General features: G+C 38.9%; 1 protein-coding gene across 5 annotated transcripts; it reads left to right on the top strand.

Moving 5' to 3' along the window:
• The first annotated feature begins 133761 nt into the window (after positions 1 to 133761).
• Positions 133762 to 282528, top strand: Kcnn2 (potassium calcium-activated channel subfamily N member 2). Of its 5 annotated transcripts, XM_032885842.1 has the most exons (10): positions 133762 to 134174; positions 135032 to 136323; positions 136923 to 137018; positions 173878 to 174296; positions 248786 to 248927; positions 266176 to 266286; positions 273645 to 273772; positions 277144 to 277152; positions 279723 to 279792; positions 281919 to 282526. In XM_032885842.1, the coding sequence occupies exons 1-10, from the start codon at positions 134153 to 134155 to the stop codon at positions 282204 to 282206; spliced, it is 2577 nt and encodes an 858-aa protein (XP_032741733.1). In that variant the 5' UTR covers positions 133762 to 134152; the 3' UTR covers positions 282207 to 282526. The 5 variants fall into 5 exon arrangements, with proteins under 5 accessions (XP_032741733.1, XP_032741734.1, XP_032741735.1 ...); XM_032885843.1 differs by lacking the exon at positions 277144 to 277152 and having other exon boundaries at positions 281919 to 282528; XM_032885840.1 differs by lacking the exon at positions 133762 to 134174 and having other exon boundaries at positions 134283 to 136323; positions 281919 to 282528.
• Positions 282529 to 288358: the final 5830 nt, after the last annotated feature.

Raw genomic sequence — 288358 nt, 5'->3', positions numbered from 1 at the left:
TACAACACTATTCTCAATGGCCAGGAAATGGAATTATCCTAATGATCCCCAAACTGATGAATAGATAAATAAAAATGCAGTATTCATGCATAAAGGGATACTCTTCAGTCATTCAAAGTGATGGCATCCTGCCATCTATGACAAGATTGATGGAACTGTAGGTCTCATGGGAAGTCAAAATAGTCAGTCATATGAAGACAGAAACAGCATGGGCTCTTGCATGTGGTATGTATTAAAGTTGATTTTCTACCCAGAGGTTAAGAACAAAAGAGCAGTGTACAGAGGCTGGGGATCATGAGGAAGAGAAAGAGAGAGATAGTCAAATGTTCATTAGTGAATACTAAATATTGTTAGATAAGAAAAATCAGCTCTGATGTTCTTATCTATTGTAGATTATATATTTTACAAGAGCTGGGAGGAAATATATGAATCATTTGCATATCAAATAAATGATAAATGCCTTAGAAGATAGAAATGTTTAATTTCATTCAAACATTAAAATTTATTGAAAATATAAGGTGTCCCTATAATATGTCCATTTCCCTGCCATTTATAAAAATATATCTAATGTACTATTTTAGTTGTTATACTCCCATAATTTATACTATTTTCTAATGACAAATAATTATATAAAATTATAGTCATTCCCAAAGAGCTGTGATTTGACCACTCTTCTTAGTATTTTAGGTCAGGGGAATGCAGGACTGGCTTTGGAAATTCTCCTCTTCAGTAGAGACTTAGTAATCTTTTCTGAAGAGGAAATAGTGTTGAGTGTGCATGGTCCACAGATAGATCATGCCATATATTCATGGTCCATAGTTGGATCATTTGACTTTACAAAGTTTGTAATAGTAATTTACAATGAAATATCTTATAATAACTTGCTGAATAAATAGGGATAAGTATACATTTTGATCCTACTTCTGAATTCTAAAAATAACCTTAGGTTGATTAAATTAAACAGTTACTTGTCTTCAACAATAATCTCTGAATTTTGGCATATGGCTATCCAGTACTTCCTCATGCCCTACAGTATTGAGACTACATGATTTAGAAGACATTTTCTGAGTGGTAATTTTATATTGACATAATTAATACTTCACTATAATTCTGAATTAACAAAAAGTTTGCCAGATTGTCTTGATTGACCTCTTTGGATGGACTCACTTTGAACACTTAAAGAATGCCTGATGAGCTGTCTTCATATGTTCAAAAAATTCTTGTTATTTACTTAGAGTGTCAGATTGTTTAATTGTAGAGGTTAATTCAGATCAATTTGTAATGATGGCTCAGAACACTGTGTGCACAAAGATTCAAAGTCTCCATAAAACCTCATCAGAAAATACTTCTATGGTTGATTAACAGTGTGCTCCATAAAGCAAGATAATTTTGAAGAATGTTTGGGAGGTTATAAATGTCTTTTTTTTTTTCAGAGAAAGTTTCCAGTAGGTATGTGGCCCTTTGATTGTTTTATACTAAGAACTAGAGTGTAGAGCACTCTACTGTAAAAAAAACCTTTCCGCACTCTCATCACAATCTAGTGAAACTTTCTGAATCTTATCTATCCTTTCTTCTTTGGCTTTTTTTTTTTTCACTTTTATTGTTAGGCACTGGAGCATCTGGCTTTTCAAGGAGCTCTGGATCAAGTCCTGATACCATTTTGTCTCTGATTGCTGTCACTGAAACCATCTTGAGATACCTGTCATATCTTGGATCCTTGGCTACAGTCAAGATAATTTCTTTTTTTTTATTAATCTTTATTAACTTGAGTATTTCTTATTTACATTTCGTTTGTTATTCCATTACCCAGTTTCCTGGTCAATATCCCCCTAACCCCTCAAACCTCCCCTTCTATATTGATGTTCCCCTCCCCATGCTCCCCACATTACCACCCTCCCCCCAAAAATCATGTTCACTAGGGAGTTCAGTCTTGGCAGGACCAAGGGCTTCCCCTTCCACTGGTGCTCTTACTAGGCTATTCATTGCTATCTATGAGGTTGGAGCCAAGGGTCAGTCCATGTACAGTCTTTGGGTAGTGGCTTAGTCCCCGGAAGCTCTGGTTGGTTGGCATTACTGTTCATATGGGGTCTCAAACCCCTTCAAGCTCTTCCAGTCCTTTCTCTGATTACTTCAACGGGAGTCCCGTTCTCAGCTCAGTGGTTTGCTGCTGGAATTCGCCGATGTATTTGCTGTATTCTGGGTGTGTCTCTCAGTAGAGATCTACATCCAGTTCCTGTTACCCTACACTTCTTTGCTTCATCCCTCTTATCTAATTGGGTGGCTGTATAAGTGTGGGCCACATGTGGGGAAGGCTCTGAATGGGTGTTCCTTCTGCCTCTGTTTTAAACTTTGCCTCCCTATTCCCTGCCAAGGGTATTCTTGTTCCCCTTTTAAAGTAGTGGAGCATTTGCATTTTGGTCATCCTTCTTGAGTTTCATGTGTTCTGTGTATCTATGGCAATTGAAGCATTTGGGCTAATAGCCACTTATCAATGAGTGCATACCTTGTGTGTTTTTCTGTGATTGGGTTAGCTCACTCAGGATGATATTTTCCAGTTCCATCCATTTGCCTATGAATTTCATAAAGTCATTGTTTTTGAAGGCTGAGTAATATTCCATTGTGTAGATATACCACATTTTCTATATCCATTCCTGTGTTGAAGGGCATCTGGGTTCTTTCCAGCTACTGGCTATTATAAATAAGGCTACTATGAACATAGTGGAGCACGTGTATTTTTTATATGTTGGGGCATCTTTTGGGTATATGCCCAAGAGAGGTATAGCTGGGTCCTCAGGCAGTTCAATGTTCAATTTTCTGAGGAACCTCGAGACTGATTTCCAGAATGGTTGTACCAGTTTACAATCCCGCCAACAATGGAGGAGTGTTCCTCTTTCTCCACATCCTTGCCAGCATTTGCTGTCACCTGAGTTTTTGATATTAGCCATTCTCACTGGTGTGAGGTGATATCTCAGGGTTGTTTTGATTTGCATTTTTCTTACGACTAAAAATGTTGAAAATTTCTTTAGGTGTTTCTCATCCATTTGGCATTCCTCAGCTGTGAATTCTTTGTTTAGCTCTGAACCCCATTTTTAATAGGGTTATTTGTCTCCCTCCAGTCTAACTTCTTGAGTTCTTTCTATTTTGGATATAAGCCCTGTATCAGTTTTATATTTGGTAAAGATCTTTTCCCAATCTGTTGGTTGCCGTTTTGTCCTAACCACAGTGTCCTTTGCCTTACAGAAGCTTTGCAGTTTTATGAGATCCCATTTGTCGATTCTTGATCTTAGAGCATAAGCCTTTGTTGTTTTGTTCAGGAAATTTTCTCCAGAGTCCATGTGTTCAAGATGCTTCCCCACTTTTTCTTTTATTAGTTTGAGTGCATTTGGTTTGATGTGGAGGTCCTTTGCTTTGTACAGGGTGATAAGCATGGATCGATCTGCATTCTTCTACATGCTGACCTCCACTTGAACCATCACCATTTGCTGAAAATACTTTTTTTTTTCCATTGGATGGTTTTGGCTCCTTTGTCAAAAATCAAGTGACCATAGGTGTGTGGGTTCATTTCTGGGTCTTCAATTCTATTCCACTGGTCTATATACCAATATGATGCAGTTTTTATCACTATTGCTCTGTAATACTGCTTGAGTTCAGGGATAGTGATTCTCCCAGAAGTCCTTTTATTGTTGAGGGTAGTTTTAGCTGTCCTGGTTTTTTGCTATTCCAGATGAATTTGCAAATTGTTCTGTCTAACTCTCTGAAGAATTGGATTGGTATTTTGATGGGGATTGCATTGAATCTGTAGATCGCTTTTGGTAAAATGGCCATTTTTACTATATTAATCCTGCCAATCCATGAGCCTGGGAGATCTTCCCATCTTCTGAGATCTTCTTCAATTTCTTTCTTCAGAGGCTTGAAGTTCTTATTGTACAGATCTTTTACTTGCTTGCTTAAAGTCACACAGAGGTACTTTATATTATTTGGGTCTATTATGAAGGTCGTTTCCCTAATTTCTTTCTCGGCTTGTTTCTCTTTTGTGTAGAGGAAGGCTACTGATTTATTTGAGTTAATTTTATACCCAGCCATTTTGCTGAAGGTGTTTATCAGGTTTAGTAGTTTTCTGGTGGAACTTTTGGGATCACTTAAATATACTATCATATCATCTGCAAATAGTGGTATTTTGACTTCTTCTTTTCCAATCTGTATCCCTTTGATCTCCTTTTGTTGTCTGATTGCTCTGGCTAGAACTTCAAGAACTATATTGAATAAGTAGGGAGAGAATGGACAGCCTTGTCTAGTCCCTGATTTTATTGGGATTGCTTCAAGTTTCTGTCCATTTAGTTTAATGTTAGCTACTGTATATGGCTTTTACTATGTTTAGGTATGGACCTTGAATTCCTATTCTTTCCAGGACTTTTACCATGAAGGGTTGTTGAATTTTCTCAAATGCTATCTCAGCATGTAATGAAATGATCGTGTGGTTTTTATCTTTCAGTTTGTTTATATAATGGATTACGTTGATGGTTTCCTGTATATTATTAAACCATCCCTGCATGCCTGGGATGAAGCCTACTTGATCATGGTGGCTGATTGTTTTGATGTGCTCTTGGATTCGGTTTGCAAGAATTTTATTGAATATTTTTGCATTGATATTCATAACGGGAAAGTGGTCGGAAGTTCTTTTTTCTTTGTTGGGTCTTTTGTGTGGTTTAGGTATAAGAGTAATTGTGGCTTCATAGAAGGAATTCGGTAGTGCTCCATCTGTTTCAATTTTGTGGAATAGTTTGGATAGTATTGGTATGAGGTCTTCTATGAAGGTCTGATAGAATTCTGCACTGAACCCATCTGGACCTGGGCTCTTTTTGGTTGGGAGACCTTTAATGACTGCTTCTATTTCTTTTTAGGAGTTATGGGGGTTGTTTAAATGGTTTTTCTGTTCCTGATTTAACTTCGGTACCTGGTATCTGTCTAGCAAATTGTCCATTTCCTGCAGATTTTCAAGTTTTGTTGAATATAGGTTTTTGTAGTAGGATCTGATGATTTTTTGGATTTTGTAGTTATGATGACCAGATAATTTTAATCCTTGCTTATGTTCACTTATTAATATGTTCATATACAAACACTAGATACTCTAATTACTTGCAAGTCTAAGTGTGGCAGGACAGAAATATGGAAAAATCATCGAGGTATAGGAGGGAAACCTTGAGAGAAAATTGTGACCTATCCTTTGGGGATCTGGCTTGACTCTTCTGCAGAGAAGTTCCAGACACTATTAATATAGCCGACATTAGTAAGAGAGGCACTCTATTGTTTTGAACAAAGATTTCAAACAAAGATGCCATAGGCAGTAAATATGCTATGCTTACGTAGCGCTAAAAGGATATGTGATGCTGATCATTGCCCCATGTTTCCTAACCCTAAGCAAGACCTATCACAAATCCAGGTCACACCTTTGTTTAGGATGAAATATATTTAGCTTTTGATGTTACTACATTTTTTTGAGCAATGCTTTTAAAAGAGAGAGTTCTTATTAACTTTTGAGATATAATTTTAGTGCCATCAAAATCCTATATATATCCATTGTACCATTGTATCCTGCTTCCCTCTTTCTACCCCAGTCTCTCTCTCTCCCTTTCTCTCTTGCCCTCCCTCCCCACACCTCTCCCTGTCAACATCTTTGTTTCTACATTTGAAACATTCAACTTTGCTTCCTATTGGCTCATCCTGAAATTCTTCGCTTCCTGGAAGATATAAATTCAGGTTTGGCCTGGATGGAGGCCCCTAATGTGAAAAGCAACTCTTCATGATGCTGAGGGGGAAGGAGTGAATATCTAGTGACATATGACATATTTTGTTGCCTTCAATTATGAAAGCAGCAATCATGGGAGTTTAAAAATTGACCCCTGTCCCTTTCTCTTGATGATAATTTCATGGAATGGTGAGAGGTTTTAGAGCCAGTCAACTCTGTCTTGAGCTTCTTGTGAGAACTATTTTGTGTGTATGTGTGTGTGTGTGTGTGTGTGTGTGTGTGTAAGTTAAATATATAACTGTCTTTACTGTTAAATTTCAGAAACACTAGACTTTTCTTTGGTTTTGTTGTTGTTTTTGTTTTTTTAATTTGCCAGTAGGACTGTTTGTAGCAATCCTGATTAGACACAATGAGAATACAATAAGACTTTAATTTGCTCAGGAAATCGTGAATGTATTTTTCAGAAAACTGCTTGTTTACATACTTTTGGCCTGTTCTCCATCCTCTTCCTCACCCATTTGCTGGTGTATATTTTGATTTTTGTCCCATTCCTCCTTATTCTGTTAAAATTTCTTGACTCTTTCCTGTAGTTCACTGACTTCATCAAACTCAATTTCTTTGCAGCAGCCCCCAGTATGAACTGTAACATTGTAACCTGGCTAGACCATTTTGATTTGGGAAAAGTTATTCTTGCTGTGTTTGTCTGACATTTTTTATGGCAGTCTACTTTTTCCCCACAGAGACCATGTCTCTTGTACTTTGCTGAGAATGGAAAACAATCCCAGGAACTTTGTTCTGAATTCTATGCTGGATTATGGTCAGGTCTTTAAATTCCTGACTCTCTTAAGTGACAGTTCTTTACCTAGATCACAGTACTTCTTTTCCTTGTCATTGAACAAACAAACACAAGTATTTCCAGTCCAGAGAGAAGGCTGACCTTGGCTCGCTCTTTGTCTACCATATGTACTAGAAAGTCTTCTCAGTGGCACAGATTGGATTGAGAGACAAGTGCTCATGGCTTCTATTTAATTTGCAAATCTTAAGAATTTTATATAGTATGTTCTGCTTTGATCAGAAGTCATTTCTAAATTAATATCATTATACTGGACTGAAGTATCCTAATACATTGGGGCACACATTGATTGTGAATTTCTCACACTGTCTGAAGAAATAAGGCTTCAAAAGTGCACCCTGCTATTATTACCCTGAAAACTGTCAAGGTCTTACGGTTTTAGTGCATGTGTGGCACCATGAGGTTGGAGGTGCAGAAGGAGGTGACGATGAACCACTGTCTGTATCTGCACACCTGAGGGATGGCATGCAGGGTTGCCAGCCTGGTAGTGGCTCCCCTGGATTGGGTTAGGGAGCAGAGTATGGTCAAGGGAAATGGAATTTTTCACTCTTATAGTCCATTTTCATTTCATTAGCTGACTCTTAGAAAAGACTTTTCTCAGTTACCTCTGTGAGCACTCAGCACACTAAGCTACTGTCCTCTGCCAGTGAATGCTTTAATAACTTCATAGGTCTCTTTCTGTCCACCGGAACATTACGTCGAAACCTTTGTTTTCTCATCTCTTACATGAGAGCAAAGGAGCATACCCAGAACCTGGTTTCAAAGTCACCCGCTAAGCCCTTGCCTAACCTCCAGAAATTGGGTTCTCTCTCATAAACATATGATTAACTTAACTACCACTCCAAGCAAAGTAGCAAAGTTGGTCTCCTGAGCATTTTATAAAATATGCAAATCCAACATGTCCTTTTCTTCATTATTACATTCATTATTTAGTTTCACTATAAAACAGTTGAGGGTGAAAAGGATAATTAATGCAATTAAGCTTCATGACTTAAAAATCTCCTAATTTTAGTAAATGTTTTAATGGAATCCTAGCCTGCACACTGAAGAAAAAAATTATTGCCTTCATTATAAATGCCAAATAGAACAAAATAATTACTCTGAAAACCCAAAATATTATATAAATGAGCCTTCGTTATTTCACTGAAGCTATTTACCCATTGTTAATCTACATTTAGTTTCCATTGTAAACTATATATTTGCATTGTGTGTGTGCATGTGTATGCGTGTCTCTGTGTGTGTTTGTATCTCTCTCTATATATATTAGTATATTTGTATATTTATTGTATTACTCTGTATATATTACTATGCACACACATTTTTTCTACATTTCTAGAAGATTATATTTATGGGACGAATGGAAGTGAGGTTGTGCTGTGTAGTTTGACACAAACTGGACACAACTTGACACAAACTGGAGTCTTCTGGGAAGAGAGAACCTCAATTGAGAAATTGCCTTCATCAGATCAAATGTAGTCATCTCTCTGGGGCATTTCCTTGCCCAAGGATCAATATGGGAGGGCCCAACCACTGTGGGTGGTACCCACCCTGAGCATGTTATCCTGTTAAATAGGAGAGCAGACTTAGCAAGCCAAGGGCAGCAAGCCAGTAAGCAGCATTCTTCTATGCTTCTACTTTATGGTCCTGTCTTGAGTTCCTGACCTGACTTCCCTAGATAATTAACTGTAATCTGTAAGGTGAAATAAGCCCTTCCTTCCCCAGATTGCTTTTATTTGTGGTTTTTATCACAACAATAGAAAGAAAGCACATGAGGACATGGGCTAAAGTATTTTATTCTTGTGATTGCTCTTTTTTCTGGAAGCGCTGTGTTGACCTCTAAGGTCTGGGCTGACCTCTAGCTCATAGTTATACTGATTCGGTCCCTCAAACACAGGGATGATAAACATGTCTTACCACAGTTTGAACTATTCACTTGCAAAAGATTTAAATCTATTCTGTGACTGGGTTAGCTTGTTTGAAACATCACTGAATGTGCATCAAAACAACTTTTTTTCCCTTCTTATCTCCTAAGATTATAATTCAGTTAACATTTTCTGGAAAAGTAATATATTTCAGACCCAGCACTCTTTTTGTCTAGTATTCCCAAGAACCATGAGGGAAGCGAGTACAAATAGGCTGGATGAGTTGCTGAAGATGCCCCACCTGCTCAGAAAACTAGTTAGTAAAGTATGCAGATGTAGTGGTGGGACGACATAAGGAACAGTATGCAGGTGAGGTTGCCCAAAATTGAATTATTTTGAGTCAGTTGTAGCACCTGATTGCAGATTGTATAACAGTGCACACATGTGAATCCTTGTAGCTGTGTAGGTCTATTTTTCTTCTGTCTTACCTTATTCTGACTCTCCACTAAATTGTCTGGACACCTCCAGCACATGGGCAGAGCAAAGGCTGGAATGGGGAGTCCAAAGCCAGTGTTTCTCACTGGGAGCTCCAGAAGCTGTCACTTGCTGGACCTGAGAGGAAACAGCAGGAGCTGTGGTTCTTGGTCTCCTCTCTGGATACCCAGGTGCTGTGGGTATATGGCCAGGAGAGGAAGTCACAATCAGTCTAAAGTCCACCTTTTCCCTCAGGCCATCTGCATGCCAAGCAGAAAGGGGTAGGCTGAGCCCAGGACAAGCAGGATCTAGTCTGATTGGGAATGACTGATGAGTACTGGAGGGGCTGGAGAAGAGAAAAACCTTCTACAGGAGTGTTGGGCATGGCTCTTTTAGGCGACGGCCTTCCCCATGGCAATCTTTAGTGAAGCAGCTCTCTAAGATGATCCTTGCTTGTTCATATTGATTTATTGGAGTGGATGTGGGCACATATACTTTATTCAGGGTTATATAGCTCTTGGGGAATGGGCATGAGAATATCCAGGAAGGGAAGGTCATTGTCTGAAGGGTTAGGGTACTAAAATGCTTCATTAGCATGGGGAAGCATTTCAGAAATATCTTGTGCTAAATGAATGGGTTCTTATTAAGAGAAAGGAAGTTGAACCTGTAATCTTAACCAGGACTACCTGACATTCTGCAGGTAGAGGTGTGGGGTTTTGGGAAGTCCCAAGACAAGGTCAGAGAAGGAGAAGCCTTGCCAATGAAGGGAGTCTTCCATATAGTCCCAGAAGGCTATCCCACCAATGATAGACTTTGACCTTAATTAGCACATATTTTTCCTTGAATTGTGGTGGTATCTAGTTATTCTTGAATTAGCAGCACTTACCACTCATCCTTTTTATTCCTTGTTGTTGTTTCAATGGCTCTAGATAGTGGCTATTTACATGAGTGTAGCTGAGTAGTTACAAGGAAAAGCACAATGTTTAATGTTTTGCTCCATTGTTCTTGTTAAGATATATTTAGGATTCCTGTGATTTTTTTCCCCACTGAACTTCAGGCCCAGAACTGAATTAATTCCATTCAATATTCAGTTCACACTTTTTTTTTGTTTTGTTACCTATTCATTTATCTCTCTATGTATCTATGAATGTACATATGTATGTATGTATGAATGTGTTTATTAAGTATGTGTGTATTATCTATCTATTTACCTATATCTATATCTATATCTATCTATTTATCTATCTATCCACTCGTTCATTTACCTAAAAGTAATAATTCATTCATAAACCCAGAAACTAAAGTAAAAGCTGACATCTTAAAAGTCAAGACCTGGAAGGGGAGAGGGAAGGATTGAAGGAGCCAGATGGGTCAAGGGCACAAAGAGAAAACCTATAGAATCAACTAGCTTGAGCCCATAAGGGCTCACAGAGACTAAAATGCCAACCAGAGAGAATGCATGGGATGGACCAAGGCCCTCTGCACACATATAACAGTTGTGCAACTGGGTCATCATGTGGGACTCCTAAAGCAGAAGCAGGGCTGTTTCTGACTACATTACCTGCCCTTTCCTCTTACTGGGGTTCCCTGTTTAGCCTCATTAGAAGATGTGCCTAGTCTTCCTGCAACTTGATATTGTAAGGGTGGTTGATATCCATGGGAGGCCTCTGCTTTTCTGAGAAGAGAAGGGGAGACGAGGAGGGAGGGGAAGCTGAGATCCAAGTGTACTGTAAATAAATAACTTTATTTATTAAAAAAAAACAGTAAAAACCATCACTTACCAATATACCATTTATGCCACCCCTGCTTCCTTTAAGTTAGGCTCAGTATAATTCCAAAACATAGGATCATCTTTAACCTGTTTAATATTTCTGTGTCTTTTATATATAACTATGTACATTATATGTACATTAACATAAATATACATATGATGATTTAAATTTATGAAAATTTTATTGTGCTACCAGGAATATTTTAGAAGTTATTTTTCCATAATAACACTTTGTTAATTCATCATATACATACAATATATACATACATAAATATACTACCTTTTAGTCATCAAATCTCCCATGAAAAAGCACTATTCCAAGTAAGTATTTTGTATACTGTTGAACAGTGTTGCTATGAGTATCCTTGGATATGTAGACATGTGCAAGTGTTTCTCTTGTAGATCCACTCATTGGAGAGGGCTATGGGAGGTCTGTCAATACTTAGCACACTCCCTCCATTCCAATACATCTGACAGGAGGAGGTAAAAGATAGAAAAGGCTGTTTTCTGTGCAGATGTCCTGGATCATGGATTGTACTCTTTAGATTTGTGAGCACATTTTGCCATCAACTATAAACTATAAAGCCCAAATCTAGTAGTTGTTCAGACAATGCTTTACTCTGGTGTGATCAGAGGATTCACTTCCTTCAAGAGAAACAGAGACTTCAGTCTTCTAGGTCTGAGCTATCACCTGTAGTTCCCGAGGTTGTATCATCATAGGAAGAGATGGGTGGAGTATATATTTTAATCTACAGTCAATTAAGTCTAAATGAGCTTGTAGCATATTTATCAAATTGAGTTGCATGGTCTCAAGTGCAAGAGAGACTATGGTATGTGAAAACCATATTGCATATTTTCACATGGTAAGTCTCTCTAGCATATATACCAAGTACAAGAACTATTTTTTAAATGCAAGAAGGCAAAATGATCCCAGTAACTACACTTACAGCTAAATAGCATAATTTTACTGCCTTCATGAAAATTACCACCTTCCAAAAAAACTTCCCAGTGTGTTCTGTTTGTTTGCTTTCTGAAAAATATGTCACATAAGGACTACTACCAATGCTCTTTTTTTTTTTTTTTTTTTTTTCTTTTTTTTTTTTTCCGGAGCTGGGGATCGAACCCAGGGCCTTTTGCGTTTGCCAGGCAAGTGCTCTACCACTGAGCTAAATCCCCAACCCCCAATACTCTTCTTTTAGGAAAGAAAGATAAGACATTAAACTTGCATTTCTGGTCTTTATTGTATTACAGTTCAAGCCTGAAATATAATTGCTCATGTACTACTATAGGAAGTAGATGTAGTTGTTTGTGTCAGATTAGAATGTAAATCCTCTTATCAGCAAGAGCTGTCAGCTTCATGCTTCATGGCTGAGAATGCAGAGGCCTTTGCTTATGAAGCATCTGCCCGTTTCCCTGTGCTGTGCCGACAAAGGAGAGCACTGTGTACACACACACAGGCCCTGTTCTTTGTTGCGACTTAATTTATTTTTGAGCTTGATGATGATGTCCTTATCATCTAGTCACAGCTCTCGATCTCAGCTCCTATTGAGCTACAACACGCTCAATAAGCCTTATTTTCTGAAACAACAGCAGATTTAATTTTTGTGTTGATGATGATAGAGCAATGTTTGAAGACAGAGTAAAGAATTATTGAAGAATTTTAGGAAGAGGACACTGCTGAGCTTGTTGGCTCTTTGGAGGGTGATTTTGGTGATTTTGATGGGGAGAAGCATATGCCTGGAAAGAGAACTGGGAGTGTTTCAGCTACCAAAGCACAGAGTAGATTATAAACCCAAGTGATGTGGGGCATTACTGACATTAACAACCATATTAAAAAGCCATCAACAGGGGCTGGGTATAGTTTAGTGGGAAAGCATGGCTTCAGTCCCTTGAGATACCCCTTCCAAAAAAAAAAAATTCAACAAAAAAGCGAGAAGGAGCAAGGCCAGAAATAAGCAGCCTTTTGAAAATTAAGAAGGCTATATTTAGGGGCTAGCCCCTGTGTGAGATGTTTTGAAAATACCACTTTGCAAAAGAAAGGCTGGCTTTACTTCTTGGTGCCATTTTTAAATAGCCTAATTGAGTCACAACCAATTTGGGAATCAAAAACCAGGTGGTGGGGCTTACTGTCTCTACTCTTTCTGTGTTTCCTGTAGAAGGTAACACAATAAAAGGTCTCTTTTGTCCTTTGCTCTCTTCTTTGCCCTGTTACTTCTGATGGCTACTCACCTGCACATGCTGACAAAGGTTGTCTGCAGTGTAAGCTAATTGAGAAACTCTTCGATGGTTTTCTTGTGGATCTTTCAACTTTTATTTCTCTTATTCTTTTGGTGTTTTCTAAGGAAACCTTAGTAGATCTTTATTTAATGTCGCAATGTTAAGCTTTGAACTATCAGTTTTAAACAGCACACAGTAATATGTATAGGAGATATTAGGAAGGTAATTAGAGTCCCAAAATGTCAAAACACTACACTGAGATGACTACATAGCTAAATTCGAGTTCATGCTGTTGGTTTAAATAAAAATGGCTCCCATTGGTCTCATAGGGAGTGGCACTTTAACGAAGTGTGCTGTTGTCAAAAGAAGTACATGACTGTGGAGCAAGGCTTTGAGGTTTCAAACAGACAAGCCAACTCCAGTATCCTCTCCCCTTCCCCCTTCTCCTTTTCCCCTCCTCTCTCTCCCCCCACTCCTTCCACGTCCCTCCCCATCTCTCTTCTTGCCTGATGATACAGATGTAGAATTCTCAGCTACCTCTACAGTACCATGTCTGCCTGCAAGCTGCCATGCTTCCCATCTGAAAACAATGAACTAAATCTCTGAAATATAAGCCAGCCTGTGGTGATGTACTGGCTGATTTTGTGTGTCAACTTGACAGAAGCTGGAATTATCACAGAGAAAGGAGCCTCAGGTGAGAAAATGCCTCCCTGAGATCCAGCTATAAGGCATTTTCTCAACTAGTGATCAATGGGTGAGACCCCAGCCCTTTGTGGGTGGTGCCATCCCTGGGCTGGTACTCTTGGGTTCTATAAGAAAGCAAGCTGAGCAAACCAGGGGAAGCAAGCCAGTAAGAAACATCCATCTATGGCCTCTGCATCAGCTCCTGCTTCCTGACCTGCTCAAGTTCCAGTTCTGAGTTCTTTGGTGATGAACAGCAATGTAGAAGTATAAGCTGAAAAAAAACCTTTCCTCCCCAATTTGCTTCTTGGTCATGATGTTTTGTGCAGGAATAAAAACCCTAAGATAAGTAGTTTGAATATGCTTGGTCCACAGGAAGTGGTACTACTAGAAGTGTGGCATTGTTGGAGGAAGTATGTCACTGTGGGTGGTGGACTGTATGCTCAAGCTCTACCTAGTACAGAGCCTCTTCCTAGCTGCCTGCACAAAAGAGTCTCTTTCTGGCTGCCTTCAGATCAAGATGTAGAACTCCCAGCTCTTCCAGCACCAGGTCTGCCATGCTTCCCGCATGATGGTAATGGACTGAACCTCTGAAACTGTAAGCCAGCCCCAAAAAAATGTTTGCCATTGTAAGAGTTGCATTGGTCCTGGTGTCTCTTCACAGCATTAGAAACCCCAACTATAATGTGTGCATTATCTAAATAATCCATGGAATAAAGAAAAGAATCAAAACTTTGGACACTATTGATGAAAACATTATAATGTCAATAGCAAAACACCATGGAGCTAATACTCTCTAAGTCTAAGAAAGCTTACTTTTATTTCTAAATATTGATGGAAATTTGGAAAATAAAATGTGGATTATTATATACATGAAATAGATAATCTAAAATAGCCATGCTTCTATAGAGAATAATAACCTATGAGTAAGCAAATGTAGAAAAGGAAACATGGTTCAAGTAAACCATTCAAATTGTATTTCATAAAAATATATATTGCAATATTTAATTATATTATAAGATGAGAAGCACTGACAAAATTCCAAAATAAATCCTTATAAAATAATAAGAGGTAGAAATTGCTTAAATATGATAAGATTGGTTATATAAATGTTTATAATATTATAATATATAATATAAAATAAAAATAATATAAAAATACATATTTTTAGGTTTCAAAAGAGAAAAGTACTTTTAAAAACACTAGAAATATCTGCTTATGACAACTATTATCCAATAGCATCTTGGAGAATTTCTAGCTAGAGTAATTAATAAAAATAATTTAGATGAAGTAAACTTCAAAAGATTCAACCCTCAGAAGAGGTACAGGTAACCAATGCCTGCTGAGAGACAGAGAATGAGTGTCAGCCAATATCCCTGACAGGTTATCCTATCTCCAGAGCTCAGCCTTAGACACATGTACATACAAGCAACACTAAATGGACTTAGTAGGTGTGTATATGTGCATGTCCACATGTGTATACACACACACACAAACACACACACACACACACACACACACACACACATAAAATTTAAGAAGAGGTCATAAATTTCAGAAAAAGCAAGGAGCAGTTGGAGGAGAAAGAGGAAAGTACCATGAATATAGTCATCAAGTATAAAATTCTCAAAAAAATATGAAAATTGTAAGTGTAAATATTTTAAAAGAATAAAAATTATTTACTGATAGCATTATTATAACTATAACCTCAAAAAGGTTTAATTAAGAGCTGATATACTGAATAATGTAATTGCTCAAGTGAATGGATAAAAACATACAAATCAATAGCTTTTGTAAAATCCAGCAAATTCTAAAAAAAAAAAAAAACCAAAGACCTTTTTACACATTTAGTTAAATTTTATTCTTATTGCATAACTTCTCCTAAATACTTGAATAAATTCTGGAATATTTTGGATTGCTGCAGTGTACTTAGAGTCTTGTAAAAGCACAAAAATATTGTGATGTAATTTTCATGCGTTTCAATTATTACATATTATTTGGGAATGAAAAGGCATGCATGCATGTTTATATTTAGCCTGATCCAAAGAGAAACAAACCATAAAACAAACATATAAAAATATGGGGGAAATAGGCAGTATTAAAACATAATTGACTTTAAAAATGTAAGCATCAAGGTAGGGTTTGTTGTCCAAAGACATCAGTCATTCCAAAAGTATTGCATAATTTGATGTAATTCTACTCCGCATTTCAATGGATTTCTTTTGAAATAAGTAAGATTATTTTAAATGATACATATAGTAGGCTAACTGTTCAAGGATAGTCAAAATTTCTTGAATGTAAAAAGAAAGATGGATATGTCTTAATAAAAATTTCAACAATATAAGGATAATCTTCACACAGGGCACAATAACATTATGCCTATTAGGTAAAAGGAAGTGGGAGCAAGAAAGGCAAAGGAAAAGAAGAGTTTGTTTATGAATGCATTTTGTGAATGTAGAGAATGGAAGGAGAAAAGCATTAGCAGCTGGATTCCTTGGGGAAGAATGCAACATAATGAGGGTTGATTATTAACTTTTGAAAACATTATTCATTGTGTCCTTCCCTCTGTTCAACTAATCTCAGGAGAAGAAACACAGCCTTACAAAAACTGGCAAAAATTAGTCTCGATATGTCTTATTTAATAAACATTCATTTTTCTACTCTATAAACAATATACATATACACATATATACATATCATCAGATATATCTAATCAGTCATATACATTTTTTCATCAAAATCTACTTAACTACTTGGTTATACATTAGTGAACAACAGTCTTTGTCCTCATGAAGCTTCTGCTTTAGTGAGGGGCGTCAGAACAAACAAAATTAAACATTTCATGGAACATATCTTATGCTGGACAAATGGCTTCTAAATCTAAGTCTATTGAATTGTGAATTAGAGGAAAGATATTCTGAATCCTGAAGGGGAAAATAAAAGGGAAATAAAACTTACAAGGACAATCGGTCTCAACTCAAGCATGTAGTGTGCCAGCTTCAGAGTATGTTTAGTCGATATTACAAGCCACAAAAGCGGGTTTTGCTTTGGGTATCAGAGAACATGAGGTGAACGAGCTTTTACACAGGTAGTTCTATCATTACAAAGACATTTACATTCCTGTCATCAAGATCCCAGAAGAAAGGGTTCCACGGGGTTAACTGTAAGGTGAGTAGAGTCAGAGTCTATCCCAGAAACCCCTGCCAAATCTGTCCTTTAAGTTTGGCCACCTGCACTCAAAAGGCAGGGAGAAAGCTGCAGAGTGACTTGACCTTCAAGTACAGAAATGAAGGCAACTTGGAAATGAATTCATGCCCTCCCTGTTGTTTGTATCAACTCTAAACTCCAGGATCTCCTGAAAAGGAGAGGAGATGGTGGACTGCGCTATTTTTCCTATACGAACAGGACAGAAATAGACTCCTAGGACTCATAGAAGTTGAAGTGTTGATGGTAATCTGCAAGAAAGATTTTCAACTTGAGAGAGAGAAGAGGGGAGGGTTAAGAAACAGCTTTTCAAACAGGAGGGCAGCTGTATTTTCTCACTGAATTCTCTGTAGGCAACCACAGCATGCAACTTCATGGCTTTGTACTCATGTCTTCAACTAATGGTGTAAGTTGAAGCTTTGTTCCTTGAGCTTAATTTTGAGGGTGCGGGGCTCTAAGTGATAACCAAAAGTTGGTTTCCTTGGTAGATTCGCTTTTCATTTGAAACGGTGCTTTTATTTAGGACTTCTGCAAACTCTTGATTGATTCTGTCACTTAATGGTAGCTACACAGGTGTAACTGTTCCTTGAAATAATGCAAAAACGTTAATGACTACCAAATTACTCAGTAAAAATCCAAGAGAGTGGGGCTTATGAAGCTTCAGCTGTTAAAATCGAGGTGTCAATTAAATTGCTCAGCCATTTGTGAACAAATTCACCAGGCAAAAGTAGATATGGAGAAACCTATTTAAATCCTTCAAATAATGAAACAATGAAATCCTATTTAAATCCTTCAAACAATGAAAGAAGATTGGTATCCAAGATAACTGGAACCAATATTCAAGAAAAAGTAAAACCAGGAAACTATTATGTCTCACTCAGACTTGTGGCCTCAGAAGTGGGGGATCCTCAGTGGATGAAAAAATGACCTCAGTAAATGCTCAAGTACTTCCTTGAGATAAAGATACAACTAACACTAAACATGCTAGAAGACCTTGTTTGCATTTTGTTTTGTTATTCAGGGATATTCTCTGTCTCTCTGTCTCTCTGTCTCTCTCTCTCTCTGTGTCTCTCTGTCTGTCTCTCTGTCTCTCTCTCTGTTTCTTTTGCTAATATTTTTCGTTTTTATTGAAAATATTTTTTTCTCACAAAATCTGTTCTGATCACGACTTCACCTCCATTTTGCTAATCCATCTCCTTGAAGATCCCTACCACCTTCCTACCCAGCCAATACCACTCCTTCCTTTTCTTTCTTTACAAAAACAAGCAATTTTTAAAAGAATAAAAAATCCAAAAAAACCCTAAAAAACAAAACAGAAGGCATAAGAAACACACACAGAAAGACAAACACATACACAAAAGCAAAATCCATCAAAACACAGAATCAGAAATCATAATACACAAGTAAAACCTTTTTTAAAATGCCCCACAAAAGCAATAAGAGACAGAAAATACCCCAAAATAATATATTGGATGACCGTCTACCACTACAAATGGGTCTACCCTCAAGTGCAGTTTATATGCCCAGTGAGACTCCAATGGCAAAACATAAATTTTCCTTCATAAGCAGGTGTCAAATGGAGATAGCTTCTTGGTTTGGGATGAAAGCTCATGTCCACTTTTATCTTCTTGGTTGTGGTAACTCATCTGCCTTAGACTTGTGCATTCTACCAGTCTCTATGATCCATAAGTGTGTCAGTACTCCTGTGATTTGAGGACACTGTTTCATTCAGATTATATGGAGCAGCAAGAATATTCTCAGCTTTTAGGTAGGCAAATCATTGCATTTCTAAAGTTTTAGAAGTGAAATATAGTGACAAGGGCATCTTTCCATGCATATACATAGATATTATAAAAATGTTTGGGGATCTATTAACAAAATTGACTCATAAAAGCCTTACAATAATCCACTATTATGCCAAGTTAAATAAATATCATCATAAAACCTAAAGAACTTAATATTTTATATCAAATCATTGAGTCTTACTGTACATTTATTTGAAAGCCCATTAAGTGTTTATGATGCGAATCATCTCTGGGATATTTTTAAAGCTGATTGGCTTTTAACTTTCAAGTGTTACTTCCTCCACCCATAAGCCTCCATAAAATAATGTCTTTGTTGTCAAATTTAGTAATTTCTAAGATCTAAAGTGATAAGTTAGAAGAGTTTTCATTGAGAAGTTCAAGAAAACAACACTTTGGTCAGAATGCACTTTCTATGTTATTCCCACTCTGTAAATGGTAGGATTGTGTCCTTCTCCAGTGAACAGGACAGGAATGGCCCAACCTCTATCACAGTGGAATATTATGCCTATTCACTAAAAATAAGCTTACTACACTTGCAAAAATTCTTGCTACACACCCAAAACTAGACTTTGGACACTGTCTGCCCACAAACACTCCACCATGGCCAACTGCATTTCAAATTTTCAACAAGGCACTATACATTTTTATCAGTTAGATTTTGAACCTTTGTTCTGTTATTGGCAGCACCTTGATGTAATTAATACTGAAACTGAAATATAACCCAAGTTCAATCAATTCTGAAGACTTTTAAAATGCAAATTCCAGGTTGAAAGTAAATTTTAGATCTAATTTTATTTAGGTATCAAATGAATGACTAAAAAGAATGATCTTGCTTAACAGTTTTCAGTAGTCTGAACTTACTCAGAACATGCACACATAGATTCTTCTGTGATGTACCACTGTTACGTTAATTTGCTTGCATCTAGCTTTTATCTTGGAAAAATGTGCTGATGATGTCTATAGACTTACAGCAGTGTGTGTATGTGTATGTATTTATCTGTGTTTATATGTGTATGTTTTTATCTCTCTCTCTCTGTGTGTGTGTGTGTGTGTGTGTGTGTGTGTGTGCGTGTGTGTGTGTGTGTAAGTGACTTGATGTGTGTAGAGAAGGTCCAAGTTTTAGTTAAGGTTTCTATCACTGCGAGGAGACACCATGGCCATAACAACTCTTATAAAGGAAAACATTTAATAAGTGCTGGCTTACAGTTTCAGAGGTTACAGTTTCATTAGTCCATTTTCATCATGATGGAGAGGATGCCAGCATTCAGGAAACATGATGTATGGACCTGAGAGTTCTATATCTTGATACACAGGCAGCAGAATGTAGCTTGAGCATGTGACAGCCTGCCTCTGAAAGATTCCCGAAGAGAGACCCTTACTCAAGTCTCGGGAAATCGCAGACCCCAGACACAGAGAGACCATTTTGGATGTAATATGCAAAGGCGAGGTTTATTATGGAGATCTATTACGGAGATCTCCGGGCTGACATGTATCCCACGCAGGAGGCAGAGGTGTCGACCCCGAGTGGCTAGAAGAAGGGCTTTTTAAAGGAAGAAGTCACAAGCTCCAGGAGATGGGGGGATGTCAGAAGGAAATACCAAAAATGCCACAAGAGGAAACTCTCTAAGTCACAGGATTGTCCTCATGATAGTGTTTTATGGTCAGCTAGTTCCTGGGACAGGGCTATTACTAAAACCGGAGGAAGGTCAGGTCGTCCTCATTGTTTCCAAAGCAGGCCTCTTCTTTGTCCTTCTGGGGTAAATGTTTGTTAGAGTTAATGACGCTCCTGCACCTGATAAACATCTGGATAGACTTTGCTCTGTTCCCTGGAACTCTATCTGTAGGACACAATGACTAGAGCAGTATACAATAAGGACTTGGACAAACATCACGGGGTAGGGCTCATTACTCGTTTACTCACGTCCAGAGGGCCGGTGAATGAGTCAGTATCAGATGCCCTGGAATTTTTAATTTTCTTATCTGCCTTAAGATGCCATCTCTCACCTCCACAGTGACAAACTTCCTCCAACAAGGTCACACCACCTACTAGTGCCACTCCCTAAGGCCAAGCATTCAAATTCATGAGTCTTTGAGGACCCTTTCTATTCAAATTCCTGCATTCCATTCCCTGGCACCCAAAGGCTTGTAGCCAAAATATAATGCAAAAATATAATGCATTCAGTTCAACTTCAAAGGCCCTCAGACCCTAAATTAGTCTCAGCATTGTTTAAAAGTCAAAATTCAAAGTCTTCTCAGAGATTCTCACAGTTGCTTAAACTGTAATCCTCTGAAAAACCAAAGTCAAAAAGCAGATCACATACTTCTAACAAGGTAGGTAATGGAGCATAGTGAAGAAATCCTAGACGAAACAAACACTTAAAACCAGCTGGGAACACTCCAAACTTTGCATCTCCATGTCTAATGTCAAAGTATTTTTCAGATCTCCATCTCTTCTCAGCTTTGTTGACTGCAACACATTCCTTTCTCTTGGGCTGGTTCCACTCCCTTTTAGCAGCTTTCCTCAGCAGTTATCCCAATGTTGGCATCTCCAACATTTTCAGGTTTCCAAGGTAATCTAGGCTGCACCTTCAGAATCTCACACACTGCCCTTCCTAGGCCTCCATGGAGGGGTACCCCTAACAAGGGCCTCACTGGCTTTTGTTAGTCACAAGGGAGATTCCTTTTTTTCTATCCTTTACTCTAAAGCCAAAATTACATGGCCAAAGATGCCAAGTTTTGCTGCTTGCTTGAACTGGAACATTGCCCTATCATTCAATTCCATTTTCATTAGCTTTCTGTTTCCAATATTTTCCTTCATTGCCTAAGCTTCTGTTCTGTATATCAGGCTGCCCTTGAATTTAGAGATACCCCAGTCTCTGCATTCTGAGTGCTAGGCTTAAAGGCAAGCACCACCACACCTGGCTCTAAGCTTTTCCTTAATTCCTTCTGGGAAGTTGGAAGCTTAGTTGGATAGGGTCTTGCCCTGAACTTATTACTCCTTTTATTCCATTTGACATAGGGCTCTTCTTTGATCTGTTAATCTCCTTGAACATAGGATGTAGCTCCATTCCACTTTCTGGTGTCCCTTTTCCCCAGATCTATTTTATATTTTTTTTATATTTTTACTTGCTCAGCTTGTTCCTTTTGATGATAAATCTTTATAACTGTGAACACTACTAACCACATGATAAGAGTCGGAACTAGGCTGTTTTGAGATTTTCTTTGTCAATGCAATTAATCCAAAACTCTTCACTTTAAACTCAGCAGACTTTTCTGATGAGGGAAAAAAGCAGCCACATTCTTAGCCAAAATATTGTAAGTACAGTCTCTAGACCACATACTAAAATTCTTCTCCTCTGAAACCTCTTGAGCCAGGCCACTACAGTTCAAATCACCCTCAGAACCACTGTCTTCCATATTCCTACTGGTATGGCACATTAATACCTGCTAAGGTATTGTGTTTCAATTTGATACAAGCTAGAGTCCTCAGAGAGAAAGGAATCTCAGTTGAGAAAATGACTCCATGAGATCTAGCATCTTCTCATGAGGATTCAGTGCATTGTTGGTGGTGTCATCCCTGGAGAAGTGGTTCAGGGTTCTATACGAAAGAAGGCTAAGGAAGCCATTAGGAGCAAGCCAGTGAGCAGTACCCATCCATGGCTTCTGCATTAACTTCTGCCTCCAGGATTCTCCCTTGTTAGTGTTCCTGTCCTAACTTCCTTCACTACTGAACAACAATATGGAATGTGTAAGCTAAATACACCTTTTACTCCCCAACTTGCATTTTGATCATGATGTTTTTCTGCAGTGATAGAAATCCTAACTGAGACAGTGCAGTTGTTAAATAAACTCATGAGACGCAGGTTTCATAAAGAATTAATCAAATATGACCTAAATTAAATGCTTTATGTTTGGGATAAGCAAAGGAGGGTGTTGCATTTCTCATATAAGTCAGTCCCTACTTTAATCAAGAAGGAGATATAAATGAAAACAGAAAATGATACAACCTTTACTTTGTGCTCTACTGCAGGACAATAACAATTACCATGGAAACTTAAAAAGTCATCATAATACATAGTAAGAAAATTATTATTCTTTATTTTTCAAATATTTTGGTTCCTTAAAAATTCTCCCATCTCCTTTCAGATCTATTTCTCTTGTTTGTTTTATTCCTCCTTTTCACAATGACTTCCTTGAAGGAGATCATGTAATATAATGTCCCATTTAGTGCTGAGGACCTCAGAGTCTCTTATTCTCTACATGTGGATGAGTTATTGAGTCTCTGTGCTAATCACTGTTAACTGCAAAAAGGAGCTTCTCTACGGACTAAGAGATGCACTAATCTTTGGGAATAAAAAGTCATTTGGAATCAGTTTAATATTGTGCCCATTTAGCAGATTAACAATAATAAATTTTCTCCTAGGGCCTAGGGCCTGTTTATCTCAGGGGTTTTCACCTGATAGGAGTGCCAGGTATGGGTTTCATCGTATGAAGTGGTTCTTAATAAGATCATTTCTTTTTTCCTTGTATCATGTGTAGCTACTTCCAGCCTTATGAAAAGTAGGATGAAACTTTCAAGCCCATAACCAGCTTCAGTGTTCCATATTCAATATGTAGTATCTTCAACACATAGAGTCTTACCATCTGTTTAAAGATGTAATAAAGAGTAATAAAGTGTAATAAAAAGCATTGGAAATAGCCTGTACTGTTCGTGGGTCTGTTACCACACTGGTCAGCAACTGGGCTTCTAGAACTGGAAATTCTGTTTGCTGCCTCTATTATTTAGTAGTCTTTGCCAACCCCATTATAAGGTAGTATCACATAGACACATACACATATGTACACAGATACACATACACTTATATAATATATACATGTACACATATGTATATGCACACATGCACATATACACGTACACACATACATATATACATATACACCTATAAATATATATTCATATACACTTATATACATACACACATGTACATATACCCATATACATACATATACATATATACTCACACTATTTATTTATATACATATATACACATACATATATAATACACAGGAAGTGAAAAAATTATAATTTTCTGAGGATATTATAATTTGCCCATGAACCTTAATAGCTTCACTAAAGTTTATTTGTCTTATAATCAAGTATAAAAATATAAAAATGAAACTAGTAAAATATTTATTCAATATTCTGTAATTTGAAATATTATGAACAATTTTATTTCGAAGAAGTGTATTAGAATAATCTGACATATGCTACCCTTCTCATCATATGCTTTAATATACAACAAAACATCATTCAATGCCTCTACAGGGCCACTCTGATCTCTGAGCATGAAGCATTTTCTGTGTTACCCTTTGCACTTCTAATATCATAAAATATCTGAAAGCTCCTTCAATGCAATGTTTACTACCATCATTCCTCCAACTCAATCCTTCATCTGTAAATTCACCTTCACTAAGTGTTTCTGCTTCTAAATCAGAGTCTCAGGGACACTGACATGGTTGTTATCCTCCAGTTGGCTATTTATTGTCTAACTCCATTTATTTCCCATTCACATTGGTTTCAAGCATTACCATTTTCCATTGCCTGGTTGTAACTTTATCTAAGTTGATCATTTCCCATAATAAATTATCATTTTGTAAAATGTCATGTGGACTTATATCTGAGGACAAAATGGCAACATAGTTCTATACTTTGCTATCTGTAAATGAACTGAGTGACACATGTATGGTCACCACTCAGGGACAGACTTTGAAAGATGAAATGGCTATGTGGACTGAAGATCTTGGGGCAGAATTTGAACTTCATGCATTTCTCAATAAGTCTATCCTTATAACTGAAATTTTAACTCTGTTTCTGATCTTCTAGTATCTGTCATAATTGTTATAACTGATTACACATATTACTGAACTGTGCAAAGAGAATACTTTTATTTTACGGTAATGATTATAAAATAATTTTGTATTAAGAATCACATACTGAATAAGAGCAATAGCAAGGGGATCCCTGGCTGGACACACCAGATTCACCTATAGAAATGTGTGTGCAGCATACAAACTGCCTATGTCTAAATAGTAGAAAGGCATCAGGAGTTAACTTTTTTGATGGATGTGTACTGGCGTTTCTCTCATAAGTACCTTCAAAAGGAATCAAAAACTACCTGAAGAAACTTGCATGGTGCAAATAGTACCAGAGAGAGCAGTGTTTGTTTGCATTCTGAAATACTTTCCAAGAACATCACTTTGGAGAAGGCAAAAATGAAACATGGTCTCTGTAGCTCCTCACACTCAGAGTCATCCTCTTGTCTCAGCCTTCAACATGATGATGAGATTACAAGTGTGAGCCACCATATCCAACTAAGAACACCCTCAACTAGTGTGTGTGTGTATATCACATAAAGATGAGTCTGTGACCAAGGAAAACCACAAAAAAGGCTGATGTGGTAGCACAGGTGATATAGAGACACATGGCTGGGTCTTTCTGGCTAACCAGGCCAACTTTCTTGGCAATATCCAACCCTGTAAGAGACTGACTGTGTCAATAAAAATAAAGTGGGCGATGACTGAAGAAAGATATCCAAGTTTGACTTTTGACCTTCATTACACATGTACATGCATGCATGTGCACACATGCGCGCAAACACACACACACACACACACACACACACACACACACACACACACACACACACACACACACACACACACACACATAGCTGTGTCTGTTAAAATGGCACCTAGGCATAACACAGAAAATTACTTTCTTGAACTATAGCCCCAATGTGTGGTTTTGTGGGGTGGTATAAGAAATGCAATTACTTGATTTCTTGTTTTATGGATGTCTCCTGAGAGGCTTTGCCAGAGCCTTGCTGATACAGATGAGGATGCTTGCAGCTAACCATCAGATTGAGCACAGGACCCCAATGGAGGAGTTAGAAAAAGGACTGAAGGAGCTGAAGGAGTTGCAACCTCATAGGAGAACAACAATACCAACCAACCATTAACCCCACCTCCACCACGAGCTCCCAGGGACTAAACCACCAACCAATGAGTACACATGGAGGAACCTATGGCTCCAGCTGCATATGTAGCAGAGAATGGCATTGTTCAGCATCAATAGGAGGAGAAGCCCTTGGTCCTATGAAGGCTTGCTTCCCCAGTGTAGGGGAATGCCAGGGCATTGATGTGGGAGTGGGGGGGTGGGAGTGGAAGCATCTTCATAGAATCGGGGTGGGGGAAGGAAGGATTGGAGAGGAGAGAAAGGCGATAACATTTGAATTGTAAATATATAAAATATCCAATAAAAATAGAAATGATAAATAGACACAGTCAGGAATTGAAATGCCATTCCGCAAGCATCTTGGTGATGTCTTTGGAAAGCTTTTAAGAGTGTTTCTACTCCCGGGTGAGATTTTTTTCAAGAACAAGAGAATTTAAGTGACCCAAATAGGCCTTAGGGAAAGTCTAGTCTGCAAGTTTGAAAGTCTAGTTTGCTGCTCACAAATATGAGAGTTTAGTTTAAAGGTGTGCCGATCCTGTTGGCCTCTGCCGCAGCTATGCTCAGGACTGTCGATGCTCCTCAATGTGGTAGTATATTTTTATGAGTTGCTCACGGAATGTGATTAGGATGGATTTTTATCTGGTTTGGAGAAGAGATGGACAATTTTCTGTGATGTCTCTTACCATTTAATTTTGGCAGAAAAGGATTTATACAACTGTAGTGCCCTTTTAATAATTCCAAAGTGTATTTCCCGAAACTTTTCCACACCTAAAAACTTTGATAAATTTCCATCCTGGGTAGATATCTTCCCCTTGACAAAGAATAGATACTGGGTAAGTTGGCTCTGTCATGCTGTGGTCTGCCAAAACAAGAAAGATAAACAATATGGGAGCAGCTCTCCTTCCATGTTCAGGCAGCAGGAGCTCAGTGTCTGGCAATGTGAACGGATGAGGCCAGCCTCTTTCCCTTGGGTGGTGGCAGCTGACTGAGTAGGAGGATGCTGCGGAAAGGGCTAATGTACTAGTGTTCAAGAGGAAACACAATGCTGGTGCCATCTGCCAGGATAGCTTAGCTCTGTCCTTTTGTGCAAACCATTCCCAGTAAGGCTTCTGTCAGGGAATTCCATTGCCACAGTACATAATGGCAATAATTCATCTCGGGGCTGGAAAATTCCATCTAACATGTACACTCAGACATATTCTTTGTAGCAGTATGCTTTTGTACTGCCACCTCACTCTCCTTCCTGGATAATCCCAGGGTAACCCTTGGTTCTGTACTCCATAGTGACACCATATGGTCCCTGTCTTATACGTAGACAAGGCATGGGCTAGCAGAATTTCAGTGCTATCTGATCCTAATTTTGTGGTTCCAATAATTATAAAAACTGAACCTTCTTCCTCACTTGGTTTGATGTTTTCTCTGGTTGGACAGTGACAATTTCGCACTTAGAAAGCATAGTATTTGGCGTTTAGAGTAAGGAAGACCAGTAGGGTTGAGAACCTGTGACCGCTAGGGTAGATTTGCCTACAAAGATGGCAGAGTACACCTACTTTCCAAGTTAAGTATTGGAATAATAAACTAAAATGTTTTCAAGGCTATTTCCTGCTTTCTCTCCTATTAGATTCACTGTGTCTGGTTTAATGTGGAGGTCCTTGATCCACTTATATTTGAGCTTTGTACAAGGAGATGAATATTGATCAATTTGCATTCTTTTACATGTAGACCTTCAGTTGGAACAGCACCATTCTTTGAAGATGCTTTGTTTTTGGATTCTTTGTCAAAGATCAAGCATCCTTGGGTGTGTACATTTATTTCTGAGTCTTCAATTCTATTCCATTAATTGACCAGTCTCTCTCTGTACCAATACTATTGTGGCTTTTATCACTATTGCTCTGTAGTACAGCTTGAGTTTAGGAATGGTAATTTCCCCAGAAGTTCTTTGATTGTTGAGAATAGTTTTCACTATCTTGGGTTTTTTTTTTATTTTTTCATATTTAGTTGAGATTGGCTCTTTCTATGTCTGTGAAGAATTGTGATGGAATTTTGATGTGTATTGCATTGAATTTGTAGATTGCTTTGGGTAGGATGGCCATTTTTGCTATATGAATCCTACCAATCCATGAGTGTAGAAGATCTTTCCATCTTCTGAGGACTTCTTCAATTTTTTTCTTTAGACACTTGGAGTTCTCACCAAACAGATTTTTTTATTTACTTGGTTAGTTACACTAAGATATTTTATATTATTTGCGACTCTTGTGAAGGGTGTTATTTGCCTAATTTCTTTCTCAACACATTTATCCTTTGTATAAAGGAAGGCTACTGATTTGTTTGAGTTAGTTTTATATCAAAACACTTTGCTAAAGTTGTTTATCAGCTGTAGAAATTCACTGGTAGAATTTTTGGGGTCCCTAAGGTATACTATCATATCTTCTGCAAATAGTGCTATCTTGAGTCTTTCCATTCCAGTTTGTATCCCCTTGATCTCCCTTTGTTGTCCTATTGATCTAGCTAGAACTTCCAGAACTATATTGAATTGGTAGGGAGAAAGAGGGCATCCTTTTCTTATCCATAATTTTAGTGGGATTGCTTCATGTTTCTGTCCATTTAATTTACTATGACTGTTTGTTTTGTGTATATTGCTTTTATTATGTTTAGGTATGGGCCTTGAATTCCTGATCTCTTTAAGACTTTTAACATAAAGGGGTGTTTGATTTTGTCAAAGGGTTTTGTTTTTTTAGCATCTAATGAAATAATAATGTGATTATTTTTCTTTGAGTCTGTTTATGTAGTAGATTATGTTGATAGATTTTCATCCCCGCAACCCTGGGATAATGCCTACTTGATCATGGTGAATGATCATTTTGAAGTGTTGTTGGATTCAGTTAGCAAGAATTTTATTGAATATTTTTGCATTCGTATTTATAAGTGAAATTGGTTTGAAGTTCTTTCATTGTTAGGTCTTTTTGTGGTTTAGGTATCAGAGAAACTGTGGCTTCATAGAATGAATTACGTAGTGTTCCTTCTGTTTCTATCTATGGAATAGTTTGAGGGGTATTGGTATTAGGTCTCCTTTGAATGTCTGATAGAATTCTGCACTAACACTATATGGTCTGAGTTTTTTTTGGTTGGGAGTTTTTAAGGACTGCTTCTTGTTCCTTAGGGGTTATGAGACTGCTTACATAGTTTACCTGCTCTTGATTTAACAAGGATATGTAGTATCTCTATAGGAAATCATCCAATTTGTCTAGATTTTTTTTCAGTTTTGTTGAGTATAGGCATTTGTAGTAGGGTCTAATGATTTTTTTTAAGTTCCTCAGCTTTTGTTCTTTTTTTTAAATATATTTATTTCTTTTATGTATACAAGTATACCGTAGCTGTCTTCAGACACACCAGAAGAAGACATTAGATGCCATTACAGATAGTTACCATATGGTTGCTGGAAATTGAACTCAAGACCTGTGGAAGAGCTCTTAAACCCTGACTCATCTCTTTAACCCCAGTTTTTGTTCTTTTGTCTCCCTTTTCATTCTGATTTTGTTAATTTGGCTACTGTCTCTATGCTTTCTAGTCTGACTAAGGGTTAATCTATTTTGATTTTCTCAAAGAAGCAACTCCTGGTTTTATTGATTCTTTGTATAATTCTCTTTGTTTCTAATTTGCTGGTTTCTGCACTGTTTGATTATTTCCTGCTATTATTTCCTCTTAGGTGTGTTTGATTCTTGTTATTCTAGAGCTTTAAGTTGTGCTGTTAAGTTACTGATGTAGATCTCCCCAATTTCTTTACAAGGGCACCTAGTGCTATGAATTTTTCTCTTAGCATTGCTTTCATTTTGTCCCGTATGATTGGGTAAGCTGTGGCTTCATATACATTGACTTCCAAAAAAAATCATTAATTTCTTCATTTCTTCCCCCACCAAGTTGTCATTGAGTAGAGAGTTGTTCAACTTCCATGAATATGTGAGTTTTCTGTTGTTTTTGTTGTTATTAAAGTCTACCCTTGGTCCATTGTGATCTGATAGGATGCATAGGATTATTTCAGTCTTCTTTTATCTGTTGAGGCCTGTTTTTGTTTTTTCAGCCCATCCTAGGCCTGTTTTGTGACCGCTTACATGGCCAAATTTGGAGAAGGTAAATTTTGGATAAGGTGCTGAGAAGAAGGTACATTATTTTGTTTTGGGATGAAATATTCTGTATATATCTGTTAAATCCATTTGACTCATCGCTTCTGTCAGTTTCAATGTGTTTTTGTTTAGTTTCTGTTTTAAAGACCTGTCCGTTGATGAGATTGGGGAGTTGAAGTTCCCCACTATTATTATGTGAGATTCAATATGTATTTTGAGTTTTAGCAAAGTTTCTTTTATGAATGTAGGTGCCCTTGCATTTGGAGCATAGATGTTTAGAATTGGAACTTCGTCTTGGTTGTTTTTTCCTCTGATGAATATGAAGTGCCCTTCCTATCTCTTTTGATAACTTTTGGCTGAAAGTCTCTTTTATTGCATATTAAAGTGGCTATTCAAACTTGTTTCTTGGGATCATTTGCTTGGAAAATATCTTTCTAGCCCTTTCCTTAGGTAGTGTCTGTCTTTGTTACTGAGGTGTTTTTCATGTATGCAGCAAAATAATGAATTCTGCTTGCATATCCAGTCTGTTAGCCTAAGTTCTTTTTTTTTTTTTTTTTTTTTGGAGGCTTTGTTGAGAGATGTTAAAAAACAGTGATTGATATTTTTGTTGTTGGAGATAATATTGTGTGTATGTGATTCTCTTCTTTTGGGTTTGTCGTGAGATGATTAATTTCTCCTGTATTCTTGAGTGTAGATAACCTCCTCATTTTGGAGCTTTCCTCCTAGACTTTTCTGTAGGGCTGAATTGGTAAATAGTTATCATTTAAATCTGTTTTGCCATGGACTATCTTGGTTTCTCCATCTATGCCTGGACTGGCATTTGTGTTCACGACATCTCTCCAGGATTTTCTGACTTTTAGAGTCTCTGTTGAGAATTCTGGTGTAATTCTGATAGATCTGCCTTTATATGCTAATTGCCTTTTTTTTTTTTTTACTGGTTTCAGTACTCTTTTTGTTCTAGGCATTTAGTGTTTTGATTATGATGTGACTGGAGGATTTTCTTTTCTGGTCCAATTTATTTGGTGTTCTGTAGGCTTCTTGTACTTTTATGGCCATCTCTTTCCTTAGGTTAGGGAAGTTTTCTTCTTTGATTTTGTCGAAGATGTTTTCTGGCCCTTTGAGCTGGGAATCTTCACTCTTCTTTGTCCCTATTATTCTTAGGTTTGAGCTTTTCATTGTGTTCTGAATTTCCTGGATGTTTTGGGTTAGGAAGTTTTCAAGCTTTGTATTTTTTTTTTTTGACTGTTGTATCAATAACTTTTACACCTGAGATTCTCTCTTCTAGCTCTTTTAGTCTGTTAGTGATGCTTGTATCTGTAATTCTTCTTCTCTTCCCTAAGTTTTCCATCTCTAGGGATGCCTCCATTTCTGATTTCTTTATATTTTCTACTCCTTTTTAACGTTTTGGACAGATTTATTCAATCCCTCCACCTATTTGATTGTGATTTGCTGTATTTCTCTTTAAAAAATGATTTATTTATTTTATGTATATGATTATACTGTAGCTGTCTTCAGACACACTAGAAGAGGGCATCAGATCCCATTACAGATGGTTGTGAGCCACTATGTTGTTGCTGGGAATTAAACTCAGGACCTCTGGAAAAGCAATCCATGCTCTTAACCTCTGAGCCATCTCTCCAGCCCTTTCCTGTATTTCTTTAAGGGATTTATTTGTTTACTCATTAATGGCTTCTACCTATTTGCCTGTGTTTTCCTTTATGTCTTTATGTGAGTTGTTTATACCTTCCTTAAAGACCTCTACTATCTTCATGAGATGAGATTTTAGGTCAGCATCATACATTTCAGGTATGTTAGGGTATCCAGGGCTTCCTTTGATGGGAGAACTGGGTCCTAATGGTGTTGACTTGCTTTGGGTTCTGCTGATTATGTTCCTGTGTTTGCCTCTCACCATCTGGTTATCTCTGACCTGGATCCTGCCTCTTTTGGGGCATGTAGAACTCTGTGACCTGACTTAAAGCAGGCCTCCTGGGAGGCAGGAAGTGTTTGTTGTCTTTAGTTGTGGGAGGGGGGCACCTGTGTCCCTGGTTAGAGGAGGTATCCCGTGTCTCTGGTTAGTGTGGTCCTCCTGTGTTCCTGGTTACAGCAGATCTTTTAGGAGACAAACAGGCTGTAGGTTGTAGGGGAGGAGCTAGCATGCCAATCAGCCCCCAGTGGAGGTGCAGATATGAAAGGATATGGAGGTCACGCAGAGGGGAGGTGTCCAGTATTCAATTGGTTCCATGTGTGTCCCAGCTGGGGCAATTATTTAGACAGGGATCTCATCTGTGTCCCAGGTTACAGTAGATCTCCTGGGAGACCTGTAGGCTGTGGGGTGGGTAGAGGGGCAGATTGTTCTGAGCAGCAGAGGTACAGACCATAAGCTTATAATATCTCTTAATTTATCTCAATGAACTTGGTGAAAGCTAAAGAGAAATTTTGTCACATGGGAAAATTCTACCTCATATAAAAAAAATTCTTATGAAGTAGATGACAATCATAGATAATATACTTACAGATCAAAGAACGATGAAAGATGGAGAAGAAGTACATAGTAAAGGTAGAACGGTAAGGAGTACATTCATTTTGCAGTAAACTTGGCTGTATTCTGTCAGCCAATGTAAAAAATTGTATAATTTTCTAGTCTGATTTAGAAAACAGAGAATGATATCATATTTATTTACAAAGAATAGAACATATAATTGAAATTAAACTCAAACAATTCCTTATCATGTTGACTACTGGCCTTAAGAAGACAGATGAATACTACCCAAGGTAATTTTCCTGTCTTACTTCTATTATAATGATAATAATACAAAATTGTATTTGTTCACACCACCTTGTAGATTGCACTGTTCTCCATAGGGGGGAGATAGTGTACAATAATCATTCAGGGGATAGTTCAGTCTGGAACCATCTGAAAAGTAGTGTCCACTTAAGACATGACACCAAAACAGTAGGTGAAGCACAAAATGGTCCCAGTGAAAACAGCAATGCAAGGTGACCCAGACACAGGATACCCCATGCCTTTCAGACTTAATTGGTAGGGACTTCTCAGAAGCAAAGTGCAGACAATCAAAATCTAGGTAGCAAGGCACGCTGTTCCTATGATTTCTTTAGCAATGAGAGCCTTTTCTTATAAGAAGACATTATGCAATCTTTTCTGAACATCATTCTTTGATGTAAAATATAGTACCTTGAATTCACCCATGACTTCCAAAAGGAACTTTTTGCTGATGAAGTGATAATATTAAAATTAGGAATGAGTTAGAGCTAGATTAAATATAAAATCTTAAACAATAATTTCTTCTTTCCTCCTCCTTCTTCTCCTCCTACTATCCCTCCTCTTCTTCTTAATTACAACCTTCAAAAGACCAGAAAGATTTTATTTTGTTTTTTTCACCAAGAAATATACAATGTAGACTTCCTTTAAAAAGTAATGGATCTGAATATATAAAGAGAATACACAAGTTAAGAAAAGATATGAAATGTAGTGTCCCATCTTCAATATAACAGGAATGACTTAGTGACTTGGTAACTTTTATACATGTACTCTTCTGTGAGCTTTTACCATAACTCATTCAGTGTCATCTAGGGTCCCTATGTCTTGTTTCATTTGCTGTAGTTGTTCTTTAGAATCTATTGATTGCAAGTATTAATACTTTGTAGATACCAAATTCCTTGAGTGCTCAACCTCTTATATATAATACTTTATAAACATACTTCTTTATATTTTAAATTGTTTTGAAATCATTTAAAGTACCTTATTTAATGCATATGCTATGTACCCAGTTGTAGTACAGTATTATGTAGGCTTAGATTTTTTTAAAAGAAAATACCTACTTTTAACAATGGTTTTCAAACACATTGACTCCCCTTCTAGCCCATCCTCCAAAGATAGGGGAGAAAAGCTGGTAAATGCAAGGGGATGTAGACCTATTTAAAGGTAGTTCTTTGGGGACATTTCCAATCTCCGTTGTCAGGATATCAGGATAATCTCATAGTTATGTTTCTATTGCTATGCTAAGATAGTGACTAAGCCAACATATAAAATGAAGACTTTAATCTGGAGCTCATGGTTCTAGAAGGTTAGAAACCAAAACCTTCATGATGAGAAGCATGGCAGCAGGCAAGCAGGTGTGATGCTGAAGAAGTAGCTTAAAGTTTACATTTCGATCTGCCAGTTGGAGTCAGAAGGAGCTAACTAGACATGGCATGAACCTTTGAAACCTCAAAGCCTACCTCCAGTGACATATCTCTTCAAAGGAAGCTACTACTCCTAATTCTTTCCTCCAGTATTTAAACCTATGCACCTGTGCAGACCATTATTCCAACCACCTCATAAACCAAGCATAAAAGACAACTTGAACAGGCCCTTAGCAATCAACAACATAACATAGTAATGAAAAATATCCATACAGTGAAAACCCCCAGGACAAAAGAAATCCATGACTGAATTCTACAAAGCTTCAAAAAGAGTTAGCACAAGTGCTTCTTGTGCTGGTCTATAAAATAGAAAGTGGAAAAAAAAAACGCAACAAAGCATCACTCTCGTATCATAACTGGGTAGGGACACAGCAGCCAAATAAATTTATGGATCAGTTCTCCCTAGGAATACAGATGTTGAAATTCTTGCAGAGTAAGTGCAAGAACACAGTGGAGAGATGATGCACTAGGACAAAGAAGTTTTACACCAAGGATGCAAGGTTGGTCCAAAGTTTAGAAATCAGTAGCTATACAGCATGTAGAAGTCACATGGTCATTTCAATCATTGCAGAAAAGGCCTGTAACAAAGCTTAACATTCCTTTATAGTAAAAGCCCTGAAAAAAGTACTGATAAAAGGCAAATACCATAATGTAAGAAAAAATGTAGGAATATATAAAGATATATACAAATATATGTAAGAATTATATGTACTTCAAAAACCTATAATCGCTTATTAAGTGAGAAAAAACTGAGAGCTTTTCTAAAATCTGGAAAGAAATAAGGATGCCAACTTCACTCTTATTGAGTATCCTGTCCAATTATAATTAGTGTAATAAGACAAGAATGAACACTAAAATGGATACAAATAGGAAAGAAAAAAGTCAACTTATCCCAATTGATGGACAATATAACTTCTTAGAACTAGTAAAAACATACGCATACGGTGGCTATTTGATATACAAAAAAATGAACTTATGGAGATGAGCTTACTAAGAAAGAAATCTTGGAAAATTCCCTTCATAGTAATTTAAAAACATACCTAAGAAACAAACTTTACAAAGGAAGTAAAGGACTTCTACTGTGAAATTATTAAGATGTTGAAAAAACAAACACATGAAGACCCTTGTAAGTGAAAAGCTGCCCTGTGTTCATTAATCAGTAGAACTGATGTTGTGAAAATGGCCATGATACCGAAATCCATCTACATTTTCATCAAAAATCCCATTAAAATATTAATTGTTTTTAGAACTATAATTAAAAGTTATCTGAAGCAGAAAGCCCAATGCTGGAGTCATCACCATACCTGATCTCAAACAGGTTTAGTAACAAAAAATGGCATGATACATGTATTAAAGCAATGGGATGTTATAAAGGTTCCAGGAAAGCTAACACATAGTGATAGCTACCTTATTTTTTGCAAAGTTATCCAAAACATATCATGGATACAAGACAACTGCTTCAAGAAATGTTTCTGGGAAAACTGGGTTTCCCTGTGTAGCAGAATAAAACTAGTCTCATCCTGCTTACCCTCTGCAAAGATCACTTCAGCATTGATCAAAAAGACTTTAACTTTGTTAAGGCCTGAAATTACTAAAGGAAAACACAAGTTAAACATTGATGTCTATTAATAGGCACGAGCTTTCCACAAAAGACTCTGATAGCAGGAAAAAATCATCCCTGCCTTTGACAAATTGGGATATAAGAAATTAAAAAACACAGTAAGCAAAACAATTGCTAAAGGACATGCAAAGGGAGACAGACTCTTTGTCAACTGAATATAGTCCTGTTGAATTGTTTTTAAATGGAGAAGTGAAGGGGTGTCCACTCACCTCATACTGGAAACTAATAACAGACCAAAGAAGTACTCAGTGAACCGATGAGCTCCTAGCAATAACTAACTAGAGATGGAGATTACTTAAGGGAGCATTAAGTCTCAAAGACTGCCATAACATGGAAAAGCCAGGGATGCCTCCTCTTAGAGCTTCCTAGACAAATAAGTGGCAGCTCCACAAGCTAGTCTTTTCCGGGAAGTGAGACTAGTCAGGGATTCACCTCTCTCCAGCTGTTGTTGAATGCTTCCATAACTTTGGGGATGTGTCTTGTGAATCTTGTTAGTTTCATACTCTGGGACTTCCAAGGTTTCTTTTCTTCGTAAGCCTCAGAAACCTCCCTCATCCTTCCAGTAAGGAGGGTTTTAGTTTGAAGGAAAGTGCACATCAGATAGAGAATTAATGTATTGATATCTAGAATATATATTACATATTACGTATTACATATTACATATAACACATTATTATATATTATGTTGCCAAAAATGGAATAAGATAAAAATTTGAATCATCCAATCAAAAAATGACTAAAGAAAGATAATCAAATAAAGTCCTAGGGGAAAATAACCTGTACATAAATTATTGACATTAGTATACAGATTTCTCTAGATATCTTGGAGATATACCCAAAGGACTTAAAGTCAACATAGCACTGAGGTATTTGCTTATTCAAACACATTGCTATACTAACCACAATGCTTATAATATACCACTAGCCTAGATACTTGTTAGCAGAGGGACACATAAAGAAAAAATTAAAAATATATGTTTATATCTGTATGTATATATGTATTAAAATACATGATATATGTGTGTATATAAGTAGTGGAACTTTGTTCAGCTGTAAAGAAAAATGAACTATGACATTTGTAGGATAATCAGTAGAACTGAAAATCATTATAGTCAGTGTAACAAACCAGATTCATAAAGACAAATGTCATTGTTTTCATGTGTACAATAGACATTTATATAATGTGATTATATATTTATATTTCACTATATGAATATATACATGTGCATATACATGGAATAATTTATATGTCATGAAATTAAAAAGTAGATTGGGAGATTGGAGAGAAAGATCTTAAGTGGGGGAAGGAAGAAGTGAGGAGAATGATGTCATATCTCTTAAATACAGAAAGGAGCCTGGGGGAGAAGCAACAATACAGGCAAGAAGTTAGAACAATCTACAATGACAATAATGTATGAAAATGCCATGATCAAATTCATTACTTTATATGTCAGCCTTATAAATATGTTTACATTACAGAAAAGAATTCTACTCCTAATTTAGGAGAATTGAAGCAACTTAGCCAATGAGACTCTGCATCTCTGCCTTCTTCCCATTGTAATAGTGGTTCTCAACTTTGCTAGTGCTACAGTCCTTTCATACATTTCTTCATGGGTGACCCCAACTATAAAATTATTTCATTGCTATTTGATAACTGTAATTTTCTACTATTATTAATCATAATGTAAATATCTAATATGTAGGATATATGATATGCAACCCCCATGAAAGTGACATTCGACCACCAAAGGGGTCATAACCCTCAGGTTAAAAATGCTTGGTTTTAGTCTTATAACAAGAGAGGAAATAATGGGTGGGTTGGGTGCTGTGGATAAACATTAGTAAAGAAGCATTAGAAACAAGTTCTGTTAAGGTGTGATGGATTCCCACCCAGGAAGTCAGTGTGCTTTCACCTATCCTACAGGTTTAGGTTTAGAATTGAAGACCATGGCAGAGTATCTTCATTGTCAAATCACCATTGAATTTTTTTTGCTGGATTTATCAGCACCCCTACATAGTTTCAGAAGAGTGAAGAGTGCCCATTCATTTTACTGAGGAGCAGAAAGGGTTCTTGCCTAGTGTTGAGCTCATTTTCAAAATTGTGTGAATCCAGAGCTGTAGAAATGAAAGCCTGCTACATTTGCTTTTATGTGTCAGAACACAATTATAGGCATTTCCAGTACTTGGATGGAAATGTCAGCTGATAATATGAAAAAGTAGAGTGCACAGGGCATGTCTCAGTGAGTTTGATGAAAATGGCATACAGAAGACTGCTAGTAATTGGGTTTTATCAATGGTATAATGAAGTCTATGGCCCCTGAAGAAATGCAGGGAAGGATCTGTTTAATAAGCCATGCCTTTGTCTCTTTTCCACCATCCCAAGAGTCACACTATTCTGACGGCTATATAAGTCTTATGTCGGAGTTTGGTAACTTGAAAACATTTAATATTTCTCTCCATATGCCTAGAGATCATTCACTGCCCATTTATTGTGTTGAGTACATTGTCAGTTCCTATTGTAGTAATTAAACCAGTTAACGCTTTTTAAGGACACATTGAGGGCAGTTGGTGCACAAGATGCTCATATGGTTAATGAGCAAGATACTTTTAAGCACTACTCTAAAATTGAATGGCTTTCTTAAAAATTGTGATGTCTAGATTCTCCAGATAGTTGAAATCACCTATAAATAACAATTGCTCTCTCTCTCTCTCTCTCTCTCTCTCTCTCTCTCTCTCTCTCTCTCTCTCTCTAGTTTCTCAAAGTCTTTCTTCAATACTTTCTATGGGGCCATTTACCATGATAGCCAGCCACCTTTTGCCATTTTAGTTGTATGATTAATGTTTCTAAATGGTTAATATGCACTAATGGAAAATCATCCACTTCTTGGGAGATTTTTGTGGCTTTTTTTCCTGAAGAGATGTGAGCAATGCTAAAAAGAATGTTGAGAGTAGATCAAAGACAAATTGGACCCATGTCTATCTCACAGGGGTTATGAACTGAACCATGAGTTACCCATAAGCATCTACATCACCAAAGAGCTGACAGTAGCAAATGTGAACTGCATTCCCTGAATTCCTCATGCAACTTGTAGGACACTCTAAGAGTGCTCTCCAACTTCCAACAATTGATCTCCCAAGTCTTGGAACTTTCTTGTGAGTTTCATAATCTTGTTAAGTTTTGTGAACTTCCTGAGATTTGTAAGCTTTCCCACTCCAAGAAGGCGTGTTTCAGTGAGGAGAAAATGGCTACACAATAAAAACTCGGAGGCTTACTAAGTAAATCTTTGAGTACATTTAGTTATGTTACTTATGAGAATAAGATACATGAACTGAGAGTGAAGGAATACCTACCATGAAGAGTTTTTCTGATATTTCAAGAAAATATAAAAAAAAACCTGGCAATGCAATACTAAATAAATGTTAATTACTATTATTATTGTTGGTAATTCTTTAACTGCAGAACAAACTAATTCATCTAGTCTCTTCTTTGATAATAATCAGTAAATTCTTAATATCAAAAACTGAAGTAGATGTGTTAAAAAAAAACCCAACATTTCTCTCATACTCATATTTTACATTAAAATGTATTTTTATTATTATTACAATTGTCAGTGTGTTGTGTATGATGTGTATGTGATATGATATGTGAAGAGGGGGGTCATATCCCCTGCAGGTAGGGTTGCAGGCAGTCATAAGCTGCCTAGAAATAGAAATGGACTTTGGATCCTCTGGAAGAGCAATTCTGGCTCTTAACAACTGAGCTCTGTCTCCAGCCCCTTCCCCTATTTTGCATTTTCAATCAATTTTGCTACATCTAACCATTTCCTTTTTTTTTCCTCCCAGAAAGTATAAATTCCTTTTGATACTTTTGCTATATGTAGCTAGAGAGATGATGTAAATATGTTGTGCTTTTGCCATTTTTCAGCTTCGTACATGTTAAAATACTTCTAATAGTATTTATCTCATTGATTCCTATTGCCTGTAAGTTGGTTTATCAGGGGAGTGCAGCAAAAAGTAAAGACATTACAATACAGTAGTTTAGTAGAATGTAGGAAAGTGGATATGTTACTATACAGTATGAAGACAAAGATGCTACAGCTTGTAAGAAAGGAAATGCCTGTTACATCGCACAGAGTAAGAACAGTGTCTCAATATTTATTGCCTTACTGTTTTCTTTCTAAGCATTAAATATTATCACATGATAGTCACTAATGAAGAGGAAGAATAATGGAGACCTGAGATTCTACCTTTTCATATTACTGGAAGATCTCATTTGAGGATTTAATCATTTTTTGTAATTTATTATCTCCTATAGTACATCCCAACTGCAGTTTCCTCTTCTGCCTCCCCTCCCAATTTCCCCACTTCTCCTCCCTTCAGAAAAGGACAGGCCTCCTCCTCACTTGTAAGTGGATATTAGCTATAAGGAATAAATATGCTACAATCCACAGACCCAGAGAAGCTAAGTAACAAGGAGAATTCAAAGGGGGACACATGAATCTCCCTGTACAGAAAAGGGTGAAATAGATTAGATTCTGTTGTTCTCATTGAGCATCTGTCTCATGTAGCCCAGATATACCTTGAACTTCTTACATGCTCAAGGTTGGCTTTGAACTCATGATCCTTCTTCTACCTCTGCTTCTCCTGAGGTGATTCCAGGCATGTCTCACAACACTAGATCTATTTTATGATTTTTTTTGATTATCAGAGAAGAACAAAAATAAATATTCAAAATCAAGCATTTATACACATACCTAAGATAAGTCCCTTAAATTTGTACAGCCTAAACAAACATATTTTGAAAAAGTTTGATGTTTTCATGGTGTGATTAGAAAGGAAGAGAGGAATAAAGAAATAGGAATACACAGAGAGGGAGAAGGAGAGAGAAGAAGAAGAAGAAGAAGAAGAAGAAGAAGAAGAAGAAGAGAGAGAGAGAGAGAGAGAGAGAGAGAGAGAGAGAGAGAGAGAGAGAGAGAGGTGAGAATGGCTGCTACACAGGGGAAACAGAAGTGATGTGCTGTCAGCATAGCTGACATTTACCTGACCCTCCCACCTCTTCAACAGGCAGCTTCTCTGTCATTCACATCTCTTCTGAAAGCATTGCCTTCTCCTTGGCTGAATAGAAAAGCTTTCACCCCTAAGAGCTCTGCATCTGACTGAGTGTCAACCTTCAAGAATAGCCTTTCTGTACATTTAAAGAAGTCTACATGGGGCCTTTGATTCCTTTGCTCATAAAGGAAAGTAATTTGTTTTCTCTCAGCCAAACCCTAGGATAGTCTTACATTCCATGCTCCATGCTGAGGCAAAGACATGGACAATTGTCTTGGACTTTTAATTCCTAAGTAAGAAAAAGGTAGCATTTTTAAGCCCAGAGGAGGGAAGCCTACCCTATGGGAATGCATGGCAAAAAAGAGAAGCTGTGCAGGGAAAGACTCTAACTGCTAAGGCAGAAGCAGAGGGAGACAAACCAGGCCTGCTAAGTTAAAGGTCCCAGAAATAAACACTGACAGTGCTACTTTATTTTCCCTTATTTATTGGGAATACTTAGAAATGATACTTTAAAAGGAAGAAATCTGTTTTTATTTTTACCTTTCTCATCATAACTATTCCATTTCTATTTTGTTTTGTGCAACTGACATTCAATACACAGATCATGACAATTTAACGATTATTTTCATGAAAAATTTCATTGTTGTATAAAGCTGTTGAATGCTTGTCAAATAGTTACCCATTACTGACTTTACAACTAATTAATGTCTTTTTGCATCATGCTTTAAGGACATTTATTTAATCAACAATTTTGTGGGGTCATTTAGAAAAGGGTAAAGGTTCAGTAGGAGAAACTTGATAGCTGAGATGTTTTTACTGAATAAACTTAATAGTCCTTTTATTGAGAGACTAACTGATAAAAAATTCTATGCTGTCATCTTGTAAGCATATTTCTGGAAATGAAATTAAATCATAAAGTCTATTATAATATTTTGCTAAAGATTATTTAAATGAGGGACAGTCAATATAAAGCATAGAAAGAAAATATGTTTCTTTCTGTTCTTTATAGTTTTATATAAGGGAGTATATTAGAAGAGACCTTTGAATGTTTGCACATGAATGAAAATTTTTGTCAAAGAGCATTATCTTCAACCCCTGTATGTACTGATTTATATATGGCTCATGAGATTGTAGGGAACAGCTTTCAGCTTATCTAAAATGAAAACTGGTTTGCATTTTTTACAGTGGTATCAAATAGATGCACTTAGACTACACCCCAATATGTCTTCCAATTTCTTCTCTAAAGCATGAATCATAGAGCCATGTGGCTGAACTGAAGAGATGTGTGTGGGTAAGTTAGTGCTCTCAAAGATGTTATCACAGTACATATTTTATTTTTTTTAAAAAGGAGCAATCCTGAAAGATGTAAGGGTTTTATTTTAGCTTATATCTGTATTCTATATTTAATATAACAGTTAGACTTAGCCTTTCATTAAAACAGTTTTTTTTTTCTGGCCTTTAAAAATATCACTATGTGTATCCTTATACCTCTTTATCTTCTAAAATGAACTTTAAAAATAATTTAGGTAAAATCTGTTGATTCATCTGTTGACTGTGTTTGCAATTAAATCTACAAAGTAGATTGATACTTATATTGACTGGAAGACTCTCACTACCCAGTAAATATCAAGACATTTGGCTTTAAAATATTTTTGAAATACCCTGGTAAGTTTATATGGTTGAAATTCTATTAACTCAATTAAAGTCCACTATTATTCTCTCACTGTAAAAAGTTTTTTGTGTTTAAGCACATCTTGTAAAATGGCAGAACTGTGTAATAGAAAAAAGTCTTTAAATTTACCCTGACTTTCTAATTATAAAGATAATAGTTGGGGTGGAGTATAATTGTGGTGAAGAGAAAGATCTATTGGAGAAGTATTAGAGAGTTGTGGCATTAAGGACTCTTCTGTGGATATAAGGTCTAGAAAGGAAGTAAAGTCAGACAACATGTGGAGATGCTAAAGATAGCTCCCCAACTCAGATAACAGATCTGTGCTTCTCTAAGGATCATAACAAAGCTAAATAATTAAACTGGGTTATTGTTGTAGTCAACTCTAAATACTGCTTCAGATCACATCTTGGTTTTCTAGACTTGCTCTGTTTCACATTAGCACACGCATTATTATTATTTCTTTAACATAACCCCAAGACGGATGAAGAGTCTTTGATATTTAAATGACTTTAGAGCTTCACAGAAATATTTTAATTTGCCAGCAGGAAGAAGGAAAATGCCTTCTCTTTTTCTTTGCTTCTTTCTTTGTTTCTTTCTTTGTTTCTTCCTTTGTTTCTTTGTTTCTTTCTTTCTTTCTTTTGTGAAGCATTTGGATTTTATTTAAAATCTAGCAGGAAGTTTCAAAAATGACAAGCAGAGAAACAACTCAACTAGATTCTTACTTCAGGAAGAATTCTAACCACAATGTCACTTCATACCTGTACCCTTCAAATTAAAATCTAAGTAGACTTTGTTCCCCTTTCTCTCTTAAAATTTCCCACTCCTAGTCTTCACTATGGTGGATCTTTCTAGAACTGTTGCTGCTTAAAGAGTTCAATAGTGAACTTATAAGCTGACATAATAGATATGAATAATAATAAGAAATAAAAGGTGGTGAGAACAGGAGGGTTCTGGAAAGATGGAGTGACTTAAATGAGAACAATCAATCCTGCTCGTTGATTTCATATGTCAGAAGCATAATAAACTGTGTTTTTTCTTTCTCTATGAGGACTACTCAGGAAAAGCTATTTCCCGAATCTTCTGGGTTTCAGAAGAGTTGATATGCTTCTGCAAATGTGATAGAAGAAAAATAGTTCATGTTGGGGAGTGAATAGTCTTCTCATCTAATCAAGGAAGGTGACCTGGAGCCAGTATAATGATCAGGCAAGAGCTGTGTAAGTGTCTTTGTTAGTAGAGTGATCAAGTAAGAGTTATATATTTGTTTTCTCAGTAGGATGATGACTACTATATGCATAGCTTCCCTCCAGCTCCCACATCTTAGTGTAGCTTCACTTTTTAAAGACATTTTAATGCATTCACCTCTTTCTGTTTTGCTGTTGCTATTTATTTTCTATTAAGTCAGTCTCTCCCTGGTAGACTAAGTGCCCTTTTTAACATGTAGCCACCAATCAGATTACAGTCCTCCAATTTTATTCTGTTGTGCTAAAATCTGAACTCTAGACTTCTACCTTCTGCACTGTCTTCTTTAGCTCTGGCCTCCAATATACACTCACATTTACCCAGTCACTCCAGTGACCCATGATTGTTCATCCCACTGTGTTTCTACTCCTTAATCACCATGTTGTACATCTCTACCTTAGAAACTTTGAAGTAGCTAGCCCTTCAGGCTAGAGCCCTCTTTCCCAAACTTCCCCAATATTGATTTTTTTTCCTTTCTTCTTCCATCACATAAATGTCAATTTAAATATCATCTCTTCTCTAAGTGGCATACATTCCTTCAATTTAATGCTTGTCTCTCCCAGCTCAACCTGTACAATTTTTTTTAGAAACTGTTCTACTCCTAGATTATTTATTTATTTATTTATTTATTTCCTTATTTCTCATGCACCTTAAAAAATAATATGAATCCAGAGTTCCCAACTAGTTTCCTGTTTACTTTAATTATAAAATTTAACCAACTGTTTAAAACAAGAATAAGAAAGATACCCTGTGACTAGTGGATGGAGAAGAATTGTCAGAATAAACAGAAGACGTGAATTGAGGGATATTATATACAATCACCACTATATCTATGCAGATGCTCAATGTCCACTATACAGAAAAGAGGCTTTTTATTTAATTATTTAATTAATGTTTATCATTCAGCATGTATCAGTCATTGTGAAAAATACATGAGCTATAGACAGCAGAAAATCATCTGGTTGTCTTGTAAGGAGTATATCATGTATATAGGAGAAATCCCATGTGGAAAAATGGTGCAGTATGTGTTACAACTACACTTCAGAATAGTATGCACAGGAATTGTACTCTTAAATTAGACTGAAAAAAGGTAGACAACTGGAAAGATTAGTTGATTGCAGAACAAAGAAACTTGGATATGAAAGATAGGAATGTAAAAATAGCATGGTTTGTTCTGAGAACTGCCAAAGGCATGCCACATGGTCTAAGTGAAGTGTGAGGTTGTAGAGAGGCGAACACAAGAGATGAGAAAGCCTGGGAAATGTACAGGAAACAGATCAGGAAGAGCCTTGTATGAGCTATAAAGAACTTCACTGTTGTCTTGGAGACAAATAATAACTGTTATACACTAATAAGATATTCATTCGGGAGTGATGGTCAGCATATAACAGGAGGATAGTTGCAAGAATTTGGTGTTGGATATAGTTTCAAGTGTTTTTAACATACTAGTAAGGATGAAAGAGGCATAAATTTGGGGTATCTGAAGACCAGGAGAATACAAATTAATTTTGAAGGCTATACATCAGTGTTCTGTTGGCTGCCATCCATGTAATTCAATAGGTGTACAAAAGTTTAGAAGAGGAAAAAAGAAACAAAGCTACTCAAATGCACCTTTCTTTTTTCCTTTCCTGTCACACATGTGATTCATCAGAAAGTCTTTTCTGATCTACCTCAAACACTGTCAAATTTGCATCCCTTTCTGCCATCTTAATTTCTATCATTCCACTCCAAGATACCAGATTTTTTTCAAAGCTTCTGTAGCCCCCATATGGCTCGTTCTATATCCTGCAATAACTCATCCATTCATTGCTCAGCCCTTGGAGAGATGTTTCTGAGAATTAAATCAGTCCACTTTAGTTCTCTTCTAGAAATTAAATCTCAGTGTCTTTCTCTAACCTTCAGAACAGAATATTGGCTCCCCTTTTTGACTTCATATTTATTCTATTACTCAGCCTATTGGCTATATGTCATTTTCTTTTTCTAGAATGTTCTTCGTCATATCCTATCATATTTTTTTTAATTTTTTATTTTTTTTATTAACTTGAATATTTCTTATATACATTTCGAGTGTTATTCCCTTTCCCGGGTTCCGGGCAAACATCCCCCTCCCCCCTCCTCTTCCTTATGGGTGTTCCTCCCCACCCTCCCCCATTGCCGCCTCCCCCAACAGTCTAGTTCACTGGGGTTCAGTCTTAGCAGGACCCAGGGCTTCCCTTCCACTGGTGCTCTTACTAGGATATTCATTGCTACCTATGAGGTCAGAGTCCAGGGTCAGTCCATGTATAGTCTTTTTTAGGTAGTGGCTTAGTCCCTGGAAGCTCTGGTTGCTTGGCATTGTTGTACATATGGGGTCCGAGCCCCTTCAAGCTCTTCCAGTTCTTTTCTCTGATTCCTTCAACGGGAGTCCTATTCTCAGTTCAGTGGTTTGCTGCTGGCATTCACCTCTGTATTTGCTGTATTCTGGCTGTGTCTCTCAGGAGCGATCTACACTTCTGCACTTCTTTGCTTCATCCATCTTGTCTAATTGGGTGGCTGTATATATATGGGCCACATGTGGGGCAGGCTCTGAATGGGTGTCCCTTCAGTCTCTGTTTTAATCTTTGCCTCTCTCTTCCCTGCCAAGGGTATTCTTGTTCCCCTTTTAAAGAAGGAGTGAAGCATTCACATTTTGATCATCCGTCTTGAGTTTCATTTGTTCTAGGCATCTATGGTAATTCAAGCATTTGGGCTAATAACCACTTATCAATGAGTGCATACCATGTATGTCTTTCTGTGATTGGGTTAGCTCACTCAGGATGATAGTTTCCAGTTCCAACCATTTGCCAACGTATTTCATAAAGTCGTTATTTTTGATAGCTGAGTAATATTCCATTGTGTAGATGTACCACATTTTCTGTATGCATTCCTCTGTTGAAGGGCATCTGGGTTCTTTCCAGGTTCTGGCTATTATAAAGAAGGCTGCGATGAACATAGTGGAGCACGTGTCTTTTTTATATGTTGGGGCATCTTTTGGGTATATGCCCAAGAGAGGTATAGCTGGATCCTCAGGCAGTTCAATGTCCAATTTTCTGAGGAACCTCCATACTAATTTCCAGAATGGTTGTACCAGTCTGCAATCCCACCAACAATGGAGGAGTATTCCTCTTTCTCCGCATCCTTGCCAGCATTTGCTGTCACCTGAGTTTTTGATCTTAGCCATTCTCACTGGTGTGAGGTGAAATCTCAGGGTTGTTTTGATTTGCATTTCTGATGACTAAAGATGTTGAACATTTCTTTAGGTGTTTCTCAGCCATTCGGCATTCCTCAGCTGTGAATTCTTTGTTTAGCTCTGAACCCCATTTTTAATAGGGTTATTTGTCTCCCCTGGGTCTACCTTTTTGAGTTCTTTTGTATATTTTGGATATAAGGCCTCTATCTGTTATAGGATTGGTAAAGATCTTTTCCCAATCTGTTGGTTGCCGTTTTGTCCTAACCACAGTGTCCTTTGCCTTACAGAAGCTGTGCAGTTTTATGAGATCCCATTTGTTGATTCTTGATCTTAGAGCATAAGCCATTGGTGTTTTGTTCAGGAAATTTTTTCCAGTGCCCATGTGTTCCAGATGCTTCCCAGTTTTTTTCTTCTATTAGTTTGAGTGTGTCTGGTTTGATGTGGAGGTCCTTGATCCACTTGGACTTAAGCTTTGTACAGGGTGATAAGCATGGATCGATCTGCATTCTTCTACATGTTGACCTCCAGTTGAACCAGCACCATTTGCTGAAAATGCTATCTTTTTCCATTGGATGGATTTGGCTCCTTTGTCAAAAATCAAGTGACCATAGGTGTGTGGGGTTCATTTCTGGGTCTTCAATTCTGTTCCATTGGTCTATCTGTCTGTCTCTGTACCAATACCATGCAGTTTTATCACTATTGCTCTGTAATACTGCTTGAGTTCAAGGATAGTGATTCCCCTGAAGTCCTTTTTATTGTTGAGGATAGTTTTAGCTATCCTGGGTTTTTTGTTATTCCAGATGAATTTGCAAATTGTTCTGTCTAACTCTTTGAAGAATTGGATTGGTATTTTGATGGGGATTGCATTGAATCTGTAGATCGCTTTTGGTAAAATGGCCATTTTTACTATATTAATCCTGCCAATCCATGAGCATGGGAGATCTTTCCACCTTCTGAGGTCTTCTTCAATTTCTTTCTTCAGTGTCTTGAAGTTCTTATTGTACAGATCTTTTACTCGCTTGGTTAAAGTCACACCGAGGTACTTTATATTATTTGGGTCTATTATGAAGGGTGTCGTTTCCCTAATTTCTTTCTCGGCTTGTTTCTCTTTTGTGTAGAGGAAGGCTACTGATTTATTTGAGTTAATTTTATACCCAGCCACTTTGCTGAAGTTGTTTATCAGCTTTAGTAGTTCTCTGGTGGAACTTTTGGGATCACTTAAATATACTATCATATCATCTGCAAATAGTGATATTTTGACTTCTTCTTTTCCGATCTGTATCCCCTTGACCTCCTTTTGTTGTCTGATTGCTCTGGCTAGAACTTCAAGAACTATATTGAATAAGTAGGGAGAGAGTGGGCAGCCTTGTCTAGTCCCTGATTTTAGTGGGATTGCTTCAAGTTTCTCTCCATTTAGTTTAATGTTAGCCACTGGTTTGCTGTATATGGCTTTTACTATGTTTAGGTATGGGCCTTGAATTCCTATTCTTTCCAGGACTTTTATCATGAAGGGGTGTTGAATTTTGTCAAATGCTTTCTCAGCATGTAATGAAATGATCATGTGGTTTTGTTCTTTCAGTTTGCTTATATAATGGATCACGTTGATGGTTTTCCATATATTAAACCATCCCTGCATGCCTGGGATGAAGCCTACTTGATCATGGTGGATGATTGTTTTGATGTGCTCTTGGATTCGGTTTGCCAGAATTTTGTTGAGTATTTTTGCGTCGATGTTAATAAGGGAAATTGGTCTGAAGTTCTCTTTCTTTGTTGGGTCTTTGTGTGGTTTAGGTATAAGAGTAATTGTGGCTTCATAGAAGGAATTCGGTAGTGCTCCATCTGTTTCAATTTTGTGGAATAGTTTGGATAATATTGGTATGAGGTCTTCTATGAAGGTCTGATAGAATTCTGCACTAAACCCGTCTGGACCTGGGCTCTTTTTGGTTGGGAGACCTTTAATGACTGCTTCTATTTCCTTAGGAGTTATGGGGTTGTTTAACTGGTTTATCTGTTCCTGATATAACTTCGGTACCTGGTATCTGTCTAGGAAATTGTCCATTTCCTGTAGATTTTCAAGTTTTGTTGAATATAGGCTTTTGTAGTAAGATCTGATGATTTTTTGAATTTCCTCTGAATCTGTAGTTATGTCTCCCTTTTCATTTCTGATTTTGTTAATTTGGACGCACTCTCTGTGTCCTCTCGTTAGTCTGGCTAAGGGATTATCTATCTTGTTGATTTTCTCAAAGAACCAACTTTTGTTTCTGTTGATTCTTTCTATGGTCCTTTTTGTTTCTACTTGGTTGATTTCAGCTCTGAGTTTGATTATTTCCTGCCTTCTACTCCTCCTGGGTCTATTTGCTTCTTTTTGTTCTAGAGCTTTTAGGTGTGCTGTCAAGCTGCTGATATTTGCTCTTTCCTGTTTCTTTCTGCAGGCACTCAGCGCTATGAGTTTTCCTCTTAGCACAGCTTTCATTGTGTCCCATAAGTTTGGGTATGTTGTACCTTCATTTTCATTAAATTCTAAAAAGTTTTTAATTTCTTTCTTTATTTCTTCCTTGACCAGGTTATCATTGAGTAGAGCATTGTTCAATTTCCACGTATATGTGAGCATTCTTCCCTTATTGTTATTGAAGACCAGCTTTAGGCCGTGGTGGTCTGATAGCACGCATGGGATTATTTCTATCTTTCTGTACCTGTTGAGGCCCGTTTTTTGACCAATTATATGGTCAATTTTGGAGAAAGTACCATGAGGAGCTGAGAAGAAGGTATATCCTTTTGCTTTAGGGTAGAACGTTCTATAAATATCCGTTAAGTCCATTTGGCTCATGACTTCTCTTAGTCTGTCTACGTCTCTGTTTAATTTCTGTTTCCATGATCTGTCCATTGATGAGAGTGGGGTGTTGAAATCTCCTACTATTATTGTGTGAGGTGCAATGTGTGTTTTGTGCTTTAGTAAGGTTTCTTTTACGTATGTAGGTGCCCTTGTATTTGGGGCATAGATATTTAGGATTGAGAGTTCATCTTGGTGGATTTTTCCTTTGATGAATATAAAGTGTCCTTCCTTATCTTTTTTGATGACTTTTAGTTGAAAATTGATTTTATTTGATATTAGAATGGCTACTCCAGCTTGCTTCTTCCGACCATTTGCTTGGAAAGTTGTTTCCCAGCCTTTCGCTCTGAGGTAGTGTCTGTCTTTGTCTCTGAGGTGTGTTTCCTGTAGGCAGCAGAATGCAGGGTCCTCGTTGTGTATCCAGTTTGTTAATCTATGTCTTTTTATTGGGGCGTTGAGGCCATTGATGTTGAGAGATATTAAGGAATAGTGATTATTGCTTCCTGTTATATTCATATTTGGATATGAGGTTATGTTTGTGTGCTTTTCTTCTCTTTGTTTTGTTGCCAAGACGATTAGTTTCTTGCCTCTTCTAGGGTATACCTTGCCTCCTTATGTTGGGCTTTACCATTTATTATCCTTTGTAGTGCTGGATTTGTAGAAAGATATTGTGTAAATTTGGTTTTGTCATGGAATATCTTGGTTTCTCCATCTATGTTAATTGAGAGTTTTGCAGGATACAGTAGCCTGGGCTGGCATTTGTGTTCTCTTAGGATCTGTATGACATCAGTCCAGGATCTTCTGGCCCTCATAATTTCTGGCGAAAATTCTGGTGTGATTCTGATAGGTCTGCATTTATATGTTACTTGACCTTTTTCCCTTACTGCTTTTAATATTCTTTCTTTATTTTGTGCATTTGGTGTTTTGACTATTATGTGACAGGAGATGTTTCTTTTCTGGTCCAATCTATTTGGAGTTCTGTAGGCTTCTTGTATGCCTATGGGTATCTCTTTTTTTTTTTTTTTTAATATTTTTTCTTTTTATTTTTTTTTAATTGGTCTTTTTTTTTTTACATTTCGAGTGTTATTCCCTTTCCCGGTTTCGGCAAACATCCCCCCCCCTCCCCCTTCCTTTATGTGTTCCCCTCCCACCTCCCCCTCATTGCCGCCCCCCCCAACAGTCTAGTTCACTGGGGGTTCAGTCTTAGCAGGACCCAGGGCTTCCCCTTCCACTGGTGCTCTTACTAGGATATTCATTGCTACCTATGAGGTCAGAGTCCAGGGTGAGTCCATATAGTCTTTAGGTAGTGGCTTAGTCCCTGGAAGCTCTGGTTGCTTGGCATTTTTGTACATGTGGGGTCTCGAGCCCCTTCAAGCTCTTCCAGTTCTTTCTCTGATTCCTTCAAAGGGGGTCCTATTCTCAGTTCAGTGGTTTGCTGCTGGCATTCGCCTCTATATTTGCTGTATTCCAGCTGTGTCTCTCAGGAGCGAGCTACATCCGGCTCCTATCGGTCTGCACTTCTTTGCTTCATCCATCTTGTCTAATTGGGTGGCTGTATATGTATGGGCCACATGTGGGGCAGGCTCTGAACGGGTGTTCCTTCAGTCTCTGTTTTAATCTTTGCCTCTATTCCTGCCAAGGGTATTCTTGTTCCCCTTTTAAAGAAGGAGTGAAGCATTCACATTTTGATCATCCGTCTTGAGTTTCATTTGTTCTAGGCATCTAGGGTAATTCAAGCATTTGGGCTAATAGCCACTTATCAATGAGTGCATACCATGTATGTCTTTCTGTGATTGGGTTAGCTCACTCAGGATGATATTTTCCAGTTCCAACCATTTGCCTACGAATTTCATAAAGTCGTTGTTTAGGTTAGGGAAGTTTTCTTCTATGATTTTGTTGAAGATATTTACTGGTCCTTTGAGCTGGGAGTCTTCACTCTCTTCTATAGCTATTATCCTTAGGTTTGATCTTCTCATTGAGTCCTGGATTTCCTGTATGTTTTGGACCAGTAGCTTTTTCCGCTTTACATTCTCTTTGACAGTTGAGTCAATGATTTCTATGGAATCTTCTGCTCCTGAGATTCTCTCTTCCATCTCTTGTATTCTGTTGGTGAAGCTTGTATCTACAGCTCCTTGTCTCTTCTTTTGGTTTTCTATATCCAGGGTTATTTCCATGTGTTCTTTCTTGATTGCTTCTATTTCCATTTTTAATTCCTTCAACTGTTTGATTGTGTTTTCCTGGAATTCTTTCAGGGATTTTTGCGATTCCTCTCTGTAGGCTTCTACTTGTTTATTAATGTTTTCCTGTGTTTCTCTAAGGGAGTTCTTCACGTCTTTCTTGAAGTCCTCCAGTATCTTGATCAAATATGATTTTGAAACTAGATCTTGCTTTTCTGGTGTGTTTGGATATTCCATGTTTGTTTTGGTGCGAGAATTAGGCTCCGATGATGTCATGTAGTCTTGGTTTCTGTTGCTTGGGTTCCTGCACTTGCCTCTCTCCATCAGATTATCTCTAGTGTTACTTTGTTCTGCTATTTCTGACAGTGGCTAGACTGTCCTATAAGCCTGTGTGTCAGGAGTGCTGTAGACCTGTTTTACTGTTTTCTTTCAGCCAGTTATGGGGACAGAGTGTTCTGCTTTCGTGCATGTAGTTTTTCCCCTCTACAGGTCTTCCGCTGTTCCTCTGGGCCTGTGTCTTGAGTTCACCAGGCAGGTCACTTGCAGCAGAAAAGTTGGTCTTACATGTGGTCCTGAGGCTATTTTTATTCTTCTTCATTGAGCCTTAAATCATGCAGCTAATCAGTATCTACAGTGATTTGTATATTCATATATTTATTGAATAAACCTATCTTTAAAAGATTGTGGATAATACACACCTTGAATATTTTGTCATTCTGAGCCATCCGAGCACCAAACATAGAATATGAATTATGTTTTTAGAACTGAGTTCATAAATGGGAGAAAATAAAATACCTCATTTGGAGTCCTTGATTCCCTTTTTTTCAAAAACAAGGTATTTTTCTGAGATATCTTTTGCTTGTTACATTTCTTATATCCATACCTCACATCTTATAGCTAAGTGCTCCAGTAATGCAAGTAGATTTTTGTTTGCAAATAAAAAACTGTCAGTCCTCCAATCTTCTTGTATTTACTATGTTTGCATGGAGTAAAACAAGGCATGGATCTTCTCTTAATCTTATCAGGTGAGATTGGAGAACAGAAGGAAGGGAGCTGTGATTGCTGAAGTTCAAGACTATATAGCATAACCACACTGTGCCCTGGGCATTTGCTGGTATTCTTTCATATGGTTATATTATCTGTGCTGTATTATTAAACATTTCTGTATAAATTGTGATAAATATAATACACATAGTATAAATTAGTAGCATTCCTTCAGGTGTTTTGTTAACAGTTAAATCTATAATCCAGAGATCTGTGACAATAATTGTATTACATAAAAATGTGTTTTCTCTGGTAAAGTTAATACTGTTCCAGACATTCACTGAGAAACGAGGATTGCACAAGCCCCTTCCCTTTTTCATTATGAGACCAGGACTTTGAACTGTTGTCCCTTGAACAGTGTAGCCCTCTACGTGTTCTTTTCCAACTACTATACATCCCTTAATGGGTTCAATGAGAGGAAGGCTGAGGACACTATAGGAATAGCATCCAGTGTGCAAAACTGTAATAAAAAATGTTGACAAAGACACTAACAAGGCAAAGGGCCAGGGTTTGTCACTGTTTATGGTGCAGAATGCAAAATATCCTTTGTGTCTACCAATTTGCTATGGAATCTTTTTCCATTGCAATATACTGCTAATTATGAGGGTTTGAAGAAGTACAGTTCACCCATGCAGTGTTAGTTCTTTTTAGTAATATACCTGACCACATTAAAGGGTAAATTATCTGTGGATGGATCACAGAAGTGCTTAGCTCCCTCATATCAACAAGACAAGCACCTTAAATCTAATCAGTTTTCCACTAAGCCTAACTGGGCATTACCTTTACATGAGAGTAAGCTGGACACATGTCATTGGTTGGTTTGGTTGATCAATAATAACCTGACTGGTCTAGAAACATTACCTTGGAAAAATAAGGAAGGTTAGTTAGAGTGTAGTCTGGGTCATTTTGTTAAAAATTTAAATCATTTCCCCTCCTTCGAATATTTTTGTTCCCCCTTTTAAGAAGGAGTGAAGCATCTGCATTTTGGTCATCCTCTTCTTGAGCTTCATGTGGTCTGTGGACTCTATCTTAGGTAATTCAATCTTTTGGGCTAATATCCACTTATCAGTGAGTGCATACCATGTGTGTTTTTCTGTGATTTTGATGGGAAAGGATGGTGGATGGAGAAGAGAACACCCTTATATAAGAAGGGGAGGGGGATTGGATAGGGGGCTTATGTCCAGGAAACCAGGAAAGGAACTAACATTTGAATGTAAATAAAAAAAATCCAATAAAAAAAACTTAAATCATGTGTTGCCAGGATCTGTTAATAAAAGAATTAGTTTAAGGCCTTAACCATTGTCTCCAATCCTAGAGATATCAATATTCAGATTTATAACTATTGTCCTACCTTATTTCATTCCTAGACCTAACAACTTTTACTGATCCAGCTTTTCCTCATGATAATATTTTTACATCTGATCTGTTTAAGAAAGACATCTCCTTTCATTAACTTGGTTTCTTCATTTATGCCCAAAAGTTTGAGTTATCCTCAGACCATGAAAACATAAAGAACTGTATTGGTAAATTCATTTAGCAAATTAATATCTTGGCTCATTAAAGCAATTTTCAGTAGAAGTACAAAAATGTCTTACAACTTCCAAAATATCTGTCAGCCTTAACATTTCAAGAGAGTCGATTAAGCAGAAAAGATGAGAATGTGGATTTCTGAGCCAAACTACTGGGAGCAACATCCTCTCTTGGAACTGGCTAGCTAAACGATTTGGGGGAATGCATTTACCTATACACCTTATGAACGAAACTGCAGTTACAGTAGAAATTTCTTCATAAGGTTGGCTTAAATTCTATAGGGCTTAAAAGTCCTTAAGACATTAGCTGAGTCTTGTGTTTATAAACAATGACAGTGATTGATGTTGTGAAGATAATTTTTAGTCCTGACATTGATAGATAGAAAGCCCTTGTAGTGTGATAGCCAACCATGTCTGTGATGTGGGAAGAAGTTACCTATTATTTCTGGGTTTTATTCTTATTGTTATAATAAGAGGAGTTGTCATAGGTAATTTCTAACTTTAGCCTTAATTCTAAAATGTTTATGATCCTACAAAACCATCTCTGAATCTAAAGTTTAATAAAAACACTTTAAGAGAGAGCCCCCAAGAGGCATATGAAAGTAATAAAATGAGATGGAAAGAAGATCATGTTTTAATTTCTTTGGCCTTGAAGTCAGCATAGCTGAGTATCACAGGCCTTTCCAGGCCTGCCCCCACCATATGCTTTTTATCAGTTCCTTTGATCTGATCTGAGTCTTGGTGAATAAGTCTGTAAGATGATGAAAAGAAAACATGGCTTTGAATTTGCTGCTGCTTAGTTTGAGATGTGTGTGGGGTTGGAGAAGTGTAGATACCCATGTTACCTCAAGAAACTGCAGAGAAATTCAATGTCCAGAGATGTTAACTGAAATGTTGTTGTTGTTGTTGTTGTTGTTGTTGTTGTTAGTTTTATTAGTAACAGGTACTTTTACCTCATGGTGTTAGAACAATGTCATATTCTGCTTGACTGAACAGTATAAAATATATGTGACACAACTGGGTTAACTTAGTCAATGTATGATGAAGGATATTTTCTCCATCCCACCCTCTGGATTGCCTTTTAAAAACCTATTCTTTTGTCCCATGTCCATGGTTCTTCCTAGGTACTCTAGAGCTAAGCCAAATGCTCTTCTAACAAGTCAACTCAATTAATTTTGATTAATACCTTTTAAAAAAGAAAAACAAATACAGTGTTCAAGTCTTATCTCATGTTGTAAATCCCCCCTTTACAGAGTAACTCAAACAGCAAATAATGTAATAGCCACAAAAACCCTTATAACCTATATGTTTGCCTCTAATTTTCCAGAAAAGTGGAGAAACAGAAAGTGTCTCTGCAGAAGAGTCTACCATTACAACAGTACATAACATGGAAGCTTAAAGAAGTTCCTCAGTCAACATCCTTGTTCACAACAAGCTGAGCCACAGGCAAGAGCATAGTGAGAACACTACTTATCAATAGCTGTGCGATATGTCTAAGGGGGGAATGTGTGCAAAATAGATCTATGGATGAGAAAAACATCCTCCAATTAGGCCAGTATTTTAAGATCTGTTTGAAGATATTTAGGTAATTCATTCTGTCTTTATAGTTAAGAACAGTTCATTGAAAACTTCCAGTTTTTCAATCTTATTTTTATATTTTTTAACTTTATACTTTTTCTTCATACTTGAGACATGGTCTATAAATATAATCACTGAATAAGCTTTTCTACATGTGACTTATAATCAGGACTTTATAATGATCAGCCTGCCATGGTCCATATTCTTTTTTTTTTTTATTAACTTGAGTATTTATTTACATTTCGAGTGTTATTCCCTTTCCCGGTTTCTAGGCCAATATCCCCCAACCTCTCCTCCTCCCCTTCATTATGGGTGTTCCCCTCCCCCCCTCCCCCCCTTGCCGCCCTCCCCCCAACAATCTAGTTCACTGGGGGTTCAGTCTTAGCAGGACCAAGGGCTTCCCCTTCCACTGGTGATATTACTAGGATATTCATTGCTACCTAGGAGGTCAGAGTCCAGGGTCAGTCCATGTATAGTCTTTAGGTAGTGGCTTAGTCCCTGGAAGCTCTGGTTGCTTGGCATTGTTGTACATATGGGGTCTCGAGCCCCTTCAAGCTCTTCCAGTTCTTTCTCTGATTCCTTCAACGGGGGTCCTATTCTCAATTCAGTGGTTTGCTGCTGGCATACGCTTCTGTGTTTGCTGTATTCTGGCTGTGTCTCTCGGGAGAGATATACATCCGGCTCCTGTCGGCCTGCACTTCTTTGCTTCATCCATCTTGTCTAATTGGATGGCTGTATATGCATGGGCCACATGTGCGGCAGGCTCTGAATGGGTGTTCCTTCTGTGTCTGTTTTAATCTTTGCCTCTCTATTCCCTGCCAAGGGTATTCTTGTTCCCCTTTTAAAGAAGGAGTGAAGCATTCACATTTTGATCATCCGTCTTGAGTTTCATTTGTTCTAGGCATCTAGGGTAATTCAAGCATTTGGGCTAATACCACTTATCAATGAGTGCATACCATGTGTGTTTTTCTGTGATTGGGTTACCTCACTCAGGATGATATTTTCCAGTTCCAACCATTTGCCTACGAATTTCATAAAGTCATTGTTTTTGATAGCTGAGTAATATTCCACTGTGTAGATGTACCACATATTCTATATCCATTCCTCTGTTGAAGGGCATCTGGGTTCTTTCCAGCTTCTGGCTATTATAAATAAGGTTGCTATGAACATAGTGGAGCACATGTCTTTTTTATATGTTGGGGCATCTTTTGGGTATATACCCAAGAGAGGTATAGCTGGATCCTCAGGCAGTTCAATGTCCAATTTTCTGAGGAACCTCCATACTGATTTCCAGAATGGTTGTACCAGTCTGCAATCCCACCAACAATGGAGGAGAGTCCCTCTTTCTCCACATCCTCGCCAACATCTGCTGTCACCTGAGTTTTTGATCTTAGCCATTCTCACTGGTGTGAGGTGAAATCTCAGGGTTGTTTTGATTTGCATTTCCCTTATGACTAAAGATGTTGAACATTTCTTTAGGTGTTTCTCAGCCATTCGGCATTCCTCAGCTGTGAATTCTTTTGTTTAGCTCTGAACCCCATTTTTAATAGGGTTATTTGTCTCCCTGGGGTCTAACTTCTTGAGTTCTTTGTATATTTTGGATATAAGGCCTCTATCTGTTGTAGGATTGGTAAAGATCTTTTCCCAATCTGTTGGTTGCAGTTTTGTCCTAACCACAGTGTCCTTTGCCTTACAGAAGCTTTGCAGTTTTATGAGATCTCATTTGTCGATTCTTGATCTTAGAGCATAAGCCATTGGTGTTTTGTTCAGGAAATTTTTTCCAGTGCCCATGTGTTCCAGATGCTGCCCTAGTTTTTCTTCTATTAGTTTGAGTGTATCTGGTTTGATGTGGAGGTCCTTGATCCACTTGGACTTAAGCTTTGTACAGGGTGATAAGCATGGATCGATCTGCATTCTTCTACATGTTGACCTCCAGTTGAACCAGCACCATTTGCTGAAATGCTCTTTTTTCCATTGAATGGTTTTGGCTCCTTTGTCAAAAATCAAGTGACCATAGGTGTGTGGGTTCATTTCTGGGTCTTCAATTCTGTTCCATTGGTCTATCTGTCTGTCTCTGTACCAATACCATACAGTCTTTATCACTATTGTTCTGTAATACTGCTTGAGTTCAGGGATAGTGATTCCCCCTGAAGTCCTTTTATTGTTGAGGATAGTTTTAGCTATCCTGGGTTTTTTGTTATTCCAGATGAATTTGCAAATTGTTCTGTCTAACTCTTTGAAGAATTGGATTGGTATTTTGATGGGGATTGCATTGAATCTGTAGATCACTTTTGGTAAAATGGCCATTTTTACTATATTAATCCTGCCAATCCATGAGCATGGGAGATCTTTCCATCTTCTGAGGTCTTTTTCAATTTCTTTCTTCAGAGTCTTGAAGTTCTTATTGTACAAATCTTTTACTTGCTTCGTTAAAGTCACACTGAGGTACCTTATATTATTTGGGTCTATTATGAAGGGTGTCGTTTCCCTAATTTCTTTCTCGGCTTGTTTCTCTTTTGTGTAGAGGAAGGCTACTGATTTATTTGAGTTAATTTTATACCCAGCCACTTTGCTGAAGTTGTTTATCAGCTTTTTTAGTTCTGTGGTGGAACTTTTGTGATCACTTAAATATACTATCATATCATCTGCAAATAGTGATATTTTGACTTCTTCTTTTCTGATCTTTATCCCCTTGACCTCCTTTTGTAATCTATGTCTTTTTATTGGGGAGTTAAGGCCATTGATGTTGAGAGATATTAAGGAATAGTGATTATTGCTTCCTGTTATATTCATATTTGGATATGAGGTTATGTTTGTGTGCTTTTCTTCTCTTTGTTTTGTTGCCAAGAAGATTAGTTTCTTGCTTCTTCTAGGGTGTAGCTTGCCTCCTTATGTTGGGCTTTACCATTTATTATCCTTTGTAGTGCTGGATTTGTTGCAAGATATTTTGCAAATTTGGTTTTGTCATGGAATATCTTGGTTTCTCCATCTATGTTAATTGAGAGTTTTGCAGGATACAGTAACCTGGGCTGTCATTTGTGTTCTCTTAGGGTCTGTGTGACATCTGTCCAGGATCTTCTATCTTATATAGTCTCTGGTGAGAAGTCTGGTGTGATTCTAATAGGTCTGCCTTTATATGTTAATTGGCTTTTCCTTTACTGCTTTCAATTTTCTTTCTTTGTTTTGTGCATTTGGTGTTTTGACTATTATGTGACAGGAGCAATTTCTTTTCTGGTCCAACCTATTTGGAGTTCTGTAGGCTTCTTGTCTGCTTATGGGTATCTCTTTCTTTAGGTTAGGGAAGTTTTCTTCTATGATTTTGTTGAAGATATTTACTGGTCCTTTGAGCTGGGAGTCTTCACTCTCTTCTATACCTATTATCCTTGGGTTTGATCTTCTCATTGAGTCCTGGATTTCCTGTATGTTTTGGACCAGTAGCTTTTTCCGCTTTACGTTATCTTTGACAGTTGTGTCGATGATTTCTATGGAATCTTCTGCTCCTGAGATTCTCTCTTCTATCTCGTGTATTCTGTTGGTGAAGCTTGTATCTACAGCTCCTTGATCTCTTTTTTTGGTTTTCTGTATCCAGAGTTGTTTCCATGTGTTCTTTCTTGATTTCTTCTATTTCCATTTTTAATTCCTTCAACTGTTTGATTGTGTTTTCCTGGAATTCTTTCAGGGATTTTTGTGATTCCTCTCTGTAGGCTTCTACTTGTTTATTTATGTTTTCCTGTGTTTCTCTAAGGGAGTTCTTCATATCTTCTTGAAGTCCTCCAGCATCATGATCAAATATGATTTTGAAACTAGATCTTGCTTTTCTGGTGTGTTTGGATATTCCGTGTTTGCTTTGGTGGGAGAATTGGGCTCAGATGATGCTATGTAGTCTTGGTTTCTATTGCTTGGGTTCCTGTGCTTGCCTCTCACCATCAGATTATCTCTAGTGTTACTTTTATCTGCTATTTCTGACAGTGGCTAGACTGTCCTATAAGCCTGTGTGTCAGGAGTGCTGTATACCTGTTTCCTGTTTTCTTTCAGCCAGTTATGGGAACAGAGAGTTCTGTTTTCGGGCATGTAGTTTTTCCTATCTACAGGTCTTCAGCTGTTCCTGTGGGCCTGTGTCTTGAGTTCACCTGGCGGGTCGCTTGGAGCAAGAAGGTTTGTCTTACCTGTGGTCCCAAGGCTCATGTTTGCTTGTGGGGTGTTGCTTATGAGCTCTCCGTGGGGGCAGCAACCAGGAAGATCTGCACCGCCCTTTTTCGGGAGCTTCCATGCACCTGGGTTCCGGATGGCATTTGGTGTTTTCCTCTGGAATCAGTAATGTGGGCAGAGTGCAGTCTCTTCTGGTTTCCCAGGCGTGTCTGCCTCTCTGAAGGTTTAGCTCTCCCTCCCACAGGATTTGGGTGCAGAGAACTGTTTATCTGGTTGGTCCTTTCAGGTTCCGTGGTGTCTCAGATGCAGGGGACCTGCTGTTCCTGGCCCATATCTCCAGGAACCCAGAGGCAGTATACAGTTTCCTCTTGGGCCAGGGATGTGGGCAGGGGTGGGCAGTGTTGGTGGTCTCTTCTGCACTGCAGTCTCAAGAGTGCCCCCCTGTCAGGGCAGTGAGCTCTCTCTACCACGGTGTTTGGGAGCAGTGAGCTGCTGCAGGCAGGGACCTGAGGGTTTGGGAATCCCGCTAAAAACCGGAAGTGTCCGGTCTTAGAGGAATTTTGCCTCTGTGTGTCCTGAGTTCACCAGGCAGGTCGCTTGGAGCAGGAAGGTTTGTCTTACCTGTGGTCCCGAGGCTCAAGTTTGCTCGTGGGGTGTTGCTTATGACCTCTCCGCGGGGGCAGCAACCAGGAAAATCTGCCATGGTCCATATTCTTAGTCCTTTCTTGTTTTCTCTTCCCACCTACCCCGCCTTTTTTTTTTAAAATTTAGTTTGTGTATATGAGTATGCTGTTGCTGTGTTCAGATACACCAGAAGAGGCCATTAGATCCCATTACAGATTGTTGCGAGCCACCATGTGGTTGCTGGGAATTGGGAATTGAACTCAGGACCTGTGGAAGAAGCGTCAGTTTTCTTAACCTCTGAGTCATCTCTCCAGCCTGCTTTCTTGCTTTCTTTTTCATGACACTCACTTTGAACAAATTTAAGACAATAGGTAAACTAAAGAAAGTACTTCTTTAAAGCAGAATTTTATGAAATGTAAATTATTAAGACATACTGATTTCTTTTTCCAAAAACTTCTATGCTATTGAAAAAGGGCAATTCAAAATAAATAGGGAAATAACTTTCACTCCATTGAGGGCACAATGAAAAACATTTCTTTGCTGTCTCTGTATTTCTGTTCTTTTGATTATAGTCCTTCTGCCAAAACTGAAAAAAGTATCCTAATTGAGAACACTCAAAACTTAAGAGCTAGAGCTTGCAATGTGTTGACATCTTAACAAAGTGCAAAGACCGATATAACTGAAAGCTACTAGTCCTCCATGTGTAATTTTGCCCACACAAGTGCCATTCTGTGACCCCATCTGCCTTTTCAATCTGTTTTTCATGTAACTCTGCCCTATAGTCCCTCTTGATTATAAAAATCCAAGTACACTGAAGAAAATAAGTTTTTAAGTTAATTTTTCTGTGCTTAAAAACCTAACCTATCATATGAGTTCTTTAATAAGAATATCTTATTTGCATTTACAATTTGAATTTTATGGGAAGTAGGATGGGACTAAATGACTTACCTGTAGAGATTTTGGTAGGGACAAAGCACCATCTTTTTATTACCTCCTATAATTCTAATGACATTCCTGAGAGGATACTAGCTGTTACAGTGAGATTTGGATTATTTCCAAACATAACAGGCTGGTACTTACCTGAAAGTTTCATTCCCATTGGCTAGTTGTCATAATGCTAGAAGATGCTATACATGTCATGGCTGAGAAAAGTAATCTTTAATTGTATTCAACTATGAACCTTGTTAGCTATAATAATGATTGACTTGAAAAGATATGCCAACTAGTTTGCACTAATGGCAAAGATCTTATGAATATAACAAAACACTTACTGATTAGATTTAAATTTACCTCCACAAGAAGAAACAAATCTTTGGCACAATATCAGGAACATAGCAGAGAGATTGCTAGTTTTGTTTTACTAAATAGGCATAGGACTAAACTGATTTCTAATGACTCATTATTATGTTGAGACTAGTGTATCACTCAATACTTAACAGAGAATCTTCATATTGAAGAATCTGATGATTTGCACAGAGACCTCCAACTGGTTATGTTGCAGAGGATAAGAAGAGATTGTAGAATTCTCAGATCTAAATGGAAAAATCTATTTAACATTCCTCCTTCAAAGATACAAAGATCATTGAGGAAGAAGAGTGGAAAGACTGTAATATTCAGAGGTGATGGGTGACTACAAGGAAACTGTTTTCTCGACACAATGTGACAGTCCAACATATGAATTCAAAGTAGTTGTGGCAACTTACACAATAAAGCTCAAGCCAGACAAAAATCACATCAAGGAGAGGAGAGGTTGGCATGATGTTCTCACCTAAATGAGGAATAACTGGTCATTGACAGCTTCTATAAAGGAGAGAGTTTCTTAAACATTATGAGCCTCAGCATGTTCCAGTAAAAGACCACACATCCAAGAGTAATGGGTAACACAAGTTGAATTTTGTAAGTTTTACAAGGATAAAAAGATGACACAAATGTTGGGCAGGTAAGCAAAATGGTGGATATTGCATAAAATTTTAACTAATAAAATGAGAAAAATAAAATAAAAATAAATCTTTACATTTTATATAGCTATATGTTTTCAGTGGTTTTGTCTTGCTTAAAGGTTTGTGACCCTGTGTTAAAAGTAATAAATTCCTTCCTTCTTGTTTCCTTCACTGTCTGTTAATGTTTTTGTGTTACTGAATTGTGCAATTTTAATTTCAAATGTACCTGGAGATCACATCCAAAATCAATTTTTGAGCTTAAACCATGATGTTAGCTGTCAGAAACTAACTCTGGCCTTTGGTAGTAGAAAAGAAGAGCTAGAAAGAATAAAAAAGTAAAAGGGAAAAAAAGTAAAAGAGAAGATGGACAGAAGCAGAAAACACTCATTTTGGATAAAACAGAAAAAGAAGCGCCATCATCATTTTACACACACACACACACACACACACACACACACACACACACACACATTTGGTCCATAGAATGCTCCATAGAATGCTCTGACAACTTCATATACACACATGTAGACACACATTTGATGGACAGAGCAAAGCTCCATAAGGCAAGCTGCCACACTGGATTAAGTTGAAGAAAACTTCACCATCATTTAATTTTGCTTCTTAGTTCTTATACTCTAAGGATAATTGATGTTGTTGTAAAAATATAAAAAATAAAAAATGCTGTCTTTTATTCCCACTAGGTCTATACTGCAGTGCCCCAAGATATCTGCTAGGTATCTTAATTCTTAGTCAGCAAAGCCTCTCACCCCTTTTGCTCTAACCCATATCACACTGCCGAAGGCTTCTCTCTGGGCCTGGCAGCAATCTCTCTATCTATCTTGTTCCTAAGGCAGGTTTCCATACCAGAAACACACATCCCAATTCCGTGGCGGTCCAGTGTCTCTAGCCACCACACACTTTCCTACACTCAAACCATCACATAAAAAAACACATAACACAATAACCTTTCGCCCAATTGATAAGATATAATTGCTCACCTAAACATACAAAGCCCAATACACATCCATTCCTTAAAAACATTCATAACAACCTGTAAAGGTACAGCATGGAATCTTAATGTCACCTGTCATATTGTCCTGCCATGGTTTCTCTCTCTCTTCCTCCCATCTCTTCCTCCTTTCCATTCCAGTCTCCTCCTCTTCCTTCAAACTTCTCTCCCTCCCATCCTTCCTTCTCATCCAATAACAGGCCTCCTTCTATCCTGTACCTGCCGATCACCTGTGTTTTACAAATTCAATGGGGAGAAGGTTCTGGTGAAGTCACCTCGAGTCCTGAGTACTAGACTAGGCAGCAATCCTTGGGCCAGTGGAATTAGCATCAAAATACAGATAACTCCAGGGCAAACCACAACAAATTAATCACATGGTTTTCTGAAATTCACATTCTATAATCACATTCATTCTACAAGGTCATAGTATTTTTAAGGCAAAAGTCCATGTCATAAATTGATAGTTATGCAGAAATGTTGTCTTTCCATTAAGTACCCAACTAAACATTCATTATCTATCTTTTAAACCCATAAGTTTATTATAAATTTAAAGTGATAATTTTATGTCACAGATTAGCATGTTTTTGTCAAGAGACAAATCATCTGCCTTGTATCTTATTGTTTTGAAGTTCTGTATAGATGAACTAGTCAATATTTTATTTTCTGTCCTTACCTCTACACTCAATTGTCCATTCCTAGTTTATGACCTTTAGTTACTAGATAATGGTTACACAGCTAACCTAGAAGAAATTTATCGTAAATTGTAAATTTGTTCTAATCCTACTTTCTGATCCTAGTACAATTAGCCCTTGACACATGAAAGCAACTTTTAGAGAACTCAAAATTATCTGTATAAATTTAGGAATTTTATAAAATTGTTATTAGAAATTGTGAAATCATCAACTTATCTACATAGCATTCCTACATGAGAATATATCTTTATATAAATCTGAAGAAAATCTGCCCAATAGGGTGGGCTAATGCTCAGGAATCATTAGACTATCTCATAATGACAGGGAAGACATATCAGAAGAAAAAAGCAATATTGGGATGAAGTCTCTTGGGAACTTGCCTCAGAGCTCACCCATTACTGGCCATGCAAAGCAGTGAGCCATCTCCAGAATGCATGCTTTCACCTTTCCTAGACGGCTTCTGACAGTTACCAGGCCTTTGTTCCCTCTGAAACTGTTAAGAGAATCTTTTTTCCTCTTCTTGCTTTTGGTGATTACTTATATTCTTGAAGTTATGGTTGTATCACCCATCTATGCCTGAATGGTCATATAGCCTTCTTCTCCTCTATTTAAACTTCCCATGCTTCCTTTTAAACAAGTCATGACACATAAACATTCTCCTCATGAAAAACCTAAGACAGATAATCTCCCCATCTCAGTGTAAGTCACTCCATTACACCTTCAAAGTACATAAGGTATTTTACACACAGGAAGTGACCTGTTCCAAGATATAAGGCATGAATATTTGATGGAGAGGATTAATTCTTCAATATACCATATCTCATCATAAGTTCTATAAAATACTGATTATTATTTTTATTACTTTATCCTTAGATACTTGTTTTTTTGAGTCTCCTTGTTGATCAAATAAGCATAATAGCATAATATTATCTTTAAAACAATCCCAAAAGTGGTATAAATGGTATATTACAATAAGTAATAAACATAGCTTTTTTTCTCCTATTAAACTTCCTTGATTGATTTTTAGACAGGTGTCTAAATGGGCTTCAAATTTTAGCAGTTTCTATCTCTACCTACTGAGTAGTGGAATTACAGATCCAGCTTGTTAAACATTATTAGACTATGTAATTGAAAATATGGAACAACAGTATACTTACCAAGTCTAAAATTTGCAGACATGTTGAAAAATTATATAATATTATCTGCAAAGAGCAACTGTTCTTCTGACAGGATTGTACACAGCATAGGTGTGAAATATAAAAATTATAGAAATATGGATATATTTTCACAAAGAAATATTATAGGATTGTGCAAAGCAGCGATGTTTAAAACCAGTTAAATTGGTGAGTGGTGGTGACACATGCCTTTAGTCTTAGAGGCAGGTGGATCTCTGTGAGTTTGAGGCCAGCCTGGTCTACAGTGCTAGTTCCAGGACAGCCGAGTGTACTCAAAGAAACCCTGATTTGAAAAAAAAAAAAACCTGTAACAATAACAAGTGAGTTTAATCAATAAACGCATCCTTGCATTTATACTTTCTATTTCCCTTTTGAAGATACCATTTTCCTTTCTACTGCTGAGTAGTGAGTATCCCCTCTTGTCCTCACCATCTTAGAAAAAAAGCAGGACAGGAACTGATGAGATGTAGAAGATGGTCTTCAGTGGCTGTTTCACCTTTACCTAGGAATCTCATTTTCTGAAGGGTTTTATGTGTCAGCTTTCCTTCCCCAGGCTAAATGCTGCTGCTTATTAGATACTTTCTGCAATTATCAAATTTAATGCTGACCTCTTATTTACTGTATTTGTTACTTCCCTTGCTGCTGTGACAAAAGTTGTGGATGGCAACTTAAGGAAGTAAGATTTTATTTCAGTTAACAGTTCCATGGGATGCAATTCATCATAGCAGGGAATGTACTATGGCAAGAACTAGAAGCTACATTCATGGTGAGAAAGCAGAGAGAGATGCATAGTTTTGGGCCTCTCACATTTTGCTTTGTCTTCAACCTAGAATTCCAACTTATTGGATGCTGCTACGTACATTTTTAGGGTAGATCTCCTTACTTCAATTAATTAAACGATTACACAATCCTTTACAGACATGGATTTATTTCCATATAATTTAAAATTCTTTCACATTGACAATCAAGATTAAGTATTATACTCAAAACTTTTTAAAAATAAAAATTGTAGAAGGTTATATTATAAACTTAACCTGTTTATACATATTGTATTAGCTAGGGTATCTAGAAGACAAAATTACTAATAGGAAATATTTGAACACCTGCATAGCATAGCAACATCTCAACCTATGGAGCTTTCTAAATAAGATTGTCATCTGAAAATATTTTAGGAGAAATGCTAGTTACTCTGATATGCTCATTATACACATATAATAATTTATAGTATCCTACTGGTATGAGTACAAATATTATCAAATCAAAATAAACACTTTAAAGAAATACAATAAACATGAATATTTCTATCAACTACTGCCATTATGGACACTGTAACACCATAATACAGTGAGTAATGTCTCCATAATACTCATAAGTCCATGATGATGATTATATAAATATACTCACTGCAGTGCCAATCACAAGGCAGTACTGAAAATACAATTATATAAAATTATGTAGCATACATATTTGATAATGATAATACATGACAATATTTTGTCTATTTACCAACTTGATTGTGAATATGAGTACATATTTATGTGTGCATAGCAATGTGAATGTGTGTGCATATGGTGGCACTCAGGTTAAAGTCAGAGTATGACTTGTAGGTGTCAGTTCTCTCCTTATACTTACATGAGTTCAGGTCATCAGGCTTAGTGGTGGTTATCATCATCATTATTTTAGGGTATATTCCCTCTATTTATTAAAAAGTGTTTATTAAAAACCATTGTGTCATGTTATCTTGACTATAGCCTCATGCCTTTCATGCCTGACACATCTCTTGATGATCTCAAGAGATATTATTAACTCATTGATCTATACTACCTATTTGTTGACTATTCAATTTATGATACAAAAACAATAACAAAATCACCAATAGTATAACTTTTCAGAATATATCCCCATTACTGGCATATGATTATGTGTTTTTATAAAGAGATTTATTGCAAAAAAAAATAAATTAGGTGGCAATGGAGGCTAAGAAGTTCCATGAGTCGTGGTTAGCAAGCTAGGGAGACAAGAGACCTGATGATAAAAAATAGGAGAGAACCTGGCATGTATCAGATCCAGAAAGAGCCAATGACTGATTCCAAAACTATGACTGAGTAATGTCTCCATCTAGCACAAAGGAAGGAGGAGCTCCCTCTGTAGGCCTTTGTTCATCAGGTCTCTGAATAAGGCCCACCAACATATATCTGCTCTATTCAATCAATTGACTTAAAAGCTAATTGTATTAGAAAATATTCGGTCACCCAGAAACTGTCAGTCCAACGTATAGGTACCATGATACCAGTTAAGATACTAAACCATCCCACATGGGAGATACTTTCTCAGCAACCAGCACTGATGAATTTTACCCCAATTTCCAGTGTTTGCTTCTCTGCCAGGCTCCACTAAAGATTTACACAAATAAAAGTACTATATTCTAGCTTCCCTTGAAAAACTGAAGAAGACAAATCTGAAGTCTCACTGTCAGAAGTAAGCATGTGCCTCTCACAGAATTACAGGCATCATCACAAATGTAAATCATCTACATTGTTTTAGTTTTCTTCTATTTATACTTAAAAAATAAACTAAGTAATCAAAATTACCACTACTATATACATACATCCAACTCAAAAACTGCGATATTTTATAGTCTTTGTAAATTGTTGAATTGCACAACTCCAGAACATTTTGATTCAAGCCAGTGGAGTTTTGAGTCTTCCTGGTCACTCCAGATTAATGGTTGCTATACTAAAGCATACATCCACAGCGGTGCCTAAAGCAGCCTCTCTGGAGTGCTCTGTCTAGGCATCTGACCTCATTCAGTTGTGTGCCTTTGATTCAACTAACAGTATTTTAGGGGAATGAGTACCTAACTGTAGAAGTTAATAAAACAAAATCAAAGTGACATTTATTAGGACACATTGCCTGGGAAGATCAGACTTAGGTAATCAGTAACCAGTCTGTATTTACAGATTGCTAAAGCTGCTTTATTTAAATGTCATCTGTTCTCCTTAAACAAAAAGTAGCTCATTTTTAGGCAATCCTTCTCCTATCAATTACTTTGTCCACATTATTCACATTACTTCATTCCTACTCCATACCAATTGCTGGACCTTGTATGAAATGCCCTGGGACTGGGAGAATGTAGGCTGAAGTTTTAAACTGTGAAGCAAGACATCCTTTACTCATGTTTCTTCTGTTGTAGTTCAGTGAAAGACAAGTTTCTAAATCATCACAGGATGTTGCTGATTCCCATCAAGTGTAACATCATACCTTCCACCCACTCATAATTCCCCCAGCAGCCACATGTTAGTAAAATTATGCCATTTTCCCAAGTTGCTTTATATATCCCTATGCTATACTCTTAAAATAATATAAAATTTATTTTCATATAAATTTCTTTCATTATCCCATCTGGACTGCTGGAATTAGGTGCTTCAAGAACACTTTGCCTTCTTTCTTAATAAAATGTCTCTAAAATCCGGCTGTCCCATGAAACCAGATCTGTGTCTATCTGCTGTCTACAGTATCGTCATACTATCAGAGTCTTCTCCAGCATGGAACACTGCTTTTCATTATCTTTGATTGTGGTCAAAGCTACTGATACTGTATCTCAAAAGGAGAAAAAAGATCAACTTAGTATTTTGCTACCAATGGCACAGAAAAATAGTAGTTGATTGTGATCCCTTAATTTTGAAATATATTTATAATACAATTCATGTTAACTAATAGTGTAGTTCTTTCAAAATATACTTTTGCTTAATGAAATAGAGAAGTCTTATTTAAGTTTTATTCTTGAATCTTCTGTGGTGGTTTGAAAAGGAATGCCCCCCATAGACTTTTGTGTTTGAATGTTTGTCCCATGGGAAGGGGTACTAATAGGAGGTATGGCTTTGTTGGAGTACATGTGGCCCTATTCTAAGAAATGTGTCACTATAGAGGTGGGCTTTATAATCTCAGAAGATCAAACCAGTTCATTTCCTGCTGCCTGAACTCTCAGCTCCTTCAGCACCATGTCTGCCTGCATACCACTGGCCTTGATGACAATTGTCTAAACTTCTGAACTGTAAGTCAGACCCAATTAAATGGTTTCCTTTATAAGACTTGCTGTGATCATGGTGTGTTTTTGAAGCAATAAAACTCTAAGACACCTTGGTACTACAAGATGAAAATGTTTTAATTTCCTGAGGAATAATATTCCCTAAATAATGATTCAACAATTTCTACTTGCAGAGAAAAAAAAGAATTGTGAATTGTGTACTCTCTTAATAGTTACAACATCAGACTAATTCAAGTATTTGATTGTGGATGGAAAGTTTCCAAGTGGAGGTATAGTCAAAATATTTCATTTTAAGTTAACAAATTTTCCTTCAGAGGCTTTTGTGATCATTTTTTCTTGGTTGGATGCTAACTCCCAACTATGTTTTTTAAAAAAACACCTTAAATCCTATTATTTCCTTCTGATTCTGCTCCTAGCGTCTCTTACCTAATGTTTAGCAAGTTGACCCCTTTGTATCCCCACTTGCATACAGTATGTATGTGTGTACACTGACATTCACCAAGGCTCCTGCACCTTGGCTAACCATCAAAACAAAATCAGAGGAAAGCACAAAGTGCTGATGACTAAGGAAATGTCCAGTCCAATGCACCAATTCATTCATCATGCATTAGCTTCCTTTCTGCCTTCATTTTTCTCATTTGTCATCAGCCTTCATTACTTATCACTACTATACTTCTAACGCAGAAAATCTTCAATTAGATTTAGGATATCTGATTCCAAGTTTCTTCAATGTTTTATATAAAAGCAAGAATCTGTCTGCACAGCTATAAAACTAATTATGATAGTCTCTCTCACTTTCTGCCTCAGTAGACTTACTTCTTCAGGTGTCTCTTGCACGATTACTGTGATGTCTTCTCTGCACAATAACTATCGGACTCCTTTTACTTTTGTGATGGGGTCTTGCACATAATACCAAGGCCCTTGCTGTAGCCTAGCTAAATGACATTGGTTTGTTTCAGTTGCACTGTACTCAAGTATATGGTGAGAAATTCCATTTTAGCAACATAACTGACAACTGCATAAAGGGGCTATCCTTAGAGTCAGGCATCAAAAACAGAACAAAAGAGGCATACCCTCCCTGAGCATCTCAGCCATCTGTGAGGAGGTTCTCTGAGGTGGCATGGGAATGGTGTTGGAATACTCCATTAGTCAAGGTTTGCAAACAAATGAGGAGCTTGACCATGGATCCTTAAATAAATATACTCTTTTCCTAAGTTTTCTCTTTTTTTCATTCATTTTATATTTCTTTTTTTAATTTTTAAAAAGTTTTTAATTTTATTTTTCTAGGATAATTTATCCTAGAAAATGTTATCCTCTTTCTCCCTCTCCCATACTCCCTTCTTCCTCCCTGTACTTCTATGAGGATGCTCCCACTCCCACCCACCTACTCTAACCTTAATGTCTTGGCATTACTCTACATTGGGAAACAAGCCTTCACAGAACCAAGGGCTTTTCCTTCTATTGATGCTGAGCAATGCCATCCTCTGCTACATATGCAGCTGTAGTCATGAGTCCCTCCATGTGTACTCATTGGTTGGTGGTTTAGTCTCTGGGAGCTCTGGTGGGATCTGGTTGGTTGATATTGTTATTCTCCCCATGGGATTGCAAACCCCTTCAGCTCCTTCAGTCTTTTCTCTAGCTTCTCCACTGGAGTCCCCTTGTTCAGCCCAATGGTTAGCTGCAAGCATCCTCACCTGTATCAGTAGGATTTTGGCAGAGCCTCTCAGAAGACACCCTTATCTGGCTCCTGTCAGTAAGTACTTCATGGCATTAGCAATAGTGATTGGGTTGGGTGGCTGCATATAGGATGGATACCCAGGTGGGGCAGTCTCTAGAGAACCACTCAGCTATTAAAAACAATGACTACATGAAATTTTTAGGCAAATGGGTGGAACTAGAAAATATCATCCTGAGTGAGGTAACCCAGTCACAAAAGAACACACATTGTATGCACTCACTGATAAGTGGATTATCCCAAAAGCTTGGGATACCTATTTAAAAATTCACAGATCATATGAAGCTCAAGAAGAAGAAAGACCAAAATGTAGATGCTTTATTCTTCTTAGAAGAACAAAATACTTACAGGAGGAAATACAGGGACAAAGTGGATCAGGGACTAAGGAAAATGTCATCCAGAGACTGACCCTAAGTTGTTGTATATGATACAAATATACAAATTATCCTTTCCTCTTTAATTCCTCTCCTTGTTATTATAAAAGCTGTGGTTTTCCCCAGAAATTACCAGCTATATTTTATAAGTATGGAAAGCAGGTTTCAAATACTCAACCTCCTTGCATTTTTTCAGGGTTTCTTGAATAGTCTTTTACTGTTTGCAAAATGTGCCTGAGTCATTTGGCCTGTGGAACATAGTGGGCTGACCTTTGCCTTACACTCTAAATGGTTGTCTAAAGTAAATACACCATCAATGCATTGTGCATCCATAAACAGAGAGAACTAGGAGTGTACACTCATGAGGACTACATGAGTTACATGTGATCCAGCATGCTGTTAGCTTTCAGGTAGATTGAGGAAATCATAAATCAATGACAAAGGTGTTTAAAAATTGTATTTAATCTGATGGGGAAAATACAATTATAAGTAATACTCATTTATGTACAATATAACCATGCATAAAAAGGAAAAAGAAATACAACATGAAACAAATGGATGACAAATGTGGAAATTTTTAACTGCCAAATAATATTAATAATTAAACATAATTTACATATGTAATTTAACATTCTAAACACAATTATTACAAGTCTAATAATCATGCTGATTTAAAAACTAACTTCATAGTATCTATAAGAAATTAACTTTAGAAAGAAACATACATGTACATATATATACATATGTATATGAAAATGCGTAGCACACAATCACTAATTAAAATAAAGCTGGACGCCTAAATGACAAATTGAATCTCACATGGCATAAAGTGTGCGAGGAACAAAGGATTTTACTAAATGCTGAAACAGTCAATTCTCTTGGAAGACACAGTATGGTACATGGTTGTACCTAAGACTTGTGTTTCAAATCTATTTAAAAAAAGCATACAGGTAAATAAATGAATCTGTAATTATAGTTAGTTGGTTCAACTGTAACTGTCTCTCTTTCTCTCTCTTTCTCTCTCCCTACCTCCCCCCTCTCTCTCGAAAATTAGAAAGAAAAATTACCAAGAAATCTGAAACACTTAGAAGGCATCCTCTACCAACTTAATAAAATCCCAATTTACAGAATATTGGCAGAACAAAAGTAAAACGTGTTTTCAAGTATACATTAAGCACACACAAACAAACCAAATTCAGGGGTAGAAACAACTCCAGACTTTTTAAAAGGAAAAGAAGAATATTTTTCTTGAGTCAAATAGCATATAACTGAGTATGATTAAAATAGTTTCCAAAGTTTAAGTAGAAAACACATAGAGTTTGAAATAGTTGTTTTTAATCAATGAGTTCTTGTAAGAGTAAAATGAAACAATTCATTAAAAACAGTTTTTAAAGGGAAAGTCATAAATATTTGTGAATTAAGAAGCATATTTAAAAGTATCCCATAGTAAATGAAGAAATCACAAGAAGATATTGAAATATTTTGAATTGAGTGAAAATAGAAATACATCATATCAGACTCTGTTGTACAGTGAGGGTGAAATTGATAGCATTAAGTGTTTGTGCTAGCAAAGTAATGTCCAATCAATAATTTCTTCTCTACTTTTACAAGGTAAGAAAATGAGAACAAAGGAAACTTTAAATGAACAGCTGGAGTAATTGAGCAAAAAAGCCAAAATCAATGAAATTTAGAAGAGAAAATTTTACAAAAATCACAAGCATTCTCTCTTGAGGAAAGGATCAATAATTTTGATAATTTTGATGAATTTGACAGCTCAGATTAAATGAATCAATTCTGTAGGGAAATGTTTAAAAAAAACCTGCCAAAGCTCACATAAGCAAAATAGATGCCTTGAATAGCCTAATGTCTACTCTGAAAATTGAGTTTTTCTGGCTAATACACATCCAAAAAGTAAAATTCCAGACTCAATAGAGTCCTTTTGCCTTTACTTTATTTTGTTTATTTGTTTGTTTGTTTGCTTGTTTTACGTGTATGGGTGTAGGGCGGTATGTATATCTGTGTACTTCATGTGTGCCTGCTCTCCATGGAGACTAGAAAATGGCATTGGATCTCTTAAGACTGGAGTTATAAATTGATTGTGTGCTGCCATGTAGATGCTGGGGACAGAGCCCAGGACCTCTGGAAGAGCAGTCAATGCTTTTAGTCACTTACCCTTATCAAGCCCCTTAACCAAATTTAATTGGCATATACTAATTCAACACTTGGGACATAAAAAGTAAAGTCTCTTGAGATACAGAGAAAGAGTAATACTTTCTTGATAACCTTAAATCCAATCTTACCCCAAAGCTAAAATTTAAGTCAATAACTATAGATATAAAAGTTCTCAGCAAAATGCTGGGAAACTTAAATTCAGAGATATGTGAGAGAATATGTTATTCAAGTGTATGTTTTCTAGAGTTGTAGGCTGGCCAACATATAAAAATCAATCACTGTAATCCTTTATATCAATAGATATAAGAAAATCAGTTTTTAAGTCAGATGCATCTGACAAAATTCAGCATCAGTTCATGACTTAAAAAGAAAATAAACCTAAGAGAAGGAAGGAATAAAGGGAAGGAAGGCGGGGGAGGAAAGAGAAGAAGTGAGGATAAAACAGAAGCTTCCACCAAGTAATGGTTGTCATCCACAAGACCTACATCTACACTACATTTAATATGGAAAGATCAAGTCCTTACCTAACATCATGACCCAGGCAAAATTATTTGCTCCCAATTCTGTTTATGCTTCAATTAAATTCTAACTGGTTCTCCCAAAACTCAGCGAAAGAAATAAAATTCAGGTAGATTTGGAAAGGAAAAAATAAAATAAAATCATATCTTTGTAAAGATGGCATGCATAGATAAGTTTTTTACAATCCCCAGTATTGTTCTTTGATGTATGAAATTATTTAAATTTTTTAAAATCCAATTTATCTATTTATCTTTGTTATTTGTACTTTTATATCTTATTTAAAAATCCACTGATAAATCCAAGGTTCACATTTTTAAAAATTCTGTGATTTTTAGTTCCTTATTCATATTATTTTCCCTTTTTAGCTGTTTCCTGTACAGTATAAGGTAGAGTTCCTTTCATTCATTTCGACAAATGTACACAATTGTTCAATTACCCAAGATACTTTTCTCCTCCAAAAAACACCTTTATAATCCTTGTTGAAAATCAAATAACCAAAGAATTTAAGGCCTATTTTTAGAGTGTCTCACTGATCCATCTGTATAGCTTTATGTCACTGCCACACCGCTTTCATTATTATTGCTTTTGGTGTATTTACATTCAGAACTGTTCATCTATTTGACCAGTAATAATATTATTTGACGCTATACATTGAATTTAAGAAACTGTTGGGAATCTGTTTTTCTAGTTCTTGGAGTACTGGAGGTCAAACCTGGGACTGTGCTTGCTAGGAAGTTGCTTTACCAGTGATCTATGTCTAGAGTATGCAGTTCTACTATTTCTGAAAAAGGGGGAGGTAGACTTTAGATCACAATACAGTCAGTTTGTAAATTATGCTAGTAGAACCAGTATCTTAATGGAACTTAGTCTTCCCCTCTATAAGCATGGGGCATCTTCCCATTTGTTTGGATGTTTAAATTATTCTTTAGCAATAGTTTATGGTTTCCATTATACAATCTATTGACTTCTTGGTTTAATATATTCTTACTTGTTTTATCCTTTTTGATGCTGTTGTAAATAGAATTCCTTTCTTACTCTTCTGGGCTCCTTCATTGCTTTAATGCAAAATGCAACTGTATTATGTGTTAACCTTTGGTCCTACAACTTTTCTGAGTTTATTTTTATTAAGAGAAAATATTATCCTAGGTTTTTTCTCTCCTGAATTGGGCATCAATATAATACTGGCATTATAAAATGTTATGAAATATCTGCTCCAATTATGTTACTTGGAAGGGATTGAGAAAAAATGATTATCTTTTTTGTGTGTTCAGTGGAACTTTTTAGTGATGTCACATTTAGAACTCTTATATGTGGAAAGATTGATTATTGATTTAATCTCTCCATGTTTCTCTTTATAGATCTGTTCAGATTTTCTAATTTTTTTGACCCAATTTTCTCTCTTTGTATAATTCTAAGAATTCCTATTCATGTGGGGTACTATTTCTGGACATAGTTATTTATGTAATCTCTTGTAATTTTTTACTTTGTTCTTGTAATAATAATGTTACTATTTTTATTTCTGACTATGTTTTTCATGGTTTCTCTTTTTTCACATACACCAAGGAAGGTTTATTATCTCAAGATTTTGGTTTCGCTGCTCTGTTTTTAAATAGTCATACTTTGGTTTCTTTGATTCTGTTATTTTTATGTCATTTTTCCTTTATCTACACTCCAGGTCATTATTTCCTGTCTTCTTTCAGCTTTGGCTTTAATTTGCTTTTGTTTTTCTGATTCTGGAGAGATATGCTACATTCTTGATCTGAGGTGTTGTTTTCATACATGAGATTATTGGAAGCTGTAAATTTATAAGTGTGAGGAAAGACTGTGCTGTATCCAGTAAGGTAGGGTAATGATCTAATTTGTTGTCAATCTTCTCTCAAGGTTTCTGATATACTTTATTTCTTCTCTGACTATCTCTAACATGAAGTTTGCTTTCCATGTGTGTATATATTGTCCATTTTGACATCTGTTAGTAATTTGGAATATCAGTCCCCTGCTACTAAAGAAGCTACTTTGTAAGATTAAGTAGTCCTTTTATATTTACTGTGCCAGCTTTAACCAAATGTTTTCTTAATTCTAAGTCTCTAATAGAAAAGTTTGTTGTTGTTAATGCTATTGTTATTGTTACTGCTTTGGTAACATTTGTTTTTGTTGGGGGTTGATAATTGCATAAACTATATTCTAGACCAAAAGTATATGTTTTAAGTGGAAGTGCACAGCTTATTTTTTTTTCATCTTATTAACTTGGGTATTTCTTATTTACATTTCGATTGTTATTCCATTTCCCGGTTTCCTGGCCAATATCCCCCTAAGCCCTCACCCTCCCCTTCTATATGGGTATTCCCCTCCCCATGATCCCCCCCTTACCGCCCTCCCCCCAACAATCACATTCACTGGGGGTTCAGTCTTTGCAAGACAAAAGGCTTCCCCTTCCACTGGTGCTCTTACTAAGCTATTCATAGCTACCTATGAGGTTGGAGTCCAGGGTCAGTCCATGTATAGTCTGAGTAGTGGCTTATCCCGGGAAGCTCTGGTTGGTTGGCATTGTTGTTCATATGGGGTCTCAAGCCCCTTCAAACTCTTTCAGTCCTTTGTCTAATTCCCTCAAAAGGGGTCCCGTTCTCAGTTCAGCGGTATAATGATTGCATTTGCTTATGTATTTGCTGTATTCTGGCTGTGTCTCTCAGGAGAGATCTACATCTGGTTCCTGTTAGCCTGTACTTCTTTGCTTCATCCATCTTATCTAGTTTGGAGGCTGTATATGTATGGGCCACATGTGGGGCAGGCTCTGAATGGGTGTTCCTTCTGCCTCTGTTTTAATCTTTGCCTCTATATTCCCTGCCACAAGTATTCTTGTTCCCCTTTTAAAGAAGGATTGAAGCATTCACATTTCGGTCATCCTTCTTGAGTTTCAAGTGTTCTCTGCATCTAGGATAATTCAAGCACTTGGGCTAATAGCCATTTATCAATGAATGCATACCATGTGTGTTTCTCTTTGATTGGGTTACCTCACTCAGGATGATATTTTCCAGTTCCATTCATTTGACTATGAATGTCATAAAGTCATTGTTTTTGATAGCTGAGTAATATTCCACTGTGTAGATGTACCACATTTTCTGTATCCATTCCTCTGTTGAAGGGCATCTGGGTTCTTTCCAGCTTCTGGCTATTATAAATAAGGTTGCTATGAACATAGTGGAGAAATGTCTTTGTTATATGTTGGAGGATCTTTTGGGTAAATGCCCAAGAGAGGTATAGCTGAGTCCTAAGGTAGTTCAATGTCCAATTTTCTGAGGAACCTCGAGACTGATTTCCAGAATGGTTGTAACAGTCTGCAATCCCACCAATAATGGAGGAGTGTTCCTCTTTCTTGACATCCTTGCCAGCATTTGCTGTCACCTGAGTTTTTGATCTTAGCCATTCTCACTGGTGTGAGGTGAAATCTCAGGGTTGTTTTGATTTGCATTTCCCTTATGACTAAAGATGTTGAACATTTCTTTAGGTGTTTCTCAGCCATTCGGCATTCCTCAGCTGTGAATTCTTTCTTTATCTCTAAACCCCATTTTATTTCTTTATTAACTGGAATATATATTATTTACATTTTCATTGTTATTCCATTTTCCGGATTCCAGACCAATATCCCCCTAACCCCTCCCCCTATATGGGTGTTCCCCTCCTCATCCTCTCCCCATTACCACCCTCCCCTCAACAATCACGTTCACTGGGGGTTCATTCTTAGCAGGACCAAGGGCTTCGCCTTCCACTGGTGCTCTTACTAGGCTATTCATTGCTGCCTATGAGGTTGGAGCCCAGGGTCAGTCCATGTATAGTCTTTAGTTAGTGGCTTAGTCCCTGGAAGCTCTGGTTGGTTGGCATTGTTGTTCATATGGGGTCTCGATCCCCTTCAAGCTCTTCCAGTCCTTTCTCTGATTCCTTCAAAGGGGCCCTCGTTCTCAGTTCCGTGGTTTGCTGCTGGAATTCGCCTATGTATTTGCTGTATTCTGGGTGTGTCTCTCAGGAGAGATCTACATTCGGCATTCCTCAGCTGTGAATTCTTTGTTTAGCTCTGAACCCCATTTTTTAATAGGGTTATTTGTCTCCCTGCGGTCTAACTTCTTGAGTTCTTTGTATATTTTGGATATAAGGCCTCTATCTGTTGTAGGATTGGTAAAGATCTTTTCCCAATCTGTTGGTTGCCATTTTGTCCTAACAACAGTGTCCTTTGCCTTACAGAAGCTTTGCAGTTTTTTGAGATCCCATTTGTCGTTTCTTGATCTTAGAACATAAGCCATTGTTGTTTTGGTCAGGAAATTTTCTCCAGTGTCCATGTGTTCAAGATGCTTCTCCACATTTTCTTCTATTAATTTGAGTGTATCTGGTTTGATGTGGAGGTCCTAGTAAAGTGGCCAAGAACCTGAGACTAGGTAGGTCCTATGACAAGTGGAAAATCCAATACAAACATTCTGCTAAAAGAACACAGCAATAAAATTACCCCAATGGGATTCTATTTTATCCATAAATCAGTGCTTTGCTCAGCTATCATTAGAGAAATGTTTTGCTTTATTAGATGGGGATTAACATAGATATTCACAACTAGACACCAGGCAGATATTGAGGGACTTTAGAGCATTTAGTCCTAAATGGAATGTTTTGTCAAATCCCTCTTTCTCAAGACTCTATGCAAAAGAGAAAGCAGAAAGATTATAAGAACCAGAGTTGATGGATGACATAAGGAAGCAGTATCTTCCAGACATGAACTCACTGACTGTAGCAGCAAACACAAGATCTGCACAGGTTCAAGGTAGAAGGAGTCTCAACACTGAGAGGGGAAAGTAGACATGGGTTTCCACTTCTAACCAAGAGTTATATGTGATTGATACCTGCTGGTAAATGGAAATCAATATTTTTCCATTATAACAGTACTTGGTATATCAACCAGGGCATCCCAGTACTAGTTAGTCTTTATAAAATGAGCTCTATAGTTGTTTTCTGAACTTTTTGTTTTGGCCTTCTTTAAAATTATCTTACTGACTTTTTGTTTGTTTTAATTTTTCAGTTTTATAGATTTATTTTAAGAGAGAGAACATAAAGTTTGGTGGATATGTAGAGAGGGAGGTAGGGAGGATTTGGGATAGGGACATGATCAAAATAGATTTTATAAAAAATTTCAATAGAAAAGGAAAATTATTTTTCCTGTTATTGAAAATATTTTTTTCTCACATAGCATATCCTGATTATGTTTCTACACCTTATTCTCTTCTCAGCTTCTCCCCACTTCTCCTCCCATCTATATCTCCCATTTCTATCTCTCATTAGAAAACAAACAGAATTCTAACAGAGAACAATAATAATAAAATGAACATAACAAGGTAAAACAAAAATAACCCATCAGAAATGTACAAACAACAAACAAAAGAAAGAGAAAGAGAAAGCACAAGAAACAGAAATGCACTCATTAGTACACTTAGGAAACCCATAAAACCACTAAACCAGAATCCATAATACATACACAAAAGACCCATACTGTAAAAACAGAAAAATGTATATAAATAAAATTATAGTAAGATGTTTTAAAAGATAAAATTAAAAATAAAAAAAGGAAAAGTCCTGACATGGCATTATGAGACAAGGAACTGCCAGAGATGACATTGAGTTCATTTTCTGTTGGCCATCTATTGCTGGGCATGCAATCTTCTCTTAAGAGTAGCTTGCTTTCCCAAGGAGACTCCCTTGTAGGAAACTTAAATTTTCATTTGCAAGCAATTATCAACTAGAAATTTTTTCTGGGCTAGAGATGGTAACTTGTTTCAACTGTAAGGTCCGATCTGGTGCAGACCTGTGAAGGCCCTGTGTAATGCTCTCCCCCAACTCCAGTCTCTGTGAATTCATGTGTGTGTTAGTTGTGTTGATTTAGAGGGACTTATTTTATTGGTGTCTTCCATCTTCTGTGGCTCTTACTCTAGTTTAATCTCCTCTTCAGGATTCTTTGAGTTCTGAGATGATGGATTTGCTAGACATCCCATTTAGGACTGAGAGTTCTATATATTGTAGGGTTTGATTTTTTCAAATCTACTTTTAAAAAGGGTTCTCAAATGCTTCAATCCCCACTTCTAACCCACAGTCCAAAGATAGGGGAGAAAAGACAGCAAGTAGGACAAAGGAATGTGGTCCTGTTTAGAAGTAGTTCCTTGGGGGTGATTCTAACCTCTGTCAGTATACTAGCAGTCCAGTTCAGTAGTGTCAGAACACCAAACATGAATCAGCAATGATGGCATGATCCATCAGAAACAGCCATCCCTCTACTGAATCAACACAGATCATCAGGACCAGCTGAGATGCCAGGAGACGTTCTCTGCCAAGGAAGTGAAGATCAGCGAAGAAAAAGATAGGAGACAAATAAAACAATGCATGGCTAGCTAGCAAAGAATACCATCACTGTCTGTTGAGTTCTATATTACTCACTCCAAACATGATGTGTCCTCCCATGGTTCTTGCCTTAACAAAACACCATGTGAATCTGTATCAGCAAAACTCCACGTGAGTCTGTATCACATGACATATCCAGAAACTTCCACTTTAATATATGGAGAATAACGTTTGTTGGTTATATATTTTTATAATATGGGAAAAATTCAATTACCTGCTGTGCAACAGTTTCGATGTGTAACAGTTTAACACTATTACACATAAGCCCTTATCTGTCTCTGTTTCCTTCTATGAAAAATAACATATTGAACTATGTCATGACAAGACCTGCTTACTATATATAATAATCATGAAAATATGATATTAATGTATATAAGTTGCTTAGATAGTGGATGGCATGGAACATACATAGAGACTTCTTGTCATTTATGGTAGAGTTGTGACATAGACTCAGGGAAAGAAGCCAAAAACACTGGCAAAGACTGTAATTTCTTTAATATGAACTCAGCATGCCACTTACTGTGCAGAAATGGCTCTTCTGGGCAAGAAACACAAAAGCATCACCAATTAAAGGCTAGGCTTTTTATGCCTTTGCTTACACAAAGGTCCCACTCCAGTAATTTGAGAGCGCCAGTGTCAGTCAGCAACTTGATACAACCTTCTGGCACTCCCACGCCATGACAATGAATGCCAGTGACTGCAGACTCATGAGTGCAAACCACTAGCAAGCAATCCCTCAACACACCTAAATGACCACCAGATCAACACTTGAGTGGGGAGGTTTTCAAGCCTATCTTCCATCTAGCAAGTCTTGGATTTAAGGATATACAATTATTACTAAAATTACCTGTCACATGAAAAAAAGATGAGAACAAAAATTGTAATCTTATCACAAATATGATAAATAGCTCTGTGGATTGGGATGCAACACAGCAGTAGAGTATGTGTAAAATAATAAAATAATAAATTCCCCTGCAAAAATCAAATATAAAAAACAGCAAAATATATCCAGAAGGGACTTTTGGGTTCTGAGATCATGAGGTCACATTTTGTTCTCTTTTAAATTTTGTTTTTCCAAAAAATCTATATTTGATCATATTATCTAAACTATCCAAAGGCATACTTAAAATATAAACTTAGGAGAAATAATGGTGGTTATTTATTACCTCATGTAATATATTTTTCTTTGTGGGCTCATTTCAGATGTACAGACAGTATAATTTAATTCAGTGCCTTAAGGCTATCACCAAGAATGTTCATCCCTCTTCTTTCTTCATTCTTTGTATTTCCCTCTCCCTCTTTCTCATCTCTCCATCATTCCTCCATCCATTCTTTCCTTCTTTATTCTCATCATTCCTCCTTTCATTTTAATTAAGTCCACTTTCTCTGCATTTTTCAGCAGCAATAACTAATATAGAAACCCTACTTGCACATGAATATATGTCAGAATTTTATCAACTAATATCATGTGATTTTCCCTGAAATAGTGATTTTGTCTCAAGACTATTTGTAGCCCAATTAGTTTAGGTCTTGGTTTCAGGCCAATTCCTAAATGAATTGGCAGTGGGATCATCCCTGTTGGTTAAAGCTAGAACCAAAATTCCAGATTGGTTTTAATCAAGTAAAAAGTATACACCCAGTTCTTAGAATTCTTTCTCTCTCCCCTTCTCTGATATTCTTTCCTAGGGTAGAGTTTAATTCTGAAAAGTCACTGACCACTATGATCTACAAAGTACAATCTGTCCTAACTGGCATCAGTTGTCTCATCTAGCCCCACACTGTTTACCTAACACCACTGTAGCTGCCTCTGCTTTCACTTTATGGCTTAATTACATGATGACCATGGAATTTGTTTCAACTTCAGTTCCCTTGAGCCTTTGACATTATTCTTGGCCACTCCTATGCAATTAATGTCAATCTTGAAGACTCTGCATGAACACAAGTAGATTATATGTCTTTGTAAATCTATCTCTATTCAGCTTAGAGATCAACCACTCTTTATGTGTGATTTAGAGTATCACATCTACTATTAGGTTTTGGTCTCATGGACTCTACTCTGAGAGACCTGATCATAGGTCACCCAAGAATCAAGCATTTTTTCCACTCTTACCCAGCACTTAGACTCTATACTTCCTTCCTACTAAGGCATTTCTTACCCTTCCTTATAACTTCATTTTCTATTATAACTTTATTTTGATAAACTTTATGATATTTTTATTCAGGTTTTGTTTCTTGTTTCTCAAGCAACATTTTGACAATTTTCCATGCCTCCTCACCTTCTTGCTTTATGCATACATTTGGCTTTTAAGATGCACGTTTCTCCTATTGGCTTTCAAAAGGCTGACAAGCTGATATAACTTGACATTGGCTCCAAGCAACATCCGGCTTGTCAGGAGTCTAAGACTTACGCTCCTTCCTAGCTAAGAACATTCAGAAGACATGTAAAGAAGATAATATAACTGATCTAGACACAGTTGGTAAATTATAGCCTACAGGTGGTAAAAAATATGGTGGGTTAAAGCCAAATTGGCTTATTTGACTAAAGAAAAATAACAACTAAGTTTTACCAAGTACCTGTGGTAGATGCAACATGTAAGACAGGGATCCCAGGTTATTAGGAGTCTCTTCATCTAGAAAAGAGGTAAAACTAGAACAGTTTTGACAGAAGGAAAAATCAAAGACTGTATACAATCATAGTTTAATTAGAAAAAGATGGTGGCAGTTGACAAGAGAAAAGAAAACTAAATATTAGGACATGAATAAAAGTTCACTTTATTTTACATGACATTTTTCTTTGGGAAAAGACAGTGAAAGGAAGCCTTACCTGGTCTCAATATTCCATTCTTGTCTGCCAGAGTTCTGAGGTGGTTAGATTAGAAGCAGAATATTCTCCTATAGTAGAGTAGCCTGCAGAAGAGAAAGCTGAGTTAAAGTCAGAGCTGCAGGAGATGGAGGACTCCAAGAAAATAACCCTCCTTACCAACAGGATCAACTCAAATAAATATAAATTCATAGAGACCAGGTGTGGGGGCAGCATTGCACAGGGACTTCACATGTCAATACAGATGGGTCCTTACAGCTGAAAGAAGTGGACACAAGCCACCATCTCGAACCTAGAAACACTCTGTAATTGATAGCTACTTGTAAATGAAATTTTAGCTTGAACTTAGAACAATGTGCTTCTGAGGTATGCCATTATGACCAAAAGAAAATAATTTCCTAATTATTTGTTACTCCATATTACAAGGGCCACATCAGTCCCCCTGTGAAATGATAGACAAGCCTTTAGGACAGTTCAAATACAATAGAGAATAATTCAGGATGGGAGGATTCATAGATAAGGATATGACAACAGATAGGGTAATATTAGTGAAGCACACAGTCAACAAGTTTGGAGTGTGGTCAAACTAGTTTACCAAAATCAATTAAAATGGCATCCTGACCAATAGGCAAGTTGGGATTTGGAAACTTTTTTTTTCTTTCTGGAAGGTGTGGTATATGTTAAAGAATAGGAGATGGATAAATAGTATGTATTTTTCTTCTACTAGCTATCAGATATTATCAAGTACTTTGTAGCTATGACTGTATTTCCCCTTCTTGGGAGGTTTTAGGGTAGGTATTAATTATATGCTTTTTTACAATAATAAGAAATGAGCTTCAGTATAAGGTGACAAGGACTTAGCCCAAGATCTCACTATCACTAAGGATCAGAAGGCTGTGACTTCAACATACATTTGTTTGGCCCTGGTTCCTTATAATTTAAACTGTAATGCATCACCCAAGTTTATACTGAAGTGGGATTTATGAACAATAATTCGTGAGAATAGATTCTAAAAGCATCCGAGAGTCAGAACTTGTATGCGAAAACAGAAACTTAAACCTAAACAGCTGAGAGTTGATGATTCACTGAAAGAAGAGATAGATGGTGTCATGGTGACGTTTTCAAAAAATAAATCTTGTAATCACCCACCATGTCAAGGTGGCCTCTTAAAAACCTTTTCAATAGGTTAATAGAGTAAAACTAAGTAGGATTGCAATGACACTGATTAAATTAAGGCAGAGACAAGTAAGATGACACCACAATAAAAATTAGGGGTTGGTTAGACCTCAAGTACTGTGAGAGGAGATTATAAAGAAAGTATTACATCAGAGGTAGGCTTGAAATCATTATGAAGAATGTACGTGGGGGGAGGGGAGACCAGCATGATGTCTTGCATTCCTGACATTTAAAATTTGATGCATTAGTTGTCTAACTTGGCAGGAAGTACTCTGATGCTTGGATGGTAGTTGCCATAATACACTCAGCATTTTCACCAGACAAGGAAGGAACAAAACCCTATTGTATCTCTTTGATTCTCTGAATATTTCCTCTTCCTGTTCTCTGTGACATCAATTCTGTTTCAGTGGTGGCCAAGGAAAGTTATCCCTCTAACAGCATTCCTTTTCTTAGTTCACTGGCTCACTAGTGTTAGGATGTTTTGCTGTAAATTTAGCAAATCCTTATCATAAAGTAAGAGTTTGGATATCTAATAGTCACATAGAGCCCAGTTATGTGCTTCAGGACCAGGACAAATGACCCTAGGATTGATGTAAGGACATAATGGAAATGAGGTTGGAATAGAAGTATATTTTCCCCAACTTCCATTTATCTTCATTTTAATGAAGGATCTGTGATCATAGTTTGGATCTCCCAATATTGGATGCCCTCACATATCCACTAACTGTGATTCTATTTCATGCCTCTGGTATTGGACCTTATATCCAATCATCCTTATAGATTCCGTGTATTATATTTTTACGAATGCAGAGCAACCTGTAGTTGGCTTTTGGTAACATTGAGAAAGGATAATGGAAATCTTTCTAGTTTTCCCACCTTTGCCATAAGTCCATGGGCCTGTGAACTGACTGAGATCTGGAGTCAAAGTGAAGAATACTGCTTCATTTCAAAGAAGCAATTGAAAGGATAATTCTGCTTGAGTTTCTTGTTCAAAGATAGTAAAATGATTGTTACTTTTTCTGTAATATTGCTTCTAATAACAGCAGATGTCTACAGTCTGACCTTGTTATAATGATGTCACCTTTACCTATGATAATAACATACTTTCTGTCACTGTAGAATCTTCATGCACCCTGGTATGGATGGCTACAACCACAGTAGCATGTATTTCTTTAGACTTTAACCTGAAGGGGACAGCTACCATTGTGAGTCTCTGAGATGGTATAGTTTTCTCACCAGTGTACTCCCAGATGCCTGGAAGATGTGACTTTGAATCTTTCTGGAAAAGAATCTGAATATGAGTTCTTCAGTTCTATATAATTCCTCCATTCTAACCTTCCTACTTCTTCAAGCCTTGATTTTCTGCTATTACAAACCCTGACTCCTTAAGGTCCATGTTATTGAGACCAAACATTAAGAGTTTGATTAGCCCACACATGTTTCTCTTGCCCCATCTCCTCATTCCTGTGCTTGCCTAAATTTCAGTCCACCATCCTCCCTACTATATTTCCATCTGCTTGTTTGTTTTTCTTCTAAAAGTATCTCCATGGTTACTAACTTCTCTGATACTTTGAGTCATATTATACAATAAACACATTTCAATAAATGAACCCACATTCCAGTGTCAAAAGACTGGAGTAACAGGAAGTACACACTGTCTAAACTAAAACTCTATTGTATATAAACCTGGTCAAAGCCAGGGTGTAATTGATTGTGATGATAATAGATATAGAAAGAGTTGAGGCTGAAGGGATGTGAGGAATTGCACATTTGTCCAAATCACCAAGGTAAACACATCCATATGCTTATACTGGTATGGACAGGTGATATATAGATGACGTCACAGGTTAAGACGAACTTTAAAATAAATGAGTTTTTATTTCTGTTTTATGTCTTGGTTAACATACCTAATTTACTTTATTCTAGTACAATTTTGCCAATAATTACAATCTGTAGAAAGCATTTTATGAATTATCACAACTTTCTCTTAAAGCAGTTGTTTATTTACTGCAGGCCTTGAAATTATTAAAGAACCTACACTATTTTATTCTAAATGCTTTATTTAGTCCTGGAAGAATTAAAAATAAATTAATCTTTGTATTATTTATATTCTTACCAGTAGTGAAGTAGCTTTGAATAGATTTAATCTAGGGGATGTCAGCCATTGCACCCATTCCCTTATAATCATTTGAGAACATGCATGATACCTTTAACTGCATTCTGTAGGCTGTTTTTTCTAAGGAAAACAAGATTGTCAGAGGCTAACAGTCAAACTAATACTTAAGTTCTATAATTAAAGTAAGGTCAGTCATCAGGGCGGAGCCCACCTTCAGTCTCTCTTGCTCATGGGGGGTGGGGCGACATAATAATAGGACTATGAGGTTTGACTGGAGTTTTTCTCAAACCATCTTGCAAAATATAAGGTCGTACTCTGAGTCTAATTTTCATTAAGTATAAAGTAAAACTTCTCTATGTATTTCACTAAATATTAGGACTGATGGAACAATTTCTTGGACCGTGCCTTTAAAGAAGAGGCAGGCAAGTGAAATCACAGGCCAGAGAAAGGCAGATGAAACCATTTATTCATTTGTCATAGAAACCCCCTGAGGACCTATGACATGAGCCATGCCAGGGGCTATTAGGAATGTGGATGGCTGAGAGCTGTCTAGATGAGCTCATCACAGCAGAAAACTGTAGTCGAAGTAAAGATGTTAGTGCTAGCACACTTCTAGTGATTTCTAGTTCAGAGTGGAGGGAAAATAGGGATGAGTGCTGGGACAGCTCCAGCAAAGCCTTTCCAGATAGCAGAGAGCTTGTCTGCACCTTGGATGGACACGCTGGTTTTTAAAAGGGTAGACTAAAATAGCACTTAGGGAAAGAGGACAGGTCTGGTGTCTTTTAAGACTCAATCTAAATGCAACAGGGACTTTCTTCCCTCTTCTCCGGTTTCAGGACTTACCCCCTCTCAATTCTACCTCTTACCTCTCACTGAATTAATGCACATTATGGTGACTCAACCATACAATCTTAAAGGAGCACAGCTGACCTATATAGCCATCCAGCTAGTTGACACCCCATGGTGTCAATGCATGAATGAGAAAGGTAATTAGGAGCAGCCAGATGATTTGATTCTCTTCTTATTCTCTTCACCTAAGTGAGATTATTGTCACTAGGTAAATCCCACTCTGAAAACAGGAGAGGCGGAGAAGAAGCACCCCAGTACTCCAACCACAACACCCCAGGTGACAAATGGAGCAACCTGCATATTTCAAAGATGCTTCTAGAAAAGCAGTTCAGCCGTGCATAAATCGAAAGCTTCTTTTTCCTATTGGAATGATGATCTCAAATGCATTAAAGTGAGAGTCAGATATGAACTATAACTATTCCCTCAAGAATAAGCTCAGGAATGCCTAACAATGTAGGATGTGTTTTCAACTTCTTAAAGACGTAGTGTGAAGGGGGTTCTGGGCAGGACCACTAAAATACTTTAAGGGTTACACTGCTTTGAATACCTACTCACTAGAATGTGTTCAGAAAATACTGGAAAATAACTCTGGCTATATGAGACAGGGATATAAGTTATAAGTCCGCAATGACACTAAGTTTGGGCAGATGGAACTGCAGGTGTCTGCTTATTGTCACTGGACACAGAGACTTAGTGGACTGTGTGAAGCAGGATTCTATGTTCTTCAACTGTGTTGCCTGGGTTTAGTAAAATGTTCTGTTGTTAAAGGAAAACTCATTTCCCTTTCCCTGAAGGCAAGTGTGCATCAGGAAATGAGAAATGGTGCTATCTCAGGTACAATACATCATGGTATTTGAGTTTATTCATCAATCAACTCCCCTTTTTTTTTGCTACTACTTGACAGTTTTCTATCTAACAAAGGCCTAGAAACAGGTACACTTTCTCATTAGGTGTCTGGTTGTCTGCACATATGTGCAGGGACTGGCTAGAAGCTCATTTTAACATTTTATTTACGATGACCTTGGCATTCTCTGCATCAGACACAGTATACTCTTTGTCATTGTTAATAGTATGTGTTGGTAAATTTCTTTCTAAAATGATATAGCATTGACTCAAAATACCTAACCCAGAAATATTTTTTTGGTTCTTAAAGAATCAGAGCAAATGTGAAAGAAACAGCCTTTTATTTGTTATCTCATTTTTGGTAAAGGAAGCTTGTTTTTGGATGCTAGAAATCAGAATTCTATCAACAACTGTCTGGCAGAATAAAAACTTCAGCCCACTAGTACCCATGACAATGAATATGAAGCTACCCAGGAAGAGGCTGCCTGTGAGGGATATCCTCTGGCACAGACTTTTTCATGACATTTTCTTTTACAAGTTTATTTTCACCACTCTTGGCTAACTCGCTGATTCTTGGAAAATCATTCTTATGGTATCTCTTCCCACTCTGTGCCTGAAGATTTTTTTCCCATCAACTTTGTTTTATCTAGATTTCCATGCACAAGGCTCTGTAATGGGAGCACAGTGCATTAGTATTATAAGGGGTATCCTCCTGCATCAATTAGCAGGGGAACTTTGGTCTCATCTTCAGTGCTCTTGGCTTAGCCTTTCAAGTTCTTGCACTTCATGCTCCTGTTGACACAGATTTGAAAATTCAAAATGTCTTAGTTTCATCTGCAGACAGGAACATTTGTTCCAACCCACGGAGGGACAAGAGGCTTAATAAGATGAAGAGTGGGGTAATGCATTGGGTGCTATAAATACAACAACTATTACTACTGAGTGAAGGAAGCTTCCAGATGTCTCCGGGAACTGCTTCTCTGAGTTATATCTACTCCTACTTGTATCATACAATCATGCCCTGTGGGTGCCTCTCCTGGTTAGGTAGAATGAATGACAAGTTAATCTTGGGAACTCACAGAGAGAAATCTCTCTGAAAAACTCAGACCCCTGGTGAACAGCACCAATGAAATGCTAATACACAGGAAGGAAGCTGCCCTTCCTCCCTTGGTGCACCTTGGCTAGAGTTTCTGGCATCCTGTCTTCTCTTTTAGCTACTGGCTCTTTGAGCAGGCTGTCCAGGCATTTTTGGTTTGGCAACTATTGCACTGAATTGCTTCTTCTTAAAATAACTCAAAGCACTTGATTTGGCTTAACCTTAAGCCTTTTCTCTTTTGATTCATCCTGCTGAAAGAGAAGAAAAGATAAATTTCCACAGGAACTCAACTGAGTTCCGTCTTCCCCAGTGCTGTATAAACCCCCATATGGTCAAGAAGCCCAGTGTTGTCCTTTTCCAGAACAACTGACCCTGCTCAAAATTCTTAGCGCTGATGCCCAGAGCCTTCTAAGGACTGGATGGAACCCCTGGAAAATTTATATTTGCCGAGGCATGAAAACTATGTTCATGTAAATTCTTGTAGGGGTTAAGCCCTAATGATTGAGGAAGATATAAAATGGAAAAAATCAGACATAACTGGAAAGGATTGTGCTTGACACTATTTCCTAGCAACCACCCTGTTTTCCAGGCAGTGTTTATTTAATGTGGTGCTTTTCAAAATGATGCCTTTAATGTTATTACTACGTAGATAGCTAATTTTCTCAGTAATGTATATAGTCTGTGAAAATTCTATGATAGGATTGGAAAACACCAGTTGTCATTAATTATAGAGTACCCAGTTAGTTACATTTTAAGCTAGAAACATGCTTGCTGCCTCGTTTGCTATACTGCTATTATATCTGTAAGGTACTCTGCCTCTCTGGAATCTTATTTTGATTTCTGTAGAAAGAAAAAAGGCTATCAGCTTGAGTTGCTATTACATTTTTCTTTGTTCATTTGGACTCTACTTGTGTTGCTCTTACACATTTAGCTTTATCTTTCAAACATGTGTTCTGAAAATTAATAGAACTTTCATTTTTCTTCTGCTGTTGAAACAAATTTCACTGCCTTTAAAGAAGTATAGACCTTCCTAGTCGCAAAAAGAACTTTTCCAATGTTTCCAACTCTCCTCTGATGAGTTGCCTCCAGAACACTTTCATCCCTCCTCTCTCCAAAGAAGATACCTGTTGCTGAAAATTTTCACTGAATTCTTTAGATTCTTAACAGTCCTGGGTATGTGAGTGTGTGCCATTTGTATACAGTCAGCAACAAAAGTCACTCAAATACTCAAGTAAGATCAACCCCATATTGTATTACATTCTTCTGCTTATAATGGAATGGAGCAAAACATACTAAAGTGAAGACAAAATATGCTGATGGGACGTGAGGCAGAGAGGACATGTCGGCATATTTGAACAAGGAATGTACTTCAGAGCAACTCAAGAAAAAGACCCTAAGAGTTAGCCCCCTCTGCAGGTTGTCAGAGGAAATGCTCTCCCTCTTGTCTTTCCAGATTTTAAATCCTGCTTTCTTAGACTTTTAACATATGAAAAGTTCCCCCTTTAACTCTGGAAATATGTTATCCATCTAAGTCCCCTCCCCATTTAGTTTCCCAGAGTGGTGCCATTCTGCAAACACTTCTTAATTTGCCTGTGTATCTGACAACTCACTAGTTGCTCTGTACAAATGTATGTATGCTTTGGTCTCCTTCCAAAGTTACCTTTGTGTTACAATGTATTTCAGGCTGTTTTTCCTACAAAGGTATCTCTCATGAATGTATTATTTCTCACTTGATGAACCGCTTGTGAGCAAAGAGAAAACTTCCCAATTTTGCTTTTTAAAAAACAGGGTTTTTCCCTCTAAGGCAGTTAGGATTGTGGTGGGGGCAGGGGGAGCAGAAAATGCATAGTTCTTCTGTAGTCTCTTCTCCCTCTGTAAACAATTCTCTGTGAACACCTTGTAGTAAAGTGGAAATGTTACAATTGATGATCCAATACTGGAAGTGAGTGACCAGTAACTACTGGTGACTGGTTGGAGTACACATTAGGAATCAGGACTCTCTATCTCTCTGTCTCTCCGTCTCTCTCTCTCTCTCTCTCTCTCTCTCTCTCTCTCTCTCTCTCTCTCTGTGTGTGTGTGTGTGTGTGTGTGTGTGTGTGTGTGTGTGTGTGCTGTACAGTTCTACTGCTTATGACAAAAACATAGTGTGATGTCTACCATGACAGAGTTGTGAAAAGTCGTTTCGCTACTCCCAAAGCACATTGTACTTTACCTCTTCAGCACTTCCTTTCTCTCCTCTGGAAAAATGGACCACTTTTTGCCTTCTCTGTAATTTAGCCTTTTCAAATTCAAGTTTTCATTCTTCAAATGCCTTTACTTTTTAGCTAAGAACCATGTATGTCTCCGACATGTTATTTTTCTTTCATTCTCACCACTGAACCAGCAGAAGATTTTCTTTTCAAGAATATGATTTTTACTGAAGAGTTATTATGAGGCACCAAAAGTATAGAACAGTAATAGCCGGTCTGAAGTGTAGGTGTTTAAAGACAGCCCAGGCCCACTCACTTGCTCAGTGACTCTCTCTTGCTTATTATACTCTGAAACATAGGAGTCAAAATTACTCTTTATAAAAGGATAAAATGCTACATGGCATGAACTTTAAAGTTCTTTTGGTTATCTTCAAAACCATGAGAACTAAATCCACAAATGCCAAAAGTGAACAGAAACCAGTAAACTGGGTTATGAAACTGAGGCAGGTTTCTACAGGCTTTGGTTGCCATTCTCTTCATTCACAGATTAGCATGAGTGGTGGGCTGATTATCCAGTGGAATGGAAAGGGAGCAGTCATTCTAATGCAGCTTGGCTAGAATCCTCACAATAAGGCTCCCAGTCACCCTTGGTCCAAGCAGACTTGAACACCCCACACTTGCCTATTCTTCTCTGACCTAGTTTGTTGTGTATTGTGCTATATCGCATTTCTTATAAACTATTACTGGTGAGTTTAAGCAAAACTGTACCTTATTGCTGAACCCAGTATTTAGGTTTCAAATGTAAGTTGAGCATTTATATGATTGACAACAGAAAAAAAAATTGAGCACAGCATAGAATGCTAGGAAAATAAATAGATTCATACTACCTTATACATGGGAGGCAGAAATAGGCCTCAAGTTTCCTTTACATCCTGCTTGCTTACTTAAATTGGAGACTGTTTTCAGGAGCCGTTTTAATACAGTAGGTAGCATGCAAGTCTCATCACACAGAGATATTTTCATTGTTTGTGATTTATGCTCTCATTTCATTCTTTTCTGTGGTTAACACCAAATAAATTATGTTTCCATATTTTTACCTTTCATGAAATAAGGTTAAATATGAATTATAATAGTTATCACCCTCAATATTGAAAACTCATAATATTTTGATATCTTTTTATGTACATCGAGCCTATATGTACAAAGATATGGTCAAAACAGAAGATGTTTTAGGAATTCTTTTGACTCCTTGAGTAATTTCACTGGCACATTCAAGTCTTACAAGAAAGGGCTATCTCAGACAAACATATAGAGAATAAGAAAGCTTATAGGAATTGTGAGCTACCTAAAGTAAAAGTCAAAGGGAAACAAGAACACCATTTGATATTGTCCTCTTTTTAAAAAAGTCTTGCCATAAGTTTATTTGTAAAAATATCATAGGACACTGGTCACCTGCTAATAGTGTGTAGGTAGGTTGTCACAGCAGTCCATCTGTCCTCACATTGGCAAGTGCCTTTTTTATGCGGCCTTCCCAGGGGCCTTGGCACCTTTGGGAATCTGAGCTGGAGCTGATACCTGGGCCTTCGCTGGAACTGCGGCTTCTGCCTTGGTGTAAACCTTGGACATTGGTTTTCAGGATTTATTATGACCCTTGACCATTGAGCTTCAAATCTGTTTCCCAAGCATGGGGTGAGCAATGAAAGCCATACGGCTGAGTTTGCCTCTGGGGCCCTTTGGCATCTTGGGCTTGAAGTCCGTAGGCTTCACAAGGTCTTTGATGGCCTCTGTGGGTACACTCACTGCCTTTGCATTGATGGCCTGCATCTTCTTCAGGCCTCTTATTGTGCTTTTTTTAAAAAAAAAAATTATTAGATATATTTCTTTACTTACATTTCAAATGTTATTCCCCTTCCCGATTTCCTGTACATAAGCTCCCATTCCTCCCCTCCCCCTCCCCTTCCCCTTCCCCAATATGGGTATTCCCCCCCATACATCCCCCTTACTCCCCCCCCCCATATTCCCCTGCAGTGGAGGTCCAACCTTGGCAGGACCAAGGGCTTCCCCTTCCACTGGTGCCCCAACAAGTCTATTCTCTGCTACATATGCAGTTGCAGCCCTGGGTCAGTCCACGTATAGTCTTTCTGTAGTGGTTTAGTCCCTGGAAGCTCTGGTTGTCGGCATTGTTGTTTTTATGCGGTTGCAAGCTCCTTCAACTCTTCTTCTACTTCCTCTAATCCCCCCCCAAGGGGGTCCTGTTCTCAGTTCAGTGGTTTGCTGCTAGCATTGACCTCTGTATTGGACATGCTCTGAATGTGTCTCTCAGGAGAGATCTATATCTGGTCCCTTTCAGCATGCATCTTTTAGCTTCATCCATCTTATCTAGTTTTGGTGATATATATATCACATGTGGGGCAGGCTCTGAGGCTCTGAATGGCTGTTTCCTGAGTTGCTGCTCTCTCTTATTGTGCTTCTTGGTAAAGTGCATGTTCCTCGGGAACTTGGGGCCAACCCCCTTAAGAGATTCATATCTTTGTGACTTGGGTTTCCTGATGCCACTTCCGTGCCATTTGTGAGAGTGGTTGTGTGTGGTGTGGTTCTTAGACTTGGCTATGTCTGAACGGTAACCCGTCACTCCTGTAGCAGTACCTGGGACCAGAAGAGAAAAAGGAAGACCCGTATGTAGCACTGGAAATAGGAGCATTGTCCTTACATTTACCAAGAATATCACATTCACAGTCTGCCTCAAAGAAGTTCACTCACACAAAATAAAATAAAAAGAAACAAGCAAAAAAACAAAAACCATGAGCAGCCTTGAGAGACACCCCCAGTCCCTTCCCACCACCACCACCTCTACCTAACTCCCACCCCCATCGCATACCTAGGATAGTCTGTCTGTAATCTGTTTAAGTCTTTCTTTACTTACCATCATTAGACCATAAGGTTTATGTAAAATCCCTTGATTTTAGAATTTTAGGTCTGGTTTCTAAGATTTTATTTTTAGTAATAAATATTTTTCCACTGACATTCTTTAAGAAGTCAAATATATCAACACCACAGAAGGAGAACTGCTCTCCTGGAATCAGGAGTGTTACCTGAATCTCCTCTTAACTCCTGAGTGGCATTGATGATTCCTCAGAGAACTTCATAAACCAGACTTGAGAACTACAGACTGGTTTTCTCCCATAACTTTGGAGAGGTTAGATAGACTACTCAGGATGGCCTATCTGATGGCATAGGCCTGCAAATCTAGTGTCAATGGTAAGCATCTTCATTAGAAAAATATAAAATGGACTCTGGGCTCACATGTCTGGTATTTGAACTTAATTTTGCTATTAAGGAGCTATACACATTTAACACAGACACCAGGATAGTTTCACCTATAAATTAAAAATAATAAGAGTCCTGTTTCACTCTAATAATATTGTTAACAATCAAATACCTCTTATGCCTTGAGTTGGTATGTTAGTGTTTAAAGAGTAAATATTTGATAACAGTATTAAAACTTAACTTGATAATTAAAATAGCTTATCATTTATGGTGTAAGATACATTACTGTGATAAACATTAATTTCACGTTCTCTGCTAAATATGAAAGAGAGAAAGGGAAATATGATACAATGTTGCTGATGTTGGAAAATGAAGAAGGGGGACAGAGCCTAGGAATATGGATTGTCTCTAGAGGGTTCAAAAAAATTCAAGGAGGCAGACTCTCTGTTAAAGCTGACCAAAAGGAACGGTTGGATTTCAGTCTGGTTAAACTTACATTGAAATTTTAACCTACAAAGCTTTATTACACAACTTGAGGAAGGCATTTAAATCACCCCCTCTAAGGATCAGAAAATATCTTAGAAGAAAGGGAAGAAACATGGAGGAAGGAAGTGAAATATTATCTTCTGAGCATGGCCTAACCATCTCAAATGTGATTTTACTGCAAACACAGACTCCTACTACTGAAAAGCTCAGTGAAAGAGAAGTCATTATCTTCAGTTATGTAGCCACTTGGAGCCCACCAGACTCTTAGATATTTTCATACCCATGGTCATACAGATAACTCTGTTTTAATGCAATGGAGCATGAAAATGCGCGTGCATACACACACACACACACACACACACACACACACACACACATGCATGCATGCATGCATGTGCTATGAACATGAAAATTACTCTGGACAAGGGCATTGACAAAATTTAGTGAGAGGCAGATAAAGATTAAAAAGGATGGAGTGAGAGTAGCTAATCACAGTGCATCATTATATAAATGTGTGAAAATTCCAAAGAACAAATTTAATTAATATAAAAAGATAAATAGATCTATATTAACTCAGTAAACATATATATGCATATACATGCATATATATGGAACAAACACATAAAATGTAGATGTGGCCTTAAAATTGGACATTGGAAAGAAGCTTGGAGAATTTTAGGGTGCATGAGAAAAGAGTTTTGCTTGCCTGGAACATCTCTTAAAAAATATGGATGTTGATATCTCTGGTAAGTAAGTAGGGGTGAGTAGAAGAAACATAAATTTTCTTAAAACATATTTAAGCATCATAAACAGACTGTTTATAAAAATGTTGAAGACAGTGCTGGTAATAACTGCCACAAAGGAAGAACCTGTTATTCAAAATCAGAGGAAACACATCCTTGATGTACAGTTGTAGGCCTCGGAATAGTGTCCTTCAGTACACGGAAAGCAAATGTTATTAATGATGAGGCCAAGATGTCTTAATGAAGTGTTTAAGAAAAAGTCTGATTTCTTCTTACTACTGACTGTGAAATATAAGCAGAAAGAGGCAAGGTAAGAAACTAGTTAAAGTGACATTGAAAACTCATGGAATTGAGATAATATCCTGACTTCTTGTTTATGATAAGTGTAAGAGACATATAAGGTGAAAGAACATAAGGAGCAGGTATGGTAATCTGGTGAGTTTTTGGTCTATCCAGGTTGTAAAGGCATGGAAACTCAGAGAAGTTTGCTGTAGAAAAAACGTTGAGGTCATGGACCTTTTAATGGTTCCTTAGTAAATTCTCCAAGTGAGAGTATTCAGTTACAGGGAAGTGATTTTAAAAAATGAATGGTATTGAAACACAGACAGACAGGCTAATCGATGGAATAAGAAGCCAAAACCCTACAGTGGAAAAAAAGAAAGCATCTTCAATAAAATGTACTGGTCTAACTGGTAGTATGTAGAAAAATGAAAATAGATCCATACTTGTTACATTGCATGAAGTTTAAGTCCAAATGAATCAAGGATCTCAACATAAAACATAAAACATTCAGGTACACTGAATGTAGTAGAAGAGAAAGTAGGAAAGACTCTTAAACTCATTGGCATAGGGGAAAATTTCCTAAACAGAACTCTAATGGATCATGCTCTAAGATCAACAATTGATAAATGGGACCTCATGAAATTGAAAAGCTTCTGTAAGGCAAAGGACATAGTCAATAGGAAAAATCAGGAACCTATAGATTGGGAACACTAACCATACATCTGATAGGGGGATAATATCCAAAATAATATAAAGAACTCAAGAAGATAATCTCCAAAACTCCAAACAACCCACTCAAAAAATGGGGTATTTATGCAGCTAGAACCATGGGTCTGTCCAAGTATACTCTTTGGATGATGGTTTAGTCCCTGAGAGCTCTGGTTAGTTGGTCTTGTTGTTCTTAAGGGGTTGCAAACCCCTTCAGCTCCTTCAGTCCTTTCTCTAACTCCTCCAATGGGGACTCTGTGCTCAGTTCAATAGTTGGCTGTGAGCAGCTGCCTCTGTATTTGTCATACTCTGGCAGAGCCTCTCAGGAGACAGCTATATCAGGCTCCTATCAGCATGCACTTCTTGGCATCAGCAATATTGTCTGGGTTTGGTGGCTATATGTATATGTGCTGGATCCCCAGGTGGGGCAGTCTCTGGATGGCCTTTCCCTCAGTCTTTGCTCCAAACTTTGTCTCCATATTTCCTCCTATGAATATTTTTGTTCCCCTTTCTAAGAAGAACTGAAACATCCACACTTTGGGCATCCTTCTTCTTGAGCTTCAGGTGGTCTGAAAAAAAAAAAGAATCCCACTTCTCCAGTAAAAAAAAAAGAGTGGGGGATAGAGTTAAACAGAGAATTCATAACAGAGGAATCTCAAATGACCAAGAAGCACTTAAAGAAATATTCAAAGTCCTTAGTCATCAGGGAAATGCAAATCAAAACAATCCTGAGACCTTACAACAAACAGAATGAATAAGAACAAAAACTCAGGTGACAACTCATGTTGGCAAGGAGGTGGAGAAAGAGGTATGTTCCTTCATTGCTGGTGAGATTGCAAACTGGTACAACCACTTTAGAAATCAATCTGGAGATTCCTCAGAAAATTGGAAATAGATCTAACTGAAGACTCAGCTATACAACTCTTGGGCATATATCTAAATGCCCCACTATACCATAGGGGCACATGCCCCACTGTGTTCATAGTAGCCTTATCTGTGATAGCCAGAAGTTGGAAATAACCCAGATTTCCCACAATGGAAGTATGGCTACAGAGTATGTGGTTCATTTACACAATGGAATACTATTCAGCTATTAAGAACGAGGATATCATGAGTTTTGCAGGCAAATGGATGGAACTAGAAAATATCATCCTGAGTGAAGAAACTCAGACCCAAAAGGACATCCATGGTATGAACTCAACAATAAGTGGATATTAGCCAAAAAAGTATAAAATACCTAAGATACAATCCACAGAACTCAAGAAGGTTAAGAAGCTGAAGGGCCCAAGTAAGGATGCTTCAATCCCACTTAGGAAGGAGAAGAAAGCAATCACAGGAGGCAGAGTTGGGGCGGGGGCAATTTGAATGGGAGAGGAGATAGGGAGGGGAAAGGGGAACATGATCAAGTTTGGGGTAGGGGAGGAGAGAAGCTCTAAGGGCCAGCAAAATGAATGGAAATATGCAACCTGGGGGTAGGGTGGGGATCCTCTACAAGGTACTAGAGACCTGAGACATGAGAGACTCTCAGTACTCAAAGGGAGGGACCTAAATGCCCAAAATTGGGGAGAGGAAACGTGTAGAGTCCACCTCCAATAGAATGACAGGGTATCAAGTGGAGGAAAGGAGTTGCCATTTCTCAGTCAAAAACTCTGACCCAGAATTGTTACTGTATAAAAGAACTGCAAAGATAAAAATGGAGAAAAGACAGAGGGAAAGGTGGTCTAGTGGCTGACCCAGGTTGGGATCCATCTCAAAGGGAGGCTCTAAGGCCTGACACTATTACTAATGCTCTGGTGTGCTTACAGACAGAAGCCTAGCATGGCTGTCCTCTGAGAGGCCCAACAAGCAGCTGACTAAGACAGATGCAGATACTTATACCAACCAATGGATTGAAGTCAGGGGCCCCTGTTGTTGAATTAGGGAAAGGCTGGAAGAAGTTGAGGAGGGTGACCCCATAGGATGGCCAGTAGTCTCAATTAACCTGGACTTCTGAGATCTCTCAGACACAACCAGCCACCATACACTAGCTAGTCTGACACCTATACAGTAGAAGACTGCATGGTCTGGCCTCAGTGAGAGAAGAGGTGCCTAACCCTTGAGGGACTTGAGGCCCCAGAGATTGGAGAGGCCTAGCTAGGGTGGGGTGGAGAGGTGAGAATATCCTTTTGGACTCAGGGGGAAGAAGAATGGGATAAGGAATTGTGGGAAGGTAGACTTGGAGGTGGGTAACAACAGGACTATAAAATAATAAAAGTAATTTTAAAAAAGAAAAGTAAAGCTCTTTGAAGAGGAAAAACTATGTAACAAGCCCTCTCCCAAAGAAGCAACTTCTAGGATGCTTAAGGGCTTGGATGCTTAGCTTAAAACATGGACCAGAGTATCTAGGGAAGGCTGGTAAGAAAGTTGCTTATCCTGAATAAATACCTGTGGCACACACATGTGTCCTGGAGTCATCTATTGGATTTTGGCTTGCTTCCAAGGAGACAAACAGGAGTGAGAGTTCATGAGAGTGTAGGTCTATACTTCAGAATTCCTAACTCTATCTGTGTCCCTAAGAATTCTGGTATGGTGATGCATACCTGTAATATTAGCACTGGTGATATAGAGACAGCAAAGTCAGTAGTTCAGACACATAGAATTCAAAGTCAGCCTAAGGTACATTCCATGCTATGGTGGAAAAGAAAAGAGAAGAAGGAGAAGGAGGAGGAGGAAGAGGAAGAGGAAGAGAAACAGAAACATGCATCCTTCTGGTTCTTAAGTCCATATGAACCTTGAACTGTTAGACTGCAGACATCTAGTATGCCCAGTGAGCAAGCTCAGAGACAGGCACTTATGTTTAGACTTGTTTGAGTTAAAGGAATTTGATTTGCCCAATAGTAGGGAAGTCATCTTTTGTCTTTAAACAAATTATGAAGAGAACTTTCAGTTTTCAAAACATGAAGATTTGAGCTCCTCTCCCTCCCTGTGTGTGTGTGTGTGTCTATGTGTGACTGTGTGTATGTTTATGTGTGTATATGTATGTGTGTATGTGTGTTGTGTATGTGTGTGTGTATGTGTGTGTGTATGTGTGTGTGTGTGTATGTGTGCCTCTAAGAGGATGCTCCTCCAACCACCCACCCATTTCTGCCTTATCCCTCTAGCATCCTATGCTGGGTCATGGAGTTTCCATAGGGCAGAGGGCCTACTCTCCCATTGATGTCAGATAAGGCAGTCCTCTGCTACATATGTAGCAGGAGCCATGAACCCACCCATGTATACTCTTTGGTTCGTGGTTTAGTCCTTGGGATCTCTGAGGGGTCTAGTTAGTTCTCCCAACTCTTCCATTGGAGTCCCCAAGCTCAGTTCAATGGTTGGCTGTGAGTATCTGCATATGTCTTAGGTGCTGAGGGAGCCTGTCAGAGGACAGCCATTCTAGGCTCCTGTCTGTGAGCACTTCTAGGTATCAGCAATGGTGTTCAGAGTTTGGTGTCTGCAGATGGAATGGATTCCAAGGTGGGGCAGTCTCTGGATGGCTTTTCCTTCATTCTCTGCTCCATTTTTGGTCTCTGCCTTTCCTTTAGACAGGAACAATTCTGGGTTAAAAATTTTGAGATGGGTGTGTGGCCCCATCCCTCAACTGGGTGTCCATGCCTATCTACTGGAGCTGGTCTCTTCAGGTTCTATCTCTCCTCTGTTGGAAATTTCAGCCAAAGCCATCCCCATTGGGTCCTAGAGACCTCTTGCTTCCCTGGCACCTGGGACTTTCTAGTGATCACCCCCCATCCCCACCCCCACTGCTACATATTTCTATTCATTTTCCTGGCCCTCCTGTCTCTTCCCATACCGAATCCTGCACGCCCCCTTTCTTCCTTCTCCCTCTCCCAGATCCCTCCCTCTACCTCCCATGAATATTTGGTTCCCCCTTCTAAGTAAGATTTAAGCATTCACACTTTGGTCTTCCCTCTTGTTAAGCTTCATGTAGCCTATGAGTTGTATTGTGCTCATTCTAAGCTTTTGGGCTAATGTCCACTTATCAGTGAGTACATACCATGTGTATCCTTCGGGTCTCAGTTATCTCACTCTGGATATTTTCTAGTTCCATCCACTTGCCTGCATAATTCATGAAGTTGTCATTTTTAATACCTGACTAGTACTCCATTGGGTAAATGCACCACATTTTCTGTATCCATTCTTCGATTGAGGGACATCTGGGTTGTTTAGAGCTCCTGGCTTTTATAAATAAGGATGCTATGAACATATGGAATATGTGTCCTTGTTAAATGTTGGAGCATCTTTTGGGTATACGCCCGAGTGGTATAGCTGAGACTTCAGGTGGAACTATTTCCAATTTTCTCAGGAACCACCAGATTTATTTTCAGAGTGGTTCTACCAGTTTGCAATCCCACCAGCGACGGAGGAGTGTTCCTCTTTCTCCACATCCTCAGCAATATGCTTTGTCACCTGAGTTTTTGATCTTAGACATTCTGATTGGTGTAAGATGGAACCTCAAGGTTATTTTGATTTGCATTTCCCTGATGACTAAGGACTTTGAACATTGATTTAAGTGCTTCTTAGCCATTCAAGATCCATCCGTCAAGAAATCTTTGTTTAGCTCTGCACCCCATTTTAAAATGGGTTATTTGGTTCTCTGGAGTCTAAATTCTTGAGTTCTTTGTATATATTACATATTGAATATATTGTATATATTACACTCTATTGAATGTAGGGTTGGTAAAGATCTTTTCCCAATCTGTAGGTTGTCGTTTTTTCCTATTGATGATGTTCTTTGCCTTATAGAAGCTTCTCAAGTTCATAAGGTCCCATTTGTCAACTGTTGACTTAGAGCCTGAGCCATTGGTCTTCTGTTCAGGAAAATTTCCCTCATGCTGATATGCTCAAGCCTCTTTTTCAATTTTTCTCCTATTAGATTCTGCATATGTGATTTTATGTTGAGGTCCTTGATCCACTTGGATTTAAACTTTGAACAAGGAGATAAAAATGGATCAATTTTCATTCTTCTAAATACAGACAGCCAATTGAACCAGCACAATTTGTTGAAAATGCTTTCTTTTTTCCACTGGATGGTTTTGGCTTCTTTGTCAAAGATCAAGTGACTATAGGTGTTTGGTTTTGCTTCTGGGTCTTCAGTTCTATTCCATTGATCTACCTGCCTGCCTCTGTACCAATACCATGTGGTTTTTATCACCATTACTCTGTAGTACAGCTTGAGGTCAGGGATCATGATTCCCACAGAAGTTCTTTTATTGTTGAGGACTGCTTTTGCTATCCTGGGTTTTTTGTTATTCCACAAGTTGAGAATTGCTCTTTCTATCTCTGTGCAGAACTGAGTTGGAATTTTGATGGGGATTGTATTGAATATGTAGATTGCTTTTGGTACGGTGGCCATTTTTGCTATGTTAATCCTGCTGATCCATAGGCATAGGAGATCGTTCTGTCTTTCTTCAGAGACTTGAAGTTTTCTTCAAACAGATATTTCACTTGCTTAGTTAGAGTTACACCAAGATCTTTTATATTATTCATGACAATTGTGAAGGCTGTTGTTTCCCTAATTTCTTTCTCAGCCCATTTATCATTTGTGTAGAAGAAGGCTACTGATTTGTTTGAGTTAATTTTATATCTAGCTACTTTGCCAAAGTTGTTTATCAGTCGTAGGAGTTCTCTGGTAGAATTTTGGGGTCACTTATATATACTATCATATCATCCACAAATAGTGATATCTTAACTTCTTCCTTTACAATTTTTGGTTGTGAGCCTAGCCTTTAACGGCTGAGCCATCTCTCCAGCCCTCCTTTACAATTTTTACCACTTTGACCTCCTTTTGTTGTCTAATTGCTCTAGCCAAACTTTCGAGTACTATATTGAATAAACAAAGAGAAAGTGGGCAGCCTTGTCTTGTTCCTGATTTTAGTGGGATGGGATTGCTTCAAGTTTCTTTCCATTTAATTTTATATTGGTTATTGGTTTGCTGTATATTGCTTTTATCATATGTGGGTATGTGCCTTGAATTCCTGACCATTCCAAGACTTCTAACATAAAGGGGTGTTGTATTTTGTCAAAGACTTTTTCAGCATCTAATGAGATGATTATGTGATTTTTTTTCTTTGAGTTTGTTTATATAGTGGATTATGTTGATGAATTTCTGTATATTGAACCAGCTGTGCATCCTTGGAATGTTCTGGGATTCAGTTTGCGAGAATTTTGTTTGCAATTGATACTCATAGGTGAAATTGGTCTGAAGTTCTCTTCCTTTGTTAGGTTTTGTGTGGTTTAGGTATCAGCGTAACTCTGACTTCATAGAATGAATTAGGTAGTGTTCCTTCTGTTTCTAATTTGTGGAGTAGTTTGAGAGGTATTGGTATTAGGTCTTCTTTGAAGGTCTGATATAATTCTGCACTAAAACCATCTGGTCCTGGAATTTTTTTGTTGGGAGACTTTTAATGACTCTATTTCCTTAGGGTTATGGGACTATTTAGATTCTTTATCTGATTCTGATTTAATTTTGGTACCTGGTATCTGTGTAGAAAACCATCCATTTCATCTAGATTTTTCTACTTTTGTTGAGTATATGCTTTTATAGTATTTGTATTTCCTCAGTTTCTGTTGTTGTCTCCCTTTTCATTTCTGATTTTGTTAATTTGGATACTGTCTCTGTGCCTTTTAGTTAGTTTGGCTAAGGGACAATGCCAACCAACCAGAGCTTCCAGGGACTAAACCACTACCCAAAGACTATACATGGATTTATCTATCTTGTTGATTTTCTCAAAGAACCAGCTCCTATTTTATTGATTCTTTGCATAGTTCTCTTTGTTTCTACCTGGCTGATTTCAGCCCTGGTTATTTCCTGCGATCTATTCCTCTTGTATGTGTTTGCTTCTTTTTGATCTAGATCTTTCAGATACACTGTTAAGTTGCTAGTGTAGGATCACTCCAATTTCTTTATAAAGGCACTCAGTGCTATGAGTTTTCCTCCTAGCACTGCTTTCATTGTTTGGGTATGTTGTGACTTTATTTACATTAAATTTCAGAAAGTCTGGTTATCCCTGTTGTTAACTGACCTCACTGCCTCTTACTGGAATATGTCCCCTCTCTGAGTCTGTTTATCATAGACCTCATAGTGTCAGGCTGTCTCGGGGTGTGGGAGGGAGTCTGGAGTGCTTGATCTGTGAGCCTGACTCTAATGGACCTCCTGTGAGCCTCATGCTGTCAGAATTCCTGGAGGTCAAGCTGTCTTTAAGTGTGGGCAATGTGAGGGGACAAGGTTGGAACAAACGATCTGCTATGGCTCTCTTAAAATATTGTTACATCTATAAAACTAGGCATTGCTTCAGTTTTTTCTTTATTTTTTTTTAACCATGAGACACCAAACCTTGTTACACTATAGTTAGAATTCTGTTTATGGGCCATATATGAATTCCACTCTCTGGTTCACTTCTAGCCATCTAACTATAGTGGGCATCCCAATAAATTATTTATGTGAAGAAACTTTTACTTTAATAGAAATCACAGCACTGAAAGGTCTGGGTATATTCAAAATCATTAATCCTGTTAATGCTTTTCCATTTACTATATGGAACTATGGTGTAGCAGCCATACATGTGAATGGCATATATAGTGATTTGTCAAAAAACCAATTCTGTTAGCAACAGTGGGATTCTCACTTGAGACAGAGAGAAGGTGTGCCTTAATAGATGAAAGGAATACCATGGTCCACCCAGCTTCTCCTAGTGTGTTTCAGACTTTTCTAAAGGCAGGCTTACTAGAGCAGCCAAGTATCAATCAAGCATTCAATCATTCAACCAATCAATCAATAATCAGTCAATCAGTCAGTCTGTCTCCATCTATTTCTGTGTTTCTCTCTCTCTCTCTCTCTCTCTCTCTCTCTCTCTCTCTCACACACACACACACACACACACACACACACACACACACACACGGCAAAAACAATTTCACTGTCAATAAAATGTCTCATTTTCTTTGAATCCAAAAGAAAATAATTCTTAGTTTTAACACTTTGAAACATAGTCAAATGATCTTAGGACTTACCCTGAAGATTGTGAACATTGAAACAATTTTTTAGTGGGTATTAAAAGCATTGCTGATTTTAATCTTCTCCTCTGCCCTAGCTGAAATAGATGTTTAAAATCTGATCTTATTTAGAAGGCCCATGTAGGAGCAAGAGCGTTATAGTTTTCTGGAACCAAAGTGCCTATCACCTTAGGATGGGCGATGGGAAAATGCTCTGGCACAATGATGTTCCCGTCCATCAGCATTGCTACTATAATTTCACTACTTCTAAGCACAGACAAAATTACAAGTCCATCATAATATTCTAAGTTCATTTTAACTGCACTGTAGATACTCAGGAATAACTTTGCTGACTAGACTCTGACTGTCACAGGACATAGGACTGGATATAGTAAAATCCAGATCCTACTAATCTTGCAGAGTCCAATCAGTAATTTTATGATTCTGGTGGTGAGTCCATTATCATTGCCACTCAAAGCAATGCTCTGTGCTTTAGGTTCTACATCATCTTATGGATCAAAGATGAAACAGGAGTACCTGCCCATGGAAGAATGCTGCCTATGGTGAGCCCTCTTACATCCTACATCAATTAACAATGAAGACAATTTCTTGCTAACATGACTTTAGGTCAATCTAATCCAGAAAAATCACTCAACTGAGGATCTCTACCAGAGATGCAGTCATCATTAGACTAAACCAAGTTGATAGTTAAAGCTAACTAGTGTACCACTTCTATTTACTATCAAATGATGATTCACCTCATCAAAGAACTATATGAAATTATAATAATGGCATGGCAAACATTAATATTTATAATTTTAATAACCTTTAAAAATATTATTACCTGACTCAGCCAGTCTATTTTCTTGGTTTCTTGTGCTTCTTCACTCATTAGAAAAAGCAATTGGCACTTAATATAGATACGGATTCAGAGGACCTTGGTCATATTAATTTACAAGGGATACATTATCAAGGCTCATTCTGATGGCTGGAGGAACATTTAGAACCTTTTATTCTATAACACTGTCACTGCAATAGCCAATTTGTGGGTAGCTTTTGGTCCTTTGGTAAGTCCTTGGTCTAACTGCAGTCTAGTTTTATGAGATATCATTACAACAATTTATAGCACTAGGGTATGCCATATGTAGCTGAATCATTCATGTGACTACTCTGGATCATGTTATGTGGGTCCTTTAATGGCTATCATCTGTCATACTCCAGTGTCTAATACAAGTATTACAGCAGCACATAAACCATGGGTTACAGAGTGGACTTTGTGCAGTATCAAAGTAGCTGAGAAACTGATAAAGCCATGAAGTGGTGAGAAAAGAGTTGTAATTATGACCCAGCTTCTTGTATATCCTCAACATCCTGAGATGCTTCTGAGAGTGTAGTTATGACTCTGCCCCTTGCATCTTTCTATCAGGTTCAGTTGCTTCTCTCATCTTAGGTTTGTCCCTGTTGTTACTCACTCTAATTGCTCACTGCTAAAGACAGACATGAGTTCAACATTGTCAGAGAAAGAAAAATGGTCTTGGTTGCAAAACTTCAGTCTGAATGACAGCTATTAGCAGTGCCTCTTCATTCTGTGCCCATGGGGTAATGAATGCATTCCTCTTTTTCATGAAAGAGGCCACTGTCCCTGTGACTTACAGATATTTGATGCAGCTATTTCTACAGAGAAACTTTATCCCCTACAATTGAGCTCATCTAGATCATTCAAAGGAGCATGAATGAGAATCATGGGTCACCTTCAGAAACATCTGATCACACTGCCAGGCCTAGGATAGCAAATGCTTACAGACATTAAACAAATTCCTTCAGCTGGCCCCAAAAAAGTATAAGTTTCTACCTTCTACAATTCTGTTATTGCTCCTGCTGCCTTAGTCTTAGTTCAAGCCTATGACCAAAGTTCCAACAACATGACACTCTTTTATGACCAAAGTTCTAACAGCATCACACTCATTGCATGCATATAGCCTAGCCTTCCTTGCATTACTTGCTAAATGATGGCTCTTGTTATAGCTTTAATTTCCCATATGACTCTTAGTTTTATAGATACAAATGGTACCATCCTTGAATGATCCTGGCACACTACTCCTGTCTGATGATGCCCCAAACCCAAGTCTTCTGCCAAGTACATTGCCCTCCAGTATTTTTAATCTCCATTTTCCTTCTCTGTGCTCTTACTTTCAGCCAGTGCCTGCTGCCTCTTCTCTGTTGAGCATTGTAGAACAGCTATGAGCCTGTGTCCTGCCCTTAGGCTACTATTCCCAGGCCAGGATTTCTCTGCAGATAATATCATTTTATCATCCTGCTGAGGTTTACAGTAGAGAAGAGGAAGCCACATCTCTTCCTTTGTGTCAGTTCTTTTAATTACTAAAGGTTAGGTGTGTTAAAACATTTGCAAAGAGTAGATTCAACTTTATAACAGTACTTTATACTCTCCCTGCTATGGCCATCTGGCATGGAATAACATGACTTTTAAAAAGATTTATTTTATTTTTAGTTGTACATTGTGTGTGTGTGTGTGTGTGTGTGTGTGTGTGTGTGTGTGTGTGTGTGTATTTGTAGGTGCCTATGGAAACCAGAAGAGGGTGTTAGACCTGACCTCCAGTCCTTTTCAAAAGCAGTATATTCTCTCAACCACGGAGCCATCTCTCTAACCGTAAATAAATTTTAGTATGGGATACAGTGCTAATGTCACATTTAGAATACTCCTGAACTTGTAGGTAGCTGATGTATAAAACTTATGCTCTAGATCAGTCAGTTCCTGGGAGGAGTTTTGTCTTAAGGTACTCCTTGCCAACAAATCTCATCATTCACAGCACACACACACACACACACACACACACACACACACCCCTAATGAAATATTCTGTATTTTTTCCCATTTATACTTCAGATTGTTTTGAACCCCTAGTTATAACAACTCCACACTTAGTCATTCATTACCATGTCTTGAAGCTGAACTGTGTGACCTTCCCACTATGTACAGCTTGGTATTCAGGGGTGTTAGAATGGGTGTTGTGATCCTATACAAACTTCTTTGTGCTCCATTTCCTTCTCTCATTAAATGCTCCACTGCAGATGACAGTTTAATGTGTAGCTTCGTCCTCATATTATTCTTCTCACACCACCAAGCCTCTGCAAATGTTTCCCCCTTTCCTGGAGTAGATTGCTCTCAACCCTTTTGCCATGTTCCCAGTTAACCACTGGAGTGCAGTACAAAAGCCCAATGTTCGTGAACTGCTGCAGAAACATCCTCCTCTGGCTCCCGGGGAAACTGGAGGGTTAGTACTCTTCTCCAGGGTGATGATTTTCTGTGAGCAGAATTTCTCTCATTAAACTGTAGCTCTCAGCTGAATGGGATGGTCTTGGCTTACTCAATTTTCCATCTCCATTTAATGCTGAGAATATTAACTGGTGCCCATTCTTTATTACGTGAATGGCAAGGAGGGAGAAGAATGACCTTGTTTATATTTTAATTGAATTTATATCTTAATGATCTTGTTTTTATCATGAATTAGCACCATACTAAGTTTCCTAATACTTTATGCCTTCTATGCTCTCATGCCATCACTGGCTGAGGTGCTCCTGAGACATTGGGAAACTTAAAGACTCTGCTTCCATGCTTGGAGTAATCCAGCTTCAAGGTACAAAAGCCATAAGCAAGGCAAAATTTTGAGGCATGAAGAGCAACTAAAGATATGCTTGGAAGAAAAGGTAATAAATGAAGCAAGGAAAAGTTTAAGAGCAACAAATAACCAGAAGCATTCACAGTTTGGATATGTAAAAAGAAGAGTAGATGAGATTAGAGTGGGACCCTTGAGAAGCCATGAGAAAATGGATGCTGAATGACAGAATTGAGTCACTGTGTCAAAGTTCTGCTGTACCCTCCCCATACATAGAAAGCATTGTGGTTCAGAGTAAAGAGTCCCATGCAGGGAGACAGCCACAGGAAGCCATGGAATCAAGCTGGTATATTACTAATATTGACAGATACTGAAAATAAGCCTCATCAATGTATAGTCAATCCACTGATATAAAATGTTTGATATCAGGGCAATGTAAGAAAATGCAGTGTCATGCTCTAAGCGGAATAAGCTATGCACATTTATAGTATAAATTATAATATAAATTCAATCTACTTAAGAGAGCCAACTGCTTTCAAGTGCCTTGAGTACTTTTGAATTTCTGATTACATAAAAACAATAATTAATTTTCCTCTTTAAAAAGTGACCAAATATCTGAGTTTAACCGTACATGTCTAGAATCCTAGCACTTCAGAGTTGGAGGCAGGAGGATAGAGAATTTAAGGTCATCCTTTGTTTCACAGCAAATTCAAGGACAGCCTGACAAACAGGAGACACTAATTCAAAAAATCAATATGATAGAGTAGATAAAGTTTGTTCTTTAGCAATATTATCAGTCCATAGCTTATTAACTTTTTTAACTTCTTTACATTTACTTATTTGTGTGTGAACATGTGCATGCTATAGCGTGTGGATGGAAGTAAATGACAATTTGCAGGACTCAGTTCTCTTCTTCCACTGTATGGGTCCCAGATATTGAACTCAGATCATCAGGTTTGGCTATAAGCCCATTTACTCACTGAGCCATCTCACAGTATCTAACATTATAAATTATCAATTAATCTATAAATATCAAGACAAAATTTCTTGAAAAATGAACATTTCATGTTCAGTGTATGTAGAATGCTCTTCTAGTCATGTAGTGCCTATTGGTAAATTTAGACTTTGTGTGTGTGTGTGTGTGTGTGTGTGTGTGTGTGTGTGTGTGTGTGTGTGTGTATGAATGAGGGGGACTCAGCCCTAAGACTAGCTGAGATTGTAAAAGAATCAAGTTTGTTTCTCTTGAATTTGAAATTGCTAAAACTGTGATGACAATTTTTATTTATGTGAAAACTGCAAAACATAAAATGTCAAACCAGAAAGTTCCACAAAAGAAAGAGGTGAGTTTTAACTTTGGTGGGTGGGGTACAAAAGCAATGACAATTTTACTGACTTTAGTCATTTACTTATTCTTTGAATTCTAACATTTAAACTTCTAATCCAGGTAGATTAAAGAATAAAATCCTCTCTATGTTCAGTGTTTATAATAAGGAATAGGGCTGAGAAGAAGAGACTGAGAACATGACGGGGACAGAATGACCATGCAGAATATTGATGTGTCTCTGTCTAGTGTCATGGGTCACTCTCCTCATCAGGGGTAGTCTGAGGACACAGTTAGCCACTTGTTGGACAGGAAAGAAATCTCTACTTCTATGCCCAATTCCTACAAGGAGCAAGAACCAAGTAAAAAGGAAGAGCAAGGAAGATTCTGGAAGTTCCTAGCTCATAACATTGTCAGGAAATATGTAGTGTGCTGATGTCTTTGTCACTTGTATCATTTCTTATATTTGATGTCTGACAAGAGCAGCTTGAGGAAGGAAAGAGTACTCTGGTTCACAGTCCTTAGGTACAATCCATTATGGAAAGAGTGGCTTGAGACAGTTGCTCACAATAGCATCCACAGTCAGAAAACACAGACTAAATTTTGGTGCCCATCTTACTTTCTTCATTTTTATTTACCCCATAACCCCAAACCATGGAAAAATTTTCACCTTAGTTAATATTGACCTAGGCTGCTCTCCTAGGTTATTCTCGATCCTTACAATCTTCCTAGTAATAAAATCCATAACAGGTTTTTCAGCAGGCAAAGCTGGGGAGAGGTTATGGAATAACTTGACTGGCATGATGGGGAGGGCACAGTTGCTTCTAGGTTTGTGCTGAAGCAATCTGAGAAGGTTAAGATCTTGCTGGACTTCCTTGGCCCCTACCCAATTCAAAACCACCATCCTTTGCATCACAGTTGTTCAAGTTGCTCCTCACATGTCTGCTGTGAACTCCATCTGAAAACCATAGGTTGGCAATGAACACTAATTTTAATTGTCTTGATACATTAAACATGCACAGGTTCCACATTCTCATTCTTTCCTATATTTCTCCTGGAATGTGCAGTTTGTCTGTTTTCCTTAGTATTTACCCAAAATACAAAACAGGAAAGAATGCTTTCATCACAAGTTTCACCTAATTCCTCCTTGGGGAAATTCCATTCCTCCAGGACTTACATAACACCCAGTCTTACCCAAAGGAAGCCAGGTTTTGTTAATCTTTGTGGATAATTTTGTATCTATAAAAGTCATTTTTATTTGGTAAATTATGGTGATTCATGTCTTTGAAGGTTTATAATCTGAAGAAAGTAATGTTGATATGACTGAGACTATACAGGGCACCTTAATGAATAGTTGTTTATTTGTCCTTAAACTGATTGTGGAGGGGGGAAAGGAAAAACAGGGGATGAGGATGAAGAGAAATCAGGAGAAGAAAATATGGCAAACCAACAGCTGAAGGAAAATGAGAATGAAAGAAATAAGTTCAAAATGGATAAAGATTGATGTGCACATTGATGAGGTCTCTGCATCTATTTGCTTTTTCATGTCTGGCTGATGCTTTGCATTTTGTTCTGAGATGTTTTTATTTCTATTGAAGGTAATCAACAACCAAAATTTCCTTTTCAAAAAAAATTGGTAATTCTTGTAGAAGTGACAAACACAGACACCTTTTGCTATTCTGGCCATTCTGTTTTACATAAGCAAAGTCTGCTTGAGTTGTCTTGGATGTCAAAGGGGGCCTGATGTCACAGGGGCTGGCTCCTAATATTATTCATGCAGGTAAACAGTTATCAATAGATCTGTTTATTTCTATAATGACATTCAGTTAAGAAATTGGTATTTACCACAAGTTGAAGGCGCCATCATAAACAACTGTTGCTATTTCAATGTGATTGCTCAGATTTATGAATAGAGATGATTTTAAAGGATTTAAGTGAGTACATTTTAAAATTTATAATTTAATTGATCAACATTAACTTTAAATTCAAGAGGCTATTTGTCTTTACATAAAGAATCCCCATGCACTAAAAGTCAAGCATGTACATGCATTCAGGGCCCTGTGTGTGACTGCATCAACCCTACAGAACTGACCGTAAGCATAGAGGCTTTCTCCAAAGTCTCCCCATCCTTCCCATTTCTTTAATGACCTAATCTTAGTATCAGTCATTAAGGTGACTAGCATGGACTCCTAATTGAAGTCATTCTTCTCCACTTGTAGACAGGCTGTCACTAAGGACCTTAACTTTTCCTTAAATGAAGACATGGCTTCATTTCTTTTTACTTCCAAATCTCTCACCATATTTAAAGTTCTCATTATTTGACATCTTAATTAGAAAATAATATACTACCTCTGATTTGGTCTTCTTATAACCTGTGATAGGTTAATTATCATTTTATCATGTCCTTTTTAATGGAAACTGAAAAGGGATATTTATTTAGTGTGGTCACAGATTATAAGAAGAGTGAAGAGGGACAAAGAGATTCATTGACTCCCCAAGTCCACCTTTAGGGTTTTGAAGTAAGATTATGCATAGTATAGGGCCAAAGATATGCCCATCTGAGTGGTCCTGGTCAAGATTTGGTCCCACATCATTGTCCTATCACTATCTAGGCTCATTCCTATAATGTGCTCTGACAAACTTTTAGAATTGTGTTAAATCTCCTTCTCAGACAGAATTGGTCTTTTCCTTCTCCCAGCATGCAATTGCTGGGGAAATTTCCATTTCTTTGGGGTCTGTTATTTCAATATTCTCATGGTCAGATTGAGAAATACAAGGGTCTCTTTAGAATATCTTCCTTTCTGCCAGGTCAACTATAAATCTCTACTTGCTGTTTTAATACCTCAGTCTTGAAGTAGAACAAGTATGTCTGCAATAATATAGTAAATGGAATGTAAGAAGGAAGCAAGGATGGAATGACACATTTAATCGGTGAAAGATAGACATAAGTAAGAACAGTTTTTCACAACCTGTTAGCATTTTTAGTTATTTTTGTAAGGGCTGGCACAATAACTTCTTCCTGTTAGTTTGATACAGGGTCTCTTCATGCAATCTAAGCTAGCCATGGTCTTCCTGTTCAACTTCCTAAGAGGTGAGATTAAAGGCAAGAACTACTGTGACCAGCATGACTTTTTTCAGCTGTGACAACTTCTTCCCGTGTCTCACAATGATATTCTGTAAAGATATCACTGATTCACTATTTGGTAGATTCCTTTCCATTGTCTAAGAAAGAATCATTCTGTTGGAATGTGTTAGTGACAAAAGCCACTTAGGCTCAAGTTTAAGCAGCCCAAATAAAGATTAAGTGGCTCTTAGGTCAGGCACACCCAAAGAGCATTGTGCTTGTCCTGTGGGTAATGTCCTAACACCGCCAATCTGTTCATCAGATTGGATACTTTTTGAGAAGCTATACTCCTGTAGAATTTGAGCAGGTCATTTAGTTATAAGATATTATAAAAACACAATTGTCAAGCAATGGACCATGGTTAGCTGTGATGCTTTATAAAAACACAACCAACATGAGTAAAACTATTGGGCAAACTAAGAAATTTATATAGATTTATAAACATCTAATGCCTCCCAATATTTAGACAGCTTCCATGTTTAAGAGACATCTGTATATACAAAAAAGGCAACAACACAGCATTATAGTGAAGGACTAATTAAAACAAATTTAGACTCTTTTGATTAGAGTAATAAGTCTATAAGACTGACAACCATTTTAAAATTCTCTTACAAGTTTAGGAAACAGTAATAGTTTTACAGATTATGTAGAAGTTTATGCCACATACACAATAGCAAAATAATTATATTTCAAAGTAAACAGATGTATACCTTGGTTTCAACTGGAGACTTTGGCTGACAACTCTGATCTGATGTATGAGACATGATCTACACTACTTTTAGCTGTTTCTCACAACTTTCAAGTTAAAATCAAAACTCTAATACCTTATATTTAAACCGTGATTACATATTAATCTGCCAAACTTGTTAACAATCTTAAATTTCCTCACATACAAGCTTTTAAAAAGGAAGAAGATAAATTATTATGAACTTCAAAATGAAGTGTTAATTCAGTACATTTGATTTATTTTACCTCTATAGTAAGAATTGTTTTCAGAAGTAAGATTAATATGTAACCATTATTTGATCAATTTAACCAGTGCTGATGCTATGAGTTTTATTATTAAACAATGGTATGTAAATACAGCAGGTAAGTTGATGAACTACAACCCGGGATTCCATGTTGACCATACTCAGGCCCAGTGGACAGTTTGCATTCTTTACCTTCCATCCCATTATTGTGGACTGAGTTCTTCCCATTTGACTGAGTCCGACTGCTCCCAGACTCTAATTCTATAACATCAGTGGGCATTCACACATAGGCTGAAGGAAACAGCTTTCACTACTAGGTTGAGCTCTGTTTGTCTTTAGTTTTAAGAAAATTAAAGGCCATTTTACAGTCTTCATTTCTTTATGAGGAAATTTGTACTTTTTATGTGATGACAGCTAGTTGTCTTCATTTTTCTTTATCTTTCTTACTGGTTAGGTACCAAAGATCAGCTTTAAAATCCATGGATAAACTGAAGCAGACAGCCAATGGGGGTCAGTCCTTAGAGCTGCTGACAGGGGTGGGTCCAGATACTGATGGGGGCTGCTGCCTATGGCAGCCAGTGATTAGATTTCGATTGTTATTCCCCTTCCCAGTTTCCGGGCCAACATCCCCCTAATCACTCCGCCTCCCCTTCTATATGGCCTTCCCCTCCCCATCCTCCCCACATTACAACCCTCCCCCCAACAATCACGTTCATTAGGGGTTCAGTCTTGGCAGGACGAAGAGCTTCCCCTTCCACTGGTGCTCTTACTAGGCTATTCATTGCTACCTATGAGGTTGGAGCTCAGGGTCAATCCATGTATAGTCTTTGGGTAGTGGCTTAGTCCATGAAAGCTCTGGTTGCTTGTCATTGTTGTTCATATGGGGTCTCGAGCACCTTCAAGCTCTTCCAGTCCTTTCTCTGATTCCTTCAACGGGGGTCCACTTCTCAGTTCGGTGGGTTGCTGCTGGAATTCACCTATGTATTTGCTGTATTCTGGCTGTGTGTCTCAGGAGCGATCTACATCCAATTCCTCTCAGCCTGCAATTCTTGTCTTCATTCATCATATCTAGTTTGGTGGCTGTATATGTATGGGACACATGGGGGACAAGCTCTGAATGAGTGTTACTTATGCCTCTGTTCTAAACTTTGCCTCCCTATTCCCTCTCAAGGGTATTCTTGTTACCCTTTTAAAGAAGAAGTGAAGCATTCACATTTTGGTTATCAGTTTTGAGTTTCATGTGCTCTGTGCATCTAGGGTAATTCAAGCATTTGGGCTAATATTCATTTATCAATGAGTGCATACCATGTGTGTTTTTCTGTGATTGGGTTACCTCATTCAGGATGATATTTTCCAGTTCCAACCATTTGCCTATGAATTTCATAAAGTCACTGTTTTTGAAGGCTGAGTAATATTCCATTGTGTACATATACCACATTTTCTGTATCCATTCCTCTGTTGAAGGGCATCTGGCTTTCCAGCTTCTGGCTATTATAAATAAGGCTGCTATGAACATTGTGGAGCACGTGTCTTTGTTAGATGTTGGGGCATCTTTTGGGTATATGCACAAGAGAGGTATAGCTGGATCCTCAGGTAGTTCAATGTCCAATTTTCTGAGGAACCTCCAGACTGATTTCCAGAATGGTTGTAACAGTCTGAATCCCACCAACAATGGAGGAGTGTTCCTCTTTCTCCACATCCTCGCCAACATCTGCTGTCACCTGAGCTTTTGATCTTAGCCATTCTCACTGCTGTGAGGTGAAATCTCAGGGTTATTTTAATTTGCAGTTCCCTGAAGACTAAAGAAGTTGAACATTTCTTTAGGTGTTTCTCAGCAATTCGGCATTCCTCAGCTGTGAATTCTTTGTTTAGCTCTGAACCCCATTTTTAAATAGGGTTATTTGTCTCCCTGCGGTCTACCTTCTTGAGTTCTTTATATATATATTTTGGATATAAACCCTCTATAAGTTGTAGAATTGGTAAAGATCTTTTCCCAATCTGTTGGTTGCTGTTTTGTACTAACAAAAGTGTCCTTTGCTTTACAAAAGATTTGCAGTTTTATGAGATCCCATTTTTCTATTCTTGATCTTAGAGCGTAAGCAATTGGTGTTTCGGTCAGGAAATTTTCTCCAGTGCCCATGTGTTCCAGATGCTTCCTCACTTTTTCTTCTATTAGTTTGAGTATATCTTGTTTGATGTGGAGGTCCTTGATCCACTTGGACTTAAGCTTTGGACAGGGTGATAAGCATGGATTGATGTGCATTCTTCTACATGCTGATCTCCAGTTGAACCAGCACCATTTGCTGAAAATCTTTTTTCCATTGGAAGGTTTTGGCTCCTTTGTCAAAAATCAAGTGACCATAGGTGTGTGGGTTCATTTCTGGGTCTTCAATTATATTCCATTGGTCTATCTGTCTGTCTCTGTACCAATACCATGCAGTTTTTATCACTATTGCTCTGTAATACTGCTTGAGATCTGGGATAGTGATTCCCCCTGAAGTCCTTTTATTGTTGAGGATAGTTTTACCTATCCTGGCTTTTTGTTATTCCAGATGAATTTGCAAATTGTTCTGTCTAACTCTCTGAAGAATTGGATTGGTATTTTGATAGAAACTGCATTGAATCTGTAGATCACTTTTGGTAAAATTTCCATTTTTACTATGTTAATCCTGCCAATCCATGAGCATGGGAGATCGTTCCATCTTCTGAGGTCTTCTTCAATTTCTTTCTTCAGAGGCTTGAAGTTCTTATTATGCAGATCTTTTACTTGCTTGGTTAAAGTCACACTGAGGTATTTTATATTATTATGAAGGGTGTCCTTTCCCTAATTTCTTTCTCAGCTTGTTTCTCTTTTGTGTAGAGGAAGGCTACTGATTTATTTGAGTTAATTTTATACCCAACCACTTTGCTGAAGGTGTTTATCAGCTTTAGTAGTTCTCTGGTGGAACTTTTGGGATCACTTAAATATACTATCATATCATCTGCAAATAGTGATATTTTGACTTCTTCTTTTCCAATCTGTATCCCCTTGATCTCCTTTTGTTGTCTGATTGCTCTGGCTAGAACTTCAAGAACTATATTGAATAAGTAGGGAGAGAGTGGGCAGCCTTGTCTAGTGTCTGATTTTAGTGGGATTGCTTCAAATTTCTCTCCATATAATGTTAGCTACTGGTTTTCTGTGTATGGATTTTATTATGGTTAGGAATGGGCCTTGAATTCCTATTCTTTGCAAGACTTTTATCATGAAGGAGTGTTGAATTTTGTCAAATGCTTTCTCAGCATCTAATGAAATGATCATCTGGTTTTGTTCTTTCAGTTTGTTTATATAATGGATTACGTTAATGATTTTCTGTATATTAAATCATCCTTACATGATGTGGATGAAGCCTACTTGATCGTGCTGGATCATTCTTTTTATGTGCTCTTGGATTCGGTTTGCCAGAATTGTATTGATTATTTTTGTGTCGATATTCATAAGGGAAATTGGTCTGACGTTCTCTTTCTTTGTTGGGTCTTTGTGTGGTTTAGGTATAAGAGTAATTATGGCTACATAGAAGGATTTCGTTAGCACTCCATCTGTTTCAATTTTGTGGAATAGTTTGGATAGTATTGGTATAAGGTCTTCTATGAAGGTCTGATAGAATTCTGCATTGAACCCGTCTGGACCTGGGCTCTTTTTGGTTGGAAGACCTTTAATGACTGCTTCTATTTCGTTATGGGTTATGGGTTTGTTTAAATGGTTTGTCTGTTCCTGATTTAACATCGGAACCTGGTAACTATCTAGGAAATTGTCCATTTCTTGCAGATTTTCAAGTTTTGTTGAATATATGCTTTTGTAGTAGGATTGGATGATTTTTTGAATTTCCTCTGATTCTGTAGTTATGTCTCCCTTTTCATTTCTGATTTTGTTAATTTGGACACACTCTCTGTGTCCTCTTGTTAGTCTGGTTAAGGGTGTATCTATCTTGTGTACTTTCTCAAAGAACCAACTTTTGGTTCTGTTGATTCTTTCTATGGTCCTTTTTGTTTCTACTTGGCTGATTTCAGCTCTGAGGTTGACTATTTCCTGCCGTCTACTCCTTCTGGGTTTATTTGCTTATTTTTGTTCTAGAGCTTTTAGGTGTGCTGTCAAGCTGCTGATATTTGCTCTCTCCTGTTTCTTTCTCCAGGCACTCAGAGCTATGAGTTTTCCTCTTAGCACAGCTTTCATTGTGTCCCATAAGTTTGGGTATGTTGTACCTTCATTTTCATTAAATTCTAAGAAGTCTTTAATTTCTTTCTTTCCTTCTTCCTTGACCAGGTTATCATTGAGTAGAGCATTGTTCAACTTCCATGTATATGTTGGCATTCTTCTCTTATTGGTATTGAAGGCCAGCTTTAGCCCGGGGTGGTCTGATGGGACGCATGGGACTATTTCTCTCTTTCTGTATCTGTTGAGGCCTGTTTTATGACCAATTATATGGTCAATTTTGGAGAAAGTACCATGAGGAGCTGAGAAGAAGGTATATCCTTTTGGTTTAGGGTAGAATGCTCTATAAATATGTTAAGTCCATTTGGTTCATGATTTCTCTTAGTCTGTCTATGTCTCTGATTAATTTCTGTTTCCATGATCTGTCCATTGATGAGAGTGGGGTGTTGAAATCTCCTACTATTATTGTGTGTTTTTCAATGTGTGCTTTGAGCTTAGTAAGGTTTCTTTTATGTATGTAGGTGCCCTTGTATTTGGAGCATAGATATTTAGGATTGAGAGTTCATCTTGGTGGATTTTTTCTTTGATGAATATGAAGTTTCCTTCCTTATCTTTTTTGATGACTTTTAGTTGAAAATTGATTTTATTCGATATTAGAATGGCTACTCCAGCTTGCTTCTTCAGACTATTTTCCTGGAAAATTGTTTTCCAGCCTTTCACTCTGAGGTAGTGTCTGTCTTTGTCTCTGAGGTGTGTTTCCTGTAGGAAGCAGAATGCAGGGTCCTCACTGTGTATCCAGTTTGTTAATATATGTCTGTTTATTGGAGAGTTGAGACCATTGATGTTAAGAGATATTAAGGAATAGTGATTATTGCTTCCTGTTATATTCATATTTGGATGTGGGATTATGTTTGTGTGCTTTTCTTCCCTTTGTTTTGTTGCCAAGACGATTAGTTTCTTGGTTTTTCTAGAGTGTAGCTTGCCTCCTTATGTTGGGCTTTACCATTTATTATCCTTTGTAGGGCTGCATTTGTAGAAAGATATTGTGTAAATTTAGTTTTGTCATGGAATATCTTGGTTTCTCCATCTATGTTACTTGAGAGTTTTGCAGGATACAGTAACCTGGGATGGCATTTTTATTCTTTTGGGTCTGTAGGACATCCATCCAGGATCTTCTGGCTTTCATAGTCTCTGGCGAGAATTCTGGTGTGATTCTGATAGGTCTGCCTTTATATGTTACTTGACCTTTTCCCCTTTTAATATTCTTTCCTTATTTTGTGCATTTGCTGTTTTGACTATTATGTGATGGGATGAATTTCTTTTCTGGTCCAATCTATTTGGAATTCTGTAGGCTCCTTGTATGTTTATGGGCATCTCTTTTTTTAGGTTAGGGAAGTTTTCTTCTATGATTTTGTTGAAGATATTTACTGGTCCTTTGTGCTGGGAGTCTTCACTCTCTTCTATACCTATTTTCCTTAGGTTTGATCTTCTCATTGAGTCCTGGATTTCCTGTATGTTTTGGACCAGTAGCTTTTTCTGCTTTTCATTATCTTTGACAGTTGTGTCGATGATTTCTATGGAATCATCTGCTCCTGAGATTTTCTCTTCTATCTCTTGTATTCTGTTTGTGATGCTTGTATCTACAGCTCCTTGTCTCTTCTTTTGGTTTTCTATATCCAGGGTTGTTTCCCTGTGTCCTTTCTTTATTGCTTCTATTTCCATTTTTAATTCCTTCAACTGTTTGATTGTGTTTTCCTGGAATTCTTTCAGGGATTTTTATGATTCCTCTCAATAGGCTTCTACTTGTTTATTTATGTTTTCCTGAGTTTTTTTAAGCGAGTTCTTCATGTCTTTCTTGAAGTCCTCCAGCATCATGATCAAATGTGATTGTAAATCTAGATCTTGCTTTTCTGGTGTTTTTGGATAATCAGTGTTTGCTTTGTTGGGAGAATTGGGCTCCAAAGATGCTATGTAGTCTTGGTTTCTGTTGTCTGGCTTCCTGCGCTTGCCTCTCACCATTAGGTTGTCTCTGTTGTTACCTTGTTCTGCTATTTCTGATGGTGGCTAGACCATCCTATAGGCCTATGTGTCAGGAGTGCTGTAGACCTGTTTTCCTGTTTTCTTTCAGCCAGTTATGGGAACAGAGTGTTGTGCTTTCGGGCGTGTAATCTTTCCTGTCTACTGGTCTTCGGCTGTTCCTGTGGGCCTGTTCCTGAGTCCACCAGACAGGTCACTTGAAGCAGAAAAGTTGGTCTTACCTCTGGTCCCACCGCTCAAGTTGCTCGTGGGGGGGCTGCTTTTGAGCTCTAGGTGAGGGAGGCAACCAGGAGGGCTTGTGTCACCTTTTCCCAGAGCACCCCTGCACTGGGGTCCCAGATAGATTTAAGTGTTTTCCTCTGGTGTCAGAAATGTGGGCAGAGTGTATTCTCTTCTGGCTTCCCAGGTGTGTCTGCCCCTCTGAAGGTTTAGCTCTCCCTCCCACCGGACTTGGGTGGAGAGAACTTTTGACCAGTTCCCTTCAGGTCTGGGAGGTGTCTGGACTGCAGATATATATATATTTTAAATGAACAACTAGCAACCACATCAAAACTGTATTGTGGCCATTACACTTGTACCCCAGTGATTAGAGATTAGAGAAATTATGCCGTAGACTTTTCTCTGTGTGAACAAAGCTTAATGTACTGGGACTCCCTGTGACTAACAAAAAATTCTGAGCTCCTTATCTTGTTGAGGCTGGTAAGAAAGAAAAGTAAGGAGAGAAAATTCATACACACACATGCATCCACACTGAGTAAAGGAAGCAAAAGTCTCATCTAGCAACTTTGGACATACAAATACATACATACATGCAGACAGACATACAGACAGATTCACACATAGAATGAATGGAGCAAAGCTCCAGCTGGCAAGCTCCATGTGTTTCACACATACACATATGTGCACATATACATATGGACACATATCTGATGGGTGAATGGAATAAAATTCCAACAATCAGACTCCAAGCATTTTATGCATACACACAATTGGTGTTTGGAGCAAATGCAAATACACACATAGACAAGCTTAACATATATACATGCATACAGATTTGATGGATGGAACAAAGTTCCAAAATACTCTCATACAACTTTTATATGTATACATACATACACATACATGTATACATAAATACATGCATAATTGAAGGGGTAGAAAGAATAAAGTTCTGATAAATTTATTCTTTCTCCCATGGTGTATACATCCCAGCAAAATCTTTCAGGCAGTATAAAGTTACAAAGTGATTATATTCTATTTTTCTTCTAGTGAATGACTATGAAAAAATATTATGTTCCCCAATACCTTTACAACAACATTATGGAATACAGGTAAAGAAAACAAATTATTCCCAAGAACCCACATATATTTGTAACTAAGCAAATTCTTATAGATTTTAAAAGTGTGAGCATGCCAAGGTAGTTTTCTCAGCAAGCTTCTCTTACTGGCAGGCAGCAATTTGGAGTTACAAAGAAAGGATTAATTATCTTATTATTTTATTATTTATCTTTAAAACTAATCTTGTAAGAATCTTAAAAGAATCATAAATTTAAACTTTTATATAAAAATCAGTCATATCTACATTAAATATCCAGAATGCATATCTACTCATCAGCAATTCTTACTAAATCATATCAGGAAGCTGAGGGCAAAAATGGATATAAGAAATCAATCATCACCAGTCCAGCCTCAGTGAGAGTCATGTCACCCAGCACTGCCATTGTTCTTGTTGTTAAGGCCCCTGGCTTAACTAATAAAAGTGTACCTTTGTGAATTTTAAATTGTTTCCTAAGATTTTTCCATTCAGAGCAAGTAGCAGAAACTAGCTTCACTAACAATTTTATTTTTCCAAATATTTTCTTAGAATAGTGATCATTGCCGACAATCTGTATTTCTAGGTCCTTTCTTAGGGTTGTGGTTGAATCACTAATCTTCTCCATCAGCATTGTCTGAAAGAGATTAAATATTATTATTATATCAGAGATACTGCCCAGTTGAGAGGCTGGAAACCCCCTTAGAGTTTTCATACAATTCTTAGATTAAGAGGGACGTGAGGGCAGCAAGCAGAGCAGAACTCTGTGATAGCATGAAATCTTCAGGACACATAGTCCTGCGGGTCATGCTTCAACCAAGGCAGACCTGTCCTAACTCTGTTAATGGTGACCCATGTTCCATGAATTCCAAAGCTATTTGTCATTCCTCCTGCATGGCTTTCAGCAGTTAGGCCTCCAATTCTACGAGTGAATGGCATCCACTGGATCATGCTTATTCCGTGTGCCATTGCCTGACACAATTCTAGCCAGGTGTGGGATGCGAGCACCAGAGTCTGAGGTTCTAGGGAGGTTGAACAGGCAGATCACTTGAACACAAGAGCTGAAGGCCAGTCTGGGCAACATGAGGATGACAGTGCATTTCCAAAGCAGCAAATAAACCATAGGATCCTGGTACTAACAAAGTCAAGAGTGAAGGCTTTGTCCGTAGCAAAGAATTCGTGTAAAACATAATCAGAGACGTTGGAGCAATGTTACCAAAGTTAAAGGGTGAAAATAAGGAGAAGTAAAACATAGAAATGCAGAAATATGGACTGTGGACAAAGGTAATATGAAACCATAAGAACCAAGAAAGGAAAGAACTCTTAAGAAATAGCCATGGATGAGTCAAGTCATTTGAAATTAGGACAAAAATAAAAGTCTTCAGAGTTTAGGAGAGAAACCCACTTGAATGTTTATTTCGAATCAAGTCACACTAACACTAATGTCAAGTTAGTCTCTTAAAAACTAAATGGTAAAATACATGGAAGGTGACCTCCCTGAAGACATAATAGGGTAAGTAACTGATATTGATAAGGTTGAAAGACAGTTGTTACTGCCTATATGCACAAAGTAGCTGCTTACTATATTGTTCAAAGTGTTTAATGAATTGTTGAGGTGTATTTACATAATAAAAACCAATCAACATAAAGAGAAAAATCTTAAATTAGTAGGACATTTGGCTTCAGATTGGTTTCAGAAAAATATAGGAAATCATTATAAACACAGGTGGGTACATGTGATCTATTCAAGAAAGTAGAAGTGTTCAAAAATCTTAGTTCTTTAAAAGCTTTGTTCTGAGTTGTGAAGGAATTGAATAATGTACTTGAATGCCAGGTATAATTCTCAGGAATTGAAGAATGCCCAATAATGCATCTTGCTCTAATTTTACTTATTTGCTCTAGCTGTCTAATCATCTTTTTGTTCATTATGTCTAACAGTCAGGACTGGTGAGACACAATACTAACATTCATGAATTCTACATCCTAGGGATAGAGATAGGAACAAGGAAGCACATTAAATAATGGCTCTTTGTTAATCTGTGGAAAAACAAGTAGGGGACAATCGTAAGAAGACCTGAATTGAGCAGGTCTGTTTTAACCAGACCTCCAAGCGTGTGTCCTTGAGAAAGTAACAAGGCCTACACAGGAGAAAACAGCAGCCATTTAAGAAACATGAGGAAATGCTCCCCACCAAAAGGGAACCATGTGATAAATCATCACAATACTAAAATGAACCTGGCGTTTTTAGGACAATACTGTGGTGGAGAGTTGCAGAGTATGTGGGAGAGAGCCACATGAAGAGACTCAGGACCTAGACTCTAGAGGTTTTCCCGAATGCTGATAGTAATTTAGAAACATATTCTAGGAGAGAAAGCCATGGGATGCTGAGTCTCAGAGTGGTGTGATAGGATTTTTTTTCCTATAGTTTTTATAAGTACCTTGCCTTTCTTAAAAGGGAATATGTTGGAGAAAAGGCAAGATCCAAATCAACAATCCTAATTAAGAAGCTAAAAAGGGAAAACACACTGGAGAGATTCAAGAGAAACTTTGGAAATGCTAGTCATACACAGAGTCATACACAGAGACAGAAAACTCAGGAGATGATTCAAGTCTAAGGGAGACAGTGAGCTTGCTGGGATTGAGGTGTCCAGGAGACACTCAAGTGATGATATGAAAAATACCCAATGAAGTTACCGAACATTTACTTGCAGTAATGAGGTGACTTGGAGCTACTTGAAAAAACAGGACATGAAAAACTGAACATGACCCACTTAAGCATCAGGAATCCACAATTAACCTTTTCCTGAAATAACCCAGAGAAGTGTCTGGCACTGACTAAGAAGGGCTCCTTTGAACAAATTCACAGCGTCAAAACACATAGCCAAAAGTCTAGTTGCTAACTGACTTAATCATTTCAATATGCAAATGGTGAATGACCACAGGCAAAAGTACTTTCATTCAAGGTGGGGAGTAGGGCACCTTACCACTTGTGTTGAATTTTAACTACAGCCAAATTCTCATTCTGACACAAGTGTGTTTATATAGTGAAGGTTTTTTTTTCTTTCTTTTTCTTTTAGCCTTTAGCTTGGCTTTACTCATTAGAAAGAAAAATTAAGTCTAAGTTTCTGAATTGCCCCTTTGATGAAGCCCATCCCTGGGAATAAAAGATTAAATGCATTGACTTTTTTTTTAGCAACAGAAGCTGCCTAAGTTTTCTTTTCTTTTTTTTCATCTCAAGAACTTTAAAGTCGTTTCCTTGAACAAAATTGACCAACTATGCACTTTGAGTACCCATGCACAGGACCTTTTATGAGTCTTAAAAAAAAAATAAGATCCATTAAGCCAACATTGTACTTTCACATCTATATTTTATGTTGTGTTTCCTTCTTATTTTTCATAGACAATTTAGTAAGGGAGCACAAGTCATTCAAATGCAATTTCTGTCTTAACTCCTAATAGGAAAAACTGCTTGGAACTAAATGGACTAGTTGTGAATTAGTAATAAACACAAGAAAATATGATCTCATCTACACCAGGACACAAGGAAAAACAGTATCCTTAATGCACATGTGAAGGTTAGCTTGTGGGAGAAGCTATAATTGGCGAGAACCAAAGAAAAGTTCTGATAAACTTTGGCAAGTCTATCAGTTTTCCCGAATTCAGAATTTCTCTGTGGGGATGGGAGTTGACCTTTCTTTCCTTGTAGTTTCTGTTGATGAATGCGGTAGCCCAAGCTCTCTGTCCTATAGAGTTGACGATGGGTAAGGCCAGTGTAATAGGGTCTGGAAATCTCATGGGTTTTTGACGAATCTTTTCTTAGAAGTTTCTGAAGGATGCATTGCAGAAAAATATGGGAGAAATTCTAGAAAGAACAAAATTATGATTCCTTAGAGATAAGCATAGTTTCACTTGCTTTAGGATGCTGGGTCTTTTGTGGTCAGTTCTGGTGGCTACCTCTGCTATTACCATGTGTCTAATATCCTTGATCTATAAAGAGATGATCACCCCATTGGTGTTTCTTCTCCTCTGCCACAAGAGAAACCATCATATGTTCCCTAAAAAACAAACAATTCTTAGTATTGTTTCTTGTCAGCATCTGGATTATCAATTCCTGCTGATGTCTCGCCATTCATTCTCCAGTACAATGTTTGTGAGAAGTGAGGTTTGTACACTCAGAAAACTTTATGGCTTCCCTTCCGGTTACTTCTAACATCCCTATCCTTGCTACATAAAGAGGTTTCAGTTCTTAAAGCATTATTTTTCCCTAAAATACTGACATTTGTCAAAATCAGACATGGAAACAATGTTGGCAATAGTCAGGTGGCTCTAACTTTTTATTGGTCCCCAAATCACTTCCAAATTACAAAAATCTCTACCAATCAAGACCGTTGTTAATAAACGAATTTTATTAATTTGTTTTAGAACAGCCCCTCAGATACATCTGAATTGGAAAACCAGGCCTGGATCTCCAAATCTAATTCATTACCTCCCTGGTTGATAAGACTGAGTTTGAAATACAAGGTCCCATATTATTCTTGAATATGTGAAGGAAGAGGGAAATCAGCATTCAAAATAATGTCTCACAGATCTTGCCATGAAGAGTGGAAGAATTTTTACTTAGAAAGATGAAAAATTGCCTCTGAATAAATTGCTCAAGTCAGGTTTTCAAGTCAAGACTATCTACTCCAAAGTACAAATGATTTCCATTACACAATAAGAATTAATGTTCTGACACAAATGAAAGTCAACATAGTTTTAAAAAATTATCTCGTTGATTCTATTTCTCAATAATTTATGTACACACACACACACACACACACACACACACACACACACAAATAGGTCATGTACCAAAAGGTGAACAGATTTTCACTGTTCAATTGTGTCCCATTTAAATTGCCTTTACCAAAGGTTCAACAAGAGAATTATATTATATTGTAGAAATGACTTAGGACTTATTATAGAGAAACTGCTTAGGAGTTAAGAACATTGGTGGATCTGCTTGAGAACTCAGGGTTGACTCTCAACACCCACATGTTGTTCATAATAGTTGGTATATCTAGTTTCAGGGGATCTGATGCATTTTTGTTTTGCCTCCAAGGGCTCTGCATACATGTGCACAGCCATATATGCAAGTAAATCACCCACACATATAAAAATAAATAATACGATTAAAATATACTACATGGTGTAAAATATACTTCACCAAAGCCCTGTGATCAGAAAATTTCCATATATGTATAAATGTAAACACAAACACACTATATATATATTCATATATATGAATATATTTTTCCACATAGATGTTACCATATGTATATATGTGATATATATGTATATGTATATGTAGAGAGAGAAAATGTGTGTGTGTGTTTTGGTTCATAGTTAATTTGATTTCTTTTTTTCCTCTCCATCTTTATTAAATTAGGTATTTCTTATTTACATTTCAATTGTTATTCCCTTTCCCGGTTTCCAGGTCAACATCCCCCTAACCCCTCCCTCTCCCCTTCTATATGTGTGTTCCCCTCCCCATCCTCCCCCCATTACACCCTCCCCCCAACAAGCAGCAGCTATCTTTCAATAAAAATGATCAATAGCCGAAAGAAAAATTATATTTCTAGAGAGAAAAACTGAATATAAAGTATACATGATTTTATATATAAAATATGAAATAGTTATCCAATAAAATTTTTTAAAAAATCTATTATATCAGAATTATAGTTTGGCGTGTGTGTGTGTGTGTGTGTGTGTGTGTGTGTGTAGACTTAAGATCCACTTTAGGCATATTTCAAGAATAAATACTTTAGTATTTACTCTAGTTACCTTGTTGTACATTAGACACCCAGGAATTATGAATCCTGGAGAAATGAATCTTTGATCAACACCTCCTCATTTTCTGTACACCTCAGTTCTTCATAATCATAGTTCTATTCTTTGAGTTTTATGAATTTGGCCTTTTCAGATTTCTCACACTAATAATGCACTATTTTTTCCTTCTATATCTGGCTTATTTCACTGTCTTCCCATTTCATCCTTGCCAACTGAGGATTTCCTTCCTTTTAAAGATTGACTACCACCTCTTCATGTATATATGGTCATACTCCATTTATTTTACTCATTCACCATCAATAGAGACCAGGAAATACTTCAACTAGGAAATGAACGATAATCCAAAGCAATGGATCTCAACCTTCCTGATACTGTGACCATTTAACACAGTTCCTCATGTTGTGATGATCCCCAAATTTAAATTATTTTTTTCTGTTACTTTGTAACTGTAGTTTTGCTACTGGCATGAATCATCAAGGAAATGTCTGTGTTTTCCAATGGCTCTGGATATTGTAACCCACGGGTTGAGAACCATTGATCCAAATGCCTGTAGAAGTTAATAGGTTTGCCTTCAAACAGAGAACTTAAACAGATGTTAAATTCCTACAGAAAGGTGGATGTTGATTTAACATTCAGGTCTGAACATGAAATTAGGGATAAAAAAGGGGATGAAATAGAGTCTGTGTGGAAACTTTCATGGATGGGATGACCATTAGAAACAGCATGTAGATTAGAGAAATGTAAAGTTATTTCAGGGTCAAATAACTTATGCATTATATCACAACCAGAAGACTCCACCTCCTGGCTTAAATCATTTCAGTTCACTAAGTTATTTACTCCAAAATCTAAGACCTCAGGAAACAAACTCATCATCTTGGACCAAGTAAAAAAGAACATATCCATGACAATAAAATGCTATGGAAAATTTTTAAAAGATTTCTATAAAATATATCATCAATGCAAAAATTTAATTTGAAAATATAATAATTGTAAGAGCTTATTCTTGGCTATTCTTAGCTTTAGTTTTATGGCCAAATTAAGAAAGTTTCAAGAAAATTTAATCTCTTCAACCTGCTGTTGATTAAAATGAAGAATGAAGCAGAAACCAAAAAGGTTTTAGAACTCTTCATTAAAATGGTAATGGTCAGAATTTTATTTTACCAGGCTGGCCAAGACTCACAGAAATCTACTCACCTTGCCCACTTCCTAGTGCTAGGATTATAAGCAATCCTCTCCTCACTATTTTAAGTTTCTTTGGATCATCTAGGATTACCCTTGGGGCATATGTTAATTTAGTCATGAATTCAAGAATGGTGCTTAAATTTATTAATGTATAAAAGACTGCTTGTCTCTAATTGTGTTGTGAGTTCTGATGTTCTACAAATTGTAATGTGTATTAAATATTGTTTACAAATGCAATTAGTTTCTTAACCAGTCACATTCCTGTTGTTAGTTTATTTTATCAGACTTAAAAAGTATGTCTTACTACTGGCTATATTTTAAGCTTTTGATATGCAGTGGGTCAGAAAATCAATTAGGATTACTGAAATCGTATGACTCACTTAAGAGTAACCACCACAGGTTTCTTGACATGGATTTGCACTCCTATGAGCTCTAGTTTTTGGTCAAATTCTAGATATTGAGGTTATTTGTAACAGAGTGCTATATAACATAAATTTCAATCCTGTTTAGTGACCAGGATACATGTCTCATGTCTAATAAGCATTAGACCATTACTGTGCATACAGAAATAAATTAAAAGCAGCGATTGTTATAATTAAATGTTCCAATTGTGATGCAATAAAAAAACACATGTGAAGGGAAAGTCTTTCAAGTTGCAAAGCAAGACCTTCTCCTTCTCATTTGTATAAAACAAGACAACATAGCCCTCTATAGTTCCAAGAAATACTCACTATCTTCCACGTTTTTCTTGGATGTAGCCCCAAATAATGAGTGCCCTGACTGGTAGTAAAGTCAGTGAAAGAGCATGGAGTACATCTGAGTCTATCAGAATCACATTGTTTGTTAAAAACAAAAAACACTTCTATTCCTGCTTCTCTCTGTGTAATATATTTTTAATTAGGCATTGGGCCATTAGGCATAAAGTACTTCCATTTCTTCCACCCTTATATTAAATTGTCTCAAATTATCATGATAATTAAATGAAGCCAATGAGAGGATAAAGATCACAGGAAACAGAAGAGCCAGTGGCAAAAAAATTCAGAGGCACCACTGTCTATTCTTGAGTGAATGGATGCAAGCCATGCATTATTCTGCTGTGGAGCAAGGCCTCAAGGATGCCCCAGGATGTGGAAATGACATACGACGCATACCCAAAAGATGTCAGAGATCTGGCATGTCCTTGCAGCTCACCCGTGTCACCTTAAGTAGGGTAGACACTCTATCTCAGGTATTCTCCTTACCTGCAAAATGAAGATAAAGATAAAACCTTTCTCTGCCTCCTGCCTGGATTTCTGTGAGATGCAAATGTAACAGTACTTAAGAAACAGTTTTGTACCATCCACTGGGATTCAAACAGTGATCCCTCCCATCCCCTCTGTGTCTAACAGCAAAGGGATATATGCTTCTGAAATCCACACTTGAAAAAAAAAAAACACGCCATTACCCAATAAGTTCATCCATTTCATCCATTTAATAAATACTCTGTATTCCATTCTGCTAGCAAAATGAATGTGATTTTACTTTTGTGCTTTGCTGGACTCCTTGTGACTTCTGTGGATAGGTCAATAAGTTGAGAAACGGTAGAAGACAAGGAGAGAATAAAAACATGATTTGAAAAGTTAATTAAGTTAATGGCTGGAGCCCAACATGATCTATTAGCGTTTGCAAAATAGGTTAATATGGGTTTACTGCTTTACATGCATTAAGAATATGGGTATTAACTTAATGTTCATCTCAAATATGTGTTAACTGTGACACTTGGGAATGCATGATTTAAAATAATCTTGTTTTGTGGCCCTTTCAACTTTGTGGAACTGTACCAAGAAAACGACTGATGCTGTCCTGATTCCCCTCCATCTATGGCTAAGGAAAGCAAGATCAGAGGTGCTGTATTTTATCACAGCCTTTGGGTTCAGTACCCATCAAATAACTGACTCAGCCAGGCAATAAAAAGAAAAAGCTGATTCTCAAAAATATGTACGTTTTGGTTTGAAGTTTTACTCCAACCACACAGTGTAGAAAACAGATATTATGTTCTCTTGCTTTGCCTGCCTTTGGAAATAAACCCCAATGATGTACATCAAGCAAGTTGTGCTTTTATAAAGGGACAGCAGATGAGAAAGTACAGGCAAAAATCCCATGAAGAAGCAAATAATAAAGAGAAATGTAACAGGACTCTGAATCAAATAAGACAATTGAAAAAATTAAAGTTAGGCTTCTGTGGCTTGGAGAGCCCATTCTACAAGTGTGTGTTTAGGGGTTGGTTATGTTAGGTGTGTATGCCTCCTGTTCACGAGCTTTATATACTTCAAAAATTGAAAAACCCCTGTCATAGAGTGTAAGAGAAAAAAAAAAGAGAGAGAGAGAATTGTAGCCGAAAAAGGTGACAAAAGGATGCTAAAATAGAGACACTAATTGGTCAGATTGCAAGTCATTTTGTGGGTGACTGTGACCTCTGGTGTTAATCTAGGGGAATTCCGGTACTTGCTTGCTTTAATGGAAGAAAGGAAGAACTCTAAGCAGGAAAGCTTCTCATCTGAAACCACTGATCTTTACTTGAAGTATTTTCTCTTTTCCCTCCCTCTCTTTTCACTTGCAGATGTAAGTGCAAAACACTACCCACATAGAAAGTACTCTTTGCTGTTTTAAATGGATTACATTGCTGTTTTTATCCTTATAACCCTATATTGCAGCGATTCTCAACCTTCCTAATGCTGTGACCCTTTAATAAAGTTCCTCATGATGTGGTGACCCCCCATCATAAATTTATTTCTGTTCCTATTTCATAACTGTAATTTTGCTACCTATTATAGTCATGATGTAAATATCTTGTGTTTTCTGTTGGTCTTTTGGGGTCGTGAACCGCAAGCTGAGAACCACTGCTATACAGGAACAAAGTCAGAACATTTACAAACAAACATTTGCATTCCAACTTAAAATGTCATCTACCAAATTTATTTTTAAAAGAAATATATTGATAACGAGGATGTCTTAATCTAGCACCTGTCATAATTAACACAATTATTAAAGATGCCCAAGCATATTTCAGAGCAAAGTTGAAACAACTGTTACGTTTCTAAGCCCATGGTTTCCATGATTCTGAAGGGCTTCCAGTCTGTCTTAGGAACATGTATTAGCAAGAAGTAGTTAAGTGTAGTCAGCTAACTCTAATGCGAAGACAGTGAACATCTCATTGACCTGCTCTCCATCTTTCTAGTCTCAGTGACTTTCTCATCATTATTTTATGAATTCTTATGGTGGCTAGGCTGAAGTAGTGAAGATTGCATATCTCAGAAACCCACTCCAAACCAAAGTATACATGTACACGCGAGCACACACACACAAGCACACGCATATTGATACAAAGTATGTATATGAATATACTTTATATATGATATATATAGTAATACACAGAGAGAGAGGTTCAATATTGTTTTCTATTTTGTTTCTGAAGCCTGTGAGAAGCTTTGACAGTGGTATTTAACAAAGCAGCTTCAGCAAGAGGGTGCAGCTTTCGTTTTCCTTCTGACATTTTAGGCAGTCTAGAATCTGATGTGTAACTTGAAATGAGTAACAGCCACTGTGGTATTTGGGAAGAAGTCTATGGAATCTTTTCTAAATTAATGAGCAGGTGATGAACATATTAATTTTTTATACATTCCTTTGAAGCATCTCGAGATAAAAATGAGTCAGACGTTTCACTCAATCATCAGCGAAGATCTATAAAAAGAGGTCTATATAGCTTATTGCAAAGTGTACTAGAAGATATTGGGTGGATTTTATTTTTGAATTAAATTTTATTAAATTTTATTCTTGAATTAAATTTCTTCAGAGTAAAAGATGAATTATTTGGGAGCTTTCATTTTACATTCGATGTAGTCATGTACATGTGTTGATATACCCAGTTCTTTTTTGTTGGACAGTTCCCTCACATAGGCTACCGTGGCTTCAAATCCTTTATGTCTGTGATGATGGTGCTTCCCAAAAATGGAGACTCAGGCATGGACGACCACGCCCTTCTTTCACTGGAATTATTTTTTGTAATATTGCCCCTCACATATGCATTTGTGCATTACCAGCGGCCCTAAAAATTCAACAAACGTCTTCATTCTAAACACTATTTTTCCTATTTTGGAGATACAAAAAGGAAATCACAATAGATAATAAAATGTCTTTGATTTTTAGCCACTAAAATTCAGTTCTCAAGCAGAGCCACTGAGAAATTCAAGTCCTGATTTTTCATTCTCTTCTATCAAAGACTAGGACTAAACACATTCTCTCCTTTTCCTTCTTAATCTATTTACTTGTTGTGTGCACGAAAAATTTTTAAATTGCTTAACACACTTGCAAGGAATATCCAGAAGTAAATTATTCACTCAATGGCACGGAACACAAACACACACACTTACAAGCAGATACCAGGTAAGCAACTTTAGGGCAGCGGCTGACTAGAATGTCACGAAATTGGATCCAGCTGAGAATTCCAATTACCTAATGAAAGCGATCCGCTTTCGCTTTAATTTCTTGGTCTAATCTGTTAAACAGTAATCTCCACCAAAAAACCCCACTGAAATCACAATTCAAATTTTAAACATTTAACTAGCCAATTTCATCTTTTATTTCCTCCTTCAGGGAGATAGGAATTTTCATCCTCAGGGAAATACAAACGTAAGGCTGAATAATGGAGGATTAATCAAGAGCCCTCAAAGAGACCTCCTACTGTTTTGTTTGTGTATGGCTCAATAAGGACACACCATGGCAAAATTCAAAGTGTAATTTTTAGTGGTTTATTAGAGAGCGATTAATCATTATGGCTGTTTAAACACCCTGTCCAAGGGCAGCGATTATTCAGTCGAGTCGTCACCAGGTATTAATTGGCAGTCAGATGACTACCAGCATCTGTCAACCTGCACCAGGCCCCGCGCCGGGCCACTGCAGTCTGGTCTGGACAAGGATGCTTTCAAGGCGTCTGCGCATTAGTGACCCGCCTTTGCTTTGTGTCTGTACTGCAGGTCTGGAGGAAGAGGAGAAACAGAGAAGCCGGCTGTCTGCGGTAGCTAAGCAGCCCCTAGACCCTGAAACAAACCTCCTCTAATCCTCCAAAGTAGCCCTCGGACCTACCCACTCAGGCTGCTGGACCGCCTGAGCGCCAGAGTCCGGGACCTAGCGGCCAGGGGCGCCAGCCCCTCATGTTCGGGAGAACGTGCAAATGTGAGCAGGCGCTTCCGGGGAAAGCCCTCCGCCCCCGCCAGGGGGACCCGGGAAGCCCGAGCGGGCTCCTCCCCGGACGCCGGGGATCCCCTCCTCCGGCCCCGCCCCCTCCTCCCCCTGCCCCGGCGTCGCGAGGTTAACCCTATCCGCGCCGTGGCGCTCTGGAGTAGGAGCGACAATGCCGCCAATCCCAATTGTGGGACTCCGGGAGTTAGGCGACCGGGACAGCTTCCTGCTCTGGGTCAGATGTGATCCCTCGGTTGCCAAGCCAGGCTTCCGGCACTGGCTTTCTCCCAACGCAGATACATTCTCATAGGCAGTCGCTAAACTTTGTTTTTATTCTCCCCAAAGCCGGTGCCCCCGCATTTACTTGGCTTGCCGCAGCCTGCAGCCCACTCTCAGCACGACGATGGGGGAGACACAGTGGGGAGAGCAGGTGCTGCCTTGCAGCCCTACGAGGCTAGAGGGCGGGAGAGTGGCTTGGGTTTCTCAATGTCTGGGCACCTGCCCCATGACCGGGGTGGCCAGACATGCTGCAGTGTCCCAGGCAGGTCCTTCAGGTCAGCATGTTCCGTACCAGTCAGGGGGCTGTGGCCATAGAGCGAGAGCTACTGCTCTCCCTCCCACCTCTGCAGCCCGCCGGTGTGCATGGGGTGGGGTGGGAGGCTCAGTCTTCCTAACCAAGGTCCGGGACGCGCGCGATCCGCAGGTGGCATCCCTGCCCTCAAGTACCCTCATCCTGGCCGAAGCAGGCCTGAGCCCCCAGGGGTTTTCATTCTGCAGGTTCCCCACCCAACCCCTCTCACACATGCTCCCCTTAGCCCCGCGCGCCCCAAACTCAGTCTCGGTCCCTGCAGGTGATGTCATGCCCATTGTTTTGGTGCGCCCAACCAATCGGACTCGCCGCCTGGATTCTACCGGAGCCGGCATGGGCCCTTCCTCGCACCAGCAGCAGGAGTCCCCGCTCCCGACCATAACGCATTGCGCAGGGTGCACCACCGCCTGGTCTCCCTGCAGCTTTAACAGGTCTGACATGGAAACCCCATTGCAGTTCCAGCGCGGCTTCTTCCCAGAGCAGCCGCCGCCACCGCCGCGCTCCTCACACCTGCATTGCCAGCAGCAGCAACAGAGCCAGGACAAACCGTGCGCGCCCTTCGCGCCCCTCCCGCACCCTCACCACCACCCGCACCTCGCGCACCAGCAGCCGGGCAGCGGTGGTAGCAGCCCATGCCTCCGGTGCAACAGCTGCGCCTCCTCCGGTGCCCCGGAGGCGGGGGCGGGGGCGGGGGATAACCTGTCCCTGCTGCTCCGCACCTCATCGCCCGGCGGCGCTTTCCGGACCCGCACCTCCTCGCCGCTGTCGGGCTCTTCGTGCTGTTGCTGCTGCTCGTCGCGCCGGGGCAGCCAGCTCAATGTGAGCGAGCTGACGCCGTCCAGCCATGCCAGTGCGCTCCGGCAGCAGTACGCGCAGCAGCCCGCGTCCGCCTCCCTGTACCACCAGTGCCACAGCCTGCAGCCCGCCGCCAGCCCCACAGGCAGCCTGGGCAGCCTGGGCTCCGGGCCCCCTCTCTCGCACCACCACCACCACCCGCACCCGGCGCACCACCAGCATCACCAACCCCAGGCGCGCCGCGAGAGCAACCCCTTCACCGAAATAGCCATGAGCAGCTGCAGGTACAACGGGGGCGTCATGCGTCCGCTCAGCAACTTGAGCTCGTCCCGCCGGAACCTGCACGAGATGGACTCAGAGGCTCAGCCCCTGCAGCCCCCAGCGTCCGTTGTAGGAGGAGGTGGGGGTACGTCCTCCCCGTCTGCTGCCGCCGCCGCCTCATCCTCAGCCCCAGAGATCGTGGTGTCTAAGCCGGAGCACAACAATTCTAACAACCTGGCGCTCTACGGAACTGGCGGCGGAGGCAGCACCGGAGGCGGCGGCGGCGGCGGCGGCGGCGGCGGCGGCAGCGGGCATGGCAGCAGCAGCGGCACTAAGTCCAGCAAAAAGAAGAACCAGAACATCGGCTATAAGCTGGGCCATCGGCGTGCCCTGTTTGAGAAGCGCAAGCGGCTCAGCGACTATGCGCTCATCTTCGGCATGTTCGGCATCGTGGTCATGGTCATCGAGACCGAGTTGTCGTGGGGCGCCTACGACAAGGTACCGGCTTTAGCTCCTGAGTACACTCCTGAAGAGGGAGCCAGGTGGTTGGGATAGGCTCTGGCGGGAACCCCTTGCCTAAGAGATCGCAAGTGTCTCCGGAATCATCAGGCATACCTCCCGGAGCAGCAGAAGCAGCTAGGACGCACACCCGTGGTCAGCTGGGCAACTCAGAGAGTTAAGTTTTCCGGGTGCTGCGTGTCCAGCCCCTCCAGGCGTGTTAATAAGTTGCTCTTGGAGTCGTTGGGGGAAAGCAAGCATGTTCCTCTCCCGGTACTCGTGTTTCGGAGGCACCTTTCAACCTAAAGTACTTAAACTCCGGAGCGACTTCTAGGTTTTAGAGAGTCAGGTACCTTGTTTCACTCCTTGGTGGTGCGTAGCTCGCAGCTAAGCTATGAGTTTCCCCTTGCTCCTGGTTCCTCTCACCGGGGCCTTATGGCTAAATAATCTGCATCCCAGAGCCAAGACAGATTGTCCCCCTCTCGAGTCCCCTGCGTTGAATTAAGTCAAGTCCAGGTGCTCGTGCTCAGAACTGACTCCTATGGCCTGGAAAGTGATTGAAAGTGCTTCTTTCTTAAAGTGTTCCATCTGTGTTGCAGGCGTCGCTGTATTCTTTAGCTCTGAAATGCCTTATCAGTCTCTCCACGATCATCCTGCTTGGTCTGATCATCGTATATCACGCCAGGGAAATACAGGTAACACAGGCTCCACTGTTTTTTTCTGAGTAACCAGAAGCCATGCAGACAGCATAGGAGAAAAGCAAGACAGTAGGGACCTTTTCCAAGCAGCTGTGTCCTTCCTTGAGGTTACAGAAGACACATGCAGTGTTATCTCAGCACCTGTCCTGTCCTTTCAGAAAGCTAAACAAACAAACGAATCTACAGGGGCATGTAAACAGGCAGACCTTTCTGAGATAGATTTGATAGCGTCTTAAGATTTTTCCCAGCTTCTTTAGGTTGATCCACTTCCACCAGACAAATGTTTATAAAGGAACAATACACACAATCCTGAATCTGTGCAGCAGTGTCTGTTCTTGTTTAAGACACTTTTTAAAAATGAGTAAGTCATTAGGGGAGGAAGCCTTTCCAAACTATTTGCTATAATTATAAGAGAATTAGTTCACCGTTTCTGTCAACATGGGAAAGGCACCCTCCTTCTCTTCTAACATGTTTTACAACAGCTTATTTAGTTTGTAAAGCCTACAAGCTACTAGTTTAGTCTGAGCTTTTTAAATGTCACTTGAAAGTTAAAGCCGATGCTGTAGAGCTCTCTGAACAAGAAAATGTCTGTATTGCTCTATTAGGTTTGACTCCTAGTCTCGTTAGTGGTTTTCTCTAACCCACTGTCAAATGTAAGTATTAAAGTTTGGGGCTTTCGATAACTAGAGTCTTTAAAACTAGATTGATATTTTCAGGCTTAGAATTTATAAGTCTGTTTTTGAGCCATCATAAGTCACTGGTAAGACTGGTTGGACTCTGAAACCTGTAGGTTTAGACTACCTTTGAACAGAAAATGTTGAATGGACTTGTCAGGCGGCTTACTGCCAAGTTAGCTTATTTTCAAATTAGCAATTACTGAGTTCACAGGAAAGATAAAAGAGCTCAATTTTAATGACTATCCAGACAGAATAAAGATACAGCTAATTCCAAGATGCGGAGGGGAAAAGGACCTCCTTTTGTTTCCTTGTTTGTTAATGTGTTTTGAAGGGATGCATAGAGAGACAGAGGGGAGAAAGAGTATTTGGTAATGACAGACTAAAGCACACATGGTGGAATTTTTAACATTAGGACAATATATAGATTCTTTAGTGCAGTCCTCAGGATGGTGGCATTTTGAGATTCTTCCAGAGGTCCTCCATGGTACTCTGCTGTGCTTTAAGCCTGAATCACTTTGACTTGACGAGTAAAAGATAAGAAATGATTCTTTGACTTAGTTTCCGAATGCAAACAGTCAGAGGAAATAAGTAGTCTTGCCAGACCAGGTCAGAAGGGGCCCGAAGTAAAAGCAGGCATTGCGCCTTCCCAACTTCCTCCAGCTTTCCTCCTGAGCCTCTTCACCAAGAGTTTTGTACCGTTGAATGTACTTTCTCCCGGCTTCCCCTCGAAACACAAGAATTCAGTTTATGAATAGGGCTAAGCTCATAATGCTACTCTGAGATTTTATAGGGTCTTAAGAATAGTTTAGAGTGTTTGGCATAGTTAGGTTAAACCATGCTGGAATGAGATACCTTGTCGATTATACGTCGATTGACCTTAAACTTTCCAAGTATTGACTGTTCCCTCTGAGCACATGTAGATAAACAAGCATCCACTGGGATGGGGGTTACTCATATTCTCTTTAAGAGCAAAATGTCCTTTTAAAAACACAAACTTTTAAAGACTTTTAGAGTGAGCTTTTTTGACATGACTCAGGTATAAAAGGAGTTTCCCAGTTTTACTTATGCACCCCCAAATTTTGATATAGGTTAAGAATTCTAGAAATGTACGAAAAACTAATAAATGCAAGCTATTTTAAGATTCTTTTATGCTTGAAATACTGCCCTCATTGGCTAATTTGTATAGTTTTATTATGTTGATTAGACAGTCCAACACAAAGAGGAAGGCTGGGACAAGGGTTGGTTCTCTGGAGAATACACACAGCGCATTTATCTACCGTTCATAACTCAAGCATTAAAATGTTAGGTTTTAAAGCTGGGCTTATTTATAATTTATTGCTGCCCCTAACCCTGCCATGCTCACTATGATAACTACAAAATCAAGGCCTGGGTAATAATGTCTAATCATTTTGGGTACAGCTTTTACAAAAATCATTATTTGACCAAGAGAAATTCCTCTCCCAATACTTTTGTCTGCAGTGCTTCTTTAAAAATTAAACAAAACGGGCCTCAGCAGGTAAGAGCACATACTGCTCTTGCAGGCCAAAACTGTGTTGGGTGCCCAGCACCCACATCTGATGCTGCACAGCTGCCTGTAGCTCCAGCTCCAGGGGGTCCTCTGGCCCCAGCATTTTTGTGCATATACCCACACAGACACACATAATTCAAAAGTAAGGTCTTTTAAAAAGTTCTTAAGTTCTTTTTTACAAAACCGGAAATGAGAAATATACACGGAAACTCTGGACCCACAATCAAGAAGAACCAGGGGAAGGTGGAAGCTTCTCATTTGTCCAGTGGACATCATACTTTAGCCTGAAGCTCTGAGAAACTGGGTGGGTGTGGTTATGATCTTTATGGAAAATGAGTAGTTGTGTCTTTTTAGCATTACTCATATCATATGGGGCATATATATCTTTCATATAATTGTTTAGGCTAATAGTCACTTCAGAGTTTAAAGAAATCCAAATATATTAGGAATTCCAAATACATTGATTTATCTTTGAGGTAAGGGAGTGAGTACAGGGAAGGTGCATTTTGGAGCAGGTCCTCGATTGTCCAAGAATGACAGGGTTTTTTTTTTTGTTGTTGTTTGTTTGTTTGTTTGTTTTGGCATATTAACTATGATGATTAGAGAGTGAGAGCTATCTAGGGCAAGTTACTGGTGCATGATGTCATTTTCCACCGCACTCAGAAAAAGTGTTCTAACTGAGGTAGGTCTCAACATCTTGCCTGAGAAATCCTTTACCCAAGCCCAGGGAGGCCCTGACATTTTTACCGAGAACCTTGGAAAGCAAGGCTCAATGTGACCTTTGATAAAATGTTTATACATGATGTGGCAACATGAAATGGCTCAGGTGACTTATGGGTAGAAGGGCTTGGAATAAAATAGTGCAGTGGGAAGGTTTTAGAACACTGCACCATAGTGCATTTCAGCTTTGGGGTCATTTTTTCAGTACCACAGACAGCTCAAGGCATACCCTACACTTATAGTTCTTTCACTAATTACTTTCATTCCTTGCAACCAAAACTGAAATTACTGTCTTTTGTTTTCTTTTGTTTTTTGTCAGAATGCTTATATAGAATTCAACAGAGTAGGAGAATATATCTAGCTAAGTAGATATTGGACTTTTTCAAGTATATATTTGGCTTTTCTTTCTGCATCAATCAGCAAATCCAGACACCCCTCCCCCAGGTTCAAGAATAAAGCACATATATAAATACACTTTAACACATGCCTATGTGACTACCATCTTTTGACAAATGCAATTGACTATAAGGAATGTTATTTATTCAGTTTGAAATTTATTTTTGTGTGTGTGATACTAAATCAATAGCTTTCTACCTCATGTCTCCAGAAACAAAAGCAGAAGCATGATTTTCAGAGACATTTCTTTTTGTCCTCACCCCTGCATTAGGGCTGGAGATACATTTTTTAACAGAATAAAGATAAATGAAAATCTTATCCTTCAGAAGTTTTGAATTTGGATTTCATTTAATCTTTTTAACTTTTTATCTTCATTTTTTTTTGTTCCTCATGGCAACAACTTGAGTACAAAAACAAGTTGTTTAGTATTTTTATACTTGCCACAGCAAGATTGGAAAATGGAAAAGAAAGCCCCTTGGAGTGCTAAATGATCTCTCTGGGTCTTATGGAACTCAGAAAACTGGCAGGCCCTCTACATTAAATTGGAAAGTATTTTTATTTTGGTAATATAATTACATGATAAATAGCACATTTAGCTTTCCAAAGCTCATTTGTAATGGAACTCCTATGCATTTCTTCCAGGTTTGTTGTTTTCAGAGATGGATTATGTAGTTCTATAAGGGGAAATATTGGAATTAAGTGTTCTTTTCACTTGTAAACCATGGCCCCATAGAGGAGGAGGGCTTGCTGAGGATGGGATCTCAGTGGCCTGACTGTCTCTTGGACAGCTGGGCAAGGTTGACTTCTCACTGGCTGGTAGGCTCTGTGTGCTTCCTGCAATAGAGGAGAGACGTTGGCTTTCTCACTTCTCCAGGGAGAAGACTGATGCTCCCAGACCTAAAAACACTGCACATAGTTATTGTTGTTTTTAAAAAGTAACAAACACATAAATCAAAATGCACAGAAGGCTCCAGAAAATCTGGGAAGTTACATTCTATGTACACTCAGCCTGTTTCTCAGAGTTAACCACTCTGTGTTATGTATCCTTTCAGGTGCATAAAATCAAATATTTAGATGTAGCTATATTCATATATAGCTTGCTTTCATTTCTTAATACATTCCGGGGGTGTTTCCTTCTCATCAGCTCCTAGTAACCTGGCTCACTCTTCTCTTGTAGATGGGTCCTTTACTATTTTATGAAGTTCTGTGCATTGCTTTGTCAGCCCTGTGATGAGTGCTGATGAGTAATTTGGAGCTTTTAAAAAAATGTTATATATATTTTAATATATGTGATGTACATAGTATATGCACGTTATATATTTATATGTTGTATATAATAGGATAATAATGTATCTATATTATTGTTATGTGTTGATAGATAGATAGATAGATAGATAGATAAAGGTGAGTTATAGATTTCATCAGTAATATTGCTGATTCAATGTTAATAGAAGAGGTATAGCTCAGTGCCCAGCATTGACAAGATTTTATGTTTGAATCTTAGTACCAAAACTCCCTTTAGAAAGACTAGGCCCTCCATGTCTATATTCTCGAATGTTATTATTCCTCTATAACATGCCTAATAGTTTGAATGAGGTTTTGGAAAGTTTAAGAAGGCTAAAAAGTTAGAAATTATCTTAGATTCACATTAGGGACTGTTGTGTCTACGAAGTAAATGGAAGCTATAGCTACAGGGGGACTATTCGGTTCCATAGATGCTGGTGTGGGAAGCTCACTCACTCTATCATGTGATTAGCAGCTCAGTGACTGATTCTCTATCGCCCAGAACTTCCCCATCAGTGATGATGGCACTCAAAAGCCTTTTGACCATGTGCATACTGTAGTAACGAAATCACTCAGGACTCATTCTTTCCTCCTGCCTGTGTAAAGCCCTCTGCATTATTAATGGTTGTGGCACTAAATAAAGTGAGCCTGGTATGTTTACAGAGCAGCATCACAAATGAATGGAGAGTCGAGCTTCAGGTTTACCTCTGGTGGCTTGGCCTGACCATCTGTCCCATTTATGGGTCACTTTGTGTGTGGGAGGAAGGAAGGGGCCCTGGGCACTGTCATCATCCCAGACCACATTTGGCAGAGTAGGCTAAGGAAGCATGTGTTGATTTAATGCCAGAGGAATCACATTTGATCAGAATGTGGGTTTATGGGAGCCTTTTAGAGAGAATTTCTTCTTGTAAAGGGAATAATATGTTATTTGTTACTTTGAAAGTACATTAAGCTGCTTACAGGAAGGGGACTAGTAGTCATCTTTTAGCCCCTTTCCTACCCACCCTGAGAACATCCATCATGACATCTTAATAGAAATATTTCGTCAATTGCTATGTGACCATTATTCCTGGCAGGCTGTGTGTTCCATCATTAAACAATAGTTTTAGATGTTTGGAGAGGCTGGACAGTTTTCTTTGTGTTAAAGTGAAGTCTGCTTTTACTCATTCTCCCATAATCAACGCATTGCAGTTTTCTAATCAGGCACACTTGTATATGTCTGTTATACCAGGGGACTCCAACAGAAAGATTACTGTTGAATTCAAGGACAGTCTGCACCACATAGTGAATTTAAGTCTAGTTTGGGATACACAGAAAATTCCTGTCTCAAAATACAGAAGAAAAATGCATAAAACAACAATAATCAAAAGTGAGCTTTTCAAAATACAATGGTAAGGAATATGGAAAGGCCCTTTTCTTATAGAGCTGACACTCCAAGGAAGTGAAGCAAGGAGAAAATAGAAACATTAATTAAATAAAAAAAAAAATCCTTGCATGTCTGGTAAAAGCCACAGTGAAGATTAAAAGATGCTGTGGACAGAGAGGAAGACGACGGAGGACTCTCTAAGGAGGTAGCATTTAAACTGTCACCCAGAGGGAAGGAAGCAGCCGGTATCAGAGTCCATGTTAGCAAAGACCTGTGAAAGGCCTAAGGAATAGGAGGAGTAACCTGTGCTAAGTAAATCACTGTAGCCCAGTGGAATGGTACTATACAAGATCTGAAGGAGTACAAGGACCTGTTCTGGAACCTTCACAAAGCCATGGTAAGGATTTTTAGTACAGTTGTCAAATCATTGAAGTGTTTAAAATAGAAGAGACTCATGTTCTAACTTAATGTTCCAGGAGGATCGTTTTATTTTACATTGAGGGAATGGGCCAGGAGCCTGAGTGGCAGTCTTCAGTGAGGTTTGCAAGCAGGATAAACTTATTCATGGGTCTGAGGTATCTGCTAGGCAAGGGCCAATGCAGAGATCACTCCTGGGGCTCTCTCTAGGAAAGTTGAGTTCACGGTATAGAAAAGGAAAGATTAGCTAGAACTCGTGGTGCACTCTTGGGATCCTAGAAGCTGAGGCAGGAGGATCCCAAGTTTGAGTCCTACCTGTATTATGTGTAGAGTTAGATCCCAGCCTAGGCAACTTAACTACAAAATACAAAATACAAGAGCAGACTGGGAATTATTCTCAACAATAGCATAATTGCTTGACCGGCATCCCTAGCACCTTGATTCAGTGCTCCGGTAGAAAACTAACAGCGAAAAACAAAACAACAAACAAAATCCAAAGATTCACAGTGAAGGATAGGATATGGAATCAGTGTTATATATTTGAAGCTATTCTGATTTATAGACATACATACATACATATATCTCTATCTATCTATACACACATACACACACACACACACACACACACACACACACACATCTATATGAGAATCTGAAGTTTGGGAGAAAGGTCTGGACTGGGAATTGAATTTAGACATCATCAACATAGACTTTTTAAGCCCACAGGAACTGATGAAATCACTGAGAGAGAACAGTAAAATGAGAAGGCTGGGAGGCGATCAGATCATTTTCCGACACCTGGAGGTTGAATAAAGGAGGACCTAGGGGAAAAAAAGAGAAAGAGAAAGAGCTGCCTTTGTGGAGGAGGGCGAGACAGGGTGCTAGAAGCAGAGGAGCACTTTGCACCCTATTGAATTGCTCAGGTCTGTTAATTGGGGAGCAGGCATGCTTTTTAGATTTGGCAAGTTGAAGGTCATTGCTGACCTTGCTTTGCAGTTGCGGAGGAGAGATAAAGATGGCAAACTGTAATTTCCAGCATAGCAGAATAAATTGACTCTTTCACATTTAAACATTGCCTAGGTCCCTTTAAATACCCTCCCAATTAACCAGTTCTGGCTTTGCTTTTTGAATATTCCTCATTGGGCTTTGCATGCCCCTGATCACATTTTTCTGGATGTAGTCCATTTAGGTGAACTTATTCTGCAAGCAAAGTCAGAAATGCCCCAGTGTATCCAGTCAGGATCACCAAAACAGTACCCCTGTTTTGTTGGCCATCACTGACCTCAAGTGGTCATGCTTCACGGAAACTGTTGCCACGTGACACTTACAAAACTCATTATTGGATGAAATGATTGGCTTTATATTTTCAGATGTTGTTAAGTAGTGTGTTATCTCATTGCAGTGTCTTAGCTTTTCAGTACTGTTTGAGAAAGAATGCTGGTGTTTATATGACACACACTTCTTCAGGTTCAGAACGGCTTATGTGTGGATGGTGTGTGGAGTTCACCTGGCTACAGTGCTCATGCTGGGGCTCTGTTCTCTTGTAGCACTGGGTCCCTACCAGCACTGGTTCTTACCCAGACTGTGTGCCTGCCACTGACCTGTGTACCTCCTTTGTCCTAGTTTTGGACTGGCAGTCAAGAGCATACCTTTGAAATCCATGCTCATAGCATGGGAGAGCCAAGGCTAAGGTCTAGAATTAGGCCTCATTTTGTTGCATACCACCTGCTTGTTCATTAAGTAACACGGCTCTGGGTGTCTTGCCTATTAACCACCCCTGATTTCTCTACTTTTGCTCCAGGAATATCAGAAGAACTTATGTGTTCTCTTGCTGAAAGCCACATATTTTAAGGGAATTGCAATGTCATAATAGCCCAGTCTATTAAGGATGTCCAAGGACACTGGGATGATTTGCTTCTAATTTTAAGCATTAGCATATGTTTCATGACCTAATGCCTCTTGTCTTAGAAATGTGGTCCGTTTTCCTCTAGACAGTACAATTAATAACTACTCACATGTGGAAAACTATAAAGCATAGGAAAATATAAAAAAGAGCTGCAGATCAGTCATCCCATCACTTCAAGGGTAGTTTTTCCCACTGAATGGGGCTTATGTGGAGTAGATGAGGATACATTGGCTACACAGTTCTATAAAAGAAATAAGTTCCTTGATGCATTTTTTTCATGCTATTTCTATGCCAAGACATGTTCTCAATAGCTGTGTTTTCTCGTATAGCTGTGATCAGTTGAATTATTTTTCCTGATTTTTGGATCCTTAAAAAAATAAAATTAAGCACATTTTTAAAACTAAGTTTTCCCTAATACCCTTGTAAATAAACTTACTTTGAGTATCTCTGGTGATTTCCTAAGGATCGGCTATCAAGAGACCAGTTATCCAGTTAAACGATGTGATTTCAAACAGCTCTGGTTTATAGAATAATCCTCTCGAAAGTTTCTGTCACTTTTTTATTATTACTGGAAATACTTACAAATGACTTTTTTAAGTACCAGCTTGCCATGATCTATGTTCTGGCCCAATGTACCAGCAAAGCTTTTGAGTATTGTGTATAAGACTAGTATGTGCCTCAACGCCCTCCCCCCAAATTATAGTTTTGATTTTTTTTCTTAGTAAACCTGCCCCCTGAACAGAACGATCTGATCTGTTTTGGGTTGTTTACAGTTTTTGCAACACAGCCTCCTGGCTTTGTGTCCTGCCTCTGGAGTCAGTCAGTCTGGATTCCCTCCAGGTTCTGTCACTAATTAGCTGTGTGACCTTGGACAAGTTGCTGAATTTCTCTGAGGTTGTGCTTCCTTGCCAGTCAAAACGGGGTGACAGAGTACCTGCCTCTCTGGGCTGTGAGGAACATTATTAAAGACTTCTTCTGTCTAAGTGGATTTCATTCAGATTCTTGTTGTGAGGGAATCCTCTGCCTGAGGAAAAATGCAAGCATGTCTTTTGAGGTTGGGGTTTCCTGTCTTCAAATGAGTAGGAGGAACAGTTCTGATCTACCCTTGGCTTGGCTTCCTCCTGGAAACATAGCTCTTTCTACACTGAGTTAACTCCTTCAGATCTTGCACATCTCACTCCATCTTCCTCAACACTAATTAGGACCCTAGTGACTTAACAGAGTTAAGCAGGCACTCTGAAAAGTCTGCATAGGGAATAATTTGGATAATGGAAAATTCTGGCATTAAACCCCCTGCTGGAAGGATACACTTAGAAAACAGCCCTAGGCAAACATGTAAACTTCAGCAATCCCTAGTACTTGGGTCTGTAGTCACTGTGAGTCCGCAGTTTATTTAAATTAAGGGAGCCCCACCCCCACCCCCACCCCCACCCCCAGCAATCGCTACACCAACTTTACTTTCAGCAAGTATTTTATATAGTGGTTCACCACCAGCTAAGAAGTCCTTGGAGTACAGTGATCTGAAAGAATAGGAGGATCTTCTGGTGAAACATGACCAATGATACCTCAAAATTTGCCCTCTCCGCTTTGGCAATTGATTTACTTTTAACCAGGGAACTTGATTCATTACAAACATTCATCAGCTGAGTGTTTATTATGCCAGACTCTAGTTTTGAGGATTGCACATTTGTTGGTTTAGTTTGGGACTTTAATTTTTAATTCATGGGGCACCTTGGGGGTTTAAACTTTGTGAAGTTGAAACTTCCAACAGGTAGACAAGAGCTCCCAGTTAAATTTATGCAAAAGATATTTCCCCTTTGCCTTCTTTTTTTTTTTTTTTTTTTTTCCTTCTTTATCAACTTGGGTATTTCTTATTTACATTTCGATTGTTATTCCCTTTCCTGGTTTCCCCACCAACAACCCCCTAAGCCCTCCCCCTCCCCTTCTTATGGGTGTTCCCCTTCCCATCCTCCCACCATTACCGCCCTCCCCCTAACAATCACACTCACAGGGGTTCAGTCTTGGCAGGACCAAGGGCTTCCCCTTCCACTGGTGCTCTTACTAGGCTATTCATTGCTACCTATGAAGTTGGAGCTCAGGATCAATCCATGTATAGTCTTTGGGTAGTGGCTTAGTCCCTGAAAGCTCTGGTTGGTTGTCATTGTTGTTCATATGGGGTCTCAAACACCTTCAAGCTCTTCCAGTCCTTTCTCTGATTCCTTCAACAGGGGTCCCGTTCTCAGTTCAGTGGTTTGCTGCTGGCATTCCCCTATGTTTTTCCTGTATTATGGCTGTGTCTCTCAGGAGAGATCTACATCCGGTTCCTGTCAGCCTGCATTTCTTTGCTTCATCCATCTTGTCTAATTGGGTGGCTGTATATGTATGGGCCACATATGGGGCAGGCTCTAAATGGGTGTTCCTTCTGCCTCTGTTCTACACTTTGCCTCCCTATTCCCTCCCAAAGGTATACTTGTTCCCCTTTTAAAGAAGGAGTGAAGCATTTGCATTTTGGTCATCCTGCTTCAGTTTCATGTGTTCTGTGTATCTAGGGTAATTTGAGCATTTGGGCTAATATCACCTTATCAATAAATGCATACCATGTGTGTTTTTCTGTGATTGGGTTACCTCACTCAGGATGATATTTTCCAGTTCCATTCATTTGACTATGAATGTCATAAAGTCATTGCTTTTGATAGCTGAGTAGTATACCATTGTGTAGATGTACCACATTTTCTGTATCCATTCCTCTGTTGAAGGGCATCTGGGTTCTTTCCAGCTTCTGGCTATTATAAATAAGGCTGCTATGAACAGAGTGGAGCACGTGCCTTTGTTATATGTTGGGGCATCTTTTGGGTATATGCCAAAGAGAGGTATAGCTGGGTCCTCAGGTAGTTCAAAGTCCAATTTTCAGAGGAACCTCCAGACTGATTTCCAGAATGGTTGTACCAGTCTGCAATCCCACCAAAGATAGAGCAATGTTCCTCTTTCTCGACATCCTTGCCAGCATCTGCTATCACCGGAGTTTTTGATCTTAGCCATTCTGACTGGTATGAGGTGTAATCTCAGGGTTGTTTTGATTTGCATTTTCCTTATGACTGAAGATGTTGAACATTTCTCTAGGTGTTTCTCAGCCATTCGGCATTCCTCAGCTGTGAATTCTTTGTTTAGCTCTAAACCCCATTTTTAATAGGGTTAATTGTCTCCCTGCAGTCTAACTTCTTGAGTTCTTTGTATATTTTGGATATAAGCCCTCTATCAGTTATAGGATTGGTAAAGATCTTTTCCCAATCTGTTGGATGCCATTTTGTCCTAACAACAGTGTTCTTTGCCTTACAGAAGCTTTGCAGTTTTATGAGATCCCATTTGTCGATTCTCGATCTTAGAGCATAAGCCATTGGTATTTTGTTCAGGAAATTTTCTCCAGTGCCCATGTGTTGGAGGTTCTTCCCCACTTTTTCTTCTATTAGTTTGAGCATATCGGGTTTGATGTGGAGGTCCTGGATCCACTTGGACTTAAGCTTTGTACAGGGTGATAAGAATGGATCAATCTGCATTCTTCTACATGCTGACCTCCAGTTGAACAAGGACTATTTGCTGAAAATGCTATCTTTTTTCCATTGGATGGTTTTGGCTCCTTTGTCAAAAATCAAATGACCATAAGTGTGTAGGTTCATTTCTGGGTCTTCAATTCTGTTCCATTGGTCTATCTGTCTGTCTCTGTACCAATACCATGCAGTTTTTATCACTATTACTCTGTAATACTGCTTGAGTTCAGGGATTGTGATTCCCCCAGATGTCCTTTTACTGTTGAGGATAGTTTTACCTATCCTGGGTTTTTTTGTTATTCCAGATGAATTTGCAAATTGTTCTGTCTAACTCTCTGAAGAACTGGGTTGGAATTTTGAGGGGGATTGCATTGAATCTGTAGATTGCTTTTGGTAAATGGCCGTTTTTACTATATTAATCCTGCCAATCCATGAGCATGGGAGATCTTTCCATCTTCTGAGGTCTTCTTCAATTTCTTTCTTCAGAGGCATGAAGTTCTTATCATACAGATCTTTCACTTGCTTAGTTAAAGTCAGACCAAGGTATTTTATATTATTTGAGACAATTATGAAGGGTGTCGTTTCCCTTATTTCTTTCTCGGCTTGTTTCTCTTTTGTGTAGAGGAAGGCTACTGATTTATTTGAGTTAATTTCATACCCAGCCATTTTGCTGAAGGTGTTTATCAGGTTTAGTAGTTATCTAGTGGAACTTATGGGATCACTTAAATATACAATCATATCATCTGCAAATACTGATATTTTGACTTGTTCCTTTCAATCTCTATATATTTGATCTCCTTTGGTTCTCTGATTGCTCTGGCTACGACTTCGAGAACTATATTGAATAAGTAGGAAGAGAGTGGGCAGCCTTGTCTAGTCCCTAATTTTGGAGGGATTGATTCAAGTTTCTCTCCATTTAGTTTAATAATAGCTACTGGTTCGCTGTATATGGCTTTTACTTTGGTTATGTATGGGCCTTGAATTCCTATTCTTTCCAGGACTTTTATCATGAAGGGGTGTTGAGTTTTCTCAAATGCTTTCTTAGCATCTAATGAAATGATCGTGTGGTTTTTGTTCTTTCAGTATGTTTATATAATGGATCACGTTGATGGTTTTCCGTATATTAAACCATCCCTGCATGCCTGGGATGAAGCCTACTTGATCATGGTGGATGATTGTTTTGATGTGCTCTTGGATTTGGTTTGCCAGAATTTTATTGAGTATTTTTGGTCGATATTCATAATGGAAATTGGTCTGAAGTTCTCTTTCTTTGTTGGGTCTTTGTGTGGTTTGGATATAAGAGTAATTGTGGCTTCATAGAAGGAATTCGGTAGCACTCCATCTGTTTCAATTTTGTGGAATAATTTGGATAGTATTGGTATGAGGTCTTCTATGAAGGTCTGATAGAATTCTGCACTGAACCCGTCTGGACCTGGGCTCTTTTTGGTTGGGAGACCTTTAATGACTGCTTCTATTTCTTTAGGGGTTATGGGGTTGTTTAAATGGTTTATTTGTTCCTGATTTAACTTGTCTACCTGGTGTCTGTCTAGCAAATTGTCCATTTCCTCCAGATTTTCAAGTTTTTTTGAATATAGGCTTTTGTAGTAGGATCTGATGATTTTTTTGAATTTCCAATGGCTTTGTTGTTATGTCTCCCTTTTCATTTCTGATTTTGTTAATTTGGAAACACTGTCTGTGCCCTCTCGTTAGTCTGGCTAAGGGTTTATCTATGTTGTTGATTTTCTCAAAGAATCAGTTTTTGTTCTGTTAATTCTTTGTATAGTCCTTTTTGTTTCTACTTGGCTGATTTCAGCTCTGAGTTTGATTATTTCCTGTCTTCTACTCCTCCTGGGTGTATTTGCTTCTTTTTGTTCTAGAGCTTTTAGGTGTGCTCTCAAGCTGCTGATATATGCTCTCTCCTGTTTCTTTCTGCAGGCACTCAGAGCTATGAGTTTTCCTCTTAGCATAGCTTTCATAGTGTCCCATAAGTTTGGGTATGTTGTACCTTCATTTTCATTACATTCTAAGAAGTCTTTAATTTCTTTCTTTATTACTTCCTTGACCAGGTTATCATTGAGTAGAGCATTACTCAACTTCCATGTATATGTGGGCATTCTTTCCTTACTGTTATTGAAGACCAGCTTTATGAGGTAATCTGATAGGAAGCATTGGATTATTTCTATCTTTCTGTATCTGCTGAGGTCTGTTTTATGACCGATTATATGGTCAATTTTGGAGAAAGTACGATGAGGTGGTGAGAAGAAGGTATATCCTTTTGTTTTAGGATAGAATGTTCTATAAATATCTGTGGAATCCATTTGGTTCATGACTTCTCTTAGTCTGTCTATGTCTCTGTTTAATTTCTATTTCCATGATCTGTCCATTGATGAGAGTGGAGTGTTGAAATCTCTTACTATTATTACGTGAGGTGATACATGTGCTTTGAGTTTTACTAAGGTTTCCTTTATGTATGTAGGTGCCCTTTATTTGGAGCATAGATATTTAGGATTGAGAGTTCATCTTGGTGGATTTTTCCTTTGATGAATATGAAGTGTCCTGCCTTATCTTTTTTGATGACTTTTGGTTGAACATCGATTTTATTCGGTAGTAGAATGGCTACTCCAGCTTGCTTCTTCAGACCATTTGCTTGAAAAGTTGTTTTCCAGCCCTGTACTCTGAGATAATGTCTGTCTTTGTCTCTGAGGTGTGTTCCCTGTAGGCAGCAAAATGTTGGGTCCTCATTGTGTATCCAGTTTGTTGATCTGAGGGTTTTTTTGGGGGGGGGGAATGAGTTCATTGATGTTTTGAGATATTAAAGAATAGTGATTGTTGCTTCCTGTTATATACATATATGGATGTGAGATAATGTTTGTGTTGCCTTCTCTTTGTTTTGTTGCAAACCGATTAGTTTCTTGCTTTGTCTAGGGTGTAGCTTGACACCTTGTGTTGGGCTTTACCATTTATTATTCTTTGTAGAGCTGGATTTCTGGAAAGATATTGTGTAAATTTGGATTTGTCATGGAATATCTTGTTTTCTCCATCTGTGTTAATTGAGAGCTTTGCTGGATACAGTAACCTCGGCTGGCATTTGTGTTCTCTTAGGCTCTTTATGACATCTGTCCAGGATCTTCTGTCCTTCACACTCTATGGTGAGAATTCTGGTGTAATTCTGATAGGTCTACCTTTATATGTTACTTGACCATTTTCACTTACTGCTTTTAATATTCTTTCTTCATTTTGTGCATTTGGTGTTTTGACTATTATATGACGGGAGGAGTTTCTTTTCTGGTTCAATCTATGTGGAGTTCTGTAGGCTTCTTGTATGTTCATGGGCATCTCTTTCTTTAGGTTACGGAAGTTTTCTTCTATGATTTTGTTGAAGATATTTACTGGTCCTTTGAGTTGGGAGTGTTCACTGTCTTCTATACCTGTTATCCTTAGGTTTGATCTTCGCATTGTGTCCTGGATTTCCTGTATGTTTTGGGCCAGTATCTTTTTCCGTTTTACATTATCTTTGACAGTTGTGTCAATGATTTCTATGGAATCTTCTGCTCCTGAAATTCTCTCTTCTATCTCTTGCATTCTGTTGGTGATGCTTGTATCTACCACTCCTTGTCTCTTCCTTTGGTTTTCTATATCTAGTGTTGTCTCCCTTTGTGCTTTCTTTATTGCTTCTATTTCCATTTTTAATTTCTTCACCTGTTTGATTGTGTTTTCCTGGAATTCTTTCAGGGATTTTTGTGATTCCTCTCTATAGGCTTCTGCTTGTTTGTGTTTTCCTGCATTTCTCTAAGGGAGTTCTTTATATGTTTCTTGAAGTCCTCCATCATAATGATCAAATGTGATTTTAAATCTAGATCTTGCTTTTCTGGTATGTTTGATATTCAGTTTTTGCTTTGGTGGGAGAATTGGGCTCCGATGATGCCATGTGTTCTTGGTTTTTGTTGCTTGGGTTCCTGTGCTTCCTCTTGCCATCACGTTGTCTCTGCTGTTACCTTGTTTCTGCTATTTCTGACAATGGTTAGACCTTCCTATAGGCCTGTGTGTCAGGCGGGCTGTAGACCTGTTTTCCTGTTCTCTTTTAGCCAGTTATGGGCACAAAGTGTTCTCCTTTCATGCATGTAGTCGTTCCTGTCTACTTGTCTTCAGGTGTTCCTGTGGGCGTGTGTACTGAGTCCACCAGGATGGTCACGTGGAGCTGGAAAGTTGGTCTTGCCTCTGGTATTGGGCCTGGAGTCGCTTCTCAGATCCATGTTTCAGCTTTCCATGAGGGCAGCAACCAGAAGGGCCTGCCCTGCCTTCTCGAGGGATCCTGTGCACAGGGGGCCCAGATGGCGCTAGGTATTTTCCTCTAGCGTCAGAAATGTTGGCAGAGAGCAGTCTCCTCTTGCTTCCCAGGTGTGTCTGCCTCTCTGAAGGTCTAGCTCTCTCTCCCATGGGATTTGGGTGCAGGGAGCTGTTTGACTGAGTCCCTTTAGATCTGGGCAGTGTCTCTCCTTTGCCTTCTTAAATACTCTGAGCATCTTCACCTAATTATGTATTTATTTGTAGTGGTTGCCTTGTGTCACAATGAGATTGTTAATTTGTCTGTTTGGATATGTGTATGAGGCTTTTACTGTTTAGTTACTTGGGTATTCTTCCTCTGTCAGGAGCTATTCATATTCCAAGGAAAGCCTAATAAGTATTTACATATTAGTTTTGGCACAAGTATTATGCACTTTTAGGAGATCGTGTGCTTATTATGGGTTTGACCTTGAATAACAGTGCTTTCCTTAAAACTGTATGTTGCTATGAAAGTTAAATACTTCATGAGTACTGACTTTTAAGCTATTAATATTTTTACTGAATAGTTGGGGGGGTTGTCCATGAATTGAATTTATGTTTTATGGTTACAGATTATTAACATCCTGAAAAATTATTATTGGCCTGTGTATGTGCTGACTAGTATTAATTGTTAACTTGACATATCGCGCAAGAAAGTACTTCAGTTGAAGAATTGCCTGAATCAGAGTAGCTTGTGGCTCTTTCTGAGGCTAATTGTTTTGATTGCTAGTTGACATAGGAGGATTCAGCCCATTGTGGGCAGTACCATGCCTAGGCAGGGTCCTGGACTATATAAGAAAACTGACTGGGCATGAGGTAGAGAACAGCCAGTGAAGAACGTTGTGTAATGGTTTCTGCTTGAGTTCCTGCCCTGACTTCCCTCAGTGATGGACTGACATATAGACTTATAACTGCCATAAATTCTTTCCTCCCCTAGTTGTTTATCACAGCCACAAGAAAGCAAGCTAGAACAACCTATTATTGTTGAGATTGCATGCATATAAAGTAAAATATAAAACTGAATAGCGTGGAATTTGTTATGCTTTTCAGTATCTGATACTGTTAAATATCGACTCAACCAAGTCTTATGATAGGAAATTCAATCTATGTGGAATTAGCTATGAAGTTTTGACACTGGAGTTACTGACTTTTCGAAGCTTGCAACAGGTAACTTTTCATAAGGGAAACGAATCTCATCCTTCAAAGTTCTCATATCAAAGAACGAAAATTGTTCCCTGACCTTTGAGTTAAAACATCTGAAAAGGCACATATACACCCAAGCATACAGATGTCTATTCACATCCACATGTACATATATACAAATGTATATTTTCACACACATATATTCTGCATGTTGTTGCTTTAAACTTTAGCCAACAGCCTCTGAGTGTTCGTATCATTGTGAATTTCTATGCTGTGAAAATATTTTGAATTAAGTTTTTATGTTTTCCTCATTAGTATTTTAATCAAGTACTTAACTATTCTCGGCAATATCAAAGGGGATATGTGATGTATATGTATTTGAGCAGAATACCAAGATTCAAGGAGCCATGATATAAAGAGAAATCTCTGATATGCTTATTTTTTTAGAAAAAAAGGAAAGACGCCAACAATATTGTATTCATGAATGAAAGCCATTTTAATTTTCGTTCTTTGATTTGGTATTCACATATTCCTGTGGATTTATGTCATTTAAAAAGGCTCCCCCCTCTATTCTTTACCTTCCTTTCTGTCAGAATGTCTATTTTATAGTCTCTTGTATCCATTATGACAATGATTATCCTTTTCAGCCGCTGAGTTTTGACCACATTGTGCCTCTCATCTTAGGATATGTCCCTTGTGTGTTCCTTACGTCGGAGTACCAGGATCCAACCCTCCTTCTGTCATGTTCACTGTCTTGCTCAGTTTGATTCTCCGCACGCAGATTGCTTCAGTGCAGCCCTTTAGAAGTATCTCATCTGTTAAGTATGTCTTGTTGAGCTAGACACAGAGGGAAAGTGGGCATGTGCTTTGGACTTTGGACTTAGTCCCTGGAACCCATATTTGAACAACCTTCAAGGGCACAGTGAGTAGTCAGTGGGCTAGCCTGAGCTCTGCAGCATGTAGCCCTCTCTGTACAATAGGAGGAAACCAGGTGACCATAGCAAGCTGCTGCCTGTGAATGGAGAGTGTAAGCACATCTTCGGGCTCCCTGTGATGTATTGCTTCATGGAAACAAAGGTCAACAACACAGTAAGCAGTAAGACCATGAGGCTGCTGAGATGTGCGATGGACTCCGATACCCATGTGGGATACACTCTGGCTGCATTCCAGGCTGAATGCAAGTTTCATGTGATTTGTGCCTATCTCCCTTGTTTTGGGTGGTGTACATGATGACTTGTGAGATCTGAGCAGTTGATGACCTCTCCCCTCCCCGCCATTTCTTGAGAACTCAGAAGACTAGACAGGAGCATTGAAAGTTCAGAGCCTGTCAAGGTTACAAAGTGAGTTCAAGGCCAGCCCTGACCTTAATTGAGATGCTGTCTCAAAATAAGAATTAAAAAGAGTAGGGGTATAGTTCAGTGGTAGAATGCATGCCTAACATCGTGAACCCTTAGGATCAATTTCCAGTTTAAAAGGAAAAAACATATATTCTCTCACTTTCTGTTGCTGCAGGGATTGCCCTCCTCTCTCTCTCTCTCTCTCTCTCTCTCTCTCTCTCTCTCTCTCTCTCTCTCTCTCCTCCTCCCCCTTCTCTCTCTCTTCCACTTTCTCCTCCTCCTCCTCCTCCTCCTCTCCCCCTTCTCTCCCGCCTCACACATTGTAAAATTCATTAGACTGTTTATCTAAGGAATCCCTGCCTAGCACAGGTCTCCACAGACTGGTGTCAACTTGCTTTCAGCTTCTCAATTTGTGTTCATTTGGGAATATTCTGGGGAAACACATGTTGTGTTTGAGACTACCAACCACATCAGGATTCTCTGTCTGCTTCTGGTTCTTAAGGGACTTGTTGAGGATATGTGCTGATCTGTGGTCTCAAATCCTCTTGGGTGTGCCATCATTCTCAAAGGGTAGAGAAGTCTGCACAAGCATATTATGTTCCAGTCATGGTGGATTGCATCTGTCGTTTTGTACTTGCATTGATGTTGGATGCTAAAATATTTGGGAGACCCAATGCTTAGAAGTGATTAATACCAAATGGCTGGGCCTGTCACTACTCAACAGGGTATGGGTAGCAACACTAAGCAGAAACCCTTAGAGGACTGTGTAGGAAGACAGTCCCAGTATACATCTCCCATGCAAACATTCCCTTGTGCTTCTGGATTGCAACACACTGGGAGTTCTGACTCCCCAAAGATTTGGGTTCACTCGTGTGTGATCATAAGGGGTTGTCAGCCTCAGTATTATTGTCTTCATCTGTAGAGTGGGAGTGGTTATGCCTATCACCAGAATGTATTAGAAACTTAATGAGATAGCACTTAGGAAGAATTGACAGGGCACTCAGCATATCACAGTGCTCAGGAAATTCTCACCCTTCCTCTTCTCCCATCATCATTCTAAAACAAAGTCTAGAGTTTAAAGGAGGAGCCAACAAGAGGTTTATGATGGGATCTATTTCAAGAGAACTGAACCAAGTTCTTTTCAGCAAGGATGGGGCAAAGAAAGCAAATGGTTGGTTAATCAGTGGCAAACTAATCCTTGACTCTCAATAGATCTGGCCTACTCCCTGCTTTTAAAACTAAAATCTCACTGACACAGGGTCCTCCTGCACATTTAAGAAGAACAGGAGAGTGCTGCATTTTTGTTTTGATAACAGAATCTAATATTTGCAGCAGAGACCACTTGGTATACTACTTACTCTATAGTCCTTCACAACAAACAGTTCGCCAGCTTCTAGGTCAAAGAAGAGAAACATCAACAAAAGCAAGGAGAAATGTGGCCAAACAGCTTCTGCTTTTGCACCAACTTGTTTTGTTCTTTTGCCTCTAGTCTTTCACACTAAGGTATGGTAGTGAGTTGAGGGTCAGGAGTACACAGCCTGGAAAATGTAAATCACTGGGTGCAAGGCCTCTAGCATGTCCTGAGTTCTCAAGCTTTCACTCAAGTGAAATGAGATGCTATTGTGAACCAAATTGAAACCACCAAGCAAAAGTACAGTGACTGTGTGAAGGGGCTTCTGAATCATTGGAATTTCTAGTCAGAGGCCTGTGAGGAAAGAGCAGTCTTTTTCTGATACTTTGTCACTCGATCATGTGATAGTATATGTCTCTGACTAGGTAGAATGTTCATGCCACTGTTGGTAGAGCTGGCTTCATTTGGTAAGGGAAACTCCTGTGCTTATGTTTAGAACCCCTTTTCTGGTTGACTGTTTCTAATCACAAAGTGGAAAGTGGTAAATGGTGTTTTTCGAATTTCGGTGGCCTCAGTGTCTGCCAGCACATGCACTATATTAGTTTGCTTGCTAACTTCTGTTCCTACCAATTAAAAGCATATTTCATGGAGATAATCTCTTCCACTTTTCACTGACTGCTGGGCGCCCTCCTCTTCATAGTCCTTGAGGGGGACTTCCTATGTCCCAGTTAACTAGTCTCTCTCTTAGGCTTCCTCTCTGCCTCTTACATTTGCTCCTGGGGCCAGACACCACTCACTACCTAGGGCCTAGGGGAAGACTTTCTGCTGTCTTATTGGATCTTCTCTGTGCCCTCTCTCACATCATTGGCTCCTGTGGCTGCTTCCCCTGTGGTATCCTTGTCGCCGTGGCTGCTTTCTGCAAACAGGTGGCAGTACTTTCCTGCTTGCTATCATGTTCTTGTGCAACCTCCACTGAGTTTGCATTAGCAAGAATTTTATATTGGTACTATTTATATCATATGCTGTTCATCTAGCCTGTATCCTAATACAAGCATATATAATAACATATAATGTGTACACCATTTTATGTATGAGATTCAATGCGTTCTATGTAATAGAATATGTATATAGAAATTCCATCATTTCTATGTATTATATATGGCATCCTCAATTCTATGCCAAATTTTATTACATACATTAGTATTTATCCAGCATTTTATAGCTTAGTGCTTCTCTTCTTTTTCTTTTAACCTCATCTTAAGTAACAATAGAGCCAGGGTGCAGAGAATACATTGAGGGCTTGTACTTAAATAGGATAACTCTACTACCCCTCTAAGGCTCATGCTACATCATGGAAGAAGGGCTGGGAGGAATGGAAGACTCAGAAGAGAGAGGCAAGTGTAGCATGGACATGTCTTCTAGATAAGACATAGTCATTACAGCTCATGAATGCCTAGCCTCACTGCAGCTGCTTTTATTTGCATAGGACATGCACAAAATTGGGTCCCTCAACACTTCACCATGTATGTGGGGGAGCCCATTGGGCCCCATTTCTCTCTGGGGGATCATTGTCAATTTCAGATTGTTGGGGAGGGTGTCACTTTCTTTAGCCTTGTAGTGATAGTGGCCCTTGCTGCAGTAAATTACTTTCCACCCACTCTCGTCAAGAAACTCTAATTAAACTCAGTGGGTCACACACAGAAAGGAGATCTGAAAATGAGAGGGATGCTTGCTGAGAAGAGTCTCAGCAGGAGAGGAGGGCCCAAAACAAATATTATTCATTGTATAAATATATGGAACTACCAAACAATGCAAAATATATTTAAAATCCAGTATCCAGGGAAGTACAGATAATACAATTGCTGAGTCTGCTAATAAACAATAAAACAAAATTATACATACACAGCATGATCTGGCTCCATCTCAGAGGGGTATGTAAAGCTTTCAGGGAGCTCATCTTGGCTGTTTCCTTCCTTGGTTTTCATGTTTATTAACATAGTCTCTGGTGTTTCTGTCCTCCCCAATGCTGCAGGGAGGACCACCCCAAATCTGATGTCACAACAACTTGACAGTGACTCCTGGCTTTGTGGTTTCACTGTGACAGATCACAGCATAACATAGATCTTCCTTTCTAGACCTGGTCACTAGCTGCTCATTAACAGCAGCCATCCTTGTCCACTACTTCTCCAGCAGCTGCTTGAGGTTCCCAGAGGATTTTACTCTGTTCCACACCCTCGGAGTCTGGAATGCCGTCCTTCTTTCTTTTCCTCAGATCCTGCAGGTCCCTGAAAATTTAGTGGAGTTACCTCTTTCAGGAAGCCATCTTTGCCTAACCTCACCATCCTTTGTGTTTTGGCTATTCTCCAAAAACCAACCAACCAACCAACCAACCAACCAACCAACGAACAGTTTATGCAGGGATAGAGAAACTCCAGGTGAAACAGAAGTTGCTTGAAACACACATTTCCCTAACATTGCCCCAGCAATTCTTGGAAGCCTGTTAATATCTCACAACTTTAGTTGGTCATCTGTAATTCTGGGGTGTATGTGGCCTAACTCACAAAGCTCCTTAGAAATCAAGATGCTTTAAGTCCTGTTCTGGCTAGTTTTTATGTTGTCTCAATCACCTGAGAGGAGGGAACTTCAATTGAGTAAATGCCTCTGTAAGACTGGGCTATAGGCAAGCCTCTAAGACATTTTCTTAATTGGTGGTATATGAGGGCCAGCTCACTGTGGTTGGAGCTAGGTGGTCCTGGGCTATGAAAGGGACTAGGCTGAGCAAGCCTGTAAGCAGTACTGCCTCATGGCATCTGCATCAGCTTCTGCCTCTAGGTTCCTGCCTTGATTGAGTTCCTGCCCTAAGTACTTTCGATGATGTTGTTATAATGACCTGTAAGTGAAACAAATCTTTTTCTCTTCAAATTATTTGTGGTCACAGTGTTTCATCACAGCATTAGAAACTCTAACTAAGACAATGTCAGCGCTGGATACAGCAGTCACAAAAACTACCCCCATGTGTGTGTCATCGTAACCATTACTACTCATGACAGGCATGATCTATTTCTTGTGAGTTTCTGTTGATGTTTGGATTGTATCCTGGCTGAGTCTGGGAGTATCAAGGTAAGAGAGTGATGAAAAATTCAGGATACAAGGATGACCTCCAGGCTCAGCTAATGAAGGTCATTATTACAAGGGGACTTGTCAGACTCTGCCTAACTCAACTGTCAATCCCAGGAAGACCGATGTCACGTGTGAATCTGATGGACCTTCCCATGGCTCTGCTTTATAGTTGGCAAGAAGTAGTTTCAGTCATGTTCCCTCTATGCCATTTCCTGGGAGCTATGTAAATGCTCTCTATGTCTTCATCTATGAAGTATAGGCAGTCAGACACCCTTGCCCCTTTTCTTTAGTTTATCAAAGGTTGGTTGAGGCTAATTGTGAACCAAGCCAGCTCAGAGGAGGAGGGGTGATAGTCTAATGTACTAAGAGGAGTTTAGCAAATGTGCCTTTCCTCAGCGACATCTCTTTCTATGCTTTTGTGTTTTTCTGCTATAATGTTTGGGATCCTTAAAGAAAGTTAGCTTTATGAACTATTTGTATTTGTAGTTTGAATTGAAATGACTAGGATGGATGGGTTTTAAAGACACTGTCAATGGCTGAAATCAGAGCTCTGGGTTTGTTTCTGAACTTCATAACTGCACGAAAAGGTAGGTTTTGTTAGACTTGGTTTAAGGGACTATGTACTGTGCCAAGTACACTATACACATGACTTCATTTCAATTTCTATTCAGCTAGCAAGTAGCAAAACTGGGAATCAAATTCATATCTTGAGATGTGTAACTTCAGAGCTTCCTTTTTAAGGGAATGGTTAGGTATAATTTTGTCTGGAATGTGTGAGAAAAGTTGTGCCATTTTTTTCCACTTCAGTTACCACCGAAAAGTAACTACTTCTAGAAAACATGATATTCAAACATTTGGTTTACTTTAATATAGATAAAGGCAATCCTGTGCTCCAAATTGTATTTTATGTTACCCAAAGTTCACCAGAGTTGATTCAAGAAAACTGTAGTAGAATAATCTTTCTCTATAATTAATTGTTCCATAAAATATATCTTGTTTAGTCTTTTTCATCTGTCTCCAGGGATGCCCACAGTGTTGGGATAGAAGCCAATACTCAATTACCTGTGAAAGTGAAGCACAGGGTAGGAAAGAATGCTGACCACTGGATGAATCTGAGGCTGAGCTGCAACGGCACTCCACTCTTGGGCGTCTGTTTATGTGAGCTCCCTTGTTTAGGGCTGACAGCTTCTTCTCTTGCATTCTCATCTATTATAACCACATTCCCATAGGAGTTAACTAGGTGGTAGTTCAGAAAAGCAAAAGCCCTCATAATCTCCCTAATAACATTAAACATGTTATCTGAATTATAAGCACCCAGGAAATTTTCTCTCAAATCTAAAGTCAACTGAATGATAGGCCCAACTTCTTTCTGTATACTGTACAGATTTTTGTTGTTGTTGTTTTGTTTTGTTTGTTTGTTTGCCATCTCATGTCTCCCATTCCTTTGGTCAGATTGATCTTTCTTTTTTGACAGCGTGTTTAGCTGAATGAATGTTATTGGAGATTCTTATATTTGTCTGAAGAGACTGACCAATGTCATTGATGAGATTTCTGTACTTTGATGCAAGCTATACTTTGACCTTTGTACATGCTACAATTCTGTGCCTTTATGTCACAGAATGTCACTCTGACAAGGTCTTTGTGACTGTGCATACTTTATTCTTATTGTCCTATTATATGGGCATCTTGTCTCTAGGTATGTCTGTGGACCATGTGCTTGCAGGTGACTGTGGAGGCCGGAGAAGGGCATCAGATACCCTGAAATTGGAGTTTCAGTGAGCTGCCATGTGGATGCTGGGAACCGAATCCTAGTCATCCACAAGAGCATCCCGTGCTTCCCGACCACTGAAACATCTCCTCAGGACACATTACTTCTTCTTCAATGGACCACTGAAGAGAAAATTTTTCTGATTTTTAAAATCTAAAGTATACGAATTGGAAACACGTATTAAAAATAACCAACATTAGTCTTGATTAGTCCTACCACATGAGTATTCAGAATTAGTCTCAGTGACTTGGGCTTAATTACAGGCATTTTGAATTTTGACAGAATTGCCACTTAATGTCTGTTTTGTCATTTCTTTTTAAGCAGGGAAGTATTAATATAACAACCACTGCTGTCATTAAGAAGCTAAACAGAATATTTTTAGTAAGGAAGGTTTGAAAATTTAAGAGTAACTACAATCGAGTGTATTTTTGCTTAACCTCAACTCTTATTGAGGTGGGATTGACGTGTTTCATAAGACTCTATTCTAATTGCAAGGGCTCAGCACAGGAGAAAATTAAAAGAAGTAAAGGAATTTGATCAGGGTCACTCTTAGACTTCCATCCCTTGCAGTACCTGATTCTGGAGTGTGTTTCCCAGAGCCAGTACTTGAGCTGGAGAGCCATTCTGGGAATATGGCTTTCTTCCTTACAGCATCTTCACTGACTGCAGCCCCCACAGTGCCTTTTTGTTGCACATGAAAAAGACAGGAACAAAGGCCCAGCCACTGTGCTGAGGACTCTGATGCTGGATTCCCCGACAGTTCACAATAGTCCTTCTAGCCTTTGTGCTTTGTGCCTCCTGGCCCTGGTGGATTTTTCATTTCTTACCCTCTCAGGTTTTATTTATCAAAGAGGTAAAAGAACATTACAACCAAAACCTAACATGGCCTTCCATTTTATTCCGAGTCTGCTTCCCCACCACCTATTGGCAGTGGTGATGGTTAAGAATTTGCTTGTGTCCCTTTAGTCCGTTCTGTGTATGCTGTCTGAATGAAATGACATCTGCAAACACTCTGAACTGGCCACCTTGCTTCCTGCCCATGCAGTGTTCGCTCAAGGATCTTCAGTGTGCCCCCTTAATTTGCTGTCCACACTGCAAGTTGGAGTTACAATTTGGTTAAGTTGACTCTGTATGGCGCTGTTCTACTGTACCTATTTCAGACCGAATTTTAAACCTGTACTTTTCCTTTTTATTCCTGTTCGTGTTGTGGGTAACATGAGGGTTTTGAAAACCGATGTCTGGAGGTTACATAATTTATATCCTCTCCTTTAGTGATCGCTCTTACTTTTTAGCAGATATGTGTATGTAACAATGTTTAAGGTGTGCTAGTGTCTGTCCTTACGCCTCCAAGATTCTCTTCTGGTTTACATTTCCTCTGCTGTTGCCACCGCCACCTCTGCCATCATCCCGCATCTTATTTACATCTTACTTTTCCATCTCTTTCAAATTAACCATTTTTTAGATAGTTGGTGATTATGATTATTTAATTTTATTTGCCTGCCAGCATAGTCCCTTGATCATCCAGCCTTCCTTCCAATTTCTGTTTCTATCTCATTTACAGAGAGTTCTGTGTGAAAATATTTGTCACATATGTATCCCCATTAAGTGAGTTCCCTGAGGTGATGCAGTGAGCCTTTACCCACCCCAGATAGATGGGAAACAAAGGAAACAGTCCCCTCACAAATAATCCTGGTGAACCCCCCAGTTTGTTGGGGTTACTTACAAGAGCGTGGTTCACTCAAAGGCAGCTGCCTCTCTAGAAATGCCCAACTCAGTATGAGCGAGAATTCACAAAAGCCTTTAGTGTCCCTACACACCTTCCAGTCCACTCCTTGGGAGAGTCTCTTATCTCCAGCTATCCTTTTCTAGTCTGGGTGGGGGCACTTAGAAATGTTGGAACTGTTTGGCTCCCAGAGCCTGACAAGTTTCATGAGCTGCCTGAATATTTGTAACTGTCATTTACTTACTGTGGGAGGAGAGGGTAGAGATGGGATATTTCATCTTTGGGGAACAGCTATCCAAGACCTCCTGAAAGATGGCCTGGCCATTGCTTACTTTGAATAGTTTGAAGATCACATGGAATTATTCTACCCTAATTTGTAGTTTGACAACATAGATAAAATATTTCTTTTTTTCTATTATTGGTTTTTTTAATTGGATATTTTTTTATTTACATTTCAAATGTTATTCCCTTTCCTGGTTTCCCATCCATGAGACCCCTATCCCATTCCCCTCCCCTTCTCCTATAAGGTTGTTTCCCCCTCTCCAACCACCCTCCCTTTCACCTCCCTACCCTGATATTCCCCTGCATGGGGCAGGACCTAGGGCTTCTCCTCCCATTGGTGCCCAACAAGGCCATCCTCTGCTACATAGCAGCTGGGGCCATGGGTCTGTCCATGTGTACTCTTTGGGTGGTAGATTAATCCCTGGGAGCTAGATGGAATATTTCCAAAACTTAGACATAGGTGCTGTATTTCTACATATCACTGACTTCACAAATATTCATTGTCTTTACTGAATATTACAATTCTTTAGAACATGAGACTGCACTGGGTTGGGGATTCAATGATGTTCTTTGGTGACAGAAGTGTGTAGTCATGTATTCTTTCACTAAAAGTGTTAAGAGCTGTGCTTCAGAGGACAAGAAGGGCTCTCTCTCTCTCTCTCTCTCTCTCTCTCTCTCTCTCTCTCTGTGTGTGTGCGCGCGCTTGCACGCACGCATCTGTCTATCAGTACTTCTTAAGTGATTAACTTACATGTAACAACTCTTCTTCCATTCACTTGCTGTATTTCCTACCAAACTGGGCAAACACATGTAACTTCATTGGCAACATCGCTGGTAACATCTTGTTTTTCCAAATTTGCTTCATAACTACTAAGTATGGGACAAATGTGAGTTTCCTTACTGTAGAGGCAACTCCTACAGGGAGATCACTTGAGTTCTTGTCCATTTCCGTAATTCGTCCATATTACCCCAACTAGTTCCTTCAACTTTGAACCTTAGCTTTGTCTTAAAATGCGGATAAAAATGCAACATATTATCTTAAGTGGTTGCTCATTGGATATGAATCATTACTTATCTAAAATACAACAGTCTTAATGTGGTTCAGTCTTTCAAATTCTATTTCATTGTGTGGAATAGGAAGTTCCAGACAATGGAACAGATGAACAAGCTGAACTAGGATGTGTTCTATTTCTGTTCCCACAGGCCACAGGGTGCAATGTGGAAGTTTATTTCAATATTTGTTTCTGCCAGAGAAGAGGAGGTTTTCTGAGAGCATTGGGGAGTTAGATATGACATTGCAGAAATCATAATGTAAATTAGGGGGTAAACATTCACTTACTTTATAAATATTTGATTCTCTTCCACCTTTTCAGAGTTAGTTGAGGCTTGTGTCAAATGATGTGAATGCTTGAGGACTTGAACTTTAGCTTTGGACTTTTCACTCACTTGTGGGGTGACCATGGCAGATTCTTTCAATTGCTTGTCCATTAATTAAGCTCTTAAAGGGCAGATGTGCTAATAACCATGAACTGCTTGAAATAACAAAAGTGATGGTGTTATATTTTAGCTATGTAGCAATGTTTCAAATGAAAACAAACAGCCTTTTATTCTTATACATTAAACTTTTAGAATGAAATGAATGTAGTTATAGCTTTGCACATTTAGCCTTACCTGTTCCCAGACAGTCACTCTTTACTTCCCTAACATGTTGTACAGTTGAAGCCAAAGAAGCAGAAGATGGGGTTGTGAGGAGTGGTGGTAGGCCACAATGAGACCTAGCTTTGCTTGGATTCTGGTGATTGAAGGCGAAAGCCACAGACTTCAGTATTTTCTGTGGTTTCCATTCTATGGAGAGGAAAGGAGCAGGAAAGATGGGCATCCTGTCTTTTGGGAAGACCTTGCCCATACTGCAGCATTGGTGAGAATGATTATGGGAATGTGGCTGCACCCAGTAGTGGGCACAGTCGCCAGAAGCCCCGTGAAAGGGTCAAGATTTGATTTTAATTACATTAGGTTTGAAGGGCAGCAGATTCCAAACCCATGATAATCTCAATTACCTCGGATCAAGTAGATGGTTCTAAGGCTTTATCTGTGGCTGAAGCTCTTGATTACATTAGAGAAAAGGGATCCCAGAGGCTCATGTTTCAGAAATTGATGAGGATTCCTTCAGAAGCCAAGTACTGGTGATGCTTGTGAACTTCTTCTCAAGGCTAACTCGACCCTGCTTCCTTGTCAGGTTCTTGTCTTCCACAGTTAATATTTCAGCTTTCAGCACACAGGCTCCCATTTAATTCATGTGGCTACTTCTCTTGAGGGCCCTTGGAACACCATTCCTTATTCCTGCATTTGTGGGTTGACTGACTTATCAGCATTGACAGAGGTGGGTGTTGCCTCTTACTAGCCACATAAGGCTTATATTTTTATTTCTTGTCAGAAATGAGCAGGTTTAAGTTTAAATACCTCACCACAAACCATCCAGCTAGTGGGTGAAAGGTCCAGCTGAGTACAAGCTTCTCTGACACTAGAAATCGTGTTTACTATGACTGACTCACCAAGAGTGGCAGTGGGCTGACACTTGAAAGTCATGAACAAGAGCCGTCCACCTACCAACAGCTCCACCACTCACCAGCTATCGAATTTTACATTTCAGTATTTGAGATTTATTCCCTTTGACGATTTCCTGACTGTTTCCTCCATACAACATTTTTGTTAGTAGTCTTTTTCTTTTACAGATGTTTACACAGAAGTTCAAAGTGTACTAAGTTAAATGTCTTAGTTTTCAGCAACGTAAATGATAGGAGTGCTGGCTCTGTGGCCTCAAATGTCTAGGATATAATTGGTGTGATTTTTCAGAGCCTTTTGATTTTGGTCACAAGATGAGCACTGCTGACCTAGGGCCCAAGTAAAGAAGGGAGGAGAGATGCCTAAATCAGCCATGGCCAACTTAAACAAAACAAAACAAAAAGCCCAAGGCATTCTTTTGTGCTGTCTAGTAGCCTTGTACTTGTGACCGGAGATCAGAGCTTTATCATGTTTGGAGTGTAGGAGAAAGAAAATATAGTGCATACTGCAAAGAAGTTTAGGGAAGTAGCTCTGTTTGCAGTGGGAAGAGACAGAATAAGGAATATGAGAGTGTGTTTGGCTTATCACTGCCCATTACAGAAGACAGGTGATTGTCCTTCCTAGCTGTGGGAAGGGTGTCGAAAAACTTCTGTATGGCCCATGTTTCAGACTGGACTTTTGGAAGCAGGTGCCCAGGTCTCACTTCATAAAGGGACCTCACTGAATAACTGTTAAAAGTTTAATAAAATAATAATAATAATAACAATAATGATATTATTATCATTTTATTTTTATTCATCCTGTTGGCAATAGTTATAAAATGCAATCAAGGTTTTGCTTGGTAAGAATATTTCAGCTCTTAATTGGATTTCTGTGTTTGAGTCCATAAACAATTTCTCCTAACAGCAGTCACTACTTTCTAGGCTTGAACATGTAGACTTTGGCAGAAAGTATTTGGATGTCTAATGACCTTGTTCATTCTAGTCCTTCTCTTCCCTTGTTTTAAATGGTTTTCCATAATTTTTACTAGTAATTCATTTTGTCATGTGCTCCCCAAATTAAAAGTACTTATGCTTGCGTAGTCATCTGTCACTCTTGTCTCCACTCCTCAGGCCTCAGTTTCCTATGTGGTCCTTTAGCATTAATTTCTAGTCTTTTTTCAGAAGAATTTTATACATATGAAAAAAGTAACATATCTTTCCCCTTTAAGAAAACTGTACAAATACTAGCAGATACATTCTTTTAAAAACTACTTAGTACTTACTGTATCATTTTCTTTAATAGTTTTAAGAAAAAGCACGTTTTGATCCTTTTTTTCACAGGCATATTATTTTGTTTTGGAGACATCCACAATTTCTTTAACCCATCTCTGTATTAAGTTATTCAGATTATCCCAGCCTTATGCAAATATAAAAGCAGTGCTGCAACCCAAGACCATGTACTTGCCACTGAGCATGTTTACAAACACATACATGTAAGGGAGCTGGGAATGCATGGGCCTTGAGGATCCAGCCTGTTGAACTGCCCTCCTCAGGAGCTGGCAGGATTCACAGTTGCACTTGCAATACATGCAAGTGTTGTCAAGTGCTGTTCTTTCCTCTCCTCAGAAGTCCAGCATGCACTACATGCACTTCTACAGCTGTTTTTCTTTTTCTGGCCCTGAGGATGGAACCTAGGGTCTTGTCACCAAGCTAATTCCTAGGCATTCTTCTTCTTATTTTAAACAGGATCTCCCTATATCAGGCTGGCTTAAACTCGTGTCTGCCTCCCTAGTGGCTATGATTACAGGCCTGTGTTACTAGGCCCTACTACTTTTTTAAAATAAAAGTTTAAAAAACAAAAAAAGAAACGTTATTTGATTCCCTTTTACAGTTAAGGCTAAGCTTATTTACTTTAAAGGGGCTCAAGGGTCATTCCTGATATTTGTGTCTCTTGTTGATTTTTATATTGTGTAGCTGATTTCTATGGGAACTTCTCTATCCACGAAGTCTTTCCTGATAGAGATGGAAACATTCCCTCTCCCCATAATTTGTTGTTTGTTTTTGTTTTGCTCACTTTATTTTGCTTTTGGCCTGATGTAAAGAAAAAGTTAGTTTCACGGAGTGAAATATATCTCTGTGTCTCTGTTACTGTGTTGCTGTTCATTTATTTTACTGCTCAGGCCTGCAGCACAGCCAGAAAGACTTCATTTCCCTGAACTTATGGAAGAATTCTGATCTGTTTCCTTCAGTCCTGGGTTCACTTTCAGGGCCAGATCCTTCATAGGTATGCAGTTTTCCTGGGGAGCTCAGATCTCAGTCCTGGGCCCAACTTTGTTTTCGATGGCCACTGACTTGTCTTTCCCTATTGATGACCTAGCTTTTTATGGCTGTGAAGTTCCCATGTACCACATGCATTTTGCAGTTTCTATCACTGCCACATAGTATATTAATTATTACATTTAGTTGTGTATGGATACTTCTGTCTTACTTATTACTCTTATCTTCCTTCCTTCCTTCCTTTCTTCCTTCCTTCCTTCCTTTTCCAATACAGGGTTTCTTTGTTTGTATAGCCGCCACAGTCCTGGAACTCACTCTGTAGACCAGGCTGGCCTTGAATTCAGATCTGCCTGCCTCTGCCCCTAGTGTGCTGGAATTAAAAATGTATACCGCCACACCTGGCTACATTTCATGATTCCTTAATGACTGTATGAATGAAGTATTCAATGAGTACTTTGTGGTTTTGGTTTTTTTTTTTCCTGAGGGGTACCTTGGATTATGGTCTAGTAAAGGAATTTGTGACGTGTAAGATGCCATTCTGCAGCTCAGGTTCTTGCAGCATGATTAAGAGCAATGCATGAAAGAGACAGGTATAGGGCCTCCACAGCTCAGCCTCTTCCCTTCACCGCAGGTCGCTGACTGTGTAGCTGGCCACTCCACTGTGGTCCAGATCCTATTCCATTGAGTTCTCCTGCTGCTGATTAATTGTGAGTAGTGAGGTAGGCATGGATCAAGTTGTGACTATCCCAGCAAATATAAAAGTTAACCTATTAAACTAAAGTTTATTGCTGAATGTATTCTGGACTCAGTCTGTGAAGGGCACTAGCTACAGACTCAGAATGAAAGTAAGTACCCAAAAATATTTCTTCTCTTAGGAATATCAGAATAAAAGAAAAGGAACGGAGATCTGATTTGCTATCATTCGTTCTGGTGAACTTCCTGTGAACTACCCGGGAGTGGAAAAGAGATCACACCTATTATTACAGAGATTATATGAAATTCAAATAGAATATTTCTGCAGTTAAACTTTAATGTTGACTTTGAGGAACTGTAATGTTTAGAATCCTTTTGTGTTCTCTGGAGATTATTGAGTGTATATTAATGCTTCTCTGAACCTAGCAAACACCATTTTACAGTTTGTAATTGACAGCCCACAGTCCTTTGCTTTCAGAGCACTACTCTTTCCTCCTCCCTTTGCAGACTCCTGCATTTCAGATCCCCTTATGGGTTCTATATTCTCCAAACTTGACCTTGAGAGCTGTCATGTCCTGTTCTTTTTACTTTCTTATATTTTTCATATAATCTAATAAACCATATAAATATGGATGCCTCCCAATTTATTTCCATGATCCAAGCTTCTCAGTATGACTTCTCTATCTTAATGTATTCTTGGCACCTGTATTTGGATATTAGTGGCCAAAATTAGGGCTTTTTGTTTCTTCTGTACTCTGTAGAGTTTAGGAAATATTCTCAGAAAGTGGCCTCACTGTTCCTTCTGATTTGTTTGTTTGTTTTGCTTTTTTGTTTTTGTTTTTTTCCCATGGTAGAACCTCAGTAGCCACCTGTGAGTCCCGTTCTTTGTTATCATTCCTACATTCAGTTCATCAGCAAATTCTAGCTATATTGCAATCACTATGCCCATCAGAACATTTCTATGGCAACCCTTGGTCCAGGTTTCAATGATACTCCACTCAAATGCAGAGGTGTTGTATAACTTGTTTCTGTGCTTGCCTCTTGAAGTCCCCCAGAGCAGGAGGATGAGCCTTGTAAGTCATATCCTGTCATTTCGTTGCATAGAGGTCTCAGTGGATTCCCATGTTGATGAATGGAATCCAGTCTTGGTGCCATTTCCCACATGGCTCCTGTTTGTACCTTCAAACCCACCTGCCTCCACTCTACCTCTTGGCCATTTAACTTCAGCCACTCCAGTGTTCTTTGTTTCTTTGAGCACACATGCTAAGGTGTTATAAAGCCACTGTCTTCATCTGTGCTCTTTACCCCACATAGGATGTCCTTTCCATGATGGCCTGTTTTTCTTATCATTTCCCTGCATTAAATGGTGCTCCCTAAATAGTGCTCACTGATGGTCATATCTATGGTTGTTTCTTATCTATCCTTCCCCATTTCATGTCCTGTCCACTTCCTTCATCACAACATCCCAAGTAAATTTAATTACTTTATTAAATTGCTTCAAGTCATCTTTGTAACATTTTTCTTTCTGGATCAAAATTAAATTCTGTGGGCACACTCTCTGTCTACTGTGAATTCTACAACTTAGGAAGTAGCATAGCCCTGGAACCTGATGTTTAGAATTTGTCATGGACTACTAAATGAATGAACAAAAACATCATTTTTGTTTTGCAGAGGAGAAAATACTTCTTCCTTACAACACTTCAATGCATACTATCAAGCCCAAAATAAGTTATCTGATAATAAAAGGGAACTATGAATAGAATAGATAGATAATAAAAAGAAGTGAAATAGAAACTTCCCTAGGGAAGTTACCAAAGAAGAAAATTATCTAGATCTCTCATGTATTTTCAGAATCTCATGTGTGTAGTGACTTAACAGTTGGTAGGATGTTTGGTGTAAATCTGCAGAATGTTTCAGTTAAACTTATGCCAGACATTTGGCATTCTCATCTTCCATGAGTGTGCTTAACGAACACTAGGACCATTATTACAGCAGTCAGGGTAGTCATTATTGAGGTAGACGTATCAAGGCAGCTGTTGCAATGAGCATTTATTCACCTCTCATAGGTAGTTGCGCCCTATGTGTCAAGCCTGAGAGAAGTCTCACTGTCCTTTGCGAAAACATCAACAGGAGGTATAGAAGGAACTGTAGTTCAACAAAGGAGTTCTCAGATTTGGCGGTGATATGGATTCTAGCCTTTGCTAAGTGAGTGTTTGATAGATGATGACTTTCTAGGCTATACAGTAGAATGCAGAAAACATAGAAGGAGCTGCAGGGGGGTGGATTTTGTAATTTGCAACCACGGGAACTATAAGGAAGGGTCATAAGCAAGAAGTTGGAGAAGGCAAAACCAAATGCACAGTCCTTTGTCTGCTGATGTAGATTAGGCTTTGCCATCGGGAGATGGAGGGATATTGAATGATATTGTTCTTGTAGTAATAGGATTATATAATGTATGCCTTCAAGTGACTCTTAGATGATGGAGATTATGAACAAAAGGAGGAATCTGGTAGGAAGGTAAAGGATGAGATTGCCCAGGGAGGGTCTATCAGGGAGAGTTAGATATGGACCCTGGTAGCCAGGGATGGGGTGGCTGGGGATGACAATGAGGTCACTGAGAGCAGCAGAGATAAAAAGAGCAAAGCAGCTCAGAGGTCAAGGCAAGGGTCCAGTTTTTCCTGAAGCTAGGGGATGACAGAAAAAGTAAGCTAAAGATTAACACTGAAGCCTGCTTTCCATATTGAAGATAACTAATGTCCTTCACCAAAGTGGCCAAGGGGCTGATGGCAGGGAAATCCTCCTGGAATTGAAGGAGCCCTGAGAAAAGCAACTCCACCCAGTGCAGACAGATGGCCATGGTTCTCTTTTGTGTCTTTTGTATTGTTTTTGGTTTATGATAATGGTGCAAACTTATTTGCATATTCCCCTAAATGGGAAGACACACAGGTACTAGGGAAAGTGGAATTTGGTATGACCTTACCTTAGACACTTGAAGCATGAGAAAAGCTAAAAGGAATGGGTAAAGTGGGGGTGGGGTGAGAGAGTGTGTAGAGAAGAAACAGGCCTTTTGGGAACACCCATAAAGAAGGGAGGCGGGGGGAGGTTTGCCCGGAAGCGGGAAAGGAATAACACTGAAATGTATATAAGAAATACTCAAGTTAATAAAAAAAAAAAAAAAAAACTGAAAAAAAAAAAAAAGTCTCTTAAAGATCCTTTGGAGTTGTGTGATCCTCAGCCACTTTGGAGGTAGGTTTCAGTTGTACAGTCTGCCCTGTCACTCCAAAGCCAGTTGTAAAGAAAGTAGACCCTCTAAATACTGATATATTTTTGATAAGAAAAAAATATATGTGATATGTCTATCTCCTTGACTCAAGGATCACATAGAAGAGGCAATTTTGTCCTCAAATTAGTATTGCAAAATAACAGGAAAGCAAGGACCATTTCAGGTCACAGGAGAGAAGTCACACATACAGAATAACAGGGATCTGCTTGATCTCCACGAGGGGAAGATCATCCCTCTAGAAGAGGGCACATAGCATGTAACCATGGGGAATCTTCCCTCACCCACTCTGCAGCTCAGCCACTTGAGAAAGCAAATGTGCCCTTTTTCGTTGCTTTTACTCTTAGCTGAGCTGGTTACTTAGCAGAGGGAAAAGAAGACCTCTTTCTCAGTAGAGAGCACTGTTGGCATCAGCAGATGGATCTTCCTAGAGCATGAGACTACAGTTTCACAGCAGGACTGACACCCATGGATTCCTAAACTCAGATGCCCGGAGCCCCCACAAGTCATCATGGGCAGCCAGAAAAGTGAACACCTATTTCTGAGTGCTTTTGGGAGTTCACAGACAGCCAGGTCTGGTGTCCATGTTTGTAGCCAGGGAAGCAAGGTGTTCTTTTCTCAATTGTGATATGAGAGATGACAAAAATAAGAAAAGGTAGTCTTTATTAAGGAAGAATTGAATAAGATATAAAAACAATAGTAAGGAAACTAGAATAAATGATTTTGCCACAGTTTTTTTTTCCCCTGTGGTTTCTTGTGACTTTCCTGAGATCTAGAATATGATTTGTCATAAGAGTGCTCATGTGGCACTGCCTTCTGGGGTTGAGCTAACTGCAGAGGCACCATACATAGAATTGTGCATGGGTCAAAACACCTATCTTTGAGAAGAGAGCAGTCTGCTATAAAGTCCACTTTATGATTGTCCAGTAATGCCGACTCCCAAATATTTGAGTTCCTACGTAACAAGCTGTTCATTTTAATTTGAAGGAATGGAAGTTCCACCCCCTCATACTATTGCCCTCTTCTATAAACAGTACACCTAGCTAGACTTTACAAGCTGTAGGTTTTAGCCTGTCCAGTTGCTAAGCATCACCTGGTTGTCTTTTTGCATTCTGCACTAACACTTGTGGAGCATTCATGCCATACTGAAGCTGCTTTTTCTACTTTATTTTTTCAGTTATTCATGGTGGACAATGGAGCAGATGACTGGAGAATAGCCATGACTTATGAGCGTATTTTCTTCATCTGCTTGGAAATACTGGTGTGTGCTATTCATCCCATCCCTGGGAATTATACGTTCACATGGACAGCCCGGCTTGCCTTCTCCTATGCCCCTTCCACAACCACTGCAGATGTGGATATTATTTTATCTATACCAATGTTCTTAAGACTCTATCTGATTGCCAGAGTCATGCTATTACATAGCAAACTTTTCACCGATGCCTCCTCTAGAAGCATTGGGGCACTTAATAAGATAAACTTCAATACGCGTTTTGTTATGAAGACTTTAATGACTATCTGCCCAGGAACTGTGCTCTTGGTTTTTAGTATCTCGTTATGGATAATTGCCGCATGGACTGTCCGAGCTTGTGAAAGGTAAGTTTGTTTGTTTCTTGCCATATAGAATCTTCAGAAGTGAGAGAAAGAAAATGATTCGCCTGAGTTTTGAAATTGTCACTGTCTTTTAAATAACAGTAACCAGGTTTTCTCGAAATTTTGCCACATAGAGCTAATGCAGTAATGGTTGTGTGTTCTGATTTCTGACTTGATCCATTTTCCATAGAGGATTGTCTTTGTAATCTATGAAACTTCAGAGACTGGGACTTTTCGTGGTGACTCTGTATTGAAATGTGATGTCGCTAAGCTTCTTCTGGCTTAAGGATTTGAAGACTGTTGAAACAGGAAGTCTTAGAAAAGTGTTGATGCAACCTATTGAACTCCAGGGGAGCTGTTAATATTCTTTGTTAACTGCAGCACCAATTCATACTACTGTGTGCACGATTACCTGGTGAAGACCTGATAGGTGCTTGAGTTGGTTTCTATTGAACATTCAAGAATGAATAGAAAGAGATAGTGTATGTTTCTTGTCTGAAAAACTATGGTGTTTTAGGGGTGTACACATGTTCTTGGTTGTCAGACATTGTTCACAGAGTCTGAATCAATTACATCATCAACTGTGTTCACATTGAATAACAAAAAAAAAAATACGTTTATGATTGGCCCATAGAAAGAGCTATTGACCAGTGAGTGATGACTGTGGTTATATGACTCTGGGCAAGAAAATTCAAGGTGAAATCAGCACATGTAAGATAGGACTGGGTTCTAGCTCTTTGTCTTGCACAGAAACAAAATTTCACAACTTCTATCCACAATGTAACCAGATAAACCTGGTTTTAGAACTCTTCCCACTTGTGCTCTGGAATGAACAATCCTTCCTTTAGTTTATGATTTTCACTGTTGTTTTAGGTTTGTTTGCTTGCCTAGGTTTTTGGTTGGTTGGTTTTAGTTTTGTTTGCTTTTGGCTCAATTTTATGTGTTCTTACCAAAGAATCATCTGAAAACCCTCCCCATTCTATAAGCCTCCCTCTTTCTCTTTAGATATATTCAATATTCTTACATTTTTTCCCTTGAACTGTAGCTTTCACAACCTTTCTCTCCTGCAACAGTCATGTTGGAGAGGGGTTCTTTGCTGTGTGTGTGTGTGTGTGTGTGTGTTTGTACATGTGCACACATGTATGTATGCATTCTTGTGTTTGTATACATGTGTGCATGTGTATATACACATGCATGCATGTGTATTTGTGTGTGTACATGTGTATGCGTGTGTTGTTTGTATATGTGTGTACATATGTGCATTGTTATGTGTGTGTATGTGTGTGTACATGTATGTGTATGTGGGGGGCTTTCTCTATTACCTTACTTATTATCTGTGGCTGATCCAATTTTGTGATAATCTCTAAGAAAATGCAGTGTGTGAGAGAATGATCTTGACAAATTGGCAGTCTGTAGCCTCATGTGTTGTTATGAATAGTGTGGCTGGATATAAAAATTCCAAATTAGAAAGTCATTCCTCAGAGCAGTGAAGAATTCCATTTCCCTTTGTGTTCAGAATCCCACAGTATGTTCCATTCTCATGTTAATCTTTTGTTGTTTTTGGAAAGCCTCAAGGATCAGCATTCTAAATTTGTGCAATGATATGGGTCTGCTTCAGACTATGGTACTGGAAACTTTCATGGACCATTCAGTATTGGCATTCTTGTTCTTCAGTTCTTAGAAGGGAACTGATTTCATAATGCTCCTGGATTTCATTGTATAGGTGTTGGTCTCCATGTATTCCTTTTTAAATTTTCTTGCTTTCCACCTGTGCTTTGCTTCCTATATTGGAAGACAACTTCAGTTTTGTTTTTAAACTTTTTGATATTGGTTATGAATGTACTGTGGTGGTAGAGCCTTTGCCTTTCATAGCTGGGTTCTAGATCCCATCCTCACTACAGAGAAAACAAGCAAATAAACAGAATTTTGTGTTTGGAATTAACTCCTTCTATGCCATGGGTTACATTCCAGTGTCTAATTTTTGACCCCTTGCGTTCACTTGTGTTTGCTAGCCTCCTGCTTCTCTTTTGTTGGTATATAATGTTTTATTCATCTGGTGATGCTGAGGGGCATGATTTAAATTCTTTTCTCTTTGTATTTTCTTTGTGTTTCCAAAGATTTCTTTTCTCCTCTTTTTGGCTACTATTTTAGAAGCTTTCCTTAAATGCTTGCCGCACAGAGGAGCACATGTGAGTCAACTGGAAGCTTTGCATTTCTATCTAGAACTGGCCAACTATGGTTGTCTCTGAGGGGAGATTTGGTTGGTGGAAGGGAAGAATATATATCCCCCTAAAATCTGATCACCCCATGAGCAACCATTTCTATTACTTCATCATTGAGGCCATAGTATGGAAGGCTACTTTGGGGCTTTTTCTAAATGCAAGGGAATAGAGTTCTGAAAACTTGTACATAAATATTCATTTTCCAGGTCTAGTGAGAATATGATAGACCCTGTGCAGCCAGTCCACAGACCTGCTCTGCCCTCTCCAGACCACAAAAGTCCTCATTCCTCCTGGGCTGGCTAAGAACAGCCCTCATACACAGAGCAGAAGTCAGGGTTAAGGATTTGGCTCTGTGCAGCCTTTGACACTCTTCTCCCATGTAAAGGTTTGCCCTATTCCTTCCTGCAGTTGACTGGTGGGTACCATGCTGGAGTCATGTGGGTTAGGTCCCCAATATCCAGAGAACTGTTTCTTGTTTTAACACTGCTCTAAAATCCTGCTTTCTTGAGTCAATCTAAGATCAGCTTTCTGGATAATTAGTACTGTGTCACCACTCACTCATTTTGTCTTTCTGGATATATACTTTTTTTTCTTATTTGCTTAAAGTTATCTGTAGTCACTTTATACAGTTAAGAGGAGGCTCAAGGAACATGTGTGCTGGGTGAGTTCATCTGTTTTACCGAGAATGTTTCTGTGGCTAGATTTCAATATCATGCATCTGAACTTATCTGGTACTTCTCTACCTAAGTATAGCTTTTGAGGGATTAAAGTGTGTTCTTATGTTTTTGGTTGATTTTTTTTTCTGTACCATTGACCAAACTCAGCACTTGCTAGATAAACATTCTACTACAAATCGATATCCCTAGTTCCCAAGGTGTTCTTTTTAAAGGGAGGTAAATTCCTTATGCTTGTCATACAGCAAGTAATCACAGTATCTACAGGCTTATGATGTTTTCTGGGGCCCATGTGCCTACTAAGGTGAAGAATAAATATTAAAATCTTAGTTGGCATACCTATTCAGATTCTAAGGATTAACTCAAAATTTCTGCCTAGCGTCGTGACTGAGGTGGGTCAAAGCATCCTTACTAATATTTTCAGGGGTTTGGGTGATCTCTAGTGTACCCGTTTCTAAAGACTGATTTAAGTCGCCTCAAAACTGTTCACCTGCCATGCATTTTCTTTCTTAAAATGGTTCATGGCACCGTTTTTACCCCAGATATAGAAACTCTGAGGCAAGCAGTGCCAGCTTCCAGCAGCCCAAAGGATGTGTGTTTTTGTCATGCTTGGGTTGTTAGATGATAGCCATTCCTATCTTCCTCAACAGACAATGAAAAGAGAAAGTGTCCATTACACACGGAACACAAGCCTGCAGCCAGTAGTAACAGAAAGGAATTAACAGATTCATGGTTTCATGGGAAAGGGACAGATGCAACTGCAAGACTGAGTCACAGTTTACAGTTTAGAGTGTGGGTAACCTCAGGTCAGGCACATTACTTCTCACTTATGCTTCTTCATTTGCAAGCTAAATGGTTTGATTAGCCCTTATCTAGCTTAACACTTTATAATTACACAAATGTGAAAAGAAATAAAATCATTATGCAGCATTTTGGTAGATTTTCCACATTAGATTTTTTTTCCCCTCAAATTTGGCACTTTGCTCTGGAAAAAACTTCCTCCAGATTGTGACTTTAAGGTGCAGAAATACGTATCTGTTGGGACTGGGCTCCACAACACTGCATTTGGATTGGCTGTGGTTTTCTGTAATGGTCTGCCTGTTGGAAAGAGAAGTCTCCTTGATGAGGGGCGATGGCTACATTGATGTGTGGGGGCACAAAGACAAATATTTAGAATGAGGTTGGGTTGGTATTCTGGTTTAGTAAAGCAGCAGCTATAGGTTCTTCTCTAAGATTGTCTCCTGTGAATGTCAGAAGCTAACTCATAAAGTCTTATCAGCATGGTTCCCTAAACTTGAGCTGAACAAGAGAGCAATTGATGTTCTCTGGTGCATGGGAAATGCCCAGAAGCCTCAACCCTATCTAAAGCACTAGTGGCAACTAAGGAATAATGAGTGCAGGAGAAATAGTCTTCCCCAGGGAAGAGCACATCAGGTGTGGTTACCAGATGCCATTGGCTATTATATTATACTGTATTATAGTACATACACTCAAGTACTATTATCCAGACTGATCAGGTTATATTTTGAATGTTTATGCATATATAGATATGCATGAAACAACATTAATGAAAAAGGACCCCAGGGATTTGAAAAAGAGCAGGGAGGGGTGTACAGGCGAATTTGGAGGGAAGAAAGGTTAAATTATATAATTATATTATGGTATCAAAAGGTATGTAAAGATAAAATAAATTAATTCACAAGGTTTCCTTTTTAATGTTATGGTGCAACCCTGCCTTTCTTTCTCCTTGATGTTGGTTTGTCTCTCCGTCTGCCTCCCTCTTCCCCTTGCCCCCTTTCTTCTTGCCTCCTTCCTTTCTTCACTCTCTCCCAAACGTCCTCTCCTCCTTTCTGCCTGTCCTCCTTCCCATCCATCTTTCTTTTCTTTTCTAAGTCTATATTGGGTCATATAAGCAGAACTCTCTTGTTTGTTTCATTTGATTGAGCCACACAGTTTTATTGTTGGCCCATCTAAGTCGCCTCTATATATTAAAGGGAGAGATTCATATCTAATATCTCTTTTTAGTTAATTATAAGAATTCCATGAATATTTGGAAACTGGAGATATAGCTTAGCTGTTAGTGTACTGTGTACTGATGTTGCAGAGAAACCAAGTTCGGTTCTTAGCACCCTGTCAGGTGACTCAAAGCCATCTGTAATTCAAGCTCAGGAGCATCTGATGTCTTCTTCTGGTGTCTGTAGGTACCTGCACTCACACACACACAGCTATCCACATATATACATAATTCAAAATAAAGGACGTTATTGTGGGAGGTCTTTGACAAACCTGTGAATGGGGATACTGCTGTACCACACCAGGAAACTCATCCTATGTTACAGAATCTTTTAAAAAACAATACTGAAATTACTTTTTAGAAGTTTGAGAAAGTCGGGTGGCTTTCTGGAGAAGTTTCTGTTGCAAACTTATTCCTGTTCTTCTACTAGCACAGAGTTTCTTTAAAGTATTCTCTATTGATTGGGAAGACATCCTATAGAAGATATCTATATTTCAATCTCCAGCATATCATGTGCCTAACATTTATTTGCCTGTGAGTATAAGTGTATATGTATATATAGTGCTATACACTTTGCATGCTATAGATAGTATGTATATATCAGTGGTTCTAAATCTTCCTAATGCTGAGACCCTTTCATACAGTGGTGACCTCCAACTACAAATATACTTTTGATGCCTCATAACTGTAATTTTGCTACTGTTATGAATCATAATGTAAATATCTTACATGCAGGGTATCTTATATGTGACTCCTGTGAAAGGGTCACTCAACTGCACAGGTTGGGAACTGTTGGTATACATAATATATAATTTTATAATAAAATTATATTTGTATATTTTATGTATGTAGCTATTTATCCATATGTTTATTGACTCATTTATTTATTTGGTGAGTGACAGGGAGAATCAGAGAATGCAGAACTCTAGCAGTATTTTGGTTTGTGTCCATGGGTTAGTAAACGTTTGCCCATGGCTAAACGAGAGTTACTGCAGTCTAGCTCTGGTGTAGCCATGTGTCCAAGTGAACATCTGTTCTGAAGCAAGCCAGGAAACCTGACATTATACTGTTAAATGATCTCCTATTCAAAAATGTCTCAGGTTCTGACCTCTCTTCAGGATACGTCTAATAGAAACCTCAAAGATACTTGTGACACAGAAGAAACTAGAATAGCTTAAGTCCCTGGAGTATCCAATCCTTATTTGAACCTCCATAGACTTCTAGTTTTGTAGAGATAGCCTACTCCATGGTCTAGTTGGCATATGTCAAGAGATAATGTTCCTAAGACGTTATTGAAGGAGGTCTTTGGCAAGCCCTTGTGCTGCAGCACATCAGGAAACTCATCTTGTGCTTATTTTTGGTTTTATTGTATCATCATCATCATCATCATCATCATCATCATCATCATCATCATCATCATCTTGTGCTTATTTTTGGTTTTATTGTATCATCGTCGTCGTTGCCGCCGCCACCGCCTCCGCCGCCGCCACCGCCTCCGCCGCCGCCACCACCACCGCCACCACCACTGTGATTTGAAGAACGACTAGAATGTAAATGTGTACCAGGAATTCTAAGAGGAAAAGTGTTACCTTATTTGCCTGCAACTTCTGGGACACATTCTTGGCATATGTTAATTAATACTGAAGTTTTACAGATGGGGATGGACTCCACCCTCTTGCATTTTGAGTTAATAAAATGGAATATTTCTATGTTCAATATATTCTTTTCTTCTTTAGACCAAAGTTTAGTAATTTGGAAAAGAGGGCCAAGCCAAGGGTGGAGAAAAGAGAGCAGACAAGAGCTAGGGACTCTGGTGCCAGTGTTTCCAAGCAAAAGTCACACTGCATTATTGTAATAAATTGGAGGGGTCAGGAGATTTTTGACCACTAGTGAAAGGGTCATATGTTTAGGATATAAGCACCAAATAACTTCATGTTTGGGTTTATTCCGTTGTCTTTATCTATAAGCATATTTAAGTCAATGATTTCATTAGTTGAGAGGGAGGTATTTTCGAAAGTAAAGTTGAAGTGGTTTCATTGTGGCAGGGGGATAGTTAAGGGGAGAGTTGAGCGTGCGTGTGGTACCTTCTGGAACTACATTGGAAATGGGCTAAGTTTCTGCACTAAAGCCCAACAGATAAAAATTAATGTGGAATTTGCTTTTCTAATTATCAAACACAATCTGAGAATGAGAGACTTCCATTTCAGTATGTCCGTTATGTTGATAATTACGTTATAATATTACCCCAGTGGAGTATTTATTTATATTCCTCTCTGTGAGCAACCATTTTGCTAATGTTCCTTAACAATGTGTTTTCAAAACTTTTGTTTTTAATCAAATGAATTCTGAAATACATCTGAAACCTTATTCTTACATAGCATCTGGTGAAATATTACAGGTAAACCATACTCAATAATAAAATGGCGCACAGGGTAATTACACAAGTGGCTGTCTTCTGATATCAGAAGTATATTGAATGGGTTGTTTGGGGATCTCCTATCAAGTAGAATGCCTTCTGGTCCAGAGACACATACCAGTAGGATTTCCTGACGAAAAAGAGCACAGTGTTTAGTAATTTGATAGTCTTTCATCCTTTTTAGCCCTAACTCATAGATAACATATGGGATTCCACTCTCCAGGCATATGGGCTCAAATCATGTTCATTCAGAATTAGAATGAGACTCTCATTCAGGAGAACCCCAAAAGTTATTGTTATTAATTCGTGTACATCAATTCAGCATTGCACTGGTAGCCTGTCCTGACTGTATTAATCTGTTCTTTCCAGAGCACTCATTGCTTGCCCTTTTTAGAGCATGCTTTAAAATCACGCCAGTGGTTGACTCCCATGTGTGATAACTGCCTTTGGTGTGTGTAAATGACCTGTTCTAGTTTCCACTTTGCTTTCTTTTCCAAAAAGTTTGAATCTTCCCTTTTCAGGTGACATATGCCAACATTTGGAGGAGGAAGGACAAATGGCACATCGATGTCTCACCTGTTGTGTTACAGTTTTTATTCTTAATATAGGATTACATGCAGGAGAATGTAGTGGGAGTTCTACATTTTACAATGTTAGCTCATTTTCCCAATCCGCTAGCCAAGATTTTATCTTATATTTTCAGAAGACTCATTCTGAGGATTGGTTTCTTCTAAACCCTGGCCTTTAGGGTTGACTGTTTCTATCTGGTTTGACTAAATTTGAGATGTAACATTGATGATGTAATTTCTTTAATGTCTGTAAAGGTGTCATTAACTATACATTGCAATTTTGGGTTTATTACAGAGTCCTGGATAATTACATTAGTTTCACATCTCTAACTTTCTGCTGTTGCTAAGTCAACACCAAGCATTTCATCAATGGATTTGTAATCTGTGGTTGATGGTAATTTAATACTTTGTAAATGTATACTTCCAGGGTCTGACTCACACAATACAGATATAGCATTTTCACACTCTTAAAATGAGTCACAGCTTTAAAATGTCCCTTTCCAGTTGGGAAAGTCTGCACTTTAGAACCCTTCAGCATGCACTCAGCAACTTGTAAGGCCTTGGTGCTTAGTGTTGTATTCCCAAATAAATTAGTCTTTAAAGTCTTTTGGAAGAAAAATGTGGCCTCAAGCTCCATTTTCTCTCCATTCCTATATAGATCTATTTGGGGGAGGGGGCTACATCTGAGAGAACAACCAAGAGTAATATTTGGAGCAGGTGGCTTTGTTATTCTTGTCTCAAGAATAAGAGTTGAGAACTATCTTCAGTGGTTCTTAGAGCAAGACAACTCAAAGTGAGTGGCCTAGGCATCCAGCCATAGCCTGAGTCAGTTAATAGCAGCCTCCCCACCCTCCCAGCTATGCTCAAGTCCAGAACTTACAAAGTGTGAGCTCTGTCTACTTCCCAGCTTTGAGAAATCCCAGAGATTATCCATGTACAATGTTAGTGTAAAGTGTATATATAAAGGCTTGATTAGCAAAATCATACAGTTCAGCTTCACTGGATCATTTTTATTTTTAAGAAAATGAATACCTTTCTTAGACTTAAGGCTGGATTCTGGGAAAAACAGTGTTTAGTATTTGCCCACCGATTTTCTATATTATATTTCTGGGGGTTTTGTTGATGTTTTGTTTTGTTTTGTTTTAAGTACTAGGCATCAATCCTAAGTCCTTGTAGTCCAAGTGGTGTCTATACCTGTACCCATGCATTTATTTATTCTTTTATTTTCAGTGTTTTTATGCTGTAAATTTATATTAAACTAGAAGAAGAAAACTTTAAGACAAAACAGTTCCTTTCCATGCAATAAAATATACACTTTTGGGGCACGCACCAAATTTAGATAAATCTGCCTCATATTTTAACAGTCAACCTTTAAAATCTTGTTCACTATTAGGTAGAGAATGGAGCCTTGCTGTTCTATCCCGGTGGTGGTGTTAGTTCATAAAGCACCTACTGGGTGTCCAGACTCTGTTTGGCTCTGCTCCAGTAAAGAAGGGCACGAACTGCTTCTAGATGAGTTTGCTGGCCTGGCAGGATGGAATCTAGTTCATGAACATCTCCTGAGATCCAGGAAGGACAACAATAGGCCTTGAACATTCCCACCTTGCCAGTTACATCTCTTCTTTGCCCCTGACTTCAAAACTCTCATGATTAATAGATATCATTATCACTGCCAAATCCCAGGGATGCTGGAAAAAGCCCAGGAATGAGATATGGAAATTTAGTGTGGTGTTGAAATCAAAGCATTTTGATCTCCTGGCCATCAATACATAGTGAAAAGTATAGAACAATAATAATGAAACTTAATTATCAAGAGTTCCAGCACAATTTCTGGCTAAAGTACATACAAAGGAGTATAATATGGCACTCATTTTAAAAACAATTTCAGGAGGGGGCAGAATGCCTGGGAAGCCAGAGGAGACTACTCTCTGCCCACATTTCTGAATCTAGAGGAAAACGCCTAGCGCCATGTGGGCCCCATGTTCACAGGGTCCTGAGCGAAGGCGGGGCAGACCGTTCTGGTTGCTGCCCTCAGGAAGAGCTGAAACCCGGCTCTGAGGAGTGACTTCAGACCCGAGACCAAAGGTAAGACCAACTTTTCTGCCCCAAGTGACCTGCCTGGTTGACTCAGGACTCACAAAGGCAAAATTCCTCCACCACCGTGTACTTCCATTTTCTAATTGGGGCCCAAACCTCACTGATCCCAGCCCACAGATCCTTGCTCCCAAACACCATTGGAGAGAGAGCTCACCAGCCAGACAGGTGGGCACTCCTGAGACTGCAGGGCAGGAGAGACTGCCAGTACTGCCCACATCTACCAAATCCCTGGCCCAAGGGCCTCTGGGAACAGGAAGATAGAGGCACTCAACTCTGCAGTCCAGACACAGCACAGATCTGAAGGGACCCAGTCAAATAGCTCCCTGCACCAAAATCCTGTGAGAAGGAGAGTTAGACCTTCAGAAGGGCAGACAAGCCTGGAAAACCAGAGAAGACTACTCTCTGCCCACATTTCTGACTCTAGAGGAAAACCCCTAGTGCCATCTGGGCCCCCTGTGCACAGGGTCCCAAGCGAAGGAGGGGCAGACCCTTCTGGTTGCTGCCCTCACAGAGAGCTGAAACATGGCTCTGAGAAGCAACGCCACGCCTGAGACAAGAGATAAGACCAACTTTTCTGCTCCAAGTGACCTGCCTGGTAGACTGAGAACACACACCCACAGGAACACCTGAAGACTGGTAGACAGGAATGACTACACGCCTGAAAGCAGAGCACTCTGTGCCCATACCTGGCTGTAAGAGAACAGGAAAACAGGTCTACAGCACTCCTGACACGCAAGTCTATAGGATGGTTTAAGCACTGTCAGAAATAGCACAACAAGGTAACACCAGAGACAACGTGATGGCAAGAGGCAGCAGGAACCCAAGCATCAGAAACCAAGACTACATGGCATCATCGGAGCCCAATTCCCCCACCAAAGCAAACACTGAATATCCAAAAACAACAGAAAAGCAGATCCAGATTTAAAATCACACTTGATCATGATGATGGAGGACTTCAATAAAGACATAAAGAACTCCCTTAGAGAAATGCAGGAAAACACAGATAAACAAGCAGAAGCCTATAGAGAGGAAATGCAAAAATCCATGAAAGAATTACAGGAAAACACGATGAAACAGGTGAAGGAATTAAAAATGGAAATAGAAGCAATAAAGAAAGCACAAAGGGAAACAACCCTGGATATAGAAAACCAAAGGAAGAGACAAGGAGCCGTACATACAAGCATCACCAACAGAATACAAGAGATAGAAGAGAGAATCTCAGGAGCAGAAGATTCCATAGAAATCATCGACACAAATGTCAAAGATAATGTAAAAGGGAAAAAACACCAGAACCAAAACATACAGGAAATCTAGGACACAATGAGATCAAACCTAAGGATAATAGGTATAGAAGAGAGTGAACACTCCCAACTCAAATGACCAGTAAATACTTTCGACAAAATCATAGAAGAAAACTTCCCTAACCTAAAGAAAGAGATGCCCATAAACATACAAGAAGCCTACAGAACTCCAAATAGATTGGACCAGAAAAGACACTCCTCCCGTCACATAATAGTCAAAACACCAAATGCACAAAACAAGAAAAGAATATTAAAAGCAGTAAGGGAAAAAGGTCAAGTAACTTATAAAGGCAGACCTCTCAGAATTACACCAGACTTCTCACCACAGACTATGAAAGCCAGAAGATCCTAGACAGATGTCATAAAGAGCCTAAGAGAACACAAATGCCAGCCCAGGTTACTGTATCCAGCAAAACTCTCAATTAACATAGATGGAGAAACCAAGATATTCCATGATAAAACAAATTCACACAATATCTTTCTACAAATCTAGCCCTACAAAGGATAATAAATGGTAAAGCCCAACACAAGGAGGCCAGCTACACCCTACGCAGACCAAGAAACTAATCAGGTTGTAACAAAACAAAGAGAAGACAGCCACAAACATAATCTCACATCCTGACACTAATATAACAGGAAGCATCAATCAGTATTCCTTAATATCCCTCAACATCAATGGACTCAATTCCCCAATAAAAAGACAGATTAACAAACTGAATATGCAATGAGGACCCAACATTTTGCTGCCTACAGGAAACACACCTCAGAGACAAAGACAGACACTACCTCAGAGTAAAAGGCTGGAAAACAATTTTCCAAGCAAATGGTCTGAAGAAACAAGCTGGAATATCGATTCTAATATCGAATAAAATCAATTTTCAAACAAAAGTCATAAAAAAGATAAGGAAGGACACTTCATATTCACCAAAGGAAAAATCCACCAAGATGAACTATCAATCCTAAATATCTATGCTCTAAATACAAGGGCACCAATATACATAAAAGAAACCTTATTAAAACTCAAAGCACACATTGCACCTCAAACAATAATAGTAGGAGATTTCAACACTTCACTCTCATCAATGGACAGATCATGGAAACAAAAATTAAACAGAGACATAGACAGAATAAAAGAAGTCATGAACCAAATGGATTTCACAGATATTTATAGAACATTCTATCCTAAAACAAAAGGATATACCTTCTTGTCACCACCTCATGGTACTTTCTCCAAAATTGACCATATACTCAGTCATAAAACAAGCCTGAACAGATACAGAAAGATAGAAATAATCCCATGCATCCCATCAGACCACCACGGGCTAAAGCTGGCCTTCAATAACAGTAAGGAAAGAATGCCCACATATTCATGGATGTTGAGTAATGCTCTACTCAATGATAACCTGGTCAAGGAAGAAATAAAGAAAGAAATTAATGGCTTCTTAGAATTTAATGAAAATGAAGGTACAACATACCCAAACTTATAGGACAAAATGAAAGATGTGCTAAGAGGAAAACTCATAGCTCTGAGTGCCTGCAGAAAGAAACAGGAGAGAGCATATATCAGCAGCTTGAGAGCACACCTAAAAGCTCTAGAAGAAATTAAGGCAAATACACCCAGGAGGAGTAGAAGGCAGGAAATAATCAAACTCAGAGCTGAAATCAACCAAGTAGAAACAAAAAGACTATAAAGAATCAACAGAACCAAAAGCTGGTTCTTTGAGAAAATCAACAAGATAGATAAACCCTTAGCCAGACTAACGAGAGGACACAGAGAGTGTGTCCAAATTAACAAAATCAGAAATGAACAGGGAGACATAACAACAGAGCCATAGGAAATTCAAAAAATCATCAGATCCTACTACAAAAGCCTATATTCAACGAAACTTGAAAATCTGGAGGAAATAGACAATTAGCTAGACAGACACCAGGTAGCCAAGTTAAATCAGGAACAAATAAACCATTTAAACAACCCCATAACTCCTAAAGAAATAGAAGCAATCATTAACAGTCTCCCAACAAAAAAAGAGCCCAGGTCCAGACGGGTTCAGTGCAGAATTCTATCAGACCTTCATAGAAGACATCATACCAATACTATCCAAACTATTCCAAAAAATTGAAACAGATGGAGTGCTACCGAATTCCATCTATGAAGCCACAATTATTCTTATACCTAAACCACACAAAGACCCAACAAAGAAAGAGAACTTCAGACCAATTTCCTTTATGAATATTGACTCAAAGATACACAATAAAATTCTTGCAAACTGAATCCAAGAGCACATCAGAACAATCATCCATCATGATCAAATAGGCTTCATCCCAGGCATGCAGGGATGGTTTAATATACAGAAAACCATCAACGTAATCCACTATATAAACAAATCTGAACAATTAAAACCACATGATCATTTCACTAGATGCTGAGAAAGCATTTGACAAACTTCAAAACCCCTTCATGATAAAAGTCCTGGAAAGAACAGGAAATCAAGGCCCATATCTAACCATAGTAAAAGCCATATACAGCAAACCATTCACTAACATTAAACTAAATGGAGAGAAACTTGAAGCAGTCCCACTAAAATCAAGGACTAGACAAGGCTGCCTATTCTCTCCTTACTTATTCAATATAGTTCTCGAAGTCCTAGCCAGAGCAATCAGACAACGAAAGGAGATTGAAGGGATACAGATTCAAAAGGAAGAAGTCAAAATAGCACTATTTGTAGACAATATGATTGTATACTTAAGTGATCCCAAAAGTTCCAATAGAGAACTACTAAATCTGAGAAACACCTTCAGCAAAGTGATTGGATATAAAATTAACTCAAATAAATCAGTAGCCTTCCTCTACACAAAACAGAAAACAGGCTGAGAAAGAAATTAGGGAAATGGCACCCTTCATAATAGTCCCAAATAATATAAAATACCTTGGTGTGACTTTAACCAAGCAAGTGAAAGATCTGTATGATAAGAACTTCAAGCCTCTGAAGAAGATCTCAGAAGATGGAAAGATCTCCCATGCTCATGGATTGGCAGGATTAATATAGTAAAAAGGGCCATTTTACCAAAAGCGATCTACACATTCAGTGTAATCCCCCTCAAAATTCCAACCCAATTCTTCATAGAGTTAGACAGAACAATTTGCAAATTCATCTGGAATAACAAAAAACCCAGGATAGCTAAAACTATCCTCAACAATAAAAGGACTTCTGGGGGAATATCTATCCATGAACTCAAGCAGTATTACAGAGCAATAGTGATAAAAAACTGTGTGATATTAGTACAGAGACAGACAGATAGAGCTCTGGAATAGAATTGAAGACCCAGAAATGAACCGACACACTTATGGTCACTTGATTTTTGACAAAGGAGCCAAAACCACCCAATGGAAAAAAGATAGCATTTTCAGCAAATGGTGCTGTTTCAACTGGAGGTCAGCATGTAGAAGAATGCAGATCGATCTGTTCTTATCACCTAGTAAAAAGCTTACGTCCCAGTATATCAGTGACCTCCACATTAAACCAGATACACTCAAACTAATAGAAGAAAAATTGCAGAAGAATCTCGAACACATGGGCACTGGAGAAAATATCCTGAAAAAAAACACTAATGGCTTATGCTCTAAGATCAAGAATCAACAAATGGGGTCTCATAAAACTGCAAAGCTTCTGTAAGGCAAAGGACAAAACAACAACCAACAGATTGGGAAAAGATCTTTACCAATCCTACAAGTGATAGAGGGCTTATATCCAAAATATACAAAGAACTCAGGAAGTAAGACCGCAGGGAGACAAATAACCCTATTAAAAATGGGGTTCAGAGCTAAACAAAGAATTCACAGCTGAGGAATGCCAAATGGCTGAGAAACACCTAAAGAAATGTTCAACATCTTTATTCATAAGGGAAATGCAAATCAAAACAACCCTGAGATTTCACCTCACACCAGTGAGAATGGCTAAGATCAAAAACTCAGGTGACAGCAAATGATTGCGAGGATGTCCAGAAAGAATACTTTTCCTTAATTGGTGATATTGCAGACTTTTTCAACCATTCTGGAAATCAGTCTGGAGGTTCCTCAGAAAATTGGACATTGAACTACCTGAGGACCCAGCTATATTTCTCTGACATGTAACATTTCCCCAACATATAACAAAGACACATGCTCCACTATGTTCATAGCAGCCTTATTTATAATAGCCAGAAGCTGGAAAGAACCCAGATGCCCTTCAACAGAGGAATGGATACAGAAAATGTGTTACATCTACACAATGGAATACTACTCAAAAGCAATGACTTTATAAAATTCATAGGCATATGGATGGAACTGGAAAATATCATCCTGAGTGAGGTAACCCAATTACAGAAAAACACACATGGTATGCACTCATTGATAAGTGAATATTAGCCCAAATGCTCGAATTACCCTAGGTGCACAGAACACAGGAAACTCAAGAAGGATGACCAAAATGCAAATGCTTCACTCCTCCTTTAAAAGGGGAACAAGAATACCCCTGGGAGGGAATAGGGAGGCAAAGTCTAGAACAGAGTCAGAAGCAACACCCATTCAGTGCCTGCCCCACATCTGGCCCATACATATACAGCCACCAAACTAGATAAGATGGATGAAGCAAAAAGTGCGGGCTGACAGGAACTGGATGTATATCTCACAGCCAGAATAATGGCAAATGCATAGAGGCATGCCAGCAGCAAACCACTGAACTGAGAATGGGATCCTTTTTGAAGGAATCAGAGAAAGGACTGAAAGAGCTTGAAGGGGCTTCAGACCCCATATGAACCACAATGCCAACCAACCAGAGCTTCCAGGGACTAAGCCTCTACCCAAAGACTATACATGGACTGACCCTTGGCTCCAACTGCATAGGTAGCAATGAATAGCCTAGTAAGAGTACCAGTGGAAGGGGAAGCCCTGGGTCCTGCCAAGACTGAAGCCCCAGTGATTGTTGTGGAGAGGGAGGTAATGGGGGGGAGGATGGGGAGGGGAACACCCAAATAGAAAAGGAGGGGGAGGGGTTAGGGGGATGTTGGCCCAGAAACTGGGAAAGGAAATAACAATTGAAATGTAAATAAGAAATACCCAAGTTAATAAAGATAAAAAAAGATCAATTTCAGTGAAGCAAAATTTATTTGTAATAACAGTACTGGTTTTGGGATGGTTTAGTGCTCTGGGCTAGTGCACTCATACCATGATATAGTCTATGGAGACAGATTTGCCTTTCTGAGGCATTCATATCAGTGAGGTCAGGTGATACAGTTGATAACCCTCTCTCTACAGGTCACATGATAAGGTCAGGTGATACAATTGTTAAGCCTCTCTCTACAGGTTTCTCTATTGACTGTGGGTCATAAATATTTGTCAAAACTGTGTCAGGATGAACTTTGTTCAATTTTTTTCTCTAATCATTTTTTATCAACACAACATCACTGTTTTTATGCATTTGTATTGTGTTTAGTGTTTAGAGTGACCTTGAGATAATTTCAAACAGGTCTATGTAAGGGCCATTGAGCATCCATGGACTATGGGTAGCCTCAGACTCCAATCTCCATAGATACCAGGGACGACTGGGTCATTTCTTATATCTGGCTTCCTTTACTTAGCTTAAACATAATACTTATTTCTGTTGTAGCATATCTTACAGCATGCTCCTCTTAATTGGTGAAGAGTGTTTTAAAAAGTTTTTATCCAACTGCTCATCAGTTGATGCACATTTAGATGGTTTACTCATTTGGGTATTATAAGTATGGTTCTGTTAATATTTGTACCAGTCTCTGAGTAAATATGTAAATGCCACTAGATAAATATTTAAATGTGAATCATTTTATATTCCTGTAGTACTGAGCACTGTATGAGAGTACATGAGGTTTCTAGATTCCTAACATTCCTTAATAATATTGTTAGTCATATATACATACATGTGAATGGCAATATCTTATGTGTAAGTAGATACACTTTCATATTAACTTGTATATCTGAATACAGATAAATAGTTTTGGTAGCCATGCATATGCATACACACATAAATAGAAATGAAATAAATTTAAATAGAAATTTATAAATGAAAGTACACATAAAAATTCTATACATTTACTTATATAGCACGAACACCATCCTAAAAGATAGAAAGTAGCATGATATTATGTTTATACTTTTAGCCCTCTAATGAGTTGTGGTTTTGAACACCCTGTAATGAATGGTAGCCATTTGTAAATCTTTGCGAAATAACTATGCATTTTACTTACTGGCTTTTAAGAGGTTCCTTGGTTTACTAAATTTATTCAATCATTCATCAGAAACTTGGTTCACACAAATTGTTGTGGTTTATTTTTTAATTTCTCTCCTCACTGCTTTGTAAGTAATGTCCAAGTCATCCAGACCTACTTTTCCTGAATCGGTCCTTGCCTTCACTCCTAAGACAATATAGGAAAAGAAATTAAGAGGCTTCTCAACTCCCATGCGGTACTCTTTGGAGAAGCCCACTCACTCCTTAAGTTCTGGTTTATCTGTTTCCTTAGGCAGTTCTTCCTTATTTAAATCTTTCTAGAAATCACATTTTCTTTTTCCTTTCTTAAGTTTCTTCCTTTCTTCCTTCTTTTTTCCACCACTCTTCTCCCGTCCCCTCCCTTTCCTCCCCTTCCCTCCCTTCTTTTCCCTTCTCCATTCCTCCTCCTTCCCTTCTTCCCTCCCTCCCTCCACTCTTTCCTTTCTCTTTTCCTCTCTCCCTCTTCCCTCCCCCCTCCCTCCCTTTCTTTGACTAATTTAGTTAATTTGCTCTACATCCTGATTGCAGCTTTTCCTCCCTCCTTTCCTCCCAGTTCCTCTCTCTCCTCTTCCTCCTCCCTTCTACCCACCCTTTCATTTTCTAATTTCGGAAAAGAGAGGAAGGAATAAAGAAGATACCTTTTCAGTACCACAAAAGAATCTTCCCATTGCATTGATGATGGTAGCAACAACTCTAAGAAATAAAACCAGAATGGCATTTGGGACAAAGATACTTTTCTCTTGCCTTCCCCAGGGGATATGTTTTATTTGTTTGTTTTGTTTTGTCTTGTTTTCCATTTGAGACAACAACTTATTTTGATTTGTCTTCTGCTTTCATGACTGAAGATCCCGACATCCAATGTGCTTCATTAGCTAGCTAAACACTGTAAACAGCCATAGACTCCATTCCTGCTGTGTTTCTTGCAGAGTTCCTGATGGCACATGCTTACACCTTTAAAAGGGTGGTGCTCCAGCCCCGGGCCACCATTTAGCTAGTTGAAGCACAGTGTGCCTTAGTAACAAATCTGCATAGTATATTATAGAGAAACATACCATATGCTTTAAACACGTAGAACTTTTGATTCTGTGTGAGCTTAGGTGAAAGGTGTTTGAATGATTGCTGTCTGATGCCTGTGCTTTCGGAACTCTTCAATGGAGGTTGTCTTCTGAAAACTTCGTGTGTTAAGCAAAATGTGTTGTTTTAGTTTACTAAATTATTCTAGCAAACAATGGCAATTTAAGAATAAGTTATTTTGCAGAGTTTTTGATGTCTATATTACAGCCTTAGAAACTCATTTGAAAAGTCATGAAGCAGTCCCAGTGTGTTAATCTAAAAGCCACAAAGCAGGGCAAACAGTATTAAAGCCATGGTGGTTAGCAGAAAATAGCTTTCCTGTCAGTAATCATAGGAAACAAATTCAAGGGCGTTTTTCTTCCATGAGAACAAGTACATTGGAGAGACTGGAGGGAGGAAGCAGAGGGGGGCAAATGTAATTATTTTATAATCTCAAAAAGTTATAAAAATTTGTTTCCATTAATCCATGTGATCATGCTTATTAGACATATGAAGCATTCTGTGTTTAAACAAAACTGTGAGTCCACTTTGTATGATGTGAGCTCAGCAGAGAAGGATTTAAGCAAAGCAATACCAACAGTGTCTTTAGAATTTCTGAGAGTGGATGATACCTACTAATGTTGTTATATTTCCGGGCCGACTGTGTTTTCATTGTTGCTTTTATAATTACACACATTTATGGGGTAAAGATAATACATGGATATTGCATAATGAGAAAATTGGGGAAGTTCAAACTTCCATGTATTAAATATTTTCTCTAAAGTTTGACTAGCAGAATAGTTACATGTGTATATGAGATACAGCATGGCATTTTCAGCACTGTTATATAATATGTATTTGTCAATCAAAGAAGTGAACATTTGTATCTTTTTATCACTACTTTGTGTGTAGTGTGCTCATGCGCCTTCTAGTTATGAAGGTTCCATTAAGTTCCTGGGGATTACAGTGACTGTGAAATGCTACAGTATGTCTTTCTTTCTATCCGTGTTTTGTTTTGTATAGTTTGATTTCCCTGTGACATGGCTGCCTGCATCCAGCTCAGCCATCCTTTGTTCTTGGTGATGTTTGCAGCTTCTACACGTGGGAGAGAACGTGTAGTATTTGTTTAACTGTATCTGATGTATTGCCTGCATTATTTACACTAGCATACTAGCCATGGCATGGGGTAAAATGATGTTTCTCGGTAGATGAAAGAGTTAAAAAGAGTGCTATACCGAACAGCATCAAACAGCATCATACTGTTCGGTCATTAAGAAAATAGTATTCTATTTACAAGACAAATTCTTATAAATTGAGAGGTCTTTGTGCATTGACAATCCACATTACTATTCTCTTTTCTTATCTAAAGACTCTCCATTTTTGTAATATCCTATGATAGCTTGTGTTACTTTTCTTACCCACCATTCATTTTATTATCCAGATTCCTTATCTTTAAGCCCTAGTAAAGTCATTGTGGAAGGTATTTGGTTGGCATGTGGATGATTGGATAGGAAAAAAAGAAGATGCCATGTTGGAAAGGTTCCATGTGGTTTGTAGAACAAGGGAGATTACTCTAGTGAGTAGTGAGTAGTATATGTTAAAAACTTTTATGTGCTGCCCATGAGATGCCCCAGATCTCATAGCACTTACCACCAATAGTTCTACCCTTGGGATGAATGCAATACTAGATTACCAACTCCTACAAATTGCCCTCTGATCTTCACACGTACAACATGGTATGCACCTGCTATCTAGTAAATAAATGTACTAGAAAACACCCTTTCTGCTGGCTATTAGGTTAGTGGAGTTCAGTGTGGAAGTATTCTTTGAGTGCCAATAGTATGGGTAGACAGAGGAAGAAAGCTATGCCAGCATCAAGCTCCTTGTTGATAAGAAATCTTACCTGGCACCAGCTTGATCCTCATGGAGCTCTTTAACAGATGTCCATATCCTTTACCAGGCCAAGAATAAAGCCAACTAGCGTAGCCCAGTTAGGATCTGCAGGCAAATGCTTCTGCACAGATGTACCAATCAGGTAGAAGGATGTCTATTAGGCTGAGGGAATTAATGTATCAAAAATTACACTCTGTAGGGTTCTTATGAAGAAAATCACTAATGAGAATCTATGTTAAATGCATATGTTACAATGGTTAGCATCTCCTAGAAAATGGATTCTTTGCAAGTAATTAGTTTCTTGATTTAGTGAGTTAATGTGGGTTAATGAAGAGCTGTGTGTTAATTTAGAAGGTCTGAGACAGTGGCGGAAATGGTAGCTATTGAATATTTGAAGATTGCAGACACATTGGTCTTGAGAATCTGAAGCCTCCCTCTGTGCTTGGCAGTAAGAGGCCTTACAGAAATGTGGCAGGCATGGCACAGCTCTGTTTGAAGCCCTGCCCTGTGTTCAGTATGAAGAATTTCTATTTAATCTGCTGGAGCACACAGACTTCAGACAGAGTTCCTCTGTCTTTTATCTTGGCTGTTGCTTCAGGGACTCACAACTCAGTGCAGCTGGAGTCTTTGCTGGAATTACAGAGGGAAGACAGAGGGGACCCTGTTCTAAGGAGACTTTCGTGACAGTCCCAAAGCAGAAAGGAATACCCAGATGGCTATGGGTGACCCTGAGTCACCTAGATCTTTTCCTTTCTTGAAGCTGCCTGTTGTAGGTTACTAGCCTTATGTCTTCTACACTCACCCCAGCCTCCCATGCTTGTAATTCCCAGAGTCCATCAGCAGTAACAGGCAATCTGATGTGTCTCTTGATGTGAACTCACAGGGCAAGTTCTGCTCCTGGTGCCTCAAAACTGAGAATAGCAGGCTGGGTATGGAGGACTGTGTCTATAACTTCAGTACTCTGGAGGCTGAGATAGGAGACCAAACTAGGCTATGTATGGAATTTAGGGCTAGCCTGTGCTACATAGTACAAGGAGAGAACTTACCTCAAAAGAACTCTACCCTACCCCCTGTCCCCCACTAAAATAAAACCTCTTTAGAATGCCCACTGAAGCCTCTGGAGGAAAGAAGCCATCATGAGGTTTTAACCAGCAACTTCATCATCCAAGAGTATCTTTAAGTAACCACAGGAAAAAGCAGTCCAGATATCTTTGAAAGATAAGAATTTTTACACATTGTTCTCAATCTGGTTTTACTTTTTAAAAGGGATTTTACCAGGTTTGTTTTTTGTTTTAATTTGTGTTTCTTATGGGTCATTTTTTGAGGGGAAAAATAGAAGAAGCTAAGAAAATGAAATTTTTATTTTCAGTGTGCTGAGCTAGCTAATTGAGGGGCAAACAAACTATCCAGATCTCAACTACTACTTGCTTTTGAAAAGTGTTATAAGCTAAGAATAGTTTTTTGCATTCTTAAATTGAAGGGAGAGAAAAGAATTTGTAGCAGAGACCATATGGCGTCTACACAAGCTAGAATATTTCTTTACCAGACTATAATGTTGCACATTCACTGACCTATGATCTACAGAGGCCTTTTCTGTTGATATTTTGTTGCAAGCAGACTATGGTAGTATGCATATTTGGGGGATGGGGGTTAAGCAGTGGTTTTATACATTCCTGCAGCTTACAGCAAGAGAGCTCCTCCTAATCATATTATCTCTACACTAAATATAAATGTTCAGTAAGGTTTGATCAAATACCGACATTGCTATAATGATAATAGATGCAATTAGCTTATGTGGATGTTTTCAGCATCCTAAGCCATGTAGATCAGTGCCCCCAGATGCCTGCTTTTTTCCTATCTTGTACTTGTTAGGCAAGCCTGCTCTTCTGTTCACCCAAATGAAATACAGCAGGTTATAAAAGAGTTGTTCTGATCTCACAGGAAATCAAGCCTCCCAGGTTGTAACTCCACTGACCTTGGCTTTATAATAAATTTTATTATAAATGCTGAATTGTTAAGAATTCTAAAACCTGGAAAATATAGAAGACTGGGTCCTAGAAATGAAGCCTCCAGTCATTGAACATTGGCAAAATGACTTTAACGAGGAAAGTAACCTGATCTTGCAAGATCACTCTAGTATAAGTGATATATGGACTGAGCTTTGTGTGAAGAACTGGCTACATATCTGTTCTTGGGACAGTGGTAAGGGGAGGTTATTTTATTGTTATTAAACAACAGGGTTGCCATATGGCTTCCAACTGCAACCTTTCTGTCATCTACCAATGGAAGCCCATGCTTCTTAACATGGACAAAACTGACTTGCAAGAAATTACAATGTTGAGTTCTCTTGGCAAAAATCTACTAGTCTGAGAATTTTGTATTGGAGAACCTGAAATCATATATACCTAAGAAACATCAAGTAAACACAGCATATTCTTCTTTCGTGTGTGTGTGTGTGTGTGTGTGTGTGTGTGTGTGTGTGTGTAAAACAAAATAAGGAAAAAAGTTATCTATTTCAGAGGAGGAGGTTAGGGGAAGGAGAGGGGTTGAAATTCAGATACAAAGGAGGGATCGTAGTGAGGGAAAATTATATAATTAGACTTTAATTATTTTTAATTGTGAATAAAATTTACAGAGGTCTCTGTAGTGACCTCTTGTGAGCTGGTTTGATCTACTTAAACATTACCAGCTACATCATAAACATTCTTGCCTGAGAATGTGAAGGATGAAGACATGCTGTTTGACAGAGATATCAGTTATCTGGGACAATGTTGCAGTTATGATGGCATGCTTGCATTATGAAATTGCTCACAGAAAAGTTTGATGAGAGGTGTAGGCCTTTAATGGTCAGCTTGACTGATAAGAATTTCATGTACCAATCAAGTTTCACTTCATTCTTTTCCTCCTTCATTCCACGTTAGCCTCCAGAGAGGCTATGCATGTATTTGGCTTATGTGGACCAATCTTGTCCCCCTTTCTTCCTCTTTGGTTTTGATGGGCATGTTTTCCATATTGAAGATAGGTAGTTCAAGGTAGGTAGGAAATTGTATCTATCCTCCTTTCTCAAAACTCTCAATATTTTGAATGCTGAAGATTTCTGTACTTTTCCAGTATATTCTGAAGTTGTCTTAACTAGTTTTAATTTGGTTTCTATACTTCACCAAATTGTCCTTGATCTAGCACACACACACACACACACACACACACACACACACACACACACACACACACACACACAGAGAGAGAGAGAGAGAGAGAGACAGAGAGAGAGAGAGAGAGACAGAGAGACAGAGAGACAGACACAAAGAGAGTCAGAGAGAGGCAGAGACAGAAAGTGACAGAGAGACAGAGAGAGACAGAGACAGAGACAGAGAGACAGAAAGAGACAGAGACACAGAGTGACAGAGACAGAGAGTGATAAAGAGACAGAGAGTGATAAAGAGACAGAGAGATCAGTTATTAATGAATCATCTTTGCTGGAAAGGCAAACATTCTGAGGTATAAACATGAATGCAGTACCATACTTAAGTAAATGTGTTCTTTAAAAAAGCCCAAACCAAACATGCATAGTCTTAAGTATTCTTTAAATAAATTACATTTAAGGGGCCAGGGAGATGGTGGTTAAAAGGACTGGGTGCTCTTGCAGAAGAAATGAGTTTAGTTCTCAGCCCCTATGTGACCATTTACAGCCTTCTACAACTCCAGTCCCAGGGGATTAGACTCCCCCTTTTGACCTCTGCAGGTACTGTACAGAAAGCATTTGTATGTACAGAAAGCATTCATACACATAAAAATACTAAAAACTAAATAAAATGGGTCAAATAATATGAAGATAATTTAAAGAGAATATATCTATAGCTTGCACAAATTTAAGTGAAAATTAGTCAAATTTGATGGGGCCTTTTATTTAAGACAACGTTTTGAACTACCGTCATGTTATGTAGCTTTCTATTATCAGTATTACTCAATTATATTTGACAATAGTAGACATACTATTAGTACTTGGGCCATTTAACCACAAGCAGGCTGTTTGTGTAGAAGCCTGCTAGGAAGAATATACCTCTATCTAGAGGAGAACTCAGATTGCAAATGCAGAGCATACAAACCAGTGGGATTGTACAGACATGTCCAGCTGCTATCAGTTAGAAAACAACACTTGTATCCGCAAAATCAACTTTTTTACTCTAACCTACAATACAATACTTTGAGAGATGGAGATTTTGGATGTGATTAAGTTGGGAGAACATAGCTCTCTTTAGTGGGGATGGCACCCCTGAAAAAGACACCTAAGACACTGCCTCATTCCCTTTAGGCCTGTGAAGATGGCTTTCTGTGAAGCCAGAAGCAGTTCACAACAACTGAATCTGCCTCCGACTTTGAACTAGGATCTCCCAGCTCACCATGGCTTCTTTTTATAAATTACTGTTCAATTATTCTAAACCTTAATGAGGTGACAGCACTTAACTGTCAAAATAAAAGACTGAGCACAAACAATGTTGGGGACTATAAATAGCTAAACATCCCAAAGGAAGAAAAGGGCCAAATCTTAACCTTATTCATGTTGTTCTCTAAACAACTCTTGGTAAGACTCACCTGGTATTTGCTCTGAGCAGAGGCATGGACTGTTTTATTTGAGCAGAATGTTGTTGTGGACTCAGAGATGACTGGCCCAAGCCTGACGTGTGTGTCTCAGGAAGTAGGGCTTCTTAATACTACTTAACATTTTGCTAGAAAAATGATTACCACTTGTGTCATACATTTTTTGCATATTTTATGATACTACCTGAAAATGTAAAAGTTCCGTATCTGACTGTGACAAATGAAGTGAGAACAGAGGGGTATGTATGTCTCCAGAACCCAGCATATGAGCTGGTATGAAGCTCATGTTCAATGAGTGTCTTGTCTGTGGAGAAGCTCCTGAAACAACCAATCACATTGGTTTTGTTGTTTGTTGTTTGTTTGTTTCTAAACTTCCTATGTCATGATGGACTACAGTTTAAGCAATCCCAGTTCAACTGCTTGAGTGCAGGGATATTGGCTCTTCTGACACTCCTCTGCCCATCTTCAACTGAAATACTTGAAGCAAAGTCAGTGATCAGCTAGCAATAGGCAGACTGGGGAGTCAATGGTTAATGCTGTTCTCTAATTTTTAAGAACCTTTCTTAATCACAATGTCATATCTAATTAAATTGAAATACAGATCTATATCTGCCTTGTATCCCTAAGGAAGCTACAAATCCAATGATAGACACTTTACCAAGGAGGCTACAAAAAACTATCAAAGAGTTTCATATTGTCTTCCATTCAATGTAGAGTTGTCTTGACTTACGGTAAGACCTGTTTCTAAAGGTAGTTAAAATGATCATTTACACAGGTCCAAGACAGGGAATGAGGTAGAAACCTCCTAGGTTTTGTAGGACATATGACATCACATATTCCTTGATCTGGCTAAGTTTGCTAAACTGTAAGTGAAAAGTAATCCTGGCCAGACGGACTCAGCTGAGGTCATTCAATTATCCTTTTAAAACTTACCAGAAGACTTTGTACGGAAGAAAGTATTTGATTTGAAACTTTGAAGTTGAGTATTTTAAAAGGCCAAATAGTGAGGCACTACAGTCAGACTGAAAAGAGAGTGTGCAGAAGGGCTAGACATGGTTGGTGCCTGGGCAAAGCCATGTCTGCCTACCAGATGAAGAATTCAAGATTGTTAGTGATTACACTAGTCTGTGGCTGATGCATGGCAAACCAAAGACTAGGTATCAACCTAAAAAGTCATCTCTAAACACTTGTTTGGTTTTGTTTGTATCAACTGTGTCATTCTTGTTTCTTTGATTTTTTTTCAGAGCATTGATTATATTGGAATTTATTTTTTTAAAGCTTTGATGCGAAAAGAAAACCTACTGTGACTTTGGCAAATATAAAACCTCTATGACTTGCTCTAAGTAAACACACAAGTGTAAGCCCTCCTCATTCTGATTTGTCCTAATATGCAAGAGATTGCCATGCCCCTCATCCTGAGAGGTGAGTGCAGCAGACCAGGGGAACAGATTATAAGGAGCAAGCGCTGATGGCCTTGCCTCACATCTGTCTGATGAGAATGTGAGTTCCAGCAGAGTGACCCTTGACTAGCAGCACAGTTGATGTTATCAAGAAGAAAAACTAGCAGGGAAACATTCACTGCTCAGAAATGTTTGAAGGGACATCTGAACCTGAGGCAGCAGCAGTGAGACTGTCCAACCTTTGGGGATGTCTCCCCTTCTTGTGACCCTAAAAACACCAACACAGAAGTATTGCTAAGTGACCTTTCTCAGACTCGGAGCACCTGTTTCATAACTGTCTCTGGCTTACTAATTTGTTAAAGAAGGTAGTGACTTGGCAGGTCAGTCCTGCCTACCTCAGATGCGTTTGTTGGGTTCAGGCTGCCTTGGAAGCTCTAAGAAGGTACTCTGGAGAAGTATGCTTAGTTCATTGATTAAGTCTTGTTAATCCATGTGCACTGTTTGGCATCATACTAAGGCTGGCGCGGGATTATAATAGGATGTAATCCTTCTAATGAGCTTAACTAGGCTTTCCGTGACTGTAGTGAATATGGCGTGATGAGTGTGAACAGGAAAAGGTGTATTTTGGCACACGGTTTGGAGGTTGCAGTCCCTGGAGGGTTGGCCTTGTTCCTTCAGGGCAGTGGCCCAGAGAAGTATGATACTACATTCAGGGCATCAAGGAAGCAGAAAGAGAAAGAGAGGAAGAAAATGGTCTGGTCCCAATGTCATACTCAAGGGCACAGTTCTAATCAGCTATCACTTCTCACTAGACCCTGACAAAGTTCTCACCGCTTCCGAATAAAGCTGACAGGGACCAAGCAGTTAATATGTGGGACCTAGAGGGACATTTAGCATGTGAGCAAACCACACATTAGTCAGTTCTATGAGGGAAAAAAAAGTAAAACCAGTTTTACTGTGCCTGATATTCACTGTCCCCTAAAAATGGAAGTCATCCTTCCCTGCCTCCTTAGCAGGGGCAGGGTCACATGCAAATGGACAAACATAGATCCAGAGGGAGTGGTAAACAAAGTTTATACTCTATGTACTAAATATAGATGTGAAGGGCAAAATGAGGTTCATAACATCCTTTGGCACTGAAGTGTCGTGTTATTGGCAGGACTAAAAATGTTCCTCTGGGGATGAAAAATTAGCAAAGATTGATAGATATGCATTATCCCAGTGCGTCAGGTGCAGAGCTAGAGGCTTGGGGGTTCAGGGAGCCCTCACTTCAGTTCCCTGGCAGTTAGGTTGAGAGACTGAACCTCAGACCAGAGCTTGGGTGACCCTGAAGACCTCAGCTCACTGCTAATATGCTAGAAGACTCTGTGTACTGCCAGGAAGGCAGGCCTGAGGGACTTTAAAGCGTATACCATGCTCATAAATTTTCATCAAATGTTGAGAAGTGCAGTGCCAGAGTAGGGAGAGGTCTGTTAGCAATACTTCTAAGCGGACCGTGCCATGCACACATGCCCTGTAATGGCGAATGTGTTGGATTGCTTCTGCTTACTGATTCCTGTGGTAGCCAAGCTGGACTCTTTTTTTTTTTTTTTTTTTTAAACTTCACTTTTCTTTCTCCCTCCTGGTCCTCCCTTGGACAGTTTCTCACCCCATTTCTCCTCCCCTGTTTCTAAGAGGATGTCCTCCTCAACCCCCCACTTTACCCCACCTTGTCAGGCCTCCCTATTCCCTGGGGCCTCAAGTCTCTCAAGGATTAGGTGCATCTTCATTCACTGAAACCAGACTAAGTAGTCTTCTGCTGTATTATGTGTCGGAGCCTCAGACCAGCTTTCGTATGCTGCCTAGTTGGTGGCTTAGTGTCTCAGAGGTCCAGGTTAGATGAGACTACTAGTCTTCCTATGAGGTCTCCCTCCTCTTCAGCTTCTTCCAGCCTTTCCCTAATTCAACCACAGGGTTCCCCGACTTCAGTCCATTGGTTGGGTATAAGTATCAGCATTTGTCTCAGTCAGCTGCTTGTTGGGCCTCTCAGAGGACAGCCATACCAGGCTTCTGTCTGTAAGCACACCATAATATCGGTAATAGTATTAGGCTTTGGAGCCTCCCCTTGAGATGCATCCCAAGTTGAGCCTGTCACTGAACCTCCTTTTTCTTAGTCTCTTCTCCATTTTCCTCTCCGCAATTCTTTTAGACAGGAACAATTCTGGGTCAGTGTTTTTAACTGTGAGATGGCAACTTCTTCCCTCCACTTGATACCCTGTCTTTCTATGGAGGTGAACTCTATAAATTCTCTTTCCCCACTGTTGGGCATTTTGTCTAAGATCCCTCTCCTGAGTCTTGAGAGTCTCTTACCTCCCTGAACTTTTTTTAATGGAAGAAATTACAGGGTCTATAATGAATACTCCACTGTAAATGTAAAGCTCTTGCACAGACTTTTCGCCTATCATGTAGGCATAAGCCACCTCTATGTGAGTAGGTCATTACCCTCATCATTTTTATTTGATAGACATAAGTTCTCAACCCATGAGACACTTAATATCCAACATAGGAGCCACTGAGTTCTTACTGAGTTAATGACTCCACTAACTGCACATGCTCATGTGGTGGCCAGATAACGGCACAAGCAGAAGTGATCTTAAGTCCTGCTGGTAGTCAGGCCTTTCATTTGCATTCAGCCAGAACTTCTGGAGTCTCTCTCCTGAGACTGAGAGAGACCCTTACCATGAACAGCACACCTCCTGAGTACTTGTCTCTAAGGACACACCACACTGGAATTTTCTGTTCTAGCTAAGGATACCACTTTCAGACACCCTTTGATACTGCTGATCCTCCAAGACAAGAAAGGATCTGGAGCCATATTAAGGGTGGTTGATTTTAGACCTCATCTAATGAATGTGACAATCCATCCAGGATAGGAAACATCTAGGACATGAAATAAAACAGAGAAAGGGAAGATGTCCTGGAACAGGGTAGTTTTCAAGTCTCAGATCCCAGGAGGGACGATCACAGACTCCTTGCAACAGGAGCATGGGATTTTGATTGCAGCAGCATAGCCTTAGGTCGGGTGGGTCAAGTCTGATCTGACCTTAGAGTCAGGATGACTTGCTTTTCTTTAAGGCTTTTTAAAAAACAAAGGACCGATTTCTTCTGTGTTCAGTAAGGCTGACTTCTTTGTACCTTGGGGGCAAATACACACTGCCTAAGATTTCTCATGCCCAGGAGTCTTTGAGTGATGAAAGAGGGGGAGGGGTGCTCATTTGTCATTTGTCCTTATGCATCTTTTATATCTTTAAAATATTGGCAGCTAGTGGGAGACAGCATGGATCTCAGAGCCCACTGTAGATTGATGGCCTAGTGTGGGATGCAGAATCTGTTCCCCTCCTGTTTTGGGATCTTGTGGAACTTAACCAGACTTCTCTGTACCTCTGCTTATTTATTTGTAAAGTGACTGTGAAAGAACACCTGCTTTGTATGGACATCTCAAGACTCAGCCATTCTGTTTGTTGTATTTTGTTGAGACCATTTCTCTCTTTATAGCTCAATGTGGTCTCAAATACCACACCCAGCTGCCTCAGCTCCATCAGTGTTAGGATTACAGTAATACCCTGCCACACCCACTTTACAGTAATCTGTTACTATAATATCCTAGATATGAACTTATTAAATATGCATATTTATATATAAATTGCTATATATGAGAAAACGATTTATGTAAACTGGGTGTTTTGAAAGCATATCCTGCTCAGAGGTTCAGGTATTTGCAAAGTATGTATGAGTTGTAAAGAGAATCCTGAGAAACAAAACCTGCTCCCTACAGTGTGTTTGGTTCCTTGACAGCCATGAGTCGGATGTGTGTTAGTGTTACACTATGTAACTCACACTGGCTGCCCTTGAGGCCCCCGTTCTTCCAGAAGTTTTCTCAGGTGGTAGCTCTTTTCACTCAAACATCTCACTTATCTCCTGACTGCAAGTTCTGCTTCTAGACCAGTTGTATTCTTTTCATGCCTCTTAAGAGACCCTTTGGCAACATGCACAGATGTGCCCTGCTCAAATCTGCTTTTCTTCTGGAGGACCTGCCTCACCCCTTGGACCATTCTCAGTATCTTTCCTCTATTGTAGTCATCACTGTGACAGTTTTGGTACCCATGTGGACAGCATGTCTTCCTTCCAGTCTCCCAGTCCCTTGGACTTCCTGCCTTTGCTGCTCCACCTGAGGCTCCAGTACTCTGGAACTAACCTAGACTTTCAGCCAGGCGTCATGTTGGAGGTTTCCTGGGGGTGTTCCTGCTTAGGGCTACAGTTGAGCCTAAGACTATATTTCCTATGGGCTCCCAAGTAATACTGCTGTTACCTGGCCCAAGAGTCCAGGCATCCAGAATTCTGAACACTCTATTTTAAAAAATGTTTTTCCCCATAGGGATTTCCATACGACTGACCTCCCTGCTTGGCTTCTATGATTCATAGTGACAATCCCCCTGTATACGCGTTCATAGCACCTTCTCCCCATCAGAGCCACATAACAAAACTCCAGCCTTGGTTACTATAGAGCATCTACCTAAACCTGCCTCTGTATCCAGCATCAGACCTTAGCTGGAGAAAACAGACATAACTTGCTTGCAGGGCTCACCATTTCTCCTACCATACACCCATTGGGTTTTCCTACAGAATCGTAGAACCCATCTATTTCCTAGCACTCTTCTTGATTTCCATTCTTGTCCAAGTTGCCACTACTTCTCATTCATAAAACTGTTCTGTGACTGCTGTCTATCTGGACTTGTATAGTCATTAACAGATGAGCCACTTAATAGATCCCTCTAAAGATCATAAATACAATCATGTTGTGTTTCTCATCAAAACCATTTCTTATTTCCTACTACATTTTTGAACAAAGCCAAAGGCCGTGGGTCCCCATGATCTTTCTCCACAATTAGCAAGCCTGTTGGAGCCCCGGGGCCTTTCCCTCTCCTTGCAATTTCAGCCTTAGGGATACACTGGCCATGCTTCCTGATCCCTGGCTCTTGGATCAGGAAGATGGGTCCTGAGGACACAATTGAAATTCTTCCTTCTCTCCCTCCATGTATCACTCCAGACTTCTTAACCTGTTATATTTCCCTTCATGGCACTTATCCCCTGACATTTGCTACAACACAATAGCCATTATGTTTGCTGGGTGTCGGGCAGTGTTCTAAGTGCCTTACAGATATTAATCTTGTTAACTTTGTGGTAACTCCATTGTAGACTTGTTATCCTCATCTTACCAATTAATAAACCTGAAGCCCAGGAGGCTGAGTCAGTCATGGAAATAACACAGCTATTATTTGTGGGTCCTAGAAATTAAACTCAGCCACCCTGCCTTACAAATCTGTGTCCTAAGTCACACTGCTATCCTGCCCTCAGTGTCTTATGTGTGATATAAAGTCATATGTTTAAAAAAACTACCTAATACATGGTGTATGTTTATTACTGTGTGTCCCACCAGGGTGGAATCCTGCAGGACAAGGATTTATTTTCCCAGCACTGTCATGTCCTCACTACTAGAGAATTGCCTAGTACTTCAACACTCATTCCACTGTGTTTAGTCAGGGAACAGACGGATTCCTCTGTGCTCATATTTTATAGTTAAAAAACATCAATTTGTTGTCTAAAGAGAGTTATGAAAAGGTTTTTTAGGAAAGTCTGAATGGGCCATTTTTCGTAAAAGAGTACATTTCCGTTAGATTATGAATTTCAATAAAGTTATATAATATTAAGTATTTAAAATCTCCTTTACAAAATTAAGTAAAACCTATAAATATCGACATATTCCTCATAAACACAGTAAAATGAAAATAAGTAGCATTATGCTCTGTTTATTAATTGCTGATTGACTTCCGTTTATCAGATTAAAATTTTAAATAATCTCATTTTCAAATTTAATTAAATTCCCTTCAATAGTTAATTTCTGTTGTAAGTCATATATTCACTTTCCCTTTTAAGCATTTCAAAGTCCTGACAAGAAATATTTCCAATGCAAGTCAATACATGTTACTTATATTAATTACGATATCTTAGCTTGAAATCACAATTTTACAAATAATTATCTCTAGGCAACACTACAGAAATTGCATTTACTGTGATATAGGTCTTGATAGTGCTGAAACACTTAGTCTGATTTTTGATCCCAGGAAATCTGAAATACAGCCTCAGTCTTTCATTGAGGTAGGGAGCTGACTTCTTGCATGCTTTTCCAAATTTTAAATTTGCTTACAGTGCCTTCTACATCTGTATGATTGAATGCTTTGCCCACCGTCTCATGCCATGGGTTCTACTAATGACTATCTGCATTTAGCCCCTTGCACTTAGTTCACTGACATTCTTTGCATGAATAGTCTGACTGATAGATAACTCACTTACCTTTAGCTCATCCATCTAATGCATTTCAGTAAAGTCACAGACTGCAACCATCATTATAGCCATTTTTAGAGCATTTGCATCAACCCATGTCTATTGCCTGTCACCCATTAAACTCCTCTCTCCTCAAAATCAATTACCAATCTAATTTCTGAGTCTGGAGGTCTTCCCGAGCTTTATATTTATAAAATAAAATTCCAATGTTGACCTCTGCAATATATTCCAGGATTTCTCTTACAGGCATACCACAGTTAGTTCATACCCTTGTCAGCAGCATGTGAGCTGTTTCCACCTCATGCTGCTGTGAATATTATTGCTGTAATCACATGTTGTTATATGCTTTCAGTTCTTAGAGTATAGATCTTATGAAGTAGAATTGTTCTGTTATATGGTTTGCTATGTTTAATCATTTAAAATTTTGATGGAGTAGTCCATGTACTATTTTCCATTGTTGCCTGCAGTGTTAATACTCCAATCTCTCCACAGCTTAGTGAAATGAACACGGACAAAATTTTCTATCCTTCACATTTGATTGAGTATCAAGTGACATCTCACTGTGGTTTTTATTTGTATTCTCCAAGAGATGAAGGATACCCACTTGTGTTCATGCCCTTGCTACTTATGTGCATATATACTTGGTGAAATGTATATTGTGTTGTCTAAATTTTATTGGGCTATTTTCTTATGTTGGATTGTATAATGCATCAGATATCCTAAATGCATGTCTTCAATCAGATTAATCAGGATGTGTTCTTCCTTTCTCAGCATAGTCTTGTTCTTCATGATCTCTTTTGAACAATGGGCATTTCAATTTTATGAAATCCCATTTCTACATTTCTCCGTTGCTGTTACTGTTGATATCATATCACAAAATATCACAAAATTCAGTCTCGTGTTCATTCATCCCTGTACATTGTAAGATTTATATGTTCTTCTGCTTAGGTTTTTCATCCATGTTGAGTTAATTTTCTTATACAGTGTGAAGTAAGTGTCCCATACACTCTTTTGCCAGCAGACACAGAGCTCTCCCAGCACCATTTTATAAAACCCTCTCATTCCATTGGCTGGCTTTATGCCATTGCCAGGAAGCAGCCCTTGAGGTCTACAGGTAGGTCCATCTATAGACTGCCAGTCCTGCCTGCTGTCTTACTGCCACTGTAGTACCACTGTCTTGCTTGCTGTTGCTTCACAGTAAGTTTTCATTGTGAAACCAGTTCACAGCTTTGTTCATTTTGTCATCATTCCTTTGGCTATTCCTAGCACTTCTGGTGCTTTGGCAGTCCCAAGCAATTCCCCAGGAATTTTAGGATCGACTTGTTTGCTTCTACAAAAAGCACCTGGACATTATAGAGTTGTATTGAATCTGTAAAACATTTGAGTAGCATTTCTGTTTTAACAAACTTGAATCTACTGATTAATAAACATTGCATGTCTTTCCATTTAATATCTATTTTTCTAAGTAGCGTTTTGGTACTTTTCAAAGTATATATTTTGAGCTCCTTTAATTTATTCATAGTAATATTTCTGAGTTTGATAATGTTTTTATTTTTATAGTTGGCACATTAAATTATGCATATTTATAGTGCCCTGTAGGATGGATATATACATATGTATATATAGTATAATATTCACATTAAAATTAGTATATAAACCTATTCAAACATTGCGATTATTTTTTGTACTTATTGTGATCTATATTGTTTGTATCTTAAGTGTACACACTTGTGGGTTACAGTGTGGTAATTTATTCAATATTTATAATAAGTAATGATCAAATAAATTGGGGTAGTTAGCATTTCCTGCCACAAAAAGCATTTAAAATTTTTATTAACACATAATTGTACATATTTATAAGATGCAGTATGTTTTAATGAATCTATATACTGTGTAGTGATCTAATGAGGAAAATTAACATTGCTATATTACTACCTTTTTGCTACTTTATGCTTAGAGCCTTTGATCTTATCTTTTAACTATTCATAAAATATTTAGTAGAGTGTTTTAATTTTTTAAAATGCACTTTTTATTGTTTTAAACTGAAAAAATAAAATACGATTATACCATTTCCTCCTTCTCTTCTCTGCTTGCATCCCCTGTCCTGTACCTTGCTCGCTCCCTTTCAAATTCATAGCCCCTCTTTCTTTAATTTTTAAATGTTATGTATGTATGTATGTATATATATATATATATGTATAATATATACATAAATATGTAAAGAAACCTTCTGAGTCTATTCAGTGTTATTTATATGTACATGGCTCCAGGGCTGACCACTTGGAATTGGATAACTCATTAGAGGTCTGATTCCTAGAATGATTAACGTTCTCAGCATTCCTTAGTTGCCTGTGATTCCCCTTATCTGATGCTACTAGAAAGGCCTTCCCTTATGCCCTAGGGTTGTGACTCAAAAGACACCAGAGATCCTTGTGAGGCTTTGTTTCCAAGATACTTTTGGAACATCTGTCCCTGAACTCACTCAGGAACAAGATAATCAGAAAAAGTAAACGTAAAGAGGTAAACAAGATTTGGTGGGCTAGAAGAAGCTAGCATCAGATCAGATTAAAAGTCTCTTTCCTAAACCACACAAAGACAACAAGAAAAAGATTTGACTTCAACCAATTTCCCTTTGAAGGTAGATTAAAAGTCTCTTTCCATTAGTAAAAAATTCTCCCTGGATCCAAAGAGCTTCATCCCAGGCATCATAAAGGTTTGGGGAATCGCTATTGACATTGTTGTTCATATTGGGGAAACCAATGATAGAATTCAAGAACCCACACACCTCTTGGATTTTTCAGACAAAATCAACACCCTCAGTAAATGGTTTTCAGTCCTTTCTCATGATTCCTTCAACCAAGGGGCCCCATTCTCAGTTCAGTGGTTTGCTGCTGGCATTCACCTACAAATGTATTTGCAGATGATTTGGTATAAAACGCATCCCCAAAAGTTCCACTGTATTCTGATAAACCATGTCTCAGGAGAGATCTACATCCAGTTCCAAGACTCTGAAGGGAGGAAACCTCAGAAGATGAGAACGGGATCTCCCCATGCTCATGGATTGGCAGAGAATGAACTTCATTTTGTTTCATCCATCTTATCAAATAATTTGGTCTTTAAAGAGCTGTATCCCAAAGAATAACAAAAACCCTGGATGTAACTCCTGAACTCCCAGTATTACCAATGGAATCGGGGGAGAAATGAACCACACACCTAGGTGGGGAGGCCAACCAAGCTCTGAATGGGTGTTCCTTCCCTCTGTTCTAAACTTGGGGCCCCCCCTGATTCCCTCCCCCAAAGGGTATTCATATTTCCCCTTTTAAAGAAGGTTGGCTGAGAAGCACCATTCCCATTTTGGTCATCCTTGAGTTTCATGTGTTCTGTCGTCTAGGGTAATTCTGGAGCATTTGTGCTAATTATCCACTTATCAATGAGTGCATACCATGTGTGTTTTCTGTGATTGGTTACCTCACTCAGGATGATATTTTCCAGTTCCATCCATTTGCCTATGAATTTCATAAAGTCATTGTTTTGATAGCTGAGTAGTATTCCATTGTGTAGATGTACCACATTTTCTGTATCCATTCCTCTGTTGAAGGGCATCTAGGTTCTTTCCAGCTTCTGGCTATTATAAATAAGGCTGCTATGAACATAGTGGAGCATGTGCCTTTGCTATACGTTGGGACATCTTTTGGGTATATGCCCAAGAGAGATATAGCTGGGTCCTCAAGTAGTTTAGTGTCCAATTTTCTGAGGAACCTCCAGATTGATTTCCAGAATGGTTGTACCAGTCAGTCTGCAACCCCACCAACAATGGAGGAGTGTTTCTCTTTCTCCACATCCTTGATAGCATCTGCTGTCACCTGAGTTTTTGATCTTAGCCATTCTGACTGGTGTGAGGTGGAATCTCAGGGTTGTTTTGATTTGCATTTCCCTTATGACTAAAGATGTTGAACATTTCTTTAGGTGTTTCTCAGCCATTCAGCATTCCTCAGCTATAGATTCTTTGTTTAGCTCTGAACCCCATTTTTAATAGGGTTATTTGTCTCCCTGCAGTCTAATTTTGTGAGTTCTTTATATATTTTGAATATAAGCCCTCTATCAGTTGTAGGATATGGACTGACCTGGGCTCCAACTGCATAGGTAGCAATGAATAGCCTAATAATAGCACCAGTGGAAGGGGAAGCCCTTGATCCTGCCAAGACTGAACCCCCAGTGAACATGATTGTTGTGGGGAGGGCTATAATGGTGGGAGGATAAGGAGGGAAACACTCATATAGAAGGGGAAGGGGAGTGGTTAGGGAGATGTTAGCCCAGAAACTGGAAAAGGGAATAACAATTGAAATGTAAAAAAGAAATACCCAAGTTAATAAAGACAGAGGAAAAAAAAAGAAATATAGAAAAAAAGGTCTCTTCCTGAGGATCAAGTGCATCTCTTCCTACTGAGACCAGACAAGGCAGTCTTCTGCTATATATGTAGTAGGGGCCCTGGAGAAGGGGGATGATAGAGGGTTGAGGAGTGGGTGGGGTGCACTCTCTTAAAGGTGAAAAGGAGGGAGAATGGGGTGGGGGACTCATAGAGGGGGGACCAGGAAGGGGCAACATTTGAAATGTAAATAAATAAAATAATTAATAAAAAAGTTCCCTCCTACTCAGGATACTATGTGAAATATAAGATTGGGGGCCCTCATATGGCATGCCCATCAAGGAAAAGATACAGCAACAAAGTTAGATTGATAGGAGTTATCTCAGCCCTACATTGGGGGTTACATAGATAGATAAAGAATAGCACGAATAAATGGCCTCCCTTTCTTAGAAAAGCTAACTTATGCAGACCACTAGGGTGTCCAATGACCAAAATCAAAAGAATACCATTATTAGATATAGAAATAAATTATACAAAAATATAAAATGTAAGCATTGTATTATGCCAGGAATTGGATAATAACTGTAGCATCTTTAGCTTGAAAATTGTTCCTGGCCTACCAACAATTAGCACCCTGACCCTGAAAAGTTGATAATATTCTGCTTGAGATGTGACAATCTCTCCAGGCTGGCTTGGAGATTTTCTTTCTGTCTAGTGCCCTTGAAACTGCAAGATTCTTAAATGTTGGGTTATGGGGTTGATGAGGGAAAAGGAATGCAAAAGGTAACTCTGTTCTGTCATAGTTTATCAATGATGCCTAAACTTATGACCAAAAGGAGGTTTAAACATGTGTCCGGGGACAAAAATGATATGATCTGTGTTTTGGAATGACATCAATCTATTCCTGTGCTCTACATAAAGAGGTTGGCTTCTCTCTGCAAGCATATCATTAATAGTGGCAATGATTAACTTTCTTCAATTGGATGGGTCTCAAGTTGGGCAGTCATTGGTTGGCCATTCCCACAATCTCTGCGCCATCTTTACCCTGGAACTAGTTGTAGGCAGGACAACTTTGGGATCAAAGATTTTGTGGGTGGGTTGGTGGGTCCACTTGAAGTCCAGCTCAGCTACAGGACATGGCCTATTTTGGTATACATGGCAGGAGCCTCCCCTTCTCAGAGGATAAGAGGGGAGTGATGATGGGACTGGGAGGAGGGAGGGAGGCTGCACTCAGGCTGTAAAGTGAATAAATGAATGAATGAATGAATGAATGAATGAATGAATGGATTAATCAATATTCAATCACTCTGACTGCCAGTGAGTCAAGTTGCAAGATTCCCCTGACCCTGGAGCCTGACTCACTCCTTCACTGACCCCCTTGTCACTTCTGGGAGACCATGGCCATCCCTGGGGTTGGCCCCCAGCACAAAATGTTGGGTAAGTTTCCAGTACCAGGCATGATTTCCCTCCTGTTGAGTGAGTTCAAGTTCAATTAGATCTGTTGATTGCTACAAGATATGAGTACCACTTTTGCACTCTTAGGGATATATTGCCATGCTGGTCATTGTTGTGGTTGTCATAGTAGAACTGTCAGTCATTTCCGTCCATTGCCAGGCTGTATAGCATCTTCTGGTACTGTCACTAGGTCAGATCCAGCTGGGATGCTCTGGGTTATATGTCTGATGTTTTACTCTTGGATCCTGCCACTTTAGTAACTTATTCTAATTTTTGCAGATATATTAGGATTGCTTTAAGGACAAAGTCACATTTGAGGATAAAGACTTCTCACCTGCCTTCTCTAACATAATGCCTTTTGTTTATTTATTTTTGCCCAGTTTCTGTGGTAGAAATCAATGTTGATTGAATATGGCAACAGTGAATACCTTCGTCGTGTTTTCCACTTGAGAGGGACTGAATTCCATCCATTGAGTATGCAGTGCAGTTGAGCTAAAGGCTTTGCTTGGTGGGCCTTTCTCAGGGTGTGTATTTCCCCTTACATCTGTACTTTGCTGTGTATTTTATCATGAGAGGTTATTGGCATTGTGCTTTGTTAAGTAATTTCCTGTATCTGTTGAAATGATCATGTTTTTCAGATGGGAAACCAAATTTGGATTCCTGGCCTAGTTCCTATTTGGTCACACGGCATAGTTCTCTTTAAGTGTTGTTTTACTGGGTCTCCAGTATTTTATGGGTACTCTATATGTGTGTCCTTATAGAAATAATGGTCTGGGGTGTTTGTTTGTTTGTTCGTTTGTTTGTTTTTTCTGGTTGTGTCCTTGGCTTAGTTGGGTATTAGAATAAGTTAGGTTTCTTTCTATTTCTTCTCTACTTTGGAGTATTTTTATCAGTTAGGAATAGTGTCTTTTTTTATTACCTGTGGGTTACTCAACTGTTTTTTCAGCTTATTCTAAGCTGTTAAGATCATACTGCTTATAAATGTCTGAAGCACTGTTGTTCTTCAGTGACCTAAGTCCATTGACTTTTAGCTGAGATTTTAAGACTGTAGTTTTGACTGCTGTAGGACAGGTGCCCACAAGGGGCTAATCTAGATTTGTGTACAGAGCAGTTACATGGGCAAAGGATAGACTCCCCATTCATGGTGTGTCATGTTCGGTCAGGGCTCTAATCGTGTTGTCTCAATCCTTTCACTTGATTCATAAGACAGATTCTCTAATTGAAACAAATAGCACTTCAAGTCTTTCCCTGGGACAAAGGAGACTCTGAGGAAGGGAAAGCCTCACATTTCAAGACCAAGAGATAGTTGCTCATTATAGAACAAGGAATGTTTATATCATTCCTTCTATAGTAAGCAGTGGGAATGTGTTGGTAGCCTGCCACCTGCCAAAGCAAGAATTGCCTCATGCCTCCATTACTCATGTGTGTTTCATTCCTTCTGCATCTTGTACCTTTTCCCTTCTAAAATGTACCTTAGCCTAGAATTTTCTTGACTCTAGCACCTCACCAGGTCCTCTCCAAGTGCATCAAGAATCTGATCATTTCTTTCAATACTTTCTCGATTCCTATTTTTTACGTGTATGGATATTACCATTTGTGTACGTACCCAAAGGAGGCCAGAGGGTGTCAGATACCCTGGAACTGGAATTACAAATGGAGTTATCATGTAGTGGCTGGAAATTGAACCCTTGTCCTTTGGAATAACATTGGGCATGTGTGTATAATAGAAGTGTCAACATTGAAAGGAAGGAGAAGGGAAAAGATGTAAATCAAATGAGACTGGATTGGGGGAAGCAGGTTGGCCAGCATCAGGATTACTCTGTGGATTGAACATGATAGGTTCCAATGACAATAGAAGCCCTGGTGTCTCTCCAAGTATTTACTTCCTGGTTTCCTGTTTGTATATCAGGCTCTGTATGATGTTCGTATTATTTGGGGTTTATAACATGTGTATGCTGAAGGTTTTGCTCTAGTTGGTGATAAGGAATAGATGTTCCTTGTCTGTATCTGTGTTAATTTCTCCTGGGATATTTCCTTGAAGCTTTTAGTAAATGGGGTCTTCCAGAGTTAAAGTAATTTCTTCCTTGGAAAATCTTTGAAATCTGATTTAGAATGCTCATTAATAAGGCCATGGATGAATTAAATGTTGCACAGGCTTTAGTCACTAAGGCTTATTCTGTGTAATATTTTAAGAATACCTTTGGCCATCTTATTCTGACATCACAACAGAGTCAGTCCATTATAGGTGATTTGATTAGCTCCATGAAGAAGTAAATTAGGAGCATTAATGCCGAGGCGCTGTTTCAAGCTCTTTATATGTCTTCATTGCTTATGAAACTGAAACACATTATGGACATCTCCCTTTAAGTAAGAGCAATATGAATGTTAATCAAAGATATTTTAAAGAATGAAAAGATAGAGCTGGAAGGTGGCTCAGGGGACAAAATTACTTTCTCCTCTTCCAGAAGACCTAGGTTTGATTCACAGCATTGACATGGCAGTTCAGAAATATCTATAACTCCAGTCATTCATATGGTACATAGACATACATGCAGACAAAATACCCATACTCATAAAATAGAACAATGCAATAAACGAGCCTCTTGAGCTATCAGTGTTTCAGTCAGTAGTGAACCATGTTCTTCATTTCCTTCAAAGACTCCTTAGTGGCTAGTCTACATTTCTGGTTTTCTTTGTTCTCTTTCTACTATCCATATTTATTCAATGAAAAGGTGGTAGCTCTCTAATCTGTCTCTGTGTAGTGTCAGTTCTACAAAGTAATCTAATGAAACTGTGGTTTTCTACTTTGTTCTCTGCACTGTGTGTGGATGTTACTATCAGAATGATGCAAGTATGCATTTTAATAACAGAGGTAAGCTGTAATAAATGCTTTAAAGGTAAGAACAATAGGCAAATTGTAGCAAAATAGTAGTTACAATTTCATGTACTAATACTGAAAATAAGTTGGATTTAGTCATAGATTAAAAATTCCTCTGATACGTCATTAAGTTGATCTTGCCTATATTTTATTTTCGTTCAGTTTTTATTTATATTAAAACGTAATTATATAATTTCATCCCTTCTCTATCAGCCCTTCAACCTCTACTTTGTACTATCTCTCTAACCACCTCCTTCTTAGTTCCCCTCAAATGCATGGCTTCTCTTTATTTTTATTACATATCTACATGCATAAATGTATAAGTATAACCTGCTGATTCCTTCTAATGTTGTTTGTATGTACTTGATGTTAAGTACATACACTTTGTTTAGGTATGGACCCCTCAGAAACTTTCAATGCTAACATTGCTATTGGTGCTGTTATTGTCTAGGTCTTGGTTATGCAGTCTGTTATTCAATATCATGGATGTAGCTTTCCTGTCATTTCTAGAAAACCAAGTAACATAGTAGACTTCTCAATCCTTTAGCTCTTAAAAGCCATCCATCCCCTCTTTCAGGATTGTTCCTAAGCCTTGGGGGCAGGAATTATATGATATCTATAGCCATCAGGTCTAAACACCTCGTAATCAGTTGTTTTCTGTATTTGGACCAGTTTGTAGTTTTATGTAGTTGTTCTCCATCTCTGCAAAAGAAAAAAACCTTCTTTGGTAGAGATTGGGTTATGAGCATTTTAAAGCAGTTAGGTATTATACTGCTTAGCAGCAGGTTCTCCTTTAAGACCTAACTGACCCGTGGTAGTTGTCTACCAGACAAGGATTTTCTGCTCCTGCTGAGTTGGCCATAAGTACAACTAGAGTTGGTTAACACTGAGATATGAATGCCACTATTGCACCTACAGGAGTATCTTTCTGGGCTGGTCACTGCTGGGATAAGCAAGTGTGGTGATTTCAATGGGCTTGGCCCAGGAAGTGGCACCATTAGGAGGTGTGGTCTTGCTGGAGGAAATGCTTCACTGTGGGGGTGGCCAATGAGACCCTTCTGACCATGTGGGAGTCAGTCTTCTAGCTGCCTTCTGAACAAGAAGTAGAACTCTCAACTCCTCCAACAGCATACTTGCCTGGATACTGCCCTGCTTCTCACCACAATGATGATGAACTGAAGCTGTGAACCTGTAAGTCAGCCCCAATTAAATGTTGTTCTTAAGAGTTGCTGTGGTCATGGTGTCTCTTCACAGCAATGGAAATCCTAACTAAAAGAGTAAATTTAATAGCTGGGCACCAGTGGAAGGAGCCCTGGGTCCTGCTAATACTGAACCCCCAGGGAACTAGGCTGGTGGGGGGGGGGGGGCGGCAATGGGGGAGGGTCGGGAGGACACCCATAAGGAAGGGGGAGGGGGAGGGGATGTTTGCCCGAAAAGGAAAGGATAATAGAAATGTATATAAGGAAATATTCAAGTTAAAAAAAAAAAATAGCTGGGTAGGACTTTTTACCTTTTCCCTGTTTTAGTTGCTTTCATAGCACCTTCTGGTATTACGAAAGCTTTTCCTCAGAGAGGAGGCTTTCAAGCAAGATACAGCTCTGATTCTAAGGGACCTGTGTCTGACATGGGTGGTTTTTTCAGCAATAGGGACTAACCTTCAACCAGTGGGAGGCAACCAAGGACAATAGCAATAGCCAACATTGTTTGGTGGTCTCTTGGATTCCCCTGACCAACAGTTTAAAGGGCTTTTTTTTTGCCTGGAGGATTTTTGTTAGAAGGTCTGTGCCTCTTCTGGGGAATAGTGTGTGTGTGTGTGTGTGTGTGTGTGTGTGTGTGTGTGTGTGTGTGTGTGTGTTATGTAATTTTGAGTAAGTAAATATTAAATAAAGTATTTCTTTGAATGCTTTAAGGACACTTTAGAGAGCACCCTTAGTGTTATTTCCCCTGTTCATTCTCTTTCTTTCTATACTGACCCCTTCCCAATTAAAGCTCTCTCTCTGGTTTACCTATTTCCCCACTTCATATCACATTTTGAAGGGAGTTTAGAAATCATATTCATGAAAATATCATCCATATTTTTTCTGCTTTTTCATGTCTTTTGCTTTTGGTGTTGGGTTGATCTGGTCTACTGTCTAAAAGACATTGCAAAGAATCAGTGTATTTCATCCAATAAGCTTAATGGGGAGCCATCAACATGTTCATCTGGATGAAGCAATTTATGTTCTGAGAGGCCTTTGGATTCTTCCTGGGTGCATTTCATTAGATATATGCCTATTAAGAATATCTTTTTGTATGTGTTATTCCTGAAAAAAATCTACATTCATCAAGTTTATCAAAGAGGTGATGAAAGTGTTCATAATTTTCCTTTTTTTAGACTCTTTATGAAATCTGTGGGTTGATGGGCTTTTTTCTACTTCTACAGTTTTGGAGTTTTTCCTTTCTCTCTCTTTCCTTAATTTTCTTGGTATGAAATTTATCATTTATTTTAAAAATTTTTACTAGATATATTTCTTTACTTACATTTCTTTTTTTATTTTTTATTATTCTCCTTCCCAGTTTCCTGTCCATAAGCCCCCATTCCCTCCTTTCCCTTTCCCCCATATGGGTATTTCCCCTATACATCCCCCGAAATTTATCATTTTTTAAGTTATCTTTTTAAAAGCCCAAATGTTGGCTTTCTTGAGTTTCTCTATTGGCTTTTGTTAGTTTATCTTCTATTTTGTTCATGATTTCTTCTTTTTCACAAATTTTTAGGTGTAAACAGATGACAAGCACTATTTTGTTAAAAGAGTCTTGCATTTACAAAGAAAAATCTGTAAAGCATTAGGCCACAATGATTATATGAACTTTTTTTTTGAAAAGCAATTTTATGTGGTGGGTTGTTTATGATTTCTAAAGTTGCTTCTTCTGTTATAGTTGCTGTGGGTTATGTTTCCTTTTGTTTGTTTGTTTCCTGAAGAAGAAGCTTTGATGTCTGACTTTGAAACTTTATTTTGTTCAAGTAAATGCATCCAGACCTAAAATTTTTCCTCTGAACATGACCTTTACCACTTATTTCACATTTCAAATAGCTTTGTAAATATTCATTTATTAAGAAATATTTTCACATATCTCTCTAGAGAAACATTTTCATGTATTTCTCATATCTCTATGTTCTGTTTTGTTTTGAAAATGTTTAATTGCTAAGAAGTTGAACTATCTGGCTCTCCTGCAGTTTTATTCCAATGTAGCCCCAAAGCCCACGTTGTCTGGTATCCATGCTTAAATGCCTTAAGGTGTATTTAAAAACCCCAAATGTGGTCTCTTTTGATGAGTATTGTATGTGAGTTTCAGAAGAAAGTATATGCTGATACCATTGTGCAAAGTGTTCCTTAAACATCGATTAGAACCCATTGACCAATGGTACTGTTTAACTTTGTCCTTACTGATTTTCTGCCCACTGAGACTATCCTTGAATAAACTTGTATGAAGTCCTCCACCAGAACGGTGCCTTTGCCCATTTTACCTTGCAGTGACATAGGTTTTCCATGCCCCATATTTTGATGTTCTCTTGTGAGCTTCTGCACTAATGACCCCATGCCTTAGTGGAGAGTGGACCCTTTCATCCCCTGCAATTCCTGTTGTTACATTGTTTACCCTTTTATCAGCATGCAATGGCCCCTTTAATATCAGATGCCTTTCTTCCCTTGCACTCGTATCTCACATGTCTGAAATTAATCATTCCTTTGATTAGTGTTGACCCAGTGTGCCTTTCTCCATCCTTTCTTTTCTTTTACCTCTGTAGAATAATTTTTCTGGCTATGGATTTTGTTTGTGGGGTTTTCTTTGTTCTTCCTTTGCAGTTTGATCCTTGGCATTATATAGGAACCCTATTGATCTGTGAAGCAGAAAGGGGTTCTGGCCCAGTGATCTGTCTCTGGACTATGATCTTCACAGGTGCCTACCCTACTCCCCTTTGCCTGAAACTGAGAGAGCTGGTCAGTGATTTTCCTTCCTTCCTTCCTTCCTTCCTTCAGCAGGTCAGAGAGGACCAAGTCACACTTAGACTGCAGGGCCTGATGCTTATATGCTAAGTGCTGCAGCCTAAAACTGGCTGTAAAGGTGGTTTCTGGGTGGGTTTCATGTGAGGCCAGATATACCTTTCAGTATGTGTTTGTGTCTAGTTTTCTGGTCATGACTCGTCCTATGACTGTAGTTTTGGTTTTCAGTTTCACATCCTCTATTTGTTCCTTGCTTGTGAGACTGGGTGTGGTGATTACTGAAATCAGTATACTGTGTACCAGGACTCAGCTTCAGAGGCCCTGTTTTCAATTCTAACACAGTACTCCACCAGGTGGTGTGTATATAACCCTTGAGAGACTTATTTTTGAAAGGAGAAATTTGATTTCATCAAAGATCCAGGTATGAGTATAAAAGAATTTTCTGTCTTACACTATATCCCACCTAAATCAATATTATTTTAGATGCTTCCAATTTAATTATACTTTTAGGTTCTTATTTAGGAAATTGTTTTTTCACACTTTAATGAGTAAATGTTTATTTAAATGTAACTCAGAGTTCATAAAATCATTTGGTGAAATTTAGGCATTCCTTCTACAAATTTCCTTTATTCGGGGGTTGGCCTCAAGGTGGCAGAGCCACACAGAATTCAAGCCAAGAACACTGGATTTTGTTGTGGCTAAGCTCAGGGCAAGGTTCCCCTGAGATCTGGCTAATCCCCGATCTCTGTTGTGGGTTCTCAGCTCTGTGAACTCAGTGTTGATTAGCCAAGCAACACGTTTGTTTTGATCCTCAAGCCCTTGTTCTGCAAAGCCGCATCTTACACTCTCTCCTCACATAGAAAAGTCAAGGTCATCTCGTTATAGTTGAAATGTGAAACACTATCCTGCAGCTGATTTTCTATCCGAACCTGAGAGGGTGATCTTAGGATAGGCTCTGCCAGCTCTGGGTCTTAGTTCCAAAGTGGTTACCATGATGTTTATTGTGTTTATTGCAATATTTCTTGGGCTTTAGTTACTTCATTGGAATAGTAGATACAAGAGTTTTTTTCAGTACCCTTGAGATAGTCTTGCCAGTACTATTTTGGACTCTTATATGCAAATGGTATGATAATAAACACAATATGATAATAAATGTTCAAATGACTCTCTTCTTTCCTCTTACACAACCATTAAGCTATTGCAATTAGGAAGATGGAGAATTCCCTGAATTGGATAGTTGTTGGGGTAGTCTTGTGCACTGTATATTCAGATGCTGATTTCTGTGCCTAGAGATCTGGTTACAATATGGACGATAGTACTGTTATGATCACTGAACCATCTCCTGCATCAATGTTGGGTAAAGAATGCCCCCCGATCGATTATCTCTGGTTAAATAAGAGCTGATCAGCCTATGGAATGCTGAACTTCCAATTCCAGGTAGGGGTCCCAGGTCTCAGGTAGAGCGAGAAGGACCAGGAAGAGAGATGTTAGAGAGACCAGGAAGATTTCATCCTGAGGTCAGGATAAGGGAGAAGCTATGAAGATACACGTGGACAGAGTGAGCCAGGATAAGACCAGACGGCAAGTAATGGGGCATTTATCTGAATGTTAACGTCCTAGTCCAGTTAGAGTAGGTCAGAACCTACTTTAGGCTTGCAGCTTGTTAATAAAAATACCAGGCCTCTGTGTCATTTATTTGAGAGCAAGGATGGGAACAGATAAGGATTCTACCCTTAAGTACAACCTATATAGACAGTCTTGGCTTTACTTGTATGTAATGTCTTTAGATGGCTATGACCTTAAAAGTATCAACCCCAAGAAGTCAGCATTGTGAGACTTGACTTGACTTATGCTACTTAATATGAAACTCCAACTCAATGTACATGGCCGAGGGGTTTGTTCTCTGTTACAATGAAGCTTTGTTTCCCCACCTTTTGGACTGTATCTAATGTCAACATTGAATGAAAAATCTGTCTATAAGTTTGTTTTTTTTTAATGGAGGCACATAAACATGAGAGAAAAGAATCAATAACAGGTACATTTCCATTTCTAGCATTTCCCCAAGGTCTACTGATGCTATAAGGTGTCCTAGCCAACAGAACCATATTTAGTAATGGCAATTGATGTTTTGACCATCCAATCTAGTCAGTGCTAGCAGGGTGCGATATTGAGCCTTTGAGGGATGACTAGTGATACTTGAGTATTGAGTATATTTTGCTTAGTGTCCTGTCAGTAGTCACGTATCTGTAGTGATATATTAGACAACACATATTTGCATTTTTGTTGGTTTGTTATTTGGATTTTTTAAACTTCTAAAACATGAGAGTTTGTGTGTGTGTGTGTGTGTGTGTGTGTGTGTGTGTGTGTGTGTGTACATGCAAGAATGCATTGTAAGCATAAAAAAGTTAGGGTTTTTAAGTACAAATTTTTTATTCAAGGAAAGCCATCAAAAAGAAAAATATGTGCAAAACCCATCAAATTTGGCACATAAAGAATGTCTAAGAGTTATCAAGCAAGCATTAAAAACTTAGTGAATTTGACTCAGAGACTTAAGTGTATTCCCTTCCTGAAATAGTAGAATGCTAATCTAGGAATTGAAAATGGTGTTAGTTGGAAGAAAAGAAGGGGAAAGAGAAAGGAAAAATACAGGCAGGAGGTCAGAGCTAGGCTTTTGAAGAATCAGCATTTATGTATGTGTCTTTAGTGTCAGAGGACCTTTGTGGTACTGAGAAGGGGAGGGAACAGGTCATGAGTCTGGGGGAGGGGACATCAAAGGGCCACCAGATGAGTGTTTACTTGGCTAATGCTATAGTACTTAGATTTTCTGTATGGTCACTGAAACTTCGGCTCTCCTAGGTTTATTTCTGTCTTGGTTTCCTGTTCTGTAGTTACGCTTCTCCTGCATTGTACCAATTCTGAAGGACTAGTAGCAAAACAAGATATTTAAGTATTTTGACCAGTTATAGAAAAAAAAAAGCTCTGAGCCTGTTCCTTCAGCCAATCTGTTCATGTATTTCTTCTCACCTTTATCTCCTTAGTCTTACTGAAGCAACTGTGTAGCTGTTTATTTCCTTGGAGAGAGAAAACAGATGGGCAGTGTTCTGCCAGCTTTGAGTACTGGGGTCTTGGAGTGATGTAATGATTCTAGTAGAATATATGAGCTGTCTTTGCAGTCTATAGTGTAGGAGAGCTGCAGTCGGAAGACCAAGGGAGGAATGGGAGCATACACAGGACGGCTAGTGTCAGCCTTGTTTAGATGTACTGTGTAAGACTCACTATCTGTCGTTCCACAAGTCAGGATGGGAATTTGGCTCAGCCGGTGGCATTAAGGAGGGTTGAGATAGGAGAAAGTGTAAAATTCCAGGGGCATGACATGGCACAAACTGGAAAATATATTTTGGTTACATCTTTTGATGTGTAAGGGATAGGACATAGAAAGGGCTTAACAGTTACAATCCCTAATCTTGCTCCCCACTTAAAATTATCTATTTAGAACTTTGGGAAGGTGCACCAGTGATCCTACAGTTGGGCCTTAGAGCAACTGCTACAAACATTTTTTACAATGCCTTCTTTTGTCCTTGTTTATTGAAAGGACTGCCAATGACACCCTGTGTCAGAGATGACCCTAGCATGCTGACACTATTATTTATTAGCAATCTTATCTTAGCCCTTGATTCAAAAGAATGCCTTAGTTCCTTGACTTTTTTTTCCCTCCATCTTTATTAACATGGGTATTTCTTATTTACATTTCAATTGTTATTACCTTTCCCAGTTTCCAGACCAACATCCCCCTAACCCCTCCCTCTTCCCTTCGATATGGGTGTTCCCCTCCCCATCTTCCCCCCCATTACCACCCTCCCCACAACAATCACGTTCACGGGGGGTTCAGTCTGGGCAGGACCAAGGGCTTCCCCTTCCACTGGTGCTCTTACTAGGCTATTCATTGCTACCTATGCAGTTGGAGCCCAGGGTCAGTCCATGTATAGTCTTTGGATAGTGGCTTAGTCCCTGGAAGCTCTGGTTGGTTGGCATTGTTGTTCATTTGGGCTCTTAAACCCCTCCAAGCTCTTTCAATCCTTTCTCTAATTCCTTCAACGGGGTTCCCATTCTCAGTTCAGTGGTTTGCTGCTGGCATTCACCTATGTATTTGCTGTATTCTGGCTGTGTCTCTCAGGAGAGATCTATATCCGGTTCCTGTCAGCCTGCACTGCTTTGCTTCATCCATCTTATCTAGTTTGGTGGCTGTATATGTATGGGCCACATGTGGGGCAGGCTCTGAATGGGTGTTTCTTCTGCCTCTATTATAAACTTTGCCTCCCTATCCCCTCCAAGGGTATTCTTGTTCCCCTTTTAAAGAAGGAGTGAAGCATTCCCATTTAGGTCATTCTTGAGTTTCATGTGTTCTGTGCATCTAGGGTAATTCTAGCATTTGTACTAATATCCACTTATCAATGAGTGCATACCATGTGTGTTTTTCTGTGATTGGGTTACCTCACTCAGGATGATATTTTCCAGTTCCATCCATTTGCCTACAAATTTCGTAAAGTCATTGCTTTTGATAGCTGAGTAGTATTCCATGGTGTAGCTGTACCACATTTTCTGTATCCATTCCTCTGTTGAAGGGCATCTGGGTTCTTTCCAGTTTCTGGCTATTATAAATAAGGCTGCTATGAACATATTTTTCCACCTAGAAATGCACAGCTAAACTGCAGAACTCTGGTCCTGAGGTCTCCTTTATGCAGAAGCATTTAAGAATCTGAGTGCTGCAGTGAGTTTGTTGATAAGGACACATCTTATATGATTCTTGAACATGTCAATCTCAACAAAGTATAATTTCCACACATTGTGAAGATAAAAGTAACTTAGACATTATAAAGCATGTTTTATAATAATATTCAAAGAAGACAGATGTATATTAAAAAAACCTGAAATTGGATATTCAGAGACATGATATCCTAATGGCCTCTTACAAAGCACCCTTGTTTAAAAAATATAGACACGTTTCTAAGACAGCAGGGCTGCTGGCCTTGGCTTCCAAACTTCCACTGGTCTGAGAGACAGAAGCTTTATACTTTTACTGCCTCTTCCCCCTGCAAGGAAATAACATGAAGAATGTGGTCTGTATTGGAACATGACATATAGTCACACCAAACCACTGAAGAACAGATTTTGTAACAGCACGCATGGCTCCCACTACAGATGCATGCTGGCCTGCTCTACATCCTGTTGTATTTTAGTGTATTTTGTTGCAGATGCTATTTAAGATGGTGGTTCTCAATCTCTACGTTTATCATACCACCTGCAGATTATAAAAACAAACTTGCCCAACCCCTGTCCTGGTGAATCCTAGTTTAATTGGTTTGGAGTTGTAGCCCTGTAATCAGGATTATATACAAGGTTCTCAGCTGAGTGTGGTACATTGTGCCAGCACTTGCATGACTGAGACAAGAGAAGCTTCTTGAGTTTAAGCTAGCCCAAGCTACATAGTAAGTTACAGTATAGCCTGAGGTCCAAAGAAAAATTCTGTTTCTGAAAAAGAAACAATGAATGGTTAAAGAAAAGAAAAGTGGGAGGAGAAAGGGAGGAACAGAAAAGAAACAATGAAAACAAGAGAAAAACAAAACAATCACATCACCATTTCCTGGATGATCCTCACGTGTGGGCAAGGTATTAATTTCAATATGGACAAGGGAAAAAGATAGGGTATATCTCTAACACTTTAACAAGAGAATAGGCCAAATGTTAAACCTATTATCACAAAAGGGAACCAAGCCAAAACATACTTCCGCCAAGTCAGAGTAGGGCATGTACTCGGTAGGGTTGGAGGGGTAGAGAGCTGTCTACCTTTTGTAACCAAAAGCTGACTCCAATATGCTTGTGAATTTATCCCACCTCACATCGAGAAATCAATATTTAATGATGTGGCAGAAACAAACAGATCCTTCTGGAAGGAGGCTTTGATGGAGGTCTAATGTGACACTTTTCTTCACATAAAACATAAACATAAAACATAAGCTTGTCTTCCCCTCCAACCACCTAAGTCCCCAAAGTACATGAACATTCAAGTCTCTGTTTAAAACAGTAAGAAAAACAACTAAAGACTTTCAGTACCAGGCTTGGTACTTTACACAAATAACAGAGGGGCAATCTGTGTTCACTGGCTGGAGAAGCATAAAGCTGATTTCTGCTTTAAAAAAAAAAGAGTAGAGGAGAATTAAAGGAACCCAAGAGAAGCCAGACACTGATGCTTTGCAGATCAGTGAAATGAAAGGTGGAGATAAAAAATTATTTGCTGAGTTGCATATTCCTTTTCATCTGAACACACCAAAATGAACACACACACACACACACACACACACACACACACACACACACACACACTGAGATAACTTCCAGAAGAAAAAAAAATAGTAAAATGGCACATGACTTAGAAATTTCTTTTTTAATTTTAATACTTGGAACAGAATTCTACCATTTCCCACTCTCCTTTTTCTTCTTCTAGTCCTTCAAGGATGAGCCCCCTCATTTTGTTGATATTTCCTTTTAAATTGATGAGCTGTAAATCTAATTCTGCAAGTCCAGCAAATCCCAAGCAGTGTTTAAAAGAAAACTTATTTTCATTAGACCGAAGTTGGAGACCTCTGTGGTTGAATTAGAGAAAGACTGGAAGAAGCTGAGGAGGAGGAGAACGACCCCTTAGGAAGACCAGCAGTCTCAACTAACTTTGACCTCTGAGATCTCTCAGACACCGAGCCACCAACCAGACAGCATACAAGAGCTGGTTGAGGCCCCAAACACATATATAGCAGAAGACTGACTGGTCTGGTCTCAGTGAGAGAAGATGTGCCTAAACCTTAAGAGACTGGAGACCCCAGGGAGTACGGAGGCCTAGTCGGGGTGTGTGAATGGGACATTCTCTTGGAGACAGGGGGGAGGAAGAATGGGATGAGAAACTGTGGAAAGGGGAACCAGGAGGGAGCAACAGTTGGACTGTAAAAAAATAAAAGTAATAAAAAATACTCTATTGAAAAATGGGGTACAGAGCTAAATAAAGTATTCTCAACTGAGAAATATCGAATTACTGAGAAACACCTAAAGAAATGTTCAACATCCTTAGTCATCAGGGAAATGAAAATCAAAACAGCCCTAAGATCCTACCTCACACCAGTCAGAATGACTAAGGTCAAAAACTCAGGTGACAACAGATGCTGTCAAGGATGTGGAGAAAGAGGAATACTCCTCCATTGTTGATGGGATTGCAAGCTGGTATAACCACTATGGAAATCAGTCTGGAGTTTCCTCAGAAAATTGGGCATTGCACTACCTGAAGACTCAGCTACACCACTCCTGGGCATATGCCCAAATGATGCTCCAACATACAACAAAGGCACATGCTCCACTGTGTTCATAGCAGCCTTATTTATAATAGTTAGAAGCTGGAAAGAAACCAGATGTCCTTCAACATAGGAATGGATACAGAAAATGTGGTACATTTATACAATGGAATATTACTTAGCTATTAAAAACAATGACTTCATGAAATTTATAGGCAAATGAATGGAACTAAAAAATAACATCCTGAGTGAGGTAACCCAATCACAAAAGGGCAAACATAGTATACACTCACTGATAAGCAGATATTAGCCCAAAAGCTCAGAATACTCAAGTTACAATTCACAAACCATATGAAACTCAAGAAGAAGGAAGACTAAAGTGTGGATGCTTCAGTCCTTCTTCGAAGGGGAGACAAAAATATTCATAGGAGGAAATATGGAGACAAACTTTGGAACATAGACTGAAGGAAAGGCCATCCAGAGACTGACTCACCTGGTGATTCCGCCCATATATAGCCACCAAACCCAGATAATGTTGCTGATACCAAGAAGTGCGAGCTGACAGGAGCTTGATATAGCTGTCTCCTGAGAGGCTCTACCAGAGCATGACAAATACAGAGGCAGATGCTCATAGCCAACCATTGGGCTGAGATGGGGTCCCCAATGGAGGAGTTAGAGGAAAGGATTGTAAGAGCTGAAGGGTTTGCAACCCCATAAGAAAAACTGTACCAACCAACTATGGACTCAACCACCATCCAAAGAGTACACATGGACAGACTCATGGCTGCAGCTGCAAATGTAGCAGAGAATGGCCTTGTTGGGCATCAATGGGAGGAGAAGCTCATGGTCCTGCCAAGGCTCGATGCCCCAGTGTAGGGGAATGTCAGGGTGAGGGGGTGGGTGGGCAGGGGAACACCCTCATAGAAGAAGGGGGAGGAGAGATAGGATAAGAGTTGTATGGATGGTAAATATAAACAAACAAAAAAAAAAGTCCAAGAAAAAAATGTAAAAGAAAAAAATGGGGTTTTTTTGTTGTTGTTGTTGTTGCTTTTTTTTTTAATCTAGGTAGGCATCTCAGTAGCTGAAAGTCAAAGCAAACCTGAAAGTCAAAGGCAGAAGTACAGTAAGAGTAAAAAAGTAAATCAACAAAAAAAAAAAAAAAAAAGCTACGGGAGCGAATGACCACCTAGAATTCTATGCCTACATGTTTTATTTTAAAACAAGGCAAACCAAACATACTAGACAATGAAAAGTGACAGAATTTTTACACCCTACAAGTCCTCACAAAACAGCCTTGTAAGGACAGCCTTTAGACTGGAGGATGGGATATCAGAGAAACCACTTACACTGGCAATGTCCAGTATCAAAAGAAATGAGGATGAAACAAAGGTGCCATGCAGGGAATGTAAACAAATGTGGACAAAACTGTGAAAAGCAATAGGGATGAATACATTAGAGGCTCAATGACTTAAACTAATGCATAACAGGGCGGGTACAGTGATTAGATTAAAGTCTTCTAAGGGAGAGTGCAGTGTACAAAGGAGAAGAGACTGTGCTGTTGCCTTTTCTTATGACTGTGACAAAAAACTTTGTAGCTTAAGGAAAGAAGTCATTTTAAGTCACAGTTTGAGGGTACAGTCATTCCATCATATAGCAGGGAAGACACAGCAGCACCAGTAAAAGATGGCTGGCCACATCATAACCACAGTCAGGAAGCAGAGAGATTAGTGCTTCTGCTTAACATCCCTTCGTCTTCTTTTTTTTTTTTTCCATCTTTATTAAATTGGGTATTTCTTATTTACATTTCAATTGTTATTACCTTTTCCAGTTCCAGACCAATTCCCCCAACTCCTCCCCCTTCCTTGATATGGGTGTTCCCTCCCCATCCTTCCCCCTTTACCACCCTCCCCCCAACAATCACGTTCACTGGGGGTTCAGTCTTGGCAGGACCAAGGGCTTCCCCTTTCACTGGTGCTCTTACTAAGCTATTCATTGCTACCTATGAAGTTGGAGCCCAGGGTCAGTCCATGTATAGTCTTTGGATAGTGGCTTAGTCCCTGGAAGCTCTGGTTGGTTGGCATTGTTGTTCATTTGGGATCTCAAGCCCCTTCAAGCTCTTTCAGTCCTTTCTCTGATTCCTTCAACGGGGTTCCCATTCTCAGTTCAGTAGTTTGCTGCTGGCATTCACCTATGTATTTGCTGTATTCTGGCTGTGTCTCTCAGGAGAGATCTACATCCAGTTCCTGTCAGCCTGCACTTCTTTGCTTCATCCATCTTATCTAGTTTGGTGGTTATATATGTATGGGCCACATGTGGGGCAGGCACTGAATGGGTGTTCCTTCTGCCTCTGTTCTAAACTTTGCCTCCCTATCCCCTCCCAAAGGTATTCTTGTTCCCCTTTTAAAGAAGGAGTGAAGCATTCCCATTTAGGTCATTCTTGAGTTTCATGTGTTCTGTGCATCTAAGGTAATTCTAGCATTTGTACTAATATCCACTTATCAATGAGTGCATACCCTGTGTGTTTTTCTGTGATTGGGTTACCTCACTCAGGATGATATTTTCCAGTTCCATCCATTTGCCTATGAATTTCATAGAGTCATTGTTTTTGATAGCTGAGTAGTATTCCATTGTATAGCTGTACCACATTTTCTGTATCCATTCCTCTGTTGAAGGGCATCTGGGTTCTTTCCAGCTTCTGGCTATTATAAATAAGGCTGCTATGAACATAGTGGAGCATTTGTCTTGGTTACTTGTTGGAGCATCTTTTGGGTATATGCCCAAGAGAGGTATCCCTTCATCTTCTAATCAGTGTAGATTCCCAACTCATGTGTAAGTCTTCCCACTTCAATTGACAGAATGTAGAAACCCCCTCTTATGTCCAAACGTTTGACTCTGGGCTGATTTTAGATCGATATTAGATCTATCAAGTTGACAATCAAAGAGCTATCAAAAGTTAAGTGAAACGTGTCTTGTATTTGGGACAGTATGCCCAGATCTGATTTAAAAACTAGAAGTGTAACACCCAAGCAATTACAGAACAGACATGGTACCCATGGACAATAACCACAGGAATTAGATATCCAAATGAATAGTGTTACTAATATTTAAAATTTACCTGCAGAAAATTTACAAGCAATATATTATACATATACATGAAAACATCTGAGTCGGTTGAAAGTAAATGTGGGGAAAATATAAGACCAGTAAATTTTAACCCTAAGCGGTTGATATCACAGTGTTAATATCACCTCAGATAGCCTATTAAAAGGAATTAGAAAAGTTATTAATCATGTAAAGTAAAATTTACCAGGATTTAAAGTGTTTATATATGCATTGTGTGAGCTAAAATCTTACACAGAAAAGCAAGGAGCAAATTCAGATAAAAATGATAAACAATTGTTAAGGGGCATACAAACAAAAATGAGCAAGATTATAAGTTATTCAATAACATGATCTATACATGTATGAAACTCAGTAACCAGCAGGTAGGGAATACGGCTTCCTCTCTAGCATGTACAGACTTTCAAAGAAGCTGACCATATGAGATCCACAAAACATGTTGTACAATTAGCATCAGTATGTGCTACATGTTCTGAGATAGGAGACAGAAGAGATAGAGGTGAGAAAAAAAACGAAACAAACTCCAGAAGCAATTAAACTTAACAAAAAGACATCCTTCTCCTCATCCTATTACCTTCCCCCACTCCCTAGAAATAACCACTATTTTTCTGTGAAATCCCTGTGTCAACATGAAGCTCACATCATTCCAAACTGTGTATTGATAGAGAAAATGAAAGTGGAATTATTCTGCAGTGATATCATCCTGTTTTCATTGTTTTGTTTTGTTGTTAGACTCAGCAGGCAGTCACAAATTTGTTGCCCCAGAGAAGGCACAGGTATCTCCCTGTAACAGGTTACCAGTATAAAAACAGATCTACGAGAGCTTCATGAAAGCAGCAGCTGGCCCCGTGTCACCTCGGTTCACACTCAGTCATCTTTTATCCAGTAGCTTGTTCATCCAGAATTCAACCAAGCGATAATCAAGACAGTGAATGAATAGCCAGAAATACCAGTTTTTAAAGCTGATCTGCCTTATTCATAGAAAAAATAATTGGCGGTCTCAATGAGTGCCTTCTGCCTTTCATTAGACACTATTGTTGAGCTACTTGGAGGCCTATTTCTCAAATAACTGCAAATTAAAAGGGGAAGGGAGCTGCTGGCCTGAAGGTGAGCAGTTCGTGATAACCTGACTACAGAATAAACAAACAGCAGGGAACTGACTCCATAAAAAAATGGACTAGACGTACTCAGGTAGGTGCACATGTCCCTCTAGTGTATCACTGCTACAGCAGGGGGAGTGTGTGGAGAGTGGGGGATTGGGAGAGAGGAGGTAGGGAGAATATTTGAGAATATTTGTATGGTTGTTTTCTGTCTGTCTCTGCCTCTCTGCCTCTCTCCATGTAGGTATGGGTATCTGTCCATGTCTCTCTCTCTCTCTCTCTCTCTCTCTCTCTCTCTCTCTGTGTGTGTGTGTGTGTGTGTGTGTGTGTGTGTGTGTGTGTGTGTTTGGTGTCTAGCTGTGTGCTTTTCTGTCTGTCTTTGTATATTTATGTTTGTCTCTCTGTCTTAGTTCATGTTTCTCTATATGCATCTCTATCTAGCTTTTTGTCTCTCTCTGTGTCTCTGTGTCTACCTCTCTGTCTCTGTCTATCTGTCTCTCTGTGTATGTATGTGTAGACAATGTCAGTGGGAGAAAAAGAAAGAATAGCTTCTGTGGCGAGCATACAAGTTAAGACATGGAACATTCACATATTAAATTACAGAGAAAAAATATAAGCAAGAAAAAATATATATGGTTTGGAACAGATGGTTATTGGATATTTCAGACTGAATTACCATGAGTTTACCTGTCAGCTGAACAGTGGCAAATTCATTCACCAGGTGGGGACTCCATTTCCTCAGTATTAGATACTCCTATGCTTCTGTGCTCAGATTGTCTCCTTTCTGCCCTTCTCCAGTCCTTCTCCATGAACTTCTGGCCTCTGCTACTTGCCTGACACATGCTCCTAAGACTTACAAATGGCAAAGTTTGAAGCCCCACACTCTGGACCTGCATTTGAGATTTTGAGTCTAGAGTGAAAGATGAGAGTTATATACCAGTAAAGAAAGTAAGGACTGGAAAGAAATTCATGACAAGAGGGGAGCCATCTGATATCTGATATATTTCACCGAAACAGGATGCCAGAATAGGACATGGGGAAGGCTGATGGAGAGGCACAGCCAGACACTCTGTTCAGGTGCATAGCAGTGAGAACGAGGTGAACCCAGCTGGGAAGAACAAGGTGATGGGGAAGAACCCAGCTCTCCCTTAGAGTCCAGATGTCAGGGATTGGGAGGTGGTGTTTTGGGTAAGGGGATGATTGGTTATCTAAATGCCTGAGAATATGGGGAGCTTTAACACAGCACTGATAGTTGATTTAAATTTTTTTCTGCTTCAGTGGAAGTCTTATAGGTTATTTTCAGCATCTGGCCACATAATGTTCATTGTTCTCATGAAGAAAGAACTTCAGAATCTTCAGGAGCTGCTTCATGGAGGGTTACGTAAGAAATATCTTGCTTCCTGAGTCTAAATCAGACGGAAGAGTTAAAAAAGAAAAAGAACACAAGGATCTCAAATTATCCATCGCATGAAATATTTAATTTTCTATGAATAAATGGATTTTACTAAAATTATTTTTCTGCCCTTAAGGACTCTCAGGAAAGCAGTTCAATGAAGGGCACTGATTTTAGAAGCTTTAAAAATTTTATAGTAGAAATAATCTGTAAAGGCACATAGAATAGATCCACGGTGGCCATGATTGAGTTCTGAATGCCAGTCTATGAGCCTTAGGATTATTGAGAGGGCAAACAAAGCTTCAGCTGGTTTGCCTGAAGCATGAAGAGGCCAGAGCGCAAACTCTCATCTTCTGACCATAAGTTCCACATCCTGAGAGAATCAGTTCCTGTGTCTAAGTCTCAGTTTCTTAGCTATTAAATAAAACAGAACTAGAAGCTTCAGAGATCCACTTATCAGTCCTAATTATAAAGAAAAGGGCAGTGGTTATTGAGAAAGAAAAATCTTCTAAGAGAAAAAAACTGAGATTTCTTTACTAGTCTACCTTAATTTCCTACCTGTCCTTTAACTGAAAATGACAAAATACTGTTAAGTTTGTACGTGTGTGTGTGTGTGTGTGTGTGTGTGTGTGTGTGTGTGTGTGTGTGTATGTTTGTATGTGTGTGTGTTTAGTTGTGTACGATATTGTTTGTTCTATTTTGTCATCTCTTTAAGTTGTGACATTATTTTATGGGTAATTCTGATTTTGCTTAAAATTAGCTGTCTCATTAGTCACCATTAAATCAGGTAAATACATATTTACAGTGTCTTCACTTTCTGAATAGCCCTGAGGAACTTCAGTATTACAGACACTAATGATTAGAACCTTTAGATTTTAAGCATGTCCCTTCTGTTTACAACCACATAAATACAGTTTGTCTTCTGCTCCAGTATAGAATTCTGATAGGCCATCAGTAGCATTTGTCACATGATTTTCTTTGTCATACGCACCAACACCTTTAGAGTCACAAAGTGCTACTATAATAGCATTATATAAAGGATGTTTTCTTTTGCAGTCAAAATCCAGTTTAGGACTGTCAAAACAAGAGGTACAAGGACCACAAGCTAATAGATGCTTCAAACATTATATCACAGTTGAGGGACATGTCCTTTTATATAGGGGAGAAGCATTAATAACACTTTCAAACTAGTTCTATGGGGTTAGAATTGCTGTATTGAAATTAATATACAAAAACAGACGTTTCCTTCAAATCTGTTAATTCTTCCTTGTTGTGACTCAAATAAACAATCAGCAAATGATGGAATGATAACAGAAAGCAGAGCTACAGATGAGTGCATTGGCAGGAATAATCCGAGTCATAAACCTTTCTCTATTTGGCTATATAACCGAAATACAGCTCTGTTACATTTGATTGATGCTGCTTCTTTGTTTCTATTTAAAGCAATTAATTTCCAAATTGAGACCTCTTTACTTATTAAGCTTCTTGGATTTTGACTCTTCCTAACTCACAAACTTCATTAGGCCCCTACAGAGAACCAAGTACGTGAGTCCATCAGGGGTTGAACAGACTTTCCCTTGTGGATGCTCAAAGGCTAGTGGAAGAGACAGGTTGCCTAATAACAAATAAGATTATAATTGAGCACAAGTACTATACAGTACATCTGGACTCCTGCCTATGGGAATAGGGAACACTGCTCAGATGGGTAGAGTGTTGAAAATGGAGGTGTCAGCTAAGGACAATTAAAAGTAAAGGAGCAAAAGCAAACGACTCAGGCATGCGGCTGATGACCGGGGAGACAATGAGAAAGATGAGTTTGAAGCAAGTTGTTAATGGCCTTAGTGCTATGTTAATGGAAGTAACTTCTTTCTAGGCATATAGACATGCCCGAGGTTACTAGATAAAGGAATATAGTTAAACTTATGTTTTGGAAAGACTGTTCTGGCCATTGGTAAGAGTACAATATAAAGAGACGGCAAGACAGGGAGAGACTGGTAGATTACTAAGAGGTCTTCTTTATGCCTCTGCGTGGGTCATCTCATCTCTAGAAAAGAGAATGGGAATGGGGACAGCCTCACTGTAAGTCTGTGGTCAGCCTCTCTCTTGTTGATTATCATCCATTCTCTCTAACCATGGTCAATAGCTTTGAACAAGACACAGTGACAATCCTTAGATGACTGGTGGCAAATGAGCTTTGGCATTGATTCTATGCACCACCTAACCCCAGCAGCACAGGGTCTACAGACGTGAAGGGGCCTGACAGTGTTGAAAAGTGACTTCAGAGGTAGAATATAAAGGAAAAGAAGTTGAGCTGTGAAAGGGTTATGGGTTAAGAGAAAGGTTCATCATGTGAGAGTACCAGTACCATGAGTCCCATTAATCGAAGTCCTTAAACTAGAACTCAGGATGCAAAGAATTAAACCACAAGAGGCAAGCAGGAGCCATGCCAAGAACAATGGCTCAGTTTAAGAGCATTTGAAGGTGTATGTGTCAGGACATATGGCTCCTTGATTTCAAGGTTGAGGCACAGGTAAAGAGAACTTGGTATTGGAGACACAAGCTGAACAGATGGGAAGATATGAAGAGAAGCCAGTTGAGTTCTGTGTTGGCATCTTTAGAAGAGACAGACATCTGGCCACTCTGCTGACCTGAAGTCTCAGCACAGCCCAGGGTGTGTATACCTGCCTGTTCTGGTAGACACAGAGCTTCATGTTTCATCAAATGAGTCAGGAAACCAGACACTGCTTAAGAAAGTTCTTTTCCCTTTTGAGCCATTGTCCAGAGCTTCCTGGGGTAATTGTTATATTTCTGTTACATGTTACACTGAGCCTAGTGACTAAGACAGCATGGGTCTGCATCACCTGTGCATTGGATTCTGCTCAACGCCAGATGTTAAGGCCACATCGTCCTTTATGCTCAGGATTCTATGTTTACATGCTTTGTTAGTTCTATAGAAAGGGAATTATAACTCTGAATTCCACACATTTACATGTACATACATTGTACATACACAAAACACAGCACAGAGAAATGAAAAAGATCATCTAAGATATGCTCTGAACACTGTATTAAAAGATATTTGTTTAATAATTTTATAATAATCAGCTCATATACTTGTACATTAATCCTATATAAGTACAATGGGAACTAAACGGATCTTTAATATGCTAAAAGTGAACACTTCTTACAATGGACTTTATTCCCATTTAAGAAAAAGCATGGCAATTACTACTAACATCTTTTTTTTTCAACATTTAAAGTCAACACTTTTATGAAGTCTTCATCTGCCTTGACCTCAGCAAGAGAATTTATGGGAATGTTATTTACACATAAACTATGTGACAAGAATGCAAACATGTTTGTTAAATCAAACACAAGAAAAGGAGATGGACAGCATCCTGCTTCATTGCTTTAAATCTTGATTATTACACCATGGAAATATGTATTTTAAAATTACTTTGACATCTATCAAACATGAAAAAGTGTTAAAGGGATCATCTCTAGTTGTTCTATGATTTTTGTATAGTTTAGTCACCATATAATTGAACAATATATAATATTATAAATACATAAGTTTAGATTCTGCTCTTTCTTTTCCAGTAAAATGCCAGGTAAGCAGAGTTGTGGACACCTGATAATGGAAAGACTCTAGTATTTAAGATGATATGAGGAGTGTTTAATCAATCGGGATCCATACCACACTCATTCCCTTGCACACTAGTTGTATCACAGAAGATGGAAGTGACAGAAAAGATGAACAGTGGATCATTCCCCTTCCTGTGGGGCTTAAGACAGTCCCTCACTGTGGCTACTAGGGCTGTTGGGCAGGAATGGGGTGCTTGGCCTTCTCTTCAGGCCCCAGCACCTGCTATAAGTTGAATCAAAATCCATAAATTCTTTCACACTGGCTTCCTTTCTTTACTAAAGAAGCATACCCATAAAATAAGCAACCGAATGAAAGGGAAGCAGTGAGTATTGTGCTGAATGGACCTGCAGTTTATGTATCTGAGAATCTGGGCAATGTCAGGGTGATTGCATCATATTCCTTTCTCCTAATCACTTCAGGAGAGGTGTTCAGGGACTCTTGGGGATGCACAACTGCTACTGCATTATCCTGTGCCTCTCCCACCATGACTTGAACTTCTCATCCTCTTCCTCCAACAAGGCAGCAAGAAATCCCAGGAAGCTGTTTGAATTAATGTTAAGATCATCAAATTGGAGTGAAAAACTCCCATCAGTCAGCTCTATGCATGTTTGGAACTTTTTCATTAAATTTGTGCAAACTCCTTTTGGGCAGCTATGATGCAGTTCTTACTCAGTCTAGTTATTTGCGTTAGGTCAGGTATTTTCTATGAGCCTCCTGGAGAACATTTATGTAGAACACACAGAGATAATCATTTTGAGACTGTCAATTATCCCTATGGTTACCAAGCTGTGCACATAGTGACTCCTAGTTGGGTTTGGTGGAACATTGGTCTTGATCCTTCTGATTGTTTTTTTTTAAACCTAAACCTTCACCATCACCACAGTGAACACACGGTTAGATCCAGCTGCTGAATTTGACCATGGAGTTATACCTTGAGCTTTTCATTTTAATATGAAACATCTCTGGTTTAGTAGCTTTGCGTGTGCAGGGAGTAGTTTAATGGGAGGAAAACAATCAGGAAATGCTTGTATCAAAGAATATCCAACGAGCATCATACAACTGAGGACCAACCAGCACACTTTCTTCATTTTTGGAATACTGGTTCTTCCTGCCCTCTCTCACCTGCAAAACAAAGGTCGGAAATCTCCTTTGCAGTTTCGTTTGACATTGAGTCCTGAATTTCCTATGTCTGAAGGTTAATCTCACCAACATGACGAGTCACATTCCTGGCTCTCTATCGAAAGCTTCACTTCATTTCATTCTGCTAGAGTAAAAATTTAAATATCCATTTGGGATTACAGGCTGCTGTAAGAGGAGATAACCTTGCCAATAACTTCGGTGAGGTGGGTGTATGACTTACTTACCAGGTAGACACTTGTCCTCCTTGTTTCTGTAGGTGAGAACCTTCAGGAAGCATTTTCTGATAACCATTTCAAATTCTTCAAGCTCTTCAAAGCTCTGTTTTAACTGCCCAAGTTTAATAGGTACTATGAAATTAATTTTTAAAGTTGAAGTGGGAAAATGTGACCGATAAACCTTGGAAATGACCCCCCCCAAAAAAATATCTATGATCCTTTTCACCAGCCTTGTTGGAGTCACCTTCAGCTTCAGGTCCTGGAAACTTGTTCTGCTCTGGGTTTGGTGGCTCCAGTTCCTGACTCTGTGTCTCCAAAGAATAAATCTGTTGTGTTCAGGAATGTTCTGCATCCCCAGGAGCACAGCCGGGAACTTTGCAGGGCTAGAGGCTGGAGCATCTTATCATTGTGTGCTCTATATTGCATTATTTATTTGTTGTAGTTTGAAAGGTAAATATTTGGTAGCATTTCATGGTGACTGCCTTCCATAGCTGTGGCCCTGTAGAGGACCTAGATTTGGATCAACAGGGTACATTCGTTTCAGTTTACTAAGAGCCCTGGACAGTTCCATCAGATTTTTCTTAAGGATTCACAGTCCCTACATATAGTAAGGGACCTCCTGCTCCCTCCTGACATGAAAATAAAGGTATAGGGTTGGCAGAGGAAGCTTCTGGGAGGGAGGAGAGGGGAGTGATACAGAAAACCAGTTGTTTTTCATCCATCTTTTTTCCTGTTCTTCTTATTTTGTGTCTGATGGACCCTCAACGCCTACAGCTTTCTAGCCAAACAGTCTTCTCTTCTCTACCTCTAACCCTCTCCCAACCCCCACCTCTTCCCTGGGTCATTGATTCTAGTCATTGTGTTCACAAACATTTAGTAGTATAGAAAAAACAAAAACAAAAAACAAAGCACAAGGTGGCTACTCAAGTGTATCATCTGACCTGGATGGAACCAGAAGGTAAACTCCAGGAGGGAAAATGCCTTTTTTTCATGTCTACTTTCACAGACTGAAAAGGGCCTCGCCCGATTATAGACCACAGCGTCCATGTGAACTTGATTTCTTTCTTTTGATCCTCATGAATACTTTGATAGTCAAAAGGTCCAATTCTTGAATCTTGGAGGAAAGTGGGGCACAGAGATCAAGACTCATTTGCCCTGAATCATTCACACCTAAAAGGTAAGGAGCACTTGAGTTCCTTTGTATTATCTCAGATAACTTTTCTATCTTCAAGTGCTAATTTACATCCAACATGCCCTAGTCTGAAACCTCCACCATGACTGTTATTGTATACATGGGTCATTAGGGTCTGTCTGCCTTTGTTTTGGAGAAGCCAAAAGAGACGAGGTCTAGAATGGATCAACATCAAGATAGAAAAAACCCATCCTACCCCTACACCCCTTCACACACACCGCAACCACCATAACACACAGTACACACTCAAAGGCCTCTAGGATTCTGATTAGTTCCAGGGCTGCTCAGTATAGGAGTACAGTAACCAGGTCAGCTTGTCTCTGCCCTGCATCTGATGATGGAATGGCACCTGCTTTTAGAGTATCCAGGAGAAGAACTTTCACTTGCAGGACTTTATTATGTATCTCCTTCACCAGCTAGGCAAACTCCAGAGCATAGGTGACAATAAGCTGATGTGGTACTGCCACCTAGTGACTGCCCTTGGCCTTGGAGAAGTACAGCAAAATACTAGCAAAATGAATACTACTGTCAGCCACTATTGGAAAATCCTGGTGGGAGTTCCCAGAAGTAGGACCTACCCCAACCAATACAGACCTTCCTTCTCTGCCAGCCTTAGAGCCTGCCACATGGCAGATGTGTACTGTGCCCATGGCAACTGTGGACTATCCTATATGTTTTAGTAAACTTGACCTTAGGCAAGGGGATTCTAAAGATTGGCAGAACATTACTGCCTCTCTAGGAGAGTTTACTTCCACTGGAGTACCTCAAAGCACACACATTTACACAGATGGAGGCTGCCCCAGAAAGTCAAAACAAGTACAGTTAGGAAATAAGGGAAGAATCAGGAATGGAGAGAACCTTAGATGAGAAGTGTCCATTGGTTACAATGAAAAATGTCCTTCTGGCATTTCCCCACAGGAAATGAACTCAGGTTCACTGATCTGCAGGTGTGTGTTCATTGTGTATTGTTTCTTGAGATCTATAGATTCCTTACTGGCCCTTAAGGTGGCCCCTCGGCCTCTACCCTCCTCTGGGAATGCAGGCCTGTGCCACCATACTTGGCTTTCCAGGTCTACTGATATGAAACTTGATACAAATGTTTCTGAGTGTCTCAATATTCCCTATGAAATTTTTTGTTTGTTTGTTTGCTTGCTTCCTTGCTTGCTTGCTTGGTTGATTTGGGGCCAGGTTGGAGTCAAGAATATTATCTATTCATGGGTCATACTTACCCTACAAACTGTTCCCAATTGACCTTGGAATGACCTATTGAGTATTTGCATGTAATTTTTCCCTTTGTGTTCCCTTTGTGTTTGTTTTTTTTTTTTTAGCTTAGAAACAAATCCATTTTAAATATGAACGTAAACTATTTTGACTTGATTGAGACAGACATTTAATTTTTAAATAATATTTCTAGGATATATACTGGAGAATATCAGGATTTGTTTTATTTAGAGTTAGGCCAGAAAATTTTCCAAAAGGACACCAGCTTTCATAGCAGTCCCTGTAGCATATGAATTGCTAAAACAACACATTTCACAAATTGACCTGCAATCAGATGTTTGTGCATTTAGGAAATAATAAGTCTGTTCTAGTTTCTTTTGAGCTAGTCCTATCTAGCTATTGTAATGTATGATTTGTAAGTGACTTCTATTTACCTCAGTACAATTAAGATGATATTGATTTTTCTTTATTTCATAAAGCATGCATGTACATTGTACTGATTTTTTTTTCAAAATCTTAAAAGAGGGCATCAGTTCTGCTGTGTTTGAGAGCTACTGCTTAAGTGGCCTTTTCTGCTCAGAGAAAATTTTCAAGATGAGAATAGAGACCTCAGGGTCTTTCATCTTCACTCCTAGGAAACAGACTCCTTCCCATGATCTGAGAAGCAAGTTCTAGTCAAGAGCTATGCAGATTTCCCTAGACACCTTAGCCAAAGAGAATATGAAGGATAAAGTATCTTTTCTCTCTTCTAATAGGATGTTAATGTGTTTCCATCCTTGTGCATGAAGTTTCTTTTAGTCAAAGAACTATAATTGTATGTGTATCTGTTATGTGTATGTGCCTGTGTGTGGTTCTGTGTGTGTGTGTCTGTGTGTTGTTGTGTGTATGTTTGTGAGTGTGTGTGGTTCTGTGTGTGTGTGTGTGTGTGTGTGTGTGTGTGTGTGTGTGTTCAGATCTAAAACAGTTAACTTACTGACAGAGGAGACATTGCTGATGTCACTTCTTCTAGCATAAATGAATATTAGACTCATGAAACATATTTGCCATCTTTTCACAGAAACATAAGGGGACTTATTCAGTCTTGAAAACCTGTGCACGCTCTGTCGTCCTCCTCTTTTCCCTCAGGAATGTCGAGCTTTATTTTAAGCTCTGCTCAGCTTATTTGCTCAGAACATATCCACCGATGGCGTCTACCCAAAAACAAATCTTCTCTATCCCAAGTATGAACCAAACTCTGTAGACCAAGACTGAGAGAAATCCTAGATGAGAGAGATGGAAAGAGAGGAGGAGAGAGATTGACAGAGAGACAAAGACACACACACATATAGGGAGAGAGAGACAGAGAGACCCCTAAAGCAAAAGAGATGAAAAAATTTCAAATGTATAAAGTCAAAGGTTCAAAATAAATTTAAAGTAGTACAGATTCACTTAGGATCAATAAAGTTTAGAATTTTGTACAGGTCTAGTCCTAAAGTTACACTGGGTTTTAGAAGTAGCCTTATGCTATCTCTGCTACTTTTGTGGCCTTGGGTCTCTGGGATCCTCAGGGTCCTAGAGCCTTCTCTTTCAGACTCAGTGATGCTCAGCAGGGAGGAGTGAGAGGCAGGTCCTGAGACAGTCATGGATTGGAGCCTCTGGTCAGTCTGTGCTCCGAAATAACTTGCTGAGAACTGTTTCTAAGGTTGTTCCTGTTACCTATCATTACAGCATTTAAACTAAAGAGCACCCTCGGGTTTTAGTAAAAATGTTTGCATTGGCTGAATTTTATTGTTTTAACCCCAATGTAAAACCAATTGCAGGCATTTGTCACACTGTCACAGTGCTGTCACCTTCCATGTCTTCTATATTTTTCCCTCAGTATGTCTTTACATTTATTAGATTTCCTATCCTCCTATTGCCCCAAATCATGTTTGGTGAACACAGATTCTGACTCTCTATGCATTCTCTGTGCTTCTAAAACTGCCTTTCTGCAAAGAGATATTCAATATCTAATTGAATAGGACTAACTAAAGAATACCTAAATTACCTAAAACCTCCCAGAAGCTTAAAAGGAAATCTGTCCCTTTGTGATAGGCCCACCTCTGGAGAGTCAGACTTAATTAGTTGAGGAGTGATGCATAGTGTTTTCTTAATGGTTCCCAGGTCACTGTACTGTAAGTACTAGTGAACGTCCATGACAGAGCACTGAAAAGTAAACCACTTTCTGTTCCCTCTTCTGACCGAGCCATTGGCTCTCAGCTCATCCCCTACCTTCCTTTGACTGTTTTTCAATCTTATATGTCTGGATTAGTTGAGCCACATTCTTGATTTGATTTTACTGTGAATAGAAACTACATGCACACAGCTACAGTTCAGAAGCATTTGCGTTTATTCATCTCAAATCTCTGAATTTGCATCTTGGAAACATTGACTTTCAGATTTGTTGCTGACAGTCAGGTTTGCCACCACTTGACTATGGTGAAAGGTATGTCTGACAGTCTCATGGCTCACCATATTTGACAGACTCACACATATCTTACCTCCCGAGGGAGTTACCATACAGAGAGCCATATACAGGTCCTAGGGCTGTTCAGTGTGCAAGCCAAGCAGAGTGAGTCTGAATTCCAACTATTAAGTTCTTTGTCCCCCTAGACACCCCCTTCTTCTGTGCTACAACACCAGAAGAAAGAGATTTCTCTCTCCAACACATGTATAAGCAATTATTAGAAACAATAGCTTTCAGGGTTTAGTTTGGGTTCTACTTCTTTCCCTTTTGTAATTTATATCTTCTCTTTGCCTGGTATTTGCATTTTGCAGTGATATCCTTTGGCATGGTTGTTTATTATTGTTGTTTTTATTATGTTTAGATTTTTTCTTACAATGTTTTCTTTAGAGAAAATTCTTTTTGAAGAAATTACAAAGCATTTTTATCTCATCACTTCCAGCCACTATTCTTATGGAAAGGTCTTTGCTGAGTGCTAACTCTCCACTCCTGAAAGTGTGTGTGTGTGTGTGTGTGTGTGTGTGTGTGTGTGTGTGTGTGTGTCTGTGTGTGTGTCTGTGTGTATGTCTGTGTGTGAGTATGTGTGTGTGTATGTGTATGTGTGTGTGCCTGTGTGTGTGTATGTGTGTGTGTCTGTGAGTGTGTGTGTATGTGTTATCTTTAACTTTGCGTTCTACATTCTAGGAGCTTTGTATCAGTTTGCCCTGGATTTATGCTATGGCTGTGGTTATACTGTATTTTAAATCGTTTCCCCCTCGCTGTATGACCACCAAGCTCCATTAGACCAGTCCATAATGTAGCTTACCGAGCTGACCACCTATGTGTGTCTACATTGTCTCGTTCCTACTGACCTCTCCCTCTTCCCTTCCCTTGAGTTACCTCCTCTACTTTGCCTGTACTTTTTCTTCAGAAAACATAAAACATGGGTCAGCTATTATTTATTTCTATTTGAGAGGGGGATTTGGAGGCCAGCTGGAAGCTCTGTTTAGAAGAAAAGGGTATTCATCTAGTAAGACTTGGCAAAGGGTGCAAGCTGGGGTTTTATTAGGGAGTCCTCAACTTCTTAGTGTGAATATATTATCTTTTCTTTGAGCTTCCTCCATTTTTCAATTTGAAAAAAAAAACAAAAAACAAAAACCTCTCTCTATTGCCAACTTATCATACTAGAGTCAGGGCTGGAGATTGAGGGAAAATAGGAATAGATGCTACCAATTCCTTTAAAAACCTGAAGTCCCGATCTTTACCAGCCTTAAAATTTTCTTCTGCCCTTCTCTGGATGCTGAGTCTCTGATTCTCCAATCTGTACTGAAAGAATGTGCTTTCTTGGTCGTGTTAGTTGTCTGGAAGGGCCAAGGAGAATAGGCACCTGCAGCTCCATCCGTTACTCCGTATCAGTCCTGTTTTCAGTTTTGTACCTTACCCATGCACTGTGTGCTTGGTATCTGTGTAACTTGAGATACCCAAGCCCTTTATATTTAATGTGATTGAGGATACACTTGGGTAAATGTGCTTTCGAGTTCCATGTGCTCCATTTATCTCATCTGTTCTTTATCCCCCACCTTCTGTTTCTATCTTCTTTGGAATCCGTGTTTTATTTCTTCTCACGTTTTTCGTTGAGCCATCAGTTTTTCTTTGGCTTTTGGTGTAATGCTTCTTTGATAGAATATACCATTTCCATAAACTGAAGTCTATCATGTCTAAATTAGCAGTTTTATCTCCACTTGATATCCTGTCATGTCCTACAGTCTGTCTCCAATTGATGCCTCTGTGTAAGTATCCATACAGGACTCCCATTTCTCCAGCTTCAAGTAGTTTTGCATGAAGGTATTGAGATAAAGGGGACTCTCTGCAGAGCTCTTCTCATCTACAGATCTCCCGTCTTTGTTTTGTAGCCCTGCAAAGCCTCCTTAGCGTCCAACTGTGCTGTTCAGCTGAGGGAGGCCTCTGAGCTCTGCCTGTTCTCCTTCCTGAGCTACAGTCTGTAGACTATCTGTGCGCATTAAAGTGGGACAAGTATGCACTTCACTTTGGTTGTTCACCATCTCCAGAATCTTTCTGTTCTTGATGGATGGCCAATATCTAGTTATGCATCATTTCAAATTTTATCAGATTTGTAAATGTTTATTTCATAATAAAGTTTAAGTATAATAACCTATTACTCCATTGTGGCTGAAAACGGGACATATTTTCATTCATTTAGAAGTTTCTTTTTCCTCTCTGGCACCTCCTTTACTGTCTTCTGGTTGCTCAAAGTTTACGTCTTTTTATTGGGTTGCCATAATTATGTTATTTCAGGAGAGAAATGGTTTTAGAAGAGAAATTATTTATTGCATGCCTTTTTTGTCTTATAAGGACAACATTTAATTGGGGCTGGCTTACAGGTTCAGAAGTTCAGTCCATTATCATCAAGGCAGGAACATGGCAGCATCCAGGCAGGCATGGTGCAGGAGGAGCTGAGAGTTCTGCATCTTCATTTGAAGGCTGCTAGTGGAAGACTGACTTCCAGGCAGCTAGGACTAGGGTATTAAACCCACACCCACAGTGACACACCTACTCTAACAAGGCCACACCTTCTAATAGTGCCACTCCCTATGCCAAGCATATACAAACCATCACAGAATACATATTTTATTTTTCATTGTGTTCATGCCTGGAAACTAGCATTACAGATCTCCTGGAGCTAGCGTTACAGATGATTCTGAACTGCCTTATGTGGATACTGGGGACTGAACTTGGGTCCTCAAATGTGTTTAATCTCTGAAAGGTTTTTCATGATATGACCAAGTATGAATTTTGAGGTTGGAACTGACATTTGAAATACCTTTGTCATTACTAATATTAATAAAATGCTTTATAGAGAAGCATTCATGGAAATAGTTTGTCAACTCTTAACATCCATGATGGAATTAGTTTTTGCTATCATAAAAATAATTTGTGCAGAAGCCTTGGGATATAATGTTACAAATATAATTCATGTTGACTGATGAGCAAGAACCATTTCTCTCTGTTGAATCTGGGTGTGCCTATGAGAGAGCCTCCCATATGGCCCAGGGAAGCTTAGACTGAGAACAAATTTGACATTGTATATTAGCCAATGAACATGAGCCCCACTATGAAATTTTTCCAGAACTAGGCAACAGTGCAATAAAATAAAATCTAGTAGTAGTTTTCAAATTCTTCATCATTTTGATTCTAAAGACAGTGTAGATGAGCACATGTCTTGTAGCCCATATGAACATTTATTCAAAGCTGTTAGAGGTATAGGCAGGATGCTGAGAGAAATCTGGAGTACTACATTGACCAGTGCATGGTTTAGAGAAGAACTGTTACCTAGCCTTTGCCATGTAGTGCTAAGGACCCGTGGGAATGCTGGGCAGGACCAGCCTACCCCTTAGTGAAAGTAACCCTGGGTGAACTTGAGCAAATGTTCAGTTTAACATCAAGCGGACATGTCTGTTAAGCAATGCTAGACACAGTCAGCAGGGAACGAAGAGATGAATAAGGTATAGAAACTAAAAAGGGAAGCTCTTTTCAGATCTGATAGCTGTTTAAGTCTACAAAGCTCAAGGTGCTGGACGGGCAGAACACAGTGCGAGTGTCTTTTGCTGGAATTCTGGAAGTCCTTGTCTTAAAAGCTTGACTCTTATTTAGTGTATCTTTTATTAAGTTAGCATCCCTGCTGGACAGAAACTGCCTCTACCACGTGAGTAGTTTCTTCATTCCTTTCTCAGACAATTTTTCTTGCCATAAAGAGTGGAGTTCTCTGACTAGTCTGTGAAGTGATCTAAAAGTTTACATATCTCCTTAGGCTTAAATTTCATGCATTAATCATTTATGGTGGTGTGACTCTGGCATTGATCCAAAAGCTAAGGATGGTCTAAATGATGGTGTCACCATGTTGATGGCTCTCATATAATGTTTGGGTTTGAGTTGCTAGGAAAGAAACCAGGTGATTATTCTAATAGTGTCTAATTTGGTCCATAATTACCTCACTTTGACTATTCACAACTGCGCCTGTCTAAATATAACATAAACACTAGTATGAGAGGTTTTTATCCCCCTGACTGAGCTGTTTTCAGAGTTTTATTTCATAAGCAAAAAAGGAGTTTATGGAATCCCAAGCTATAAAATATCAATTTCTAAAACCATACTTGCTTCCAATTAGACCTTCCACTGTAGGTTTATGGTCTCTGACACAGCATATGGCACCCGGCATTTTATAAACATCCACTAATGATGCAGTGGTACCAATCCACGCATCCAGCAAAGGGTCAAAGGAGGAGACTAGTTGTACATTTAAGATGTTTTATGGTCAAAGGTGAACACACTGAAGACGAGCAAGCTGGACGTTTCCAGTGAGTGCTTCAGGTTCCCCTTGGAGGTCATGTACCACACCACATCTTGAAAACCAAGTAAAAAGTGCTAAAGGAAGAGTGGATGTCTAAACCCACACCAAGGCTGAAGTTTCCTCACAGGTAGTAGGGAGGCAGGCATTTCCAGGGACCCCAAGTTGTAGTAGCAAATCTAAAACTCTTCTTTGCAGTTAGTTGTTCTGCCACAGGAGAAACCACATGCCTAGCAGATAAGTATTCGGGTTCTTGCAGTGTAGGTACGGAGGTCATTCAGAGTGAAGATTTCACTCAGCATGTGGCTGAGACTAGAAAGTAAAACTGCCTAGGACACAACTCTCCATATAAGGAGAATTAGGAGACTAGTAATTTCCACCAGTGATGGTCTAGGTGGTAAAATACTACATGTTAAACGGGGGCACTGCTGAGACCCTACTGAGGACAAAAATAATATAATATATTTTATATGGCTTGTGGGAGATTAGAGGTATGAACTGTTATGTAAATGAAGCTTTGTCAAGAAGTTTCGTTTCACAATTAAATTTGAAGGGAAAATGAGCGTTGCTCCCTCATCCCTTCTGTGCAGCCCTCAGCACAGGTAGGGTAACATATTCCCCAAACAAGCATGGCACAGTGTACTCACTAATGCACCTTGATACCGTGAATGGGGTAGAAGACAAAGCTGAATTCCTTATGTTTTGAAACAGAGGTTCCTTGTGGGGAAACTATTTAGTTCACATGAGAGCTAAGCCCAGCACTAACCACAGCCTTAAACTTCTTGCATTCATTTTGCTCATTATGTTACCATGACGATTTGAAATGTACCCATAAGTCTCCTTGGCATGCTAGAAATGCTTCCTGGCCTCTCTTTAATAAGGATAGCCTTCTAGGACATACTGCAAATGAGCATCTGCATGGCACAGTCAGTGTTTCCACCTCATCCTTTTCTTAGGGCAGTACAGTGGTTGTCCTCATTCCTCCTGATGCTGGGGTTCTGATCACACCAACCTGTCATTTCTTTGTTTAGAACAAGTAACGGGAAACTGAACCTTGACTTCTTGGTATTTAGAAGAAGGCACAGCAAGAAATGAGACTAGGGGAGGATTCTCAGCTAGTATCTAAGGGAAGCAAGGACAGGTGGTTCTTAGAGGGAAGTGAGTCAAAAGCAAAGAGTTCTGTTGGTGACCACAGGTCAAGTTTAAATATAGTAGAGACCAAAGAGGGTCACTTGGCCCTGGAACATTCCAGACATGAATCACAGCAGAATTCTCCAGGGCTGATAATCAACATGGCCTGATTATTTCATGTCTGAGTGTCAGGCAGTATGGACAAGCTTCAACCTGAATGTATTGAGAAGGACAAAGATAAGTGAACATAGTCCCAGGAGAGGATACAGTATGACTCTTCTTATTACATATGCAGCATGAAATTGGGACAGGGCACATTGTCACAAAGGTTGGACATAAGCACATAGAATGCTAAGGCTCTTGTCTACATGTGTGCGCACATGCACAGCATCTTGCAGCAGTGGGAAGGTTGGTTTTCATCCTGTATATTTTTAAGTGAAAGTGATTTCTCTATTTTATTTATATTTGTAATCCCATAGTACATCTAAGGAGAAGAGTTTATAGATGATATAGTCAATTTATCAAATCAAATTGTTCTTAGCTGCTGCTGTACTTGGAGGTCAGTTATGAACCCTGGCTCTACATGCTGTTTTTCAGGTACCATGATCAACAGGATGTCACTAGCAACTTCCTTGGAGCAATGTGGTTGATATCAATAACTTTTCTCTCCATTGGTTATGGTGACATGGTACCTAACACATACTGTGGGAAAGGAGTCTGCTTGCTTACCGGAATCATGGTGAGTGTCTTTTCCTTTCTATCTCTCTTATGTATGCTTAAGAAATCAAAAGCACTCCATATGTATAAATGATTGTCAGTTAGTTGTTGTTGTAAAAATATAAAAATAAAAAGGTAGGGTTGTCTTTTACCCCGCTGGGTCCGCACCATGGTGCCCAAGAGATCTGCTAGATATCTTGGCTGAAACACAGCCCAGCTGCACACTTTCCTACACTCAAACCCTCACATAAAAGAACACACAACACAATAATCTTAGATCCAATTGGTAAGATATAATTGCCCACTTAAACATACAAAGCCCGGTACTATCCATCCCTTGAGAACATTAATAACAACCTGTAAATACACAGAGCAGAATCTTAACATCACCTGCCATCTTGTCCTGCCACAGCTTCTCAGCCCCTCTCTCCCTCTCCTCTCTCCTCCTCTCTCTTCTCTTTCTTCAAACTTCTCTCCCGCCCATCCTTCCCTCTCCTCCAATGACAGGCCTCCTTCTATCCTGTACCTGCCCCTCACCTGTACTTTACAAATTCAATGGGGAGAAGGTTCTGGTGAAGTCACCTGATTCCTGAGTACCCTACAGGGCAGCTGTCCTGGGGGCAGTGGAATTAGCATCAAAATACAGATAACTCCAGGGCAAACCACAACAGTTAGTGATTTGCTCATAAAAACAAGTTTTGAAATAAGTTGAGGGCTTAAAGACCTATTTTACATTATATAACGTTACATTCCTGTTAATGAATGTTGGTTGGGTGAAAGGCATGGGTCTTGGAACTACTGGGAAATGCATCAACACAAAATGCAAGCTGTCCCTGCCCTGCTTCCATGGAGCCACCTGCAGAAACTCAAGTTTTGAAAGTAATTGACAAATGATTGTTAATTACACCTAAGTGCATATAGGAAGAAATAAATCTCAAGTGGTTTAGGAAACTAAAGAATAAGAGGAGGGCCTCATCAGATGTATAGCCTATAGATATTGACTTTTAAAATGAAGTGAGACTTCTGGGTAAATGACCAGGAATTGGGAGCATTCTGTCTGAAAGATACAAGAAAAAAAGTGCAGTGCATTTGGATAAAGTGAGTGGACAGAAGTAATGGGGGACATGCACAGTTAGGGACAGGGATTGTAGGACACTAAGGGAAGGTTTGCTATAATCCTGAGTGATGCTGGGTCTTTTCTCAGAGGCCTAGCAAACTTGGACATGTTATTTGCCCCTCTTCCACTGTTGTGTGGTCCATACTGCATTACCCCATTCATTTTGTTATGTGAAAACTGGATAAACCTTCTGTTCTTGAAAAAGGTAGGTAAGTTTGCTACACCTCTCTAGCCAAAGGATTGGTGGAGACCAGAGGGAAAGTAATGTTAGCGTAAATGAAATGAAAGTCTTCCTCATAGGGGCAGGAAAGGTAGGCAGATCATGAGAACAGGCCACCTCAGCCTTGAGTTCCTTGAAGACTGCAGATTAAGGCAAAGTAAGAGTGACTGGGTAGCTTTGTATGTGGTCTCCATGTTTTGCCTTTTGAGCCTACTATGCATATATTGTGGCAGGAAAAGTCCTATTGGGCAAGACCTCAAGTCATAAACTTGCAGTCAGATGCCAATTTGCTCTTGGCAGTGAAGCATACCCTGTGGCAGATTGTGGGGTGGCCATTTGACCCAGTAAGGTAGCAGAGAGATCATAGGCACAAAAACTCAGATGTAAACCCTAAAGGGGAGAATGTCAACTCAATATCTTTACACTGTCCACACACAGGAGAGAATACCAGCTGGCCTTTTTAGGTCCACCCCGAATGGAGTCACTTGCAGCATCTGCTGAGGAAGACTGCCCTAAAGATTTTAGTTACCTAAAAGGACTGAGAACCTGAGCATCAGGAAAATGGGGGTATGCTTCTGCCCTGGGTAGAACTGAATAGAGATAAAGCAACCAGCTATGCCAATTTAAAAACAACAATAGTATCAGGATGACCACCAAGCCCAAATTATAATTTGGTGCCATAATTTAGCATTATTTCCTTGTTAAAAACAGTTTTGTGAATTTAGTGAACTTGACATTATTTTCACAATACCTGGTATGGCTCATTAAGTGTTTGATTTTTTAGAATATCTCCTCTTTCCCCTCAAATAATAGTATTTTATTGTATAGCATAAAAGTTTAGGAAATAAAATATATAGAATTATATTTTTGGAAGACCCTATAACAAACCCACAAGGGACAATAACAATGCTATTTATAAAAACAGAAATGATAACTACAGTCTTACCTCAGTGTTTCTCAAGATCAACTTGCTAGGTGTCCTTTTGTGCCAAGAGGCATCCATTTTATTATTAGAGGGGTGACCGAGGGGCTTATATACTTTTGTTGCAGACACAAATTTGACTTTAACCTTCCCTGGGCACAGGCACCTTGGGATACATCTGTCTTCTCTTAATATTGCTTTGTGTCTAATGTCTCCAGAACTGCCTTGTCTAGCTGCACAGAATCTCTTCTTTGCCTCCTTCAACTGCTTCCTTGATTAGGTTTCACTACTGATCTTTGTTTTGGAAAGGATGTTCTAAGTATCCTTTAATCTATACAGACAAAAAAGGTTCTGTGTAATGAAACATACATGACTTCATTCTTGCTCTGCAAGCTCACTGCATAACAACAGTCCTTTCTGAAACCCGGGGTCTCCATTCTCTCTCTCTTATAAGAGCAGATTGTTTAACTGATCTGATTAAAGACTGTTTACTTGCATACATACAGAAATCCACAAATCCTTGAGTAGCCTTCGTAGACATGTTTTGGAACAGTGCAGTGGCCCTCCCTTGAGACCAATAGTGTCAGGCTACTGGGCAGTCTTTGGGATAAGGTCTAAGAAGAGGATTATACCCTCTGTAAATTCCTTAGAGATTTAGAGCAATGCATGGAGGCAAGCTACATATACTGTGGAAAATGCCTGAGTGAGATTTGTAAATGAATATAACGTTATACAAGGCTAGTTTCTTGAAGATGAAGTATGCTTGCCAAATTTCATTTTTTTTTGCTTTCTTTTCATTACAGAAAGTATGATAACTCTTAAGCACTTAACCAGAAATAATTTCTTATTTCAGTATTTATTCGCCTATTCTTTGGATTTTTAAATCATATACTTATGTAAACTACATATTGACAGATTTCCCTTGAATGTCTCAGCTCTAGTCTTTTAATAAATTGTGAATAAGAAATACAATTTATATACTCTTCTGAAGATAGCCCAGGGTCACTCTGCATTGCTGGATGTGACTTCAGAAGTACTCTGCCTTCTGTTCTTCTCGATTGCTCAGCTTTTTGACCCTTGTGTCTATGACACTTTGACAGAATTTACACCTTCATGTGGTTCGTTTTTATTTTGAAGGAGGTTGGTCTACATGCTAACACCTACAAAGACTCCTCAGAGCCCTGCTTGTTTTCTTCTGAAAGCTAATTGACACTGATGAATTATAGCTTGTCATTGTCCTTGCTGCTTACATTAGTCAAAACTCAAAATTAGGGTATAATTTAGAAGTTTTTGAAAAGCTGAATTTGTGCCACGGGTCATACATTTTTAGAGACAAGGACATTAGACTAAGCTTACTTCTGCACTACTCTGGGCAGAAATAGATCATAAAGCCATGAGGAGAGATTGTTTTCTATAACATTTCTCATAGAAAACCAAATAGCATTATAAGAATTTGGGCCACCTGGGATGGAGGGAGGGATTGTGGGAGGTAAGACAGGAAGTGGGAACAGTGATTGAGATGTAAAGTGAATAAAAAACCAAAATCATGGTCCAGGGCTGTAGAAATGTCTCAGAAGTTAAGACCACTGGCTGGATCTTCGGGAGGTCAATTTCCAGAAACCACATGGTGGCTTTCAGCCATCCATAAAGTGATCTGACACCTTTTTCTGTCTCATGTCCTCTTCTTTCATGCACATATGTATGTAGAGTATTTACCTACATTAATTAAGTAAACAATTAAATCTTTTTCAAAAAATTAACCTATCTTCACCTGAATTGCTTTTTGGGAATTAGAGACATAAAGCCTTTCCTGCAATATCTAGCTTTGTTTACAATATTAAACACCAGTAATTATGGAATTCTTTAAAAACAAGGAGAACTTGGATACTGATTTCAGGAAGAAATTTAGCATTGGGTTTGGAGATCTACATCAGTCATAAGTACTAGCTTGGAATGCTGAAAGTCCTAATTTGATTCCCATTCTCTCTCTCCCCCTCCTCCCTCTCTCCCTCCCTTCATCTCTTTCTGTCTATCCCTCTCCCTCTCACTCTTCCTCTCCTCTCTCTCCCACATGATCAGAAACCTCAAGTAGAAATGTGCCTTCTGCCGAGATTTGCCTATGAACAAAATCTCTCTTCCTGCCTTCTGCATGCTTTTGTATGTGTTTATAGGTCTGGAAGGGTCAGAGGTCAGCATCATTTATCTTCCTGAATGAGTCTCTACCTTAGTTTTTGAAACAGAGTCTCACATTAAGCTTCTGCTCACTGATTTGTGTAGGCTGCTCAGCCAACAGTCCACACATTCTACCGTGGGGACTTTTATAGGAATGCTGGGAGTCCAAAATTAGTCCTTTCACTTACATGTCAATCACTTTGCCAGTTGAGCCATCTTAATCCTCATCTCAGTCCCCAACCCTGGGTATTATGTTTAAAGCATGAAACCATGGAAGAACTTAACAGACGTCACAGTACTTTTAGTACAAAAGTATTAAGGTTATAGAATAATTCCTCTACTCTTCCTCTATTTGAGGAAACACTGAGGACCTGAAGATGTCCTGTTTGGGCTGTTGTCATAAACAAGGAACTGAATTCTAACTCATTTCCTTCTCTATTTGAAGGCAAATAGTCAGATTTCAGTTTCCATTTTGTTTTGGGTTTTTTGTTTGTTTGTTTGTTTGTTTGTTTGTTTGTTTTATTTTGTTTCAGCACCAACTAGTTTCCAATTACCTCCAGTTTTACAATAGGAGTCATCATTTTACCTAGCATTATCCTTTCTTCCATTTTCTGTCTCCATGTGTGAATGTAACACATCCTGCAAGCTATGCATTTTCCTTTACTCCTGAATAAATGATTGTTTTAAGAGGAATCATGTTGATAAGGGCAACTTTTCACTTTTACTAGAAAAGTCATTCATGTATAGCTTTGGCTTCCCTACTTCTGTAACATGATCATAATTCTTCTTGGCCATCTGGCCCTTTAGACTATGAGCGAATGAATTTTGAGGCATGATTGTCTTTAAATGTAGAGTAATAGCCGTCTATTCAAAGGTGTGAGTGTAAGTGGTTCTTTAATAAGTTTTCTAGACTTGATTAAATAATCAAAGCAAGATCTCCAGGTGACTCAGGTTTCTTCTATCTCACTAGTAATTCCATATAAAGATTTCCAAGTTCATAGCGGTTTGAATAACATCACACTAATCAGTACTTTTTTGTTTTATTCTGGAAGCCAAGAGAATGTCAGTCCAGGGTAAACCCTCTATACTACTCTAGAACACTGGGTAGTAATTCCATGAACTTCAAGGTTGTTGGCTATCTTGGTGTCAGTTGAGGGGGCACCCTCTGAACTCAGTTCCAAAGCATTCTGGACCAGAGCAATGAATTAGTTTAGGTCACATCGAATCCCATCACATAAGACCCAGAGACAGGAGTAGATGTTTAATTTCATGCAGGAATGTGTTTTATTCAGAAAGGAAAGGAGAATTCTGTCCTTTGTCAGTCAGAAAACTAAGTTTATGATCAACTGCCTAACTAGCACTTTAATCCTTTCTAGGATTGACTCAGATCAATCCCAGGGAAATTGTATAAGGAGCTTGACAGCTGCTTTCTCCAAGCAACAGGCAAGTGTACCAAGGAGCTCTTATGACCGGCCATCTAAATTTTCTAACCAAGCAGCACTTTAGTTTTTAGAGCTGCCCTTCACTCTCTAAGTTCACAAACTCACACTGGTACCCTTTCCAATAAAAAGCTTTCAATGCAGAATGACTCCAGGCTGATGACCAGTTTTATGCAATACTTCCTTCTTTCCAGCCCAAGAATACAAGAATGAGCTGACCTAGCAAATCATAGAAATGGGTTTCCTAGTCCCTTGGGCTTCATCCCAGTACTAAAACATCCCCAAGCACACCCTTCCTTTGGATGAGGGCATTTAAAATGAGCACTTGCCTTCCAGCAGTAATGCCAACTTGATTTAAAGAAAATCAGAGGAAGGACATTTTTGATAAAGGGAAATATTTTCATGACCTGAGGAAATGTTGAAACACTCTAATGGGATATTAAACTTGAGTGATTTAGAGTATTTTCTTTGCCAAAATTGATGCTTTACCTATTTGTTATGAAGGCATAATTATTTGTGTCAGGCAAGGGCAGTAAAATATATTTATGTTTCTTAGCTATTGAATCAGTCACCCTCAGAAATTCAAAGGTAGGTGATATTGTCAAACATTTGTTTACCTACTTCTTGAAGAACAAGTTGATAGATATATTAAAATAAAAGTTAAAGACTAGAAAGATGCTGTTCTGTTATTGCAAGAGAAGCTGGGTTGAATTCCAAGCACCTGAATGATGGCTTAAACCATGTATAACTCCACTTCCAGGGAAACTGATACTCTCTTCTGACCTCTACAGGCACCAGGAGTACACATGGTATATCAGCATAGAGACAGATAAAACATTCATATATATAAAATAAAGGTTAACCTTTAAGTGGTTCTATTCATTTTAGATTAAAAGATGGACATTTAAGAAGTATATTTTTGGTAAATCTTGATTATCACTGAATACTCTAAATTGACTGTGAAACAGCAGTTTGTACTCTAATAAACTATTATACAAACCACACAAGAATAATTTAAGACTGAAAGACTTTGACCATTAGTGGTTTTAACAGGCCATTAACCACAGTGGTAGGGATTCTGGGATTAAAAATAAATATCATGAATTCCATTATTAAGTTAGATTTTTAAAAGACGTCTTTTTATAAGCAATAATTGAAACATTCCTGCAGTGTTCTATCAAAGGTGCTTCATTTTTTATGCCTGTCTTTAAGTTAACTTCATCCCAAAATAGTATTTCAAAATGGTTCTTACAGGATTCACCATCACTAGGTGATCAGGAATAAAAATGCATGCTGTCAAATTTATTGAGCACTAATCAAAGAACAAGGAGTAATGTTGGCTGACAACTCAGACCAACTGATAAAATCCCACTCTGTGATCCAGAATATCCTTGAACATGTGGCAATCCTCCTGCCTCCTCTTGCATCCTGGATGTCAGAATGTCTGCTACTTCTGTAGTGTAATGGAAAACTGAGAAGGGAAGCCATCACTTTTATCTGCCACAAGTGAAAACCCTCCACATGTTGGGAATGGGTTATAACTTACGCTAGCTGCCATTTCAGTTTGGTCCAGCTCAGGCTCCAAAACATTAATACTGCCTCTCATGACTTGCTTTTCCTGACAGAAGCTGACTCCACCTCTCTTCACTTCTCCAATTTTCTTTCTCATTTATCATTTCTTTTAGTAGATGAAAAGATGATAGACTATGCATAGAAAGAAAACCTACACTTTTATTTTTAATGTATGGGGTCAGAACCACCCTGTCCTCACATTAGTTTTAGGTGACTAGAAGGCAGGTTAGTGATTTGCTTTGGATTCTCATTAAAAACAAATTAAAATGGGTGAAAAGAAGCCAGGATTTATTTCCTAACTTTGGTGAAAGGACCATGACTCATCATATTGAAGGCATACAGGGATCTTAATTCCAGAGAGGAACATATGTTAGTCCCAACTGTTTCTACATGGGCTGTGGTGGTGATGAACACTGGAGAAAATGTAAAACCACATTCTTATGTTATGAAACAGAATGGCCCTGAGTAGACACTGAGTAGACAGAAGCAATGACCCATTACCTCAGTTACTACAGCCACTCACCTATGGCCAGGAATCCTCCTTGAACTCTGAAAATGTTCTGACATGAACAGTTCTGGTTTTGCACAACTCTAAAAAACTAAACAATTGAAGTTATTTTTGAAGCACAGTTGTACACACACACTTATTTAAAGAACTTAGATAGGTCTGAGCTTACAGTTTCCCTAATTATAACAACACTGAAACATATGGAGAAGATGGCTTTGTTTTTAAGTTAAGGCTTTATATTTAAAAGGTTTCTTTTTTTTTTTTTTTTGCCCCCTCTTGCGATGCTTTGTATATGCTTGGCCCAGGGAGTGGCACTTGTAGGAGGTGTGGTCTTATTGGAGTAGGTGTGTCACTGTGGGCAAGAGCTTTAAGACCCTCATCCTAGCTGCCTAGAAGCTAGTCTTCTCCTAGCTGCCTTTGGAATAAGAGGTGAAACTCTCAGCTCCTCTAGACCCATGTCTGCCTGGAAGCTGACATGCTCCCACCTTGATGATAGTGGACTGAATCTTTGAACCTGTAAGCCAGTACCAATTAAATGTTTTCTTTTATAAGAGTTGCCTTGGTCATGGTGTCTGTTCACAGCAGAAAAACCTTAACGAAGACATCTTTTATGTAATTTTAAGACTGTGTCTCTCTTATACATCCCCATGTCAACCTCCAAATCTCCAGTAGCTGAGGATGACCTTGATCTCCTGTTCTTCCTGCCTCAACTTCCCAAGTGCTGGGATTACTGGTGTGAGCATCATACCTGAAGTCAACAACAGGGTTTCTAAATGTCCGACTGGGTGAAGCTTACAGTCAGATAGTTAGGATAATGGGGTCAAAAGTATAGGAAACAGTTGAGAGATTACTAAATTGTTGGATTCGCTTGCTTCTCTGCTTTGCTCTCAAAGTACTCGTTTTAAAGAACAAGTCATTTGGTGACTTAAAGAGCACTCCTCAAGAAATGGGCCAGCAACAGGAAAGGGTAGAGCCCAGAATAAGCACAAGGAAAAACTATTTCCCAAGACTATAGATGCCAGTGATTTTCCACTCCTATTAGGATTTTGACTTCTTTCCAGAAGGATCTCAGCAGTGGCCACCTGCCCAGGGAGAAAAATATTCATCATCTTGTGCCAAATGCTATATCATGGCTGTCTGTAGCAGTTCGGAGCCCCTTGGTTTTCATATTCTCTGCCTATTGGAGGAGCCAAGCTGAGGAACAAGAGGGATCAAATAAGTAACAGGTGTCCCTGTGGGTCACCAAGTGCTAGCTGTCAGACAGTTGTTCAGATTTTGTAGCTGAAGTTTAAAAGCCAGCAGCATAGGTGCAGATGTTTCTTCTTAAAAATCTGTTCTTCTTTCATCAGTATCTAGCACTAAAACCATTTTAATTGTCTTCAGGGAGCACAGTATATCATGGTACTCATCAGCCCTCACACCTGCATGTTTCTACCATCTTTACCAGTAACTGGAAGAGCTATAACTCTTTTTAAGGTTAAGTGCAGCTTGCTATATTCTGTTCATAGCCTCCTTCCTCTACAGGACAGACTGTCAGCAAATCATTCACTGCAGGATTGAATAGGTTGCAGATACCATCTCTGAACAGCGGGGCTCTTGTGAGTCTAGTTCATGATCAAGGCTATGAACTGCTGATTTAAAAGTTGTAGCAGTTACAGGGCTGGAGTAAAGAGTCGGAGGCTGGGTGACTGCTCTTTCTGAGGGCCCATGTGCAGTCCAACCAAACACATGGCATACGCACATTTTTTTTAAAGAAAGGTTAAACCAGATGTTAAAAAGAAATAGTGGTGACTTATTTGATATTTATCAATAGCACTCAATAGAAGTCTTCATACTTAAAGAGTTCACCAGATAAAATTAGGTGAACTGACACTTGTTTTGATATCACGGGTATGTATGAACAATCATAAATGGGGAAATGTGTGATACTGAATATAGATATCAGTATCATGGAGTGTGGGGCTAAGAGTAGGAAACGAAATCAGTGTTAATCCAGGTCCACAACTGAATCCTGGCTTACCTCAGCTTTCAATGGATCTAAAAGCCAAGGATTAACTAGATGATGCCTGTGAATATAGCCTGTCCTTTCTGGTGATGATCTTCTCCAGAGAACTAAGTAAAAAAATCATCAAACACTGTAAATTTACATAAAATGTATTCAATCATTGAGGTCATATTTCTGTGATTGTAATTAGCATGCTATAGCAGGATAAACTAACGTATTTACATTGTCTTTTTTCTTCTTTCTTGCCATTCTTAGGGATCCCCATCCCCACTCCTTTTTACTCTTTGATTTCATAACTCAGTACCAAGTCATGTTTATTAGTTGTAAGTTGAATTTACTAATGCTTTCAGGAATATATCCAATAGTAAGATCAAACATCTTTTTTTTAAAGACACTTTTTTTTCATTTATTTTATTTATATGAGTACATTATAGCTGGCTTCAGACACACCAGAAGAGGGCATCAGATCCTGTTACAGATGGTTGTGAGCCACCATGTGGTTGCTGGGAATTGAACTCAGGACCTCTGGAAGAACAGTCAGTGTTTTTAACCACTGAGCCATCTCTCCAGCCATTATTTTCTTAAAGTACAAATTTATTTTACTTTTTAAATGTTTGATCATTTACACAGAGTATGTACTGTTTATAAAAGCTGCCATTTTCTTTTTCCTTCTTTCTTTATAGTGTATAATTTCCTCCCTCCAACCCTCCAAACACCATTCCTTATTGTCTTTTAAATTCATAGCCTCTTTTTTTATTAATTGTTGTTACAAGCATATATGTATAGACATGTATAATCCCAAATGTAGCCTGCTTGGTCTGTATAATGTTATTTGTATATGTGTTTTCAGGGCTGACCATTTGGCGTTGGATAACAAATTGATGTACTCGTCTCTGCAGAAGATGATTTCTCCCACTCTCAGCATTCCTTGGTTGTCTGTAATTATTTGTCTGTAAGGTTGAGGCCTTATGGCCTATTCCCTATCCACTTTGTCATTGTTCTCCTTGTTCAGCTCAAATTTAGACAGTCCTATCAGTGAGACTTTGTGGATATAGCTTCTGACAGTCTCACATCAGACTCTCTGGTCCTCTGTGCCTCACAGTCTCTCTGTTCCCCTCTTCCATAATGTTCCCTGGGCCTTAGGCACAGAAGTTATTTTGTAGATATATCTGTTAGCACTGAGCTCAACTCTGCATTTTCATTGTTTGTTGTTTTCTGTAGCCATCTCTATCTGTTGCAAAAAAGCAGTTTCCTTAATGAGGGCTAAGGACTACACTTAATCTGTGGGCATAAGAACAAATGCTTATATTGCTGTTAGGAATATGCTTGTTTAGTTAGAAGAGAATCTATAACTATCATTTAAGATCTATGACTTTCTAGTTCTGTGTAGTTGATTAGGTTTCTAGTTTCATGCTTGGTGTTAGTCTAATTAGAGAGATGTTGGTTACCTTTAAGGCTTATGTGCCACTACTGCACCCTTAGGGTTATTGTACCATGCCAGTTCATTATTGTAGTCACTACTGCACCCTTAGGGTTATTGGACCATGCCAGTTCATTGTTTAGTCACTACTGCACCCTTAGGGTTATTGGACCATGCCAGTTCATTGTTGTAGTCACTACTGCACCCTTAGGGTTATTGGACCATGCCAGTTCATTGCTGTAGTTCATATGTGTCATAGCTGAGTAGGCCTGCTGTTTGCTTCCTTCGTTTGGAAGCTTGCATGGCATCTTTTCACGAAGAGTCATTCAAGTCATTTCTGGCTCAGGAGCCTCTGATGTCTTCAGCAACAGGGACTTGCACCACTGGGTGCTAACCAAAGGCAGCAGTAATAGCCTATAATGTTTGGGAAGTTTCTTGGAAACCCCAACCAACAACTCAAGAAAAGGGGGGGCTTCTTATGCATGGTGCTGTGGTTTTCAATAGATGATCTTTGGCTCTTGTAGGGACCATTATCAGCCCAGATGGGAAATTTCCATTTAACCTATATATGCGTGTATTATAAGTTGCTGTTGTTTTTGGATAATTATAGTGTGGTCCATTATGACTTTCCTTACTGTTGCTTTGACCTCCTTCTGATTTTATCCTTTTTCTCCTTCATAATTAGAGCCCCCCTCTTAGAGTCTTCTGCTGTTTCCCCGTTTCCCAATCAGATCATTCATACCCTTCTTATTCCCCTTCCTGTTGATCTCCCACTCACCTATCAGAGCAATGCTCCCTGTCTTAGTTAAGCTTTCTGTTGCTTAATAATAATGAAATACCATGACCAAAACATTTTGGGGAGAAATGAATTTATTTGGCTTATACTTCTATATCATAGTTTGTCAATGAAGGAAGTTGGGACAGGAACTTGAACAGGGCAGGAGCCTGGAGGCAGGACCTGATGCAGAGGCCATGGAGGGGTGCTGCTTATTGGCTTTCTGGTCATGGCTTGTTTATCTGGCTTTGTTATAGAACCCAGGATAACATAACTCATGGTAAGCTGAGCCCTCCCCCTATCAATCACCAATTAAGAAAATAAATACCCTACAGGCTTGCCTCTCCCTACTGTGAAAATGAGAGTCATCTTTCCCCATACTCCCTATAATTTGTATAGCTTGATCTTAGTACATAAAATTGATCTCATTGAGATATTTTCTTGAGGTTACATTCTTTCAAATGACTTTAGGTTGTGTGAAGCTAACATAAAACTATCCAGCAGACTGTCATTTCACTTTCCTGTTTCTACTATTACTCCCGGATTGATAGTCACAGCTAAAGTTTAAATGGGAGCTTCCAATGATAGAAAACATATGATGTCTTTCTTTCTGCATCTGAATACCTCATTCCATATGCTCTTTCTAGTTCCATCCATATACCTACAATGTTCATGATTTAATCTTTCTTCATAGTTGAATAGTATTCCATACTGTGTGTGTGCCATGTCTTCACTATCCATTTATTGGTTGAGGACATCTATTTCTTAGCTATGGTAACTAGAGCAGCAGTGAACATGACTGGGCATGTTTCTGTGAACTAGGATGTGGAGTCCTTTGGGCACATGCCAAAAAGTTGTATAGCTGGGTCTTATGGCAGATTTATTTTTAGCTTTCTGAGAATTCCACACAGACTTCCAGAAAGAATGGCTAGACCAGATTGCAATTCCACCAACAATGAGAAAAAGAGTCACCTTTCCCCACACTCCCTACAATGAGAATGAGAGTCCTCTTTCCCCACACTCCCCATAATTTATTCTCACCTGTTTGTTGATCTTTGCATGATGACTTCAGCAACATGAACTCTCCAAGTTGTTTAGACTTTCATTCTCCTAATTGCCATGCAAATTTTAAGTTTTAAAACTTAGTTTTAGCCATTCTTTTTCTTCATTTGAGAACTTTCTGTCCAGACCTCAAGACCATTTTTGAATGGGTATCATCATCTTCTTTTTTTGAAATTCTTTATAGATTCCAAATGTTAATCCTCTGTGACATGAATATCTCGAAAAGATTGTTTCCTGTTCGTTCTATGGACTTCCTTTTCACCTGGTTGATTAAGTCCAGTTCATGTATGCTGTGAATTAGTTCTGATAGTTCCCTGTTCATTGTTCTTTTTGTCTAAAAGACCTGTCTATTGGACAACATAGGTATTGAAAGAAACTACTGTTGATGGGTTAATGTTAATCTGTATAATTAAATCCAGTGATACATCTTTTTAATGAAATATGTTCAACAGAGTTTGGTGCATCTATATTTAGGACAGTATGTTCATCTTTAACTATCCCCCAATTAGAATAAAGCACTATTCTGTATCTCTTCTGATTAGTGTTCATTTGAAGTTTGTTTTCTCAGATATTAGGAGAGGTCCATCTGCCTGCTTTCTGGTCCCATTTGTTTGGAGTACTGTTGCTCTATACTTTACTATTAGGAAATGCCTCTCTTTAAACCAAGATGTGTTTCTTATAGACAAAAGATGTAGATGGATTTTGTTTCTTGATCCATCCATTCAGCTTTTATCTTTTGATTAGAAGGTTGAGGCCATTTATATTAAAAATTATTTAAATGATTGCTAGTTGTGGTCATTGTGTTGTAGGTTTTGGGGGGGGCATTACTGTTTGTATTCTTAGTGAGACTTTGTGTTTTTATAATTATGGCATCGAATTTACTACCACAGTATCTCTATTATAATCATTCTCTCTTCAACCCAAAATGCTATTTCTTGCATTTTTTTCTCTTTTACTGATTGCAGATACTGGGTACATTAGTGTAGGGTGGCTGTCATCGTCTTCTAGCATTTTTGGACTTATAATGAATTATCTCAGCATCTTCATTAGCAGTTGAAAGATCACCTGGTATTCTGATGGATTTTCTTCTAAGTGACTTATGTGTTTGTTTACTCTTGCAACTATCAACACATTCTCTGTGCTTTATACTTAGTGTTTTAACTATGGTATTCCATGGGGATTATCTTTTCTGGTCTTATCTATTCTGTGTTCTGTGTGCTTTTTCTACCTCTATTGGTATCCCTCTTCTTAGTTTGGAGAAGTACAGATCTTGTTGAAGATCTGGTCTGTGTCATTTCCTTGAGGTGCTTCTCTATCATCTATGCCTGTAATTTCTAATTTTTTCCATGGTATTTCACATATCCTATACGTTCCTTTCATGTGCTTTATTAAGATTTTTGTATTCCTTGCTTCTTTGATCTACATTCTCCACTTTCTCTTTAAGTCCTGATAGTCTTGAAGGTATCTTCTGCTATGTTCAATCTGCTCGTAAGGCTTTTCTTTGAGTTTTCTAGTTGAATTATTGGGTTTTCAATTCCATGTTCATTGCATGTTGAGTCCTCTTCAGTGTTTCTATCTCCTTACTGAATTCTTATTGAATTCTGGATTATTGTTGTCATTTTCATCACCCATATTTTTGTGTTTTCTTGGACACCATCTAGGCATTCTTAATTTTATTGATTTGTTTGTGTCCTCCTTAAATTTCTTGGATTCTTTAGTGAAGAAGTTTATGCTTTTTTGTTTTCAAAAAATTCTGTGTCCTGTGGTTTATCTAGGCAATTCTCCTGGCAAATATTTCTACAGGGCTGGTAGGTTTAGGAAAGGAGAGACTTGGTTGATCTTTCATATTGTTTGTATTCTTGCAAAGAGATCTGGGCAATGTGGAGTTACTTTTTAATTTTAAGGCCGATATGGACATGTTATTGGGTTTGAAGAGAGGATATGTGGATGGGTTTGATGTAGAGGTTGGAAATGCCTTGTGTTGAATCAGCTTGACTAGACAGAGGGGACTGGGCTAGTGTACAGGATGTTCATCCTCATCCAAGTCTGGAGTATGGGTATAGAGAAGCTGGCTGGGTAGAAAGGTTGGATGTGGCATGTGAGCAGCCCATGTGTTGGGGTAAAGGTAGAAAGAGTCCTGGTAGAAGACTAGAGAATGTTGTGGGTCAAGCAGGTGAGACCAGACTAGCACTGGATGTAAGACTTTGGCTTAATATGGTGGATTGGGGGAAAGGTGTGGATGAAAAGGGTCAGAGGAACTTACAGGGCAAGACCTGGAGAACCATGTAGGAGGTCTGACTTGATGGAAAGTTTGGATGCTGCAGAGATGGAACCTGTGTTTGCTGGCAGATATGGCAATCCATGCTAGTCCATGGAGAAGAAATTGGGGGTCTAGCTGGGAAATGAGGTTGGATCCAGTACCAACTGTTGATTCGAAACAATCCAGAAAGAAACAAGTCATTAAAACTCCAAATCCTCTGTCTAATCCTTCTCACAAATGGGCTTCATTACAATTTTTCTTTCCCAATGTGGTCCATTTACAAATAAAAATGAGATCATTATGTAACCTGCCTTTTAAACATTGTATTCAAATGTTTTTCAAATAAATTTGAACTGACCTGTGGCCCACATGCTCTCCATGACCAAGAATGTATCTGTGAATGAGGTCTGACATAAAACTGTAAGCTTTCATAAAACTCTAGAGGGGTGTGTGTGTGTGTGTGTGTGTGTGTGTGTGTGTGTGTGTGTGTATGTTCATTAGATCAACACCTTTCAAGAGTAAGCAATGTAGAAAACAGATCGGAGGGCAGTTAGCATAACCATTATTCCTCAGTATTACTTAAGATAATGACCAGTACATTTTGAAGACACCAACTTGCCATTTTTACATGAGATATTTTAGATATTTGGTAATCGGGAAAAGCATATTACCTTGTGGAAATTTGAGAGTAGATTCAGTTAGGTGCACTCATCCTTTGAATGAGTTTGAACTGGTTGAGATTCAAGTGAATGTTAAGATCCACCAATATTCTATCCTCCTCCTGTGTATGCGACATTTACGTGGATGCCTTAATATGCTCATCCCTTTTCTCTTCTGCTTGTCCATTGAGATTGGATTACCCATTTTATGGCTCTGTTGCATTGTAAGACTGAGATTCTCTTAGGATTTATAGCCTCCCTTCACAGCCATTACCATGATTCCTTCCCTACCAATAGAATTTCTGTGCCTCAGGCCAGTGAAGTGGCTATGGCATGTAACATTGCATGTGGTCCTGGTCTGTTTCCACAGAGATGGCACCTCTACTCTTCACAGCTCAAGCTGAGTGAACCTTAGTTATAAAAAGTGAGGCCTAAAATCCTTGGGGTAACACACGGTGTTTCCCATACGCCTTTGTCTGAGATTAGCTAAATGGACTATGGTGTTTGAAAGGAAGCATCATTGCTTCTCCAAAGGAAGGCATCTCCTGGCTTTCTGCACATTGTGCTTTCTTGTGTCCAAGTTCACATCACTACATTCTTCCATGTCCTTGTCACTCTCAGGCCATAGCTTGCATACATGGACAGTCTATTGATCTCCTTCCTTTTGTGTTGCCACCCACTTGCCTGAAAGCCTGCTGGTCTCATCCCAAGAGAAGATTTTGAAATGCTATTTTTTTCAAATCTGCATTTCTAGTCCATGTACTTATGTTAATTTGTTTAATATGCTTATGTAATTATAGGTGTATAACAGATTTCCTGTTTTTAAAGAAAATTTATGTCTGAAAATTCAGGAAGTTGGTTTTCAGCTATTTATTCCTTGTGGTGAAATCTTGTTTTATTCATTATTATGCTTTAGTTTTAAAAATAGGTAAACTTGGATTTTTATACCTTAAAGGAACATTGCTTACCATTGTTAACCATATAATTTTCTGTGATTCTTACAGAAGACACTGAAAGGTATTATTTTTGTTTTGCTTGAGAAAATGAATGTTTGATAAAAAAAAAAAAACAACTTCTAAGGTAGTTGGGATCAAAATTAGTAATTAATTCTTAGGGGTTTCCTCTTTCTTTGCTTTTAGGGTGCAGGTTGCACAGCCCTGGTGGTAGCCGTAGTGGCAAGAAAGCTAGAACTTACCAAAGCAGAAAAGCATGTGCACAATTTCATGATGGATACTCAGCTGACCAAAAGAGTAAGTAGACCCCTCACATCTTTCCAGACGATGTCATTGTACACTGCCATTCCCATATTGGAAAATACGCTTTTTCACTAAGATATCTAAAGTAGAGATGCCATAGGTTGAGGACAGAGTATTGGAATTGGCTCCACCTCTTGCATTTTGCAAATGGACTACCTAACTTCAGGTCAATTAGGAATAATTGCATAACCTTGGTATTTACATAAAAGTAGATCCCATAAACCAAGATAATAGGTATACTCAACATTTCAGCAAGTGATCAATATTAGATTGGGTAGAAAAGAATACAGTGTCTGTGGAAAATAGGAATTTTATGGTGAAGGAAGTCAAAGAATTTGGGCTGAGCTTCTGTGAGCATGCCTGTGTTCTAAACAGAGGTACAAGCATAAAATCTCCTTTCTATGGCTTACAGGTTTTTAGAGATAGAAATGCCATAGCATCCAGATGGAAGATCAAACTCCATATACTAGAAGTAAACGTAGCAATAACCAATGTTGACAGAATGCACACGTTGGCTACATCCAGGCATGACCCAGGTATGAACTTGCTTCATCCTCAGGAAGATGAGGGAAGCCTTGTTATAGCGGTTCCACACAGTTTGGAGACTGGAACACACAGAGCTTAGACAACCTGCCCACAGTCATGATGTCAAGCTGGAAAAAAGAAAAATATTGTTATTAGACTATACCTTTAGTGTTTTGGACAGTCACTTGAGGCATCAAAATACCAAAGTTAAAAGTACCTCAAAATTATCTTGCAACATCTCGAAGCAGTCCCTGTTTCCCAAAGTAGAAGTCTATCAGGTTGTCATTAATTAAACACATTTTCACTTGGTAACTCTGTCCACAAAAAATCAACAGAATCTTCAGATAAAGTTCCAATTTTCAGTAGTTTCCTTCCATGTACAAAAATGATCTTTTCAGCTAAGCATGCTTGCAGTCCCATAGTGTCCCAAAAGGAAAGGAAGATCAGTTAGGGCCAGCACAGTAGGACCCTGTTTTAAAACACAAATAATAGGCAACCTTGAAATGTATTTCCAATACAGAGGTTTGTTTATTGAAAATTCAAATGTACACAGATTTATTTATTTATGAAAGGGGAACATGAATTTCGGTAGCCTTGCTTATACTTCAGACCCTACACCTGACAGTACTTCAAGTGTCTAGTAGAGGATCCAACACTCCCCACCCCCAACTGCATATTATTTTTCACCTGACTTTGCCACTTCCAAATATCTTTTTAATTACAAGTCTTATGTATTATTATGAAGGATACTACATTTGATATGATGTGTTTGTGGAGGTCAGAGAACAATATTGTGGAGTCTTTTTGCAATTTTATATAGGCTGCTGAGTTGGAACTCAGTTTGCAAGGTTTACCCAGCAAGCACCTCTATCCCCTGAGCCATCCCCCACCTCTCTCACCCTTTCTTTCTCCCCAGTTTCCTCCCATTTTTTTCAACTCCTATTTCTATCCTCAAAACTCAGGAGCATTTCTAATGTGATGACTAGAAGGGAAGGGCTAGATGGAAGCCTGGGAGTAAGCTTCTTTTCAGAGATCTACAAGTGATCTCCGTGTATTGTTGTTTACTAACAACATATGCAATCCCAGGGTCATTGTATGCTCTGTGCATCTCAAAGGTTTCTCAATAAGGTTCTCTCTTGGCAGAGCTGGTGTCAAGAGTCAAAAGTGTTACTGTATCAAAGGAGAATTTCTATAAAGTCTTTTATAACCCATGTTATTTTGTCATAAGTATTATACTTTTCTCAGGATTTGTCAGCACTACAGAGGGGGTGATGTTGAAGCAGAAGCCATAGGGCTTGCCACATGCTTCTGTATTAAAATGCTCATCAAATTAAAAACCCACGTTCAACAAGATACCCATTGACTTTAATAATGTTATCTTACTAGTACTTTAGAGTGGAACTGCTTTGCAATATTTTTGTGAGTCTCTAAGCAAGCCAGCTTACTGACCAATTAAATTTTCATAAGCAGGATGACATTAGGTAAAAGTATACATGTTAAAATGGTAGTAGAATGAAACATAAATCTATAGTTTATGAGACTTACCTCATTCTGGTACTTGGCACAGTATGTGAAATAACCCTCTAATATTCATCCTGTCAAAATTTTATGCAAGTCATCAACTTAATGACTATCATTTACTTGGAACATGCTTCAGTTGGTTGTTTATGGAATGTCTAAGTGGAATCTATATAAAATTTTAACTTTTTAAAGTAATAATTTTAAAACCTTCAATGATTTCTGATGGAAATTAAAACTAAGGATATCTATGTATATGTCCTATATTATGTGTGTGTGTGTGTGTGTGTGTGTGTGTGTGTGTGTGTGTGTGTGTGCATTACTAAGATGAGAAACTAAAGCACAAACTCAAGAGCACTACATATTGTTGAAATACGAGTGTTCTCTCACACACTCCATAGGAGAGAACTTTTTCCCCAGTGGCTAGCAGAGGATCAGGTCATAAATATTCTGAAATCTGAAGATGACTCTAAAGATAAGGCAATTTAAGTATTGAAAGAATATCATCCCAGGAATATATGCAGGTTTTCAAGTTTCTAAGTCTGTGTCTGATTGAGGCAAACAATAGGGTTCAAAAATATTCACCATGTGTAAGTTTCAGGGCAATAGTTCTATACAAAAAGCATTGCTCTGTACAACATTAACCAAAGAAAACACACTATTCACGGTGTGTACCAGTATTGAGAAAGTTAATTCTCTGAAAATTGATATGATCCTTTAGAATTAAGAATTAGACTAGAGATCCATGTGCCAGATTAAAGATGTTACCTAGCTTAGAAAGATAGGATCAGAGACTGGCTTAATGGCTCAGTGACTAAGAACCTTTGCTGTGCAATCGTGTAGACCTGGATTAGGATCCCTTATGACCAAATAAAAGGCCAATTTGGACAGTGAGTGCCTGAAACCCCAGCACTGGTGGCAGATACAGGAGGATCCCTAGACCAACCACGGTAAATCAGGCATATTAGCCAAAAATGTGAGTTTCTTATAGAGTCTCCAGTGAAAAATTTGCAGAGTGAGACAGATGTGCTGCTCTGGCCTCTACATGTGCATCCTAACATGAATGTATTGTATGCACATAAAAGACAGGTCCAGCTATTTAGAAGACAGTCTGTCATCTTACAGGGTCAAACTGTTTGCCACAATTCATCTTTTGAGAATACCATTCCTACTAATTCAGAGCAAATCTTAAGAGCTTAGTCCTCATAATACCTTAGTGTTGCAAAGAAACTTGTAAAACAAACAATTAAGAGAACAACAGAATTTTTTAAGTCTTAACACTTCTATGTAAATGTACTATGGAGAATGACGATACACGTTAATAGACACTGATGGTATTTCCAAACATCAGTAAGATCTATCATGGAGCATTCATACAGTCACATCCTTTTGTCTTCTGCATCTCTGTTAACAAAGTTGCCAGATGATTTACTGCACACAGCTTATGCATTGGCTACCATCTCATTGGATTAAAACATGAAAGAACCATTCCCTACAACTCAGATACCTGCTCTGAAAACTGGGAGGGGGTCTGGGGCCAAGCAACCCAGACCTCAGTAGAAGATACACTGGTTGCATTTCACATGCATTTTCCTAAAGAGGGGAATGAATGAATGCAAAGTGTGGAAGTAGTGTATAGGTGAAGATGATACAAAGAAACCTGTGACTTTGTTTATTACCTTTTTTAAAAAAGCATCTAAGGAGAACCCTCAGTTACTAAAGTGCTTACTGTGCAAGCTTAAAAACCTGGGTTTGATTCGCCAGGACCTTTGCAAAAAATCTGGACATGCATTGTGCACTGTAATTTCAAAGCTGAGGAGGCAGAGGTAGAAGGATCAGGGGAGCTTGCCGGTTCATCACCCCAGTCTGCCAGTCTAGCCTGATTAACAAGGTCCTGCTTCAGTGAGACACCCTATCTCAAAGCACAAGATGGATAAGGGATTGAGGAAGACACCTAATGTTGACATATGTCTTCCACAGTCCCATGTACATACATACCTGCAAAGGCCTCCTAGGAGAGAAGGAAAAAAAAAACCGAGATTGAAACCATGCAAAGTTGTTAAAAAAATCAAAGAAAAAATATAAGTAATGACAGATTGTTAGTAATGACTGGCTTCCTTATATAGGTTTATACAAAGTTTCACTTGACAATTCATCGGTTCTGAGTGTTTTGCTGATTCTCAAAGCACTGTCATAAGCTGTTTTTCATGCCCAGTGTGCCACACTTAACATCTTATTGTATTGTTTATAATTTATTTTTCTAATTATCTATGAAACAGCAATGTAAAATGGGTAGGTAGCCTTTACATGTTGGGGAGTCACAGGAAAGTATCCGGACAGTTATTACCACCACCTCCATTTCTCGTACAGCTTCTGTTTGTGCATATCAAATACCTGTTTATTAGTGTGCCTTTCAAGTTGTTTTCCCAGTGAAGGACTTCAATTCAACATGGGCATTAGGAAGACAGAGAAAATGTTTCTACTTTCCTTTAGTTTGGCATATGTTGGAGTGAGGTGTAGGTCAATCAGTAAGGAGGAAATAGTTGTCCTTGAGGTCTTCCTTCTCACTCTCCTTAATTTGTTATTTTCTACTTTTTTTGGTCCTGGGGATCTAGCATAAAGACTGCTATATTCTAGGCCAACAGACATCAACCAAACTATGTCCCCAGACCTCATAATTGACTCTAGAACTGTAGAACTTCCTCTTTGGAAACAGCATTTAGTAAAACACATCGACTACGCTGCGAGTTTTACACGTACTTGTGAATCCTTTATGCCTGTCATCACAGATACCATGCATCCCAGCTGGCAGATGTCCTGTGTGTTAGTTGAATTGTCAGCATACAGTTTAGAGTTGTTTTGTAGATTTCAATACTCGTTTTAATCACAAGAATCCTTTGGGGGGCTGGTATATAATGTTTATAAATTATGTATCCAGTGACACCCACTTAACACCCTGGACACATGAAACACCAGCAACAAACTACAAAGGGCAGTGTGATTAGTGACATGACCTTTGACGCCTGCCCTTAAGGCTTTATAAAAATTCAGGGAGGAGGGCAGGGAGCCAAAGGCTATATAATTAGACAGTATAGCCCAGATCTTCCCTGGGCAAGAGATCCCTCCAAGTCAGCTTCCTGTTTACCTAGATGATAGGGACACTTGGTGTGACAGGGAATATGGACACTTGCTGTGCTCTGGATCCTTGGAAACTTGAGCATCAATTTCGTCCAGTTTTTCCAGGTGCTTTCAAACTAGTCTGCCTATTGTCCCATTTCTTTCAGCCCTAACAAGGACAAAAAGATGAAAAAAATCTCAGTTATAGGCACAATTTGGATTTCGCTTTTGTTGTATAATTCTGGCACATATTGTTTTGTAGCTTTCACGTTGAAAAGTAACAGTTAAAGCAGTAATGGATTTTAAAGACTTCATTAGGGAATAAGAGAATGTATTTTAAAATCAGTTCACATGCTTCAAGTTTTTTTTAAAGGAAATGTCTGGGTGTCTTATCATTTAAGCCTGTCAGCTACGACTGCTTAGGGAACACAGCTCCTGAGCATACGGCTTTCAGGGCATCACCCACCCACTCTACCCTGAATTGAGATTCCCGGCTCCCTTACCATCTCAACAGGAAATAATCATTTAAAATGCATCCAAGAAACTAGAAGCCACCCTCTTCAAAAGTTTGTAGAATTTTAAAGTAATTCGGAGTTTTCACTTTGTAGACAGGAATGTATGTGCACAAAATCAGTTGTTATGTTTAATGTTGGGGTCATGGCCCAGCATTAAACCTTTATACCCAGTCTAGACATCAGCCCCTCTACTGTTGCTTGTACAAGTAAAGCCAGGGAGGACGTACATCAGGGCTGCTTATCAGTTGTCCAGGTTTCCACAGCCATGATCAAGTTGGGAGCTCCTAGTCTCACAAGAACCATTCCCAGCAGACACTGCTAGCGGACTGCTGGCCAGTCTCTTCCCACACTGTGCTCTGTGTTCAAACCCTCATCTCTCACAGGGCACCAATTTCTTTACCTTTGAAAAGAGCTAAGCTCTAGCTTCTAGTCTTAACTTCCCTGGAACGGGGTTGTGGGGGGGAGGGGTGTTGCCTTGACTCACTGCTACATTCTACATCTCTTCCTGCTGTTTTTCAATTAGTCTGAGGAACCAGCCTATGTAAGTGTGATAGCTATTCGAAGGAAGTGCACTCTTTCTGGAAGAAACCAGACATTTTCTTACAACATATTAGGGCAGTACAATTTCACTCAGGAAAAAAAGGGGCTTCATGCCATTAATCCTGAATCGTGATGTTTCTTTGCAAAGGTGGAAAGCTAGAGTTGAAAGGTACCATAGTTATAGTGCAATTCTATGACAGCTGCTTACTGTAAACCTCAGGAATAACAGAGCATTAGTAATCGCCATCTCTGTCACTCTCATGGTGGAGAAAAGTCATTTCCAACAGGTTCACCAGGCACTGGAGTTGACTTGACTATTGTCAACTCAAGGACTCAAGACACATTGCTTAGTCTTAGTCTGCATTGTTCTACTCTTCCCTCCAGCACTACCTGCCCTCCAGCACTGCCTCCCTGAGTTGCCCTCCTCTACTCCACACCCCGCCTTTCTGGAGCTTTCTTTACTCAAGAGCATGAAAATGGGAAAATGTCTTAGATTAAGTAACTAGCCAATTAGCTAGAGAGGTTCCTCCTTCCCAGGTCCTTTGACGGAGGCAGACAGAGGAGTTGGGCCTTTAGAGATTTTAATCAAGAAATCAAGTGATTCGATAAGATGCCCAGGCTTCATAAGGTACAGCTAATGCATCTTTTCACGTGTTTAGAGTGAAGTGTAAGAGAAATTGTGCTTACAAGCAAATAATCCACTGCTGCTCTGGGAGCTAAGGTACACGGGGTGAGCATACACATTCAGCCATGGATCCATGCCTTGGCTGACCTTGGCAGTTGGCATTTTGCCCTTCTCTGGGAAGATAGATGGAGAAGCATTGCGGTATAAAGGGGAAGAATGAGCATCTATGAGTTCTGTTCATACAAGGTGTTGAATAAAAAAAGAATTTCCGATTTGATCAGGTAGAATGTAGCACAGAAAGAGTCGGTAATATCTCCCTAATATTTCACGCAAGTGTTCCTAGACAGACATAAAATCCTTGTATGAAGGCAGCTAAGCCAATAGTGTTTTGAGTAGCAGTTTCCAAAGCTCCAGTTCACTGTGATTCTCAGAATGAAAAGCACAGCCTTCAACAAGTACCTGGAACCTTCTGTAGGATACAGCAACTGCTTTTCTTGTGGTTTTCTAAACAGGTGAAAAACGCAGCCGCCAATGTACTCAGGGAAACGTGGTTAATCTACAAAAACACAAAGCTAGTGAAAAAGATCGACCACGCAAAAGTAAGGAAGCATCAACGGAAATTCTTACAAGCTATTCATCAGTAAGTACTTGTTTCCATCTCCATCTTGTTCTGTCTCCTTAGCTTTGACTTTTGAGTCTTGTGCTTACGAGTCCTTCCTTTGTGGGAAGAAAAAGGAAAAGGCATTGTCATGTTTGCTTCCAGGAGATATCTGAGAATCTAATACTGGACTCCAGACAAAAGTATAGTTTCCTTTATGACTGAAATTCATCTCTGTTAATCAAAATATCTTTCTCTTTGAAGATCATAATTTCTGTTATAATTGTATTCAATTAGTATATTTATATAATTTGCCCTGAAATGTTCAGCTTGAATCTACTGGCTAATCTTGGGGGGGTGGTATCATATCATCCATCTGGATTTTTGCATGCCGGCAAACATCTTTATATGACATAGTATATTGAGTTGTCATAATTCTGCAATATTCAATGACTTCTTAATTAGAAAGTTGGAGTTATCTACATATTGTATGTTCGATATAAAGCTGATTGGTATTGTTTGGTGTTCTGTTATTAAGTTACTTTTATTCAATTACTTATTAAGTTACTTTCTTGCATGTCTTTGTTATATAATTAAGATAACAGTCTGTACCTCATAAGACTCAATGATTTCTGGGAAACAAACCTTTCTCTGCAGGCTGACATCATCTGCAATGTAAGTGTTATGCATGTGGATATCTACTGTGACACCAGACAGACCTGCTTTTAATGTTCTTTCTCTACAGTCACATTTGTGGCTCAGTAAAGTGGCTTTCCTTATGAAACATACCGGGGTGATGATGGGAAGGTGGGTAAATATTAGGGTTTTGCCTGGGCCACGAGATTGGCCTTCTCAGGCATGGCCAGTACAACTGACAAGAAAGCTGAGAGTCTAGGGTTTTTGTTTCTGTTTTTTGATTATATGTATTTAGTTAACTCATAGGCAACATGATACCACTAACCTTCTGGGAGGAGTACATAGACTTTTATCTTCTAACCTTTCAATGGTCCAGTCTCTGCCCTGCTTAATTAGAATATTAAGGTATCCTGGGAAGTTTATAGAATTCCTATAGTTGTGTCCATGTGCATACTTCTGTGGGAATTGAAACCCCCATTAGTCAAAATAAAACCCAAGCATTTCCAGGATTAAAATAGAGAGGCCTTGCATGGATGGTAGAATGGTTTATCATCACTGCCCGCAGACACTCACTTGTGCTCTCCACTTGTCACCAAGGCACTTTGCTAAGAAGGGGATGGTGTTTTTCTTCTAACTCTGGGACTTCACTAGGCACACAACTCTTTTTCTCCCCGCTTTGTAAGGAAAGGATAAGACTAGGATTTTAAAACTATTCTTTGTAAAGTCAGTGGGAAATACAGAGGGGAGAATTATATTAGAACTGGCTCACAAAGCAGGAGTTTGCTCCTTGCTTCCCTGACCTAGGGCCAACCCAGGAGCTCCAGCCAGACAGTTGTACTTCTTTCATTCCCTGTACAAGAGAGGCCCCACGAGAGACTCATGTTCTTCCTCTGTGTTTCCAAGGCCCATCTAGAGAGCCACTTTCCCAAAGGACTCAGTTAGAAAGAAAGTGTGCTCTCTAAAGTCATCCAACACCCTAAGCCAACATTACTAAAGCAAACACAGCAAATCATGGTAGTCAGTGTTGAGTACGATAGACAACTGTTTCCGGGTATGAGAAGATATCTGCAGAGATAAAGGGTATAAGATGGAGGAGGAGTAAGTATGTCCATGTGTCCTGACCATGCTTCTTATTTACTCCAGGATTTTGTGTGCCTGTGGGTGAAAAATATCTAAAGTACAGCTACATTTGATTTACCTTTTTCATACATTTTCAAATGACAAAAATAAATCCAAAGCATGTGCAAACAGAGTTTGTAATGCAGTCCTAGAACCGTGGAGATATGGTGGCTATTTAATCTACTTGGCCATGTGCTTCGAGCTATCTAAGTACATCCACACTAATATGGGATAATGTGGGTGTTTATTCACTGCAAAATCTTTTAGCTTTGCTATAAGTTTCTTCTTCAAACAAAACATTATGAAAAAAAATCTCTATAGAAGCAAGATGATTTTATGAAATGTCCCAGAAGGAGTGGCAAGTGTGTCTGATGGGACTTAGCCTGACCAGTGGGGCATGTGGGAGTAGCTTATATGAGTTGTTCAGCTGGCTTCTCTGGACAGTGTGACAGAGCCACCCCTTGTTACTTACTCTTCTGCTTCCATCACATATTTCCCATTCTCATCCTTTTCTTGCCATTTAAAACTATGCAATGCGTACATCCAAAGCAGATGAATTTGATGCAATTCAATTACATTCAGAAATGTTTTATAAGAGTTTGGGCATTACTGGGTTTCCTTTGCTGTGGGGGCGGAGGATACTTGAGGTAACAACTGCAGCAGAGTAAGTTCATTTATGAGGGCTGGGTTTGACTGGACAATCCAACTGGTGCCTAATCATGTTCCATGTTAACTTCATTTTGGAAGATGTAGAGTAACGTCATGAAAGACAGCATGCAGGGCTCGATTCCTCAGGGCCAGGCCTTCCCTGCCCACTGTTTAGATTCAGGGGTATCTTACTATCATCTGCCAGCACTGCCTGAAGCAGAACTTCCTAGCTGGACAAAAACTCACAAATCATTTGCTAGAGCTTGTCTGGCTTTTGTTCCTCTCTGGTTCTCCCTGAGAGCAATTTTCATAGCTCTCTCCTCTTCTGCCAGCCTGTCTCCAGCTCAACTCTTTCTCTTTTCCATATTTTATGGCCTCTTTCCCAACATGCGACCTCTCTAGCCTCTGATGATGCTAAACTCTCTAGGCCAGTACCCTCTTTTCAGTAATGTGTTTGTCTTTTTGAATTGTCACTCAATGCTATGAAGTGTTTCCTCTCTCTAACTCTCAACCCTTTTTCTGATAGCAGCTTTAATTCTTTCATTCTTCTGTCTCAACCACGGATTCATCAATCAACAGGAATTTGTCTAGATCCAAAAAGCTAATGTGCATAATTTATATTAGAGGGGATTCCGAATAGCCCCGACAAGGAAAAGATTTGCTCCCTCTCCAAAGGAATCATTGTACCTATCACTCTAAGCCTTTGTTTCCTATTATTCCTTTGAACACCAAGTACGAAGAGGCCAACATGACTTTACGCACGTTCTTCCTTCTGAACTCTGGTTTAAGAGGAAGCCAAGTGCGTTCAGGTAGGCAGAGTATAGTGGCAACCAAGGATGGTAATGACTGAATAGTACCAATCAATGTCAAGATTCCACAGGGTCTTCCAGCTGACGAATCGAGCCCCCAGTGCACAACTGAACACTGCCTTATGTTATCTTGTGTTCCAGAATACTTTACAGTTTCTTTTCTTTTTGTTTTGTCTTTTTATTTCAACAAAATGAAAATAGAGCTCGGAAGTAAGTTGTGTGAGCTGTTCCTTTCAACATTTTGCAGATTTTTCTACTGGCTGCATGCACCCAGCAGATCCTTTATTTGTGAATTTTGGTAGTCTTGATTGCTGCTATGGAAATGTGATCCAAAATCATGATATTTTCCTGTGATAAGTGAAGTTCACAAGGAAGAAATCAACATCTGTTTCTTAATCTTTTGTGGGAAAAAAAGTGTACTATCCATGTGCATGTCACCTTTTATTCTGGCAGCTGCAGCTCAAGCAGGCGCTTCTCTGTCTGCCTTCCTATATCACAGAGAGTCTAGGAAGACAGTCCCATACAATAGCCAAACCACATGACAAGTCCCAAGAGCTAATGCCATTCCAATCAGGGTTATTACGTCAGCTGTGTAGATTGGTAATAAATACCATGGGCAAGATTCTACTGTCAGACATAGTTTGGAAATCCAGCAGAAGGACACAGGGCTCTACTGCTTTTTGGAAAAGTTCTTGGTTTTACCTTACCAACCACCACTCTCTACCTCCTATTTTACAAAGTATCAAGACTCTCTTTACTCATGGGTTACTGAAGGTGTCTGGTCCAGAACTCTAAACTCTAGCCATTATTAAATTTTAAAAGAAAACTCGATGCAAGTCCCTGTCATAAAAGGTAACATTTACAGTAACAAGTAAAATGGCATCAACTGGCATTTTTTAAAATGGATATTGAATTCTAGCCATAGACTAGAAAACTCTGAGGCAAGACTTTCCCCAGCCCCTACGAAAAACATTTAAGCAGGTGTCAGGAACTAAAGTCAGGGTAGGACCTACCTGCCTGACACTTTTTCTTGAATAATCCAGATATTCTTGATAGTTAAAACAAAAAGCTCTTTTTCCATATATCTTAGAGGAAAGGTCTCATTTGCATATCGCTGAAAGTCACTTATGACACCTCCAGCACCAACAATGGCCCTAGTGTAACCCTACATTCCATACTCAAAGAAACCAAGTAAAATTGGGGTTGGTGAGAGTGGAGACCCCAGCTGACACTGAAGCTTTCCTACTGCACTTCTCCTTACTGGCCCACAGAAAGTCAAGATGTTATTGGCTTGATTTTTGCTGGTTGATAAAAGATAGACTTCAAGAGTTATAACCTTTCTTGATGCCTAGAGAAAGCTGTGTCAACAATATATTTGAATTTAAATATGTGTTTGCAGATTTCTTTCAGACTACAACTTACTCTATGATAACACAGGAAGGAGCCACTTAACTTGGTTCTATGTTTCAAATGAACTAACAGCAATGGATAGATGAATCCGAACCAGTTTATTTTGCTAAAGACTATATTATAGGTGATCAGCATTTAGACTCTGAGCTGGCAGGAGCTGCATCTTCTCTGTGGAGCAGATTCAACTATATACTGGCTGTTCTGGGTACAAGATGAAATCACTAAGTTCTGTAAACACATTAGGAAAATCTCTCTGGCAGTAAAATCTTGCCCTGTGAATTTTTATTTCACCTATACAGTTATATCCTATTTAAATTAAATAGTATAAAATATTCTTTTCATTCATTGAAACCATACTTAGTGAATGATTATCAGAACCAAAGTGAGGTTAGGATGGACCTTCTTTTTCCTTTGTGACAAATAAACCCACTGATTTATGGACTTTGGATAGCTGGCAAATGGAACAGTAACCCACCATTGTTTTGTAAACTCTTAATTTATTGAATAAAAGAATTGTATAATAAATATTTATTGTGGTACTACAGTAAATAATTGAAAGAATGGCTTTTTAAAAGAGTGGCCATGTGAGCGTCAATCAAATACATGCAATGACCTATTAAAATAACTAAAAATAACCTTAAAAATAGAAATTCTACCCACCAGATATGTAGTTAAAAATAAAACAAAGCCAAACAAAATAAACAAGAACAACAACAAAAGAGCCTAACATGGAAGCTAAAAGATATTCTCCCAAAGAAACGGTCTGGCCCCTGTTCAAATTCAATGTCAGTTTAAGGTAAAGCCAAGGGAAATGGAGTCAGAAAATTGTATGTTTTGATTCATCTTGCTGCTGGTTGAATAAAAGTGGTTTTTGTTAACAAGAATCTCACTTATCACTGTGTTCTCATCAGGTTCAAATGCCTAACCCAATTCATTTCAGACTAAACAGGGTTAATACCTGTATCTAGTCACGTAGGCATAGGAAGGTGTCCATTGCTCAACATGATGAAATCCTAGTTGCTTTGCATATTTCTTCCTATGTCTATCTGTCACAATACTGGGGGCTTTAAGGAATGTTTTGGCTTTCTCTCATATGGTTAAATCCTTATGAGTCTTCCTGAATTCAACTTACCTGGTACATAGTTGTCCTGAGGACATGTCATTTCTTGCTCTCCTTTCTTTTTGCGGTGTTGGGGAAGCATGCTTCTCATTGTACCAGATACATAACCAGTGTGGAGTTTACCCCCAAATATTCAAGGCATTATCCATGCAGTTACTTGCTCTTGTGGATTTTGTGCATGCCCTTTGAAAGCAGTAACATAGCCCAGGAAACCTGAAGGACCTTTCTAACTTCAGATTCTGTCTTTTAGATTAAGAAGTGTGAAGATGGAACAGAGGAAACTGAATGACCAAGCGAATACCCTAGTGGATCTGGCAAAGGTAACCGTGATGGGCTCAGCCCTTGTGGCTGTAGCCTTTGAAACTGACAACCACTGCAGAGTGATGGGCAGGATTTCCAAAGCCTCCACACATTTAAAAAACAAATCTATCAAACTACCCCAAAAGAATGACCCAACTTAGTAACATCTTTTCTAAAATAATGTGCTGAGTTCATATTCTTATTTCCTATGTACATTATACAACCCTAGTGCTAAAAGCTCCCATAGGGGAATGAGCTGAAATACCATAGAATACCTTACTAGAATATGAAATGAAATTTCTCTCTCAAGAGGACAGAACTATATCTTGAACGTGACTGTAACGTTCTGAGATAAATAGAACTCATCGTTCCTATTCTATTTTACATTTTTTGAGCAAGCCCCAAACCTATATAAATGGAATGTTTTAAAATCCCAGAAATTATATTCTAAACTAAATTCTGTGCTCACACACACATACTCAGTTTTTCTAACATTCTCCATTATTTAATAATCATACATCTTTTTAACAAGTACATTAATAGTTTTCTAGTTCTTTGTCACATTTACAAGATTTATCTTCTTTTTTATTGTCCCTCTGTAGGTAACAGCCACTCTGAAAATATGAATATTTATCAACTGTGTAAACATTACATCCTGTTCAGCTAGTTCTAAAGGAGATTCTAGAATAGAAGGATGTATGTGTTCTGCCTTGTAACACAATTGCTTTGGCAGAGTCAACACTAAGTCATATGCATCCTGTTTTATATTTAATAAATCATATTCTCTTGTCAAATCTTCAAGTATAATCTGTAAAAGTTAGAAATTTTGCATCCCCAATACTACTCATATACATAAAAGATATATACAAGGTAAAATATATTTAAGCTATTTATGTAGTGCCATGTTTACTCTGACCACAAGAGGATATACACCGTAAGAGTTCAGTATCTTTCTAATGAACAGATATTGTTCAATTTTCCCAGGAATGTAGTAAATCTGAAATTAGAGCTCCCTGTGTCTATGGCTCAACCGAAACAAAATGCCTATGTTCTGAATAGCTCCTTCAGTCAGTTCCTTCATTATATTTAAGCAGCTGAGAAGCTGGAAGATACAAGAAAGAAATGAAGTGCAATGCAAACAAAGTAAAGTAGGAGGAGAAAGACCCTAGGAGTCTTGGATTTGGGAAAGGTGGCACTAGGCTGGGTGTAGCATGGGTGTAGCATCTCTCGCTTCCTCTCAGCTACCCCTTTCCATCTCTTGCTCTTTCCAAGTTACAAGAACTGTAACCAAGACTCAGAACTGCCTCTGATCAAGACAACTTCAGTTTTCTGTCCAAAGACAGCATTTCACATTGGTCCTTCAGACCATGTGGCTCTGAAGAGACCATTTCAGTAAGGTGGCCTATAAATTTTTGCTTGCATGGTGCAGAGAGTACACACCAGGGTTTTGTGCCCGATAGGCAAAAGCATAACCACTAAGTTTCACCCCCAGCCCTAGACTAGTAACTTAGAGTCCTCCACCACTATTGATCTTATTAAGAGTTTGTCTTACTTTACATCTTATCTGTTACATTTTGTATTGGATTCAATAAAAAGAGGTCTGAGATATGAAACATAAGACAAGAGAAAATATGTATTGATTGCTTTAAATTACTGTTAGCTGATCAAATCAATTGATCCTACACTTTATCCCTACTCTTCCATTATGTTTTTACACCTTGTTGTCTTCTGATTGTTGTTTTTCCCTTCCTTAAATTTTACTGTTATTATAAAAATTGGCCATGTTGTAATATCACATGTTGAAAAATTACTTTGAAGTGCTAAGTTGTATAAGAGTCATCAACACACATAAATATTAAATTGAAACATTTCCATCTATCTTTATGCCACCTCAAATCATCAGGCATTTCACTACACCATGCTTTCTAAATCATAACTAGTCTGTCATCATTCATTTTAATTTCAGCATTAAGAATACATGGAATTTTTTTAAAAGGGGGGGGGGACCAAAACTCTTCCGTTAGCTGACATACCTGTCACAGGCAAGAGGCCAGTGCTGAAACTTGAAGAGTTGACAGTTTGCTTCTGAGGCAAGAGTAATTAAGCTTCTTACTTCTGTTTCTGTCTTCTCATTCTTGTTTTCCAGACCCAGAATATCATGTATGATATGATTTCCGACTTAAATGAAAGGAGTGAAGACTTTGAGAAAAGAATCGTCACCCTGGAAACAAAATTAGAAACTTTGATTGGTAGCATTCATGCCCTCCCTGGGCTTATCAGCCAGACCATCAGACAGCAGCAAAGGGACTTCATAGAGACACAGATGGAGAACTATGACAAGCATGTCACCTACAATGCTGAGCGTTCCCGGTCCTCGTCCAGGAGGCGGCGGTCCTCCTCCACAGCGCCACCAACTTCATCAGAGAGTAGCTAGAAGAGAATAAGTTAACCACAAAATAAGACTTTTTGCCATCATATGGTCAATATTTTAGCTTTTATTGTAAAGCCCCTATGGTTCTAATCAGCGTTATCCGGGTTCTGATGTCAGAATCATGGGAACCTGAACACTAAGTTTTAGGCCAAAATATGAGTGAAAACTCTTTTTTTTTTTCTTTCAGATGCACAGGGAATGCACCAATTATTGCTATATAGATTGTTCCTCCTGTAATTTCACTAACTTTTTATTCATGCACTTCAAACAAACTTTACTACTACATTATATGATATATAATAAAAAAAGTTAATTTCTGCACATATTTGTTTGGTCTCTTCCTGTCTCTATAACTTCACCTCTTACACTATTTTCAGGGTACCATGACTGGCTATTATCTGATCCATGTTGATAACTTTGATTTCCCAAATTTCTCCTGGTATGAAAAAGACTAAACTGTTCTACAACTGATCTGTGAAAATTTTCCTTCCTGAGATATTAATAGCATGTCCTTTTGGACCCAACCTGTTTTCAGTTCACAGTATATTTTAGTAAACCTTGCTTTGAAATGATGTGGAAACTTGGACAGTTTTATCAGGACATTTGCAAATAAGGGGAAGAGATGCTTTGGATGATCGTTCCTATTTTACAAGCAAATATACGGGAAGGAACCATCAAAGGCCATCACTCTCTGTGAACTCGTGTTGCATAATTTCAGGTCTAGCCTAGGGGGTTCCAATTTCCTAGCTCATTTACCATGAGAGCCCCAATCTATACTCCTCAGCATTTACCATAGACACATCTATCCACATATCTATGTATCAGTATATACATTGCCATCAAAATAATAAATATACATGAGCAAAATCCCACCCTTTCTAACATATGGTCCTTTCTTGGACTCTATTAATGACATATGGTAAATTTCACAAATGGTCCATATTTATAACAAGTGTGGTATGGGAAAGAGAGCTGAATAGTTAAGGCTGCAAGTGTAGTGTAAAGTCACCATAAGAAGGAACTAAGTTTGAAAAGAGTGGGGTGGGGGAACCACATGGAATTCCTTCACATAGAGTTGTTTCCCAGACCCTGCAGGAAGAACTGAGATGAAGTGACAGGGCAATGCTGCGTGACAAATCACAGCCTCTGTTACACACTCTGAAGACAACTTGCTTACACTGATCAGTGCCTGAAAAGTATGCAGTTCAGAAAAGTCTGTTCAGAAGCCTTGAACTCTCCTCCTAATTGTACGCCCTATCTTCTGTGGTCAGACTGGCAATGTTGGAAGTTTCACGCATTATTGTTTTCTTCTTTAACAAAAGCTGCAGTGATATATTTGATTTGCTTTACGTAGTTAAAAGAAACAAAACTTACCATTCTAATCTCTATAATTTCAAAAAATATCAGCCATCATCTAAGACCAGGTACAGACCTCTTTATATATTTACATCTATGCTGGATGAAGACAAGGCCTGGAAAGTCTTTTCATTCTAAAGGCATGATAATACTACTTATGGATACATGCCGTGGAGTTAAACAAATATCAACATCCTACCTCATCAAGATCTCTCATTTGTAGATGGATTTAAACTGTCTTGTTATATATTTTGGATTGCGTACAAGATATAGCAAATATTTGATACAAACACTGAAAAAAAAGGAGAACATTTTTGAAAAGATGCTATGTTCTTGTAATTGATGTAGTTAATTCTTGTGTTTTCTACCTCTGTGGTGACTAAAATCAGAGTCGACATAATTAAGCTTAATTATCACTCTACTGATCAGTTGGCAATCGAAGAGAGTAGCAAAAATAATACATTGCTTCTCTTGTTGCAGAGAGAAAAAGAAAAGGGGAATTTAAATTTAGGTTGCATTGTAGTCTGTCCATTTTCTTCCTCTTGGTCATCACGCCTGTGGATCGGGTGCTCTTCTGTGTGTCAAATTAATCTCACCTTTACTATCCCTTTGTACAAAGTATATGAAGACTGACAGACAGATCTTTCCTCTTTTTAATGCAAAATAGTCACAATTTAAAAGAGAAGAGACATCCATCCACACAACAGACATGTCTATCATGATCCTGCTTTCTTAAATTCCCTTTATGTGGCATTATCAAATCTCCCTTCAAATGGCTTTGAACATTAGGCAGAATCCTTAGAGAGTCTTATGTCTGCAATGCACTTCAGAATACTCAGGAATGGTTGAATTCTGTTTCTCTTTTTGCTGGCCACTCTCTGCCCTCTTTCTCCATAGCCAGTGTATATCATTCTAAATCCCAGGCACTCTCCTTCAGTAACTTCCCCAATTTTCTTATGCAAACAATGTGTCTATGATAGCCATTAGAGAAAAAGGAAGTGAAGACGGGCCAAACGCTTAAGTGGTGTTCAACTTGGAAACTTTTAGTGCCTTTCTCTTTATTTTCTCCTTTCTTCATGGCCGTTTTCCAAGAGGATCTTCAGTAAAGTGCCTGGAATAACCCAGTCATTGTTTGTAAGCAGTGCATGGGCACTGAAAAAGAAATTCTTGGTTAGAGTTGATGTTAACCCTCTTGTTATTTGTTGTTTTGTTTTGTTTTGTTTAAATTTTGTCTAACCTTGAGAAAAGACATGGTAAAGTAGACTCTAATCAGGATTCATGATTTATCTCTGCCTCCTCCTACTTCTGTGCCCTTGAATGATGCTCATCCTTTAGATCTAACCTCCTACCCATATATAGAATGGATGGCATAAAAGCATTTCTGTAGAGCTTTAAAGAGCCTGGGTATTCATCTCTCAATGATGGGAATTATTTTTATTACTATGTTTGGGATAAGGCTGCAAGGATTAAATACCCTCATTATCTGCCTTTCTTCTTGTAGGTCCTAACACTATGGAACACAGGTTATAAATCTGATCCCCTCCCCTTATCTATCTAGTTAAATTTTGAAACAAATTTCTAAATTCTGAATTAGTACATCTATTTTCTTACATCTATCTCTTGCTGCTGTTAATGTGAACCAGAATATCACCAGGATGCTTTGTGTCTCTAATTTGTAACTCTATTCTATTCATAAGTATGATTCTGGGAATGTAACTAAAATGTGTTCGAAAGGCCACCTAAGGCCAGACCATAGAGCTTAATTCCCTTTCCAAATTCATCATTGTGGGTCCTGAGTTCCAACTTTTTCCAGAAGGTAACAACATACTAATGTCACTTCTGTGTTCCAACTGAACTGTCCTGTCATTCCATTGCATAAAAAAATCTGGTTATTTGACAAAATTCTTACTGGAAGGGGATTAACTGGAGCTTACAGGAATAAGGACAGAGCAATAGACATCTTGCCATCTCGTTGTCATCACTGCTAGAGTACGTTTTGTTCTAGTCTTTACTAGTTTCTTAAGCAAGGTAGAAAGAAATGCATCTCCTTGTGAAGGATGCCTTCTAGGGCTGCTGTTCGATATGTCAAGTCAGCACACCCAGAAATACTGTACATATTACATACAGTTTCACATGCTTTCTGGTCAACTTCTTAAAAACACTTGTGCTCCCTACCCCATAAAATGCCCTCTCCATTTCCTCAGTTATGCTCAAAGTGCGTGCTCCCCCGATGGCAATGTGTGTCGCAGGGATGTGATCCAGTTAGATCAGTCAGAAGGACTGAAGATGTGATGTATAAGAAGCCTGTTCCCATTTGGATCCAACTAAAGCGTGAACACAAAAGGGGCAGTAGCCATAAGCTATAGCCAGTTTGAAAGCTGGATGGCAGGAGCTTTGCCATAACTGTTCACAGCAGCACTTCACAAGCCTTTGTGTCTCTCTACATGACCTGGCTCTTTTGAAATCTGTCAGAGACAAGTTTTATTTAATCCTTGACAGTTTCTATTGTATGGATGAGGACTCTGCAAGTGCCTTACTATAACTCAAGTATATTTAATATAGGAAATAAGTTCCTTTCTCTTGAATTCATTCAGGTTTTTGTTTTTTACCTTTTTTTTTTTTGCTTGTCTGTTTTGTTTTGTTTTGTTTTGTTTGTTGGGAGGGGGGGACTCCCACTCTGCCTGCTCTAAAATGCAAGCCTATGAACAGGATATGATTGTTCAATATTTTTCTCTTACTTTCTTGTGACAAGATCTCACTATGAAGTTCAAGCTAAGCTTGTAGTCCTCAAGTCCCATCATGGAATTACAGGTGTCCACCACCATACTCTCTACAAGCTAATTATTTTCTCTTAACCAATTTACGAAATGAACTAGAAAATATCATCCTGAGTGAGGTTATGCAATCACAGAAAAACACACTTGGTATGCACTCATTGATAAGTGGATATTAGCCAAAAAGCTCAAATTACCCAAGATGCAATCTACAGACCACAGGAAGCTCAAGAAGAAGGATGACCAAAATGCAGATGTTCCCACTCCTTCTTAAAAGGGGGGAAAATATTCATAAGAGGGGATATAGAAGCAAAGTTTAGAGCAGCGACTCAAGGAATGGCCACTCAGAGCCTGACACACATGTGGCCCATATATATACAGTCACCAAAACTAGATAAGATTGATGAAGCTAAAAAATGCATGTGGAAAGGGACTGGATATAGATCTCTCCTGAGAGACACATCCAGAGCATGTCCAATACAGAGGTCAATGCTAGCAGCAAACCACCGAACTGAGAATAGGACCCCCTTAGGGGGAATTAGAGGAAGTTAAAAGAGTTGAAGGAGCTTGCAACCCCATAAAAACAACAATACCAACCAACCAGAGCTTCTGGGGACTAAACCACTACCTAAAGACTATACATGGACTGACCCAGGGCTCCAACTTCATATGTAGCAGAAAATAGCCTTGTTGGGGCACCAGTGTAAGGGAAAGCCCTTGGTCTAGCCAAGGTTGGACCCCCCAGTGCAGGGGAATATGGGGGGGCAATAAGGGGGATGTAATACCCGTATAGGGGAGGGGAAGGGGAGGGAATGAGGGCTTATGCACAGGAAACCGCGAAGGGGAATAACCTTTGAAATGTAAGTAAAGTAATATATAATAAAAATTAAAAAAAAAACTGTTTGAGTAAAACTATTTGCATAAGGCTGAACACTGAACCATCGTTTACTCTCAGTACCTTGAGTGGTGATTAATACGTGCATTTGCTGCCATTAACCGGGCAGAAAGTTTCTGTGATTAAGATCAAGGGTAGCATTTCTAGACGTTCAAGTATTTGGGAGGCAGCTGAGTACTAAATAATAACACTAGACAACAGTAGCAAATTCCCCTCTGGAGCCTAAGTCTGCCTCAGCCATGAGTTTTGACATGAGTTCACAATATCAGGCATGAACTCTGCCTTGTGGAGTCAGGGCTCAAAACCATTCAGAGACTGCATGGTTTCCTCCATGACATTCATGCCACTACTGCAGTGAGAATACCTCACCTGGCAGGTTGGTATTATAGCTTAAAGTTGGGTAATGTCATGGATGTCTTTTCTCTCCTCACAATCTCAGATATACTTTCTGGTACTATAAAAGCTGGGTAGCAGAGAGGAAGCTCCCTGCCCAGTTCCAGTTGCATTCCTCTGTATTCTCCACCTAATCTACATTGTTAGTTCAGCAATAGGGTCTTATTTCTTGATAAAACACCAAGAAAAATTACAAGAATTGTTTAAGGGCCTCTGGGAGTATCTCTGACCAATATCTCCTAAGGGGGGTATCCTACTTCTGCCTCTCAGGTTTCTGCTTACTAATCCAAGGTCATTAGGTATAGCATTCTCAAGCCATGCAGGCTGTCAGAGTCCTGATGCATTCCTTCTAGCTGGATTACAAAGTAGCAAGTTTTCATATCACTTCTTAGGCATGATTGTTTTGATGAACCCTCTTTATGTTTTCTCTGCACACTTCCCCTATACCCCATTCTCATCCCTGCTTAAACATATCTACCCTCTTTGTTATCCAGTCACCTTTGCTATGCTACCCTTACTTCCTTGAGGCATCCTCCCCCAACCTTGATGACCTTTTTCTAGTTTCCTGCCTCTACAGATATTCCAAATTAAATACCAAAATCTGAAGATTCAGATCTAGAACTACATATGAGAGAAAAGATATAGCATTTGTCTTTCTGAGCACGGGTTACCTGAGTATAATTTTTCTTCCAGTTCTACTCATCTACTGACAATTTTCATAATTTCATCTTTATTTA

The sequence above is a fragment of the Rattus rattus genome, chromosome 15 (genome assembly GCF_011064425.1).
Source record: "Rattus rattus isolate New Zealand chromosome 15, Rrattus_CSIRO_v1, whole genome shotgun sequence".
NCBI classification, from domain to species: Eukaryota; Metazoa; Chordata; class Mammalia; order Rodentia; family Muridae; genus Rattus; species Rattus rattus.
This window is presented reverse-complemented; position numbering and strand designations above follow the sequence as displayed.

Excerpts from the sequence above, each read along its gene's own strand:
- Kcnn2 (XM_032885840.1), top strand. The coding sequence starts at position 134,584 with ATGGGGGAGACACAGTGGGGAGAGCAGGTGCTGCCTTGCAGCCCTACG. Across the intron at positions 136,324-136,922 it reads CGTGGGGCGCCTACGACAAG|GCGTCGCTGTATTCTTTAGC; the intron begins GTACCGGCTTTA and ends TCTGTGTTGCAG. Across the intron at positions 174,297-248,785 it reads ACTGTCCGAGCTTGTGAAAG|GTACCATGATCAACAGGATG; the intron begins GTAAGTTTGTTT and ends GCTGTTTTTCAG.